Source organism: Macaca mulatta, chromosome 1, assembly GCF_049350105.2.
Source record: "Macaca mulatta isolate MMU2019108-1 chromosome 1, T2T-MMU8v2.0, whole genome shotgun sequence".
NCBI lineage: Eukaryota > Metazoa > Chordata > Mammalia > Primates > Cercopithecidae > Macaca > Macaca mulatta.
The window spans coordinates 175655529-175943886 of NC_133406.1; the positions used below are offsets into that span (position 1 = coordinate 175655529).

The following is a 288358-nucleotide window of genomic DNA, read 5'->3' on the forward strand; positions in this document are numbered from 1 at the left end:
GGCCGACTCATTACTTTTTAAGTAACCCCACCACCCATCTGGTGGGAGAGCCATCCCAATGAGAAACCTAAAATAATTGGTTCTTGGTAGAGGTTCATTATTTCTCCATTTTGTTCTTTAGGAGATTTTAGGTGTTGATTTTTGTTTTACTTTAACCCACACCTTTAAAGGAATTCCAAGAAGAATGTTTATAGCTTCCTTGGAATTTGTAACCTCAGCTCTGGGACAAGATTTTTTTTCTGAACGATTATTATCTAACATGTGCTGTTGCTTCAGGGTCACAGCATGCTTGTCTATGTCTGTTACCATGCCACCGTGGTCCTGTGCCGACTGCCCTCAGGGGGATTGAATCTTTCCAATAGGCCATGTGTGAGATAGTAAGAGTCAGTGTGCAGTGTAGCCCATACTTGAGAGTATGAATGTATGTGCACTGTCATTTTGCTCTGGATGGAAGTAGGTTATTGTGGACTTACTTCCTCTGTGTTTGTTCCTACAGCCCTCTTTTTCATATGTTGCTCCATGTCCCTTTCCCTTCTTGGTGCTTACACATCTCAGACCCTTTAGCCAAATGCTTGCCAATAACAGTATTTTGGTTCTCAGTTCTCACTGTTTCCTCTGGTTATTGAGACTTTGAATAAAAATGCACATAGCTATGCAGTGGGGTTTAGCTGGAAAAGGTGACCTTCTTCCAACTTCACCTCTACTTCTGGCTCCTCAAACAATGGGTGCGCAGTAAGGCAGGGAAGTTGTTTTCCCATTTCTCACTGACCAGATTGTGAATATTTCCATATGGATTTTCTATTATTAATGTTACTCTGGTTCTTTGTGTTAAGATAAAAATTCTGAATGTACACGTAATAAAAGACAGAAAATATTATCACTTCCATTTTACAGATTAAAAACCTGAGATTTAAAGTAGTAATGTACTACTCACAGCCACACAGCTAGGATGAAGCAGAGCTAAAACTCAGCTCTCATTCACTGCCAAGCCTGTGGTCTTAGAGACATAAGCCAGCAGGACTTGGTGTCATTAAGGGACTGGGGAGAATGGTTCCATTCCCCCAAACCCTCCCCCAAAGAACTTCCTTGTATTTTATAATGGTCACACCTTCAACCCTTTTACCTCCTACCTGGGCTGACTGCAATAATCTGAAAGGGCCTTGTTTGAGGGGCAATGGTAGTTACTGTGCAGAAGGGCTTCAAAGAATATGGATGGTGGTGCCAATTTACCTCCTGGACTGTGGCTGCTGCTGCATGAGTTGGGTTAATGGTTAATCTGCTCTTGTGTGAGTCAGCTAATGCCCCTCCCAAATCATGTAATGCGTTAACCCAATTAAAAGACACCTGCCCAACTAATCTGAATGTCAGACCTGAGTGTCAGCTCCCATTTTACACTCTGTAAAAGGAAGGAGGATTTTAACTTAACACTTGAAATCTTCAAATAATGCAATTGATCTTCTTTTCAGCCAACAGAAAGACTGCTTCCCTGGTTGTGTGTGTGTGTGTGTGTGTGTGTGTGTGTTATTTAACTTAGTGTTGACTTCAACTCTGTAGAATTGTATATGTACAGGTAAGTAACTGGAAGCTCAGAAAGGTGAAGCCACTTGTTCAAGTTAATGGAGTCAATTTTCTTTTTCCAACTTCAGGACACTAACTGGAGTTGTGGGAGTTGGGGCGGTTTGTTTAGTTTGCATCCTAGTGGATAACTGCTCTTCTTAGTGATGATGAGAATTTGAATATCTGTAAAGGGATGTTATTATCCTGGAGGTGTGAGACAGTGAAAAGAACAGGAGCTTTGAAGCTAGGAGTGCCCTGTTAAAACTTCAGTTCCTGCCTGTAATAGTGTAAACACTGGCAAATCACCTAATCTCACCTCAAAAGGTGATTGTGAGAATGAAAGCAGATGGCTGGGAGGTAAGGGTACTTAAATACACATTAGTCCTTTCCAGCTCCTCATTGCTGGAATTCGAGTGGACATCTCCAGCCATCTCAAGCAAATTGGTTAAATACTCAGTGCATTCTTAGAGATATTTTAATGTATTTTAATTAAAACACCTGCCATGTGACATTTTTAGGAAAATTTAGGGAAGGTCCTGTGAAACTAGGCAAATCATAAAGTTCCCATAGGTTGAGACTCAACACACCAATCAGTGAGGCCCATTTGACCCAGGGGGCACTGGGCCAGGTGCCATGAGCGTTCCAGGGATGAAGGGAAAAGCCTGCCGTACTGGAACTGCAAAAAATCTAGTCAGGGAGATAAAGCACAAACAGAAGGAAAGACAAACAGCAATAGAAGGCATTCAAGGACACATTTCCAAGGAGTGATGTAGGCAATAAATACTGTATGAATTCAGGACAGAGAGAGAGATCACTTAGAAAGGCCCAAAAAACCCTCCTGACTCATTTCCTGTACTTTCCTTCTGTCCCTTCATAGACCTGTGGGTTTGTCTTAGAGTTACCGGGGCACTTATCTCTCTGTAACAAGGTGGAGAAAATATTGCCATTGCTTTACAGCTGGTGCCAGATTTCTTCCTGAAAATAGAAGCATCTAGGCTTGGGAAAAATCAGTTGGAAAATTAGGTGTAATCCAATAAATAGGTTGGAACACGCTTGAGGTAGAAAATTGAGACCAAGGATCCAGCTGTTAGAGGAGGGTCAACTTGCTGTGCATACTGCAGGGAGGTTTTGGAAATTTTGAGCGGCAAAATGGAGATGAGATGAATGGTGATGGAGAACACGAGGGCAAAAGGAGGGAGGGCAGAGGGAAAATGGAGAAAGCAGCCATCAGGGCAGCAGAGCTGTGATTCCTACCTACCTACATCTTCAGGGATGGCTGCCAAACCCACGGAGCCTTGTGTGAGTGCCTTCATTGTAACATGGTGCAAAACAGAGTAGAATGAGAAGGCGGAAGTGGCCCTCCAGAAGTTACCTCGCTCTTGAAAGGGCTTTACACTTCCATAGTTCAGGCAATGTGTTGAGAGTTCAAACCAAGTTTACCCAGATCTTTCAGCAACAAAAGGGCCTCATCTGACTTCTGAGTTTTATCTCCAAGTCTTTTCTCTTTCCTTCTTGATCTTTCCCTCCCCTCAAAAGCTTACTTAGTACAGTGTCTGATGTATAGCAGATGCTCTATAAGTATCTGTCATGCTGAATCAAATATAAATATTGTATTATACATGGTTTCTGCTGTCGTGGTACCTAACATTGAGGGAAGACAATACACAAGTGTTTCAGACACAAAAATAAACCTAATCTTAACAATTCTGGGAAAGATATAAATGCCAGTTAAATAGACCTAACATTTTTCTGCCTCTTTGATTTTTCAGTGTCCTTCACAGTTCAGTTCATATTTCACAAGCCCCATAAAGTCTATCTGGATTTTCGGTGATGTTTCCTGTCTCTGAAATCTTATGACATTTATGTCTGTATCAGCCATTTGACGCTTGATTCTCTTTTTTTTCAGATGGATGTCTTGCCTTTTCCTCTACACACTACAGGAAGAGTGACCACCCCTGCCAAGGGCCTAGGATAGTACCCTATACATGTAGCTGATCAGTTGATTGTTACTGATCATGCATCATGCTATCAAAAACTAACATGGTGCTTGGCACATACTTGTACTAAATAAGTATTTGCTGAATTGACTTGAAGCGTTGGATGCCATAGACCTCTGAGAATATATAATTTCTATGTATCACTCTCCTAGCAGAATAAGAGAAAATTAGAACTTGGGAAGAAGTCACATCTAATTCTTTTCTATTTTTATTTCATTTTGTTTCTTCTTCTTCTTTTTTTTTTTTTTTTTTTTTAAGAAATGAGGTCTCTGCCGGGCGCGGTGGCTCAAGCCTGTAATCCCAGCACTTTGGGAGGCCGAGACGGGCGGATCATGAGGTCAGGAGATTGAGACCATCCTGGCTAACACGGTGAAACCCCGTCTCTACTAAAAAAAAAATACAAAAAAAAACTAGCCGGGCGAGGTGGCGGGCGCCTGTAGTCCCGGCTACTCGGGAGGCTGAGGCAGGAGAATGGCAGGAACCCGGGAGGCGGAGCTTGCAGTGAGCTGAGATCTGGCCACAGCACTCCAGCCTGGGTGACAGAGCGAGACTCCGTCTCAAAAAAAAAAAAAAAAAAAGAAATGAGGTCTCACTCTGTCGCCCATTCTGGGGTGCAGTGGCACGATCATAGCTCACTACAGCCTCAAACTCCTGGGGTCAAGCAATCCTTCTACCTCGGCTTCCAAGTAGTTGGAGCTATAGCTGCACACCATTGTGCATGGCTAATTTTTATTCATTTACTTTTTATAGAGAGGAAGTCTCACTATGTTGCCCAGGCTAGTCTTAAACTCCTCAAGTGATCCTCCTGCCTTGGCCTTCCAAAGTGCTGGGATTAGCGGCAGCGGCCACTGTGCCTGGCCAATTCTTGTTCAGCTACAATTTATTTTCCTATTGCTTTTTGGAATGTAATTTAAACTTTACACTTTAGTTATCCCATTTGTCAAATGCATACATGATTTTGTGGCCAACAACTTGTACGTGGACACAGTAAAGTTAAAAAAATAAAGATGCACAGGATTTTGATGCTGATAGGCATCATAAAATAATGTGATCCAAACTAAGGAGATATCTGAGCAGAGACATTAAAAAGACTGCCCTAAGTTTTTTTTAAATCTATAAAAGAGCTCATCCAGCATACAAGTGTCCTGCTTTCTGATCCAGCGGTCTTTCCAGCACCCCAGGCTTGGTTGTCAGAATAGCATTTGCTCATAAGGTGTTTTAATTATTAATACAGTATACTAAATCCCAGGAGTAGAATAAGCCTCATTATCATGGTTAGTAAGTCAGCCCAAAGCAATCTGATATTCCTGTAAAACTGAATGGATTTTAAAGTAAAACATCCTTGGGCTCACTGGCCTCAGAGGGGGACATCATCTCATTTACCTATTTTTCAAAAACCCCATAAATGAGTGTTTGGTATGGACATTCATTATGTCTTAAGCTTTATTGATTCTGTTATGTTGCTATTAATTATAGGAACCACAAAAGCCTTCAATTAGATTAAAGCCATAATAAATAAGATTAGTAACACTTATTCTGCTCTGTATGTTAAATGTTTTTATAACAAACTAATGTTTATCTTTCTGGACATTACTATATTGATATCCTGTACAATAATTAAATCAGATTTTTTGAGTTGTTTTAGGCAAAAAGATTTGAGTGGTTTTTTTGTTTGTTTGTTTTATTTTTGAGATGTAGTCTTGCTCTGTTGCCCAGGCTGGAGTGCAGTGGCTCGATCTCAGCTCACCGCAACCTCCGCCTCCTGGGTTCAAGTGATTCTCCTGCCTCAGCCTCCTGAGTAGCTGAGACTACAGGCACATGCCACCACACCCAGCTAAATTTTGTATTTTTAGTAGACACGGGGTTTCACCATGTTGGCCAGGATGGTCTCAATCTCTTGACCTTGTGATCTGTCCACCTCAGCCTACCATGCCCAGCCAAGTATATTTTAATAACTACTGATGTTAACTACCATCGTTAATCCTCATTATAATCCTACAAAGTGGACATTAGCATCATCCTTACTGATGATGATGAAATTAAAGCTTATGGAAATTCAGTATCTTGCTCGAGATCCCACAGTAGGGAAGGCAGGATTAAATGAGATAACACATATGTACTTAGCACAGTGCCGGGCAGATAGTGTGTTCAATAAATGCAAGTGAGAGATTCAGTATGAAGTGAAAATAAGTTAAAAATAAGGGCCGGGTACAGTGGCTCATGCCTGTAATCCCAGCACTTTGGGAGGCCGAGGCGTGCAGATCATGAGGTCAGGAGATCAAGACCATCCTGGCTAACACAGTGAAACCCCGTCTCTACTAAAAACACAAAAAATTAGCCGGGCATGGTGGTGGGTGCCTGTAGTCCCAGCTACTTGGGAGGCTGAGGCAGGAGAATGGTGTGAACCCGGGGGGTGTAGCTTGCAGTGAGCCAAGATCACTCCCCAGAGCGAGACTCCATCTCAAAAAAAAAAAAAAAAAAAAAAAAAAAATGGCTGAGTGCAGTGGCTCATGCCTATACTTTGGGATGCTGAGACAGGAGGACTGCTTGAGCCCAGGGGTTCAAGACCAGCCTGGGCAACATAGCAAGTCTTCATCTCTACAAAAAATAAAACAAAATTTAGCTGGGCATGGTGGCATGCACTTGTAGTCATAGCTACTTGGGAGACTGAGGTGGGAGGATGGCCTGAGCCAGGAGGTCAAGGCTGGAGTGAGCTGTGGTTGTGCCACTACACTCCAACTTGGGTGACAGAGGGAGATCCTGTTTTTAAAAAAAAAAAAAAAAAAAAAAAAGAAACTGTTGTGAGGATAATATAGAAAGTACACGTTATAAGTTTCTATATGTCTGTATCCTGTATATGTAATACATGTATGATTAAATTTTGATTCTGAACTTTTTTTTTTTTTTGAGACGGAGTCTCGCTCTGCCGCCCAGGCTGGAGTGCAGTGGCCGGATCTCAGCTCACTGCAAGCTCCGCCTCCCGGGTTCACGCCATTCTCCTGCCTCAGCCTCCCGAGTAGCTGGGACTACAGACGCCCGCCACCTCGCCCGGCTAGTTTTTTGTATTTTTTAGTAGAGACGGGGTTTCACTGTGTTAGCCAAGATGGTCTCGATCTCCTGACCTCGTGATCCGCCCGTCTCGGCCTCCCAAAGTGCTGGGATTACAGGCTTGAGCCACCGCGCCCGGCCTGATTCTGAACTTCTTATCAGATCAAAGGGAGAAATACAATCAGCTATGTAAGTGATAAGGAACATTGCCCAAGAGAAGTATAGCTATTTCTGGAGCTCAGACTTAAGGGCACTCTTTCAAGACACAGGATCTAATATCCCAGCAAGGACCCTAGAGAATGAGGTAAACTTACCATGGGGTGGCTCTTAGAAGCCTGGAAAAGGTGGTTGCTAAACCTTGGTAAAGTGGAGAAGCCCAAGTTGCCCTGGCAGAAAGTAGAGGAAAGATTAAAAGGCGGAGGGAAGGGGCATGTTAGGATGGAAATATCATGTAAGACCAGAAGACCCACTGAGGATTATATTCCATGTGAGGCCCAAAGAACACACTATTCACTAAGACCATTCAGAATACACTGTTGGCCAAGCGCGGTGTCTCACGCCTGTAATCTCAGCACTTTGGGAGGCCCAGGTGGGCAGATCACGAGGTCAGGAGATCAAGACCATCCTGGCTAACATGGTGAAACCCCATCTCTACTAAAAAATACAAAAAAAATTAGCTGGGCTTGGTGGCGGGTGCCTGTATTCCCAGCTACTTGGGAGGCTGAGGCAGGAGAATGACGTGAACCCAGGAGGTGGAGCTTGCAGTGAGCTGAGATCACACCACTGCACTCCAGTCTGGGTGACAGAGCGAGACTCCATCTCGGGAAAAAAAAAAAAAGTAGAATACACTGTTGAGAGAGATATTGGCGTCACTAAGAAGTATAATAGTAGCCTCCTCTGCAGGGCATTGCTCAAAGCAGAAGAGTGATCCCAGAGCTGAGCTCCTTAACAGCCATGGGTATGATGGGGATTCTGGCCAAGGAATAGAGACCAATTGGAAGTGTGTAACTCCCAGAAGCCATGAGGTCACAATTACATAATAACCAACAAGGTCAGAGGAGCAGCCAAGGTGGCATGATCTGCAGGAATTGCAAAGATGGTTAATAGTGCATAGTGTCCTTTGGGGCAAATATGTAGCCAAAAAAGATGCTACATAAAATCTCAAAATGTGTGGGTCCATGACTGTGGAGTTCACATGTCAAATGTAACACCACCCAGAGCAGCTGACTTCACAGAGTGTGGAAATGGCTTTGGAAAGGCACACCTGTAGCGATAGGAGGCAACCCTCTAATAGGCTGGGATGACATCCTGCAGGATATGCATTGAATCAGAGACCTCTATATGGCACTGTGTCCACAATAAAAAGAATAAATGGATCTAGGAACAAAGGGGTCAAAGTAGGCGTGTTCCCACTTACCATCACTCCCAGTGACCCACTGGGAACTATCCTTCCAGTCCCCAAAACTCTGTGTTAATCAAGGGGTAAGGATCCTGGTCCCCAAACTCAGTGTACTCTTGCCAGGGGACATAACAAAGATCCCATTGAATTACAAATTACTGCTGCCACCAGGGCACTTTGAATTCCTTGTCTCCAGGGACCAGCAGGAGAAAAGAGTCACCATCATGACAGGGGGAAATCCATCCCCATCAGCCCGAGGAAGTGGATGGGGTTAGGGAGGAAGATGTGTGGAACCCAGATCTCCTTGGGCATTTCCTGGTACTCCCTTGACTCACTGGAATTAGGATTGGGTGTGTGTCGTGCTCCTGGCTTGAGAAGGGTATGACTACAAAGGGCTCAGATCCACGAGGAATGAAGATTTGGGTCACATCACCACATAACATCTCTCAATAAGCTATCAGGACTTGCCGAGGTGATAGCTAAGGGTGAGGGAAATGGACCGTGCAAAAGCGACAGGATGAGAACCAGGTTGGGCCTAAGAACTGGCCATAGTTTGTCCTATTAACCTATCACTTCTAAGCTTCCCTTCAGGAAGAGCAGTCCATGGACTTGTGGAGAGGCTGCTCCCAAGCACGCATGTAGAGGTGGATCTGTGCAGTCCAGTGTACGAAATGTGGCCACCATGAAAGTGCACTGCTCAGATCTCCTGCTGTGGAAGCATGACTGACTGACAGCCCCAACTGTTGCCTCTGCGCACACACCACTATGTTTGCACAGAGCTGGGCTTTCCATACCAATGACTGAGCATGGCAGGTATATGAAAGCTGGTCAGTTCTTTTGGGGCGCAGTGGTGCATGCCCATAGTCGTAGCTGCACAGGAGGCTAAGGCCGATCACCTGAGGCCAGGAGTTCAAGGCTGTAGTATACTATGATCACTCCTGTGAATAGCCACTCCAGCCCAGGCAATACAGTGAGATCCCTGATTCTAAAAGAAAAAAAAAAAAAAAAGGCTATACAAAATTAGCTGGGCATGGTGGCACCTGCCTGTAATCCCAGCTGCGTGAGGCTGAGGCAGGAGAATAGCCTGAATCTGGGAGGCAGAGGTTGCAGTGGGTGGAGATTGCACCATTGCACTCCAGCCTGGGCAACAAGGATGAAACTGTATCAGAAGAAAGAGAGAGAGAGAGAGAGAGAAGGAAGAAGAAGAAGGAGAAGAAGAAGAAAGGAAGGAAGGAAAGAGAGAGGAAGAGAGGAAGAAAGGAAGAAAGAAAGAAAATGCTGGCTAATTCCTGTGAGCAGTGGCTAGTTTGGCTCAAGGACTCTGATTGGCCTAACCAGGGCCTTTTTGGAACTGTGCTATAGTCTTTGACTCTCTATTCCCATAATCTCCTTTTCCCTCTCTTCTTCCACAGATGTCAGAGCTGCAGCATGGTCTGGAGGCTTTCCATGCTTTTTTTTTTTTCTGCTTTCTCTCCCTTGATCCTTCACAGGCATTTCCCCCAATACATCTCTTGCCTGGCTAATCCTTGTCTGATGAGTTTCCAAATGGACCTGAATTAAGTATGTTCCCCAGCTACCTGCTAACTAGTTAAAGGCAGATCCATATGCCATACTATGGTAGGGAGAGTTAGTTTATATATACCTTCTTATCTAACCTTCATAATCATTTACCGAGGTAAATGGGCTAGGTAGTATGATTCCAATTTTATTTATAAGGAAACAGGATTAATTTAGGAACTTGCCTGGGATATACACTAGTAAGTGGCAGAGCTGAGCTGAAATTTAAACTTACGTTGGTATTACTCCAAAGTTACCTTAACTACTCACTGTGGGGCAGTTAGACTGAGAGTGAAGTTGACATCTTATGAGAGTTGAAGTACCTGAGGAAGTAAAGTTGATGTTCTACAGAAGTTGGGGGAGGAAGTTCTCCAAATCAGAATCAAGTTTTTTCCTCAAGCAATGACTTTAGGATAACACCAAATATGTGATACCTATGTATTGAATTCATGACAGAGTTACTGAAGTTCTACTTTGGACAATTACCTGAAAATTTTTAGTCTAAAAAGATAATGTGGACATTTACAATTATATATACATACATGATTCATTTGCTTTTCATCCTTTTTCTTTACTGAATTGTATCTTTAGCAAATATCTGTTGAACTTTTATTATATGTCATGCATGATACCTGTAAGGTAAAATATTATGTATATTCCCTTTCCTTCCCGTTACATTTAATCCGATTTTTTCTTACTGTCTGTCATTCTGAATAAGTATTTTAGACAGCCTACTGTTTGCATGGTACTAAGCAATAGAAAATGGCCTCCTTCCTGTAAGTCTAATCATTTCACCACCTGATTCAATGGGTTAGTGAGCATGTAGAGAAAGATCTGCTCAGTCAGCGTCAAAGTTTAGTTCAGCTGTAAGCTGTAAGAGGTTCAACACTTGATTTTCCTTTTCCTTTTTTTTTTTTTTTTTTTTTTGCAAAGTGACATGAGGGAAGGGATTGTTAAACAAAGGGTGAACATTTACTTAATACTATATTTTCAATAGAAAATGACAGTCTTGATTTAAAAAAATAGCAATTTTGACACTTCAGAACATCCATTGAAATCTTATATGGTTTAAATACTGAATGTGTAAAATATTTAGGTGCATAAAAGAGAATAAAAAAATAGAATGAACATGTATGTCTTCTTCCCCACTCTTTATATGCCTTAAATCTTTGTTTTCTTTCTTCTTTCCTTCCTTCCTTCCTTCCTTCCTTCCTTCCTTCCTTCCTTCCTTCCTTCCTTCCTTCCTTCCTTCTTTGGTCTTTCTTTTTCTTTTCTTTTTTTTTGTTTTTTTGACAGAATCTTGTTCTGTTGTTCAGGCTGGAGTGCAGTGGCATAATCATGGCTCACTGTGGCCTCTACCTTCTGGGCTCAAGTAATCCTCCTGCCTCAGCCTTCTCAGTAGCTAGGGCTACAGGTGCATGCCACCAAGTCCAGCTGATTTTTAATTTTTTTTATAGAGACTAGGGTCTTCCTATATTGCCCAGGCTGGTCTTGAACTCCTGGCCTCAAGCATTTCTCCCACCTTAACCTTCAAAAGTGCTGGAGTTACAGACGTAAGCCACCACACCCAGCCTATGCAAATAATTTTTAAACGATAAATATTAAATGGTTTTTTTTTCTTTTGGAGACAGGGTCTCACTCTGTCACCCAGGCTGGAGTGCAGTGGTGGAATTGTAGCTCACGGCAGCTTTAACCTCCCAGGCTCAAGCAATCCTCCCACCTTAGCCTACTGAGCAGCTGGGACTACAGGCACAAGCCACCACACTGGGCTAATTTTTGTATTTTTTGCAGAGATGGAGTTTTGTCATGTTGCTCAGGCTGGTCTCAAACTCCTGAGCTCAAGTGGTCCACCCACCTTGACCTCCCAAAGTGCTGGGATTACAGGCATGAGCCACTGCATCCAGCCTAAACTGAATATTAAAACAACTGCTTTAGAACACAGTCACAGAAATGGGATTGAGTAAAATGGACTATATAATTTTAGATTAATTCATAGATTAATATTGGCAAGTTACTTTCTATGCAGTTTCCACAAATCTACACTGCCCTGAAAAACGTACACCACATCAGGGCTAAAACAGTGGACATTACAATTTTTCAAATAGTTTGTACCTTTAATGTTTTAAAAATGTAGCTTGTAGCTTTAATTTGAATTTTTACAATTATTAAAGAAGTTAATGATTGTCTATGTGTTTTCTCACTAGTTTCTATTTTTCTTTTAACATATCAATGTGCATGTAGAAGAGTAGGTAGGGGGAATACTATCTGTTTTTGTTCTTTGCCCACCATCTACTAGGGTCATGGTATCTTCTGTCAATGTGTAATAATGAGATCTTTAATAAAGATAGCAATATTTTATCTGTCATACTTTTTTCTTTTTCTTTTTCTTTTTTTTATAGATAAGGTCTTGTTCTGTTGCCTAGGCTGCAGTACAGTGGCATGGTCATGGCTCACTGCAGCCTCAACCTCCCAGCCTCAATCGATCCTCCTGCCTCAGCCTCCTGAGTGGCTGGGACTATAGGTGCATGCCATCACAATTGGCTGCTTTTTGCAGAGACACAGTTTCATCATGTTGTCCAGGTTTCTCTGTCATACTTTTTTTTTTTTTTTTTTGAGATGGAGTTTCACTCTGTTGCCCAGGCTGGAGTGCAGTGGCATGATCTTGGCTCACTGCAACCTCTGCCTCTCGAGTTCAAGCGATTCTCCTGCCTCAACCTCCTGAGTAGCTGGGATTACAGGCACGTGCCACCATGCCTAGCTAATTTTTGTATTTTTAGTAGAGATGGGTTTCACTATGTTGGCCAGGCTGGTCTCGAACTCTTGACCTCAAGTGAGGCCTTCCAGAGTGCTGAGATTACAGGCATAAGCCACCGTGCTCGGCCTTATCTGTCATACTTTTGATATGCATTTTACGGCATGTTATTTGCCCTAAAAAACTATACATGCAGAATTTTTCCATTTTCTTTTACTCAACCATGTTGAATTGTTGTGGGTTTTTGTTTGTTTGCATTGTGATGTTCTCTGTGATTCCAAAGGTAACCCCTCTCCTTAAGGTTAGATAGGCGAAAACAGCAAATATCTGTTGTGTGCCAACTATGTGCTAGGCACTATTCCGTACTGCAAACACAGAAGTGAAATAAGACAGAAAAACTCCTAGTCACGAAAATTGTTGAAAACAAGTAAATTAATAAATAATTAGAATAATGTTAGACAGTGATACAGGTTAAGAAAACAATCAGGTCAGGAGCAGTGGCTCACGCCTATAATCCCAGCACTTTTTTGGGAGACCAAGGTGGAAGGATTGCTTGCATCCAGGAATTTGAGCCCTGGGCAACATACAGAGGCCCTGTCTCTACAAAAAATAAAATTAGCTGGGTGTGTGATGTCAATCTGTGTCTCCAGCTACTTGGGAGTCTTAGGTGGGAGGATCACTTGAGCCTGGGAGGTCAAGACTGCAGTGAGTTGTAACTGTGCCACTGCACTCCAAAGCAAGACTCTGACTCAAAAAAAAATTATTTGCATGAAAAAGTTCATTCGTTATGAAGACTTGTGTAGAAACATTGAAATATGCTTCCAAATTACAATTAAGTTTAAGGAACAGTTTACAAAGTGACATGTATGCCATGACTATATGAAAAATATGCCCCGTGGAAAAAGATAATGGGAAGAAAATATATAATATGGTGACTGATTTACATCACGTTTGCAAGATTACAGTCTAATTTTTCTCTAGATTCCAACTTTTGGAAAAAAATTTCATGACTTGTACAATGGGGTTTTAGTTTAGTTTAGTGTTGTTGGCAGACATCATTGTCTTCATCTAACATATCTTCCCATTGTTATCTAAGCAATAGCTTTTGCAGAGGAATAGACTGACAGGGACATGTTCTTTTTTTTTTTTTTTTTTTTGAGACGGAGTCTTGCTCTGTCGCCCAGGCTGGAGTGCAGAGGCCGGATCTCGGCTCACTGCAAGCTCCGCCTCCTGGGTTTACGCCATTCCCCTGCCTCAGCCTCCCGAGTAGCTGGGACTACAGGCGCCCGCCACCTCACCCGGCTAGTTTTTGTATTTTTTAATAGAGACGGGGTTTCACCGTGTTAGCCAGGATGGTCTCCATCTCCTGACCTCGTGATCCGCCCGTCTCGGCCTCCCAAAGTGCTGGGATTACAGGCTTGAGCCACCGCGCCCGGCCCTGGGACATGTTCTTTTGATGAAGATTTATGTGTGAAACTGTGTGTATGATTGACGGTTGGGTGGTTATTATTATTTTAGATAATTTTCTAATAAGAGGCTTCTACACTGCATTTGGTTTAATTAAATTTAGATGTATGTCACCGATTGCATGTTAGAAGGTTTATTTAAATTTAGATGTATGTCATGGATTGCATGTTAGAAGGAAATATTTGTATTCTTTTGTTTTACACTATTGTGTCTCTCCTATATATCATATGTATATCATATATCATGTCACTCTACCATATCATATGTATATATGTATATATACATATATCATATCATATGTATATATCATATGTATATAGACATATATCATATGTCACTCTACTATATATCATATGTCACTCTACTGAGTGACTTTTTGTTTTTTTTGAGATAGAGTCTCTCTGTCGCCTAGGCTGGAGTGCAGTGGTGTGCTTTCGGCTCACTGCAACCTCCGCCTCCCAGGTTCAAGTGGTTCTCGTGCCTCAGCCTCTCAAGTAGCTGGGATTACAGGTGCATGCCACGATGCCTGGCTAATTTTTGTATTTTTAGTAGAGACAGTTTTGCTATGTTGGCCAGGCTGGTCTTGAACTCCTGATCTCAGGTGATCCACCTGCCTTGGCCTCCCAAAGTGCTGGGACTGCAGGATTACAGGCATGAACCACTGTACCCGGCCCTTTTTGTTTTGTTTTGTTTTGTTTTGTTTTTTTGAGACGGAGTTTTTCTCTTGTTGCCCAGGCTGGAGTGCAGTGGCGCGATCTTGGCTCACTTCAACCTCTGCCTTCCGGGTTCAAGCTGTTTTCCTGCCTCAGCCTCCTGAGAAGCTGGAACTACAGGTGCCCACCACCATGCCCAACTAATTTTTTGTATTTTTAGTAGAGACGTGGTTTCACCATGTTGACTAGGCTGGTTTTGAATGCCTGGCCTCAAGCAATCCACCAGTCTTGGCCTCCCAAAGTGCTAGGATTGCAGGTGTGAGCCACCGCGCCCGGCCGGGTTTTTTTTTTTTTTTTTTTTTTTGAGACAGGGTCTTACTCTGTTTCTCAGGCTCGAGTGCAGTGGCACCATCCTAGCTCACTGCAGCCTTGATCTCCTGGGCTCAAGTGATCCTTCCACCTCGACTCCTGAGTAGCTGGGACCACAAGCATGTGCCACCATGCTCAGTTATTTTTCGTATTTTTTTGTAGATATGGGGTTTTGCCATGTTGCCCAGGCTGGTCTCATTTTGAACTCCTGGACCCATTTTGAACTCCTGAACTCCCGAAATGCTGGGATTACAAGTCTGAGCCACCATGCCTGGCTCAGTGACTTTTTAAAACTTTCCTATTCTCAAACATAAAACTGAATTTCTTATCCTGCTTAGTCGGTGGCAACCAGTCGGTGGCATCCTTGGTCAGCTTGTCAACCAATTCAGAAAATTTAGGAGTCATGTGAGATTCCTCTTTCTGCCTCAGTAGCCACAACTAATCAGTTACCAAGCACTGTCCATTCTACCTCCTCAGGCTTTTTGCATCTTCCTCAGTACCCTTCCCCAGTCCACTGCCTTAGATAGGCTCTCATCCCTTGCAGTTTGCAGTTTTACGATGACATGTAATTAATCTCCTTGCCCTCCAATTCATCTTCCACATTATCCCTAGACTAGTGGTTCTCAGTGGGGTGTGATTTTGCACCCCAGGGGACATTTGGCAATGTCTGAAGACATTTTTGGAAGTCACAGCTGGGAGAGGAGGGTGGGGAGTTGCGGGGGAATGTGATGGGGGAACAAGAGGAGTTGCTACTGGCACCTAGTAGTCAGCGGTCAGAGATGCTGCTAAACATCCTACAATGCACAGGACACCTCCGCTACAACAAAGAATTTTCCAGCCCACAATGTCAGTAGTGCTGAGGTTGAGAGCACTTGCCCTAGAGTGATTCTTCTAAAACAAAAACCTTAAATCTCTCAAAAAAACCACTATTTTTTTTAGGCAAAAGTTTTTGCATAGGGTTCATCTTTTCTCATTCCCCAGTCACACAGCATAAACTTTTTTTTTTTTTTTTTTTTTTTTTGAGACGGAGTCTCGCTCTGTCGCCCAGGCTGGAGTGCAGTGGCCGGATCTCAGCTCACTGCAAGCTCCACCTCCGGGGTTTACGTCATTCCCCTGCCTCAGCCTCCCGAGTAGCTGGGACTACAGGTACCTGCCACCTCGCCTGGCTAGTTTTTTGTATTTTTTAGTAAAGACGGGGTTTCACCGTGTTAGCCAGGATGGTCTCGATCTCCTGACCTTGTGATCCGCCCATCTCGGCCTCCCAAAGTGCTGGGATTACAGGCTTGAGCCACTGCGCCCGGCCTACTTATTTTTTTTTTTTTTTTAAGAAATGGGGGTCTCACTCTGTTGCCCAGGCTCAAGTACAGTGGTGTGATCCTAGCTCACTGCAGCCTCAAACTCCTGGGCTCAAGCGATCCTCCAGCATCAGCCTCCCAAGTAGCCAGCACTACAGGCATGTGCCACCATGCCCAGCTAGTTTACTTTTTTTTTTTTTTTTTTTTCTTGAGAGGGAGTCTCTCTCTATTGCCCAGGCTGGAGTGCAGTGGTGCAATCTCAGCTCACTGCAACCTCTGCTTCCTGGTTTGAAGCAATTCTCGTGCCTCAGCCTCCCAAGTAGCTGAGATTATAGGCTCCCGCCACCACACCCAGCTAATTTTTGTATTTTTAGTAGAGACGGGGTTTCGCCATGTTGGCCAGGCTGGTCTCAAACTCCTGACCTCAAGTGATCGGCCCATCTCGGCCTCCCAAAGTACTGGGATTACAGGCGCGAGCCACTGCACCTGGCCCTTTTTTTTTTTGAGACAGGGTCTTGCTCTGTTGCCCAGGTTGGTCTCAAACTCCTGGCCTCAAGCAAACCTCTTGCCTCAGCCTCCCAAAGTGCTGAGATTACAGGCATGAGCTGCCACACCCAGCCAGCATATACTATTACTGCCTGAATATGCCGCCGCCTCCTGACTCCTGCCTCGTGTCTGCTACTTGAAGCTTCTTCTGACTTCCTCAGACTTGGCTGGGTGACTGTCTTCTGTGATCGCCGTTACAGGACCGGGAATCACACTGAATGTTACTTGCTTGTCTCTCTGACTGCACATTGAGCATTCAGAGGTCAGTAACCTAGTCTTTTTTTTTTTTTTTTCTCTGAATTCTCATCACCTAGCACAATGTCTGTTACAGACGAACAGATCTAAACTGAACCCCTGATTCCACCCTGTGAACAGCCAGATTTATTCGTGGGCACAATGGGTTCACTGCTGCCTTCCTGACTTTCCTTTTTCTTTACCCTCCTCACCTGAAATGCTGTTCTTTCACGTGTCTTGTCTCCCTTCATGTCACTCTTACCTGTTCTTTATGGTCCAGCTCAATAAAAACTACTACCACTTCCTGAGCCCATGCCATGTGGGCTATATTATCATAGTTCACTTTCAGCAAAACCCCTTTAAGGAAGGCATTATCCCTATTTAATAGGTGAAGAAAATGATGCAAACAGCCCTGAGGTGTTGTTCAGAGTGTGGCAGGCGAGACAAGACTTGCACACAAACACCCACAACGCAGGCAACCCAGGTTGCCTCCCTGTCTGCTCTGATCTCCGGGTCTTCTCTGGTCCTCTTCTCTGTACTTCTGGAAGGCACTTTGGAATTCATTTTGTCTACTGCTCAACTGAGAATTGAGTCAACCGAGAACTGTTTAGGGCAACACAGGTGGTTAATGGTGGAGGCCAAACCTCAAATTCAGTAGTCTAATTCGGATGCTTGACTTTATTCCACACCCAGAATATCTTGCTCAGTTTCAGTTGCAGTAACTCAAGTGGTCAGGAACTGTCCAGCAGGGTTAGTGAAGTCAGCACAGGTGGGGCAGCCTCTGTCCACAGCCCTGAAGCTGCAGAATTCTGACCGTGCACGGCCTCGGAGGATTTTCATCCAGGGATTGTCAGGGGGAAGTCGCTGGAGTGTTTTAAGCATGGGAGTGTATGAAACAGATTTGAATTTTTAAAAGTTCATTGTAGAGAATTAATTGGGGGCTGGAGTGAATGCAGTGATTTAAGAGGTGTTCGTGGTCCCTTCAGGTGAGAGATGGTGGCAGCTCGGACCATGTTGCCGGAACATAGACAAGTGAATTGACTGGAGAGATACCTAAGGAAATAAAATTGTTAGGATTTGTCCGTGGACTGCCTACGAAGTTTGAATTGTGGCTACAGTGTGACCTTGATTAACATACTTAAGACTTAATTTGTTCCTCATGGATAAAATGATACTACTACTTTGAAAGGTTATTAGTAAAAAAAATGAAAAGCGCTCTACACATGCATTAGGTATTAGTGAATGTAGTTCTAACTCCTATTACACATACGCTTTTATTTTTTTTTCGTAAAGAGCTTTTAAAATACGGAATGGGTTGGATCTGCAGTAGCTTGTCGAAGCTGGGGGCTGTATTCTTAAGTTCTTTTTAGTCTAGTGCTCCACTAGCTCCCCTCCTACTCAGCTGGGGTAAGAAGCGCAGCGTACACGGAGGAGGGGGATGCATTTCTGCATCGAGCGCACAAAGGTGTGGCGGAGGGGGCTCCAGAGCTGGGAGGGGTCAATCTACAGGCGAATCCTGTCAATTTTACTCCTCGCGCTGGCTGACCTCGCTTCCTAGATGAGTTTCTACATTCTAGAATCTAGAAGACGCGGTGAAGAGAGACGAGTGGGGGTGGCTTCGCGAGCGAAGCCGGATGGGGGCGGGGCGGCTAGGCCGGAGGCGCAGATTCTCCGCCGGGACCGCGGCCCCGCCCCGCTTTCCGGGGCTGCCGCTGGTGACGTCGCGAGGGGGCGGGCCCGGCGACCGCGGGGGTGGGGCCGGCCGCGGGGCGTGGCGGGACGGGAGGAGGTGCGTCGCTGAGCGCAGGCCGCTGCGGCCGCGGAGTATCCCGGAGCCGCAGACAGCGCGGGCCTGAGCCCTATCCTGATTGTTCTCGCCGCGACCCCTCCTCAGCCCTGGGCGCGCGCGCGCTGGGGCCCCGCGGGGCTGGGCGCCTAGCGAGCCGGCCGGTCGACCCCAACCAGCGCAGCGACCCGGCGCCGCCCGGCCCAGGGCACACGGAAGTGGTGAGTGTCACCGGGGGAGGTGGAGGAGCCGGGGCGGCCGCGGTCGGCAGGCGAGGGGCACGCAACCCGGGTTAGCCGGAGGCGCAGCCACCGCTCTCGGTCGGTCCTCACGCTGCGCGGCCCGGGCTGCTCCTGAGCGCTGCTCAGGACCCCGCGACTCGGGCGGGGAAGGCGGGGATTTCCAGCCCCGCGGAGCCGGCGGGCAGCGAGGAGGTCCCCGGGCGGGGGCCCCTGGCCGGGAGGGGAGCGGTTAAGCCAGGCCGCCCCCTCCCCCAGCGCGCACGGCAAGTTTTCACAAACAAGCCCGGAGCGCGCTGTCTGACATCCTGTTTATACCACCCCGAGATACAGGCGCGGGCTGGAGGGCTGACGTCCCTAGCTCCTTGCACCCACTTGACCGCCAGCTCCCGGCCGGGGTCGCGGCGCAGAAAGGTTTTCTTCTTCGGCCCCCGGACGGAGGCTGAGGGTCTTAGCTTTTTTCCTTCCTTGCGGTCTCAGCGAGGGAAAGTTTCTGGGATTTGGAGCTGGGTGTTGGGCGTCCGCGAACTCGGGAAACGCCCCCTCCCCTCTTGGATTCTGTTAGGAATCAGGCCTCAGGTAGCCAGCGAGAAGTGGGAAAGGTGACCCTGGGCGAGAGGACCAGGGAAGGGGAACAGTGGGAGAGAAACACCCGGGGAATTGCGAATCCCACTGGAAAGGGACTGATTAACCGAAACGGACTGGTCTCTGGCTCCCTCACTCCAACTCCATCCGCGCGCTGTCGGCGACCGGGAGCATCAGAGGACTAATAAACACTCCTCCAAAGTCACTCCCCAGGGTCCCTGGGATGTGGGCTCCTTGGATGTGTGTTTACTAAGGAACTTCTAAATAAAAGATGCGCTGTTTGCCAGGTGTTTGTGCACACGTTTTTTGGAGGGTTTGCACTCCATGATTTCCTGTGTGCTCCTGGGGAAGAGGACCCCGTCCTTCCTGCCACTCTTCTTACTACGTGGCTGTGAGCTGCCTTCTGCCGCTGGTTGAGTACATCACTATACATGTCATTGACACTTTTTTCCCCGAGTCATAGGACTTTTCTCTCAGTGGTAGGAATTTACAGTGGTATAAAATTGTCATTACTTCTTTCAGGGAGTAAAACATGGGTAGTTAAATGATGAGAATAATGCAGAGACAGATGTAATCAGGGAGTGTTTGGTTTTGGCTATTATTTTTTTTTTTTAAAGAAAAGATTTGAGTTACGTATGGGTATAGGCACAGTAGATTTTGTTGAAGATGAGCAACTTGTATTGATTGAATCTTTGTTCTTTCCTTTCCAAAACCCCATTATGTGTTGTTTCTTGATTTTGCTTTTGGTGACTGTGATGGTTTCCAAGACCAGGGAATTATTTTCGTTGAAGGATTAATGTATTCTTTTGTACTTTGTGGTGAAGATTAATGGAGACCGCCAGGGTTCCAGACATTTCTGGTACAATATGCTTTGTAATGTGGAGAAAATGTCTCCCCTGTATAGATCCAGATCACACTTAAAGATGTGGGGACATCATACTTGAATGACTTAGGACATTATAAATAAGAATAATCATAACCTCTTCTTAATTCTGTATATCATATTAACTAACCACTTTGACCGATTTTAGTTTCTGTTAGTAGGTACAAAACTATATTTTTTTACTGCTAGGATTGCATTGTGATACTCCACACTGAATACAGCCAGTTTAAATGGTTTCCCCATTCCATACTATGCTAATTATTTACTGCCATCGGGAAATGATTGTAGAGAATGCGAGAATGCATAAATTAGATATAGGTAAAATAATTCAAATATTTCCCCAAATGTAACTACATTTCTGTTGTTGTAATTTAGGATCTTAACATGAGCTTGGCTAAAGCCTTATACTTCCGACTGAAACAAGCATTGAGAATGTGTAGGTTGATACTCATTTGTATAGAGAGAACAAGGGAACGCTGAGGTATAACTAACTCCACAGCAAAGACCAAGATCTATGTTTTCTAATTCTCAGATTCCTCTGGTGTTTTTTCCCCCTCAAACACACATCCCATTTTGTATGTCCTTATGTCCTGATGAGATAATAGCATGCCGTTAGATTTATTGTCTGAGATGTGAATATTCATACCAAGTTTTCTTGTTCATTTTCACATTTAAAAGCATTATTTTAAGTGGATGGGGAATTGGTTTATTAATGGAATCTCGCTGAGTACAAGTAACATTGGATGCTTTGTGATTTATTGTGGCTTAGTGGTATCTGGAACCTTGTCATAGAACAGGAGTGCTGGAAGGAACTTTGCAGATTCTTTTAGACCAGTAATTCTCAGCTGGGTACGATTTTGCACCCAAGGAGATATTTGCAGCTTCTGGAGACATTTTTGGTTGTTGCAACTTGGGGGAAGGGAGCGGTGCTACTGGTAGGCATCTAGTGGTTAGAGGCTAGGGATGCTGCTAAACATCCTATAACACACAAGACAGCCCCCCGTCCCAAACAGAGAATTATCCATCTCAGTAGTGCCCAGGTTGAGAAGTCCTGTTTTGGAATACTGAGTAAGGAGCAAGAATATCTGGGCTCTTGCGGTGGCAAATTTTTTCACTTCAGGGCACGTATTTTCTTCATTTGCAAAATGGAGTTAAAAATATTCTCCCTGGTCATCTCGCAGAGTTTTGGGGGGAGATTAGGTAAATAATGCATGGAAACTGTGACATGCTATGCAAATCATAACTAATATGAAGAGTATTTTTCATAAGTGAATCATTAGATTTACCGGTAGTTGAGGGAACCAGGGTTAAGGCAATATGTTGAGTAAAAAGCTGCCTGTGGATGGTTTGATATTATCGAATTCTTTGTTATTCATGTTTTGGGGTAAAGGTTTTTTTAGTGTACTTCGTTTTCTTATTGTCAGAACATGTACTTTTTAGCTCTATGATTTCTTTAAACAAAAATTATTTCTCCTATCGTTACAATAAGGAGAACTCACTATAGAAAAATTAGAAAATATAGGAAAGTAGAAAATAGAGGGAACAAGTCGTTCATGCTCTACTCCCTTGTCCATTTAAGCATGCTCACATCGATGCCAATTTCTTTTCTATAAGAGCAGTTAAGATTCAGAGAATTAATGATGAGAAAGGAGAGAGTAGCTGGTGACCAAGGAAGGTGTTCCTTGTTTCTGTGCCCTTCATTTCTTTCTTTTTTAATAATTACGATGTAAAGGTAAATTACATTATAGTAGGCATCAGGGACATTGGTTCATTGTTTTTATTATTTTTATTTTTAATTTTTTTTTCGAGATGGAGTCTCACTGTCACCCAGGCTGGAATGCAGTAGCACAGTCTAGGCTCACTGCAACCTCTGCCTCCCAGGTTCAAGTGATTCTCGTGCCTCAGCCTCCTGAGTAGCTGGAATTACAGGCACGTTCCACCATGCCCGGGTAATTTTTGTGTTGTTTTTTAGTAGAGATGGGGTTTTACCATGTTGACCAGGCTGGTCTCAAACTCCTGACCTCAAGTGGTCCGCCCACCTCGGCTTCCCAAAGTGAAGGGGATTATAGGCGTGAGCCACCGTGCCTGGCCTGGTTCATTGTTTTTGTACTTTCCTTGCTGCCTCCAAGCCACGTTCTCATTCAGCTTGTTTCCTCTCTGCTTCTTACTGTCTCCTGTGCTCAGCTAGGTGTGCCACTGTTGCTTCCTGTCACACAAACCCTCTGGTAACATGGGATTTCAAACAGCTGTCATGTTGAAATGACTGGGTTTCAGGGGCCGGAAACTAATTCCTGTGAGTATTCTTCCCTCTGAGGTGCACCAGCATTCTTGGCAGTTTAAGGCAACAGGAAAGCATAAAACATTAAGCACATTTCCATGATATCTCCACTTCTGAGGGTTTATGATCTGTGATTCTTCATAGTTGGCAGTGGGCACACATTCTTCCTTGGTGCTCTATGGATAAACTGCCCAGTTCTGAGGCAAGACCTGCTTTAGAAGCGAAAGGATAATTTCTTTTAAGTCTACTCTGGCCAGAAGATAGAGCTGGCGTTTGTTGGGATATTTTTAATCTGTGGTAACTGAATTTACTTAACAGTACTACTATTCACACTAGCATTTTGTACATTCTCTTATTCATTTAGCAAATACTTGTTGAGCTCTTGCAGTGAATCTCAGAGTGAATAGACAGACAACAAAACAGGTAAAAATCTTTGTCCTCGTAGAATTTACAGTTTATTGGAAGACCCTGAGGGCATGTTCAGTTTTGCAGTTGCAGATTGTTTACGTGTAAAAGAGCAAATCTTTGTGATTGTAGAATGTTTCCTAGAAGCCTTCATGGCACTCCTTTGAAGTCTGAGGACTAGGGAGTAGCTTCCCCTTATTTGTTGTCTTTCTTTTTTTAATATTACAGATTAATTCATTCTTTGTATGCACAGACATCTCTTTGGTACCTATTAAGTGCCTGGCAGAAGGATAAGACACAGTTTATATGGAAATAAACTTGGTATACATAGCTGTAACTCAACGTGTTATGTAGTAGCGGTCGGAATTAAGAGCTCCAGGACCCTGAAGAGAGGTAATCCCTGCTTGGAGCCCTTGTCAAATGCTGTTTTGAAGAGGCTTCATTTGAGTTGGGCCTTCAGGAGTGAGTAGGAGTTCCTTTGTTTTAGGGTGGGAAGGAAATCTAGACAGAGATACAGTGTGAGCAAAGACATAAAAGTGGGCATGTACGTGGTGTCAGTGGCAGACTTGGAAGTGGCCACTAGATTAGAGCAAAGACTGCTTGGGAGGGAGCGGTAGGAGGTAGGGCAGGACATGCAGGTTGGGTCCAGATTGTGAAGACTGTAACTCTTTCCACAAGTTTGTGAGCAGTGTTAGGTTGGGGACTGAGGCCTCTGTTGAATGAATGAGTAGGGAAGATTAGAAGCCATTTGAAATTTCCAAGTTCAAGAATAACATTATTAGCAAATGGAAGACCTGAAGCACTGAGAGTTCTATGAAGGGTCAGCTTCATCTGACCATTGTGCAACTCTCCTCCCCATCCTAGAAAACGCCCTTTATTATCTGCCATTTATCAACTATCCAGAAGACTGCTAGGAAACAAGAAAGGCTTCGAGCCAAGCAAGATGTCATGAAGTTCATCCATGCTTTCCTTACAGTGGAGTATTTGATTTGCTTTTAATTTATAAAGAATTTTTTGACAGTTTATCTAACTGGTTTTTAAGCCATTAGAAGATTAAATACAACAAATGTAAGAGACAAGAGTTGTTAAGTGGATGAATACAGGAAGACATGTTCTCAGAGGCAAGCAGTGTTAATTTTTATCTTAGAAGTGAATAAGGAGTTTCTACTGGTTTATGACAAGGAGAACCAAAACTCAAAAGTGAAACAATCTGGGGCATTTAGTGGAGGGCAAATACCATTGTCAACATGCTAGCAATTTGAGGTTGCATTGTTAATCACACCACAGTATGGTGATTGGTACTGGTAACGATCATCAAGCTATGAAGAAGAGGTCAAGTTGTTGAGCATAAATGAAGTGAAAGTTCACATCTCTAGCAGAAAAGGGCAAGTTCAGATATCTCATTTAGGGGTTAGGAGGTATGCAGGGGGGTCTGGGGACAATATAAGAAGCTACTTTCAGAGAATTTCTGTAGACAAATTCAAAGAAGAGGTTTTCTTCAGGGTGAAACACCAGTGAGGAATCTTTGCTTTAACTCAGGGAGAGTTATTTAAGAGTAATCTGCGAGAGAAGGCTGACTGTGAAACCTAAGAGGAGCTCTCTTCTTCTGTGTAGAAGACAGTAATAACTTGAATCCAGCTGTAGGAGACTAAATCACATCAATTTATGGTACCTCTGAGTAGAAAACAGACTGATTGATTGTCTTTTAGCCTTGTTTTGTTTTCTGATTCTGATAGTCTGTTTTTGGAGGCTCTGGATCTACACTGTGTGGTTTGATCCTAGCTGTAAGAGATTGCGAGCAAGTTACGCCTGTTTCCTTATCCATAGAATGACAATAAAGACAGTACCTACCTCTGAGGTTGTTTAGGTACTGTCTATGAATGACTATGCTTAAGATTTTGAAATGATGCCAGCGTGAGCTAAAAATGTGCTAGCTATTTTTAAATTTTATTTTATTTTGAGACAAGGTCTCGCTCTGTCACCCAGGCTGAAGTGCAGTGGTGCGGTCATAACTCAAGGCGGTGCTGACCTTCTGGGCTCAAGCAGTCCTCCCCACCTCAGCCTTCTGAGTAGCAGGAACCACAGGCAGGTGCCGCAATACTCAGCTAATTTTCAAATTTTTTTTGTAGAGAGAGGTTTCATTCTGTTACTCAGGCTGATCTCGAACTCCTGAGCTCAAGCAATCCTCCTGCCTTGGCCTCCCAAAGTTTTGGGATAATAAGCATGAACCACCATGCCTGACTTATTTTATTTTAATGAGTGGTAGATAGGCTGTATATTAAAAAAAAAAAAAGCCTCAAATTATATTCAGAATGTTTCAACATAGTAGGGAAGATGCCACCAGTAGATACAAAACAAAGACTAACAGATATATTCTATGTTAGAAAGACTTCAGTTAGCAATGAGTGAATCAAAAAAGAAGGCAGTTTCTCAAATCTAGAAGGGTTTATTACATAGACAGTGCCAAAGGTGCTAGGTAAATTAGGTTTTACTTTATTTTTAAGGAAAAATGACTAGCAAAGGTGCTTTTACTTAATTTAAAGTGCCATCCAAGGTATATAATTTGGTAGGAATGTATTCGACTTTCCGGGGAAAGTTAATGTGAAGATACTGTGTTGACCTCACTGATTCAGTTTACTTAGCAAGTTGTGGGCTGTTGGCAGAGGCACCATGTATACCTGTTTGTAAAATGGTGTCTTCAGAATTGTGTGGAAATTAAGTATCTTGTAAATCAGATAGTACTCCAGGGAGTTTTGCTGGTAAGGAATTATAAGGGTTTAAAGGGACTCTGAAATATGTATTCAGTTTCTACGGAATGCCCTTTTACAGTTTCTGTTTCCATATACATATTTTGCTTTCCTAAAGCAAGATTTACCCAAAATGTAAAAGTGTACAGAAAGTTGGCCCTTCCTTCTAATCATAGATGTGTATTTTACAGTATTTTAAATGTATTTCCTGCTTGGTGATGTATATGTTGGACTGGTTTCTTGGGTCTGGGCATTATTTATACTCAAGAACAGTTGTTGCCACATGATTGGAAAAGAGCTCTTGATGTCATTTTCATCCCATATGCTTTGACAGCAAAGGAGTTAGCTGTGTCTTCTCTTGTCTTCCCATTCTAGAATGAGAAAGACAGTAAAGCTCCCTAATTGATTTGTATGGAGGGGGAGTGGGTAGGAAAGCCCACTTCAGCTGAAAAGGCTGACCTGTAGGTATTTAAAATATAAATTTAGGTCTGTTATTTTCAGGTACACTTGGTAACTCAGACTGGTCTGAATATAAAGTAGAAATAGATAAGAACCACTTGTAATGAATGCAACTTTGTTTGTTTATAATGGTGTTTTAAGGACTTAAGGGTATTGGAACTGACAACAGTTTATTCAGTTAAGCACAATTATATCTGTAGGCTTGCTCGCACAGTTAATTTGATCAAATTATAGTGAGGCTATATAATTTATAACAATTTTTTTCAATTATAATTTAAAATAATGTTTATGTTGTACTAAGAAAAGATAAAACAACTCAAGGAAAAAATAATCTACCAAATATGTATCTTCCGAGAGAAAAATCTTGCTATTAAACTAGTTTGGTGCATCACACACAGGGATGCGGACAAATGCAATTTATATTATAAAGAGGTACAATGGCCTTTTTGCCAGGTGTACCTGCAAACCCATTTTAGCACTAATTCACATAACATAGACTGAAAGGTAATATGCGTAATGTCTTAATATTCTGACTGATTTTGTTCAGTTAAAACCATTCTGTGAAACTTTAGGCAAGTCCACGAATCACAGTATATGGGTTATCTTTTTGGGAAAATCATTTGATGTATGGTGGTAACTCCAAGGAACCTCATGTTTTTACTTGTGTAGAATGACTATTCACTTGGGTTGGTTGGAAGCAGGAGGAAGTCAGAGGAAGTCATATTGGCCCAAACAAATTGTAAGCCCACTTGATGCGATTTAGGAAGCAGGCGGCCACTTACCATCTACAAGCTGGCTGAAATACAAATGCTGTTAGGTTTTCATGTTTGTTCCTTTGTTCGGCAACTCTCTGTAGATCTCACATGTATGTGAGAACAAGACGGGCTTGGCTTCTGCCCTTAGAAAAGTACCTTGCTGGTTGAAAAAACAATTCAGCAATTGTATTACTGTTTGTTACAATGATGCTGAGTACCAGGAGAGATGTCAGAGGTGGGCTGTAAGAAAAGGGGCCTCTGCAGTACACTTTTATACATGGAAATCTGAAGGGTGAAAGAGCTGTGCTAAGAGAATGAGGAGGATTTCCAGTGAGAGGCAACAACATGTGCCAAGGACCTATGGTGGAACCAACACCCTGCAGCTGGTGCAGGGAGAACAAAGGTGGAGGCCGGTGAGGCAAGAAGGAACCTGGTCAAGCAGGGCCTTATGTACTATATTACTTTTGGGCCTTATAATGCATTAGGGGAAGTTGAAGTTTTTAAGCAGGGTAGTAACATGATGAGATTTGTGTCCCATGAAAAAACGGAAGAAGGATCCCACCCACTCACTGCTGCCCCTAGAGCACCTCTCTTTCCTCTTTCCCTTCATTCTGCTGCCAGATAAATGCCTTGAAAACCTTCACTTCCTCCCACCCACTCATTCTTTAACCCTTTGCAAACTGACTGCCACCTCCACACTCATGAGACTGCTTCCCTGAGGTCACCAGTGACCTTCTTGCTGTCACATTTTAACACCTTTTTTCTGCCCTAGTTATCTAAAACAGTTCATGCTGCTGAAAACCTCCTTCCTGGCAGATGTTCCTCAACCCTACTGCTGCCTGGCTTCTGAGACACAGTGAGGACTTCCTTTCTCTGTGTGTCTCTGTTCTCTTTTTGAGTATCTTCTCTTTCTCTCACTTCTCCTCCTCCCCCAGTGAGGATGTTTCTAAAGGTTCTGTGAATGGTAGATCTTATATGTTGCGAAAACGGTGCAGATGACCCACTTTTGCCTGAGCTCCAGTTGTCCCTTTTTATTTATATTCCTTCCTCTCTGCTCCTTACCTCCCCCAAATACTGGTTGCACAGTTTCAGACACTATTCAAGGCACTGGGGACACTGGCGAACAAGAGAGGAAAGGTCCCTGTCCTTAAGTAGCCAGCAGTCTAAGATGTTAAACACATTGATAAACAAGATAATTTCAGGTGGTGGTAAGTGCAGTAGAGAAAGTTAGCAAGGTATGGGTAGTGAATACTTAGGTTGAGGGGTTAGGAGAAGGGCTCCTGGTCTGAGAAAGTGACATTTAAACTTAGCCTTGAAGGACAAGTAATGAGTAGGAGCCAGGCAGTTCAATGATCTGTAAGAAAAATGTCCTAGGCAGAGGGGATAGCCAGTGTGGGCCCCTGCAGTGGAATGAGCTTTCCATTTCACACTGGGCTGCCTTGCTGTGTGTCCTTTGACACCTCCCATTTAACTGCTCCAAGATTGATACCATCTTTCTTTCTGAGCCATTGTCATAATAATGGATGATTTCTCTGTTTTGGGTTCATACCATCTCTATCCACTACCCTGAAAACCCTAGGCCAGCAGGGTGTGGGCCTCACAGAAAACTTGTGAGGGCAAAGACAGTAAACATTTTCAGCTTTGAGCACAGCGCAGTCTGTCACAAGTATTGAATCTGCAACTGTAGCACCAATGTAGACATGTAAACCAGTGAGTGTGGCTGTGCTCCAATACAACTTTATGTATGGACACTGACATTTCTGTTTTCACTTGTCACAAAATACTTTTCTTCTTTTTCCCAACCATTTAAAAATGTGTCAGCTTATTGGCTGTACAGAATGGGCAGCAGCAGGCCAGATTTGGCTCGCAGGCCAGAATCTGCTGCCCCCTGCCTTAGACTAACCCTGATCTCTCCCTTTGCTTTTGCCCCATCCCACATCCTCCCCAGGCCCTCTCAGGGCTCCCTCCCTGGTATTCGTATTCAGCACCTTTGCCACTTACTGTCCCTACTGCTGCAGCCTTCCTTTGGCTTTCTTTTTTTTTTTTTTTTTTGAGACGGAGTCTCGCTCTGTTGCCCAGGCTGGAGTGCAGTGGCCGGATCTCAGCTCACTGCAAGCTCCGCCTCCCGGGTTTACGCCATTCCCCTGCCTCAGCCTCCCGAGTAGCTGGGACTACAGGCGCCCGCCACCTTGCCCGGCTAGTTTTTTGTATTTTTTAGTAGAGACGGGGTTTCACCATGTTAGCCAGGATGGTCTCGATCTCCTGACCTTGTGATCCGCCTGTCTCGGCCTCCCAAAGTGCTGGGATTACAGGCTTGAGCCACTGTGCCTGGCCTCCTTTGGCTTTCTTTACCTGGGTGATCTATCATTGCTCACTCTGTGTCCATGTGCACACATTATTTAGCTCCCACTTATAAGGGAGCGTATGTGGTATTTATCTTTCTGTGTCTGACTCCTGATCACAAGCCTGTAGAAGCCCCTATTGCCTGTAGAAAACAATCCAAGCTCCACCTTAGTCTGATAGTAAAGATTCCTTGTGCTAAAACCTCAATTTAACTTTCTAGCATACTCTCCTGTTTCTCTCCTGCTACACTGCCCCAAAACAGATTGTTCATTATTTTGCTTTCAGGTCCCAAATGTTTCCCATGCTTTTCTGTGTTCTTCTTCTTCGTTTAATGCACTTTTCCCATGCTTCATGCTCTCCATCTGTCAGAATTCCATAGCTTTCAAGGCCCCTTCAGATGTCCCTGGTCTCTTCCTCTGCCCCTCCCTACCCTAACAAGCAGTGTGTATTCACATAGTCCTCTGGTGGTGTGTAATCCTCCGTTCCAGCACGTCATGTTCCGCTTTGTGCTTCAGTTCTTTTGCAGACACATCTCCGCCATGTAGTCACGAGGCCCTTGAGGGCAGGAACCATCTCTTTCATCGTAATGTTGCCTTTCCCAGTAGGCACACGGCTATTTATTGAATAAACACAAATCCTGTGTACACTTGTTCAAATTGTACAAAATTTGCAGGAGAGTCAAAGTGGGAACATTTTACTGAAGGGAGTTTGGTCAAATTACATCCTTGATTGTTGTATAAAGTGGTACAGTTTTGTAAAGGATCATCAAGTATTTTGGAAGACTTGTTGGCTCTGCCAGTGGCTTAGATAAATAAATTCGGGCAAGTTATTGATCTCTCTCCTCAAAGAAAAAAATTGATATGTTTTCTTTTATATAAAGAAAAAAAGAAAAAAAAGTGATCTGTAACTCATTGTGTTTCCTTGCTAGAAAGCTCAAAGATAAGTTATTTGCCTGTTTTTAGTTGCTATCCAGTTTTCTTACAATAATCTCTCTGCCTCAGTCTCCTCATCAGATTACTTATCACATGTGTTAAATCCTTCTTTTAATTGATGGTTGTGTTGTCTAGATCTTTTATATTTATATAGGTAGCCTCAACTCTCCTTTGTTTGGAGAGGGGCAATAGAAATATGAATAATAAATAGTTGCCCTTTGGTTTCCCCAACCTGTGGTGACAACAAGATAATAAAACAGATACTTATCCTATGTAAAGCAGGCAAAAAGGCTTTGGGCTAATATGGGAATCATGATGTGGGTTTGGTGGAAAATGAGCAAAACACCTTGTAAGGATCTGGTAGTCTGAAAGTTAATGCGTGCTTGGGGTAGGTCATGTCCTGCCAGGTCTTGGGATTTGTGACACATCATCCCACATGGGGAGGAGAGTAGGCAAGGGCGTGAGACTATTGATTAGTAAGCTTTTACTGTGTCGGTTGTTGGGTTGTGTATTTTGCCTATGATATTTAATTTAATCTTTGTAATAGCCAGAGACTTGGATCTTATTGGCATCATTTTCCAGATGAGCAAACAGAGCTAATAAATGGCAGAACTAGAATTCAAATCTGAGGCGCTCTGGCATTGTAAACAACAACAAAACATGATTCTACTCTTCAGAGAGACTTTTTTCTCCTGGATTGTCACTTGTCCTTTTCTTTCTCTCTCTCCTGACATTGGTATTTAAAATGAGAACCTAGGAAACTTGCTTCTTCTAACCTAGTGTTTTCGAAGCAGTTTTAGGTCCTTGGAGATGTGCCTTGATGCGTCTGTACAATATTGTATTTGGTATTGTTAGATATAAAGAAGACCTGAGGCCGGGCATGGTGGCTCATGCATATAATCCCAGCACATTGGGAGGACAAGGCAGGCGGATCACTTGAGGTCAGGAGTTCGAGACCAGCCTGGCCAACATGGTGAAACCCCATCTCTACTAAAAATACAAAAAAAAAAAAAAAAAAAAAAAAAATTAGCTGGGCGTGGCAGCACGCACCTATAATCCCAGCTACTCAGGAGGCTGAGGCAGGAGAATTGCTTGATCCTGGGAGGCGGAGGTTGCAGTGAGCTGAGATGGTGCCACTGCACTACAGCCTGGGGGACAGAGCAAGACTGTCTCAAAAAATAAAAAAAGAATTGTTTTTTAGGTTTTGGGGCAGGGCAGTTGGGTTCATTTAGCTGTCCTAAAGAAAGTTTGGTATATTTTTTGTGAAATATTTAGTTTAAAAGTTGCATTGCTATTTTTGACATTTTAAGTCAGATGAGATTTACTGTTGCTTTATATTACCTGGCTGTTATATAACACATCCCGTGTTTACCTGTGTGAGTCTGAGCATACCAGATGTGCTGTTATGAAAAGCGTGCTGGACTTGGAACTAGGAAATGCTGATGCGAGGCTGTCGTCTGCCACTTACTAGCTCTGTGACTTTGGGCTCATAATTGAGCCTCAATTTTTCTCAAGTGTAAAATGGACCTCATAGCACCTGTCACAAAGGAAGTTCTGTGAAGCTTAAATGAGGTAGAACCTACAAAATAGCTTCAGACAGTGCCTGGGATCCAGCAGCATTTAATGAAAGTTACCCTCTGCTACCCCAGATACTGAATATTGCCAGAAAATCTGTAAATTGTTACATAATGTTTACATCTTTGTAAGTGGTAACTTTATAGGTAAATATTATTCAGGTTATAAACCTCTGATTTAGGAAACCTCCTTATGCAAATGGTTGGCTTCCCACTACAGAAACATCGTAATAAGATAGTGGTTTAGACTCCCAAATCTGCAACCAGTCTGTATGTTTGAATCATGGCTTATGATTAATCATAGCTGAATGATCGTGGGCAAGTTATTCAAGCTCTTTGTGCCTCAGTTTCCTCATCTGTAAAAGGATAATAGGATAATAGTGGCCCCTACTTTATGGGATTGTGAAAATTAAATGAGAATGTGTGTGTATGTATGTGTGTGTTTGTCTGTATTTGTACCAATACCCTGTTGGAGTTTACCACTATTATTTACTGTTCCTCTTCTCTTTTCCTCCCTGTGTAAACAGCCCATAAGTTATCTGGAAGTTCCCTACTATCTCCCTCTTATCTTCTGCTACTGGAAGACTCCTTTTTCTTCTGTCTTTGGTCCCGTGTTAGTTGCTTCATTTTGATTGAGGCTGTCTTGTTCTAGTGTGCAGTACATTCTCATCGATCCTTTTCCTATACATTTCTTGCCTAGACACTTTGAAAAAGTGTTTTTGTTTTGGGTGGAAACTGAACATTTTTTAATAATGACTCATAAACCCAGCCAGGTGTTAAGGATACTCTTATATTAAGAAAAATGGAAAGCTATACAGTCTCAAGCAAATGAAAAAACTATATAAAATGCCTAATTGTTTATTGAATGTTTACTCTGTGCCAGAAATTCAGATCAATAAACTGAGCCTTAGAATGGTTGAAAATATTTAAAAGTACCTGGCTTTTAAGTGGAGGAACCTAGATTTGATCAAAGCCAACCTGGCCCTTGGTTTCACAATCCCTAAACTCACTTGCCTTCATAAGGCCTCCAGGCACTGCCTCAAGACTCCATCTGCACCCCTTCTGAACCTGCACTCTGCTTTCCCTCACACTCCTGCTTTTGAGATGGCAAAATCACTTACGGTTCTTTTTGGCTGCAGTAATGTTTCCTACTCTTTTGGCAGGGCAAATGTATAGTGTTTCAGATACTTTATGTGTTAAATTGGTCTTTTGTGTGTTGGCTTGGAACTTAACCACATTTACTGCAGTGTGTCTGGGGGAAATGTGCGCCAAGTTTCAAACAACCAACTGGGAATGAATTCTTTAAAAGGCAGAACTTATTTATAGCTAAGGGCTGCTAGTGTATTTATTTGAGTGTGTTACCTGCATTGGTATGCTTTAAGGGCTTATGTGTCATGCCTGAAGCGACATATTCTGGAATGTATACGTTATTGCACTTACTTGGTTAACTGTCCTCACTGTTGGCTGACCTTTGTACACTGACCCACTGCCATTGTGTTTGGCAAGTAGTGGGAACCCTGAGAAGAGACTTATTTAGTCCTCTTTAAAGATCAATCGTTCTTTATACTTTTCTGTATGCTTGATATATTTCAATTAAAAAAAATCAGTGGAGTAAGGATCAGGCAACATTGAAAGAGGAATTCTGCCACACAGTTGCCAGTCTGATGAAAATACTGCTTATGCTAGGTCGAATTGAGACTTTGAAAGATATTTGGGAGCCAGACACTTATGAGTACACAGGTATTGCTTTGAATATTGGAAGAAAGCAAAGAGTCAAACGAATTTCTTCTTGGTTTAGAGTCTTGTTTACTTTTCTCAGGTTAGAATTGATAGCTCTAATGGTTTTAAGAAGTCATGAAGAAGAGGCCCACCGTGAACCTGAATTTCTGGTTCTGAGTTTATAGGCATTGTCTGGTAAATACTGTTTAAGGGTTATTAGCACACAATGGTCATAAAATCTTGTAATACTTTTAAGAGGTGTAAGAAATTGAAGTCACCTGAGAATACCTCCTTCTGATTTTACTGCAGAGAAATAAAGGAATCAAAGCTTTTAAGTGACTTGCCTAAGACCTGTCTGGGTCACCGCTTTAGGGATTGTTTTTTTATCCATCATCATGCTGGATTTGTTACTGAGCAATAAAATGGTACAGAAGGTAGTCACATAGAGAATTTAGGAAATAAAATACTCATTTGTTCAAATACTTCTCTGGAGGTTGAGATATATCTATGGGTAGAAGATTTAGAGGTTATTTAAGAGACATTAGGATTGTCTAGGGTCCACCCCTTACCATGGGGATTCTGAAGCGCAGTGTCTTATGAGAGAAGAGAGATCAGGCTACTTAGTGAGTGAGGTGTTCTAAGTGCTCAGTCCAAGGGCTGGCTGGATGACTAGCACTAAATCTGTGTGGATGTTTGTTCAAACTAATCAGCCTACGATTAGTTTGTTCCTAAGAATAATAAAACTTTGTTCTAGTTTTTTAAAATTGTAATAATAATTCTGCAAGCATTTAATAAGAATACTTTCTTTAATGTTGACTTTTTTTTTTTTTTTGAGACAGAGTCTTGCTCTGTCGCCCAGGTTGGAGTGCGGTGACGCGATCTCGGCTCACTGCAACCTCCACCTCCCGGGTTCAAGTGATTTCACAGCCTCAGCCTCTAGAGTAGCTGGGACCACAGGTGTGCGCCACCACGCCCAGCTAGTTTTTGTATCTTTAGTAGAGACGGGGTTTCACCATGTTGGCCAGGATGGTCTCGATCTCCTGACCTTGTGATCTGCCTGCCTTGGCCTCCCAGAGTGTTGAGATTACAGGTGTGAGCCACCACGCCTGGCCTAATGTTGACATTTTTTACTCCTACACTAAGCTTTTATGTTTTTGCTTATTCTCTTCTAGTCTTTATCAATAATGTATAAATATGTACTGTATTATGTAATTTTCATTGCTGGATACATATACCTGTCTTCTTTTCTTAAACTTTTTTATTCTATTGTCGTAGAGTCTTTGTAATAATCATTTTTTGAATGGTTAAGTAGTATTTAGTTGTGTTAATGTATTTTATTTTTCTTAAGTAATCTATGATAGAATATTTAAGCTATTTCTATTTTTACAGAATATTGTAGGGACCCTTTAAAAACACACAAATATCATTTTTCTGCTACTAATTGCTTATTAGGATGAATGCATAGATTTACTGTGTCAAAGGTTATAACTGATTTTATGACTTTTAGTATGTAATTCTGGAAAATTAAAGAGAAACCTAAATCACAAATGGCCTTAAACATTGGCAGGAAGCTGCTAATTTCCTGACTGTTGTACAGGCAACCCACTGACAAGTAATATGTCAAATACTGACCATTATAATTCCTTATCATAGGCAGATACAGTTTTCTTCAAATGACATGAAAATAATTTATTTGCTTTTGATGCTTTTTCTCATTGGGAAATGATATTCTGTAAGTGCAGAACGTGCACTTGAATGTGAAGTTGTAGTGAGGATTTTTATTTTTATTTTTGTATAACTTAGTTATAATAAAGGAAACAAACTTTATGTCACTTCTAGGCTGATGAAATACCCTAGTAAATGCAGTACATTTTTGCATGACTAATAGGAGTAGGGGCGGGGCTTTGACTTTTACATCAGTCAGGTTAAATTCACATAAGTTAGCTGGTTTCCCTAAGACAGTGACGTATTGCCTTTTGCTTAACTTTTTGTTAGTTGGGAAATGTATTCTACTTTGATGACTGGTGTTTTTCTGCTTAGTGGGGATATTTTCTGTGATGCCAGGATAAACAATTCTATAATGCAAATCTGAACACATCACTGCCTTGCTTAAAATCTTTCACTAGCTGCCCTTTGCTGTTAGGATTAAGTCTATCCAAACTCCTTAGCATGGTATAAAGAGCCTCTCATGGTCACAGCCTTCCTTTCCTTCCATTCTCATTCTTGCAGTCAGCACTCCTGCCCTGCTGACCGTTTTTGGTTCTTAAATATGTTGTGGTCTCTCTTACTTCTAGGACACTAAGTTCTGTAGATTCGTTAGTGAGTATACAGCCTTAGAGACTGCAAGAATTCTGAGCAGTATTTTTAAGAGTTAGATTTCCATCCAAGTACCATTAACATTCTAGGCTGCCACATTCCAAGATTTACTCTGGAGGTGTGAGGTGGAAGCCACGTTAAATGGCTGGAAAATAATCCTGTGGGAGAGATAAGCTTTGTCATTTTGTTTTTACAAGGTGTGTTGCAGTGAGCGTTGAAAAGCCTTCCACGAAAAATAGAATCTTCTTTTTTCCCTCATTATGATTAAATTACTGGCTGCTAATCTTTCATAATGAAGAGAGAAGCCCAAAAGCAATTTCAGAACAAGCATCTCGTGCTGATTAGTGGTTATAGTGATTTCACACAGATAGTATTCCTTGTGTTTGAAAGTTATTTTATTGGTCAGATCTGCTTCTGTGAAATCAACAAGGGTAGTTTATCTTTGCAAAAACTTGTAACAAGCTTATAGTTACACTCCTTGGGGAACACAGTTCACATTTAAGATTTTGCCTTGGGCACCTCTGTTCAGCTTTATGCTGTGTCTTTCAGATTCTAGATAAGAAACTGGTTTGACATTAATATGTGTCATGATAGCTTTTTAGATATCCTTTTTGCTTGCATTAAGTCAGACAAAATCTGCAGAGCCTAGCACCATGCTCTGTATATGAGCTGCTTTCTCCATGTGTCTTGGTTCGTACAAGAGTCAGTATACCTAGACAGTCAGTAATCACTCATTGATGAGATTTGGATTTAATAAGTTTAAGCCTGGTCAGTAATTAGTGGGAACCAAACCAAGGCAACCTATAGCACATGGAGCATTGCATCAGAGATCTCAGTTTTTCAAATAAGGCATAGATAAAGGATCTCTGTGTATTACCCTCCTGTTCTTGGACTCAATTGTTCGAATGTTTCACCCAAAACCTCAATTTCAGGGTAATATTTAGGCACTCTCTTCTATATTATACCTCAGGTAATTTGGAAACATTTGTATTTCTAAATCTATTTCTGTATAAACTTTCTGTGAATTGTATATCTCTCCCTCTGTATATTACATAGTATAGATTTAAATAGAAAAATTCATTGTTCCCTTCAGAGGTGTAAGAGTATTCTGGCTGAATTGGAAATGTTATGTTAAATTTGAAATTATACTACCTAAATTTTGGACTTGTGTACTACTGTTTTAGTAGAGATGTATGATACTGCGGATAAAGTTCCAAAACAATCTGTGGTGAGAAAATTCTTGTTCAGGTACCTGTTGTTCGGTGAAACTGCTTTTCTATTGGGTATCTGTATTATTTTTTGGTTAAGTTAAAAAAAAGGGATTTATTGGCCTATGTCTTAAGAGGCTCATGGGCTCCAAGGATATAAAGGCACTCTCCTTCTCAGTAGGAATCCTGCCTATTTCTGCTTCCTGTTCGTTGGTCTTATTTTCTGCCACAATGAGGTTTTATCCACATGATCTGAATAGAGAACACATTGGCTGCCCCAAGATGATGTCTGTTTATCAAATCTCCCTGAAAGACTTGTGCTTGTGTCACCCCTTGGTCTGGAAGGTGGACAGTGCAGGCATGGATGGGGGTCAGGTTGGACACTGTGATAGTTTCTAGAGAGATAAAAACAGATGTCAGCTGTAATATCTTGAACTGGCAGTTAAAATTTTTTTTTTTTTTACGTTGTAGAAAATAAACAACATAAAATTTACCGTGTGAGCCATTTGTAAGTTTCCAGTTCAGTACTATTAAGTACATTCACGTTGTTTTATAACTAATCTCCAGAACTCTTTTCATCTTGCAAAACTGAAACTCTGTACCCATTAGATAATAACTACCCATCGCTTTTTCCTGCTAGCTCCTGCCAACTACCATTCTACTTTTTCTATCCATGGATTTGACTACTTTAGCTACTTCTTATAAGTGGAATTGTCCATAATGTCCTTTTATGACTGGCATATTTCACTTAGCATAATGTCCTCAAGGTTTATCCATGTTTTTGTGTATGATAGAATTTCCTTCCTTTTAAAGGCTGAATAATATTCCGTTGTATGTATATACAACATTTTGTTTATCCATTTATCTGTTATTGGATGCTTGGGGGCTTCTACCTTTTGTCTGTTGCAAATGATACTTCTATGAACACCGGTTTCCAAATATCTCTTTGAGACCCTGCTTTCAGTTGTTTTGTGAACTGCCACTTTTTTGGATAACTCTCATTTAAAACTATGTTCATCTTTTTTTCCTTAAAAACTGCCCACAATTAACTCTTTTTGGTGCCCAGTAAGTGGAAAATTTAGAACAGCAAAATGTTTGCTTTATTCAACAAGCACCTCTCAAAATCTAGAAAACAAAGAACATTAGAGAACACTGTGGAAGTAAGTATGATTATCGGTAGCTGGCTGACATAGAAGATTTTAGTTTTTACTATGACGTGTAAATATTTACCTTTGCAGGTTTTAGTAGACAAGAGCATGAGGTCTGATTGTAGGCCTGTGACTTTGGGGAAGTTACCTAAAGCCTTGCCAGCCACCATTTACCTATTTGCAGAGAGGGGGTTGGTTATACCTGCTAGGGTTAATTAGACTATTAAATGAGATAACATGTGCAGAACACACAGCCAGTGGTAGGTGGTCGGGAAGTGGTTTCCTCTCTCCTGTCTTCTTCCAGGGGAATAGAAGAGGATCACTGTGTGAGGATCCCTGTATTGTTCAGCTCTGATGCTCCTCCCGCTGTGGGTGGTAGATCTCACTCTTAACAAGGCTTTCTTGGCAAGCATTTTTAAACTTTACATTTTCTTATTTTTATTACTATTATTGTTGATATTTTGTTTGGCGTGGGTACTGTATTTACATGGTTCAGAAAGCAAACCAGGGCCAGGTGCCATGGCTCATGCCTGTAATCCCAGCACTTTGGAAGGCCAAGGCAGGTGGATCACTTGAGGTCAGGAGTTCGAGACCAGCCTGGCCAACATGGTGAAACCTTATCCGTACTAAAAATACAAAAATTAGCTGGGTATGGTGGCAGGCACCTGTACTCAGGAGTATCCCAGCTACTCAGGAGGCTGAGGCCAGAGGATGGCTTGAACCCTGGAGGTGGAGGTTGTAGTGAGCCGAGATCATGCCACTGCACTCCAGCCTGGGCAACAGAGCAAGACTCTGTCAAAGAAAAAAAAAAAAAAGAAAGAAAGCAAACAAGTATAACAGGGTACAAATTGAGAAGGCTTGCTCCCATTTTTGTTTGTCTATCAACTTCGTTCCCTGTTTCCTTAAGTGCTCTTTTCATCTCTAGGACCTATTAATGTAAGTATATATTCTTATTCTTGTTTTATTGTACATAAGGTAAATATATACTGTATACTGTTCCACACTTTGCTTTTTTCATTTTTCCCTATATCCTCCTCTCTTTCCTTATTAGTACATCAAGTATTTTCTCGTGTAAATAGACCATGATTGATTTAACCAGTTCCCACATAAGGGACATTTTATTTGCTTCTGCACTTTTGCTGTTGTAAATAGTGCTATTTGTGTAACTTTGTATGTCGAAGGTCAGATAAATTCCCAGAAGTGGAATTGCTGGGTTAAAAGATAATTGCATAAATAATTTTTATTAATATTCTCAATTGCTCCCCATGGGGTTAGTACCTTTTCCCATGCCTTGAGATTTACATATTTTTGTGCATTGCAGACACGTCTTACCCCTTGCTGTATACCTTCTTTTGAGCTGCCATCTTGTTAACATGGAGAGAACTGACAAGTGCAGGCGATTCCTTAAGGGCCAGTGGACTGTTGGAATGCTTTCCAAGCAGGTGCCAGGGTTTGAGATTGTAGTGTGACATGCGACTAGGGGTTCTGCCCATCCTGATGTGCTCCTGTTCCTATCTCAGGACCTGAGGATGGAATGACTGGGTGTGTTGTGAGCCTGAGTGCTTCTGGGGGAGAATCAGTTGCTCTGTGCATTAAAGCAGTATTGGCTCCTGCCTCCCTTCCTTGGAAGTTTTTGTTTTGTTTTTTTTTAAATTTCACAACTTTGTATAAAAGTTATTCCTATTTATTGAAGGTTTAGAATCCAGAGAAAAGACAAAAACTACTCGGACTCTCACAACCATTGTTAATGTTTTCATGAATATCATCTCAATCATGTGTGTGTATCCCCAACAAAAATGGTGATTATATACTGCATAATGTTTCATAAACTTTTTTTCCATTTGCTAGTGTATCATGACTATTGTAACATCCTTCAGTAATGATATCCCCCCCACCCCCAACACATGCACATGTTTTTGTGTAGATTTCTATTGGATGGCTTCACCATGGTTCTCTGTTCCTGGATGAACATTTATGTTTGTCTTATTAGTCAGCAACCCTATGATGAAAATCCTTCTGGCTAAATCTTGTATGTTATTATTGTTTGCTTAGAGTACATTTCTAGAATTAGCAAACAATAACCTACAGGAATTAGAACTTCTAGGTCAAAAGACATATACACGTTGCTCTCCAAAAGTGACATTTATTTATATTCCTAAATGAGAGAACTATTGTCATCATACTCAATTTGTGGATATAGTAATTTTTAAAAATTTTCCAATTTATTAGTAAAAAGTGATAAATCTATCTTTTACTCTGCAGATATTTAATTACTGGTACATTTAAACTTTTTTTTTCAAGTTTGAGAACTCATTTTTTTGATGTGGATTGCCTAGTCAAGCCCTTCGCTCATTTTATTATTGGTGTGTTTGTCTTTTGTATTTATTAAAGCTACATGTGTTAAGGATATTAGCTTTCTGTCACAAATTAGCTGGGTGTGGTGGCAGGCACCTGTACTCAGGAGTATCCCAGCTCCTCACGAGGCTGAGGCCAGAGGATGGCTTGAACCCTGGAGGTGGAGGTTGTAGTGAGCCGAGATCATGCCACTGTACAGATATTTTTCCTCAAGTTTACTTACATATTAAGACCTTTTGTTATAGGAGTTTTATATTTTCATGAACTCAAATCTATCACACATTTCTTAATAAAGGCTTTTGCTTCTGGTGTCATGTTTGAGAGATCTTTTGATGCCTCTAATTCTACAAATATTCAACTCTTAAACTTAATATTTGGTATATTTGTCATTTGAAATGATAGGATGTTTATTTTAGTCTATGATGTAAGATGGATTCTAATTTTATTATTTTCTCTGACTATCCAATTGTCCTACCACAAAAAGTTATTATCTCCCCACCAACTTGAAATCCATGTTTTTACAAATTGCTTTTTTTTTTTTAAACACATTTGAAAATTTACACTAAAACTATAAAAAGGGCATTAGAGTCACAAGGTCCTAGCCCTAGACTGTCTTCAGGCAGTTGATGCCAGTGAGACATGGAGGAGGTGGTCTAACCTCTTCTTAGACTTGGTTTCTTCTGGGAAATCACACCTGACCACCAATCAGGGTGTTATGGTCATCTAATGAGGTAATAGGTGTCAACTCTGAACCTTTATATGGGAAGTAGTGTTTATAATGCTACTCATTAGGAGAGCCCGGATGTTCCTGAGGAACTATAACCGTAGTCAAAACTTGATATAATAAAGATTAGATATTGTCTTTTGAAAGAATTAGGAAAACTGAAAAAAAAAACTGACTTTTGAGTTATTTCCTATAGTCAAATAGGACCTAATTGTAAATAATAAAAATGGGCCTGTTTTAATTATTTATCTTGACATGGATTTTATTTAATTCTGGATCGTTCTTGTATTTGTCAGGAACAACCAAGCTTACACAGTCGCTCCAGGCCGACTGGGCTCCAGTCCGTAGGGCTTTCTTTGGGGATCTGTAGTGTAAACCACACCCGCCTAATCTTCCTTGCTTCTCCTAGAGAACACCCGAAAGTCCCAGGGGATACTGGCCTGCCCTCAGACTCTTCCTTTAGTCTTTAGATTTAGACATTTCCACTAAACTTAGAGAGTCAAGTAACTGGATTCATGTTGAAAGTCTGATAGTAGTTGATTTTGAGACCCGCATTTAGTCATGACATGCACCGAGCTTTGGTTTCTTCATTTTCAAAATGAAGGCCATTTGTGGGAGTTTGAATGTAACATCACAGCTCTGAGGCTCCGTTTCCATCCCCAGTTTCTCTGACAGAGCAGAGGACTCTAAAAGGAGGCTGATTCTTTTTATTCTAACCATGGGAAATTTGAAATAATTGTTGACTTAATTCACTTATTTTTTTTGGTCCCTAAAATATTTGATTGGTCAGGATAAATCATCTTTGTTTTATTTTTCGTTTCCGATTATTGTCAGAATAATAACTGGATAAGTCCCAGTGAAAGCCCCAAGTGAAAGAGTTTGTAGTCATGATGCCACATTTTTTATTTAAAAGTGTTTCTCTAGAGTTAAGGAATGAATTTTTTTTTTTTTCCCAGATGTGGATGCAAGTTACAATAAATTCTTGGCCCTTTTGAACCATTAGGGATAAATCATTTTGGGTTAACCGTTTTCTAGATGGTGAGAATTTATTCTTATAATGACCACAAAACTTCAACTACTTTATTTTATTTTTGTTATTATTATTTTTTGACATGGAGTCTCACTCTGTTGCCCAGGCTGGAGTGCAATGGGACAATCTTGGCTCACCGCAACCCTCGCCTTGCATGTTCAGGTGATTGTCCTGCCTCAGCCTCCCAGGTAGCTGGAATTACAGGTATGCGCCACCACACCCAGCTAATTGTGTATTTTTAGTAGAGACGGGGTTTTGTCATGTTACTCAGGTCTTGAACTCCTGACCTCAGGTGGTCCACCCATCTCGACCTCCCAAAATGCTGGCATTACAAGCATGAGTGACTGACTGTGCCTGGCCAAAACTTTTAACTACTTTAATGAAAAAAATCTGAAAATATATTTTTTCTGTATTTGAACTGAAGTGACTGAATAAAGTTTATTTTCTCTTTATTAATCATGTTCAGTTACAAGTGTAATTTGTGTTGAGCACCGTGTTTATGGGGCCTAGCATAAATTGGAGTAGAAAGACCTGAGTTTAAATTCACCACCTGCTGACGCTGTTGCTTATGAACAGTAAACCTCTCTTAACCTCATTTTCTTCACTTTTTAAGAAATTGAAGTTGGGCCAGGTGCAGTGGCTTATGCCTGTAACCCCAGCACTTTGGGAGGCCGAGGTGGGTGGATCACTTGAGCCCCAGAGTTGGAGACCAGCCTGGCCAACATGGTGAAACCCCATCTCTACTAAAAATACAAAAATTAGCCAGGTGTGGTGGCGCACGCCTGTAATCCCAGCTAATCGAGAGGCTGAGGCAGAAAAATGGCTTGAACCTGAGAGGCGGAGGTTGCAGTGAGTGGAGATTGTGCCACTGCACTCCACCCTGGGCGACAGAGTGATACTTTGTCTCAAAAAAAAAAAAAAAAAGAAAGAAATTGAAATTGGTATAAGCTAGAGCTTCTGTAAATGATGGCTTTTACAATAGGGATTCCCTGCAGGTCTGTTGAGTTATATGTATTTGCATGCACACGTACACACATGGTGTATTTGTTCCACACTAACTAGTTTTGGACTTCTTATTGTGCTTTCTGTTGTTTTTCTGTCAACTTCACCGTTTTCTCTCCTTGAAGCTACCAGTATGCCTGTGTGTAGGGCTTGCTCTCATAGAATTTATAGATTTTTTGACATCTAGTTACTTGTATTTTATACACAGCTCTAAGTGAGAAGGCCTGGCAACATGTAATGTTCGTGAATATTTGTATGAAATTCAGCAGCATTTACTTTGGAGAACTCATATTTTATGTGTGTTCCAAAACAATGAAACTTAGCACTGTTACAACACAGGAGCATATTTGCATCCTGGTCTTTATTTATGAAGGAATAGTATTGAGCCACCCAGTTGGGGGACATACAGTCTAAGTAGTTATTTGCTTATTTCGTCTCTGGGTTCCAACTTTTATTGACTTATGTAGCACATGTACACTAGTGGCATAATGCCAGCTGGATTTCAGAGTGCAGAATGAAACCATGTGGTTTTCTGTGAGTTTTTTTAAGCCTTATTTAGGAATTATATCCATGACTAGGATCTTATAAATTATGTGTCTCCTATGTGCCCAGGTCCTAGTATATACCTAATTTAATCCTTGAACGACCCTTTTGTGATAGATGGTATTATCCCGTTTAAAGATGAAGAAACCAATATTTGGAGAAATTAAATACCTTATTTTATAAATGAGTAAGTCTTTTCTGACTTCAGAGCTCATGCGTTTTACCACTAAGCCATGCTCTCCGCTTACTACAAACTAGTGACTCCAAAATTCTGCAAACTGTGAAACTGTTGTGAACTTGTGTGAATGTATTGGAGTAGGTGCTGAGTAGATGTTTGAACTTCTTCCCTTGTCCTGTGTTATGCGTGGTAATCTGCCATTTGCTGTTCCTAGCTGTATGGTCACCCTTAGAGGTATGAGTTGTGCTTATGTGTATACATTCATGCCTAGATCTGTTGCTCACAGAATCATCTGACATCCCCATTTCATTGAATCTAGGCAGCAGGGTTGATGGCAGCCAGAAAAGTGTGCCCTGGGGGCAAGAATGTCTTCAGGGAAAAATGTTATTGTCTTTCAGATAGCTCTCCAAACACAGTTGCTCCAACAAGTCCTATGAAAAGATTGCTTGAGCCCAGGAGTTCAAGGCAGCAGTGAGCCATGGTCCTGCCATTGCACTCCAGCCTGAACAACAAAGTGAGACCCTGTCTCAAGAGAAAAGAAAAGAAAAAAATGCTAGATGGATCTTCAGTTTAGTTTAGTTAATTAAGTATTTTAATTATTAACTATTAATTATAATATTAAGAATGCCAGGGGAGGGCAGAGACCTGTGATTCTGTTTTGGGGGGGCACTAGAAAACAGATCCTGAGACACTGTGGTGCTGCCATCTACCGCTACCCACATCATATCCTTATGTAGACATAAAATATTAAGAGAGACTTCATGAGGAGGTGTTTCTCAGTTTCTTTTGTAATGAACTCTACTTTTAGTTGAGAAACATGAAAGTGTGTGGTTTGGTGTTGGAGAATGAGTTTACTTACTAGTTTGATTTACAGTGAATACTGTTCTTGGGATTTATAAATGTTATTAGTGTTGAGAAGTAGAGGAGATAAATAGTTCTGGTGTCAAGGGAAGCGGAGCAATAAAATGAAGCTGAAATATGACCATTAAGCCCGAGACAGTCAGATCATCTGTGTGCCTTAATAGAAGTCTGATGATCTTGGTTCAGGTCTTCACTTAGTTCATGTAATAACATGGAATCAAGAGTTCAGACAAGTATAAATGCTTCTGGATATTGTTTCCTAACTAGGCTTAGTTTATAGGCCAGAAAGGTTCTGCTACTATCCTATTATTACTGGGGGAGTCATTGAAAAGAACCTTTCTGTTGTAGTGGACTGAAGACATAAAATCACACAGTACATCTAAAAGGTTTCATCAAAGTTGTCCTTTACTAAAGAGTATTTTTTTATATCTTAGTATAATTGAACTTTTTAAGAAAATAACTTTTTTTTTTCAGCCATGAAATCATATTCTTTCTTAGCATTAAAGATTTTGACATTCTCCTTTGGGAGGCCGAGGTGGGGGGATCACGAGGTCAGGAGATCAAGACCATTCTGGCTAACACAGTGAAACCCCATCTCTACAAAAAAATACAAAAAATTAGCCAGGCATTGTGGCTGGGTGCCTGTAGTCCTAGCTACTTGGGAGGCTGAGGCAGAAGAATGGTGTGAACCCGGGAGGCGGAGCTTTCAGTGAGCCGAGATTGCACCACTGTACTCCAGCCTGGGCGACAGAGTGAGACTCTGTCTCGGGGGAAAAAAAAAAAAGATTTTGACATTTTCTGTTCAAGAAACTTTTACAGTGAGAATAATTTAGTGTATCTCAGACAATGTTGGAGTGATCAATGGATGAGTTTCCTTGTTCCAATGTAGAATAACAAATGTTCAGTTGAATTGTAGGTGGATCAGTTTGACCCAGCATTAAGGATATGTCTGAAAAACTGAAATAATGAGGTCAACATTTTCCAGGTTTTTTTTTTTTTTCTGTCATTCTGTGATCAACTAAGTCTGCTTTGGTTTTCAGTTACTAATCAATGTTCCACTAAAGCCTATTTAGACACTTTATTTTGAAATAATTATAGATGGACAGGAAGTTACAAATATAACCCAGAGAGGGTCTGTGTTGTATAATTGAACTTTAACAGTGATATGCTCCTTTCTTTCTAGAAAGGCTTTCAATTTATGGAAAAATTAGCAAAGGTAAAAGATGTTCGGCATTGGGCCTCTGAAACTTCTTTCGGAACTAATATTTTGAATGACTCCATACAACTAGAATAATGGCTGAAATTTCTATGGTGCTGGTCAGGACTCTGACTGTGGCCTGAGCATGAGATGATTTTCTTGGAAGCCAAATTACTACTAGAAGGAGAAGAATGCTGTGGCGCTCTCTGGGGGTTGGGGCTTGTGTCTCTGGAGCCTTTGAGTTTTCTGTGGGTGTAAGTTTTGCAAATGGTCCTGGTAGCCCTGAAGCTAGAGTTGTCAAAGTAACAGGTGGTGGCTGGGATTCATCTTGGCAGTGGATCAGCTACCCAAATAGCCAAAGTTGCTCAGTCTATATGAGGTCCTATAGACCAAACTGGGGGTGGGGTGGGGAGGATTAGCCCCATACAGACAGTTGGTCCTTTTTTTTTTGTTTTTAAACAGTCATTTGAAATATTTTCTGTAAAAGACCTAAGCTTTAAACATTTAGGATGATTTAAAATGTGCTGCTTTGTATTCTTTTTCATATATATTTGATTTATTCATATAAAATTGCCATTTTTGTATATAAAAATGGTCAAATGTTGGCAGTTTCATATGGTGCAACCTACTGTTTTCTGCTATCACACTGGAAATTCTCACAAACGTGGGATAGCATGTTTCAAAGAAACGTTGGCTCAGCCTCTTGATTTATGGAAGAAATATAGCACTTACGGTATTCTAAGTAGATTAACTAACTTAATCTTTTTACAAGCAAATGAGATAGGTAGATCCTAGTGTTTTCCCGCTTTTTAGGATCACAGAGCTAGTGAGTGGTAGAGCTGGGCTCGCACCCTGGCTGCTGGTCACAGGGCTGCGCTGTTTCTCAGCTCTTGTGTTTGACCTCACCTCTCCAGTCATACTTGTGAAAGTCCTGGGTGTCTAGACAGGTGATGGGTGAGTGACATAAGGTACCTGTCTTTGTATTCATGGAAGAAATAACTGGATTTCCCCAAGAATGAATTAATTCTTCCACAATACAAGAGAAATACAGCTAGAGATAGATTGGTCCTCAAGTAAATTTGTTTTATAAGTTGATCATGAATCTTCCTGAAAACTGCTGTGGCCTTAGGAACACTAGAGGGTCCTACTAGTGGACATTCATTCATCTGATGAGCACCGACTATGTTCTAGGCACTGACTGTGAGAAATACAGATGAGTAAAATATAATCACAGCCACCAGGGTAGTCTGGTGGGTGACATTTATAATACAATGTAAGCTAAGGTTGTAATTAATGTGTTTAACAAAGTACTGTAGCGGCACAGAGAAGAGAGTGACTACATTTGGAGTCCACAGGACTTCACCGGAAAGGCGAGGCATCTGACCTGGACTTTGAGAGGATGAACCAGAACTCTGTAGGTCCAGTCTTAGAGATTTAACAAGGATACTTCTTTCAGGGTGCCCACCAATTCCTACTTTGCATTGGAGGGTGCACTGTGTCAAATTTGTATTCTTATCTTAAATACCAAATACTCTTAAAGACCATCCATGGGCCTGTGGAGCTGAGAGTAAATGTAGAGGTTTATCAGGCCTAATAATGAAAGTATGGATAGTTATTGCCATGGAGGAGAAGGGTAAATGTTTTGTAGAGTCCATTCCAACCTTGAAATTCCGATTCTCTGATAAACTCCTACCTCTCCTCTGTTGCTTAATCTCTGATCTTGAGCCTGGAAGGAGAATAGGCAACTCAGTCAATGAGGGAGTGTTATTTAGTAATTGCACATTGGCCTCTTCCTGCTGGATCCCATATTGACACTGGAGTAAGGCTAGAGACTAGGAGACAAGGCCCCATGGGAACTTTGTGAAATGGGGAGGGGCAAGGGTGTGTCCCTGGACCGTCTGTTTCTGGGGCAGCTGTCCTAGGTGTTGAGATACACACAGGTCTTTTCTAAGATGTTCCTACTGGATCCTGTCAGGTTGCACTCTAGCATTCCTGGATTTATTGTGCACCATTTATGGCTCCACAGTCCACTAGATGAAATTGTGAAGACTCAATATGGTGGCTCTCCAGGGGCTTTCCCTCTTCTTCTCTCTTAGCATTGGAGATGACCTGTCAGTGTTGCAAGCAATTCTGTGGTAGCGCATCAAGTATTCTGTCACAGCCGGAAAGGCTGGATAAACATCAAGGGACTGCCAAGACTAGACTTCTCATTCAGTCTGAGTAGGAGGAAAGAGGACAGGTTGTTGGAGAGTTGGTTTAAAAATGAATTATGGGCTGGGCGTGGTGGCTCACACCTGTAATCTCAGCACTTTGGGAGGCTGAGGCAGGCGGATCATGAGGTCAGGAGTTCGAGACCAGCCTGACCAACATGGTGAAACCCCATCTCTACTAAAAAATACAAAAATTAGCTGGGCGTGGTGGCACGCACCTGTAATCCCAGCTACTCAGGAGGCTGAGGCAGGAGAATTACTTGAACCTGGGAGGCGGAGGTTGCAGTTAGCCGAGATCATGCCATTGCACTCCAGCCTGGGCAACAAGAGCGAAACTCTGTCTCAAAAAAAAAAAAAAAGAATTATGATTGGTCTTTCTTGTTTCATCATCTGATGGGTGGAGGAGGGAAAGGGTCAGAAATATTTATTTTAATACCCTCCCAGTATGAATGAGTGATTTTGATCCTAGTTTAGGTTTTGATCTGGTGGATGTGAGATTGGAAGTAGTTTAATTTGTTTGGCAAGGTCATCCCCAAGGATGTCCGATGCATCTGCATTCTTGTTCTAGATTCCATTCTAGCCATGAGTTTGTGAAATGGGGAGGGGCAAGGGTGTGTCCCTGGACCGTCTGTTTCTGGGGCAGCTGTCCTAGGTGTTGAGATACACACAGGTCTTTTCTAAGATGTTCCTACTGGATCCTGTCAGGTTGCACTCTAGCATTCCTGGATTTATTGTGCACCATGTATGGCACAATAAATGGAATGTTCCCATGGCTAGAATGGAATCAAGGGAGAAGCTTCCTCGTTCCTATTTCAGAGGGAGCAGGGAGAGTAGTGGTGCATATCCCCACAGCTAGAAATAGATTGGTCCTCAAGTAAATTGGTTTTATAAGTTGATCATGAATCTTCCTGAAAACTGCTGTGGCCTTAGGAACACTAGAGGGTCCTACTAGTGGACATTCATTCATCTGATGAGCACCGACTATGTTCTAGGCACTGACTGTGAGAAATACAAATGAGTAAAATATAATCACAGCCGCCAGGGTAGTCTGGTAGGTGACATTTACAATACAATGTAAGCTAAGGTTGTAATTAATGTGTTTAACAGAGTACTGTGGCGGCACAGAGAAGAGACCGTGACTACATTTGGAGTCCACAGGACTTCACCGGAAAGGCGAGGCATCTGACCTGGACTTGGAGAGGATGAACCAGAACTCTGTAGGTCCAGTAATCTACTGGAAGGTTTTCAAAGAACACAGGTGGACAGAGCCTTGGGAACAGTCAAGGTTGAGGGGGCACTCTTGTGGGTCCACAACCCGAGCTTCTCACCCCTCTCATTTCGTAATGGCTGTCAAGCTCTCCCTTCACTATTGTTTTTCTTTACTGCTTTGTGGATTCATCCTGCTGAGTTACTACAACCTCTGCTCGCAGTCATGCCAGGTCTCCCCCTTAGGAAACGGACCCTGCTCTTCACTGCCTGGTTCCTTTGTGTGGCTGCCTCCAGCCTTCTGTCTCCCCTTCTCAGAGCTATGACAAGAGGTTCTTATAGCCTTAAAAATAAAAAGCAGCTTCATATGTTGTTCCTTTGTGTTATTTATTGCATCATTTGTTGAGCAAGTTTCCCAGGACTGGAGCTGGAGGTCATTTGAGAGATGTCTCCTGGGATCCCACTGAAGCTCTCCTCCATTGATCCCAATTGGTGACCAGGAACAGGGGCTGCTTGTGGTCCTTTTACCTCTCTCCATGTTTTCCAGCTTCCTAAGATACCCTGTCCCTTCCTGCATTTTGGCCAGCATTTATCTTTCCTTCTACTTTGTGCTTCTAGTGGTGCTGGGTCACTTTCTATCAGCTCCCAAATTCCAGAGGTGGACATGGGTTAGGCCATTGGCTCTGCGTCTTTTAGTGTGTATTGCTTGAGAATACTCATATTTATATAGTATATTCTGTAGTGCCTGAAAATTCTAAGGCCACAGCGATTTTGAATGATTCAAAGTTAGTCACTTCAGTATGAAACAATGTGAATTTAAAGGCAAACCCAGGATTCTTTGAAAGCAAAAACTTTCTTTAGAGCAGCAGCGTGCTTGGTGAGGCAAATAGATTGCATTTTGTGGTGCCAGAAATAGACGATTCCCTTTTTATACCCTACATCTTTGCCATGTAGTCAGAGACATGCAGATCCTTTGAAGTGAATTCTGGCACCACAATTTTGTAGAGACAGTCAGTGTAGTACAGCATGAGAAGGGCATCTGATGTGTCCTTTGAATAATTTCCGTTGAGGAGCAGGCATCAGCCCATTGCAGAGATTGCTGAGGGGGCGGTGCAGACGAGAGGCAGGTAGTCTTGGGGCATTGTGAAAACAAGTGTGAAAGGCCTTTTGGAATCCTGCTTTTTGGCAGTGTTGTGCAAGTCCCTCCGAAATTTCGCCACTTGCTTGGAAACATGTACAACAGAGGGATACGTCACTTAGGCAGAGACTACTCAAGGGCTGAAAAATGCTGCACTCATGAATAGTTTCGCTGAGCTGGAGATTGGTCACATCTGATGTCTGGATGGTGGCCATTGTTGTTAAAAATAGCTTCGAAGTTCAAAACAGAGGGGTGGGAGCCTTGTGTTCTCTTTTCTTCCCTGGAAAGGGAAGTGTTTTTATGAGCTGTGGAACTTTGAGTAAAACTTAACTTCTTTGTACCTTGTTTTGCTCATCTGTAAATGGCGATAACAGTGGTATCCACCTTATGAGATGTTCAGGATTCAATGAATATAAAGCGTTTGGCATGATGCCTGGCACATATAACTAACACTGGTGTAGTGTTTAATTGTATTTATTATTTTTTCTCATTATTACTGTTCTTTCCTATTTGAGATTTCTCAGAGGTTCCGTACTTGTTTTAAAAGTATAATTCTTTCCATGGCTTTACTTCCCATTAGCAGTGGCTTAATTCTTACTGGGAGAAAAAACCTTTGATTCATGGTAATTTTCTTAATTCCCTTGTCTGACCTTTGGGATGGTGGCGTTGGGAGGGCAGTGCAGAGTCAGATGTCAGTGGGGAACAGAGATTGTGGGCAGTCCCAGGCAGAGGCGGGTGCCAACCGGAACTACCTAGTGCCCTCTCGATTATTTGATGGTGAAATGAATGATTATTGCAGTTTATCAATTTAAAAAAAAGAACCATAGCATTAGTGTTAGGAGTAGCTGAGTGAAGGTATGTGGGAATTCTCTGTACTATCTTTGCAGGTCTTGTGTAAACCTAAAATTATTTCAAAATGAAAATTAAAAGAAAGCCCCAGCAACAAAGCATGATGTACATCATGCTGACGCAGTAAATGCTTAATAAATGTTTGTTGGATGCAAGAGTGGGTGAGTGAGTTAGGTTTGAACCCAACCTTGACACTTACTAGCTAGATTACCTTTGGTTAATTACTACTTTTATGAATCTCAAATTTCTTATTTATTTATTTATTGTTTTGAGACAGAGTCTCGCTCTGTTGCCAGGCTGTTGTACAGTGGTGCAATCTCGGTTCACTGCAACCTCCGACTCCCTGGTTCAAGTGATTCTTCTGCCTCAACCTCCCAAGTAGCTGGGATTACAGGCATGCGCTACCACACCCATGTAATTTTTGTATTTTTAGTAAAGATGGGGTTTCACCATGTTGGGCAGGCTGGTCTCAATCTCCTGACTTCGTAATCCCTCCACCTCAGCCCCCCAAAGTTCTGGGATTACAGGCATGAGCCACCACGCCTGGCCCAGATTTCTTATTTCTAAAGTGCCATGATGTCTACCTCACAGCGTTGGTGTGACCATTAAATGAGATGTAAAGAACCTTATTAGAGGATCCAGTTATACGGTAAGTAGTCTAACATATAGCTATTATTGTTGTTAAAGATATTGTGGGCACTTTGTTGATTGGCTATTACCCCACCTCCTTTTTTAGAGACAATATCCATTTAAAAAATACATTTAGGTTTTTTTCAGTTTTTTGCTGTTATGAACAACACTTGGATTAATAGCTGTATAGCTAGATCTCTGTGTGTGTACATTATGTATTCTTAGGATACATTTCTGAGAGTCACATGGGTTCCTATTTTTTGGCTCTTTTTATTCGCTTACCAGAGTGCCTCCTGATAGTTTGTAATTTTGTAACAATTTACCATTAAATAACAGAGTTTTGATAGGCAGAGATGGGAGAGTAGGAGAGAGGGAGTAGCCTGTACACAAAAGGATTGCCTCCTTTACCCCGAAGGTTGAGGCCTCTGAATGCTGGTCTGAGCTCCTAGAGGTGATATCTCCGGATCATGGGAAGCACAACCAGTCAGCCTTGTGCCAAATGCTGGGTGTCCGGCTGCCGTGGTTGGGGAGGGCTGAAGTTTTCACCCTATTGCCAGGGGTGGTGGGGACTTGGATGACTGGCACGCAGCGTGGACAGCTACCACCTGCCCATGGTAGATGAAACCTTACTTTCGATGGGAATGGCCCTCCTGTCTTATGGGAGTTGTAGACTGTGTGGAGTGCAGTTGAACAAGGATGAGCAGGTAATCCAAGTGTACTTAGAATTTGCTTCCTCTGAATATTAGAACATGAAGAGGTCTTTGAGGGAATCCAGCATGGTGGTTTTGACTCTTTGAAAACTGAGGAACCCTATTTCATATCAAGTCCCACATGAAATCTCAGTGTACTAAAGAGTTTGTTTGTTTGTTTGTTTATTTATTATGCTTTAAGTTCTGGGATACATGTGCAGAACGTGAAGGTTTGTTACATAGGTATACACGTGCCATGGTGGTTTGCTGCACCCATCAACCTGTCATCTACATTAGTTATTTCTCCTAATGCCATCCCTCCCCTATCCCCCCACTCCCTGACAGGCCCCAGTGTGTGATGTTCTCCTCCCTGTGTCCATGTGTTCTCATTTTTCAACTCCCACTTACGAGTGAGAACATGCAGTGTTTGGTTTTTGGTTCCTGTGTTAGTTTGCTGAGAATGATGGTTTCCAGCTTCATCCATGTCCCTGCAAAAGACATGAACTCATCCTTTTTTGTGGCTGCATAGTATTCCATGGTGTATATGTGCCACATTTTCTTTATCCATTCTATCATTGATGGGCATTTGGGTTGGATCCAAGTATTTGTTATTGTGAACAGTGCTGCAGTAAACATATGTTTGCATGTGTCTTTATAGTAGAATGATTTATAATCATTGGGGCATATACCCAGTCATGGGATTGCTGGGTCAAATGGTATTTCTGGTTCCAGATCCTTGAGGAATTGCCACACTGTCTTCCATAATGGTTGAACTAATTTACGCTCCCACCAGCAGTGTAAAGCGTTCCTATTTCTCACATCCTCTCTAGCATCTGTTGTTTCCTGACTTTTTAATGATCGCCATTCTGACTTGCGTAAGATGGTATCTCATTGTGGTTTTGATTTGTGTTTCTCTAATGACCAGTGACGATGAGTTTTTTTCCCTATGTTTGTTGGCCACATAAATGTCTTCTTTTGAGAAGTGTCTGTTCGTATCCTTCTCCCCGTTTGATGGGGTTGTTTTTTTTCTTGTAAATTTGTTTAAGTTCTTTGTAGATTCTGGATATTAGCCCTTTGTTAGATGGATAGATTGCAAAATTTTTCTCCTATTCTGTAGGTTGCCTGTTCACTCTGATGATAGTTTCTTTTGCTGTGCACAAGCTCTTTAGTTTAATGAGATCCCATTTGTCAATTTTGGCTTTTGTTGCCATTGCTTTTGGTGTTTTAGTCATGAAGTCTTTACCCATGCCTATGTCCTGATTATGGTTTTAGGTCTTACGTTTAAGTCTTTAATCCATTTTGAGTTAATTTTTGTATAAGGTGTAAGGAAGGGGGCCAGTTTCAGTTTTCTGCATATGGCTAGTCAGTTTTCCCAACACCATTTATTAAATAGGGAATCCTTTCCCCATTGCTTGTTTTGGTCAGGTTTGTCAAAGATCAGATGGTTGTAGATGTGTGGTGTTATTTCTGAGGCCTTTGTTCTGTTTCACTGGTCTATATGTCTGTTTTGGTACCAGTACCATGCTGTTTTGGTTACTCTAGCCTTGTAGGATAGTTTGAAGTCAGGTAGCGTGATGCCTCCAGCTTTGGTCTTTTTGCAAGAGATTAATTTTATAAGTTCAGACTTGTAGGCATCATAACTTACAAGAATCATCCATTTACTTACCATAAATAGACTTACAAGAAATTAATTTTATAAGTTTAGACTTGTAGGTATCATAACTTACAAGAATCATCCATTTACTTATGGTGAAGTCAAGAGAACAATGAAGCTGCTTTAGTGAGCACTGAATTTTAACTTGGGTTCTGAGTGGCAGTCCCCAGTCAAATGCCAGTTTCATTATCCAGGTTCCATCTGGTTTTAATTTCGTTTGCAGTATAGAAAAGTCTGATTTGCATGGATAAGTAAGTGTAGATAAAAATAGTTTACTAATACCTTGCAATTTCAGGATACTCTTTAATTAAATTGATCCAGAAGCCTGAAAGATGAATAGGGGGAACTTTGGTCTCCAAGGAGAATCACACTGTTTAACAAATACTTTCATTCTTTATTACAATCTGCAAGACAGATGATAATGTGTGCTTACTCTTTTTATTACAATGCAGCCTGTTATGAATTCATTTGTTTTTGTATAACTGACTATTCCCATGTGATAAGAGCATGAGCCAGCAGATGTGCCTGAGATTTACCTGGCATTTAACTGAACATACTGCAGGTGTGCTATAGCAGTATACTTGCTTGAACAATTTTAAGGCACCAGACAAGTACAGGCCTGAATTTTTAAAAAGAGAGTTCCAGTTTCCTTCAGAATCAGTGATATATTTATAAGATACTAATATAAGCTTAGAATTGGCAAGGGCAGCTTTATTCTGAGGTCTACAGAAAGATAATGTGAACACATTTGTCATCAGTGGACTAAAATTTCCAATAAAATTTGAATCTGTAGAAGTTTATTATAATCTCTAAAATCATTAATATATTATCTTAAAAACAAAATTGAATAAATTTTTTTGCAGAGTTTTATAGCACTCAGAACCTTTTGGTTGCTCAGAACATAGCTTGAAAATCCAAATCTTTCACATGCTCCTCTAAGCTGTTTTTGTCTGCTGAGCAGTTAGGACTTCTGGAGGGGGCAGGAAGCTGTGCAGTCAAGTGACATCCTTTCTTTAGTTTTGTGTGTCCATGTGTGTATGCACATGAATGCACTCTTGTATATCTACTAGGTGCAGTGAGAGTTGGCTTCAGGGAGACAGGGAAATGCGTGATTTTGGGGTCCCCAGCCTGAGCCTACTTTTTCTGGTAGTGTTCTTTGTTCTGGAATCTTTCTCATCACCTTTTATTGCATGGAAACTTAATCTATTCAGGTCCCAACTTTCAGGCTTCTCTGCTCTGACAAGGCCAATATGATAGACTAGTCTGAGTTAAAAGGTGGCAGTGAGGGAACCAGCTATCCCTCCCTATTTTTGTATTATCATAAGTATCTCATGGCATTGAACACTTTCACTGCAAGTGGCTGCTTCAGGGGCACTGGCAGGTTGGGAGGGACATTGTGTTCTTAATAGTGCCTTTTGTGCCATTTGACTCCCACAGTATGAGAGACCCAGCCTTAAGCAATAAGACTCACCCTCCGTAGGACTGCTGCCAGTCTATATGTTGTCTTTGTGAAAACTGGAAAACAGTACCTTGTCTGAGTGGGGTAACCCTGCACCAGAGAGTGTGGCCTGGCTAGTAAAAGGCAGGTTGGATTTCAGCCATCACTTTCTTACCTCAGTTGGGCATTCTTGGCAGTGCCCAACCTGCCCAACCATGTGCTGTAGTCCTGATTCTACCTGCTATCTTCCAGCCAATTACAGTGGCTTTTTATTCTTTTGCATTACACAGATGTGTTCATTGTGGCTGCTTAATAGACATTTGAGTTGATTGATACACGGCGTTGACCAAATAGAGAGAATGGCACTTTGCAGGGTGTTTAGTTCCTGCTGTCTCCGTAGCAGCGTGACCATCAGCGACCTGTTACCTTAAGGATTCTATAGTTCATTCGTTTATTAATTCAGCAGCTCCTTCTTAAGTACCTGTAGTGTAAAAGGAGACAGGGTACCAAGCTACAAAGAGCACCATCTTTGGAGTCAAATCTGGGTTTGAAATTTGTCTTTTCTGTTGACTGTCTGTGTAATGTTTGGCAAATTATTAAGCTTTCTGAGCCTCATTTATTTGTTCATTTGCCCACTTATTCAACAAATATTTATTGAGCATTGCCCTTGGCTGGATGAAGATAAAAAAAAAGGAAGACAGATGCAGTTCTTTCTCTCATCTCTAGTGAGGATGTGGACACAAAACAAATACATGGATCAACACATAACAATTCTAGGCTGTCACAAGTGACCTGAGGAAAAGAAACAAGGATGTGCTAAAATTAATAGGAGCTGGAGGGTAGTGGGAAGGGACACGGGAGACCGGGCCAGAGAGACAGAGCTCTTTCTTAATAGGGTTGTCAGGGAACACCCGTCAGAGGCGAGCACATAAGCAGACCCAAAGAATGGTGAGGAACTGGCGTGCAGAGAGCAGTCAAGGCTGAAGAATCAGCTTGGACAAAGGTGGGAAGTAGTTGGTATATTTGAGGACATAAAAATATGGACTTGAGGCATAATGGAAGACAAGATTGGAGACAGTGATGATAACAGTAGCAAGCACTTGTTTAGTTCCTGCTATGTCCAGACACTGTGCTGAGTGCCTTCACATACATTAACTCTTTTAATGCTGACCAAAATACTATGGAGCACATTTTACGATCATTGTTTTACGGATGAGGAAATTGAGGCACAGATGGGCTAAATAACTTATCCAGGATTTCCCAGCTGGCATGTGGTAGAGCTGAGATTCAAACACATGTGTTCTGGTTCCAGACTCTGTGCTGATGTCTACTCTGCTGTAGTGCCAATGAAGGCTGGGTCGTGCCAGACCTCAGTTTCTTCATCAGTAAAATGAAACTAATATGTGGATTAAACAAAACGTGTGTAGAATGGCAGCCATATCATATCATAAGCATTCATCAGGTGGACTGTATATCTAGTGGTGGTGGTAGTTGTGGTCAGCATTGTAGGAGAATACAGGGGTACATTAGGAGCTAACCCTCTAGGGAACGACCGTGTATACTGATAATTGGTAATGTAAGGAGGACAGGGGTAAGGGCCCTGAGGAAAGTGTGTACATGAACAGTGCTTCTACGGCTCTGAAGTGGGTCAGTTCATTCCACCTGGGCAGTGTGGAGCCACTTGGGGGTTGGGGGAGGGGATCCTGCTGTTGAGTATGGAAAAATGGGCAGGAGTCACATACACTGAGCAGGCAGGAGGAGCATTTCCTCTGCACCATCTGGTGAGCAAACATCTAGTGTGTACTCAGAGCTGGAAAGTGGAGTCTGGGGACAATAGCACCGGCCACAGGAGAGAGGCAGGAACCGGAGTGAAGATAGGTTAGAGCCAGCACTCACTGGGGGCTTGATGCCATTCTGAAGCTTTGAATCTTTATGCATCAGGGAATGTGTGGTCCTGGGGTCCACAACTCGGTTTAAGGATAAATTTGGGTATCTTCCCAGCTTTCTGTGATTCTGGCTGAGCAGCAGAGAGGAATTTTGTTTTAGCTTTTATTTGATATGCTATCTGTCATCTAGCTAAAGGGGCCTGCCCACCTACTGGGGTTCATGCAGAGGAGAGATACCACTCTAGTAGGAGGCTTTATGACCCCACTTCTCCAGGCAGTTGGTTTTATAGGTGGTTGCTAATATCTGGCACAGGCTTGGAGCTAGATAGATCTGGGCTGTATAGTCTGGGCTTTAACAGCATTTGACCTTGGATCTTGTGTTTGGACCTCATTTAGTTCCCTGTAAAGTAGGGATTTATACCATGTCTCATTGTTTTATAAAGGTCAAATAAGTGCATGGCACTATGCGCCTGAAGAGCATGGTAAGTGCTCGAATGATGGTAGTCAGAATTACTAGATTGCATGGTGTGGAAGGCCCAGTTACCCACAGGAAGTCAGTTTAAACTGACTAATTGTCTTCTCCCATATTTTTGAGGTTAGGAAGCCTAATCAGTTGGCAGGACTCATTGGAGCCACATTGAGATGGATATTAAAGCCATTCCCAGACTTTGTGGGACATCAGGCCATGATGTATACACAGTTTTCTTCTTCTTGTTTTATTTTTCCTTAAGGCTTTATTTTCTTAAAGCAGTTTTAGGTTTAGAGCAATTTTTTTTTTTTTTTTTTTTGAGACAGAGTTTCCCTCTTGTCACCCAGTCTGGAGTACAATGGTGCAATCTTGGTGCACTGCAACCTCTGTCTCCTAGGTTCAAGCGATTCTCCTGCCTCAGCCTCCCAAGTAGCTGGCATTACAGGTATGTGCCACCATACCCTACTAATTTTTTGTATTTTTTTTTTTTTATTAGAGATGGGGTTTCACTGTGTTGACCAGGCTGGTCTTGAACTCTTGACCTCAGGTGATCCACCCACCTCAGCCTCCCAAAGTGCTGGGATTACAGGCATGAGCCGCTGTGCCCAGCCTACAGCAAAATTAAGAGGCAGGTACAGATCTCACACATGCGTAACCTCCCTCATAACCAACATTTCCCACCAGAATGGTACATTTGTTGCACTTGGTGAACCTACACTGACATCATTATCACTCAAGTCCATAGTTTAGATTAGGGTCCACTCTTGGAGTTGTACATTCTATGGGTTTGGACAAATGTATGATGACATGTACCCACCATCATTGTATTGCAGAGAGTATTTTCACTGCCCTAAAAGTCCTTTGTACTTTGCCTGTTCAGCCCCTGCCCACCATGTGTATTTGCTGTCCTGATTTTAGATAATCATTATGGGGTTGGAATAATAGCATCCTATGAAGTGTTTGTGGCTTTAAGTGAATGTCAGCAGTTCTACATTCCTGTCCAGTAGATGCTATCTTTCAATTTGCCGAAAATACTGATTCTGTTTTTCTGTACTTCAGAACAAACAGAGGAATTTTAGAAGAACTACCACCCACTTCCTCAGACTCACTGATCACCTACTTAGGAGCCACACATAGTTCTAAGGTCGGTGCATGACATACAAAGACAGTAAGACCTTACTTGGCCTCATAGCAGAGCACAGCTGGGGCAGTGGGCCCTTGTTGTTTGTCTCTTTGATGCTGGGCTGGGTACCTTTGACATTTAGGAGGTCATGGCTAGGAATACTAGGAATCCTATAATGTGCACAGCAATAGTCCTGTGGATAGAATAATTTTTCTGTAGCCTGCGTGACTTTCAAATGTCTCCCCAAACTTTCTTTGCAGGGAGAAAGCCTGTTCGTAATTTTCTGAACCTAGAACGTGTAATTCCATTTTATGTAAAGGACTTTTTGCATTGTTTTGATATACCCTTAATTTTCTAGGAATGCCACTACTATGTAAATTGGTACAATGTACTATATAAGCTACTACACTATTTTATTTGTAACTTTGCCAAAAGCTGTTTACCATTTTTATAAATCACTCGCCAATGTTGGTGTGCATGTATTTGTGTCATCAAGAATAATATGCAAGATTCTGACTGCGTTTATAGTTATTGCATTCAGGGTTGTTCTGTTGTGTTAGACTACTTCATTATGTCTCCTGATGTACTCGTGATAGAGCAATTGCTACTGAGATATATATTCTTACAGATTTCTTTAAATTCTTTATAGTTAGGACATTATATTATTTTGAAATTGCATATAGTTTATATTATTTTTGATTTTCATTTCAGGGTAGTAAAGGGAGAGCATTACGACATATATGTTTTAAAAAACAGCAAGAGTCGGAATGGGAGGTGTTGGGAACCGTTGGTCTGATGCATTGGAACTGTATCAGTAAGACCTGGCAAAGTGCAGAGAAGTCTGTAGGGGAGAGTTTAAGCTTCATTTTGTTTTAAGTCATGGTATGTGTGGCCTTGATTCTAAACTCTGTCTTTGAATAAAGTTGTTTTTGTCTGGTGGTTTTGAAGTTTTAGAAAATGGGAGTATACAAGTAGATGTGAAGTGGTTACAGTGGTTTAGTCACAGCACCCTGGGCCTGAGAATCTTAGCTGAAGGGACTCTAATTTGTGACATAGTCACCACAGCCAACCAATGGGAATGTCCCCATGTGATCTGAACCAAAGTGGTTTTGGAGTGTTTAAAAATGTGTGTTTAATAAGCTAAAATTATCTGTTAACTGTTCAAGGGTGATTTTTGTATTTTCAAGCATTCACAATTCTAATTAAATGGCATTGTGTAATCACTTGTGGTCTCAATGTAGTTTATAATGAGTTAGAATAATGAAGGGATAGTGAGACTGGAAGTTAGAGACACAGATACCCATTCTGCTTAAGGTATCCTTAAACAGATAGGTGTTAGGACCAGTAAGTAGTGATCCCAGAAACACAATAAAATGTTTAATGAAGTGCTAATTATGTTGTGTCAGTCATTGTAGGCTGGAGTTGATGGAGCTAAGTAGTGGAGGAGGAGGTTGGATTGAGATGGGTCTTGAGGGGTAGAAAGTAGAATATTAGTAGAAAGAACCTGCAATTGTTTCCTACCCCGACTTTCCAGGTTATTATTATCTACAGAGTCACATTGGCTTGTATTCCAAATTTACTTTTGTAGTAGCTAATAAGTGTCTTTTTTATTTAGTACCTAATGTATGATTTCTACTGTGGTTGGTCCTTGACAACAGTTAGATGAGAACGAATTGATACTAGAGATGCAGAAATTTAAGGCTGAGAAGCTCAAGTGCCCAGGACCACACACAGCTCGTAAGTGGCAGAGCCAGGATTTAAACTCAAGTTCGACTGATGTCAAAGCCACTCCTTATGGTCTTTTCATACTTTTGCTCTAGAGATGGTGATCATGATTAGCTTGTTTACTTACCAACCATTTTCTATTCAGATTATAAAGCAGATCTCATTTGGCTGAAGACTTGGAAATTTAAGTGTTTGATATGTAATCTATGATTGAATTTAAATGAGGTATGGTTAGAAAGTTCCAGCCCAGTTAGTAATTTAGCACCTTAAAGCATTTGACAAGCATGGTTAACCAAAAACCTAAATCATACTAAATGTTTGAAGTGGTGAACAGGAGGGAAGATTTTTATATTGTTACTAGTCAGCTTTAAAAAAAATGTGTTTGTAAACTGAGAAGTCTAGGTATGTGACATTTATACTCCTGATGTTTGACTGGCTTTGGAAATTCCCACATTGTGACTTCTTGTAAGCTTGGCTGAATAAACTGACAGGGGATTCCAGCCCTTATTGTATAATTAAAGGTGAGGATACAGAGTGAATCTCCCTACCTCCAAGTATTGTGTAGTTAATTGTAGCTACCAATGAAATTATCAGGTCAATGTGAAAAAAAAACCTTGTTTTTATTTATACAGGGTACAGGGATGGTCTGGTTAGTTGTTCCCAAGTAACTAACTGGGGAGACCATTTAATAGTGTTTTTTTTTTTTTTTTTTTCTCATAAGAACAATCAAATGAGGAAACTAATAGCACTGTGGGCTGCTTAGGGAATTTTTGTCCCTGAAAGAACTGCTGCAAACCCTGTGTCTCAGGAAGGATGACGGAATGTCTCAATGTCCATCTGTAGGGAGAAGATTGAAGTCCCTATGCTGATCTACTCTGCCTGTGCAACTCTGTGATTTGCAGCCGATTACTTAATCTCTCTTTACTGTTGTTGACTCAAGTCATGCTATAGCTGGTTTTTCATATTCCAAGGACAGAGTTCAATAATTATCTTCTTGGTTGGAAATGGAAAAAAGGTATATCTGGAGTCAAGTCCAAATGGGTAAGCCATCTTACTCTAGCAACTCATCGTACAAAGGGACTAAGAAGGGAATAGAGAAGCTGTAGTGTTTATAAAAGGTTGATCTACTCCCAGTAGTATAATCACAAAAATTTCTAAAAGGTTTTATTTCAACCATTTATTTTCTTATCCCTAGGTTACACACCAGTTTGGTGAGAAGAGCTCAGTTTTTCGTTTTAAATGAGCTGAGTGCTTGTCGCAGTTCAGCCACTTGCTAGCTGCATAGCCTTATGCAAGTCACTTAATTCTCTGAATCTCTGTTTCTTTATCTGTAAAATGGATGTGATAACATCTTCCCTACACACTCCAGAAGGTCACTGGAAATCAGTTAATAGATGTGAAAGTGCTTTGTACACTTCAAAGGGCTGCCTAAATGTCTGTACGAGCCTGAAGGATAGTTGTTATGCATTCAGTTATCAGTAGTCTAGGCGGCTGTGCAGAAAGGCAGAGGCGAGGGAGTCATATTTTTGACAACTGACTTGGGGTTCTGTGATCCAAAGCCCGGAAATGCTCACTTAGATTTTTTTCCTAATGCAGCAGTCTTGTGCTGGATTTTGGAGTGTAGTAGAAACGTGTGCTACACTTATTAAAGGGGTTTGGCACTCTGTAATGTGGGATTACTGGCATAGAAGATGAAATGATAAAGGAACATCTCATCATATTCAGATGTGTGAGTCATGCACACATATGAGTTACTTTGAAAAATGGAATTATAATAGAAATGGGCATGAGTTCAACTTATATTATTTTCCTTGGCTTTAGCAGTTTTCAGGTTAAAAGTCACTGGATACATTTAACTGTCTTAAAGCATAGCATTTATAAAAAGCTTTTAGAACTTAGACTGTACAAAAGCACCTGAATTGCAAACTGTGTCTTTTATTTTCTCTACTAGTAGGATATTAGGGACAGTTTTGCCCTGGACCTGTTCTTGTGTACTGCTTTGATACTTAGGCAGTGATTCAGTAAGCAGGAATATATAGACTCGTATAACCCTGTTGGCCTTCAGGGAGCTTCATGCTCATTTATTCTGCCTGCCTGTTTTACAGTGGGGAAAACTGAGGGCCAGAAGGATTCCTTGAATTATCCAAGGCCCAAAGTTAGATTCTGGCAGAGGCAGGGTTAGAACTCATTCAGTCCACACTATGCTGTCATCAGTGCTGGATGAGAAAATTTCCACTGCGAGCATTAATTTAATTTTATTTAATTTTAGTTTAGTCTAGTCTAGTCTTAGTTTAGTTTAAGACAGAGTCTTGCTCTGTCGCCCAGGCAGGAGTGCAGTGGATCTCAGCTCATTCCAGCCTCTGCTTCCTAGGCTTAAGCAATTCTCAAGTAGTTCTCAGCCTCCCAAATAGCTGGGACTACAGGCACGTGCCTCCACACCCAGTTAATTTTTATGTTTTATGTAGAGATGGGGTCTCGCCATGTTGCCCAGGCTGGTCTTGAACTCTGGGCTCAAGTGATCTACCTGCCTTGGCCTCCCAAAATGCTCGGATTAGAGGCGTGTGCCACCACACCTGTCCCGTTTATTCCATTTAAATTACTGTTCATTTCATGTAAGCCACTTTTCCGTGTTTCTATCAATTTCAGATTTGGACATAATTTTCAAGGATTATCCTTTTTTTTTTTTTTTTTGAGACGGAGTCTCGCGCTGTCACCCAGGCTGGAGTGCAGTGGCCGGATCTCAGCTCACTGCAAGCTCCGCCTCCCGGGTTCACGCCATTCTCCTGCCTCCGCCTCCCGAGTAGCTGGGACTACAGGCGTCCGCCACCTCGGCCGGCTAGTTTTTTTTTTGTATTTTTTAGTAGAGACGGGGTTTCACCGTGTTAACCAGGATGGTCTCGATCTCCTGACCTCGTGATCCGCCCGTCTCGGCCTCCCAAAGTGCTGGGATTACAGGCTTGAGCCACCGCGCCCGGCCTCAAGGATTATCCTTAATGCTACACCTCCTCTTTATGCTTAAAAATTTTGTTTGATTCATTTAACCAGAAATGATCACCGTGATTTTTACCTTTCAATAGGGAGCTACTTTTTCATTAATTACTTGGGTCATATTTGTCACTTGATTCTTAGCACTTTTTTCTTCTGATGTCATTATTATTTATCGAGAAACACTTGAGTTCTTACTCTGTGCCAGGCTCTGTGCTTAGCAGGTGCTGGAGGTGGGAAGGCACTGAGTGATGGAAGGACCTCATCCAAGAACCTGACTCTGTCCTGAGAGGATCTAGTGTGTCTGTCAGGCCCCACTCCATTTGACTTGGGACTATTATTGTTTTTATAGTAGCTAATGGAGAGACTCATTAGGAAAAGTCATGCTTTTATTCATTTCTGTTTTCAACCTAGCTAAGGAGACATACATTACAAGTAAATAATGGCACCAATTGGCACATGATGAAAGTCCAGGGGATTATTGCCTAGGTAGAATTTTAGAAAGTTGCTGCCGTTCAGGATGGTCTTTAAAGAAGCACAGTATTTGATTACTGGAGAGGATAAGGTAATTGATTTTTTTTTTCAAGTTTCAGTTATTTATTAATCAGTATACTCTCCAACACAATATATCAACATGATTTCATGTATCTAAAGGATAAATATTTCCTAGTTAAGTGGAAAATTGTGCACATAGCTTCTGGAAGATCTTCATTCTTTTCTTTTTTTTTTTTGAGATGGAGTCTTGCTCTGCCGCCCAGGCTTGGAGGTGCAGTGGCGCTATCTTGGCTCACTGCAAGCTCCGCCTCCCGGGTTCACGCCATTCTTCTGCCTCAGCCTCCCGAGTAGCTGGGACGGCAGCCACCTGCCACCACGCCCGGCTAATTTTTTGTATTTTTTTTAGTAGAGACAGGGTTTCACCATGTTAGCCAGGATGGTCTCGATCTCCTGACCTCGTGATCTGCCCGCCTTGGCCTCCCAAAGTGCTGGGATTACAGGCATGAGCCACCGCGCCCAGCCTGGAAGATCTTCATTCTAAGCAGCTTTATAGTGAAACATTTCATTTAGAAGTCTGGACTTTCTTTCTTCATTTGCTGCAATCCACATTCACTGAGTAGAACTTGTATTGCTCGTTGGAACCCAGTTTATTCCAGGGCCCTGGGTCATTCTTTCTGGCCCAGCTGACATCTGGATTGAAATGCCAGATGCAAGACATACAGTGCAGCTCTGGTGCTGCTAGCTCCATTAAATACAAAGAGGGGGATCAAACTCAGCTCCTTCTTGGCCTGACCAAGGACCTAGTGGAGCATGTTTTCAGCAAGGGCCTCTAATTTAAAAGGAGAGAATTAGCTTAGCTGCCACGCCCTTGACTAAGCAGTATCTCAGAATAACGTAATTGAAAATTAATGAGTATCTACTTAGGGTCTTGAAATATATTTAATTTTCTGTGGAGGGGACTTTTTTTTTTTTTTTTTTTTTTGAGACTGAGTCTGGCTCTGTCGCCCAGGCTGGAGTGCTGTGGCCGGATCTCAGCTCACTGCAAGCTCCGCCTCCCGGGTTTACGCCATTCTCCTGCCTCAGCCTCCGGAGTAGCTGGGACCACAGGCGCCCGCCACCTCGCCCGGCTAGTTTTTTGTATTTTTTAGTAGAGACGGGGTTTCACCGTGTTAGCCAGGATGGTCTCGATCTCCTGACCTTGTGATCCGCCCGTCTCAGCCTCCCAAAGTGCTGGGATTACAGGCTTGAGCCACCGTGCCCGGCTTGGAGGGGACTTTTAAAATTGAAAAACGTATCAACATAGAGAAGACTATATAAACAGTATGTGTGTAGTTAGAGAAAAATACCTATGTATCCACCATTCAGGTTAAGAAAGAGAACATTACTGGTGTCTTAGAAATCACCTGGTACTCCACTGCACTTCCCTCAGAGGTAACAGTCACCCTCATTTTGGTATCAATCATTTCCTTCCTACCAGTGTATATGTCCCCAAAGCAGGCATAAACCTCGGTATATAAGGAAAGGGCAGTGATGCCAAGATGAAGGCTCCCAGGAGAAGAGCTTCATGGTCTGTGGTTGAATTCATTACCCCGGATCTGAACAGAAACTCTGGGTCAAGTCTGGATCGAGAGTTGAGAGGTTTCAGGGACCCTTTTGGGAAAGTCAGTAGAAAAGATCATGAATGAATTGTGGGAAACAGGGCTTCTCATAGTTGGGGGTGCCTGGAAGACTGCAGTGGGCCCAGCTGTTGGGAGCCTGGGAGGAATGGAGTCAAGAGGGATGGGCTGCTCCACCCTGGCTTATGTCCAGCTCTCAGGAATAGGCCACATGGAATACTTCTGTGGGGTGAAATAGTCTGCTGATTCAGGCAGCAGGACACAGCGCGGGAACAGCAACTTCATCAGTGCATGATTAAGAAGACCACTCTGTTCCTTGCTCCTGGGAATTCCCTTCACTTCCTCTTTGTTTAATCTTTATTTCCTGTGTTGGAGCCTGTCTCCTGCTATTTTCAGAAGGGTGCATAGCAGTATGTTTTTTGAGGTCTTTGATGTCTAACTGTGTCTTGATTCTTCCTTCATAATTTGTTGATAATTTGGCTGGTTATAGACTTCTGGGTTGGAAGTTGTTTCCCTTCAGAATTTTGAAGGCATTGGGTGGCTGTCTCTTTCCTCGGTGCAGCTCTTAAAAAGCCTGAGAATATTCTCAATCCTTGATCTTTTGAATGTAGCCTGTTTTATTCTCTTTTGGAAGCTTATAGACCCTTGTTTCCAATGTTCTGAAGTTTCCCAGGAATGACCCAAACAGGTCTTTTTCTCCATTGTTTTGATGGGCCTTTCCAACCTGGCAACTGGTAGCCTTTGGTTCTGGGAAGTCTTTCTCAAATGGTTTTGCTGATGATTTTCTCCCCTCCACTTTCTCCGTCTTTTCTTTAGGAATTCAGACATGTGACTGTCTGGATTGGCCCTTTTAATTTTCTTATCTCTTTTCTCCTATTTTCAAACTGTTCTTTTCTAACCTATTTCCTAAACCTTTTTTTTTTTTTTTTGAGAAAGGGTTTCACTCTTGTCACCCAGGCTGGATGGAGTTCAGTGGCGGAATCTCGGCTCACTGCAACCTCTGCCTCCTGGTTCAAGCGATTCTCCCACGTCAGCCTTCTGAGTAGCTGGGACTACAGGTGCACGCCACCATGCCTGGCTAATTTTTGTATTTTTAGCAGAGACAGGGTTTCACCATGTTGGTCAGGGTGATCTCGAACTCCAGACCTCAAGAGATCCCCTTGCCTCAGCCTTCCAAAGTGCTGGGGTTACAGTCATGAGCCACCGCGCCTGGCCTTTCCTAAACATTATCTTCCAACCTTTCTAGCTTTTGAAAATTAAGGTATTATTTACCTACAGCAAAGCATGTCAATCCTAAGTGTTTCTTTGGCTTAGTTTTGACAATCATATATGCTTGTGCAGTTACCATCCTAAACAAAATATAGAACATTTCTATCAACCTAGAAAGTTCCGTAGGGCCCTTTCCCAGCTGTGTTTTCATTTCTGTTGTTATCTTTTTAATATTCAAGAGCTCCTTTTTTCTCTGAAATGTTACTTTCAAAAAGAAACATTTTATTCTTGATTCATAAATAAAAGGTATTCTTTTATCTTTCCGAAGACATTAATTTTTAAAGTTTTCTCTCTGCGTAATGTTTTCTCTGAGTTGCTTTTTTCTGTCTCCGTGTCTGCATTAGAGGCTTTCCTCAGACATCTGTTTACCTTGGCTGTTTGTTTATGATTAAACTTGGAGGAAGGCTGAGCATGTGCCCGGGGCTCGTGAACTTTGGACATCACTAAGAGTGAGCCATTAATTGGGGAACTCCCAACCTCTGTGTCTTTAGGTCAGTACTGGTGAGATGGTCACATTCCTCAGAAGACGGTATTCAGTCCCTCACCTGGAGGGCTAGGGACTGGCTGCCAGCATTTCTGGAGCTGCGAGGAAGAGAGTGAAGGCTGTAGCATCCTGGCCCCCAGCACTCAGCATGTGTGCAGATGCCGTCTTTCTGCGTGCATGGAGGTTCCCATGCTTTGCCTGGCATCACTAGTTACAGGACCCTTTGTCTTATCCTTTCCAGAAACTAAACCTATAGACCTGTGTTTCCTTAAAATAAAATAGTCACTAGCCACATGGTAGCCACTTAAATTTAAATTAACATTTAATAAGATTAAGTCAGTTTCTCAGTTACGCTAGCCATCTTTTAAGTGCCTAGTAGCCACATGTGACTGGCTGCCGTGCTGGGCACGGCACAGATACAGAATGTTTTGTGGACCGTTTTACTGGACAGTGCTGGTCTAGACTTTTGCTCGGGCGGAGGAGTGACCAAGGGGATTCTTTTTCTCAAATGCCTTTCCCCAGCCCTCTTTCTTCACCCCAGTTCTGCTACTTCCTTCCAGTTCCTGTGACTTTGGAGACTTCTGTGGTATATGTTGATTTGGTTATCAGCTTTTGCCGTTATCAGCTTGGGATTCAGTATTTGTGGATTATTGATGTCATTTTTATTTTTATTTTTATTTTTTTTTACACATCCAACTACTTTCCAGTTTCCAAAGTTGTAGTTTTCTCCTCTTCTATTCCCCTTACATATTTGTGAATTTGGTTTTAAAAACATGCTGTATTTATCATACTACTTTATATATTTTAAAAATATGTACTACAGGCTGGGCGCGGTGGCTCACGCCTGTAATCCCAGCACTTTGGGAGGCCGAGGTGGGCGGATCACAAGGTCAGGAGATCGAGATCATCCTGGCTAACACAGTGAAACCCCTTCTCTACTAAAAAAAATACAAAAAAAAAAATAGCCAGGCACGGTGGCGGGCGCCTGTAGTCCCAGCTACTCAGGAGGCTGAGGCAGGAGAATGGCATGATCCCGGGAGGCGGAGCTTGCAGTGAGCCGAGATCGCGCCACTGCACTCCAGCCAGGGGGACAGAGCGAGATTCCTTCTCAAAAAAAAAAAAAAAAAAAAATCTATATTTTAGTGGAGTTTCAGAAGGGAATGAAATTGGGTATTTGTGTTCAATCTGCCATTTTAGCTGGGAATCCTGCCTCATTTACCTTCACAATCCTGTAAGGTATATATGTGGTTATTCTCATTTTATAGTGAAGAGAGGCAGGTAAAATAATTGACTCAAGGTCACATAGCTAGTAAGTGGGATTTGAAGTTGGGTCAGACTTAAAAAATCAGAGAGGTTTTTTATTGAATAGTGTTGTGCCTTATCTTGTATTGAGGAAAGACCCACCCATCACACATTCCCCACGTTGCAATACTATAGTTATAGTTGTGTTTTAAATACCATGTATTTGGCCGGGCACAGTGGCTCATGCCTGTAATTCCAGCACTTTGGGAAGCAGAGACGGGTGGATTACTTGAGGTCAGGAGTTCAAGACCAGCCTGGCCAACATGGTGAAACCCCGTCTCTACTAAAAGTACAAAAATTAGCCGGGCATGGTGGTACATGCCTGTAATCCCAGCTACTCAGGAGACTGAGGCAGGAGAATCACTAGAACCCCGGAGGCGGAGGTTGCAGTGAGCTGAGATCACGCCACTGCAGTCCAGCCTGAGTGACAGATGAGACTCTGTCAAAAAAACAAAACCAAACCATGTATTTGCCCAGATATTTCCCAGTTTTCCTTACAACCACTTAATAAAAGAGGTCAGCCTTGGATAGTTCTCAGGTTCTTTTCTCCTCAGCTGTTTATTTCATTGTTTTGGGACTTTACAACCTCTAAATGTTGTGTTAGCTTTCTCTTTAGCAATTCTCAAAGTGTTTAGAGTCAGAAGCATTCCATTGTTTAACTTAAACCTTTTATTTAAAGCATCTATGGTCATTCTCTCATATTAAAATTGTTCCCATATCTGTCTCTTAATTTAAACCTCACTTTTCATAAGACGGCAAGTAGATTGTGTTTGTTTTTGAATCGCTAGTGCCTGGCCCCTTGTCTGAGGTAGGGGATTCATAAGTGTTTGGTTCAACATCATCTTTTATTTGAACCATTGCAAGTGCTTCCAAACTGCTGGTCTCTGCCTTCTGTCAGCTGCTCTCAAAATGACCTGACATTGGTCTTTCTCAAAATCAACATTCACTGGCCTCCTCTAACCTGCTTTGTAGAGTCCTGGCTACTCAACATGGTCTAGAGGGTTGACCACGCCTGCCTCTCCCCACTGCTGTAGCCCCATGTCTGGCCACTCACCCCCCAACGTACCCTCCAGTGCACCAATGTGCACTTCATCTGATCCACCCTTACATGGAGTTAGAGGATTATTTTTGTTCCCACACACTTTGTTTCAATTCCTTCCTTCCTTCCTCCTTTCCTCCCTCATGGAATCTCGCCATATGTATTATTCTGCAGTTTGATTTTTCTCCTTAATACAAAGCTTATCATTTTGTAACTGTTGAATGGTCAGTTCTATTAGTATCTGGTTCATAGGAATTACTACCATTGTATGGCCAATTTCTAGCACAGAGGCTGGCACATTGTAGGCACACAAAAATTATTTATTGCGTGAAATTGAGCCATGGTGTTGAGTAAGTCCATGGCAGTTCACTTGCGATTTATTGTCTTGGAATTCTGCTGTCAGTAGGGTGATCATATGTTCCACTATATGCCTATTCCTATTTTCCCAGTATAGTTATGAATAGTTCCTGATGTTTTAATACCTCCTAGTTTGTACAGTAAATTGTATATACACCCCAACCTGGGCAATAAGGTGAGACCCTGTCTCTACAAAAAAAACCAAAAAATACAAAAATTAGCCAGACGTGATGGGGTGCGCACCTGTAGTCTCGGCTGTTCTGGACGTTGAGGTGGGAGGTTTCAGCATGGAGCCTGGGAGGCCGAGATTGCAGTGAGCCAAGATTGTGCCACTGCACTCCAGCTTGGGTGACAGAGTGAGACCTATCTCAAAAAAATGTATATATAATTTTTATATGTATATGGGCACCCTACCAATCAAACACATCTAGGTGGAAGCTCATTTTACCATATCCAGTGGAACAGCTAGAGAATAAGAAATATTTGGGCTGTGAGGTTGCATTTGAAACATTGAATCCAATTTCTTTCCAAGCAGCCAATCAGCAAAGCCCCAAATCATACACTGGAAAAGTTACCTTTGATGCATCTTCAAAGCCTAAATGTTTCATTTTCCAGAAGGACTACTGATTCCTTTTAGAAGTACTTTTACAAGGAGTGGTTTACCTTTCAGAAATGGACCTTGCTTTGTTGCTCTGCTACTTCCCAGCAGTATGACCTTGGCAAAGTTCTCCTGGAATATAAAATGGGGATGAGAATAGTCCTGCTTTACAGGGTTAATGTGGCAATTGAGATCATTCTTGCAGAGTGATTAGCATTGTTAGTGGCATAGTAAGTGCTTAGCAAGTATCAGCTTTTATAATTGGTGTTATGATCATGACCATTACTATCTTTTGACATAGACTAGTTCAGAAGACGTTGGTTATGGTCTTGGAAGGAGTGACTAGGATCTGCCCCACAGCTTTCTAATTGCAATGTATATGGCCTTAACTGCCTGTAAATGCAGGATGCTACTGCATTGTAGAGGGTGGATAAAGAAAATCAGTAAGAAGAAATCATGTGTGGGTTGCAGAGGAGAGAGCAGAATGACATAACTGTGGTTGCAAGTGAGTCAGGGGTTAGCTGTGTCTGCTTTGGAAGTCTTGGGTGGGTCAGATTTGGATTGGTATTAGAGCAGATGGGCCTCAGAATCACCTGAGAGTTCAAAAAATTGTCTACTCTGGGTTCCAGCCTCGGAGACCCTGATTGATATAGGGTAAAGATTGGAATTCATATATTTTTTAAAAGCTCCCAGGTAATTTTGATATACAGCTGGGTTTGAGAATTACTTGATGGAGTGACCATTTATTACCTAATAATTCTGTAAAACATTTCCTAATCATTTGCTATTTAATATAAGACGGATGATGACATAGGGGTCGGAAAACAGAGAAAGATTATTGGTAGTGTATAAAATGGAGAGCCTGAATTAATGGAATTTAATTTTATGAGAGTTTTGAATTTAAGCCCGTCATGAATCTATGTTGTTATTGTCTAGGATCCTTGCCTATATTTAGAGCATTTGAAATGAAATAACAGAAAATTGTGAAGTCAGGAACAAAGTCCTGTTAGAAATGTAAAATACTCAAAATATGAACCTAGCTATGATTGGATTTAAAACTGAAAGGTAGATATTTTCTCCTGACATTTAAAAATGTTTTCAACTTTTATTGCTGTTACCGGAAAAGAGAAGGAACTTAGCTAGGTGCATATCATCGATACTTGACTGGGTCCAGGTCATTACTTAGATGATTTAATGGAAGGGCACTGGGTTAGGAGTCAGTAGACCTGCGTGGAGTCTCAACTCAGATACTTCTTTTAGCAAAACCTGAGTTCGTTACTTCACTCATCTTTTTGGCATGTATTTTCTTATCTGTAAAATGGAGACAATGTTATTGGCCTCTATCCTGCATGGTATTGTTGGGGGTGTAATGAGGACATGTATGTGTTAGGAATGTAAAGCTGTGATGAACACAGAGAGTGACCATATGTCTCTGGTTGCCTAGGGCAGCCCCAGTTTACACCTGTTGTTGGGTTTAATTATTGATAGCACACTCTTTAACTCTGAGGTATCCCAGTTTGGTTGGTAAATTACATGGTCACTCTGTACTCATAACACCCATCCATTTTTACTATTAATCTTTCGAAGTAGGAAGGTTTTCTGGCCCATTCCTGTGGCCCCAGATCCCTCACCAAATAATCAAGCATTTCTTAGATGCTTTCTGGTAATTTTCTTCGATTTTATGTGAAGTTCACCTCTCCAACTACATTGGTCAGTAGATAATAATTGTTTTTGTTTCCTCACTCCTGAATAATTTTCTTGTTTATCATGGTATTAGCATTTTAAACACTTTAATTGCCCATTTTGGTTGGTGCATCTTAAGAAAGTAAATTCCAAGGGCAGGCAGAGGACAGAGGAACCCCAGCGGGAGATGGCTTTGTGGAATAACACTAAAAATGAAGAGTACAGTTTGTTGGCTGATGTTCTGACTTGGTTTTTTGGAATCTAAAGGCCCTATGTTGATTTTTTTTCTTTTTTTAAATTTGAGACAGAGTCTTGCTTTGTCATCCAGGCTGGAGTGCAGTGGCGCAATCCCGAGTTACTGCAACCTCTGCCTCCCAGGTTCAAACTATTCTCCTGCCTCAGCCTCCTACTGTAATCTCAGAGCTGGGATTATAGGCACTTGCCACCATGCCTGGCTAGTTTTTGTATTTTTAGTAGAGTCGGGGTTTCGCCGTGTTGGCCAGGCTGGTCACGAACTCCTGACCTCAAGTGATCAGCCCGCCTCAGCCTCCCAAAGTGCTGGGATTCCGGGCGTGAGCCACCGTGCCTGGCCATATGTTGATATTTCGATATTTCTAAGTACAGTGTAACCCTCCAAAGTGATTGGGAAGACCACAGAAGCTCTAGATGAAGTTTCAAATGCTCCCTCTTCCCCCAGAGAAATTTAAGAACTACCATCAGAAAAACTTTTCATTCCTCGAATAACATTTTCTTTTCCCTTTTTTGACAATGAGCAGCACATTTGATCATATTTCTCCCCTACTTTTTTTTTCGACCCCTAAGAAACTCAAAGCCAAATTTGTGGCCCATCCTTCATGTCTATGTGGAAAGCAGTAGCCTACAAATAACTTTCCACTAGCCTTGACTTTTTGTCCCATGTTAATCTCCTTAGTCTTGGATTTTAAAAATATGTATTTCTGTTTTATTCAATGTGTTCTTATAAACTGCCTTGGAATCTTGTGGGTTAAGTTAAAGATTAAATAAATAACGAATATAAAGATGGTATCATAGTTTCAACATTATTTTCATGAAATTGTTTGAAATTTAGAAGGCACACGCTTTTGTGGTACGGAGACCTTTACTGCCTGAGAATCAATAGAGAATATACTTTGATCTACCATCCCACCGAGGTCACCTCCCACCAGAACGGGGCTAAAGAGAACAAATTAGCACCAATATGTTGCCTATTAAAGCTCTTGGACAAATGATTGATAACACTCAGTGTATGCAGGTGGGAATAAGAGCAGGTTCCTGTTTTATTTTTTTTGAGACCCTGTCTTATTTTTTTGTGTGATGGTCTCACTGTTGCCCAGGCTGGAGTGCAGCAGTGCTGTCACAGCTCATTGCAGCCTTGACCTCCCACGCTCAGGTGATCCTCCCACTTCAGCCTCCCAAGAAGCTGGGACTACAGGCGTGTGCTACCACACCTGGTTAATTTTTTTTTTTGTAGAGACAGGATTTCCCTGTATTGCCCAGGCTGGTCTTGAACTCCTGGCCTCAAGCGATCCTCTTGCCTCATCCTTCCAAAGTGCTGGGATTACAAGTGGGAGCCACTGTGTCTGGCCTAGAAGATCTGTTTTCTTTTCTCTGAATAATTCTTATGACACTGGCTCTCCCTCCGTCTCTCTTTGTCATTTTTCCCAGCTACCCTTTTTTCCTTGTTTTGTCCTCTTCTTCCCTCCATCCTAAAACCTTTGATCACAAGCTAGTTTCCTTTCTGTGTCATCCTCTCCCCTCTACTAAATGCTACTTCGCCCCCACCTGCTTTCAGCTGTGCTTGCCTCTGAGACCCTCTTTCACCATGGCTCAGGTGGGGTGCATGTGCCAGCTTCTCTGTCAGCAGCTCTTGTGAGCAGCAACCACTGCTAACAAGCTTCCCGAAAACTAGGAAAAGAGATACACCATTAAATACCAAGCGGTAATTTGGAAACAAAAGAAAACATCACATTTGATTGGAATGCCTTATGTTGCATCCAGATAGTTTGGTAGGAAGGAGAAATTAAAATGTCGCGGATAGCTAGCGTAATGCTAGATAGCAGTAGCAGTAGAATCTCAGTTCTTTTGTCTTTTTAAAATTAGCTTGTTTGTTCATTCATTCATTCACTCACTCAGCAATCACTTATCTGTGTCTGTTATATTGCCCGTAGTGTTTTCATGGGTTTGGACTTTTATGATTATAGAGCTTTGTGAGACCTAGGACCTGGCCTGGGAATTTAGTACTTGCTTGCTTTCTGGGCTGGAGAAAGACTGCCTCTGATTATACAGTTTCTCCTATGCATAGAGGTTATATTCATAAATACAGTGTACACTGAATATTTATTTTAACAAGGGGAGAGAGTGTGTGTGTGTGTGTGTGTGTGTATGTTTGCCATGGACATACAATATATTCTAAAGATTGTGGGCGTATACTTCCATTTTAGCAAGCTTGAAATACAGCAATTTGAACATTGATTAAAATTATTCAAATACTATTTTACTAGTAAAAGGAATAAAAACCTGAAGACTAGGCAAGATAGGAACCTTAACCACCTGCTTCTGCTCTGGGGTTTTTGGGACCTTCTCCCAGAAGCACTAATTTAAGTAAAACATAATTAATGTATATTTTCTTCAATCTGCGTAGTAAAGCTTTTACTAATTGGAACAAATAAGAAGGACGACTTGCCTGAACATGTTGAAAGCTGCACAGTAGAATATGTGAAAAGGAATGGCACACTTGGAAATGGTAGCTCAGTAGAGAGCCCCATATCATGTTGAGATGAATAAGGATAGAGCTGAATAGATGCATCATTTTGAGAGGGTCACCGCCCTGAGAGTAAGGACTGGAAAAACTAGCCTTATATATGGCTTAATAGAGGTTTAATGTTTAAGAATTTGATAAGAATTACTTGTGATTAGTGCGTTTTAACCTGAGCAGTACTGACTTGACTTCTCTTTGTGTTACCAATACTACTTAGAGATAAATGGGTATTCCTAAAATGTCTGAAATGTTCTGTCTGTTAAGGAGGTCAGTAGTCTACTTTGTCACTTTTTTTTCTTTACCAGTTTCGTTTTTGGACAGATGGTACAATGCTATATACACTTTTGAGCATGTCTCAAGTTCCATAATGGAAAAACATGATTTAAAAGGATTTAGGCTAGTGAGAATAAGAGTAAGAGTCATAATTGTATTTCAATTAATGAATACAGTTTTGGTGTGAGCTGGGTCTACTTTGCTTTTTAGTAGTCCTTATTACTTTGTAGTAAGGAGACATGTGCGTTTCAGCAGTATGTATGTTTTATAACTTCTGTGCCTTTCAGGGGGCTCCACCTATACAATTAGGGAGATCCTGGCATGTCAGGGCTGAAGGTGCATTCATAACACATCTTGTTTTTTTTAAGTTCAGGGGAACATGTGCAGGTTTGTTATATAGGTAAACTTGTGTCATGCATGTTTGTTGTACAAATTATTTCATCACCCAGGTATTAAGTCTAGCACCCATTAGTTATTTTTCCTGATCCTTCTCTCACCCTTCACCCTCCACTAGGCCCCAGTGTGTGATGTTCCCCGCTGTGTGTCCAAACACATCTTATTTGTATGCTCTTATTGAACCTGGGGCTCAGGGAGGTGAAGGGATTTATTATGGCAGAGCCTTTAATGGGTCCAGCACTTTTTCTAAATTCTGCTTTGCTGTAGGTCTGAGAAAAGCCCAGAAGTTTATTGTGCTAGACAATGTTACTCTTTCTTTCAGAATTATAACCTTCCCGAACCCAGCCTTTTCATTTTCTAATAGCCATTTCCTCCTTTAAGGATGCCAGGAGGAATATATAAGTATATTTAGATAGAATGTATGCATACATCTCCACATCTTAGAAACACCCCCACTCCCAACCCCATGTACTGTTATTTTCATTTCAGAACTGGAATTAGGCTGTGGAAGCATCTGAACTGTTTCCCTCCCTATCATCTTTTCTCTTTTTACAAAATACAATTTTACCAAAACAAACCCAATTATATAGGTGTTACTGGAAAGTTTACTGTACTTTGGATCCATAAATATTCCTTTTTTTTTTTTTTTTGTGCTTCTCCTCACTGTTTAGAGGAGAAGTCTGCTGGACAAGGAGTTTTGAGTATGTGCATTTAGTAGGTAGATAGTGATAAAAGGAAAAAGAGAAACAAGCACAGGCATGAAATGTAGTAGTATACTCCATTCTGTTTTTCCTTTAAAGCTTTAAGAGGTAGTGTGGAATAGCAGAAACAGTCCTTCCCTTGATTGCTGGAGATGTGGGTTCAGGACCTGGCTTTTGCCATTTACTTACTCAATGAGTCATGTCACCTCCCTGTGTCAATATTTATGTATTCACTCACCACTTACTGAGCTTTGTCTATCATACACTGCAGATACAACAGAGAATAAAACTGTCACAGCCCTGCCTTCTTGGTGCTTATGTTAAGACAATGATAGTGACTGAGAATGGGGTAGTAGCAGTGGAGGCGGTGAGAAATCGTGGGATATGGGACATATTTTGAAGCTAAAGCTGATAGAATTGGTGATGGTTTAGATGTGGAATGTGAGAGAAAGACGTGTCAAGACTGACTGCTGGGGGGTTTTGCGCCTACAACATGGTGAATAGTGGCATTTACTGAGAGAGTGAATGCTGGGCAGGAGGGCGAAGGTGTGTGTTGATGGTGTGGGAATTCCAGGTTGCTTTTTATATAGATGATGCCTGTTAACTTCCAGGTAGAGATGCTGAAGAAGTAGTTGGAATTTATTTATTTATTTGAGATGGAGTTTTGCTTCTGTTGCCCAGGCTGGAGAGCAGTGGTGCAGTCTTGGCTCACTGCAGTCCCCACCTCCCAGGTTCAAATGATTCTCCTGCCTCAGCCTCCCAAGTGGCTGGGATTACAGGCATGCATCACCATGCCCGGCTAATTTTGTATTTTTAGTAAAGGTGGGGTTTCATCATGTTGGTCAGGCTGGTCTTGAACTCCTGACCTAAAGTGATCCACTCACCTTGGCCTCCCAAGGTAGTTGGATATTTGAGATCGGAGTTCTGAGATAGAAATTTGGACATTGTTAGCATATATGTGGCATTTGACTCATGCAACAGAGTGAGATCACTTCAGTAGATAGAGAAAAAGTGAATATCGAAGCCTGAGTGCTTGGGCCACCGACCTTTGGAGACTGAGAAGTGGGGGAGCTCCCTCTGGCTTCTGAGAATGAGAATGCTAGAACCTGACCTCTTTTCCTCATTTAGGTTGTTTGTAGGGAACGTGTGAGATACGTACACATAAACACACATCAAAAACGACTTAGTGCTTAATTACATGACTAAATATAGGAGTAAGGGAGGTTACATGGAGAAATCACTTTTTCACTTGATTTTTGTTCTAAAGGTCTGTTTTATGGGATTGGGTGAGGTGTGTGCAAATTTGTTATATGGCAGAGGTTCCCAATGTGTAGGTGTGTAAGTCTGGGATTCAAGGAAGTGAAGACAGGGAAGGTATTTGGGAAATTTTACAGGGGGCCTACCATACAATGTCTGTTTTCAATACGATTATTTCTGTCTTTATTAGTCCAAAAATATATATAGCAGTGGGATCCACGAGCTATTACCTTTAACAGGATTCTCATACTAAAAAAATTTAACACTGATTTTTGACATATGTAGAGCTATGTACATTTATAAAAACATGTATACATACTAAATGTGAATTGGATACAGTTGACATTGTCTGCTTTTGTGAACAGATATCTGCTTGGGTTCCCAGGTTTTAGTAAGCTGTTTGAACTCGTCTCATCTCACTCTGCTCTGCCCCTTCTCTGTCACCATCCTCCCACTGGAGATGAGGCAGGGTTTCCTGAACCGTGGGCTCTGTTCTGGGAAGACCCTGTGGCCAGCTCCCAGAGAAGACTTGCAGAAAGATGTGGGATGAGAACAGGAAGATCAAGTGGGTTGAAGGGGAAAAAAACAAGAAGACCAAGTCAAATAAAGGCAGAGGATCATTTGGGAGGGAGCTGAGGAAAGGAGCCTCCACTGTTCCCTAGGTGACCATATTTTCTCCCCCTCTTTGGATTATTTTCTTTCTGCCTACCTGTTTTATCAGAATTGCAAGGATTTTTCCCAGGTGTTTGGGTTGGTGAGTATTAGGTAAATATAACTTTTTCTGGGCATTACCTTCTAGAATACCTGCTTGAAGGTAAAATTGCAAAAATGACTCATTCTCCCCTGCTTTCATGGACACTGTTTTGGTCTGATCTTATTATATTGAAATCTTAGATTTTATCTCACGCTTGTGTTTATCCACTTTTACGGTTGTGTGTGTGTGTGTGCGCGTGTGTGTGTGTGTAATGTGGATACATGTGAATGAATGCCTTTTTCTAGAGAATCCGGTATATTAAGTCATCTACCCAGTAAGGAAGGTCTTCTGAGATTGATGCTCTCAGATAAATCTATAGAATTTGAGAAATGAAAGAGAGCATAGGGAACATCGGATGCAGACTTTTCCAAATGTATATTCCGTTAAAAAAGAAGTGCCTTGGTCTGATGATTTTTTAAGAGTTGGAGACTCACTACGTTTATTAACATATTAAAGGATTAAGAGCTCTTGCTGTTAAAAATATTATTTAACTCTGTTTAACCAGTGTTTCTCCAATTTTTTCACTATGGACCCTCATTTTCCTTGTCTCTCTTTTTAGAAGGATATGTACGTAGAACAGTTACTATCATTGCACGGAAGTACAAGGTTCCAGAAAACATAATTTGGGAATGCTAATTTAATTCTTACTTTTAAATTGAGCTTGATACTTATTTCTGTTGGTTTGTGTTCCCATATGTAGTATGAGCAGGTTGAATGAATTAATCAATTACTAATGTCACTCCTGACTGTGACGTTTTCTGGTTCTGATTTGTTAAATCAATATTTAAAAATTATATCTGTTTCTATATTAAAGAATCTTGCCTTTTTTGTTTTTACTAGTACCGTAGTGCCTAATACGGTGCCTGACACATAGTAGTGTCTCAGTAAATGTTACTGAACAAATATATACCTGTTAGATTCAGAGCACTGAACTAGCTATGTCTTGAGGCTGCAGAGAAGAATGATCTTGTTTTTGCTCTCAAGGGACTTGTAGTCAAGTCATTAACTTTCCTAAGAGCATGGAATGTGCCCTGGAGAGGTCCCAAATTAGAGCATGATCGTGATAATCTATAGGACAAAGATATATTGGACATTATTTCTGACCCTGCATCAGATGTGTGAATTACAGCACAGCTGGGCTATGTTAACATAACTTTCATGACAGGAAGTGTCTTTCAGTAATAGTTACTGCAGCAGCCACATAGTCCTTTTATCCCTGGCAAAGACTTTATGATGCTATCAGCACTAAGAGATAAGAGCTAGTATTATTCCCATTTTTATAGATACAAGAGCTAAGGCTCAGAGATTTAGGGACATGTCTAAGTTGACATACCTCCTGACTGAAAAGCCAGAATTAGGACCCAGGTGTGTGATTCTAAACCTTGTGCACTTATCCACTAGGCTTCCTGTCCTCTCACCAATCCTAGTATCTTTCATTATCTTATTTGTATTAGAAGCTCACCTTGAACAGGCTCAGAGAATTACACATATCCAGGCTTCATTGTGTCCCTGCTCTGCTCCCTCTGTCCCCATGCCACGAGGGCTGCTTTCTTTACAGCTGATGTGCTAGCTAGGGTCAGTTTTGGAGCAGGTAATAAAAAGTTTACAGATTTTGGGCCAGGTGCAGTGGCTCACGCCTGTAATCCCAGCACTTTGGGAGACTGAGGCGGGTGGATCACCTGAGGTCAGGAGTTCGAGACCAGCATGGCCAACATGGTGAAACCCCGTCTCTACTAAAAATACAAAAATTAGCCGGGCATGGTGGCACACACCTGTAATCCCAGCTACTCGGGAGGCTGAGGCAGGAGAGTCGCTTGAACCTGGAAGATGGAGGTTGCAGTGAGCTGAGATCGTACCATTGCACTCCAGCCTGGGTGACAAGAGTGAGACTTAGTCTCAAAAAAAAAAAATAGTTTACAGATTTTCTGCAAAGTTGGATATATTCATGTCCATTCTTACATTACTCTTTCTTATGATAATGGCACAGTTATCTTTTAACCACCAGTCCGGGGGCAAGTCCCTCAGTTTTTGTCAGGACTAACTCGGCTGGATGTGATTGAAAATCCACAGTGATAGTGACTTAAGAACAAAAGTTCTTTATCTTGCTATCATATAAAAGTTAGAGGAATACTCATTAGAATGGTATCATTTAAAAAATAAACAACAGCAAACCTGGGAAATAAGTGATGAAGATGTGGGGAGATTGGAACCATTATGCGTTGCTGGTGGGAATGTAAAATGGTGTAATTGCTATGGAGAACAGTCTGGCAGTTCCCCCAAAATCAAACATAGAATTAACATTACACTCATAGTTGTACACCCAAAAGATTGGAACACAGGAACTCAGCAGATACTTGTACATCACTGGTTCCTAACAGCAATAGTCATTAGAAACTGTTGTTCCATTCACAGTAGTCAAAAGGTGGAAATAATCTGAGTGTGTACCAACCAATGAATAAACAAAGTGTGATGTATACATACAATGGTATATTCATCTATAAAAAGGAATGAAGTTCTGGCATATGCTGCAACACAAATGAACCTTGAAGACACTATGCTAAGTGAAATAAGTCAAACACTAAAGGAAATATTGTATGATTCCACTTACATGAGGTGTCTAGGGTAGTCAAATTTATAGGAACAGAAAGTACGGTATGGGTAACCATGGGCTCTAGGGGAGGGAGGAATGAAGAGTTATTATTTAATGATACCAACTTCCTGTTTGGGATGATGAAGTAATTCTAGAAATGGATTGATACTGGTTATATGAATGAATAATGAATAATAACATTGTGAATGTACTTAATGCCACTGAATTGTACACTTAAAATGGTTAAAATAGTAAATTTTATGTGATGTATTTTTGGGCACATGCACAAAACATTGGAGGAATGTGGCCCACGCTGATGTGGTGACTGTTCACAGAGTTCAGCTCTTTCAGCTCACATGTTGCCATCTTTTGGGTATGTTCTTTGTCCTCACCAGCCATGTTGGCAGCATCCATATTCCAGGCTGCAGACAGGAGAAGGAATTAAGAAAATGGGGCAAAGGCCTTACAGTAGCCTCCAGGACAGAAGCTGCTACACAATACTTTTGCTTATATACTGTTGGCCAAACTTACTCATGTGGTCATATCTTGCTGCAAAGGAAGCTGGCAATTGTAGTCACTATTGTGAGCATTCTTGTGCACAGCTAAAAATTACTGTTGAAGGAGGGGAAGGACAATGGCATGCAATCAGCTGTCTCTGCCACCCCTGCGTGTTGGGGTCTGGTGCCCATTCACTCCCCTCTTCTGACTTTTGGTTAGTAGCTTATCCTTTTCCCTGGCCTTACCTTCATCCTTTAAATCCCTTCTTCCCATTATTTAAGTGTTCTCAGGTCTCTTCCATCTTAACATGCCATCTCACACACACACACACACACACACACACACACACTCACACACACACACACACACTCACACTCTCTCTCTCTCTCTGTCTCTGTCTCTGTCTGTCTCTCTCTCTCTCTGTCTCTCTCCAAATCCATGAGTAAAGGCACGGCATCCCCAGTGCTCATGTTACATCCTCAGATCCTTGTGCAGGGCATAGTACATAGGAGTTTTTCAACAACTCTTTGTTGAGAGAGCAAATGGATGAGTGAGGGGTTGAAACATTTCCCTCTAGCTTTTATCCTCGGGTTGACAGAGAGATGCTGCTGCTGTCTGTCTTACAACTATGGCAAAAATGACAGGACTGATGATTTTACTCCTTTTAGTGCTGAGGAGGCTGTTTGGGACCATGAAGTAGTTCTAGAAATGGTTGGTGCTGAGAAGAGCACTAAAGGGAGTAAAATACACTTTGGTTCTGGTGTTGTTGCTTACTAGCTACAATGACATTTGGGAAATTAAGTAATCTCTGTGAGCCTCAATTTTCTCATTTAAGGAAGTGAAGACTCCATTGAACTCACAATGATTAAATTAGAAAACTGTGGTAAAGAATACACCCCTGATAATATTATTTTGGCTTCCTATGGTGATTTTTAAGATTAAAGAGTATTGTCATCCCTATTTTATTTCTCTAAAATGATATTTTAAAAAATGTAAATGCACTATACAATAGAGTATTATTTGGTCACAAAAAGGAATGAAGCATTGGTGCATGCTACAGCATGGATCCCCTGAGGACATTCTGTAGGTGAAAGAAGCCAGACACACACATTACATGATTCAATTTCTATGAAATGTCTAGACTAGGCTATTAGACCAGTGGTTGCTAGAGGATGTGATAGGGGAGAATGGAGAGGGACTTGGGGTTTCTTTTTGGGGTGATGAAATGTTCTGGAAGTAGATTGTGATGATGGTTGCACACTTCTATGATTACACTAAAACCCACTGAATTATGCACTTAAAAAATAAGTTAAAAAATTTAAATGCCATTATAGGGCAATGTAATTATAAGTAAGATAATTCTTTTAAAACTGTGTCTAAGTTTTGGTTCACAATTTGTCAGTGATTCTTCTGTAACAGAAACCAACATCTGGTTGGTGTTTTGAGTTTTTTAATCTGCTGGCTGACCTGACTTGACATACTGTATTAGACTTTATTTATCATTCCAGGCCTACGCACCTCTCGGCACACTGGGAAATCTCAGGTCGTGGTGTTCCATTAGGAAGATGAGTAAGCATGTGGGCTTACTTTGACGAGTAAGCATGTGGGCTCCCTTCCGTGCTTCCACGGTGGAAGGGAATACAAAATAAGAAGTTAAATAATTCCTCTCAATTCAGTTTGGCATATAAACTACACATTTAATATTATAAAATAGTTTTATAAATGCACCTGCTCTATGGTGTCTGCATGAATTAGGTGAGTACTTCTGGAAGGAGGTGGGGATAGTCAGAGAAGGCATGCTGAAAATGCACCATAGAGCATTGTAGAGACTTGGAATAGAAGCAGATGAGAATGAAGGCAGAAACTTTCAGGAGATTGTGACGATAATTTGGGAGATAAGTGGATAGAGACAACAGAGTTAGAACAGAGACAACAGAGTTAGAACGATTAGGGCTTGCTCCCCAAGTGGATATGGTAGCAGTTCATAGGACTCCAAGATATCTGTCCACTTCACTGTCTCAGTTCATCTCAGTCTGACCCCAGCCTGCCTTCTAAATCTTGTCTTCTTCTCTTCATGAAATGCTTGTCTTAAGTCTTGTGCTAACTGTCCCCAGAACTGGCTTGGTGATTTGATGTCTGTTACCTTTGATTACAGCTTTCTCTTCTAGAATGGAACTCATCTGTTCCCTTTACCTTCTTAGATCTCTGACTTACGAATCCTATGGAATAATTCCATGATACAATGATCTCTTTGTCCTCCGAAGTCATAGCATGTAATATCTCTCAGTCATTGACAAATAATTACATTTTGCCTTGTCACATCTCTTAATCGCTTTGAATTGCTAGTCAATCTTGAGCCACTGCAGCAGGTAGAGAGGTGAATTGGCTCTCCTGAATTCCTACTCCCAGCCGTAATTTCCTGTATAACCCAGGGGGAATGACTTTCCTCCCCTCATTAGTGTAGTAACACATATTTGTTGCAGAACACTTAGAAGATCTTTAAAAATGTACAAAATGAAGTAACCCCTAATATCACAAGCACCTTGGAATACTCACAGGTTATTATTCTTGTAATGTCCTCCCCATCCATTTTGTCACCGTTTCTTTAGGATTACATGTGTGTGTCTGCATCATAGCCAGGATCATCCTATACATGCTATTTTTCAATTTGATTGTTTCATTACCATATTGTAAGGTTCTTGTGTCAAAACGTAGGAGAATCTTCAAGTCCAAATTGAACGTGGAGCTAAATTGTCCTCAGGGAAGGTTGTACAGATGAGTATCCCATATCTGAAATGCTTGAGACCAGACATTTTTCAGATTTCAGATTTTTTGGATTTTATAGTATTAGCATTATGCTTACCTATTGAGCATCCCAAATATGAAAATTCAAAATCCTCCAATGAGCATTTCCTTCAGTAAATGTTGGTCAAAAAGTCATATTTTGGAGCATTTCAGACTTCAGATTTTTTGATTTGGATTGCTCAGCCTTACCAAAAACTGAAGAGTGACTGTCTCTGGGAGGAGGGAGGGGAACTTTGGCTTTTCAGTGATATCTTTCTGTAATGTTGAATGTACACATTTATGATGAGCCTAAATGATTTTTATAGTTGTCACCTATAGTTTATAGGTGAGAGTAATTTATACTTCTACCTAATCCAGGCTTATATTTACATTTAAAAAGAAGTATAACACCAACTTTACTGACTAGAGAAACAATTTTAATTTACTGAAATTTCACCTTTTCACCATGATTATAGGTCCTTTTCCCTTTAGTTGTTTCCATTTCCTTTGCTGTCTAATGACTTGGATTTGAGTCCTAGGTAATAAATACATGTGATCTTTCGCAAGTCACTTAGTGTTTCTAAGCTTTAGTTTGCTTATGAGTAAAATAAGAGGAATGATACTTGAAATTTTTGTGAGGATTGAGATCAAGTATTGAAAGTGCTTTGTAAATTGTAAAAAGTATATAATTATGTTTATTGATTTTGTATTGATTTTTATATTAGTCAATGGTCATGAGCAGTTAAGCCATCTTTGCTTTTTTAAAAATTCATTTGGAGAAAGAATAAAAAGGCAGAGATGCCTTCATTAATATTTATTTTGGTGCAATGTGGGATCCATGAGATTTGGGTTTGTGCCACATTTCTGCTGCTAATTATTAGCTATATATACAGCTGAAATGCACTGAACAAGCACAGTTTTGGCCAGGCCCGTAAATGTTCGGGAAACACCTGGCTGGACATACATCAGAGAGCTTAGTGAGCTGATAAAGCATTCATGCAAGCTCCTGGAGACTGTTTAACTGGATGGCAGTAGAAGGAAACTATTTATGCAAATTTTACTAACTAAAGTTCTCCCACACCCTTGAGACCACATTTCACAGGCTTGTGAGATGAAAATTGGTTGAAATCAGGTTCTAATAATCTCTTTGTCATCTGCAGTCATGCCTGAGAAGGTCTGATACGGTCTTCTGAATCAGTCAAGGGAAGGTAGAATTTCATCCAATTTGACTTTGGTGCAATTGCTGTATTCAGCTCCCTGAAAACATAGGTGCCTTAAGTTTATCAGTTACCCAGAACACTGAATTCTGGATAATAGAGGAACAGGGCTGTGTAAACAACTCTACTGAGTAATAGATGGCCGCCTGGCCTCCAGTTTCTGACTCGGTATTCCCTTTTATCCAAGGACAAGATGTTACAAAAATAATTCAGAGTGACTCCCAAGGGCAGCCCCATGAACTCGCTGGTCCCTCCGACTGTGCTAGCAGAGGAGGATGAATCACCAGCAGCAGAATGTTGACTCCCCCAGTGCTATTAGTGGATGTCCCAGCCAGACGCGACAACCAGGAAGACAAGCTTTGGGAAAGTTTTTTCTGACTCATTAACATCATGATTTACACAAGAAAACCTCTAGCTTCTCATTTTATTTTATTTTTTAAAGAAGTTTCCTTTTTGTGTGTGTGTATAGCAAGGTGGGGCAAAGCTATGGATCCTTCAAATGAATATTCAAATTAGCTCTTACCAGTAGCAGTATTTGAACTGTTTGCTCAGTTAAATTTTATTGTCCTTTCTCAATGTATAGTGCCTATATATCCATCAAAAAGTAGCTGATTCATTAAGAATCTTTAAAAAGAAGGATATTACTTTTACACAGTTGAATTTCAGGTGTCCTGTGCCCATGCCTTTCCTATCATCTCCTGTGTGTGGGAGGCCCCACCCCACGTAGCACACCTTCACGTACTGGGGACTTTCCTCTTTCTGAGGAATTCACATGAATCTGGGGATTTGGGTTCTCCTTAGGTAGTGTCCCCTCAGAGGAAAATCCGGACTCCTTAGGGGGGCATTTGTAACCTGGGCCCCGTTTTCTTCCTTACCTCATCTTTTTCGGTTCTGCACAAACCTGTTTAGTTTTCAGTCAAGTGCCTTACCCTCCGGCTTTCCTCCTTCTTCTTCATTTTTTTTTTTTTTTTTTTTTTTTGAGATGGAGTCTTGCTCTGTTGCCCAGGCTGGAGTGCAGTGGCGCAGCTCACTGCAACCTCTGTCTCCCGGTTCCAGTGATTCTCCTGCCTCAGACTTCCAAGTAGCTGGGACTACAGGTGCGCACCACCACACCTGGCTAATTTTTGTATTTTTAGTAGGGACAGGGTTTCACCATGTTGGCCAGGCTGGTCTCAAAGTCCTGACCTCAAGTGATCCACCCTCCTTGGCCTCCCAAAGTGCTGAGATTGCAGGCGTGAGCCATCATGCCCAACCCCACTTTCCTTCTTTTGCTAGTTCTTCAACTTTCCCTTATTTGGAATGTTCCCCTCACTCAGCTCCTGTTTTCATCCTGTTTGTATCCCACCTTCTTCGTAGTGATAGTAGTAGTATTGCAAGCCTGCTGTGAGCCAGTTTTCCTACTGTGTTTATGTGTATATTTTTCCAAGAGTTTAAAATAAGCCTGTAAAATAATTATGATTCTCCTTATTTGCAAATGAGAAAACAGTCAAGAAAGTTAAAAATTATTCAAAACCAGCTACTAAGTGGCAGGGCTGAGGTTTTCCTGAGCCTGAACAGTCAACCCTACCATGCTGGTTCTCCCTGCTGTCCTCTGGATCCGATCAAACTCACTACACCAGCCCCACTCTCACACCTTCTCCAGAAGTGCTCTTTTCCCTTGGTCGGGTGTGTCCTGTGTTTGGCAATCAGTCAGGTATTATTACCTTGCTACGTGCTTGGGTTGCTAATTCTTCTTTGGCGATATATCTTTTCTTCTCACTGAACTGTGCTTCGCAGGCTTTACACAATGCGTTTTTGTTAATTTTACTTAATTAATGATGTCCTGGAACAAGTGAGTTATTTCTCCTAGTTATATTTAGCCCAATTAGTCATTTACATCCTACCATAATATTTGCCTCCACTAATTGCTAAGTAGTCTTGCAGTCCTCCAGTCTTCTTTTTCTACACTTTTATTCCCAGGAAGGAAAGACAAAAGAAGCTCCATGGCTGGAGTCTGTAGTGTATCCCATCCCCCGCAAAGAAACCAAAAGAAAAGTTAAGTGGAATGAAAGACCAGGCATTGCCACTAAATAGTTTGGTACTTTGAAATGGATGCCAGTTTGGCTAAATTCAAGTGTTGTCTGTTAGACAAGGGCTGTTTGTAAAAGAATTGTGAATGTAGACATGCTCTGAACTGTGCTTCAAGGATGCAAAAAAATGTCATTGAGACTGCCTTCCTATGTGCAGAGTGGAAAAAGGAGCATTTATCTTGAGAAAGAATAACTGCATCTGATCACCCTTTTCAATTCATTGATAGAGAAATATAATTAAAGATTCCTAACCTATTTCAGGATACCCATCTACCATCTATATCTCCAAGACTTGGATAGCTTCCCCATTGCCGAGTAGTTCCCATTGATAGGCATACACTGAACTCTTCATTCATGATAACCATTGTTTCCATGAAATACATAGAAAATTTTGCATAGTTGCAAGGTACACAGAATGGATTTTGAATTCTTTAGGTTGTACGAAGCATCCCTAGATGTGATCATGAAGTTAGACACCTGGGACTGTGGGAATAAGTCATGCATAAGAAGAGTGGTTTGGCAGAATTTTAAAAATAGACCTTCCATGCTTTGTGGGTATAGTTTCTGCATATTCTTGATCTTTGTGGTACCATTATATGGCTGTGGGAGGTAATCAGCTGAAGAGCTTTCTGGGAGGAGAAGGTTACTGTGGAATGAAGACTGTGAATATGCATTGTGTGGGTCTCAGTCCGGCTGTTTGTATTGAAACACCATAAGCTACACATTGTGGGAAAAGAGAAGGAATCTTCTGGTAACCAAGGAAGTTTGAGGTGAAATATGTCTCACTGTTTCATATTCAGCTGGGGAATGTCTCACTGTTTTATATTCACTTTCTTATATTTGCTGAAATAAAAACAAATGTAAATTTGATTAGCAGTAACCTTGTTGGGTCCTTTAAAACAGTGTTTTTCAAACTGTAGTCTGTTAATCTTTACTGGGCCGTGAAATCTGTTTTGTGGGTCTTGTTTAGCATTTAAAAATAATATTAAATGTAAGAAAATATAGAATAGAAGGTAGAGATTGTGGAATGGCACATAGTAAGGATCAATATCTTTTTGTGAAACTTATATGTCATATACACACATATATACTATAAAATACATTTTTTACTGTGGATCATGGTCAAAAAAGACTGAAAGCTGTTTTAAGCATGGCTGTCAGCATAGGTTCCTAGGATATCAGACAGTGATGTGTAACCCTAACTGGATTCTTGGCTGAATGCTAGGGGAAACTGGGGCAGACTGAGGAGGAGTGAGAGGTGGCACAGTGGCTCCGGAGGCGCCATGGTGACCTGCCAATCCTGCTCTGCCCTGATGCTGCTGCCACCTTGGTGAAGACTAAGTGCATTACTCATTATGCGTATAGGGTTCGCTGAGAGCTCTGCCAGCAGTTTAAGATTGGAGTCTTTGTTGGCAGGGCAGTTTCAAAGCTGAACATAAAAAGTGGTTACAGTTTTTTGGTTGAGGCGGCCAAGTGTAGGGGGGCCATGTAGAGAAGGATTTTTCTTGAGATCTCCTTTTTTTTTTTTTTTTTTTTTTTTGAGATGTAGTCTTGCTCTGACGCCTAGGTTGGAGTGCAGTGGCATGATCTCCGCTCTCTGCAACCTCCACCTCCTGGGTTCAAGCGATTCGCCTGCCTCAGCCTCCTGAGTAGCTGGGATTACAGGCACCCACCACCACGCCTGGCTAACTTTTTTATTCTTATTTTTAGTAGAGACTGGGTTTCACCATATTGGCCAAGCTGGTTTCGAACTCCTGACCTCAAGTGATCTACCTGCTTTGGTGTCCTGAAGTGCTGGGATTACAGGCGTGAGCCACTGTGCCCGGCCTCATTTTGTTTTCTCTCCTAACTCATATTTTGAGGCAATAGCTGAGTACCTGTGGTGCATAAACTGGAATGGACATTTGCCATCTGGGGGGTTGTCCAGCATCTGAACCTTCACCCTTTGTTTCTAAAGTGGTCTCCCATTGTTGCTATGGAAGCTGAAGGAGGTGCGTACACATAACTGAGGGCAAACTAGGTTCAACCTCTTCGATTCCTCCTTCTCAGGACTTTGAATTTGGAGGGAGTGGTGCAAACATAGAGGTGGCTTGAGATCATTCATGGAAGCAGCAGAGTTGGGAGTTCAGTCCTGGTGATGGCTGGTGACCGGTGGAGGCTGTGCGAGCAGTGGTGTCCTTATCAGGCTGTTCCTCTGTCCGTCTGTCTTTTCCTTAAACTCACTTTACCCTTAGGTAAGCAGAGCTGGTTTCTGTTGATTATACCCAAGAACACTGAGTGGATACAGGAACCGTGTTAGACTGCTGTCTGCCCTAAGTGAACTTAGTATGTGACAGGTGAGAGGAAGTAGGTGAATGCTTGGTAGACACAAATAGTAAGATTTAGCAAGGGGTGGAAGGATTCAGGGTTGTTTCCTGTGTATTCTTTTAATTATAGGTACCTTCAAGCTTTGTCAGATGGCTTATCAGCAAGAGATTCTGTGTCTTTACATTGTGACATTTTGGAAATACATGTTAATAAAAAATGAGCTATGTTAGGTGCCGCACAAAATGGTTTCAAACCTTTGTAAGTTAGGGTTTGTTTTATTTCTGTTTCTTTTTTCAGTTTTAAGCATTTTAAAAGCCCTGTGTATACTCACAGAAAACTGATTTCCTAGTGGGTGTGAGCATTTTATTTTAGCATTAAGAGATTTAGGGAAATCTTGAATCATCACAACAACCCTGTAAAGTAGATACTTCTGTTATTCCGAGGAAACAAACTCAACAGAGGTTAAGAAACTGGCCTAAGGTCTCAGACCGTGGGTGTTGTAGCTGGGATCTGGACCCAGGTTAGGGTGACTCCAAGAGCAGGCTTTTCACTGCTTCTATAAGGAACTTTGGAGGGCATCCAGTACCGGATTTGAGCTCAGAGAGGTTAGGAGACTTGCTCAAGACCAGGCAGGTCCTAGTGGATCTGGGCTGGAACATGGGCCTCTTTCTGATTGGTGGGAAGAAGCTTGCACACAGGCTCTGTTCCTGTTGCAGCCGCCCCTCCTTTCCTTGCTGTCTGCCTTTTTCCTGCATGATTCTTCCTGGTCTGCATACTCTTTCCTGTACAATTGTCCTTGTGATTTTCCTTCTTCCTGACCATTTTTTTTTTTTTAAAGAACAGCTGTACCTTTCCTCTCCCTTTTTAAGTCTTCACCATTTCTGAAAACTGAGAGCAGATTCCTGTCTCCTTGATCCCCTCTCAGCCCGAAGCATGGCCCTTGTGCCCTCTCTTTTTGACTCCCATGGTTCTTAATGTCTGTCAGCCAGCATGCCCTCACAGCCTCTTCCCTGGAGTTCCTGTGTATATGTTAGTCTTCCCAGCTGTCAGTAGATTGTAAGACTTTTGGCATGTTCAGATACATATGTGTTACTTCTTTGGATTCCCCTAAGTCCCACACCTTGCCCAGGGCAGAGTGGTAAACGGAAAGGGGAGTGAGGCTAGAGCTGAGAAATGTGTTTGAGACCTATCTCACCTCTCACTGGCCAGTTGACCGTGGGAACGCCTTAGCCAAGTCTTCTCATCTGAAGGGGCTGTGAAACTCGAATGTGGTTATAGATGTGAAAGCCCTTTTTAAGCCATAAAGTGCTATACAAATGCAAGGTTTTATTGCGATGGCACAAGTGCTTCAGAAGTATTTTTGGGATAAATGATTAAAAAGCACATATTGTGGCTGGGCGAGGTGGCTCACGCCTGTAATCTTAACAATTTGGAAGGCTGAGATGGGAGGATTGCTTGAGCCCAGGAGTGTGAGACCACCTTGGGTACCATAGTGGGAACCCTTTTCCAAAAACAACAACAACAAAAATTGCTGGGTGTGGTGGTGTGTGCCTGTTATCCCAGCTTCTTGGAAGGCTGAGGCAGGGGGTTCACTTGAACCCATGAGGTCAGGGCTGCAGTGAACCATGATCGTGCCACTGTATTCCAGCCTGGGTGACAGAGCGAGACTCCATCCCCCCAACCCCCCACAAAAGCACATACTATGAAGACAAGCCATTCTCCCCACCACCCCATGTTTTGAGTGTCCATTTGTGCCACCAAGCCTTTGACCCTGGGGTAAGGATATGGATGGCTTCACTAAATCTTATATTCATTGCTCTTTAGTAACATTTTGGATGTATTAGTGGTAATTAGTTTAAAAGAAGAAAAAGTTTTTTTAAAAAAAGGAAAAGTAACAAAGTCTCTTGGTACAATGTGGCTTTTAGGAAGACACTTACTGACTTTAAGCAAAGTACTGTATTTTATCAGAAACAGTCTCTCACTGAATGCAGGCTCGTTGGGAGCAGTGCGAAGCACTGAACCATTGAGCTGGCATTGATTATTTAATCATCCCTAGTTTATTGTAAATGAAGCAGCACTTACGGTTCTGGAGTATTCCTGGAATTGCTGCTATAGTTAGAAGTGAGTTATTCTGTGTGGCAGGAGTGGCATATAGAAAAGCCATAATTCTGACTTCCTGACAGGAAAAGTAGCAGATTTTGTATTTATATGATGTCGTCCTTTTGGCTGGAATCCATCAGCTTTACAGTATCTTGTGATGCTTTCATCAGAACTGTTATTCCATGTCTCGGCATGGCAGTGGGGTTCCGGTAGCAATAGATACAAGTCATTTTCCATGGCTCTATGGGTGTGAAGCCACTGGCAGTTTCCCTGGCTTGTTGTGTAGGTTAGGCTGTTAGAAGGCTCCCTGTCCACATGCTGCTAGGACTTTCCTCTCACACTGTGGCAGTGGTGCCAGGGCAGAGCATTAGTAGTGGGCAGGAACACAGGAAAGGCTGGGACACTGCAGTGATTTTTAAAATGACAGTTCTTTCAGTCTACGGAAGGGTGTTGGAGTAAGATCAGTCTCCTGGGTGGTTGTTAGACTATGAAAAGTACTAAAAAACCAGAGAAGACAGTGGTGTTGGTGATGGGAACAGTTCAGAGCAGTTTTTCCCTGCTGTGGAAAGAGCAGGGTCCTTGGAATCAGGAGTCACATGTTTGACTCCTGGCACTCTCGCTGATTAGCCTAAAACCTCTCATGCTTTTTATGAGAATTAAGTGCAAGTGCCTAACTCCAGGCACAAGATATTGAAATGCTTAGTAGCTACTGTTTTTTTTTTTTTCTCCTTGACTGGAACTGTATATTTCATCAAGCTGTAATCAGGTTAACAAATTATGGTCAAAATATGAGTGCTTACTGCATGCTAAACTTTGTTAGGCACTTTATATGCATTAACTGACTTAACTCTTAATGGCCCAGTGAGATAAATGCTGTTTTTATCTCCCCACTTATACCAAGAACATTGAGGGTTAGGAATATTAACTAACTTGCCTAAGATTACAACAGCTAGTCCGTGGAGATGCCAGAATTCAAACCCAGTTCGCAGTGACTCCAGCCCGTGCTCTTTACTGCTTTGCTGTGTCATCTGAGCTTTATGAAGTGGGGCTTTGATTTGTAACTAGGCTTTTGCTCAGAATCCCTATTTAGACTTTGCTCTTCGAAGCAGATTCATAGCTCACTTTAGTCCTCTGCCATAAGACAATTTTGTATTGCATCAATACCTTTTTGGATGCTTACACATCTGTAGCCTCTTGCAAAAAGGGCATTGTAGGTACTTGATGAAGAGTTTTGGAAAGTTTTCTTTGTTTTTAAAAAGAGACAGCATCTTGCCATATTGCCCAGGCTGGACTCAAACTCCTGGGGCTTAAGCAATCCTCCTGCCTCAACTTCTCATTTAAAAGATCTTTTTAATCCTTGCACCAACCCTCTAGGCAGGATGTTTCCTCTTAGGTTAATGGGTAGGGAAACTGGCTCAGATGAAAATGACTTGCTCATGGTCACACTTACTAGTATAGAGTCAGTGGGAACCTATACACCTTGGATTACTGTGTTTTTTTTCATTGCATAATGTTGCTTACTTTGTACTTCATCTTTCATCTACAGCTGTTGCTGAACATACTTTTTGATCACCTAATTTGTGCTGAGGATAAAGCACTAAAGACCAAAAAAAAAAAAAAAAAAAAAAAAAAATGCTGGTTCTCCTGTAGTTTTCATTGTTGTAATAGGTTTCCTCACCAAAGTTAAGACTGGTGCCTGCTGAAATAGTTTATTAAGGCTTAACATTTTTAGTCTTAAAATTTCCTAAGATATTAAGAACCTGATTTCAGGGCATTTTAAAATTCGTATTTTTCTTTCGATTTTTCTGAGTTCATACCTTAATTCATCAACGTTTTATTTGCATTTTCTACTTCAGAAATCAAAAGGTTTGATTCCTTTAAGGCAAACACAAAGTAATTCATTGTAGGTGTGATGATTTCTTTAGTGAAAACAATGAGATATCCATAGTATTTTAATTCTTGTCATTGAATTTCACCGTCAACCAGTCTGTTTTTGACTGTAAAAATCTGGCAGTGGCCCTTGGCCAAAGCAGTCTCATTCTGATGATCATACTTATGAACATTAAAATAGTCTGTTTTTCTTTGTCCACTATCCAAAATGTATGTTCTTCCCTTGCACAGATACCAGTCTTTAAAAAGATGCCCTTGAAAATTTAAGAGAGTTCCAGTGTTTTCAGACAGATTTTTGGAATTTTGCATCTTGGAAAAACTTGTGACATTTTATCTATTGCAGTGAGGCTTTGTTCCAACCCACAGAATTGTGTTTTGTTTCTTTTATTTTTTCCCTCGTTGAGAAAGTATCAGATATACTTGTCTTTTTCATAAGACTGTGGTAAACTAAAGCAATTTGAGTAACCCACAACATTTCCCTGATTTTTTTTTTTCATGTAAAGCAGCACCTACAAAATTGAGCTGCAAAAGTAATCCTTTGTCATGAAAAGAAAGGTAGTTTCTTTCAAATCCTTGACAATTTTATAAATAAATTAGGGTGGAAGAATTCACTGCTATCATCAAAAACCTTCAGATTACTCATCCTGGTCCTTCCTGTTCTTAAAGCTTCTTTATAATTTGAGTTGGGAATTGAACCCAGTGAATCATGTTCTTTTTAAAGGGTATTTTGTGATTGCTCCTGGTGAATCTTTCTAGCATTGATGATTTTTCCTTTTGTATATTGCAGCAAGAAACTTGAATTTATTTCTTGGAATTATCCAAAGTGTTTATTAATATAAACTGATCTTGCTCCTTTTCTACCTGCTCTAAAAATAATCAGCTAGATCACATTGTCTGGTTTATTTTAGGAGAAATATTATTTGGATGAAGCCATTACACAAATGCTGTAGCGCAAACAACAACAACAACAACAACAAAAACCCACCTGTCATCCTGAATGAGGACAGTTGTCATTTCATATAAAGTGGATCAGCAGCCTTAGGTTTAAAGTGCTTAAAACAGTGCCTGCCATGTCTTCTAAGTGCTATGTGGGTGTTTTCTATTTTTATCACCAGAATGGCAGTTTCCTGAGAGTAGCAACTTTGTCGTTATTGAATCGGCATTCAAAAGCATCACAGTTAATGCATATTGTCTAGAAATTCTGTTGCTACTCTTGTTTTCTCAAATAGTTTAATCTCTAGGCTAAGCAGCACAAATGTATACCATTTTACTGTCCTGTTCAATAATACTGGAGGTCAGTTTGAAGATTAGGTATAATGTGATTGCAATGTAGTATTACTTATAGAAGAGACAGAATGATTGGAAAACCAGACTCTCCTTCATTACTGGTTTTTGTAGAATTCTAGTTCTAGAAGAATCTTAGTGATTTTAGTTGGATCCTTGAATCTTACATGAGACTAAGAGAAGTTCTTGACTCCTAAGTTGAAGTAACACATGGTCTGATGGTGCATATTAAAAAGCTTTGTAAGTTCTGGTCAGGTGCAGTGGCTCACGCCTGCAATCCCAGCACTTTGGGAGGCTGAGGCAGGTGGATCGCAAGGTCAAGAGATCGAAACCATCCTGGCCAACGTGGTGAAACCCCATCTCTACTAAAAATACAAAAATTAGCTGGGTGTGGTGGTGCATGCCTGTAGTCCCAGCTAGTCGGGAGTCTGAGGCATGAGAATTGCTTGAACCTGGGAGGCAGAGGTTGCAGTGAGCCGAGATCATGCCACTGCATTCCAGCCTGGTGACAGAGTGAGACTCCGTCTCAAAAAAAAAAAAACCGCAAACAACAACAACAACAACAAAACGCCTTTGTAAGTTCTAAAAAGGTTTATGTGGTAGCCCTTCTGAGTGGAGCCTGGGCCTGGTGGAACTTACAGGTCTTTTCCTCTCCTCAAAGGCTCTGAGTTGTGACCCTTTCCTGGTTTGAGGCATGCTTTTCAGTACTCCCCTCTGGTCAGTTTTCTCTGATCCTCGGCAGCTGGTAACGGTGTGCTGTGGGGAAACCTGGGGTAGACAGGCTCCAGACATGCAGTTAGCAAGCACTGCCTATGGACTGGCTAGTGCTGTTGGGTACCCAAGCGTAAAAAGGAGTATTGTGAGGTTTTCCTGTTCGAGCAACTGGAGAGACCAGCGTAGCTCCTTTCTGCTACAGGACCTTTCCCCTACACATGCTGATCCTTTTGCTGAGACTGCTATCTCCCTGTTGGCTTCATGCCCCACCTCCCTGGATATCCATTGCATCTTAGCTCAATGTCCCTTCCCTCCTGAGCCCCAGACCAGATCACATTCCCTCTATTTTATGTTCTCTACTTTTTCTTCATAGCATTTTAGCTCTTTGTAATGACCTCTTTCTGTACATCTTAGTTTGATTCCGTTCTTCCTATTGACTATAAGCTCCACGTCGGCAGGGACCGTATTGCTCTTGTCCTTTGAATTAGCTTAGTTTCTGCAGAGCTGTTTGAAAATACTTGTTGAAAGAGTATATCTCTTAAGTGTAGCATCTGAAGTCCAGCTTCTGAGCAGAAGCAAGTCATTAGCATGTAGCTAGTTTCTAATTGCTGTTTTGAGCCAGGGCAGGGTGTTTATTCACGTGATTAAAACAATTGATTATGTTAATTTTTAAAAAACGTTCGTGTAATGATTTTAATCTTGTTAAAATTGGCCATACCAAAATAGCCAAATCAAAGTCATCACAATCAAATTCATACTTGTCTCCCCTGCCAGGCTTTCCATCATGACTTTTACTTAAGTCTTATCCACTGCAGAAAGCCTTCCCCAGCCAGCCCTTGCCAGTGTTAGTCACCAGAGCTAACAGCATCCTGACGCACTCACACTATCAATTTTAGGTTGCTTTTGTGTTTCCATTTGTGCTGTCTCCAACCTTCTATTGTAAGGCCGTGTGGGGATGCTGGCCTGGTGGCCTCAGAGGTAACCCATCTCCCTCTTCCCCTTTGCTGCTGCCCTGTAATGCCTGGGACTGCGCTCTTCCTAAAACTGGATTCTGATAAAATGTGTTGAGCGGCCAGGCAGAAAACTGAGGTGATAATCACTGTTAATTTGAGAACAAATTTTGAAGCACCAAGGTTGGTGGCTTATTATTTGCAAAATAATTGGATTCTACTGTTAAAGAATTTGTGAGAAGCAACAAGGAAAGCTGTTGAAATAATACAAAGCTCTGTGTGTGTGTAGACAAGGTTGGGGGAGGGTAATTCTAGAAGGAATGAGAAATTAAAGTGTGCGTTTTTGGATGTCCTAAACTATTGTTCACAGAATCAGGAGAGGGGTTGTTGATGGAAAAAGCACACAATCTGCGTTTACATTGGACAGGACACTCCATCTCCGGAAGCAGAAATCCCTGGCTTCCTTTCTCGATGAGGTGAAGTTAGTGTCCTCTTTGACGTTTGCACCCTAAGATGTCTGTCTGTCCTCTCGATGTCCTAGGTCATTTTTTTGTTTTGTTTTTTTCCTTCTTCCTCCCAAATGCTTTTTCTTGCCTGCTTATGGTTTGGGCTGCTTCGTTAATGAAAATGCCCTCTTATTTTCAGATGCAATTACCTCTGCCACTGATTTATTAATTTTTGTCTTTAGCTCTTCTCTGAAGAAGCTTTGGAAAGTAGAGAAGAAAATCCAGTCTGCTTCTTGGGGAACACTGGACAGCTGAATAAATGCAGGTATGTAGATTTGCATATTTTTTAAAAAGGAAAATATCTGGCTTTAAAAAAACTAATGAAACCATGTTCTTGAGGCTGTAGGGCTATTGGTGCTATTGCCTTTAATTTTTTTAAATTGATGTATTTATTCATTCCCAATGTTGAGTATGCTGGTTAAAAAAAAATCCCAACTACAAAAGTATAGGAGGTACAGAGTAAAAGTTAAACTTCCCTTATAATCTCTCCTAGATGTTCACCACTGTTAACAATTTACTGTATGTTCTTCCAGATTTTAATATGCATGTGAATAATCATATTATACATGTTGCGAATATGCATGATCATACTATCCATATTATGCTTTTTTCACTTTGCAAAATGTCCTGTGCATCTTTCTGTGTTGATTCACATACAGCTTTATGTTATCCTTTTTGACAGCCACATAGTAGTCCTGCCTGTTTTGTTTAGTGAGTCCTCTCCTACTGGACATTGTCAGTTGGATTTTTTCCTATTTCAAACAATGTCACATCTTGTAAGTATATAATTACATGCATTTGCCTGTTTATTTCCTTAGAGTTAAAGGGTTCAACACTGTCTTTGGATTCTTCCCCTGTCACATCTATAAAGAATCTCAAGGACAAAGATTTATCTTACATTATGAAGCAGGCTTTTAGCTACTCTGTTTTCCATCACAGTTTTTCAGTGTGGGATGGGGTTAGGGGTTTAGTGCCAGGTTTTCAAGTGGTCTTGCTTGTTGATCTGAATTTCAAGGTAAATTATGAACTTACTCTTTCAGGCTGGTTTCCAGAAGATTCTGGTCTTCAGATTTATTTGGAAATTTAAGAGTTAAAATTGAAAACCTCTCAGTTTGTAGCGTTGAGGCATATCTGGTTAATGTCCCTCTTTTCAGAATCTCTCCTCACCAGGGGAGCTAATAGACCAAACAAATGAATTTGGTGAAGAGAACTGTGACTGCTGTCTGCCCTGTATGACTTTTCTTGTTTGGGGGAGCCTCCTTGGGTCATTCTGCAAGCACCCGCTATGTGTAAGCCTCTGTGTTTCTTACGGATATAGAGACAGATGACTCAGTTCTTATCTCAAGGAACTCACAGCATGTGCAAGTTAGAGAAAGACAGATAGGCATATGAGTAAGATGCTTAAATTTCCTGTGGTTAGTGCAGTGGGATAAGTTTAGGAGCAAGAAGTGAGGGCCTTAGGGAACGGGATGGAGGTTCACAGAAGGCTTCCTGCAGGAGGCGATATCTGAGCTGAATTCTAAAGAAAGTTTAAGTGTGCCATGCAAGGGATAAGGTAGAAAGATATTCCTGTAGAGGAATCAGTGTGAGTGAAGGCAGGAGGGTGAGAAGCAGCATTGGGTAGGGGAGGATACGGTAACAGCGACAGCCTTGCGGGTTTCAAGCATGAAGCAAGAAGCTCAGAGTGATAGAAGATAAGGCGAGGAAGGCTGGCCGGCCAGATGAAGGTGGCGGGGCTCTGTTTCAGAGTCTCAGAATTGCTCTGTAGATTAATGGGAAGCCCTTGGAGGATCTGATATGTGTTACGGAGACATTAGGGGTTTGAGTGAAGGTTGGCTTGGCAGACAGGAAGAAAGTAGTAGGAGTGTGGGGTCAGCGAATTAGTTTGTAGCCCATTGGTATTGGGCAAGAAGAAGAAAGAATGTGTAGGACTTTCCCTTGTTTCTTTCCTCCTTTCCGGCCTTGCCCAAGGCTAAGTTGCTGAGGTTGGTTGTTTGGCCCTAGTTGCCCTCCCTTTGGAGGGTGCTTCTGTGCATTACTTACTTGCAAGCTTCTCACCAGGGTTTTCTAATTGTTCCAAAGCAAGGCTTCCTCCTGCCCTGCTGCTGCGTCAAGGTCCTGCCGGTCCTCCTGGGGTGATAGGAACCGGGCTCCATTCATTAATTGTTATGGCCCTTCCAAGTGACTTACGAACATGAATTGGTCACCATTTTGTGTGCACTGTCTCAGGTGGGGATGTGAAGAGAGATAAGATATGGTTCATGCCCTCACCATGCTTGCTGTTTAGTGGGAGATGGACATGAAATTAAAACACTGATTCTTGCCATAAGTCTATTCAAAGCTTGCATGATTCCAGTAGAAATAGCAGCAGAATTGGTAATTAATAATCAGTCCTTTAACATCATTAGTTCCAGAAGGGGCTACATTTTTCAATTACAACCTGGGCGCAAACGGAGAAAATAAATTCAGCCCATGTCTAAAATTATTCTGAATTACAATTCATTAATTAGTATGCATAATTAGTTATTTTCCATGGTTTCATCTCTTGTAAGATCTGACATGTTTGGTTTCCACGAAGGGAAGGGGCAGGGGAGAGGTATGTATGTATCCAACACCAAATGTTTCTGCTTTTTTACCTTCAGAACACTCCCTTTTGCCATAAGAACTTTTAACGCATAGAGTGACCACATAGTCTTGTTTTCCGTCCACAACAGTATCTAAATATAAAAGAGGACTGCAATGCCATGGCTTTCTGTGCTAAAATGAGGAGCTCCAAGAAGACTGAGGTGAACCTGGAGGTCCCTGAGCCAGGGGTGGAAGTGATCTTCTATATGTCGGACAGGGAGCCCCTCCGGCTGGGCAGTGGAGAGTATACAGCAGAGGAACTGTGCATCAGGGCTGCACAGGCATGCCGTGAGTACTGGCAGCTGCCCAGGGCTGGGGGTTTCACCAACACACCGGTTCAGAAGAAGATCTGGGGGTCTCTGCCTGTTGGAGCTCTGCTGAGCAGAAAGAGTTGTGGACTCTGGAGTCAGAGGTTCTTCCCTGCCTCTGCCACTGCCACTTGCACGTGACCTTAGGCCAGTGATTCTAATTCTGAGGGTTTCACTTTTCACTTTCTTCATCTGCAGAGTGGCTTCTTTCTGCTTTGTCACTAATGAACTGTAAGATACCAGGGAATGATGGTTGACTTCTGTGGATCCAGGCTTAATTCTCATTTCCCCACATCTGTACAATTGGAATAATATCAGCACTAGATGAGGTGCTACGTAAAGCACCTGGGACTAAGTCCCTGCTCAGCAAGTAGCATCTCTCAATATCTGAATAATTATTCAAAAGTTCTCCTAAAAAGTTTGACCCCTCCTTCTGCTGCCATGACCTGCCCTCCTGTGCGTGGTGCTGAGTTGAAGTGAGAAGCTGAGTGTTGCTTTGTGGCTTAGTCAAGTTGCCAAGTTGCAAAAAGGACAACGAGGCTCTCAATAACACAAGCTGTTTTTTCTCCTTTCAAGTGAGAGTTGTCTTAAAGTTAGCCTGTTGCCCTCAGAAGGTGGGAAACCAAAGTCCCTTTCATCCTTTGAACTTAAGGACATCGGCAGTTTTTTGCTTGCCTAATTTTAAGTGACAGGTTAAATCGTAGAAATTAAAAGTTAAATCACAGAGCTAATCCACTTGGATTGTGGTGATGGTTGTACAGCTCAGTAAATACACTGGAATCTGTTGAATTGTACACTTAAAATGGAAGAATTTTATAATATGTAAATTATATCTCAAAGCTATTTTAAAAAGGTTTGATCAACTCGTTTAATGATGATGAAGTAGCCAGTTGTGATGCCATACAGCCTGATCCCTGCTTTACTTCTCCCACCTTTAACTCTCAGAACAACTCTGAGGGGATAGCATGGTTATTTTAATAATTGCTTATCTTGTTAGTAATACAGTTTGTTTAGAAAACCTACGTTCTTTCTGATATTTGTCTTTCTGCTGAAAATGCTTCACACACCAGAGTTTCAGTAAAAGGGGAGAGGCTCATGGTATAGGGAAGAGCATAGTAGGCTCTTACTAACTAAACCTGACACAGGATAAAATGGGCTGAGGTACAGATTATTAGTGGGAAAAATCCAGTAATATTGTGAAGTTATTTTGACTAGGCAGCAGCGTGTACAAATAACCATCTTTAGATTGCAGCTTTAAATGTATTTGTAATTATCAGAACACCTAGATGTAAATCAGTGGTTCTAAAGTATTTTTTAAGACTTTGTTTCTTTTGTTTTCTCCCTTTCTCCTTGAGATTTGGTTTATAGTGTTTATTCTCTTCACCAAGCTTCTTGCCATCAGCATAACAGGTATAAACCTCACTCAGTTTGTAAGCAAGGGTCATTTTTGCAGAGTCATTGGGCTACCATTAATGAGGGACCAAGGAGCTGCTGGGAAAGAGATGAGAGGAGAGAGCCTGTGAGTCTGAGGATAGGCACAGTCGCTGGGCCTCCTATAACTCTGGGCTCAGGATCAGCCAGTTTGGGGTGTTGGTTTCTAGCCTACCTTATAGAAAATGAGTGGTGTCTCTTCTGTAACTGGCTCAACAGAATATTGCAGAAGCTCATTAATTTCAGAAATACATACTGAATGCCACAGGTTCTTGTAGCTCTCACTGTTACTATAGAAAGTGATGTTTGAGGGCAGTATTGTTTTCTTTCCTGTTTTTCACCTCTGTGGGGTAAAGTTTTGTTTTTTTAGTTCTTATTGCTTCACCTCCTCAGTAGCTGTGTCTTGGTTTGATTCTCAGCTCTGCACTTTACTAGATGAGTAACCTTGAATCAGACTAAATCTCAGGAGACCACAGATTTTTCATCTGCAAAATGGTCAAAACAGTATTTACCTCATTAGATATCAGGAAGATTAAAGGATAATACTTTTTTTTTTAATTTAAAATTTTAACATTTTTTAGAGATGGGGTCTTGCTCTGTCCTCTAGACTGGAGTGCAGTGGTTCCATCATAGCTCACTATAGCTGTGACCTCCTGGGCTCAAAAGGTCCTCTGGTCTTAGCCTTCTAAGCAACTACGACTACAGGCATGTGCCACCATGCCTGACTCATTTTTATTATTTATAGAGACGAGGTCTTGGTATGTTGCCCAGGTTGGTGTTGAACTCTTGACCTCAAGTGATCCTCCTGCTTTAGCCTCCCAAAGTTTTGGGATTACAGGTGTGAGCCACCACACTCAGCCAAAAATAGAATTTATTTGTTTGTTTGTTTGAGACAGAGTCTTTCTCTGTCACTCAGGAGTGCAGTAGCATGATCTTGGCTCACTGCTACCTCCACCTCCCAGGTTCAAGCGATTCTCCTGCCTCAGCCTCCTGAGTGGCTGGGTTTACAGGTCCACACTACCACGCCCGGCTACGGGGTTTTACCACGTTGGCCAGGCTATTCTCGAACTCCTGACTTCAAGTGATCTGCCCTCCTGGGCCTCCCACAATGCTGAGATTATAGGCGTGAGCCACTGTGCCTGGCCAAGATAATAAATTTAGAGTCTGTTAGCCTGATGCCTGACACTTAGCCCTCGGTAAATGTTAGTATTATTGTTTTACTACTCAGCACTTTTATATAAAGAGGTATGTCTTTGATCTTTCTGTTTATGGGTAGTAATAATGTTAGAATCAGACCTGTGTTAGAATTACAGACAGTTTCATGAATAAAATAAGTTACACTTCAGATATGTAAGTGTTGGTGCACATTCAAATGTGGATATGTATAAAGACAGGCTGGGTTTCCAGCCCAGTCCACAAAAGCCACTTTAGGAATGAAAACCTATAGCATATTTGAATTATTTGTCCCAATAATACTGAATCCAAAAGCCATTTGCCCATGTTCCCAAGGAAAACTTCCCTTTAAAGTTTATCTCCATATTCTTGGTTTATAAGAAAGACTAACTTCTGAAGGGTAACTGTTCACATTTCTTGAGAAGCATGGATTGAGGTGTTCAGGAGAGCGCTAGATAGCTGCCAAGGTGTCTGTAGCTTCTTAACTCAGTGTCTGCGTTGGAGAGAGTCCCAGCCTGGGTGGGCTGGGCCAGGGAGGGGCCCTGTCAGTGCCAGTCTCACTGCAGATGTCCGATTTGGGAAACAAATGTCTATTACCTCATATTCTCCCAGGTTTTTTGTCATTTAAGTTTACCTCATCTTAGTTTGAGGCCTGGCTGCTTATGAAAAAATACCAGTAATAGCTGATTATTGGCAGTCATTCTCCCCCCCAAGCTGCCTATGTTACAGGTTCATAAAATTTTAATCATGGGCGTAGAAGTGAGTGACTTCATAATTTCCCTGGTCTTTCCCATCGTTCTCGTATTGACGGAGGCAACTGGTGGAGTGGAGAGGCAGGGGAGCACTGTTGGGCCAGCTTTGTGAAGCCATATATCTTCTTGCTAGTTGGCTACTAAATAAAAAATATTTGTGATAATCATACAGAGTACTTAAGAAGTATATTTATTATTAATGGTAATAGCTTTTAATCACTGACAAAAATCACTTTAGTTATTATTTATTCTAATATGCATTTTGCATACTACTGCCAGGAATTTGTTTGCATGTTTGATATATAATCACAGTGTGTTAGCATTGTTTAAATGCTTTCTGTAGGAAACAGATGGAAGATTTCTCCAACTCCCAGAGTGTTTCTGATTAGCAAAGTGCACATCAGGCACTTTGAACCTCTGTGAACCTCTCAGATAGGGGGTTTTTTAAAGCTGGATTTGATAAGACTCTGCCACAGATACCTGTAATGAAAAATGTCATCAGAGTTTTATTTTTAAATGATCTAAATTTGGTTTGCCAGGAGCTACAGGGCATATTTCTGGGGAGTCATAGTTCTTGATGATTATGATCAAAACAGCCTGACTGAACCTGGTTGGAAATCTGTTTGCCCTAAGAGGATACGAGTGACCCAGATTCTTTGTGAATTCCTTATCTTTGAGAGAGTTCCTTATCTTTGCATACATTGGGTTTAGAAACAGATGGCCAAATGTATCTGCCTTAATCTTCTGATGTGGTTTTTTACTTTTCCTCAGGTATCTCTCCTCTTTGTCACAACCTCTTTGCCCTGTATGATGAGAACACCAAGCTCTGGTATGCTCCAAATCGCACTATCACCGTTGATGACAAGATGTCCCTCCGACTCCACTACCGGATGAGGTATGGGAAGTACTGACCTGGTACCTGCCTGGCTCCCTCTGCACTGAGGGACAGTGGTCAGCCTGGGGCCCTGAGTCACTTACCAAGAAGTGTTATAGTCATTTTTGTAATTTGTAACTTTTGTATTTGCTTGATATGAGAAAGGACTTCTTCAGTATTTGGAATACAATTCAAGATGAGTTTGATCACCTTCCTCTGCCACATTTTAGAAAAGAAATCTTGATAATGCAGAGGATATTTTGAATAGAATTAGTGTCCTGCAGCAGAGATTTTCAAATGGGTAATCATAGTTATGAATTTAATTTAGTGGATTCACAGTTATGAATTCAATTTAATTTAGTGAATTTAATAAAAAGAAACAGGAGAGAATAGATAATATCAGCATATATACATAATATATTTTTTAAACTTTTGAGATACGTTTTTTATATATATACACATATATATGTATGTATGTATGTATTACATATAAAGGTCATGATATAAAATATTTTTCTTACTAAAAGTTGAAACTGAAAAGCTTGAGAAACATTGCCTGAAGTGTTAACTAGAAATTCTAGGTTGGTCTTGCTCCCTGGGAGTGGATGTTTTGACTACTCCTAGAGGATTTTTGGCTGTGGAGTTGTAATTTTTCTTCTGATGGGCACCTGCCTTTTCTCCCATATTTCAGACTTTGTGAAATGTCACAGTATATCCCAAGGTGACACAGTCAGTACTTCAATAGCTGCAGTCTCCTGAGTTTGTAAACAAATTTGCAGTAACTAGAATGGAAAGTATGTTAGTTAGATACTTGCTGAGTAGAAGTTAACATGTGTGTTTAGCAGTGGAGATTATAAATAGGTGGATCCTTTTTGAAACACAGGTTAACTTACATATGTATTAAATCAGTAGATTAGCTCAGATGCTAATAGAATGCAGGGATTTGCTAGAAAAACCCTCTGAAATCTCAGAGGCTCTTCACAGTATCACAGCTGTTATTTTTGGGAGAATTTGGCGGAGTTATCACCATTACAAAATGACTGGGATGTTTTTCTCAGTGGACACTGAACCAGATCTAATTTTCTTTGATAATTATCCTAGAGCCGACTTTTTCCTGTTTTTTCTATACTTAACCAAAGTCTCATCTGGAGAGGAAAGCTGTGTGCCGTGGAGATTTCAGGTCCCAGCTGAGCCTTCTGGCTTTTGGCTTTGTTTTTCCACATGTAATCTTGCTTTTTGTGGCCTGAGGATTGACTGTGTGATCAGCATGAAATGGGTTGTTGCAGTTTGAAGTCTGCAGGGGACATGTCACTGGGTTCTAATTCTCTGCCTCTAGGTTTCTGCACTCAGCTCAGAGTCTAGAATGGTAACTTTTAGGACTTAGAAAAGACCTAAGTTACCTAATTCAACTCGCATTTTTTTTTTCAGTGGAAAAACTAATACCCAGAAAAGGGAAGAGAGTTAACTCAAAAATTTACATCTAATGAATTGTCTTAGTAGCTTTACAATTCTCTGTGAGGCATTAGTCTTGGTTGTCTGAATGCCTGGCTATTAAAGGCTGTCTTTACTGTTCCCTCTTTCTATTAGCTGCCTGGAAGTGCAGAGTTGCTTCACTTTTAGCACCTTGACTCTGTACCTGACATTGTGCTTCAACAGGATATTGCTTTGTTACCACAGGCTCTTTGAACTTGAAAAAAAAATACCACCCTAAGCTTAAACATTTGCCTGATGACAAACTACAAAAATTTTGAAACCTCATAATCTCACCACTAAAGGAGGTGTAAATGAAAATAAATGTTGGTGATTATTTCAGTGGAATACCAGCTCTACTTTGGGAAATATTCTTGTATTTCAATTATCATTTTCTGTTTTTAGATAATGCTTTTGACAATTGTTGTTTTATAATATATCTTAGCGTGAGACAACATTCTGTATTCATTTTCAAAAAGTATTTTCTTACTTTTTTAAACAATTGAATTTCACTGTCCATCAAAAAATTTTGTAGAAGTGTGAAGAGAATTCTTTGTGTATAATATCTGCATATAAACTTAAAATAGGCAGTTATCTGTACATAATTTTCTCAAAAACTTGCAATGCATATCTCTGATTGATGTCTGTTTGTCTTCCTTCTTTGTTCCTCCACATCATTCTGAAAAATAATATAGGCAGGTATCATTCTATATTTATTAATGTCATTAAAATTTTTTTTCCATTGGCATGCTATAGTATCTGGAATTTTTGTGTACCAGGTTTGATGAACACCTTGATAATTAATTTTAAAAAGGTGTGTGGAATGTCTGTCTTCAGTGTGTCTTTAAGCTTGGCCTTATGGGTGATAAGGCGGGTACTGATCCTGGTAGTCACAGATTTAAAGTTTTGTTAATATTTTTGACATCTTATTAAGGAGAAAGCTGTCGGCCTTATTTTAGACTCCCTAATCTTCTGTTTACCTTTAGCCTTTGTTCTAGTGGAAAAGCTACACATTATGTTTGGTCTCCTCAGCCTGGTGCTGTCTGAATATCTGACCTAAAGGGTTCCATGCCAAAGATGGTCCCACAGGGCTCTCAGCAGCCTGGAAGAATATCCTTGTTCAGACCAGACTGAAGATTGTGTTCTGCCCAGAGGGAGTTTGTTGGGCCCTCATCTCTACCAGGTCCAAGGACTCTCTCACAGAGACTCAGTAGGATGTGGAAGAAGAAGGCCGTGGCTCGGTCAGCTCAGGGAACATCTGCCTTTTTCCCCTCCTGCCACCTCCCCTGGCAGTGGAGGGCGACCTGTCTCTCTCCTTGGGCACCTTGCCGGAGACTCTCATTTGTCCAAGGACAACTTATTCTTTAAGCACAATGCCCACAGCACACACTTGTTAGGGGCCCATAAAATGCCTAATTTCACTTAAAATCAGAAAACATAGGTGAGAAATATAACTTGTAATATTTCTTACGGAGGAAGGGAAAAGTGTTTAGGGCCTATGAAAGTCACAGTGTAGTCCTGCTTATGACACGTGCCCCATTATGGGTTGCTGGATAGTTGCTGCTGGACCTGACCGATTGCTCCCAGAGACAGGAACTCACGGAGTGCGAGAAACATGCCTGAGAGCCCTCTGCATCCCGGTCCCTAACTCGGGGCCTGGCTTGTTTTAGGCTCTGCAAACATAGCACAGTGACAGATGTTGAAGTGTAGCAGCAGCTTTTCACAGGGAAAGAGGGAGTTGTATTTATTGCTTCTCTATGACGTGGTTCTTTTCTCATTAGTTCATGTGCAAGTCAAGGGAAAGAGACCTAGGTACCAGCTGAGTCTATAGCCTAGAGATGGCCTGGGCTGGCTTGGCTCAGTCACTTCCCTTAGTCACTTCCACACATTCCAGAACTCATTGTGTTTTTCTTACAGGTGACAGAGGAAGTTATATATGGAGGATAGGGTTAGACGCACCAACCCCCTGTGCAATTGACAATCCATATATAACTTTGACTCTCCAAAACATAGCTACTAATAATAGCCCACTGTTGACTGGAAGCCTTACCAATAACATAAACAGTTAACACACAAATAGACTAGTAACCTGTATATATTTTATGTATTCATAATGTACCTTTTTCTGAAATTAAAAAAAAATTTCTATGCCACACAGTTCATCAGTTAGTTTTTTTAAACTGTTGCAAATCTCCAGAAAAAATTTTCAACATATTTATTGAAAAAAAATCTGTGTATGAGTGGACTTCTGTGGTTCAAACCCATGCTGTTCAACAGTCAACTGTAGTAGCTAAGAGAACAGGCTTTTGTAGTTTTAGGTCACCTAGCCTCTTGGTCTCTCAGTTTTCCTCATCTGTAAAATGAATGAAACCTACCTTGTAGAGTTGCTGTGAGGATTAATTAGCATAATATATATATAAAGTGCTTGTTAACTCGTTTCATGATGCTTGTGGTGATGTTTGGGCAGCTCTCTTTTAAAACCCTATTCATCATGTAAAACACACCATCAGTTTAATAGCAGCAATCTGGGAAGTACGAAACACTGCCATGTAAGCTGTATATCTTGATTGCGTGATGAAACTAAATTTCAGGAATGTTAAAATGTCAATCGAATCGGTCTTGGATTCGAGGTAGAATGGGCTTAGCAGTGCGGCTGATAGTAAGCATGCAGGGAGCTGTGGTCAGCACGGAGTTCCAGTCAGCAGGTGTTTCCCTATTCTGGAAGCATAGTGAGAAGTCAGAGGAGCTGTCTTTGTGATCTTCGGGAAGTCACTTTTGCTCCCCGAGTCATAGAAGAGGTGCTGACAGGGCACTTCTCATACAGTGCTAGTAAGAAGGAAAGACATGGTGAGGGCTGCAAGGGGCAGGGTTGTCTGCCTGCTTCTCAGGACACTTCAGCCTCTGGCACTGACCACTGTTGGTGAGCCAGGACGCCCTGCCCACATCTGGGTCCCCTTTGCCACAATTGGCATTCATTTTCCTGCCTTCCAGGTTCTATTTCACCAATTGGCACGGAACCAACGACAATGAGCAGTCAGTGTGGCGTCATTCTCCAAAGAAGCAGAAAAATGGCTACGAGAAAAAAAAGGTTCCAGATGCAACCCCTCTCCTTGATGCCAGCTCACTGGAGTATCTGTTTGCTCAGGTAGGAAGTTTGGGCCCAGGAGAAGCTGGAGTTTGTGGGGTGGGAGAGGCATTGTAGAGCTCAGACCCCCTGGTGCAGCTGAACTTGGTGGTGCTAGGGTGCTTTATGGCCTGTTCTGGGTAAGTTCTTGCCACACCTGGAGTTGCCCCAAGTGAGGAGACAAAAGGCAGCATTTCAGCATTCCAAGAGGCTGGTTATCCAGCTTGTGGGCTTTCGGGCTTCCCTTCTTTCTTATTCCTTTCTTGTTCCCCACCTCCTACCATTTTATTTTTCATTCCTATTAATAGCCTTGTGTGCAGAGGTCAGAGGGAAGCTCTACTTGAAAGAAGATGTAATTCAACAGGGCTGAAGAAGGCACTTCTCAGCAGCCGTAGGAATGTTTGGGGAGGAAGGAGATGGCCACTCTGTCAGTGGTGGTAGGGTAGAAAGATTATACGCTAGAAAAAAAACAGAAGAGAAGATAGAATCACCTGAAATTACATTTACTCTGAGATTACTAAGATTTTTGGTAGTATGCTTCCTGATTTTAACACGCAGATTTAGATACTATGTAGATTTTGAAAATATTTTATGGTTTATTTTGTTTTATAAACTGCTTTTTTATTCATCTGATTTTTTTATTGTTTGTCCTTCAAATGTCAATTAAAATATTGATCTTCGTTGTTTTAATGACTTTGTAACAATTCATTTATTCAACAAATATTGACTGGATGTCTGTGTACTGTTTGCCTCAGACACTTGTACCTGCTAAGGTGCTAGAGATGTTGGAGTGAACAAGACAGACATGGCCTCTGCATGCATCAGATGTACATCAAGTTAGAAAACAAGCAAATAAAATGATACATAGATAATACATAAGAAATTATGGAAAGTACTGTGAAGGCAGAAGCTTGTGATAGAGAATATGGAGAAGGGGGGTTGAATGGGAAGACCTAATTTAAATCATATGATCAGAGAAGGTCTCTCTAAGGAGGTAACATTTATAATGAATCCTGAAGAATAAAAAGGAATCTGCAATTCTAAGAGAGGGGTGAGGGAGTATTTCTTCCATTTAGGGTGTCTCAGCAGCAGCACTACTGACCTTTTGGGCCAGATGATTCTTTGCTGTGATGGCCTGCCCTGTGCATTGTAGCGTATTTACCAGCACCCCTGCCCTCCACCCAGTAGATACCAGTAGCACTCTCTCCTTAGCGTGATGACCAAAAGTGTCTTCAATATTGCCGAGTCTCCCATCAGCCTCAGTTGAAAAGATCTGATGTAGAGGGAACAGAATGGGGGAAGGAACTGAGGGCCAGTAGAGCTGTGAGGAGAGGCCATGTGGCTGCAGACCAGAGGAGGGTGATGGGGAACGAGGCTGGAGAGGCAGATGGGGGCAGATCGCATACACAGAGCCTTGTAGGAGCTGGCAAGGGGTTATGCTTTAATCCTGAGTGTGGTGGGAAGCCACTTGGAAGGCTTCATTTTATGTATGTTTCAAGTCAATGATGATTCTTGTTATATGTGGAAAGTAGATTGTGCTGGGTCTAATAGTACACTTCAAACATACAAGCTGAGAGTCTGCAGCAATGATCCTGGGAGAGAAAATGCTGGTTTGGCCTAGTGTAGCAACAGTGGCAGTGGAGAAAAATGAGTAGATTTGTCGTTCATCTTGAAGATAGAATTGGTAGGATTTGCTGTTGACTTGGATGTGGAAGCTGAGAGAATTTGTGGAATCAAAGATGATGACTAGGTTTCTGTTTTGGGTGATGTCAGATGGATAATGGAGTCATTCTCCACACAGAGAAGGTCTTGGGGGAAGAGGGTGGGGAAAGGGCAGAAATCAGGAGTCCTTTTTCAGAGATGCCTGTGAAACATACAAGTGGAGATTTCAATTAGGAAATTGAGTAATGAGGCTGGAGTCCAGAGGAAAAGCTGTCATTTATTTAACTTAGTCACCCGTTCCTGAACATTTTCTGTTTTTCTCATTTTCCCTATTATGCTATTACTTTATAGTCTGTTGTGAACAACTGCATATGTAGGTGTTCCTGTACATGTTCTTTTTATTCATTCCTTAGAGTATACCATTATGTGTGAGATCACACACGTATCAGTGTATCTGTGTCAGAGTTACGTCCCACTATAGGGCTTTAGTTACTAATTGTGCATTATCTCCATTCCATCTATGCCTTAGAACTGCCATAGAGACAACAGAGAAAGGGGACAGTGCACAGCCCCAGGCAGATACTGTGTGGGAAAAAAAGAAAATGAACTGGCCATTTTCAGATTGGTCTTTTTGGATTCAGCTTCCCAGTTTTGTGTATCCATAGCTGAGATTTATTCTTTACCTTTCCCGGGAATAGAAGTGTACAGGAAGAGTGTGTCATACTTCAAGAATAAGCATGGCATTAGATCTGACCTTTTGGAGGCTCAGGAATAAGTGACTTGAGGTAGCTTTACAGTGAATGTTTACAAAAAAACCACATCCCAAGAAGACAGTTTCAGGTTTTGCTTTGCTCTTCACACATTACTGGCATAGATCATTGTTCCTCAGAAGTTTTTGGAATGTCAGTGACCTTTCCTCACTTGAGAGAAACAAGATATCCCATGGTGAAAAGAAGAGAAACTGGAGCAGTGGGAGCTCTCCATCCAAAAACCATTAATCTGAAGTTCTTCAGGGAAAGAGAGTATCTCATGTATGCAGGAACATTTCTCCCAGGCTTTGTGCCTGCCTTGCTGCAAGCTGGAGAAAGGCTGAAGAGTTCATACTTTAGCGTTCTATGTACTTTAAGTCAGTTTTTGAAGACTGAGTGTGGCTGTAGTATGGCATTGAACAGAGGTCCTGGTCAGTTTTAGATTTAATCCCAGCCTACCACTTGCCGAGTCCTGAGCCCCCAGGGTACTCGGTTCTTCTACTCAACTTGGGGTTTTGTAACTACCTGACATTAGGTATTCCTATTCATTTATTCTTTTCTTTATTCTTAGCGTAGAATCTCCAGGAGATCAGGAACGTGGTTTAGTTTATTGCTGTATCCCCAGCACCTAGAGTAACATCTAGCCCATAATTAGTTCTCAGTAATTACCAAATGAAGGAGTGACTGAATAGGGGCTGTTTACCATTTTGTGCCTTAGATTCCTCATCTGTTGGAGGTGATGATGTTAACATCCACATCTTAAGATGTTATGAGGACTAAATAAGGGAACCAAGCACTGTCTGGCAGCACTGAGGCTGGGTTTAATCAGTGGGAGCTGGCACTGGAATTATCGTTTTCACTCTATACGAAGCTGGGCTGGGCACTGCTGGTTAGCCTCGTTTTATTTTTTGTGTTTAAAGTTCGCGTTAGTTCTTAGAATGCTGTGCACCTCTATCAGTGAGGGGGGTATGTTTTGGTGATACATTTCACTATGGGAAACTCAAACGGTAGATGTGGGAAAATGTATACATGGTGATGATGCACTGTGGAATGTTCCCCTTTCTTCAGAGCTACACCAGAATGGAGGGGAGAGCCCGGTCAACCCCGTATACCCAGCTCCTAGACAAGGCCATCTCAGCACATTTGTGGAATTAATGCATGATCAGACCTCAGCCCAGTGTCACTTTCCCTTGCTCTGGCGCAGTCCAGGCCTAGTACGCAGTGTTTGTCAGCATCACTTCTATAGTGAAGGGACTTCATATGTCTGTACTGTTCCCCAGCACCTGGCATGGTGCTCAGTCAATGTTTGTTAAATGAATGAGCGTGGGAGGACATCTCCTGAGCCCCTTCACGCCCAACTCTGTTGAAAAGAGCTCTGATGCTAGAGAAATTGTCAGTCTGATTCGTCTTGTTGCTGTGCTGCATTTCTAGGCAGCACCTCCCTGTGTGGGGAGCCTTCCTCTCAAGATCAATAACGAGTGGGCTCTCGTGGTTTCTCCCCTTTGCTCCTAGGGACAGTATGATTTGGTGAAATGCCTGGCTCCCATTCGAGACCCCAAGACCGAGCAGGATGGGCATGATATTGAAAACGAGTGTCTGGGGATGGCTGTCCTGGCCATCTCACACTATGCCATGATGAAGAAGATGCAGTTGCCAGAACTGCCCAAGGACATCAGGTAAAGCTTCCCGCTGGCCAAAGTGTTGATTGTGAGGATGGTGGTGTTTCTACATGTTCTTACACATTTCACCTTAATTACTGCTAGGGTTTGGCTGACCCTTGCTCTCTGTGAAACCCAGATCTTATTTAGAATGTTGACTACATACACGTAGAATAATTATAATTGTGTCTTGATTTTGGATGTTGGCTGCTAATCTCAGAAATTTGTGCTTGGGTGAAATTTCTGAGCTGAGGATGCCAATAAAATTAGTGACCCCCAGGCCTTCTCCATCCCCTCCTTGTCCATGGTGGACACTGCCTTCTATCACTGCATTTTTTCCTTTTGTTTTGGACCCATCTTAAAAATCCTCAATACGGTTCTATAAGCAGCTACTACCATCCCCAGCCTGAACTCAATGCGTTGTAGAAGTTCACTACAGAGCTGTTAGTTCTAATGTGAGAATTGATCAACTACTATTAAATTTCTCAAGGAAACTGCATTTACTTAAAAATATCATTTGAGATCAAGTCTCTGTGAAGGAATATTTAAGTTCTGTCCATCTGTGACATCAGTTAGCTTTTTTTTTCACCAACGGGTTATTAGGATTGTCATAAATGAAGATGGTCTCATTTTCAAGAAGGGATTTCGTAGCTGCATTGTTTGTGATAGGCAGCGTGCGTCTTCTCATAAGGTTGCTGCTTGTTTCTCCTTGGCTTGACCAGAGAGTCTAGAGCAGATCACAGCCCGCTACTCAGTGATGCAGGGATTAAGTCGATACATGCTCAACTGCTGCTTTCTCTTTTTTCTGTGGCCTTCACTTTGGGCACTTTGTCTTTATTTTTTCATAAGCTGAGTTGAAAAATGACAGTTCTTCTCTAATTCTCTTTATTATATTACATTAATCTAAAAGAAAAATTACAACATTTGTTGAGGATAAATCCCAAACTTCACAATTTTCCACTGTTCTGAAGCCACTCCATGCAGCAGGGATGACCTGGGGCCAGGTGCTGTCTCAGTCCTGGAAGTAACAAGCAGACCAGTCTCCATATTTGTTTGGCCCCCAGTGGACTTGTTCTTTGTTTCATGGGCACTCAACGTTCTTCTCAACATTGACTCCTGTTCTAGCAGTATGTCAGCTTTCTTAGATTCTGTTTGTGGTAGATACTCGCCCATTAGCACCTGGGGAGGTAACTAATCTTTCAGCTTACCTGTTGATCTTTTAAATAGTATATCTGATTCATAGTCACAGGGCGAACACTAAGTCTTTTGTATTAATTAGCCTTAGTTTGTCTGTGTCTGTCTGTCTGTCTGTCTGTCTCTCTCTCTCTCTCTGTCTCTTTTTTTTTTTTTTTTTTGGAGACGGAGTTTTGCTCTTGTTGCCCAGGCTGAAGTGCAATGGCGTGATCTTGGCTCACTGCAACCTCCGCCTCCCAGGTTCAAGTGATTCTCCTGCCTCCTGAGTAGCTGGGATTACAGGCATGTGCCACCATACCCAGCTACTTTTGTATTTTTAGTAGAGACGGGGTTTCTTCATGTTGGTCAGGCTGGTCTCTCACTACCAACCTCAAGTGATCCACCCGCCGTAGCCTCCCAAAGTGCTGGGATTACAGGCATGAGCCACCGTGCCCAGCCTTTCTCATTTTTAAAATAAAAAATGTGATTTGTTTAGAAAAGTTATAAATCAGACATGCAAATAGAACATACAAAGCATCTCTCATCACACGAAGAGATAATTGCTCCTAACACCTTGCAGACCGTTTTCTATTCGATGCTCAATCCTAATAACAGTGTGTAGATATGAGTACTAATGTGCACAAGAATGGTGAAGCTAGCAAGCAAAAATGTAGATGCCCTGCCTTGGTGACCCAGGAAATTGGGCAATACCTGTAGCAATTCCCGTTTCAGTGAAATCTGTGGAGCATGTGCTTTTCTTTTCTTTCCCAGTTTCTATTCACCTCCATCTCCTTACGGTGGTCATCTTCAGTGCTTACTCCATCTAACGTCCTCTGGGAGTAGATCTCCCTTTCCCATTTGGCAACATGTGGATTCATGGACTTAGATTTGTTTCTCAACTATTTTCTCCTAACCTGTACATGAAAAAGAGATGTACTTTTCTACTCTCTTTTAGCTACAAGCGATATATTCCAGAAACATTGAATAAGTCCATCAGACAGAGGAACCTTCTCACCAGGATGCGGATAAATAATGTTTTCAAGGATTTCCTAAAGGAATTTAACAACAAGACCATTTGTGACAGCAGCGTGTCCACGCATGACCTGAAGGTGAAATACTTGGCTACCTTGGAAACTTTGACAAAACATTATGGCGCTGAAATATTTGAGACTTCCATGTTGCTGATTTCATCAGAAAATGAGATGAATTGGTTTCATTCGAATGACAGTGGAAACGTTCTGTACTATGAAGTGATGGTGACTGGGAATCTTGGAATCCAGTGGAGGCATAAACCAAATGTAAGTGGCTGTTGGCAGTCGATCAAAGAGAACATTCCCATGTCACATAGCGCATGCTTTTTATCCTGCTGGAGTCATCTGTCTGCATGTCCGTCACTCCCATAGGCTGAGTTTATTTAGGAGACCATGTATCATTCCCCTTAGCACAAGGTCTAAATAAGTATTTATTGAGTTATGTAGGGAAATATAACAACATGTATAATATGTAGTAGTATAATAACAGCAGATAGTTCCTGAGTGTTTACCATGTGCCAAGTTCTTTTCTAAGCGTTTTACAGGTATTAACTCATTTATTTCTAAAAATAAACCTTTAAGGGAAGTATTGCTATTATCTCCATTTTACAGATGAATACAAAGAGGCACAGAGAAATTAAATTTGCCCGAGGTTATGACTAATAAGCATTTGTGCCAAGAACTGAAGTTAGGCCTCTGGCTCTGTGAAATTGACTAATTGATTTTGCTTTATGGAAGCTTCTTTATGAGATATTTATTGGATGAAGAAATAGAGCAGAGTGGCTTAAGAGCATGGGTTTTAGACCCATGTAGACATGGTTCGGATCCTAGCTTCATGACTTATATGGCCTTAGGAGAGTTATTTCACCTTTATCAGCAGCTAGAAATTATTCATCTGGTAAATGGAGGTACTGTCTAACTTATAAGGCTGTGAAGAAGCTAAATGACATTTATCACAAAGCCTGGCAATATAATAAATGTTGAATAAATTATAGCTGTTACAATTATTATTACTGTAATTAATAATATTAAAGTAAATGTGGGTGGGTGCAGTGGCTTATACCTGTAACCCCAGCACTTTGGGAGGCTGAGGCAGGCAGATCACTTGAGCCCAAGAGTTCGAGATGGCCTAACCTTATCTTTACAAAATATACAAAAATTAGCAGGATGTGGTGGCACATGCCTGTGGTCCTAGCTACTTGGGGGGCTGAGTTGGAAGGATCGCCTGAGCCTGGGAGGTCAAGGCTACAGTGAGCCATGACCGTGCCACTGCACTCCAGCGTGGGTGACAGCAAGGCACTGTCTCAAAAAATTAAATAAATAAAATATGAGACTCATTTTCTCCTCCTGTTTTATTCTCATGCTAAAACAATAATGCCTGATACTTACTGAGGGCTTTCTATATAGTAGGTTCTATATACTATGTTCGTTAGCACTTGTCTAATCTCAGAGAACCCTGTGAAGATGTAAGCTCTCTATTTCATGGATAGGGAAAACGAGGCTCAAAGAGATGAGGTAACTAGTTAAGTAATTGGCAGAGTTAAGTAATTAACCTAGATTTCTGGTCTCCAGGGCTCATGCAACACAAAATATTTTCCCTTGTGCAGATATATATTATTCAGTGTGTAGATTATTTCAAGCATGAAATGCATATCTTCTCTTGAAAATCCCGACTTGGGTACTGTTCTAAAGTCAAGACGATTGGTGATAGAAGGAGAAAGCTCATGTTCAGCCCAGTGGTAATTGGGAAGAGTATGTTATCTGTCTGTGCCAAAGCATGTATAGTAGTCTGGAAGTGAGGAGACCTGAATGTAGATGCATGTCTAGTGAGCAGTGATTTCCCTTTCTGAGTTTCCGTGCACATTGTGTATTATATAGTTTAGACAGTGTGCTCATTAAGGTGTCTTCCAGATGTGAAAGCCCAGGATTCCCGGATACAACCCAGTTCTTTGGTCCTAAGCCTGCGGGTGCCAACTCCCCCAGTCCTTCTGCAAGTCCAGACGAGCTGGCTTTCTCCTCCTTGGGCCTAGGCCCTGCAGAGGTTTGCCAGCAGCATTGACCTTTTACCAACAGAAGAAGAAGAAAGCAACTTAACTCTGTCCCTTTCATGTATCTTATCAGGTTGTTTCTGTTGAAAAGGAAAAAAATAAACTGAAGCGGAAAAAACTGGAAAATAAACACAAGAAGGATGAGGAGAAAAACAAGATCCGGGAAGAGTGGAATAATTTTTCTTACTTCCCTGAAATCACTCACATTGTAATAAAGGAGTCTGTGGTCAGCATTAACAAGCAGGACAACAAGAAAATGGTAAGTTTGTCCCAGAAGCTCTTAAGTTTGGATCTGGTGATGAGAGGGAGAATTGCTGAGTTCCGTTCTGTAGCACATGATTTTCAGAGTTCCTGTCCTAAAGAGAAAATAGGATTTTCTTATTGAAGCCAAAAAGTTCCTATTACCAAGGCATTATCAGTGTTTTAAAGTTACACCGATACATTCCAGTGCCTTTCTTTGGTCTCAGAAATGTGAATCCGCCTTAGGATTTGCTTCCCTCCCAAATATACCTCAGCATCAATATTTAATTCACAAAGCTAGTGGATTTGAAGGAAAAGAAAACCAGCGAATGTCAGTGTTTCCTCCCAAGGGCTCCGGCACGGCCTCTCTGCTGAGCTGAAGTGCAAAGCAGGAAGCCCTGCATTGCCCTCAAGCAAGCCTCAGCCACAGTGGCAGTCATCGATGTGGTGTCAGGCACACCCCAGTGACTCTGGGACAGAGGAAGGGGTGTTTAATCTCACTTCCTCTTTTTTGGTATCACTTGAGGACATAATCTAAACAAGCAGGAAGTGGGAACTCTGCCAAAATAAACCTGTTTGTGTCAGGGGAAGTCACAGCCAACAGCATGCAGAGAGAGCGGCTGGTGAGACGGCGAGCACTCTTCAGGTGAGTGGAACCAACACCAGGAAAGGCCACATTCTGCCAAAATGCGGCAGATACCGTGTCACAAGGATAACGCTCAGTGCTGAGGAAGAGCCTGGTGATACGGTTTAGGGCAGACAGTCACTTTCTTGTATTCAGAATAACTTGTCTTTCTGGTATAACCTTTTGGAAAACAGTTTGGCAACCTGTTAACAGCCTTGAAAATATTTATATATCCCTCCGTTCAGGAATCTAGGGAATGACTCTATCTTCCAAAATGATGTGAGAGGCAGGTTGTAGTTTATGAATAAGAATGTTCATTCCACTAGTATTTAAAGTGTCAAAATTCTGAAAATAAATATACAATAATAGGAGAATAGGAAAATAAATCACAGTTTGCCTGAGTAGCAGAACATTAGGTAGTCAGATTGCTGAATTTTTTAATGACCTGGAAAAAAGGGTCAGGGAAAAAAGCAGGATATAAAACTTTACCTATAGAATGGGACCAATTTTGTTCAAAATACCAATAGGTATCCTTGTATATACACATGCTGTTAGAAAAATAATCAAATATTAACAGCTACTTATTTATGGTGGCATTATGAATGGTTTTAACTTTCTTATTCTCCCCTCCTTTTTTTTTAAACAAAAAACATACATTAATTTTATTAGAAAAATATAGTAAAAACAAAGTGAAGAGAGAAGTGGAAGAGCTCAGATGGACGTTAGTAGAAAGGTGCGAAATGGAGCGAGAAAAGAAGCGCTGTTTATGGAGCACATCCTGGATATTAGGCCCCATGTTATATGCTGCATCCTGGATATTAGGCCCCATGTTATATGCTGCATCCTGGATATTAGGCCCCGTGTTATATGCTGCATCCTGGATATTAGGCCCCATGTTATATGCTGCATCCTGGATATTAGGCCCCATGTTATATGCTGCATCCTGGATATTAGGCCCCGTGTTATATGCTGCATCCTGGATATTAGGCCCCATGTTATATGCTGCATCCTGGATATTAGGGTACCCGTGTTATATGCTGCATCCTGGATATTAGGCCCCGTGTTATATGCTGCATCCTGGATATTAGGCCCCATGTTATATGCTGCATCCTGGATATTAGGCCCCGTGTTATATGCTGCATCCTGGATATTAGGCCCCGTGTTATATGCTGCATCCTGGATATTAGGGTACCCGTGTTATATGCTGCATCCTGGATATTAGGCCCCGTGTTATATGCTGTGCCTCTGTCTTGTCTGTCTTAGTCCTTATGAGAACCTTAGAGTACCGAGCATCAGCTCTACTTGAAATGAGGAATCTGAGACTAATCAAGAGACATGGGATCTTGCACAGGGTCACTTAGGGAGAAAGTGGCAGGCACTTGCCCAGCTCTGTCTGGTGCCTGCCTGTGCATTTTGCCTGTGTTGCTTTGGTTTCTAAGGCATTATCATCCCCCAGAGACCCTGAAGGGAGTGAGGGAGAGGCCGACATGCCTGTGATCTGGCTCTTCAACATGATGCATGCTTGGTGCACGTTTTATGAGCCTGCCCCATCCTGTCCTGTCCTGACTGACACAGTCAAGTCTAGCACCAACGCAAGTTGGTGCACCCATCATGTAAGTCAGAGCTCACCCTGGCCACATGGGCCAGTGACTCTATGCCAGGCTACAGTGCTGTGGAGGGAGCAGGAGGACGGCAGGAAGAAAGAAATACTTGATTCCTCCATTAGTTGGTTTTTCTTTACCACGCTAGCCCTTACTATTGTCAGGCACTTCCTATTCTGAGCACTTCACAAATATCACCTCTTTTAATTTTCATGTCAACCCTATGAGTGGGTATGTTGGGGGAAACTGAGGCACAAAGAGGTTAAGTAACCTGTCCAAGGTCAGACAGCTGTTAGGTTAAAATATTTGAAATTACCAATATTTGACCATTTTGACCTATAAAAATGATGATTCCATATGCATAACCCTACTAGCAGGTGGCGAGGCTGCGATTTGAACCCAGAGCAGCTGGCTCTGGAGCCTGAGCTGAGGGTTGACCACTGCTCCATGCTGCCTGTTTAGAATCTCATGCCCTCATTGTCCCTTCCCAGCCGTGGGATTTCCAAGCCCTTTAATCAGGCAGTACTTTGAAGAAACCCTGATACCAGCATGTTGTCAAGTCAGACCTTGATGTATCAATCACTTCTCTCTGCATCTGCTTGGCATCCCCATTTCTGTTTAGACTCCTGCTCTCAGGAAACGTAAGTGCAGATGTCTTGCTTATCATGTGGCTGGGTGAGGGGCTGCCCAGGCCAGCCTACCCCTTGTTCCAGAGCATCTTGAATTTGCTCTTCAGGGATATCCACAGGTGGGTGCCTGGTCACACCCGCAAGGCAGCGTGCTCAGTGTGGTTTCTTTCCTAAGGCACCATTCCTGTGGTGACCCTGCCCTCTCCAGGCCTCCTTGCTCGTAGCCCCAGGCATGCTTCCTTCGCCATCACAGCTGCACTAGGCCCCTGACCTCTCTCCTGCCGAGTGGCTTGTCCCCCCTGCTCCTTTTTCCCTTCACTGTCCTCTCGTGTCTACCACCTGCCTCTCCTTTCTACAGGCTATGAAAGTCATTTTGCTCTTTTTTAAAGCCTTAGATGCTTTTTAATGTTTTTTGTGAGTCAAAGCTCCAAATCACGGCTTTTGCATACCTTCCCTTGCCGGGAAACGTTCTTGATTGACCTCAGTTCCTGTCAAATGTGCAGTCTCTTCAGGGATCAGTGATCAAGACAAAAGTACCCCTTATCTACAACGCAGGTGTCTTTCAGAACACCTCCCTTGATGGAAAGCCCCTCTCTCCTTCTCCACAGGTGCCTTTGCCCCTTCCCACTCTGAGTAAGACGCGCTGCTCCCTCCAACTCTCAGAGCTCCCTAGGCTTAATCTAGCAACCTCTTCACTGGGCCTGGGATTATTCCTAGATTAAAATCCAGGAGTTTCACCTTATAGAGCAGGTCTGCTGTGAGATGAACCACACTGCCTCTGTTTCTTTTCTCCCAAGCAGGAATAATGCTGATTCAGCCACTCACTGTTTAGTGCCAAGATCAGGGTGCATGCTCTGCCCCTTCCCACCTCTACTTTTATGCCTCTGCCACCTTGATTCAGGCTTCCTCTTCTCCCGTCTGGACCCGGGGGACAGCTTCTCTGCATGTCTCCCTGCCTGCCACAGCCTCCCCCACCACGTCACCCGCAACACACACACACACACACACACACACACACATACACACACACACACGCACGCATACACTAACCTCATCTGATAGTTTAAGATAATAGATGGGAAAATGTGTTGAACAGTGAAAGTCCTATGTAAATGCAAGGGAGACTGGGCGCAGTGGCTCATGGCTGTAATCCCAGCACTTTGGGAGACCAAGGTGGGAGATCACTTGAGGTCGGGAGTTCAAGACCAGTCTGGCCAACATGGTGAAACCCCGTATCTACTAAAAATACAGAAATTAGCCAGGCGTGGTGGCAGGTGCCTGTAATTCCAGCTAGTTGGGAGGCTGAGGCAGAAAAATCGCTTGGACCCAGGAGGTGGAGGTTGCAGTGAGCCAAGATCTTGCCACTGCACTCCAGCCTGGGTGACAGAGTGAAACCCCATCTTAAAATAAATAAATAAATAAATAAATAAATAAATAAATAAATGCATGCATGCATGCATGCAAGGGGTATATTTAGTACTGATGAAAAGGTTTTCCCTTTGAGGTTCCCACTGGGTTATAAAAATCTTCTCACCGTGTACCTCCCTATAGAGTCAGCTGCTTAAGCTGATACAGACATGATGTAACCATGGGGATTTCTTCTCTCTCAATAGGAACTGAAGCTCTCTTCCCATGAGGAGGCCTTGTCCTTTGTGTCACTGGTAGATGGCTACTTCCGGCTCACCGCAGACGCCCATCATTACCTCTGCACCGACGTGGCCCCCCCGTTGATCGTCCACAACATACAGAATGGCTGTCATGGTCCAATCTGGTTGGTCCTAGAACCTTTTCAATTGCCTTTGGTATGCAGAGAGCCCATGTTTTAGTGACGGGGCATGTCATCATTGTTTAGGTCAGGCCAGTTGACCATGCTGCCTGGTACTTGTTGGCTGTCCTCCTTTCCTCCCTGCTGTCCAAGCTCTGGTCAGGCCTTCCTGTAATCTCCTACCATCCTTTTTGCAGCAGCCCCTCAACGCTACTTCTTTATGTGGATCTCGCCTCATAGTTTAACCCTCTCACCTCTTCATAGCTGATCAAGAAGTACTACACTTTGTGATTTCTTGCTGTGTCAAACAATGCGGGCAATTCAAGAACACAGCTGAGCATGCTGCCATGTGCCTGTAGTTTCAGCTCCTTGAGAGACTGAGGTGGGAGGATCACTTGAGCTCAGGAGTTCCATTCTAGCCTGGGCAACATAGCAAGATCCCATCTCTAAAATATATAAAAGAAGAAAAAGAAAGATCAGATGAAGATCTCAGCATCAGACAGTATAGTAAATGGAATTGTCAGTCAGCTTGTCCCAAGGTGCCAGGTGAACAGTGGGGACCGTGAGGGTGATACAGCCTTAAGGCCAGAAGGGGCTGTGTGGGATGTCTTGACCCACCTGCATCTCAGAACTGGCAGCCTGTGCTCAAATACCTCTGGTGATGGGCAATGTATGAGGCAGCCCATGGATTCGAGCTCTGACTGTGAGAGATGTACATACCTTTCTGATATGGAGCTGTAGTTGACTTCTCTGTAACTTCTGTCTACTCACTTGAATTCTGCTTTTTGAGACAACAGGGATTCTGTTGACTTTCTCTTACATATGACAGCCCTTCAGGCAAAGGAAAACAGCCAGCTGCTGTGTTTCTTCTGAGCCTCTCTTTTCAGACCACAGAATATCTGGGGAAGCATCTCTTCTGCCACCTTCCACATGATGTGCTTCTTACCTTTTTCCCTCTTCCGGCTACCTTGTGGACAGGTAGCTTAGTAGTCACATGGCCCTGGCCTTGAGAGGCTCACAGACTCCTAGGGAAACAGTCACACAAAGAATGGCAGAGCAAGGGGTTGTGCATTCGAAAAGCATCTTCTGCCAGTGTCCCAGCCATGGTTGTGCTTCAGGGCCCAGGCACTCGCTCTTCCCTTGGCCCAGAATGCCCTTCCTCCAGAATCTGCACAGCCTCCACTTCTTCAGGTGCTAGTCAGATATCACCTTATCCGTGAAGTCTTCCTTGACCACCTTATATAAAATCATACCTCTTTCCCTTCTCCATCCATGTTGGCTGCTGCACTCTGCCTTATTTTCCTTCAGTAGCAGTCGTTACCTCCTGAGATACTGTGTTTATTTACATAACATAACATTTGTTCCTGGTCTGACTACCCTCACCTCCTAGAATACGAGCTTCCCAAAGGCTGGGGCTGCTGGGGCTGCATTGCTCTCTGCTTTCTTAACACACACAGGGCTTGGCACATTGTAGGCCCTCAGTTGAGTATTCGTTGAATGAATGGATATTTCATGTTTGATGGGATGCTGACATTCATTGCCTAAGGAGGCTGCTTAGAGTAGGTGGCATTCATATCTGGTTAAAACAAAGAATCAATGACGGCTTGCCAGGCCTTAATGCGGGGAAAGGGTACCCAGATGAGAGGTCAGCACATGCAAAGGCATGGCGCAGTTAGAAAGTACGTAATGTCCCTGCCTCTGGAAACACAGGAACCATGGCAGCCCTCTCTCACCAGTAGTTAGCAAGCAGCACTCACCAGGTGCTAGTAACCTCATGCAGGGATGTATTCAGCCAGTGTTCACTGCTCTCTACATGCCAGGACTCACTGGTCCTGGGGATACAAAGAAGTGTAAGACAGGTCTGTTCCTACTGACATCTGTCCAATCCTCACTGATGTATTCACTCAGTGTGAGCCCATGGGGATACAACAATAAACAACACGGCCTCCAGTTCCCACCCCCATGAGGTCTGTGCTCCCGCTGGGCTGGCTGGGGGTGGAGGGGAGGCATGGCAGCTCCTCATCACCAGCCTCCAGAGAGGCTCTTCTGTTTCAAGCTGGAGACGATGTCTGTGGGGAATGTGGGGAACGTGGGGACAAGCAGGGCTCACTGCCTTGGGCAGGAGGCTGAATCCTCTCCTCAACCTTGGCGACTTCATCAGTCCTGAGGCCACTCGGTATTTCCACTATGCTCGTGGATGGCATCAGAGGGGATTTTAGGATCCTGGGCAGATAGTGTGATGGGGCCGTTAACACTTGAGGCAGCTCAGGAGAGTGGGTAGCCCAGGGGTTCACTGTGCTGTTTGGTGTGAGCTCTTTTTCCCTTTGCCTACTTCTCCCTCTAGTACAGAATATGCCATCAATAAATTGCGGCAAGAAGGAAGCGAGGAGGGGATGTACGTGCTGAGGTGGAGCTGCACCGACTTTGACAACATCCTCATGACCGTCACCTGCTTTGAGAAGTCTGAGGTCAGTCAGGACACTGGCTTGGACCAGGCCATACAGCCATGAGGTGTCCAGTGTAGCCTGGTTCAGGAGCTGCTGCAGACAGAACCACCCTTTGCAGGGTGGAACTGAAAAGCCTCAGTCTCTGAGGAGATCCCTGGGAGGTCAGGCAAGGGCCCCTGCTCTCAAAAGGAGACCGCTCCCCAGCAGCCAGACCCCTACATCCTTCCCCTGTAGGGCCCTTTCCTTCTTCCTTCATGGGACCCATGGTGGGGGTCCCCCATGGCTCTGGAAGATGGAACATGACCAGAAAACCAATTCACACCCAACACTTACAAAGTATAGTGTCGTTATTTAGAGTGGTTTGTTTAGACTCAGTGCCAACATCATCTCAGACCCAGAGCTATGCCTGTCTACAGCATTCACTGGTACAAACCAGCACCCAAATGCCACTTCATCCACATGGCCTAACACAGTTTTTTCCAAATGATAGCTTCAGACACTTTAACAAATTGCCCCCTCATCTTAGAACAATGAATAGAGATGTCTTTTAGTGATTGAAGCATAGCTGAAGCTGAGGATGATGTGAGACACATTCTGAGGGCTAAGATATTCGCCAGAATTACTGACTTCCCCTTACTAGACCACAAATGCCTTTGTTATCATGTAATTAAAAAAAATACAAAATGGAATATTTTAAAAGACAGTGAGTTTTACAAAATACTTCACATCAATACACTTTAATCAGTACTGATTAGGCTCCACATGCATGGGGAGACATGGGACATGGAGGGGCCTTTGGCACGGAGGGCAGACACAGGAAGGACAAGCTCACTGGTGAACCCCTGGGGCTGAACTCAGTCAAGAATGGGAGGAGGAAACGGTGGAAGGAAGCAGCGCTGCCAAGTGTCCTGGATGAGGCAATGCAAGGACACCACCACCCGCCCAGGCTCTTCCCAAACAGCTGGGCCTCGGGGCTCCATGGCTCAGAGCTTGTCAGGCTCGTTGCCTTTCCAGGATGCTTGCCGTCTATTCATCAGTCATTGGAGGAAGCTTAATGTGTTTACGATGGAGGAGTGCATGAGACAGCCCAGCCCCCTCCTGAAGTGGAATTGGCCTGTACAGTACCAAGAGTGTCCATGAGTCCCTAACAATGTCGCATCACCCAGGGAAAACAGCAGTCATAGAAATGATTACTCCCATCACTCACTGTGGCCCACCAGACCCTGTGCCAAGCATTGTACCTACTTGTGCTTGTTTAAGCCTTGTAATAGCCATATTAGGTAGGTACAGTTGAAGTACCTACCTAATCCCATTGTACTAATCCCATTGTACAGTTGAAGTAACTGAGATTTTGAATATCATCTCCTAGTTTACACCTTAAGTAAGTCTTTGTGGCCCTCATTTTTTTACCACTAAAATAGTTTAGTTTGTACAAAAAGAGTCCAGAAGGAAAACTGCTTATACCTCCTATCTGGCACCACAGTGTCCCAGACCTGGGTCAGACACTGAACACCAGCTCCCAGTGTGGTTCTTCTCAAGTAGAGACATGGCCTGGCAGGGCTCAGTTTGAGGCGGTTCCTTGAGAAATTTTGCCATCATAATGATATACCTCATATATAATATTTGCTGGACTTTATAAAGTGCTTACTAAGTTTTTCAAAACACCACATTATATAAGTGTAGCAACAATCCTATGAGGTTGGATTTTCATGAACTTTATCTTACAGGTGAAAAACCAAGTGACGCTTTTGTAGAAATAGCTACTGTGTCTGCTATAGTATTAACTCCCTTTTATCAATGCCTTCTCCTGGACCTTGTTTTATTATTTAGTTGTTGGTTGGATTATTTATTGATAATAAACCTTATTTTTGACTAATTTTAGATTTACAGAAATGTTACAGAGATGGTGCAAAATTTCTCCGTACTCTTCATGCAGCTTCCCCTAATGTTAATGTCTTATATATCCACGCCTGACCCCATTTTAAACATTTAATTTCTGGTCATTTTCTGAATAGCAGGGGCAGGGTGCCCAGAAGCAGTTCAAGAACTTTCAGATCGAGGTGCAGAAGGGCCGCTACAGCCTGCATGGTTCAGACCGCAGCTTCCCCAGCTTGGGAGACCTCATGAGCCACCTCAAGAAGCAGATCCTGCGCACGGATAACATCAGCTTCATGTTGAAACGCTGCTGCCAGCCCAAGCCCCGAGGTTCGTCTCCCCATGCCAGAGCCAGGCTGTATCCCATCAGTAATGTGCTGAGACTCAGATCGACCAAAACACGCTGGCTGGCTTAAACCAAGTGGACCCTCCCCACAGTTTCTAGGTGTTCTTTATTGAGTTTTATTACACTTCTGTGCCCAACTCACATCCAGTCCCTTGAGTGTGAGCATTGTCTATAGAAGAGGCATATACCTTTCTCAGCATCTCATTAGGCTGCAGAAAGAGGCATGCTCAGCATTAGTAAGCAGAAAATAACTTCTTTCTTCCTTAAGATAAAATGCCTTGAGAGGTCTCCTGTCACTGGTTTATTTATCTGAGAGAGACTCCTGGTACATCTTTTGTGGGCCAAGAACTATATCAGATGCAAACAATCAGAAATGTGTAAGGCCCAGTCCCTGCCAGTCTAATGCCAGTGTTACAGGTGAATGAGGCCACTGCAGTTTGTGATGGGTGTTTTAACCGACATAGATATCATACCCTGGAGTCAAACAGAAAGGGATGATCAAAATCCCTGAGTTCCATAGCACAGGGGGCTGCATAGAGGAGGCAGTCTTGAACTGAGTGTGGGAGGATGAGTGGGAGGTTGCCAGTGCGGTCAGGGCATCGCAGCATGTGCAAACAGAGGCACAGGTGGGGGCTACCATGAAGGTGAAGGTGGAAGGGAGGGGCAGGTGAGGCTGAGCTTAGGGTGTGGGGGCCTTGGGTGCTGTGCCATGGAGCGGGGTCTTTATCCTGCAGGCCATGGGGGCCAGGGAGGATCAGGGAGTGAAATGGATCCAAGGGGTGAGCCACTCAACTGTTCCTTGTTAAGCCTCTTGAACAGTGTCACTGATGTTCTGCAGGTGGATTTGTCTCTTAGAATGTGAGGACTGGGAAGAGATGTAGAGGTCATACAGTCAACTGTCTTATTTTACAGATGAGAAACTTGAGGCCCAGAAGAGCGAAGTGGGTCTCATCAAAGGTCAGCATCAAAGAGGGGCTTGAGGGCCAGGCCTAACCCGCGTGCCCTAGCTCTTGAGAACTGTTGATTTTGCTGTCCTCACCTCAAGATGCTGCCCTGCACACGTCAGGTTCTTCCCGTAGAAGGAGGAAGGCCTCAGAGAAGGAGCAGCACAGTTGCCACTGAGGCCCCATGAGTGTCAGAGGAAGACCCTCTGAGGAGTCTTTATCTGGGACACATCTTGTTCTTCCAAGCGAACGTGTCTATGAACCCACACACCACCAGGGGTGGGCAGAGGAAGCAGCACCAGGATAGAAAGGGACCTGGGTTCTTGATGTTTGAATCAGTTTTTGGTCTCAGCAAGGGGCTCGTCACTGAACTTGGTGAAAGAGGAAGGACTTGTGTTCTTGATCAGATAGGGTTTCCTGCCAGGCTCAGAGAATAACTGCAGCCTTTGTTTTCATGCTTGAGGATTTTCCGCAAAGGTAAAAACACATCTGCCACTTGACTGTGAGACCTCAGAGTGAGTTCAAACCTTCAAGCCCAACAGCCCTATTTATTCACAGCAACACACTGGAACGAACCCCAGTTGAGGCTCCTGAAACTCAGTGCTGAATGTGTTTCCTGTTGCCTTTCCCACCTGACCGTGGGCTCTTAAGACAGGACCTGAGTCTCACTCACCGCTCTGTTGGCTTGTGGGGAGGAGAGGAGAGTGCCCAGCACAGAATCAGTGTGAATAATGCCTGTCAGGTGAACCAGGTAGCAGGAGCTGCTGGATGGCGAGTGCCTACTGTGGCCCAGGCAGTTTGTGTGCCTACCTTGTTTATTTCATCTACACAGTAGCTTTTCGTAGATATTACAAACGTGATGAAATTGAGACTTAAGACATGGTAAGTGACTTGCTCAAGGCCATGTAGCTAGTAGTATAGGTAGTAGGAATAATAACAGTAGTAATAATTAATAAGAACGGCTCCTATCATGTGAGCAGGGCTTACAATTTGCCAGGCATTGTTTGGAGATCTTTCATGTTTTAAGTCATTTAGTCCTCACAATAACCCAGAATGTGTTGTTATCCCAATTATACATACCCAAGATCACTTAGGTAGAGGATGAGTGGGGATTTGGACTAGCCATCAGCCTAGGACTTTAGAGCAAGGACCAATTCTGACCTTGGGAGAATAAGAATAAGGCCTGTGTGTGAGGCTTCCTTAGATAGGTCCCCCAGAGCTCTCTCTCTTCCTTCTGCCATCTGTAAATTAGAGAAGTGGTGAAATCGTGAAGATTAGACATGAGAATGTTGTGTTGGGTTCTTCAGCTCCTCTGCCCTCCTAACCATGGGGTTTTGATAGCCAGACCCTGATCTGGGTTTCTCACTTGAAAATGCAACTAAGAAACTCTTCATGGGATAAATAAAAAGCAAAATGAAAAAGCAGGAGGCCACTCAGAGTGGGCGTGATGGCTCGGCAGGTCCCGCATCTCTGGTCCTGGGTCCTGTGTCCAGCTCCACTATCCATCTCCAAGTCTGAGGGAGGCCATGTGGAGACCTCCATAAGGACCCAGGGGGCTCCTGGGCCCGTTTTCCACCGGTCCTTTTAAATCCTCATCCGTGCAGTCAGCTCTGACACTGAGGACTTCTGCAGTCCACTGCCCAGGGCTCCGGAACTCTGATGATACAGGAAGGATGGTAATAGTGACTAAGATGTAATGCCAGTCATAATCACGGTGGCAACCAGTCAGGGAGCGTTTTACTCCATATCAGGCGCTGAAGGCAGCCCTTGCCTTGCGTCATCCCATTCATCCACACGGTAACCTATGAGGGACACAGCTGTGGCCCCCATTTTTCTAGTGAGGAAACACCTTCATGGAGGCACTGTGGCTTCCCCCATTCACATTGTTGACCCTGGTGCCATGTTCCCCGAAGTGCCCATGCAAAGAATAGTCCATAAATGGCTTCAGTTCCATTCCCCTCTCTCATTTCCCAAGTGGCTCTGCTTCCTGGCCTCTTGCCTGCTGATACCAGCCACGGGGCTCCTTCTTGATGCCTTTTCTCCTGAGTTGAGTTGAGCCTGAGTTGCCTCTGAATCGGATTTTCCCCAGGTAACAGGGTGGAGTCAGGAAAACGGTATGGAGGGAACAGCCTCTGGAGAAAGGAGTGCCCAGGATATGAGAACAAGGGGAGCCTCTCCCTGAGCCCTGTTTCTGGCACCCACATTTGTTCTCCCGATTAGGGCCAGGTATGTTGTGGGAAGGGTAGAGACTAGAGCCATCTCTGACTTCAGTGTGAATCCTAAGATTATGAACTGCGTGGCCTTGGGCCAATTAATCTCTCGGAATCTCTTTTCTCATCTATAAAATGGGGATAAGAATACACTGTGTATTCCATAGGATTGTTATAAGACAAAGGAGTTAATGTGTATGTTGCTCATAGAACAGCAGCTGGCACAGAGAAGGCAATCGGAGTATGTGAGCTTAAAAAATTAGGAAAAGAATGCCCTGTCCTGAGGGAAAGCGAGGTTTAGAGACGGGGCCCTGTGCAGGGACCCGGCACTCAGCAACCATTGCCTCCCAGCGGTGTGTGTGGTGGCCTCCGTGGGTTATGCCTGGCTGTTCCTACAGATGTTCTTTTAGGAACTTCCTTCTGTTCCAGTCTAGGAATCAGGACTTGAATGGCTACATTTTCTCCCCTAACTCGTTATTGTCTTCTAGTGTAGGAAAGAGGAAGTGAAGGGAAATGCATGTTCTTTGTCATTTTCCTAACATTCCTGCTTCAGTTAATAAAATTGATGAATAGACACAAGTCTTCAGGGATTCCCGGAATACTTTCCCTGCTAGTCAGGATCTGGAAGGTCCCTTCTTGCCTTACGATAACCTTGTTCCTTGCAGTAGTTCCATGGCGGAAAAGATGATTTCTGTGGATTGTGGATTTCCTGGCCTGGAGGATTTAATAATGTGTTGGATTTCTGTTTGAATCAGTAGAATCTGGGGGATAGTCTACTTAAACCTGCACAGGGTTTTGTAAGGGGGCATTTGGTAAGCGCCTCCTCCGTGTCAGGCACCGCTCGTACCAGGAGCTTCAGACAGGGCACTGTTCTGGGTCACCTGCCCTGATCTTCTGGCTCAAAACCAGTGTTTGTTCACCTCCTCTGGTTCCCGTCATGCCCTGGGCCTGGGTACTGCTTCTTCCTTCCACAGCTCTCATCTTTAGAAAGACGCCAGTCATTCATTCACACATTTAACAAATAATAATTGAGTGCCTGCTATATACCGGGCTGTGGAGGTGGAGCAGAAAATAAGATGGACACAGTTGCTGACTTCTTTTGGTTTCCAGTCCTACATTTAAAATTTTAATTTCGTTGGGGAAACTGTTTCTGACCTTTCTTACCAGAACAGATCTTGCTGTACCAACCTTGGAGCACCACACACCTGTTCTTTAGAGGAGCTGAACAAATTGTAGCTTTCCATTTAATTGGTGATTTGGGAGTTTTGGCTCTGTCATCACCCTGTGAGCTCCTGGAGGGTAGGAGCCATGTGCCTGTTCAGTAAGCACTTGTTGAATGACTGAAGCAGCAAGTGCCTGCACACGGGTCCCACGGCCCTGGCTCAGTAGACGCTGACTGTCTGGGAACTCAGATCTTGGGTGCTGTGCTCAGACTCCTCCAATCTCTTCCACAGAAATCTCCAACCTGCTGGTGGCTACTAAGAAAGCCCAGGAGTGGCAGCCCGTCTACCCCATGAGCCAGCTGAGTTTTGATCGGATTTTCAAGAAGGATCTGGTGCAGGTGAGTCACGGCTGCAGGGTGTGGGCCGGCTGTGGTCCTGCCTCCCTGCGGTGGAGCAGCCTGGGGATCTGGGGCAAGGAAGGCTGTGTTTGGGGAAATCTTAGTAGAAAAAGAACAGGGAGACTTTCCTTTGATGGCAAAAGCCATACAACCAGTGCCTGCATCCTCCTCACCCTTGCTGACACTCCTCAGAGACATGTTTTGAGGAAAGTGGTTTGGTCAGGCTTTCTGGGGTTCCCTAGAACTGCAGGGACCTTCTGTGGTGAGGGAATGCTGAGGGGGTGGCAGGGCAGGAGGTGGCTCTCCACAGGGGAGCATGGCCATCACCCCTCGCTGCCTGCAGCAGGCTGTGTGACGGAGCACCTCCAGAGTTCAGTCCTGCACTTTCTGATGATACTTCCAGAAGGAGCAGAGCTGGGGAGGAGAGAACACAGGGAGGGGACAAGAGGACATGCACAGTCTAGGCCTGAAGGAGAGCTATCTGGAGAAACAGATCCCAGCCTTTGGAGGCCTTTTTGCCCGGAATCTACAGGGGCTGCCCTGGAGCTGTTGCTGGTGGTGTGAGACCCAGGAAAATCCCACTTTCTATTCTGCCGCCGCACCCCGGCCCTGATGCATAGAGCCACGCATTGGGGTATCAGGGAGATGGTGTGGCAGCCTTGGAGGGAAGCAAGCACGGTGCCACTCACCACCTGGGGAGATGGCAGCACCTTGGGGGTGTTGGAGGGTGAGGCGGAAGCTGCCTGCTGTGAAGGAGCCCGGGGAGAGTGGCACACGGGGGTTTGTTACTTTACCTTTTTCAGTGAGTCCCTGAGATTGTTGGATAGAGATTGAGGGAGTGGAAATCTACAGCTAAACTGCCTCACTTCCATCGTGGTACATTTCTTCACCAAAGGCCCATCATTGTTCTCTATTCCTCTTGTGGTGTCAGAGCTATGTCCTGAGATTATAGTCACCAGAGCCACAGTTTCATAGCCTCTTTTCTGTGTAGAACTTATGTAGTCCGTGGGGCCTGCCTCTTTTCCCTCCCCTCAAGCCTCCAAGCAGGTAACCACCATCCTCCATGCCTTCCACATCCACTTAGCCAACAGAGATCAAGCATTACACGTGCCATGCACGATTGCTGCCTCAGCAGGCTCCTGTCTGTTTTGAGGGGGTAATCACATTCGCAAGAGTCAAGTTCCAAGGTAGGGAAGGACAGGAGGATGTGGACCTAATCTTGAGAGGACAGAGATGGCTTCCTGGAGGAAGTGGTATCAAAGCAGAGTCCCAGACCAGGCACAGTGGCTCACACCTGTAGTCCCAGCACTTTGAGAGGCCAAGGTGGGAGGATCGCTTGAGCCTAGGAGTTCAAGACCAGCCTGGGCAACACAATGAGATCCCATCTCTACTAAAAATAAAAATGAGAAAGTTAGCTGTGCATAGTGGTATGCAGCTATAGTCCCAGCTACTCAGGAGGCTGAGTTGGAAGGATTGCATAAGGCCAGGAGTTTGAGGTTGCAGTGAACCATGATTGTGCTACTGCACTCCAGCCTGGGTGATAGAGCGAGACCCTGTCTGGGGGGTAAGCAGGGTCTCATCCTGGAGGATGAGCTCAAGTAGCTAGGCAAGGTGGAGGGAACAGCATCAGAGGAGGCTGAAGTGGGCCATATGGGCCTTTGTGGGGCCCTGCAGAATCCTGACAGCATATGGTATCATGCCTTGGCCACGGGAAGAGCAATTATTCTGAAAGCATATGGCTTTTACAGGATGTTCTGGGAATACAGCTTCCCATAACCTTGATGGATCACTTCATGACAGATGCAACTTTAATGAATAGCCAAAGACCTTGCCAGGATACAGCAGACAGGGTGGATGCATCGCCATTCGGCTCTGACAGATGACAAATGGTGGCATTTGTGCAAATTAATATACCTGATTAACAATGGTGTATGTTCCTATGGGGGATAAGACTGATTCCCTTGGTATAAGCTACAGTCCATTTTCCGCATTTCCAGGGGGTCCTCAAATAATAGAATAATGGACCTTCATTTTACAAGTTTCGTGGGGCTAATGTCAACAACTTGACAGTGCCTAAGTTTCGTGAATCCCATTTCGATTTCCAAATATTAAGAATTTTAAAATCAGAATTATTGCAACTTGAACTGGAAGGGTCCTCAGAAATAGATCATGGTGCGGCCAGGGCTTTGCACGGATCATCTCATTCAGTCCTCCTGCCACTCATCCGGGGGTATTGTTCCCTTTCACATGTCAGGAAATCCAGGACACATCGCCCTAGTCTCCACCATCATCTTCACATTGCCATCTCATCTGTGAGGTTGCCAGGGCAAATGCCGGTGTACTTTGCACCACTAACTTTAAATCCCAGCATGCGTGCATACACATGAGCACACACACTGGATAGATGGATGGGAAACACATGGTTCCAGTGTGAGAAACTGTGCCTACCTGTGCCAGAGGGCTTCAGATAACACATGGGCCCACCAGATGGGTTTCTACCCCCCCGTATGCCTGAGTCTGTACCAGGAGCCTCCGTCCCTGTTTCCTGGTTTGATTCTTATCACAGCCCTATGAGGTCAGTACCATTATTACCTCCATTTGCAGAAAGTGGGCAGAGATTGCCCCCATGTCACATGGCCAGCGGGTAGTAGAGCTGGGATTTGCAAGCCTCTTCACAGGGTAGCACAGCCTGTGAGTAGAGGAGCTGCCTGGGGGCTCCTGTCTTGAGTCTTCTCTGGAGGCCTGGGGTGGGACCCATGTGGCTGGCCGTTGATGGCCCTGTTTGCAGTGTCCTGACAGGTTAGGACTGTGTTTTGGCCAGAGGCTGTCCTGGGGGTAGAAAGCAAGGAGCCGTTTAGGGAGTAGGAGGACCGTCTCCTGGGGCCCAGCAAATGTCACCACTGTGTTTGGCCAAATAGCTTGTTGTTTTCTCAGGAGACCTGACAAGGACAAGGCGCTGGGGACCATGAGCTGGGGCAGGGAGCCCTCTTGCCTTTGCCCCATCCCACTGATCGTCCATGTTCCCACTGAGGAGCCATTCCCAGACGGTCCATCACTGTGGGGCACAGAGAGGTCACCCCAGCCTTCTGCTTCCTCCCTCAGGGCGAGCACCTTGGGAGAGGCACGAGAACACACATCTACTCTGGGACCCTGATGGATTACAAGGATGACGAAGGAACTTCTGAAGAGAAGAAGATAAAAGTGATCCTCAAAGTCTTAGACCCTAGCCACAGGGATATTTCCCTGGCAAGTGTCTTCCTCTGAATTCCTCCCCTCCCCTCTCCCGTTTCCAGAGCCAGTGGAACACGATGGGTTGAGAAGAACCCTTGCACTTCTTGTGGCCCAGTGCTTTTCAAACTTGCCTTTTACTCAGAATTTTTTTCTCCACATATGATCTTAGTGGACCCTGTGTGTAGAGTGAGGTGGGTTGAGCAGCTCCTCACACTCATCCTGTGACCTCCCTTCCACCCCCAGCCCCCACCTTTCCTAAGGACAGGTCCAGGTGGCCATGCTGTGGAGCCCCAGGACTGGCCAAATGGTTCAAAGTTCCTGATACAGTCCATGGCTCTCAACGCACAGTCTGGAAAATTAAAGCCCAGAGGAGTAAAAGGACTCACCCAGGATCCCACAGACTGTTAGAGTGACACAGTCAAATATTGAGCAGAGATCGGCTGCCTTCATTTTCCCTTTGTTCCAGCATAGTGCTAAACATGGGTATTTCCCAGAGCTGAAAGGAAGAGAGAGAGGTGGGCATGAGTATCCAGTGGGAAAATTCTTAGCCAGCTTCTCCCACCAGCCCTGCTCTGCATCCTGTTAGGTTTTCTAAAGAAATCTCACATCCCTGCCAGATTGGCCCAGAGAACAAGGCTTGGCAGTGCCTCTGGACAGTCAAGGCCAGGGGATTGATGTTCAGGGCCTGGGGTGGCGACAGTGGTGAGCTTCCCTGGGTCCACTGGCTTTTCCCTCAGCAGAGCCCCTGGGGAGCAGCCCCCTAGAGGCTGGCCTGAGACATTCGTGTATCCTGCTTGCCTACAGGCCTTCTTCGAGGCAGCCAGCATGATGAGACAGGTCTCCCACAAACACATCGTGTACCTCTATGGCGTCTGTGTCCGCGACGTGGAGAGTAAGTGTGTTCTCTTTTGAAGGGGTGGGTGGCCTGGCTGGGGAGCCTGGGTGCTGTGGAGACGGTGGGGGCTCTTCCCACCCTCATGTTGCCCAGACTTCTTGCCTTTCTTTGTGCGGTTGAGGAGATTGAGGGACGGAGCAGATCATTTGCTTAAGTTAGTAGTGGAGTTGGAACTAAAACCAATTGCTTTTCATTCACGTGTGTAATGTTTCTTGTCAACGCTGGCAAGAACCCTACACTGTGCTAGACCTGGGAGGTTGAGGTGAGTGAAATGAGGTCACGGCCCCAAGAGTCGGGCTCCAGAAGCTCTGGGCAGGTGAGCGAGGTGAGCGCACCCCACGGGCAGCAAGACGCTGGCCTCTCGAGTAGACTGGCCTGCCTTTCAACCGCAGGCAGGCTTGGCCCTGTCTTGGTTGTCAAGCCACTGAGCTGGTGGGCCCTTGGGCTGCTGCTGCACACTGAGATGGAGGGGTAGCCTTGGCTGCTGAGTTCCTGACATACAAGTTTGGAAGAAGAAGGATTTTTTTTTTTAAACCCCAAGTGACTTCTTCCCTGTGAAATCCGGCAATGTGAGCTGTTCGGTGTACTCACACAGGAGTCCTGTGGAGAGGGAAGTTTTGCCGTGCGAGCGGTCTGACCTCGGCATCGCAGTGTGTTGTAGAACAGCAGCAGTGCCGGTGGCTGTTCCCAGAGCCCTTGTTCTGTGTCAGGCCCTCTGCCAAGGCTTTCCATGCCTTGTGACATTGAGCCGCCATCTGTTATTACAGATGAGGGAATTGAGGCTCAGAGAAGTGTCACTTGCTCAGTGCCACCCGTTTAGAAGAAGAGCTTGGGGTTGAACTTGGCCTTTCCAACTCTGAAGCCCCTGCACCTTTGCACCCCCCAAGGCTATCTGTGTACTCTGAGTAGTGTTCACTAAAGTGGGCTGTTGTAAGGGGATGAAGGAGAGGACTGTCCCATAGACCAGGTTGCAGACACGGCTATTTTTGTGCCTATAGATATCATGGTGGAAGAGTTTGTGGAAGGGGGTCCTCTGGATCTCTTCATGCACCGGAAAAGCGATGTCCTTACTACACCCTGGAAATTCAAAGTTGCCAAACAGCTGGCCAGTGCCCTGAGCTACTTGGTAAGGATGTCCTGATGTCCATAATGGTCCCACCAGAAACCAGAGTGTCGTGGGAGGGGTGGCAGGAAGGAGGTGCTAGCCAAGCAGCTGGAGGGGCCTGTTCTTGGGTTCCATGGGGCCAGGGCTCTGTGGCTGGACAAAGGTGTGCCTGGTGCTTACTGAAGACGGTCATTTGGGGCCGTTCCCTGTGCTCCATGGTTCTGTTTAGTGGGAAATGTTAGCGCGTCAGAGGACCGACCTGCATACTGCAGATGGCAAGGCTGAAAGCAGTGCAGTAGGTGTTGAGTGAATGAGTGAACTGCCAGCCTCTGTAGCAGCTGACACGTGTGGAGTGCTCACCATGGCTCAGCTGTTCAGGCGTTTCACAGATTCTCATCAGTGTCATGCTCCTGAAGCCCAGTGAGATACGCCCCACTGTTTAGCCACATTCAGTGATGAGGGAGCTGGAGCCGAGGGGCACCTGTGATGTGCCTGTCACACAGATGATTGGTGGCAGTGCCAGGCTGTCCGGATCTGGCTGTAGCTGGAGGTAGGAAGAGATGACCTCAGGGACCAGGGTTGGAAATAGAGTACAGGAAGGAGCAGCCCGGTTAAACTTGCCCTTTTTACTCTGCAGGAAGATAAAGACCTGGTCCATGGAAATGTGTGTACTAAAAACCTCCTCCTGGCCCGTGAGGGCATCGACAGCGAGTGTGGTCCGTTCATCAAGCTCAGTGACCCTGGCATCCCCATTACGGTGCTGTCTAGGCAAGGTGTGTCTCCCCTCTCTTCCCTCTGGCCCCATCCTGAGTTGGGGCAAGTCAGCAGGGAGAAGGGCTGGGCTGGGGTTGGTCTCCTTTTAGAGAGTCTTTTTTTTTTTTTTTTTTATTTTAGTAGAGACGGTTTCACCATATTGGCCAGGATGGTCTTGATCTCCTGCCTTCTCTTAAGCCCTTGAACAAGGCCCCTTTCGTCCCCTGCCCTGGGTGATGGCCCCCACCCTGGGATGTTTTGCTGATCCTGAGGCCAGGGCTTCAGAAGCCTGGCTCCACACGACCCTTCTGGGGAGCTTGGAGGCAAGGACCCATCTGCTGGCTGTGACCCAGATTGATGTATCAGAAGTGCTGGGTGAGGCTTGGAGGCCTGCACGCTTGCAGAACCCCCATGGGACTCATGTGGCCTTGGGCCACGTTTGGACACACTGCTTGAAGTAGTTCCTTCATTGGCTCACTGTTCTGGCTGCAGTGACAGTAATTGAATCCCCGGGAGATCCTAGAAACTGCTCTGTCAATGTGTCTGTTGTCTTCCAGAGTGCATTGAACGAATCCCGTGGATTGCTCCCGAGTGTGTTGAGGACTCCAAGAACCTGAGTGTGGCTGCTGACAAGTGGAGCTTTGGAACTACGCTCTGGGAAATCTGCTACAATGGCGAGATCCCCTTGAAAGACAAGACACTGATTGAGGTGAGCAGGTGTTTCCCAGGGTATGAGGCAAGTGAGGGCTTTCAGGCGCTCGTGGACTTCCCAGGAGTTGTCGGAAGCCTGGCACTGTGGGAAGAGACGGGCATGGGTTTGAATCTCTTCACAGGCCTACTGGGTGTGTGACCTCACAAATGTAACTGAACTTCCGTGAGCCTTAGTTTCATCATCTGTAAAATGGGGATAATCAGTAACTCCTTGTAGGGTTTTTGTGAAGATTAAAGAATGCAGAGAGAGTGATAGGCATACAGTACAAGCTCAGTAGATGTTACAGTATTATTTATCTGAGATTTTAAGTGCCTGTTATTCAGCAAAATTAACACACAAATATGTATGGAGTTCCTATGTTGTATTAGGCATCAAGCTAGGGAAAAGCTGGGGGTTCACAATAAAATAAGATAGAGGCCTTGCCTTCCCTTGAGGGCCTTAGGGGGTATGGTAGGGATTTAGGCTAAAATAACAATGGTAAGAATTCCAGAAAGAATACCTGAAAGTGTCACCCTAAGAGCCCTGTAAATTAGGTAGGAGGGTGTCATTACCCTCATTTGACAGATCAGGTAACAGAAACTCAGGTAGCCCCACTCACCTGGGTTCCTCAGCTAGAATGCAAAACAGGTGAGGTGTGGACCTGTCCTCCAGATGTACCTGTGGAAAAAGTAGAGACTCTGACTCCAAAGGGGTAAAGTAGTAAAAACCACAATGAAAGACCACTGTCCCTTCATCTCAGTGACTGTAATTGGAATGTGCTCCGGATGTTTAGAGGGGGCAACCATTAGTTTCGGCTGTGAGAGCCTGGTTTCAGTGCTGTGCCAGGAGCCTGGGTAGTTTGGTGTGCCTGGCCTTGAGTATCTGGAATGGGGAAAGGAGTAACAGTGATCAGGTGGGAAAGGCCATTTGGGTTCAGATGTTTGAAGTCCCTGATTCCAGGCTGCAGAGCCTACATTTTCCTGGGGGTGGCCTGGGACAAGGCAGGATTTGGGTGGAGGAGGGAGGGGCTTGGAGGTTGGCCTTGGGATGTTATCCTGGATGCAGTAGCTGGGATGGACAGAGGAGAGACCTGGAGGGAGACAAGGGCCCCGAGGCTCTCAGCAATGAGAGCCCCACATCCGGAAATGGCAGCGGGAGTCCAGAGTGCAGGGTGGGAGATATTGAAGAGGTAGAACCTCTATGACTTGCCAGTTAAAGATGGTGCAGGACTTGGGAAAGGATCTTAAACCGCGGGGAAACCATCGGATCTACAGATCTGCTATTTGGAATTTTCAGCCTAGGCTTTTGGGAAATTCATTTTTATTTTTAACTTCCTTGAATCCTTGGAAATGAAACAACATACTCTTTGTCATCAGTCAGTATTTATCGAGCACGTGCTGCGTTCCCCGGGCTGAACAGCATACAGGGTGGTGTAAGGAAGGACCCGTGTCTTTAATAAAATGGGGGTCTCTCTCTACCTAAGTCCCCTTGGGTTAGATGGCCTTTCTGCAGGCTGCACTGCCGCAGCGATGTGTGAGTGACACTCAAGGACAAGAGCAGCTCTCAGCTCCTTAATTCTAGTCCTCCCTCCTCCCTGTCCTCTGGGGCCTGCCCACCCCAGTCCACCCCACCCCAGGGCCCACGGGGACCAGAGAGGAACCTAGTACCCTTGGAGTCCAGCTAGAAAGTAGAAACTGGAATGCAGTGGTTTCACTTCATCTTCCAAAAGTAGCATAAGTTCTTTGTTTCTAAAGTTTAAAGTAATAAACAGTTGAAGAAAATTTTAAAAATGAAACTGTTAAAAAAAGAAAATAGCAATCACTGCATTCTTGTCATCCCTGACCACTGTTAACACTTCGGCATTTTGTCTTCCAGCCTGTTTGTATCTCTCTTTTTTAAACAAAATTGGGGCCATGCTAGATAGAGTTATATAAAATTCTGAGTTTTTTCATTTAATACTGTGAGTGCTTTCCTGTGAGATTAAATCATAATTTAAAAAAATTTAACATGAGTTGTTTTGTTTAATTTACTTGACTAAATTTATAGTTGGCATTTAAGTTTTCAGATTTCCAGTGTTCTATCTAATTCTGCAGGGAACATCCTTATACATAAATGTTTGTTCATATCTGATTTATTTCTGAGTCATTCAGTCATTGAAATTAATGCATCAGAGGGTTTGAAGAATCTGAAGATTTTTGTACATGTTGCCCAGTTGTATTCCAGAAAGGTTGCATGCCTTTACTTGAATGAAGCCTTTTGGGACTGGGCTATAGTGCCCAGTCTCCTTGAATTTGGATTATTCAGTATTAGGACTGTGATTTCCCCTTCCAAGAAGAAGGCAACAGTAACAAACATTTATGAAACTTACCTGTAAGTGGAGATGTTGAGAATCGAATGAGGAATTGGCACTTCCATCTGACCTGCGGCTGAGAAGTTTGTAGGTGGTTCCTTTGGTTTCTTCCATGTGCCCCTCTTGTTTCAGAAAGAGAGATTCTATGAAAGCCGGTGCAGGCCAGTGACACCATCATGTAAGGAGCTGGCTGACCTCATGACCCGCTGCATGAACTACGACCCCAATCAGAGGCCCTTCTTCCGAGCCATCATGAGAGACATTAATAAGCTTGAAGAGCAGAGTAAGACCTGCCATGTGCTGCTTTAACGCAGCCTGGGGAGAAACAGGAGCCTGGGTGGCAGTCCCTGGCAATCGCCTGCCTTTCACTCTATTTTCTTTTCTCTTCTGTTAGATCCAGATATTGTTTCAGAAAAAAAGCCAGCAACTGAAGTGGACCCCACGCATTTTGAGAAGCGCTTCCTAAAGAGGATCCGTGACTTGGGAGAGGTAAGTTACACCCGTGCTTCTTGCTCGTGACGGCAGAGCCCTCCGCCATTCACAGCGCCTCTGTCTGCACGTACAGCTTCTCTCCATCCTTTTTCATTCTGGGGCCAGGTCCATGAGCGAAAGCACCTTACTGCATTTGGGGGCCACTTTCATCACAAGGGATTGTGTTTTTCTCCATGTGACACCAGGGCACGGACGGAATGCATGTCACCGCCTGTGTGCACACTTGTGTATGCACACGGGACTCTGGGCAGCTCCCTTGAGAGACTTGATTTTTCTCTACAGGACAGAAGAGAATGGAAAGAGGGATAGATGGGGGAGTAGGTATAGATATGGTGGAATAGGAAAATCTCTGCCTCTGACTTTCCTGGGCATATATATCCTGTAAGCTTCTTTCTTTTTCTCCTGCCCCAAGAGACAGGGTCTCACTCTGTATCCCAGGCTGGAGTGCAGTAGTATGATCATAGCTCACTGCAGCTCAACTTCCCAGGCTCAAGCAATCTTCCTGCCTCAGCCTCCTGAGTAGCTGGAACTACAGGCACATGCCCCCATGCTGGCTAATATTTTTTTTATTTTTTCTTGTAGAAATAGGGTCTTGCTGTGTTGCCTAGGCTGCTCTGAAACTCCTGGCCTCAAGCAAGGAGGCCTCCCAAAGTGCTGGGATTACAGGCATGAGCCACCCCACCCAGCCCTGTAAGGCTCTTTAAAGGAGGGATAGCTTTATTACGCAGAATCCCAAAATAAAATACCAGCTTTTCTTTGGACCTTAAATGGGAGCTTCCAAACAGTTAATTGTGACTAGAGAAGCTACTGAGATTTGTGTCTTTATACAGATGTTCTGTAGTCTGGTTAATGAAACAGACTTGATACATCTCCAGGATCTGCTGTGTGCCAGCCTCTGTGCCAGGCATTGTCAGAAGCATGGCATCCTTAGTTTCCCCCACCATCCCCGAGGCCAGTTTCTGTATACAGTGAGTACATCAGGAGCCAGCTCAGATTAGGGAACTTGGCCACCCCTGTCGCTGTCAGGTGGCTTGGCTGGAACCTGATCTCACGTCTTCTAAAGACTCCTCATGCTCTTGCTCTTTTCAGCCACGCTGTGGGGCCTGTCCTGTAATGTGAGCCCAGAGCTTTCAGAGAACGGCACAGTTGTCCTGCAGGCCCAGAAATAACCTTCATTTCCTGTGGGTTACATGTTCATGGAAGCTAGGACTGATGAGTTGGTTCATCGTCACCTGCTACTTTCCTTGTCTTAGTAACGGAGGGGACAGATTGTGAGGCCAAGAGAGCACGGGGGCTGTAGTGAGCAGGCACAGTCCAGGTGAGAGGCTTCTGCCTGCAAGGCCAGACGGCGAGAACCCCTGGCCCTCAGGCTGTGAGCAGCAAGACTTCTCTGTGTTCTGTGGCCTACGCTGGGGCTTCCTTGATAACAGCACATGCATCTTTCCCTCCAGGGCCACTTTGGGAAGGTTGAGCTCTGCAGGTATGACCCCGAAGGGGACAATACAGGGGAGCAGGTGGCTGTCAAATCTCTGAAGCCTGAGAGTGGAGGTAACCACATAGCTGATCTGAAAAAGGAAATCGAGATCTTAAGGAACCTCTATCATGAGAACATTGTGAAGTACAAAGGAATCTGCACGGAAGACGGTATGTTGTGCAAGGCCGGGGTCCGGTTTAAAGATTTGGTGACTGTCTAGGGTCATGAAGACCAGTGCAGAACAGGCAGCCCGTGGCCTTATCTGGGCATCTGACATGCTAGCTGGTAGTTCCCACACTCTCAAGGCTTCCAAGTCATATGTACTGTCAAATCCTTCAGCAGCTGCAGGGCTCCTGAGGACGCCACCCAGGCCCCCTCCATCCAGGGGCTGGCTCCAGCACTGTCTCTCCACGTCACTTGCACTTACGCCTTATGAAACTGATTCCTACTCCACCTCCACCCACTTCCCTGTTCTGATCCAATACTAGCCAGGGTATTTCATTTTCTAGTTGTCTAAATCAAAGTGGCAAGTAATATTTACTAATAATTGTATCTTATTTGCAAGCCAGTATCTACTCATGGTAGTGAAATTGACAGTGAGCTGATAATTTTTGAAAGTGATCATTTGCCTGTGGTTTACAGAGCACTCTGTTATCTCAGTAAGTGCTTATGCCTGTGAGGTAGGTACACCAGTGTTACCATCTCCATTCACTGCTGAGGATCCTGAGGCATAAGAGGTCAAGTAACATGCCTGTGATGAAGGGGTGAAGCTGACATCACCTCAGGGCCTCTGTCTCAGATCCTGTGCCCTTGCCTCTCCCACGGTTCCCTCATTTGGCAGCCTCAGACTGATGGGTGTTTTTTTCTAAACAGGAGGAAATGGTATTAAGCTCATCATGGAATTTCTGCCTTCGGGAAGCCTTAAGGAGTATCTTCCAAAGAATAAGAACAAAATTAACCTCAAACAGCAGCTAAAATATGCCGTTCAGATTTGTAAGGTAAAAAATAAATAAATAAATAAAGACAGCATGTTACAGATTCAGACATCAGGCGCTCTGTCCTGGGTAATTGGTTTGTAATTTGACTCCAAGTGGAAAAGTTTATGATAATTATACTAAGTTTGTCTCTCTCTGCATTATTTAGATGAAAAGTCAGCCTCTACTAAGAAAGTCAATGGATTTAAATATGGTTGTTTTAATGTATATTTCTTTGAATCAGTTTGGTCTTAATACTCTTGCATGAAAGTCAGAACCAAAAAAATTGTCAGTGATATGTGAATGAAATGACATTTCTGTTTTCTCTGATGAAGTGATAGATAATACAATCTAAAGTGACTTTATGTGCTTGACTTTTACTTCTCTCTCTCAGGGGATGGACTATTTGGGTTCTCGGCAATATGTTCACCGTGACTTGGCAGCAAGAAATGTCCTTGTTGAGAGTGAACACCAAGTGAAAATTGGAGACTTCGGTTTAACCAAAGCAATTGAAACCGATAAGGAGTATTACACCGTCAAGGATGACCGGGACAGCCCTGTGTTTTGGTAACTGAATCAAACCGCCAGGTTTTATCAATGCGTCATAGAGTTTACAGTTTTGGTAGGCCCTTTCTGGCTATATTAATGTCTCTCATTCCTCTGGCCTGACTCAAGATTAGAGAAGGTTTAGAACATTTGGAATTGATTGATATTTATCTTCAAGAAACACACCTTTCCAGCTGTTTCATTGAAAGCAGCCTATATAAATGCCTGCGCTTCATCTAACACCGTCTTCCAAGGAATGAAAGAAATCTAACCACCAGCTCAACATTCCCAGCTTCCCAGGAGAGGGCATTCATCTGATGCAGTTCTTAAAACTGTGAGCAGGTGAAGGGGATCTAGTTCCTTTCTTAAACACATCCATGCAGAGGGAAGCTGTAGGACGGAGTGGGCATTGCAGATTCAGGGAACTCCTGGACAGAGCAGAGCAAAACCTGTGGGAGACCTGGCTGTCTCTCATGAATCACCAGAGGCCCCCAGGTTAGAAGGCCACACACTGGCTACAACCATGTCTCAGCCGGGAACACTGTCCAGGGGAGAGATTGCTTACATCTCTACTACACCCTGCCACATAACCAGTCAGCACTCCCCAGGTGCATCCCACATGGACACAAACATAGACCTTTCCCACTTATGGAGCCTAAACGTCTTCATTCATTCATTTAAGGAAATGCATCAAGGTCCTGCTTTGTGCCAGTACGGGAGATATGGTGAACAAGTAGGCCGAGTTTAGAGTTTTAACAGGCTAGGCAGCCACTGGCATGGAGCAGGAAACATACAGAAGGGGTCGGGCTTGGTATTCTGGAAGTCATGAGTATTCAGATGAAACCTGAAAGATTCATGCGGGTTTAGACAGATGGTTGCAAGACAGCATGCATGACTAGGAAGAATGAGACAAGAGCAGTTGATTTCCCAGGAACTGAAAGCGAGGCTGGATGGTGGAATAGGTTTGCAGGAGGAAGCTTGAGTCATGAAGCTGGGACTTCATCTCAAGAGCAGTGGGATGCTGCTGGAGGGTTTAAGGACAGAGACTTTGTTTTAAAAAGACCACCATTGAATGAAGGGAACAAGATTGGAGCCAGGGAGTCTGATTTGGCTGCTTCAACAGCTCAGGCCAGAGCCAGTGACAGCATGAACTAGGACAGTGTCTGGGATAGTGACAGTAGGATTTGAGAGAAGTGAGTAGGTTCAAGGAGTATTTAAGGAGATTGGGTGCAGTGGAATGCCTTCATTTTTGGGTTGGGCAAGTGGGTATCATTCAGCAAAATAGGTAATGCTGGAAGAGGATTGGGCAGTGACGCCACATTGGGCAGTGAGGCCACTGATATCTCATTTTGAGCCTGCAGGCAGTCAGACCTGGGGCTCATCATTACATGGCCACCTCCTCCCGTACCGAGAGCATGTTCTCAGTGAAATGAAGAGCACAGACTTGTGTTATTTTAGGGCAGATGCGTGCTACCGAGAGCCTGTAAAGGATGCTGTACTATAGGTCAGATGTGCACCATAGCAGCTTATACGTGATACGTGTAAAACATCATCCACACTCAGATGCTCTATTAAATTATAAGAAAAACCAAAGAGGTGATTTTTCAGTTATCCTGTAATGTCAGTTGGAATGTGCCTCCCAGGAAATGAAGTTTTGTGTTCTGCTTCCTTTCAAGGTATGCTCCAGAATGTTTAATGCAATCTAAATTTTATATCGCCTCTGACGTCTGGTCTTTTGGAGTCACTCTGCATGAGCTGCTGACTTACTGTGACTCAGATTCTAGTCCCATGGCTGTAAGTCCTCCTTTTCTCTTCATTTGAATCCAGTACCCATTTAAAATGTGTCCATCCCTCTGCTTGGTTAACTTTTGTTTTTAAATGAAATCCAATCAATGTATTATAATGGAAAGTGTCACTTTCCCACTTAACTTGGTTTGCTACTTGACAGTTATTTGTGGATCTCTCAAGTCTTGCTTTCACAGTGAGCCCAGAGTTCCATAGGATGGCCTTGACTCTCAAGGATCTTATCTGTGTAGAGATGAACGGCAGTTTTATGGGAAAATGAGCAAGTTAGGTGGGGTAGCATTGGATAGGGACCAGCCTTGTCTGCGCCTCCTTCATTCCTAAATCAGATCATTTTCTTGAGACAGACTCCTTGACTAGCACAAGGAGTGGCTGGTAGAGTCTAAGACATTGGTTAGAGACAGATCATTGAAAGCTAATAAGGATTTTGCATTTTTATTTAAAGTTACTAAGGGCAAAAGCCTTTTTATTGCTACTTAAATTTCCAGTTGATTGTAGAAATTTCACCTTAATCTGTTTGGCATTTATGTAAATACATGCAAAGTTAAATGTTTTGTTTGGTTTTATTTTATATAGTTGTTCCTGAAAATGATAGGCCCAACCCATGGCCAGATGACAGTCACAAGACTTGTGAATACATTAAAAGAAGGAAAACGCCTGCCGTGCCCGCCTAACTGTCCAGATGAGGTATCTATGGGCCACGTCACAGTAGTAACACTCCATTTCTATTGTGTTTTCGCAGCTTGAGTTATCCAGAAATGGGTAGAGGGGAGAGCGAGGAAATGATGCAGTGAAGTCCTATAAAATAGTTTTCTGAAGCTGAATTTCACATAAGATAACTGAGAAAGCGCCTTTGGGGCTAGATGATAGCCACCAGTTAGGTTCAGAGCAAGGATTCCCTCCAAAAGCCAGCCCCTCTTTATCCACTTGCTTGCCCCAGAGGGACAGGTTTTGGTGTAGCCTTAGTGTGACAAATATATATAATTGCATTTTTTGTGTGTAAGTTAGTTTATCCCACTTATTAGTAGCATTTATAGTATGTATTCAGTTTTCTAAGTGAACTGAGCCCTTTAATACTAAAAACTCTTGAGACTGCGTAAGACACACTAAACAGTATGAGTCAGAGAGTGAGGCAGCCAGTCTGGAAAGTTTAAGTCTGAACTGAGATTCAGCTTCACTCTCTAACCGGTTTACAGGAATGACCTGGATTTTACTGCAGTCAGTCAACCCTTGAGCTTCTCAAATGTTAAAATACTATTTATGAACTAGAGTTGTATCCCATTTTCTGTGTTTTAAACTGTTCAAACACTCGTTTTTCTGGTCTTTAAGGAGAAGTCATTTACATTTCCAAAATTACTTTCTTACCCTTGATGTTTCTATATATTTTTTAAAGTTCCCAAATCTAACATTTTTACTGTTATTTCTTTCTTTTTACAGGTTTATCAACTTATGAGGAAATGCTGGGAATTCCAACCATCCAATCGGACAAGCTTTCAGAACCTTATTGAAGGATTTGAAGCACTTTTAAAATAAGCATGAATAACATTTAAATTCCACAGATTATCAAGTCCTCCTCCCACAACAAATGCCCAAGCCATTTTTTAAAAATTTGTAATGAAAACAGTTTGTGTTCTGTCCAAAAAGTCATTGAACTCATACTTGAGTACATATACATGTATAAGGCATGCTGTAGTGCTTAATATGAGTAAGGAGTTCCTCTTTAAATTTGGTACCGGTAACTTAGTGACACATAACGACAACCAAAATATTTGAAAGCACTTAAGCACTCCTCCTTGTGGAAAGAATATGCCACCATTTCCTCTGGCTAGATCACCGTCACAACTGCATACCAAAAGGGGATTTTTGAAAACAAGAGGAGTTGACCAAAATAATGTCTGAAGATGATTGCTTTTCCCTGCTGCCAGCTGATCTGAAATGTTTTGCTGGCACATTAATCATAAAGATTGATGGACCTAGCCCTCAGATTTCAATATCTATACAGTACTAGACCATGCATTCTTAAAATATTAGATACCAGGTAGTATATATTGTTTCTGTACAAAAATGATTGTATTCTCTCACCAGTAGGACTTAAAACTTTGAGTTGTTTCTCCAGTGGCTTAGCTCTTGTTCCCTTGGGTGACCACTAGCACCCATTTTTGAGAAAACTGGTTCTACATGGGGGGATAGCTGTGGAATAGATGATTAGCTGCATGTTAATTCTCGAGAACTAAGCCTGTGCCAGTGCTTTCCTAAGCAGTATACCTTTAATCAGAACTCATTCCCAGAGCCTGGATGCTATTACACATGCTTTTAAGAAATGTCAATGTATGTCCTTTAATAACTCTACCACTTTGGAGCAAGCTATTCCAGCATTGGTTTTGAATGCTGTATGCAACCAGTCAGAATACCACGTACGCTGCACTGTTCTTAGAGTGTTTCCATACTTACCACCGATCTACAAGGGTTGATCCCTGTTTTTACCATCACCCTATGGTACAACACTTGAAAGGAAAGACCCCGCTAGAGGCACTAATGAACTTCAGGATCCACTAGACAGTTTTCAGTTTGCTTGGAGGTAGCTGGGTAATCAAAAACGTTTAGTCACTGATTCAATGTGAACTATTAAGGCCTTTATGACCAAGAGTCTGAAAAATCTTATGCTGTTTAGTATTTGTTTGATATTGTTACTTTTCACCTGTTGAGCCCAAATTCAGGATTGAGTCAATGGTGGCAATAAAGTTGCCATTTAAATTTGTTCATAGCCTACAACACCAAGGTCTCTGTGTCAAACCTGTGGCCACTCTATATGCACTTTGTTTACTCTTTATACAAATAAATATACTAAAGACTTTACATGCATATGCCTTTTAATATTAAGATTTCATTTTCAAAGCATTTCAAACAATTTGCTAACATAGAAAAATAACAGTATAGTTTTGGGGGGAGGAGGGGGTGGGTTATGGTCCTTATTACTAACACCACTTGATTTGCACTTCATTATTGTGCCCAGTGATAATGGGACGCAGGCCAGTATGGATGGCATGTCCACTGTGCCATAGTCCAGACACCTTTGTTTTACTTCCTTCAACCTCTTCCTGCTTTCACTTTGCAGCTCTGATGATGCAAAATTCACCATCTTTCCTTCCTTCTGTTTGCACCATAGTGGAGGTGTGACTAAGCACTGAAGAGGCTGAATGCAACAGGAAAATAGGAAGGAGAAGTGCAGGGTGTGAAAAACCCATTAGTCATCTGCTATATAACTGGATGATGCCTAATTTTTATCAGTTATTTATAGGTAGTATACTTAGAAATTACCTTAAACTTTGTAGCTGTCATTTTCCAACAGAAGCTACTATATGCAATAAATTAGACCAAATGAAATTCTTTACAAAGCATACAACATATGTACCAATTCTAGACTTCATAATTAAAACAGGATATCCACATCATAGTTAAAAATAACAAGTCCCCAAAGTGACAAGATATTTAATGATCTGATTTCAAAAAGCGCGGGATAGAGATCCCAAATTCCCTATCAATTAATTACAGTCTTACAACAATAAACAAACTTAGAAATTTCTAGATGGCAAAAGGTTTCTCATGCATTTAATACCAAGGTCTTCAAGAAATGGTGATGTCAAAAGTCATATTCCGTAAAGATAAAACTTCTTTCACAAGTAAATTGTGTTAAATAACTGATTTTTCATCCTAATACACTATCAAAGAGTGAGAGAGAGAGCAGAGAGTGAGGTATAGCTTATTAGCTCAGAGTGGTTATAAATACTGTGACTCCTTAAGACTCCATCAGCAAGTGCAGTATTGACTGCTTTACTATATTGTGGAAATAGGGCATTTAGTGATCAAAATAGGCCCGTCATTAGATCATTACTAGTATATGGTATGAAATGAGCACAGAAACCCATGGTCCTTTCCACCTACAAGTCTGTCTCAAAGGCTAAAGGTCTGTCTTTAGGTGAATTAAAAGGAATAGTTGCTATTAGAATTAGTGCTATTAGATCAGGGATCAGCAAACACTGTGTATAAATGGCCAGATAGTCAAAATTTTAGGCCATATGGTCTTTGCAGGCCATACAGTCTGTTGAAGCTAATCAGTTCTGCCATTGTAGCATAGGAGTGCCACAGACAACATGTAAATGAATGAGCATGGCAACGTCCCAATAAAATTTTATATATGGATACTGAAATCTCAAATTCATATAAATTTCATGTCATAAATTTTCTTTTTTCTCCAACCACTTAAAAATGTAAACATTAGTCTTAGCTTGCAGGCAGCACAAAAGCGGGTGGTAGACCAAATGTGGCCCGAGGCTGTAGTGTGCCAACCCCTTTATTGGATCGCCAAAGCTACTTTTCTTAAAATACCTTCTATTTTTCACAGAAGGTATAAATGGTAAACAACATCTTAAAGCATCGGTAGTACTGGATACCTTTGACATCACTGTCACTCTCTTACCGGGTTTAATTTTGCGTGGCTGGTGTGGGTGTAATTGAGTACAATTAAAGATGTAAAGATGCATGTAGAGCATCTTTATAATATTACCATCAGCACATTTGGTACTTGCACCCTTGTAGTTCTAGGAAAAGTCTTAAAAATGTAAAAATGCAATTACTTCTAGGGAAAGTAAATTGAAATGCACATTGGCTTGTAAGAAACTCATTCTTCTAAGGCTCGGGAAACAACACTGCTTCCCATTTATTGCTTCAAACTTTTATAGATGGTGTCAGAATTATTCCCAGTCCTCAAACAAGGAATAGTGGAACATTGTTAGTTTCTCCAATGGATTGTAAGTTAGCACACTGATTAAGATGCATCTGACTCTAGTGGAAAATGTCCTCAATTGATGTCTTTTCTTATTGCTATTTTTTATTTGGCATTTCTGCCTGCTGCACAACACAGTTCCTTCTGGGAAATTATAAACCCGTATTTAAAGGATATGGCTAGTTTGAATGAAGTTAAGGCAGCGATGAACAGCAGAGATACTGCAGAGAACCTTAGGGGGTTATTAGGAGAGAGCTTAACTCAGTACACTCGCTTCTTTTTTAAGTAAGTTTCCATGTAATATGCTCCTGTGCCCTGAGAATGCTGGTCAACACATTCCACTGAACCACCTTCTGGGGCAGAGATGAGATATGATGAGCCTCGCTTTTCATTTCTTAAAGATGACACCTATGAGAAAATAAAATTGCAGATAGTTTTAAAATCTGAAGTTGGCTTATTCATGAAATATAAGAAAAGCATTCTACTTTGAGTTGGTAAATACAGAATAACAGGATAAATACCCAAACTATCAAAAAATACATAACCCCTTAATTGCTGTATCAATATCACCTTTGGAACTTCTGCAGGACACAAACCAGTCTCAGCACCTTCACTCCCAACCCCAACATTCTGGGAAAAGAAAAATGAGAGCACTGCGTGCAGTTGCTTCTGCTGATCACAGCTAGTTAAACCCACGGAATCAGAATATCAACACCGAGTGTCAATCAAGCTGCATATTGAATTAGATGTTAAGTGTGCCTGGTGACAAGAGGAGTGGTGAGAGAATAAATCAGTAGGTGTAGAAACTGACAAATGACATCAAGGAAAACAACATGATGCATTCTAGAGAGCAATGGGAAACTCAAGAGCTTTGGTCTCCACAATAATCGCCTGGTGAGCATATTAAAATGCAGATTTTCAGGCACCATCCCAGAGATTCTAACCTGAAAGTGGGCCAGATGTCCTCACAAGCGGTCACAGTGATAGCACAGTAAATTAGATGGTGTAGCACTGCTCAGCTTAATGCCTCTTAGTTTTAGCTTTTACAAAAATAAGTGCAACAAGCTTATCAAAGCAGAATTATGTGACTTAATATGCAAGAACTTAGAAATGATTGATGAGTAAAGCTTCCAGCAGCACACAGAAGCCTTCTCACGTTGCAATTAAAACTGCAGTTGTTTTTGAACCAACAACAGTCACAATTTTTAAAAGTGCAGCCAGCCTCAGAGGGAACAGATGATACGTCTCTCTCAACTCCTTGCTAAAGTAGTTCTCAATGGTCCATGTTAGGAAGAGGGATGACCAGACTGCATCCTCTGGTACTTCATTTCAATGTGGCTTACTGTGGGGACAGGCCAATACAAAGCATCTTCACACAAGCCAGTGTAAAGGAGTGAAGCTGATGGGCAAAGAATCTGGCTTGAATTTCTGCCTCGACATTTTTTTTCCTAGTAGTAAAGTATATCTGGGGTTTGTGTTGGAATATGTTGGAAGGGAAGCAGGTGAGAGGATAGATGAAAGGAGACCGGCCGCCGTAAGTTGATAGTTGTCGAAGCTGAGTTGATGGTGACAAGGGTGCAGCCCTAGAGAAGGGCTGCTGCACCAAACAGCTTGCTCACCTCTTAGGCAGAGCCTCTGCCCCAAAAACCCTTCCTCCCAGTGTCCAGCCTCTTCATTCTCTCCAGCTGCCTTCTTCATTAGGGCCCCTTCGCTGGTAGGTGATCTTTCTGAACATTGAACCCCAGCCACTAACACCGTCAGACCTTACTTCAGGTATAAAGAATTCTTTTTAGCAGCTTTCCTCCTCTTATAAGTCATCAGTCCATTCTATAAATAGATTTTCCAAAGACTAGGGGAGGGAAGCAGACAGTTCACTCTGGGATCTGGGATGCTCCTGCTCTTCTCACCCACCTTCCCCAATTCTTCTCCCCATGTAGTTATCTATTCTTTCGTGTCTTGGCATGTAGCAAAGCAGCAGCCTGGGTTTCTGTCTTTCTATACCATCTTCACTGTCAGAAGCCAGATAGGAAATTTATTTCATTCTTTTATTCAAAGGGCTTCCCAATGGTGCTACACCATTCACAGAACCAACTGAGACCTATGAGATCAGCAAAAAACTTCACTGAGCGGCACAGGAAAATATTAGAACAGGAAATGAAAGTGGGTGTCACTCATCTTACAATGAAGACAAAGCCTGCAAACATTACGTTGAGTAAAATAAGACATTCAAAAAGAGACAGACATGGTATGATTACACCAATGTGAGATATAAAAGTTAGTCCCGGTTATAAAAACAGAAAGTCAAATGATGTTCTCTTCAGGAGCTGAGGGAGAGAGCGGGAAAAGTACAGTTTACTATCAGATTTTTTGTAAAATGAAAATCTAGAGATCTGTTGCAAAATAATGTAAATATACTGAACATTACTAAACTGTACACTTAAATATTTAATAGTAATTTTATATTTTTATCACAATTAAAAATTTAAACCTTAAAAAAAAATAAAATGGGTTTCACTATAGCCCTTGTGATACTGGGAGAAAGGTAATCCTTCTGATATGCCCTATCAAAGATCTAACTTCTAGTCTAAGGACTGGTGAATGGGGAATGATGATTTAAAATTTTGAAACAAAGCTCAGTGCTCTGGGAGAAATAAATTCCTACATAAGAACCACCACCACCACCACCACCACCACAAAACACAAAAGAGGGAAAGAATATAAAGTTAGCAAATATTTTTCCTTCTATTTTGTATTTGCAGGATATAGACATCCATTCCTTTATAAGTGATCTATTGTGGGCACTGAGTTTGTGTGCTATGAGGTTTACCTGGATGAATGAAACTTGGACTATGCCCTCCCATAGCTCATATCCTAGGAGGGGAAGGAAGAGGAATGCAAAACATAATTCTAAAAGGGGACTTCCACTTTGACAAAAGAGAAATAGAAGTGAAGTGCTAAAGCTTTTTACAGACAAGGAAAATGGGGGAGGGGGCTTGAAAGGTACAGGCACTGATTTCATGGATGAGATGGCATCTGAGTTAGGATTTGGAAGTGAGGTCATATATGGACATGAGGAGACAGGCAGTGACCCTTCCAGGAGAAAGGCAGGGCCTGTGCAAAGGCAGATGGCAAAAAAGCCAGGCCTGTGATGGTAGCAGCTGGCAGGCAGAAGAGGGCAGTGGCAGATGAGGTTGAAAAATGAAGCTGGCCTCAGTCATAGAGGGCTGGAATGCCAGGCTAAGGACTATAAACAGGACCATACCCTTGATCTTGGAATATGGCAAGATTAATAAGCAGCTCCGTAAAAAGTATGGCAAGGAGACAGGCATTATTAGGTTTCTCCAGGAGGCTATTGAACTTCTCCCTTCACATGCATGTGAGCAAACACACACAGATTATATGTGATTTAAGACTTGATTTAAAATTTAGCATGAAACTTACAGATGAGACAGAACAAAGTGGTATACTTAGAAAATCTGAAAACGATTTTGATAAGCATTTATGCTTTGAATACTAAACAAAAGGAAGACCTTGAGAGAAACTGTAATATTCTAGTTTTACAAGTCTAATATTCAGGTGGAAATCAAATACACACAATAGTCATTTTAGGGGACTTCATCTTTAGCAGGGTCTTTTTTAGGGTTGGCTGAAACCACTCTATGAATAGTTTGCACCCAGTGGTTCCATTCTATACTTTGGAAGTACAATCCAAGTCTAATACTTCCTTATCAGAATGGGCATAACTTCAGTGGAGGCCCCTCACTCTCGTGCCCCTGGGCAATCCTACTATATCCCCACCCTACCCTGCCCACTTATCTCCCCTCCCCTAAGTGACTACTTCAAGCCTTCTCTTTTCTCGAAGCCCCAGCAATACACCCTCATCTTCACTCTCAGCTGATGCTTTGCTTTCTATTTCACCAAGGAAACAAAATCGAAAGAGAAATCTTAAGATGCACAGTGACTGACTCCTGGTCTCTTTACTTACCCTCACTTCCTTGGTGATCTCATCCAATTTCATGCAATTCACAATTATAGCAATTTACAGGAATGTGATGGTTCTCAAATATATACCTCTGCCCATAACTCTCCCCTCACCTCCAGACTTGTATAATGAACACCAATACGGGAACATCTTCACTTAGGGATCTAACATCTAAAACGTACCCATAAAACTTGCTCCACCCACACAGTCTTGCCCATCTCAATCAGTAACAAATTCATTTTTCTAGGCCAAAACTCTTGAGGCCTTGGTTCCTCTCTTACCCTCGTATACCCCATTGACTCCACCTTCCAAAAAATGTCTCCAGCCCAGCCACATATCACTGCCTCTGCTGCTTCCAGGCTTGTCCAAGTCAGTGTTTTTACTTGAATTGTACCACAGCAGCTTCCTAACTGACCCTGCTATGTTCTACATTCATTATTTAACACAGCAGCTAGACATGTTAAACTATAAATACAGTCAATTATCCCTATACTCAAAACATTCCAGTGGCTTTCTATCTTAGAGTAAAAGCCAAAGTCCTTACAAGGGCCTAAAAGGTCACAAACTGTCTGTGTGCTCTGCCTCCCCCACCCCACTGTGACTTCATCTCCTATTCTCCACTTTGCTCACTCCTCTTCTGCCCTAAAGGTTGCTTGCTGTTCCTTTAACAGACCAAGCATGTTTCTGCCTCAGAACCCCTGCACTTGCTGTTCCCTGTCCCTGGAACGCACTTTTACATAGATACTCATGTGGCACACTCCCTAAAGCTCTGATCTTTGCCCAAGAATCAGTTTTACAATGAACCCTTCCTTGACCACGTATTTAAACTCCAAGTCTTCCCAGACACTCTTTAGCCTTCACCTTATTTTCTCTACAGCGATCACTATTCCTTTTACTAATTTTTTTCCCTAAATGTAAGTTCCATTCTTATAAGAATTTTGATGTTTTGTTCATTGCCATACCCCTAGTGCCTAGAACAGTCCTGTCATATAGTAGACATTCAGTATATACTGGTTGAATGAGTAAATGAATACCTTTCAAAAAATATTTTCTAAGCATGCATTCCCAATTCCTTCAGTGAATAGTCATAGGCTATGGTTTCTGACACTCTGGCATGGCAAAACTGGACACCATAATCTACTAGAGCCTACCAAAGCAAAGATTAATGTGCTTCTCACTTTGGGCAGCTGCCCTCTTGTTAGAATTTCAAATTAGTTGGCTCTTTTAACTGTTGCTCACCAATCTAATCTTTTGCACACATCTACTATGAAACCCATTCTCTATGCAGTTGCTATTTTATCTTAGATTTAAAAAAAATTTTCTTTTATTAAAGCAAATCTTTTTATTTTCATATAAATGTAGACTTTCTTTTATCCCATTCATTTCCAAGTGAATGCAGAAACAGAATGTCACCATATCATTTGCTGACTGCCAGTTTACTACTTACAATGTATCTTAAGCTCAATTTTTAAGCTCATGTCAATAATTGAACTGGTGGCTAGTTTTCATAGCTCTCATAAGAATTGGGGAAAGGGGAATCTTGACTATCCCTTAGAAGATTCCTTTGGGATATGTTAATGTCAACAGTGAATTCCATTAGGCTCATCTGCTATCAGTCCAATTAAAGGTATTTATTATTGTTGTTCTTCTGAAAAGAATATAAGCATTTAGCAGGTAGTCCTTTAAATACAAAATGAAATTTGTTTTCAGAAAATTCTGCCTCTAGGACTCCTCAGTCTCACCCTTACCTTCAGCTCCACTTCACCTTTTCTAAGTCTTGTCTCTTCAGTGGAGTCAGGTATATGGAGAACCAAAATTGGACTGCACTAGTTCTCCTGAGGTCTGAATCAAGCCCCTAATGTCCCTTTCTTATAGCTTCAAGTCCAGCTTTTAGATTTCAGACCTACAGAAACATGAATTAATTTTATTATCATTTCTGCATTAAACATTTTTAAAATTTTATTTAAAAATACAACTTTCTCCCATTGTTAAAAATGTTTCAAAATCAATATGCTTCATTCTGTGACATTAATGATATAACTAATAAAAAATGTCTCTGTCTCATATATACATACATAAATGTTTCCAATGTTCATATTCATGTTTGCCTCTCAGCTACTTTTCTTCATATGAATAATGGTTAAGTCCTAACATTGGATTTAACGATTCATCCCCAAAAAGGTATTGCACAGCACTAATTTTTTTTTTTTTTTTGGAGACAGGGTCTTGCTCTGCTGCCCAGGCTGGAGTGCAATGGCGGGATCTCAGCTCACTGCAGCCTCTGCCTCCTGGGCTCAAGCGATTCTCCTGCCTCAGCCTCCTGAGTAGCTGGGATTACAAGCGTGCACCACCACACCTGGCTAATTTTTTGTATTTTCTGTAGAGAGAGGGTTTCCCCATGTTGGCCAGGTTGGTCTTGAACTCCTGACCTTAGGTGATCCACCCACCTCAGCCTCCCAAAGTGCCGGAATTATAAGCATGAGCCACCGCGCCCAGCCAAAATACATTTCAATAGCTTGCTTTCCTTAATTCCAGTTTTTAACCAAAATCACTTTTTAAAAGTACTTTCCAACTTATTGTCTAGGGTTAATATATAGATAACCTGTGCTCCCATAATTGCTGTTTAATGTGGGCTTATGTTTTAAAACATATTTTGTATGATAGGTGTTTGTCACAAGATTCGGATCTATCACGGTCCATACAAAAATCCACACAGCATTCATTACATAATATAATGTACTTTTTGGCAAGTTGGCCTGCATTGTTTGACCACTGGGTGGCAGCATTCGGCTCTGTATGAAAGGACCAAGCATTTTCCAGGTCTTTTGTTCATTTTTCTTTCCTCTTCCCTCATCACATCATCTCATCATATATTCTGTGGTTGATTCCCTGGAACAAGGCAGTCAGCCTCCTGGCAGGGGAGATCCCTGGAATCAGGGCAACACAAGAACACACTGTGCAAGCAGATAACACTGCTGTGCTGCATGCTGGACAACTGCCACGTATGGCAACTGTCAAATGAAAAATCAAAATCAGGCCAGGTGCAGTGGCACAGGCCTGTAATCCTAGCACTTTGGGAGACCAAGGCAGGCAGATCACTTGAGGTCAGGAGTTCAAGACCAGCCTGGTCAACGTGGTGAAACCCCATCTCTACTAAAAATACAAAAATTAGCTGGGCATGGTGGTGGGCACCTGTAATCCCAGCTACTCAGGAGGCTGAGGCAGGAGAATCACTTGAACCCAGGAGGTGGAGGTTGCAGTGAGCTGAGATTGTGCCATTGTACTCCAGCCTGGGCGACAGAGCAAGACTCTGTCTCAAAAAGAAAAAAAAAAAAAAATTCACAACGTAAGCAGTCGTATTAAACAGCTGAAAAAACTCTTACATTTTTTTTACATTATTGAGACTAACGACTACATCAAACTGGAAAGACGCTTAAGATATATTTTGACCTATTTTACCTATTTTAATTAAAGGGGAAGGGTGAAATGTTTTGTCTTTGATAAATTATAATTAGATGTTAGATTTAGGTGTTTAATAGACATTTAATAAAGTGGCTTAAAAGCTTCTCTTTTAAGGTAGGTTTCTCCCAACCATTTGACATAGATGGACCTCAGAATCTGAAATTTCAAACTCAATTTGTACATTCATATTGACAGGTTTACATAGCTGACTATAATGCTATTATCACTGCTACAATGTATACTACAAATTTTTAAATAATTTATTTCTGATTTAAGTTTTCTCAATCACAGTTCAAATACTGAAGACATACAGTCTTTGAGAAAATTAGTAACTACAGCTCAATGGCAATTCTATACAACTAACTAGAGAAATGGAAGGGGTAGTGCATTTAAAACTTATTTCTAATTAGACCTAGATCTTGAAAAATGGATCTGATCTGTTTGCTTATAACTAGCTACTTTTAGGATCTCTAAAACACTAAATGAAAATGCTATTCTCTGTTTAGTACAGTTGAAGCTTATTTTTTAAAGAGTCCAAAATTTGTTGATTCACAAGGTTCACCAACTTGTGAACAACTATCACCACAATTGAATTCTAGAGTATTTTTATCACTCTCCCCTCCCCCAAAAAATCCTGTTAATCACACTCCCTAACTCCTCCTTCCTCCAGCCCCCAGTAACCACTATCTACTTACATTCTCTATGGATTTGCCTATTCTGGATATTTCATATAAATGGAATATCATATGTGTACTTTTTGTCTGGCATATTTCACTTAGCGTAATGTTCACAAGGTTCGCCAATGTTGTAGCATGGATCAGTACTCCATTCCTTTCTATGGATGAGTAATGTTCCATCACGTGGATATTACCACATTCTGTTTATTCATTCATCACTAGACTGACATTTGGGTTGTTTTCCTTTTTGGCTGTTATGAATGCTGCTGCTGTGCCAATGCATGTACACATTTGTGTATAGACACACATTTTCAATCCTCTTGGATATACCTAGGAGTCAAATCCTGGGGCCATCTGGTAATTCTTTAACATTTGACAAACTGCCACACTCTTCCAAAGCAGCTGCACCATTTTATATCCCACCAACCCCTAGCACTGAATGAGGATTCCCATTTCTCCGCATCCTTGCCTACATTGTTATAGTTCATTTTTCTTCATTCTCTTTTCCTTCAGTTTCTCAGACAGGATCATTTCAATTGACCTACATTCCAAGTTTGTCGAGTCTTCTTCCTGCTCCAATCTGCTGCTGTGCTATAGTAAATTTTTCATTTGTTACCATACTTTTCAAATATAGAATTTCTATTTGATTTTTAAAAATAATTTCTCTCTTTATTGATATTCTCTATGTGATGAGGTGTTGTTCTCATACTTTCGCTTTTTTGTTTGTTTGTTTTTGAGAAGGAGTCTTACTCTGTCGCCCAGGCTGGAGTGCAGTGGCACAATCTCGGCTCACTGCAAGCTCTGCCTCCCAGGTTCACGCCATTCTCCTGCCTCAGCCTCCCAAGTAGCTGGGACTACAGGCGCCGGCCACCACGCCCGGCTAATTTTTTGTATTTTTAGTAGAGATGGGGTCTCACCATATTAGCCAGGATGGTCTCGATCTCCTGACCTCGATCTGCGCGCCTCGGCCTCCCAAAGTGCTGGGATTACAGGCGTGAGCCACCGCACCTGGCCTCTCATACTTTTTAAAAGTTCCTGAAACGTGGCTCTCTTTAATTCTTTGAAAATATTTTAAATCTTTGTTTAGTAAGTCCAGTGTTTGCACTTCCTTACGGACAGTTTCTATTAATTACTTTTCCCTTTGTGTATGGGTCATACTTTGTCATAAAATCTTTGTGTGTTCCTGTGTCCAGGATGGTATTGCCTAGGTTGTCTTCCAGGGTTTTTATAATTTTGTGTTTTACATTTAAGTCTTTAATCCATCTTGAGCTGATTTTTGTCTATGGTGTAAGGAAGAGGTCTGGCTTTAATCTTCTCCATATGGCTAGCCAGTTATCCCCGCACCTTTTATTGAATAGGGAGTCTTTACCCCATTGCTTTTGTCAACTTTGTCGAAGACCAGATGGTTGCAGATGTCCAGCCTTATTTCTGGGCTCTCTATTCTTTTCCATTGGTCTATGTGCCTGTTCCAACAGAGTTTCAACAAGGCATAAATATATACTTCTACTGCTTCTATTCAACATTTTACTGGAGGTTTTAGTGCAATATCGTTCGTTGGACATAGGAACGGGCAAAGATTTCATGACAAGACACCAGAAGCAATTGCAGTAAGAGCAAAAATTGACAAGTGGGATCTAATTAAATTTAAGAGCCTCTGCAAGCAAAAGAAACTATCAACAGAGTAAACAGAGAACCTATAGAATAGGAGAAAATTTTTCCAAACTATACATCTGACAAAGGGCTAATATCCTGCATTTATAAGGAACTTAAATTTACAAGAAAAAAGCAAACAACCCCATTAAAAAGTAGGCAAAGGACATAAACAGACACTTCTCAAAAGAAGACATATATGCGGCCAACAAGTATATGAAAAAAAGTTCAATATCACTGATCATTAGAGAAATGCAAATCAAAACCACAATGAGATACCATCTCATACTAGTCAGAATTGGCCATTACTAAAATGTCAAAAAATAGCAGATGCTGGTGAGGTTGTGGAGAAAAGGGAACACTAATACACTGTTGGTGGGAATGTAAATTAGTTCAACCATTGTGGCAAGTAGTGTAGCAAAATCTCAAAGAGCTAAAAACAGAATTACCATTGGACCTAGCAATCCCATTACTGCGTATATACCCAGAGTAATATAAATTATTCTATCATAAATACACATGCACACAAATGTTCACTGCAGCACTATCCACAATAGCAAAGACAAAGAATCAACCTAAATGCCCATCAGTGACAGGCTGGATATTTGGTACATATACACTATGGAAAACTATGCAGCCATAAAAAAGAACGAGATCATGTCTTTTGTGGGAACATGGATAGAGTTGGAAGCTTTTATCCTTAGCAAACTAATGCAGGAACAGAAAACCAAATACCACACGTTCTCACTCGTAAGTGGGAGCTAAATGATAAGAACTTATGAACACAAAGAAGGAAACAACAGACTGCTGTCTACATAACGGTGGAGGGTGGGAGGAGGGAGAGCAGTAGAAAAGATAACTATTGGATACTGGGCTTAATACCTGGGTGATGAAATAATATGCACAAAAAACCCCTGTGACACGTGTTTAGCTATGTAATAAACCTTCACGTGTACCCCCAAACCTAAACTTAAAAATTTTTAAATATTAGAAAAGAAAATTTGTTATAATGCAGGCTGTTTTCATTTGATAGAATTATAACTACTGTTCAATTTAGGTTTACCACTCGGATATTTGTTTTTATTAGACTTAGTTGTTTTTGTCTTTCATGGCATATTTTGGCTTAATCAAATGTTTTTATAATTTCATTGTAATTAAACTGTTCATGTTTTAGCTATATCTCTTTGTATAATTTTTTAATGGTTGCTGTATGGATTACAATATGCGTTCCACAACTTATCACAGCCTACTTAGAGTTACTTTTGATGTACTTCATGTAAAACATAACCCCAAAACCATAATTTCATTTACCTTATTGTGCTTTACACTATTGCTATCAAATATACTATATCTATATACATTATAAACCCTATATGTTAAAATTTTTGCTTTTAAATAAATTAAGAGAAAATATATAATCTTTTTTAGTCACCTGCATGTTTACTGTTGCCTTAACCCAGTGGTTCTCAATGGTGTGTGTGCTGGTGGGGGCAATCTAGGGGTTAGAGGACAAGGATGTTGCCAAATCTCCTACAAGCACAGAATAGCCCTTCCCACTTAAGAGAGAATCATCCAGCCCTAAATGTTAATAGTACCAAGATTGAGAAACCTGTCTTAAGATAATGTGCATTGTTTTTATCTGGTTGCTCTCAAGATTATCTCTTTATAACTATAGTTTTCAGCATACTAACTATAATGTGCCTAGGTAAAAATTTCCTTTTATTTATCCTGCTATGCAGGAGGACCTCCGAGCCTGTTAGATCTGTAAGTTTTTTGAAGCAAATCTGGAAAATGTTTGACCATTATTTTTTCAAATAATGTGTGCCCCATTATCTTTCTCTTCTTCTCCCAGGACTCCATTTACATGCATTTTAGACTGCTTTATATTTTCCCTCAGGTCCCTGAGGATATGTTCCGCTGGGCTTTTAAAAATCTCTTTTCTTTGTGTTCTTCAGATTGAGTTGTCTTCATGTTAACCGAACCTTTTTTCCTGGCCTCTCCAATCTTCTGCTATGCCCATCCAGTGTATTTATTTCAGATACTATAGTTTTCAGTTCCAAAGTTGTTATTTTTTAGTTTATATCTCTTGGCAGAGATTCCATATCTGTTCATTATTACTTTATTTTCTTTTAAGTTCCTAAACATATTTATAATAGCTGTTTTGTGGTTATTGTCTACAAGACCAACATCTGGGTCACCTTGGGGTCAGTTTCTACTTTTTCTCTTAATTGTGAGTCACATTTTCTTGCTTCTTCAACTATCTAGTAATTTTGTTCTACTGGACATATTGATTACTATAATATATTGTAGAGGCTACAGATTCTATTATCTTCCTCTGATGAATGTTGATTTCTGTTCTAGAAGGAGTTAACTTTGCTGAACTCAAACTCCAAACTCTGTCTCCTCTGCACTGGAGAGGAGTTGAATCTCTTCTCAGTTCTTTTAGCCTTTCAGCTGTTTTCTACCAGGTCCCTTGGAGTTTCCCTCATACAAACACAGTTTAGGGGCCAGCCAACTGTATTCGGGTTAAGTTGACACACAGATTTTGAGGCTCCTTCTTATGCAACCCCCTCTTTTCCACAATTTCCCCCTTCACTTAACATCCTTGCTAACGGTCCTGAACTCTGTCATCTGACTCCTTAAGCTGGTGAGACTGCAGCTTTCTCCATCTAGGGAGTAGTATCAGGCAAAAAGCTATAGAAACACAAATATCATACAGTGATGTTATCCTGTTTTAAGGAATAATTCTCGCATTTCCGCCTGCTTTTGGTCATTCATTCTCTAGTGCTTTCAAGTAGTTGGTTTTCATTTATATTTAGTCCAGTTCTAATAATGGTTATCTGTAGGGAAATAGTATGATACAAGCAACATCATCAATACTGGAAATGCCAATTAGGTTTTTAAATCTGATAGTTTTATTGAAGATAAAGATTATTTTGTCCCTCTATGCCTTGACATATTCATCTCTCCTAATTCATAAGCAGAGCAGCCCACACAGTTTCTCTCAGATATTACTTCGAAGCCTGAAGAAACTTCTCAATGGTATAAATAATGTGGCCTTTGGAATCAAGAAATCACTTACCAACTGTATGAACTTGGAGAGATTATTTACCCCTTCATGCTTCTCCACTTGTATCATGAAGGCGGTCATTTAAATCTCACAAGGTTGTTAGAAATAGTAATCACTTACGTCACAAAGCATATAGCAAGTGTTAAAAAGAAAACAAACACTTTTGGTTCCTTTCCCTTAGACTTCTTCCTTCATCCCAGCAGTGGTAATAGTGGAAGGAATTCCTAATACACGACTACCTTTTTCTATAATAGTTACTTTAGTTCCATTAGTTAAATTCCATTTACTTTAATGTTCCATTAGTAACATTTAATTAAGTTTATAAGGAAGAAAGAACATGAGAGACAGAACAAATCCCATTTTATGAACAAGCGTGCGCAAGAAGCAGGGACTGTCAAAGGAGACACTGAACAGTGCACGGAGGATTCATTCCCCCACCATATCTCTGGGCAAGCAAGTGTGGAGGCAGGAAGACATACAGCAATGAAAAAGGCATCATTATTCCAGAATTTCTCCATGTGTGAATGAGAAAGTCTTTCTATGTATATAAGTATATAATAAATCATAGTAATCTAACAAGCAAAACTGCTAAGAAAAAGGCAAATTTAAAAAGAAATAAAAGAAAAGGTAAGTTCAAAAAATTTTTAAAGCTTAAATACGTATTTAATGAATTTTTAAAAAATTTATTGTGCTTCTGTTTATAAAAAGTTTGTTTCTTGAAAAGAAACAAATTGGAATTGTACAGGACTATATCTTATAAATTTTCCAATTAATGTCTTTATCTAAGTCATTACTTCAAATGTTATCTAATAAAGGACTGAAGATGAGTCTTATGAATCAATGTAAGAGAATGCTTTCAGATTGCAGCAATTTGTGATCACTGTTCTCTAAATACAGATATACTGTCACCTAATTACATCATCTACCCAACCCATATTTTCCCATCTTGTCCCAGGTATATAAGATATGTCATATGTTTCACTAATATCCTGCTGCACCATTTTTACAGAACTTGGGTTATTTCTAGTACTCTATTAAAAAGGCATAATCAGGCGTCAATTGTTCTAAGTGGTTTTCTTTTCTAAGTTTATTAGAGACAGGTCAGGCAAACACAGAGCTGCTCCAAGGAAATCCAAGTGGAGACAAGGCTCCAACGAACAGGATAGAGCTGAGAAGAAGCTGGCTGTTCTAGGACAGTAAGAGTCAGAACTGATAATTATAAGACTCTTATGATTCCATAATCACACAGGGCTAACATGATATATACTCAGCGTACACCGCTAAGAGTAAGCTGAAGAAGGGCCAAAGCAAAACTGACATATTTAAGTAATGACACAGGATATCTTATGAACATAATACTTTTATGTTATTGATTGACTGGCTTAGAAGTTAGCACAATAGTGTCTGTAAATATGATCATCTTTCTACATCTACAAACAGTGGAGAAGAACAGAGGCATTCCCTTGGGTTTCTCAGGTCTATACTAGTGCAAACCAAAGATTAGCAGCATTTTTCTATAAAGAACCAGATAGTAAATATTTAATCTTGCAGGCCACATAGTCTCTGTTGTCATCACTCAACTCTTTTATTATAGCATGTCAGTACCATAGACAATATGTTAATGAATGGACATGGCTGTGTTACAATACAAATTTATTTACAAAACCAGGTGGTGGGCTAGATTTGGTCTATGGGCTGTAATTTGCCAACCACTAGGTAAACAATGAGAGGTAAATATCTAGTGCAAAATGATACTAAATAATGTCTTGAACACATTCCCAAATTTCAAATGATGAGTAAGAAATACATAGATCAGTGCAATTTGATTTTCCTGTGTTAATAATATAGGAACCACAATTTCATATTCAGTGAACTCAATATATAGTTGAACCAATTTTTCTGTGTATCATCAGAACCTGGGAATTATTTACCTGTGCGTAATCACCAAAAGGTGGAGAATAAGCAATGCACTTTTCCAATGTGTGTTGTGATTCATTTCCCTGAGAGATTGCATCCAGAATGCTGCTTGCAATTCCAGTCTTATGAAGAGTGGTTTTACTTGCAGGGGCTAAAGGCAGAATCAACAAGTTTATTTTATTTAGGTTATTTTATTATACATTTATTTTATTTAGGTTATTTTAAACAAATTATTTTATTATAAATTGTTTTACAAATTATAAATTATATTATACACATAAATTATATTTTATTATAAATTATAAATTATAACCGCATATTATCAAATAGAACAAAATTTTAATTTGCCAACATATAACTAGATATATTTTCCCCCGGGAAAACACAGTATATAATACTGTCTCATTCATTTGAAACAACTTAAAATGGACACCTGTCCCATGGGTAAATAATTTTGGTGGAAAGGTTAAAAAACATGTATGTCTGGCCGGGCATAGTGGCTCATGCCTGTAATTCCAGCACTTTGAGAGGCTAAAGTGGGAGGACTGCCTGAGCCCAGGAGTTCGAGACTGGCTTGGGTGACATGGTGAAACCCCGTCTCTACAAAAAAATACTAAAAATATAAAAATTTGCCAGGAATGAATGGTGGTGCATGACAGTAATACCAGCTACTTGGGAGGCTGAGACTTAAGAATTGCTTGAACCCAGGAAGTGGAGGTTGCAAGGAGCCGAGATGGTGCCATTGCACTCCAGCCTGGGTGACAGAGCAAGACTCTGTCTCACAGAAAAAAACCCAAAAAAACACACAAAAAAACCCCAAAAAATTAGCTGGGCATGGTGGCACATGCCTGTAGTCCCAGCTACTCGGGAGGCTGAGGTAGGAGGATCACTTGAGCCCAGGAGGTGGAGGCTGCAGTAAGCCAAGATCACACCACAGCACTCCAGCCTGGGCGACAGAGACCTTGTCTCAAAAAAACAAAACGTGTGTGTGTGTGTGTGTGTGTGAGTGTGTGTGCGTGTGTGTCTAGTCTGTAAAACAAGGTATAAAAAATGTAAACCGTTCTTATAAATGTAATAATTGTCACCATCAATTTTCAGACCAGATCAATATGTAACAGTTATACTAGAAGTGCACTTAACATTTTTTTCCAGCTCAAAAAAAATTACAAATTAATGTTTGGGTTCAAGGATATTTCATAAAATACAGAGGATATATATTAAAAATGAAATTCATCTTTCATCTCTTTTTATTTAATCCTATTATTCTTCCCAGAGGTAATAGTTTAGAATTTACTTTTTTAGTTTTATTTCATGCATTTGCACACTCAAGTATATACATGTAAGGATTTATAACTTTAAATAAACACAAATGGAATAATTTTATGCATATATTTGCCAAAATATGCTTTAGAGTTCATCTCATATCAGTACACATAAATATCCCTCAATTATAAAAAAAAGTTGCACAGTATTCAATTATATGATGAACTATTTTAGCATTCCCCTATTGACAAATATTAAGTATTTTCCAGTTTTCCCACTATTTACAACCAATGATGCAGTGAACATCCTTGTGCCTGGAGCATATCACATTTGTGATTTTCTCTTAAAATGACATTTGAATGAATAGCTGATTTATAGTAATTGAAGGCTTGAGGGGTTCCTCCAAAAAGTGAATGAGAATTCCACTTCTACCAATTATTGGTAGCTCATACATTTTGGGAGTATTCAAACACTCAAGATATATAAGATTACTTATAGGTTTAAACTTCTGGTTAAGAAAAATGATTCTCTATGAGTTGTAATGTTTTCCTTAAATAAAATAGCACACATTTTGAGTGTCTTAGTTTTAATTACTATTTTAATTTAAAGAATAATTTAGGCCTATAATTTGGCCAATAGGTATTATTTGCTTCCATTAAGTCAAAAATTAAAGTAAAACTTATTATGTAAAGTATTCAATAAAACTCCACAACAAGAATACTGAGCCCCTACTTACATGATAAGCACACACTAGGTAACACACTTGCCAAATTCAAGTATGGATTTTTACTGAGCCGAATTTCTTTTGGTGGTTCTCCCAAGAGTGAAGTCTGATTCTTAGAGGCAGCCTATTTAACAAAAACAAAGGAGGGGGTACTTAATGAGAAGAACATGAAAATAAAAATGAAGAACACAGAAATACTTATTTTTCAATACATCTAGTGTACTTATGAAATATCTATGGATGTTGACTAAAACTATCACATTTCACCTGCTATTAGTTGTTCAATTAGGTTTTTAAAAAAACTATTCTAGAGCCATAGAACTTTAGAACTAAAAGAGAATGAAAGGATATCTTGTACAATCTTCTCACTTGAACCAGGAAAGAATTCATCTTCACAAGAAAAACTAAATTCCATATCTCTTTTCCAGAAATACTGTTTATCTATTTATCTACCTTTTTTTTTTTTTTTTTTTTTTGAGATGGAATCTCACTCTATTGCCCAGGTTGGAGTGCGATGGTGCAATCTCAGCTCATGGAAACCTCCACCTCCCGGGTTCAAGCGATTCTCCTGCTTCTGCTTCCTGAGTAGCTGGGATTACAGAGCCGCACCACCACACCTGGCTAATTTTTTAATATTTTTTGTAGAGATGGGGTTTCACCATGTTGGCCAGGCTGGTCTCGAACTCCTGACCTTAGTGATGCCCCCAGTTTGGCCTCCCAAAGTGCTGGGATGACAGGCGTGACCCACTGCGCCTGGCCTGTTATCAATATTTTTATTGAGAGTTTTATTTTATATTTTATGACCAAATAACAAAAGCAAAGCTTATTTACCTCTGGTACTAAATATAATGTCAAACAAAATAAATGAGTTTAATAAACTCCAACTCCACATTTAGATGGTGCTAGAAACACACATTTCTTCAAAATGTACATCAGTATATTTTAATGTAATTAGTTAGGTGTAAGGATTCTAGTACAGTTGACCCTTGAAACAACATGGGGGTTAGTAGTGCCAACCCCCTACATAGTGGAAAAATCTATGTATAACCCTTGACTACCCAAAAACTTAACTACTAATAGCCTACTGTTAACTAGAAGCCTTACCAATAGCAAACAATTAACATGTATTTTGCATGTTACATATGTTATACACTGTTTTTTTTACATTAAAGGTGGAGAAAAGAAAATATTAAGAAAACCATAAGAGAAAAACATTTACAGTACTGTAATATTTATCAATACCATAAATTATGTCATTTGTTTACAATATGGATCTGTCTGAAATGGTGGACAACAGCAGCTACAGACCTCAATCTGTGGTATTCATCAAGCAATTCGACTTTTTCTTATAATGTCATGACACTGCTTCTTGAGAGCCCTTCTAGTACCACTAGTGGCATTTTTATGGATCATAGGTGTTATTCAAGGTTTATGGTATTGCACTAATCATGATGAAAAATATGCAAGCATGATGAGACATCACTTTTTACTGCAATAAGCAATTTACTGGAGAGATGAATGGCTCACATGGAGATGATTAGCAACACACAGCATTTTAAGTGGATACTCTCAACACTTGAGCTCATCTCAATAGCAACAGGAAGTAGGTACAAAATTATCACAGTAGTACAGTATATACTACAGTTAATTTTATGCAGTTATGATTTAATACTGCATCTTTATTTTGGTTTACATTTCTTTTGACTGAATGGTGCCATGTACTGTCTGTAAGTATGTATGTCATGTATGCTAAATTTTAACTTTTTAATAATAGGTTTGAGTATATATTATGGTAGCAAATTACAAACTAGACTAATATCTACATATATTTTATGCATTCATGACATATATAACTTTTTCTTAATTTTTCAATATTTCTAGGCTATGGGGTTCATTTGTGAGTTTTTTCAAACTTTTTAAATTTCCAAAAAATTTCCCACTATATTTCTTGGAAAATATCCAAGTATAAGTGGACCTGTGCAGTTAAAACCTGTGTTTTCTAGGGTCAACTGTATATAGAAAACTCCCAAAAACTCAACAATGACAATAAAAACGAACCTGATTTAAAATGGGCAAAAACTTTAATAGACATTTCTCCAAAGAAAATATACAGATGACTAATAAACACACACAAAAATGCTCAGCATCACTAATCATTAGGGAAATGCAAATCAAAACCACAATGAGATACCACTTCACAACCACTGGGATGGCTACGACTATGAACTGAATGTTTAAGTCTCCCCAGAATTCATATGTTGAAATGCTAAGCCTCAATGTGATGGTCTTAGAAGGTGGGGCCTTTGGAAGGTAATGAGGTCATGAAAGTAGAGCCCTCAAGAGTGGGATTAGCGCTCCTATAAGAAGAGACATGAAAGGGCTTGCTCCAGCTCTCTAACATGTGAAAATGGAACGAAAAGATGGTCATCTGAAAACCAGGAACAGTATCCTCATCAACACTGGATTTGCTGGCACCTTCTCTTAGAACTCCCAGCCTCTCAAACTGTGAGAAATAAATGTATGTTATTTAAATCACCCAGTCTATGGTATTTTTGTTACAAACAGCTAAAACAGAAAACAAGTGTTGGTGAGCATGTTGGAAAATTAGAATCCCTGTGCACTGCTGGCAGGAATGTAAAATGGTGCAGCTGCTGTGGAAAAACGGATGACAGTTCCAACAAAAATTAAACATGCATTATGGTATGATCCGGTAATTCCATTTCTGGGTATATACCCCAAAGAATCGAAAGCAGGGACTCAGATACCAATGTTCACAGCAGCATTATTCACAATAAAAGGTAGAAACAACCCACATGTCCATGGATGGCTGAATTAAAACATGGTATATATGTACAATGGAATATTATTCAGCCTTAGGAAAGAAGGAAATTTGGATACATGCTACAACATGGATGAACCTAGAAAACATTATGCTAAGTGAACTAAGCTACACACAGGAGGACAAATATTGTGTCACCTAGGTACCTAGAATAGTCAAATTCATAAAGACAAAAGTAGAAACAGTGGTTACCCAGGCTAGTGGGAGGGAAAAAGGGAGAGTTATTATTTAACAGGTGCAGGTTTCAGTATGAGATGACAAAAAAGTTTTGGAGATGGAGAGCAATGATGCTGCACAACACTGTAAATGTACTTAAAGCCACAGTACTCTACACTTAAAATGGTAAATTTTATGTTACGTATATTTTAATTTTACCCCAATAAACAGAAACTGGATATTATCCCTGTCTCCCTGAATAAAATTCTCAAAGGTTGGGAGTTAGAGTCCAAATCTCTCGCTCTCTTTTTTTTTTTTTCTTTTTTTTTTTGCACTAGAGGTGATTCTGGAAACAAAAAGGTAGACTCAAGACTTACTGGCCAACACAATATTAAAGATGCAGTTCTAAACATCTAAAGCAAAGTTAAACTAATTATTTCAGCCAAGTCTACAAATCTCACAGTTAGAAAACACTGAGGTTACCTGGTCCAACCCCTACTGAGAGGAAGAGGGATCATTTATATTAACATGACATCCTATACAGATGCTCACCTGGGGTCTGCTTAATTGCTTTTGGTGATATGACAGTCACATCTTTGTGAAATAAACTTTCTCTCTGCTTAAAAGCTTGACTCGTTCTTCCTTATATTAAGCCTAAATCTGCTTTATTGTATGTTGTACTTAATAGGTAGTTCTGCCCACTGGAGGTACACATAATACCATATGACTACTCTTTAAATAGGTTTAACAATGTATATGTTTGGTTGTCTCTTTCCAGGTTCCATATATCCACTTCTCCTGAATTCTTCTTCACAGGACTTATTTTCCAGAACCTGCCCCTATTTTGGCTGTCTTCTTGTAGACATACTCATTTGCCCATTTTGTGAATCACCTAAAATCCACAGTTCTTCTAAAGACTCTGATGCTTGCAGTGAACTAAAGATTGCAAAGAGATATGAAGTATTCATATACAAGTTTTATTTGTGCAGTTTCCCTCAATGACCCAAGCAATGAACACTGCAGATAAATTTTTAAAATTTATTCTATAAAGAACTGACGGCCAGGCGCAATGGCTCACACCTGTAATAGCAGCACTTTGGGAGGCCAAGGTGGGAAGATCACCTGAGCTCAGGAGTTCAAGACCAGTCTGGCCAACATGGTGAAACCCCATCTCTACTAAAAATACAAAAATCTGTCAGGAATGGTGGTGCGTGCATGTAGTCCCAGCTACTTGGGAGGCTGGGGCAGGCGAACCGTTGAACCCAGGAGGTGGAGGTTGCAGTGAGCCAAGGTCACGTCGCTGCACTCCAGCCTGGGAGACACAGCGAGACTCCGTCTCAAAAAAAAAAAAAAAAAAAAAAAAAAAAAGTAAAAGATAAAAAAATTTTTAAAAGAGAGAACTGCCTTAGCTTTCTCAATGTACAATTGTAGGGCATTCTAGTCATACTTCTTGCTATGGCTAGGTAACACTAAAATCTCTTACAAATTCAGTATTATTATTTTGACATTTGAATACAAGAAACTACACAGATTTTTTTCCTTACAAACTGCTTAAGCCTAAGTTTTATACCACTTACAAACCACAGTGTATTTTGGGGTACAAATATAATAAAAATTAGATGTACTTTAGTCTACCTACTTATTACAACATTTATAAATATCAGTGGTATATTAACCAATAAAATGATTGGGTAAACACTTCCAGAATTAAAAGAAAGACCAGATTAGTTTGAACAGACCAGAGTTTAATAGCTGGTTTTGATATTTTCCAGATAAAATTTGTTCTGCCTTTAAATATTAAAATACTTTAGCTACTAACTACATATTTAAGATACACAAAAAGTATATTTTAAAGAACAGCATTAACACGTACTTAGCCTTACAAATAACATTACTATGTAAGTGAATAAGTATTGATACTCCTAAGCTTTTTCAAACTACAAAATTCTGAACTTAAATTACTTTATATCTTATATTTAAAATATCAAGTATTTCTGAAAACCATGTATGTCACAAACTTTTTGGAAATTCCTTATTCTAAGGAATAAATAATCCACATATAAATTATTTATAAGAGACATAACTCATTTTACACAAATTAAAATTACTTTACTTACAAACTGGCAAATAATTAAGGTAGTCCCAAATGCCAGTTAGCATAACTTATCAGAAAATGGATTTTTTGTTTGCTTATTTTTAATAACATATTTTTTTTTTAAATTGCAAACATTTTGCAATGTTTTCTTCAATTTTGAGAAGTAAATGTAAACTATGAGAAAGTCATCATTTCATTGACATGACAATTTAAGATACAATTTAAATGGAATATATATACATATGTAGGTATATACACATCTGTGTGCACGCAAAGTTTTCTTACCCCTGAACTTATCTCTGTGCCTTTTGGCTGGCTTTGCTGCTGCTTATGGTGTCCCGCCAGCAAGCTTCCAGCAGCAAGGTTTGGAAAGCTCTGAAGATAAGGCTGCGACCCTGAGAAATTTCCTTCTGCCATTCCCACCGTGGCTGGCTGTTTCTCCTGAGTATTACTGTGCCCTGGCCCAGCATGTCCAGCAATGTGCTGATTTGGAAAGAATGGTAACATGCCCATTCCAGCTGTTATCGTTGTTTGGGTTGGAATCAGGCTAGATGCTGTAGCAAATCACAAATGCAAAAAGCTTTTAGTTAGAAAATATTTATTCGCAATAGTCCTTTTGATTTTGTTAAGTTATGAGCAAAATGCAGAGAAACCAATTTGTACCTGTTAGATAACAGCAAAAGGTAAGGTTAGAGGTTGTTAATTAGTGGGCTCCTTTATGAAAAAACAAAAATCTACAATAGTAATAATGCTCTTATTTTCAGCAACTTTCAGGGTAACCTCAAATATATGAAATTTTTAAGTTTTTAAATTCTATATATAATTGTTAATTGGCATTTAAGCTATATTAGTGCTTTTTTTAATGCCCATTCATTGCAGCTTCACTGTTTCCATAACTGATGGAAATAATTAAGTTTTAAGTTTAAAAAGTTATCTGAAAGTAAAATTTAATGAAGTTTGACTGAATCCAATAATAAATTTGGTTAGCTGGCTTCCATCAGCTCATGAGAGCTATTAATACACACCCCTTCCCAGCTATTGAGTTAAATGTCTTCATATCGGTAACCTGAAATCAGTCACAGTTGGAGTATTCACAAACAGAAATGCACAAATGCTACAAATCAAGACGTTTTTTCAACCTAGAGAGCTTGTTGTTAAACACTTATCAGTATATCACTGGCTTCTTTCTTTAAATGAGTATTTGTTAACAGATAAGCACTAAATTTAATACATGAAAGTTTTATGTTTTTATTTATAGAAAATAACAAGAAATTCTGGGAGAAATAAAAACAGTTTTTTTGTTTTTTGAGTCAGGGTCCCACTCCCATCGCCAATCATGGCTCACTGCAGCCTCGACTTCCTCGGCTAAGGTGATTCTCCCACCTCAGCCTCCTGAGTAGCTGGGACCACAGGCGTGTGCAACCATGCCTGGTTAATTTTTTGTATTTTAGTAGAGTCAGGGTTTTGTCATGTTGCCCAGGCTGGCAACATTCCTATTAAAAGTTTTAATAGGAAAATTCTGAACCGTTCCACCTTTTAAAAAATCTATAGGTCAAAATTAAATGGAAAAAGCTAATTTTGACAACTAAGACTTACCATTTTATAAATTTACTAAACAAATTTCTTCAATTATTTTCAGTAATAATCATTTAGAGATGGATGCTTTGGTTCCCCCCCTAATGCTTAGAATATAGTTATCTGGACACTATTCAATGTTCTTAAAGCAGCATATACTAAAGTAAATAGTTTATTAGTTAATTCAACACAAATAATACACATTTACATAAGCTTTTAGACATAGAAAATTTAATTTTTTGGAAAGACAGACCCCATGATATCACAAAATTTCTTCACTGGCTTAACTTTTGTCCAGTCAATTTCAACAGTCAGAACTAAGTTATTTGATCACTGGACAAAAGGTTAAGTAAGCTACCCATATTTAATTGACTTTTTAAAAAAATTATTGGTGGACCTTCTGTTTTTACTCAGCATGCTCACTTCTAAGCAAATTTCAATTAAGCTTCAAGCTGAAAATGCGCCCTTCAAAATCACATTCAAATAAGAAGTCTTAGTATAACACCATGCTCCTGTTTTCCTGCCAAAAAAGCTATTTTGTTTGCCATGTTTTTAGAAGCACATAGTACACACATTAGTTTTCTTTGACTACTGATTTAGAGGTTCAATTTTTTTTAATAATACAAATAAATAATCAAACTTTAAATATATAAATACTAGATTTTTAAAAATAAAAGTGAAAGGTTTCTTATCCCAAATGGATCCATATGTGCTGTCAGCCCAGTGGGCAGCATGTCAGTCTCAAAGGGATCTGTGTCTTTGCCTTGCACTGCTGTGAACCTGCATAAAATATTAAAGCATATCCAACAGGGAAAGTCTTATCTTGGCATGGAAGCAAGTCCATCAGTAACTTACCAATATTCAAAATAGAAAAAGCCAAGAGGGTTCTCAAAATTTTAAATGACTAAATAAAACTCAAATTTGACCTCCCTGTAAATAAAAGGAGAACATAAGTAAACTATCTTTAAATCTCAAACCTGACTGTTTACTGACTTCTCAGTAAATACACATCATTTACTTTTATGTGCTTCTCCATGATGATGTCCCAGCTCCTTTTTCAATGGAAGCACTGACCCTATCCCTAGTGCAGTCTGAAATACCACAGCCGGGGGCTCTCCAAGTAAGCCGGGTTTCTACAAAAGAAGAAAAAAAGGTAAGACCCATGGCCATAAGATATAACCTAAAAAAAGTTACACATGTGAAAATTCATAAACAACCTGATCCACAACCTGATTCTAGAAAAGAAATGAACTGATTCTAAAAGAAAAAATGATATCATACTTACATTATTAGTATGAATATTCTCAAACTTCATTAATTGTTGTTGTGCCAGTGGTATATGAGAAAGATTCTGAAGGAATAAATTAGAAGTATTACCCATAACTGAGCTCTGTGAAAATGACAAAACGTTGTTAGTTTAATTTTGAAAAGCTACATGTTGTATAACCCGATTCATTTTAAAGTTCAATTCTCCAGTCAATCTGAGTAAAAGTAATTGCTTCTAAACATAATATTTCACTTTCCAACTTAACAGGCAAAGTTAGTTAATTCTTTTAATAATATACAAGGGGGGCCATGCAGTCATGAAATTAATTCTACATTCTTTCATCCTTCCTTCCCTCCTCTCACCCCTTTTTGGTTTCAATGATAGTGACATTCTATTCATTCATTTATTTATTCATTTAATCATTCAACAAAGATTTATTGAGCACTTTCTATGTGCCAGGCACTGTGCTATTTAGTGAGAAGTACAATAAGATCTGCCCTCATAGATCTTACAGTCCCCTAAGGAAGGGAGCCATTAATTAATAATAATTAAAAAACCCCACATGATTACACATGATAATCATATGAAGGAAAAATGCAAGGGGCTATGAGAACAAATAGTGGAGGAATGTTATTTAGCCTGGACGATTCAAGGAAGGTTTCTTGGAGGAACTAATTCTTGTACTGCAATCGGAAGGCTGTAGTTGAAGTCTGGGAGGGAATTAGGTGATGTTGGGGTGGGAAGCATTCGCATTCCAGGAAGAAGGACCAGCAGAAGAAAAGACCGAAGGAGGAGAAAACAAAGTCCTTTGAGGACCAAAACCAGGCTGTTGTAGTGGGACAGTGATGTGTAGTGAGCTGAGAGGCAGGAGGAGCTAGCTCAAATGTATGGGCCTTAAAGGTAAAGCATTTTGGTCTTTCTCTTAAAATACAGGGAATATTATCAATACTCTGAACTTCCCCTCTCATATTACTCTTCACTCCTTATTGTAATTAACTGTTTAATGTGTTGTCCCTACTGGTTGAAATTCTATAATAACATAGACTTTAAATGTTACATTCCACACAGTAGCCTCAATGATTAGCACAATGTCTAATACATATATGTCAGATACTCAATAAAATACATTGAGTAAATGAATGAATAAAAACTCTATAATGTATCACCAAGTCCTGTGTTAGATTCTAAGGATGAAAAATAAAAGCCGGATTTAGGACCAGATATTCATTCATTCAACTTATATTAAGCATCTATTATATATTGTTTGATTTTAATTAGAATTCTATATTCTTAAACAGTACCTGAAATTAATGAGTAATGCTTATCTCTAATATTACAGACATTTAAATCTATAAACACACATTTAAAATATTTATCTAAAAAAAGTAGGAAACATATACTCTATTCTCATATACATGAGTTGTTTTTTATAATATTCATTAAATTTTAGGAATTAAGAGTTACTGTTCATTGATATTTTCTTTCTAGAAATATTTTTTTGAGTTAAGACCACATAAGAAGCCCTGTTTTGAACAAATGATTTATTATCTCGAAAAAATATACCTCTTTCCTTCTTAATGCCATACAAATTGGAATCAATAATATTTATTGTGGTATATAACTACTGCTTTGGTTAGCTTAATTGAATCTGATGTACTCGTTAAGTTATAATTTTACATAGCTATACTTATTAAAGATTTTCTTTAAAAGCAAAATACTCATTTAATTTCTTGAGAACTTTAAGTGTTAAGAACAAACAAGATATTCACTCCAAATATTTAAAGCTTCAGTACTTAATGTTATTTATGTACCTGATGTGCTTTATTCAAATGTAAAAATGCAGGAGAGATGGATGGATTCATCAGATGTGGCAAGCTGTGAGGTGTCCCAAGAACGGCTTTGAGAAAATAAAAGTAAAAACTTTAATATATATATGGAATTAAAAATTTAAAAAAACCAAGCTTCGAAAAGGGTTAATGAATATTTCTTTAAACTATTAACAAATCCACTGAAAGTTCAATGACATAGTGACTTTGTCACTGGTCAAAAGTGACAGGCACCTTTCCCTGAGATTCAACCCTGGAATTTGTTTTAAAATTCAAAAGCCTTCTGCCATAATCGTAAAACTCCAAATCTAGGCTTAATCTTCTCTAGAATTTAGTGCAACAAAACATATCCACCTTTTAATAAGCACAATACTCATTTGAACCCATGTTATTTATTCAGTGGTTTTTTAGGTATTTCAGGCATTTTGGCAGAGGGTAGGAGTAGGGGACAAGATACAATCCTTGTCCTTGAAAAGCTTATATAAAATCCAATTGAGAAGACAATATATGTACACACAAATATTTACATAAAAAAATCAAAAGAAACTGCAAACTTGTACACAGACATAAAAAGAATAAATGGGAACAATACTCATAATCAAGTCTAAGAGTCTAAATACCAGAGTACGCTTCAAAAGGGATGTTTTTAGAACAGAACACTTACAAAAGGGAGGCAGGGATGTGTCACAGATGTTTGAACCAGAGTGCCTCCATCTTGAATAGAAGTCAGGTAAAGTAAGGCTGAGACCTGCTGAGCTGCATTCCCAGTAAGTTAGGCATTCTAAGTTACAAGATGAGACAGGAGGTCGGCACAAGATACAGGTTACAAAGCCCTTGCTAATAAAACAGGGTGCAATAAAGAAGCCGGCTAAAACCTACCAAAACCAAGATGGCGACAAGAGTGACCTCTGGCCGTCCTCATTGCTACACTCCCACCAGCAACATGACAGTTTACAAATGCCATGGCGGCGTGTGAAATTTACCCTATATGGTCTAAAAAGGGGAGGAATCCTCCGTTCTGAGAATTGCCCACCATTTTCCTGGAAAACTCATGAATAATCCATCTCTTGCTTAGCATATAATCAAGATGATCAAGAAATAACCATAAAAATGGGCAAACAGGGCCGGGCGCGGTGGCTCAAGCCTGTAATCCCAGCACTTTGGGAGGCCGAGACGGGCGGATCACGAGTTCAGGAGATCGAGACCATCCTGGCTAAGACGGTGAAACCCCGTCTCTACTAAAATACAAAAAAAATTAGCCGGGCGAGGTGGCGTGCGCCTGTACTCCCAGCTACTCGGGAGGCTGAGGCAGGAGAATGGTGTGAACCCGGGAGGCGGGGCTTGCAGTGAGCTGAGATCCGGCCATTGCACTCCAGCCTGGGCAACAGCTAGACTCCGTCTCAAAAAAAAAAAAAAAAAGAAAAAAATGGGCAACCAGTGGTCCATGCCTGTATGTCCAGGCTGCTATATGGAGCAGCCATTCTGTCTGTCTGTCTGTTTGTTTGTTTGTTTGTTTTTGATAGAGAGTCACACTCTATTTCCCAGGCTGGAGTGCAATGGCACGATCTCTGCTCACTGCAACCTCCGGCCTCCTGGGTTCAAGCAATTCTCCTGCCTCAGCCTCCCAAGTAGCTGGGATTACAGGCACTCACCACCATGCTCAGCTAACTTTTTTTTTTTTAAAGTACAATTTCCATTTTATTTTTCTCCAGAGAATAGTCTATCTCAGTCTTTAAGGACTCAGCTCCTTACATGGGCTTTGGTGGGGGATGTGAGCCAGCACCCGCAGGTCTAAATTGGGGTGGGGGTGTTCGGTCTTTGCGGGCTTCACGAGATCGATTCCTGACTACTTTGCTGTGAATTGCACAACTCACACAGGAATGTAGCTTCACTACAGCTTGGGAAGCACATAGGCATCGAAGATGCTCGCTTCAGAAATGTCCCTGACTGCTGCGGCCTCCACTATGTTTTGAATGACGAATTTCTTAATGGCCTTGTCCTTGGGCAAGCATCAGGCACAGTTAGTGCAGTGAATAGGCTGCACGTGGCCACAGCCCTTTTTGGCACGACCATTGTTCCTTCTTTTCTTTGTCATCTTGGAAGCACGGACCGAAGAGAGCTAATTTTTGTATTTTACCAGAGACGAGGTTTCACCATGTTGGCCAGGCTGGTTTTGAACTCCTGACCTTGAGATCCACCCACCTTGGCCTCCCAAAGGGCTGGGATTACAGGCGTGAGCCACTGCGCCCGGCCTGGAGAAGCCATTCTTTATTCCTTTTCTTTCTTAATAAACTTGCTCTCACTTTAAAAAAAAAAAAGCGGGGGAGGATGTTTTTAGAATAGATAGAGACACAAAAAGGACCATGAGATAGAAAATATATGAAGAAATTTAATCTAACTATTGTAAAATAACTGGAATAATCATAATATACAAAATTAGGCTGGGCACAGTGGCTCACACCTGTAATCTCAGCACTTTGGAAGGCCAAGGTGGGAGGATCATTTGAGGTCAGGAGTTCGAGACCAGCCTGGTCAACATGGTGAAACTCCGTCTCTATCAAAAATACAAAAATTAGCCAGGCATGGTGGCACATGCCTGTAATCCCAGCTACTTGGGAGGCAAAGGCAGGAGAACTGCTTGAGGCTGGGAGGCGGAGGTTGCAGTGAGCTGAGATCACGCCACTACACTCCAGCCTGGCTGACAGAGTGAGACTCCATTTCAAAATAATAATACATAAAATTATATATATATATAATATACAAACAGTGTACTAGTGATATACACTAGTAATATATATGTAGTAAAATAAAAAAAACACTGTACTATGACAGGTGAAATAAATAAATGAATGAAATAAATCCTCATTCTAACCAAATTTTTTAGTATCCATCTAAGTCTACATTGGGACTGCCTCAGAAGACAAGAATGATATAACTTCTTGGTTTTCAGGAGTAGAATGATACCAGTGAGACAGCCATAGGAAACTATTTAATTCAACAGTTTTCAATATTCTCTCTAGCAAAGGAGGAAGTGCCCAGAGTATGCAGGATTGGAGGGAATGTTTCATTCCAGCATAATTTCAGGAAAGTTATAATAATGTGAGGATACGTGGAAGAGGACTCATTTAGAATTCTATTATCTACTTCAATGAGAAAAAGGCATTTCTGAGTGGAAAACTGGTACACAGAAAATAACTCTTCTGCAAGTGATAGGGAATTAAGTGTGGAGAATTAGAGAAAATATTACTAGACTTAGACAAATAACTTCCGTATAGCCCCTTCAAATAAATTATGCTGGGAAAATAGAATATTCATATGCAAAAGAATGAAACTAGACCCTTACCTCTCACCATATATAAAAACCAACTCAAAATGTATTAAACACTTAAATGCAAGGCTAAAAATTGTACAACTACTGGAAGAAAACATGGGGGAGACACTTGAGGACATTGATCTGGGCAAAGATGTTACGGGTCACACTTTACAAGCACAGGCAACAAAATCAAAAATAGACAAATGGGATTTTATCAAACTAAACAGCTTCTACACAATGAGGTAAACAATCAATAAGGTGAACACGTATAACTTGTAGAATGGGAGAAAATATTTGCAAATTATTCATGTGACATAGGACTAATATCTAGAATATACACAGAACTCTAGCAATTCACAGCAAAAATAAAAATAAAAATAAAACCACCCCCATTAATCCAATTTAAAAATGGGCAAAGGATCTGAACAGATATTTCTCAGAAGCCATATAAATGACCAACAAGTATATGAAAAAATGTTCAACATCTGTATCATCAGTGAAATGTAAGTCAAAACCACAGTAAGATATCATCTCACCCCAATTAGAATGGCTAATTCTAACTATCAAAAAGACAAACAAATAATAAATGCTGGTGAGGATGCGGAAAAAAGGGAACTCTCTTACACTGCTGGAGGGAATGCCAATTAGTACAGCCATTATGGAAAACAGTATGATGGTTTCTCAAAAAAACAAATACAGAACTACCATATGGATCCAGCAATCCACTAACGAATATTTATCCAAAGAAAAGGAAATCATGGCCAGGTGCAGTGGCTCACACCTGTAATCCCAGCACTTTGGGAGGCTGAGGTGAGTTGATCACTGAAGGTCAGGAGTTCGAGACCAGCCTGGCCAACATGGCGAAACCCTGTCTCTATTAAAAAACACAAAAATAGCAGGGTGCAGTGGTGCACGCCCGTAATCCTAGCTACTTGAGAAGCTGAGGCATGAAAATCGCTTGAACCCAGGAGGCAGAGGTTGCAGTGAGCTGAGATCATGCCACTGCACTCCAGCCTGAGCAACAGGGTGGGACTCTATCTCAAAAAACAAACAACAACAAACCAAAGAAAAGGAAATCTGTATCTTGAAGAGAGATCTGCATCCTGATGTTTATTGCAGCACTATTCACAGTAGCCAAGATATGGACTAAGTGTCCATCAACAGATGAATGGATAAAGAAAATGTAGTACATATACACAATGGAATACTATTCAGCCATAAGAAAAAAGGAAAGCTGGTCATTTGCAGCAACCTGGAGGACATTATATTAAGTGAAACAAGTCAGGCACATAAAGATAAATACTGCATGTTCTCCCTCATATACAGGAGCTAAAAAAGTTGAGTTCATAGAAGTTGAAGGTACAATCATGGTTATTAGAGTCTGGGAACAGAAGGCAAAAGGGGATGATAGGAACAGGTTGGTTAATGAATACAAAATTACAGCTAGATAGGACAATTAAGTTTTCATGTTCTATAGTACTGTAGGGTGACTAAGTTAACAAACATTTATTGTATATTTTCAAATAGCTAAAAGAGAGGACTTTAAATGCTCCCAACACAAGGATATGATGAATGTTTTAGGTGGTTAATATGCTAATTACCTTCATTTGATTATTATAGATTATATACACATATTGGGCTATCAGTCTGTACCCCATAAATATGTATAATTATTACATGTCAATTAAAAATTTTTTAACGACAAAAACTTGAGTGGAGGAGTTAATTTTTTTTTAATTCTGTAGTTGAAGTACAAAAAGCAGAGCTTTTAAGACACATCCCTTCTTGTTAAATTAATGACCACCTGGGGAAATACATCTAAATTACAAAGCTCTAGATGTATTATCTATGAAAGATTAATAGAAGTCTCTTCCCTCAAAAAACTATTATGGAAACCACAAATAATAGATATCAAAACATTTTTAAAACTACATTACTTTAAAGTCACACATTATTGATGAAGTAGCTAGTAGTAACACTGCAAATCTCAGAAAAGGATTTTCCAAGATAATAGAAAACACAAACCCACTCGGCAACTTAAAATATATTTTATTAAACATATAAACATCTATGGATAGATATGTTAATATTAATTTTTAAAAGCTGGTGGCTATCTTAATATAAAAAAATCCAGAGCAAAGGATATTACCAGGGATAAAGATCACCATTTTGTAATGATAAATGGGCCAATTAATCAAAAGGATGCAACAATCTTAAATGTTTGTACACCAAATAACAAAGTTTCAAAATATATGAAGCAAAATTCACAGAACTGAAAGGAAAAGCAGACAAACCCAAAATTATGATTAAAAATTTCAACAACTTCTTTTTCAGATCATCATTGCATTTTACTATAAAACACTGAAATATATTTTTCTTCACAGCTTTTACTGAACACAGTATCTTCCAGTTTATAACAACAACAGAAACAACAATCAGAATAAAAACAGTCTGAAAATGTCCATAGCATCTTGCCTACCTGCTCTTACCCTTTGCTTATGGCTAGGACTCCCATTATGCCCCATCCTCTCCTCAGTATAATTGATAGAATAAGTTGACAAAAGATCAGTAAGGATATAGGAGACATCAACACTATCAACCATGTTGATCTAACTGACACGTATAGAACACTCCACATCCAGTAAGAGCAGAATACACATTCTTCTCAAGTGTCCATGGAATATTTGCCAATACAGCCTGTATTCTGAACCATGAAACAAGTCTAAATTCTAATTTATAAATTTAAGTTGTACAAAGTATCTTCTCTGAATACAAGTGAATTAAATTAGGTATCAATAACCAAAAAAAACTAGAAAATCTCCAAATTTTGGAACTTAAGTGACACAAGTAACCAATGGACCAAATAAATCAAAATGGAAACCAAAAAGTATTTTGAAATGAATGAAAATAATATAACATTCAAAATTTATGAGATACAGTGTTTAGAAGGGAATGTGTAATACTAAACACATTAAAAGAAAGGTCTCAAGTGAATAATCTAGTTTTACTTTAAAAAACCAGAAAAGGAAGAACAAAATATGTCCAAAGTAAGCTGAGAGAAATAAAGTGGAAATCAATGAAATAAAAAACAGACAACAACCAGACAAAGTCAATGAAAACAAAAGCCAGCTCCCTGGAACAATCAGTAATACTGATAAACCTTTTGCCAGACTTATCAGGAAGAAAGAGAGAAGACAAAAATATCAGGAATGTGAAAGAGCCATCACTATAGATCCTGCAGAGATTAAAGAACAATAAGGGAATACTATGAACAATGTTATGCCAATAAATTTGATAACTTACACAAAATAGATAATTTCCTTGAAAGATACAAACTAGTAAAGCTCACTTAAGAACAACAATATCCTGAAATAGCTCTTATATGTTAAAGAAATTAAATGTGTAAAAATCTTCCTTAAAAAATTCAACACAGCTGATTTCACTAGCGAATTCTACCAAACATATGAGCAAGAAATAATAGCACTGAACACAAACTCTTCTGATGACTGAAGAGAGGGAATATTTTCCAAATTGTTCCATGAAGGCAGCATAACAAAACCAGAAAATACATTACAAAGGAAGAAAACTACAGACCAATATACCTCATAAACATAGGTGCAAAAATTTCAAACTAAGTGTTATTAAATCAAATTCAACAATATATAAAAAAGATTATAATATGCTATAACTAAGTGAGGTTTATCCTAAGAATAAAAGGTTGATATAACATTCAAAAATCATCAATGTAATGTATCATGTTAACAGACAGGAAAAGTATATGATCATCTCGATATATGGAGAAAGCATTCAACAAATTCCAGCAATCATCACGCTAAAACTCGGCAATTAGAAATAGATGGCAAATTCCCCAGCTTAATAAAAGAAATCTGTGAAAAAAACTCTAGCTAAGATAATACTTAATAATCAAAGAATGAATGCCTTCTCCATGAGATCAGAAATGAGGCAAGGATGTCTGCTCTCACCAGTTCTATGCACAATTACAGTGGAATTTCTATCTAATGCAAAAAAGCAAGGAAAAAAATAGAAGCCATATATGTTGGAAAGAAAGAAGTAAAATTGTGTTTATTTGTAGATAACATAATCACCTACATAGAAAATTCCAACAAAAACCTACTAGAAATAATAAGTGAGTTTAGCGAGACTGTAGGATGTAAGATAAATATGTATTTAATCAGTTATACTTCTATATGCTAACAACTAGCAATAGGACATTGAAATTAAGACAGCAGTACCATTTAAAATAACATCAAAAAATATGAAATACTGTGAATAAATCTGACCAAAGATGTATAAGATTCGTATTCTGAAAACAATAAAACATTGTTGGGAGAAATAAAATATTGCCTCAAAATAATTGAAAAGATATACCATACTTATCGATCAGAAGCCTCAGAATTGTTGTGAATTCTGCCTAAATTAGCATACAAATCAACACAATCTTAATCAAAATCCCAGCTGACATTTTTCATAGAAATTGGCACTCTGATTCTAAAATTTATAAGCCAATGCAAAGAACCTGGAATAGCCAAAACAACTTTGAAAAAGAAGAATAAAGTTGAAGCTTATACTAACTGATTTCAGGATTTATTACACATGTATTTTGGTATACAGACAGTATTGATATAAAGACAGTACTTTATAAAGACAGACATTTAGATCAATGAACAGAGTTTAGTTACAGACTCATGCATATATGGTAAACTGATTTTTGGCAAATGTCAAAATATTCAATGAAACATAAGCTTTTTAAACAAATGATACTGGAATAACTGTATAACTATACATAAACAAAAAACATCTGGACTCTTACCTCATACTATAAACTAAAATTCACTCAAAATAGATCATAGACCTAAATATAGGGATAAAATTATAAAACTTTCTCCAAGAAAACATACAAGAAAATCTTAAAAACCTGAAATTGGCAAAGATTTCTCAAATATGACACAGGAAGTACAAATTATAAAAGAAAAAATAATAAATTGGATTTTGTCAAAATAAAACATTTTGCTCTTCAAAAGACAATGTTAAAAAATATTTGCAAACCATATATCCAACAGACTACTTGTATGTAATATTAAAAAGCACTCTTACAACTTGATAAGAAGACAAACAACTCAGTTTTAACACGTACAAAATATTTGAAAAGACATATCATCAAAGATACAAAGATGACAAATAAGCACAATAAAAGATGCTCAAAATCATTAGTCAAAAGAAATATTCAAATTAAAACCACAGTAAGAGAGCACTATACATCCACTAGAAAGGCTAAAATTTAAAAGACCAACAGATCAAGTAGTGGCGGGGATACTGAGCAAACTGGAGCCCTAGAAACTGATGGTGAATATGTCAAATGGCTCAACCACATTGGAAAACAGCTAGGCAGTTTCTCACCACTTAAACATATATCTATCATATGACTCAGCCATTCCACAGATAGTTATTTATCAAAGAGAATAAAAGCATAAGAAATAAAAGCATAAAGACTAGTACACAAGTGTCCATAGAGATTTCATTTGTAATGGCCTTGAACTGGAAATAATCCAGATGTCCATCAACAAATCAATGAATAAGCAAATTATAGAATGAAATACTACTCGGGAATAAAAAGAAAAACTACTACTAATCCATGTAACAACATGAACGAATCTCAAAACAGTAAGCTAAGTGAATGAAGCCAAACAGTACAGACTGTGTGATTCCTTTTATACCAGTTTCTACAAAATACAAACTGTAGTGACAGAAAGCAGATCAGTGGTTTCCTGGGGACAGGGTAGTGGATGGATTACAAATGCACAAAAGGAAGCTTTGGAGGGTAATTTATATGTCTATTATTTGATTGTGGTAAAGATTTCATGAATATATACATAACATCAAAATATATCAATTCGTACACTTCAAATACCTATAGTTTAATGTACATCAACTATACCTAAATTAAAGCTGTTTAAAAATACAGTTTATACTATCAAGTGATTACATAATAAATTAGGAACGTACACACATAAATAAAAAAGTCCAGAATAATTATATTTATTGTATTTTTGAAGGCAGTTAAAAGGTCTAGATTGAAGAGAAAAGATCAGCTTAGTCAGAGTAACATAATCAAAATTGGATCTGGGAGGGAAATTAATCTAATAGCAGTTGGAGCTTCCATTTTAGTGGTAGAAATAGACAATAAACAAGTACATGTATAGTATATGTCAGTTGTTTTTAAAATTATACAATGATAAAGAAGCAGGGCAAGGGTATAAGAATTATAATTCTTTTTTTTTTTTTTTTGAGATGGAGTCTCGCTCTGTTGCCCAGGCCAGAGTGCAGTGGCACAATCTTGGCTCACTGCAACCTCCACCTCCAGGGTTCAAGTCATTCTCCTGCCTCAGCCTCCCAAGTAGCTGAGACTACAAGTGCATGCCACCATGCCCAGCTAATTTTTGTACTTTTAGTAGAGATGGGGTTTCGCCACGTTGGCCAGGCTGATCTTGAACTCCTGACCTCAGGTGATCTGCCCACCTCAGTGTCCCAAAGTGCTGGGATTATAGGCGTGAACTACAGCGCCCAGCCAAGAATTACAATTCTTTATCATTAATTTAGTTGGCTCAGAGAAGGCCTCTGTGAGGAGTTCAGGATATAGCAAGGTTACAGGTAAGATACAGTAAAGGACATAGTAAAAGAAAAATAAATGGAATTTATTAACAAGACACTTTTTCTCAACATCAAGAAACTTTCCATACATTTTCCAGCTATGTATGTGCTCAAGTGAGGCAATGATTTAATCCTCTTCCCTTTCCACCCCACACAAGAAAAAGCTATGCTTGATGAAATAACTTCTGCATCAGTGTAATATTCAAACATCTTACTTAAAATCGAGAGAGCGCTAAGCATAAAGAAGCCTACTGCCATATGGCCATACATTAATCTGAGTAGAACAGCAGAGTGGAGAATATTTAGTCTTAGATGAAAAGAAGAGACAAAAATAATACTTGAGAGGAATTAGTAAAGATAACCCAGAGTCCAAAGAGGCAGATGATACTTTCTAAAAGACCTAAGAATGTGGTATGCTTTAGACACTAATACATAATCTTGGACTGCATTAAGGGAAATATAATGATAATAGGAAGGAAATCCCACTGCATTCTGTGCTAATCAAAACCAATCTACAGAGTATGTTTGTGTCTGTGTACATCATATTTTGGTACAACCCGGAAGACCTAGACTACATCTACAAGAGAACAACTTGTGGGGGATTTAAAGCACATGTCCTGTGACATGTTATGGAAAGTCAAATACAGAACTGTAATCTGCAAAGAGATATAAGATGCATAAAAAGAGAGTTGCAGAAAAAAATACCACCTCTATTTATGTTTACTTTCATCTTAAAAAAGGAAAACATTAGATTTGATCATTTCTAAATATATGGATTGACAATGGTTCATCTGTTTAATTGACATCTTTTACATTTATGGTATATATTGGGGCTCTGCTCGAAATTTATTTTACTGATAAAGTTGCATTGTAAAAAAAAGAACTGGTCTGGAGAAAAGAAGACAGGGAAAATAAAAAATGACTGAGGTTTCACGGTAGTTGTCTTCAAATATTAGGAGGCTTTTATTATGCAAGAAGGAATACATTTATCCTGTATTTCTTCAGAGGCAGAACCAGAATAAGTGGCTAAAAATTGCTTATATTAGTAATATAAAAACTTTCCAGTAAATGAAACTGTCAAACCAGGGAATAGGCTGCCTTGGGAAGTAATAAGCTTCTAATCCTTCATGTTGTCAAGACAAAAAAGAGTATCTCTATACCATTAAAATTGTAAAAGAGATATCTAATTGCATAATAGCCTGAGCCAGAAAACTACCAAAGCTGCTTCTTACACACAAATAATTATATGAAGTACTTAATATGAATACTGTTGTATAATAAAGAATTTGACTGGCCTTTGTCCCTGGTTCCTGAGAGGGAGACTCTAAATCCTTGGATTTTCCTGAGTTACAGGAGTGTCTTTGATATGCTACTGAGGTAACTCATTATGGACCCATAGATAGCTTCCAGATGAGGGCCAGCTGTGCCAAAAGACCAACTCTATAAGGAGAGGTGGAGCTTTGCACCATGGGATATCAGCCTGACCTTCTAACTTCCAGGGAATGGAAGCAAAGTAGAGACTGAGTTCTATCATGGGGCCCATCAATCACACCGACATAGTGAAACTCCAATAAAAACTCTGGACATCGAGGTTCAGTAGAGATCCCCAGATGGAAAACATATTGATGTGTTGGGAGGGTGACATGGCCTGATTTGATGGGTAGAGGACACAGAAGCTCTGCATTCAAGACCCTCCAAGACTTTTCCCTAAGTGTATCTTCCCTTGCCTCTGTCCTTATGTACTCATAAGCATAGTGCTTTCGTAAGTTCTGTGAGCCATTCTATTGAACTATTGAACCTGAGGGCATTGTGGGAACTCGCAAATTTGTAGTTAGCTGGTCAGAAGTGCACATGGCCTGGAAAATCCCCTGAACTTGCGTCAAGGTCTAAAGTGGGGGTAGCCATATGGAAGATTGAGCTCTTAACTTGTGGGGTCTGTGCTAACTCCAGGTAGTTACTGCCAGAATTGAAATGCAGCAGGTGAGCTGGTGTGAGACCAGTTGGGATGGAAATATAATAAATGAATTTAATATATTTGCTCTACACATATTTGCTCTGAACTTAAATGTTGAATACAGTAGATCCCCCTTATCAGCGAGCGATATGTTCCAAGACCCCCAGTGGATGCCTGAAACCATAAATAGTACCAAACCTTATATATGCTATGTTCAAATTTCTTTTTCCTTCTTCACAATTTCGTGGATAGAAAATTCATTCTTACTGCAGATCTTAGCAATTTCAGCACACATTTTGTTTTCCCTTATTAAGTTGGAAACGTTTTAACCTTTTCACTGAAAGGATGTACTTTGCAGCTTCTCTTTGTCATATCCAAACTGCCAGCATCACTACTCTTGTGCTTTGGGGCCATTATTAAAGAAAATAAGGGTTACTTGAACATAAGCACTACAATACCATGACAGGTGATGTGATAACTAACCAAGATGGCTACTAAGTGATTAATGGGTGGGTAACATATACAGAGTAGGTACACTGGACAGAGGGATAATTCATAGCCAAGGCAGGAGGAGCAGAACAGCAAAACATTTCATCACACTACTCAGGGCAGCATGCAATTTAAAACTTATAAGTAGTTTATTTTTGGAATGTTCCACTTAATATTTTCAGACTGCAGGTAACTAAACTGTGGAACACAAGAACACAGATAAGGGGAGACCAATGTATAGGCATTCATTTCCTCATAATGCTAAAACAGACACTTTTGTACATAAAAAGTTGTGCATTTCAAAATACACAGAAGGTAAGCTCTTACTACAGAAAGAATACTAAATAGGTAGATATTTAATGTATACTGATATTATAAAGATTTGCATAATACTTAGAAAATAATAATGTTTTCATCATTTGCTACAAAATGAAACAATTTTACAACAAAAAGGGGAAGAACAAAGAGGAAACAAAAATTTGGCACTTTTCAACAAAATAATTCTGCTAAAAATATTAGATAGAAAAGTATTAATTCTTTGTGGATACAGGTTATAACAATGTAGTGTGTTAACTATTACCTTGGTCTACAAATTCATGTCTACTAAGAGCTAAACAGAAGGTTTGATATTTAGCATTTATTAATAGTAAAAAAAACCCACATAAGCAGATTGTATATATCAAAAATAGTCAAAATATATCACCTCAGATTATTGATTAAAATTCATTAGCAGGTCCTAGAAAAATTTTTAAATTTTTATACTAATTTAAATATATTTTTCACAAATAAATGTATTTTTTCATATTTCACATGTGAAAAAATTAACTTCATGCTAACATTCTTTAATCAGTATACATACATGGTCCATACCTGGTTTAACAGCTCGTCCACATAACTGGGGCTGTAGAAGAACTTGCAACATGGCAGGGTTGTTTAAACTTTTCATAATTTGTACTGGATTTGGCTCTGGAAGTAAGCCCTTTTGATTACTGTGCATCTGCAATGAATATAGAAATAAGAAACATTAGAACAAGCATAAGTACAAAAGACATAATTTCAAAGGCTTTCTTCTAGAAATTCTCATTCATCTGACAAGATCTATTTTATGATAAACATAATTTGATTTATATTATATATCTATTTTATACTCTCTACCACAGTTCTCAATTACACATACAGCAAAAAATCCTCATAGAACGTCTCAAGTAAATACCAACTGGCTTTAAGAGGACTGACAATTTAGTACAATGAGTCTCATCATATCATACAAATAGAAGGATGACAAGGGAATCTTAAGTTATTAATAACTTGTTAACACAATATGAATACTTTGATACTACAGAAGAGCCTTCTTATAATGTTGATTTAAAGTTTAATTGGCCAGGCAAAGTGGCTCACACCTGTAATCGTGGCACTTTGGGACGCTGAGGCGGGAGGATCACTTGAGCCCAAGAGATCAAGATCAGCCTGGGTGACACAGTGAAACCCTGTTTCTATATTTTACAAATAAAAACTTCAAATAAAAATAAAATGAAGTTTAATAATGTGGGTTGCCTTATAATTCAAAATCTTATTATTATTTTATTTTATTTTTTGAGACGAGTCTCACTCTGTTGCCCAGGCTGGAGTGCAGTGGCGCCATCTCGGCTCACTGCAAGCTCCACCTCCCGAGTTCACACCATTCTCCTGCCTCAGCCTCCCAAGTAGCTGGGACTACAGGCGCCCGCCGCCACGCCCAGCCAATTTTTTGTATTTTTAGTAGAGATGGGGTTTCACTGTGTTAGCCAGGATGGTCTTGATCTCCTGACCTCGTGATCCAACCGCCTCAGCCTCCCAAAGTACTGGGATTACAGGCATTAGCCACCGCGCCTGGCCCAAAATCTTCTCTTTTATAAAGGTCTTTACTTGATTAATTTAGTATGAGATTAAAATGAGCTGGCCTTACATACATGCAATCGAGTAGTTTCCTAAAAATATGAAATAATTTTCAGTTTTAAAAACCAGCTTGATGGACGGGGATATTAATATATATAATTACATAAAAGATAAAAACTTTTAGCTATGAGAAAATGGAGAACTGACAAGGACAACTGGAAACTTTTGCCAACCCAGATACTGCGAAATTGAGAGGGAGAAGGTGATGCATCCAAGAAACTGACATAAAGCCTGTGAGAAACCCCTAGGGAGATAGAAGATGTGAAGGTAAACATCAGCAGAGAGCATGAGAGTGCATGGGTCCACACACAGGATAATTCAGGGAAGGGCTTTTGAGTTGTGTTTGCCTTCAGAGAGCGTGGCTTTCTTGGCCAGGACAGCAAGGTGGGAAAACAGCAGCATCACCCCAGTGACAGCCATAGGACCAACGAACAGCAGGATGGCACGCAAGTGCAGAGACAATGGGGACAAGATAACACTAGGCGGGCAGACCAGCTGGTCACTGAAAACCTTCCCACCTCCCCGACCTTCTCAGGTCCTCCCACACCCACTCTGCAGGATAGAAGAGTTATAGCGGAGGAAGGAAGAACTTGGAAAAGAGCAGGGGTGGAAATGGAAATGAAGAGAGGCTCTCTAAGGTGCAGGGCTGCCTGGCTGGGGTAGGAAAAGTGCTGGGCTCAAGCCTAGATGGTGAAGGCAGAACTTCTCTGCCCTGAGGTCCTTGCCTGCCTTCCCTAAACCCTAGCTGAGACCAGGCTTTAGCTTCCCTCTGTCCATCCCCCTCCCCACAACCTCTAAACAGTGACATACAGAAAGGTGATAGCCCCCACAGGAAATTTATATTCATACATTCAAAAGAAAAATAGCTCGACATTTGGAGAATGCAGTCACTAAAAAATAAAAGCAACAAACTGAACCACCTATAAGACAGAAAGCAGAATCATGAATGGGAAATAATAAGAATGTCAAATAAATGTAATAGACATTACAAAAATAAAATGGATTTTTACTCATAACATGAAGGAAGGACAAGCAGTTATAAAGAATAACCACTGAGAAATGCTAGATTATGAAAAACATAAGTATTGAGAAAAAATAATAGCAGCCCTCACTTACTATAGACTTGGCATTGTTCTAAACACTTTACATGAATTAGATCATTTAATCCTCAAAAAGCCAATTCTATAAAGTTGGTATTATCTCCATTCTATAGATAAAGAAACTGAAGGAATTCATGAAGCATTATTATTACCCTGTGCTTTAACAGATAGGTTAAATAGTAGAATACATGTGACTAAAAAACAAAATAGTAATTTTTTTTTTTGAGATCTCAGAGTCTCGCTGTGTTGCCCAGTCTGGAGTGAAATGGCATGATCTCGGCTCACTGCAACCTCTGCCTCCCGGGTTCAAGCAATTCTCCTGCCTTAGCCTCCCAAGTAGTTGGGATTACAGGTGCCTGCCACCACGCCTGGCTTTTTTTTTTTTTTTAGTAGAGACCAAGTTTCGCCATGTTGGCCAGGCTGGTCTCGAACTCCTGACCTCAGGTGATCCACCTGCCTTGGCCTCCCAAAGTGCTGGGATTACAGACATGAGCTACCGCACCTGGCCCAAAACAGTGATCTTAAAGATCCAGTTAAAGAAACTGAAAATTCCAACAAACAAGAAAAAGCAAGGTGACAAAGAAAATGGAGGTAGAAGCATCAACACCTGTGATATTAGAAGTCCCTGAAGGAGAAGAAAATAAGATCTTTGAAGAAATAATGGCTGAGAAATTTCCCATTATTAAAGAACAACTGAAGAGCATAGAATGAAAGGGTTCACAGTCTCCCAAACATGATTTCTAAAGAAAAAACACACTTAGTCACATTTCTTTGTGTGACATTTAAGAACATCACAGCCAATAACAACAACAGAAAACCTTCTAAAAGCTTCCATTTAAAAAGAACATATCTCTAAAGGAACAAGGAACAAACCAATATAATCTTCTTTCTCAAAGCATCAACATTAGATTCAAGAAGATAATGAATTAATATTTTCAAAGTATTGTAAGAAAAGAACTCTGAGCCTAGATTTTTAAATTCATCTAAGTTATTTAATATCACAAATAAATAAAAATATTCTCAACTATACAAGTTCTCAAGTTTTTACCACAAGAATACCATCTTTCGAAATGTCCTAGGAGGAAGTAATCCAGCGAGAAAAGAAATAAATGCAAGATGTTATTATATAATATGTTGAAATTGAGGCATACAATATCGTAATTTTAATCTTATATACAAAGACACAACCATAAAAACCACCCAAAAACATTTAAGACTATCCTAATGTAAAAATGTAGACACCAATATGATGATAGGTATGGTAGGAAGGAGGAAGCAGATGGAGGTGAGAATAAGTGGGTAGACAGAAGTTCTGATAAACCTATGCATGTTAAAAAGTTAGGGACAATTGGCCGGGCACAGTGGCTCACCCCTGTAATCCCAGCACTTCGGGAGGCTGAGGTAGGCAGATCGCTTGAGGTCAGGAGTTCAAGACCCGTCTGGCCAACATGGTGAAACCCTGTCTCTACTAAAAATACAAAAATTAGCTGGACATGGTGGTGCATGCCTGTAATTCCGCTACTCAGGTGGCTGAGTCACGGGAATCACTTGAACCTGGCAGGCAGAGGTTGCAGTGAGCCAAGATTGTGCCACGCACTCCAGCCTGAACAACAAAGCAAGACTCTATTTAAAAAAAAAAAAAAAGTTAGGGACAGGGACAATCACCAGCAGGATAAAGATAGAATGTGTAACTCTCAAACGACACTAATGAACTTAAGAAGAAATCACGATTATCTCAATAGTTGTAGAAATATTCTGATAAAGTTCAGCACCTATTTATGATATTAAAAAAAACTCAGAAAACTTGGTATTTCCAAAGGATATGTACCAAAAACCTATAGAAAACGTTATCTAGAATACCTTATTTTTAAGACTGAGATTTCTCACTGTCACTACTATCTGACCGTAAAGGGCCTGCATGCCATGCTAAGGAAGGTGAACTTAAGCAGGCATTAAAGAATATTAAGCAAGAGAATGACATAAGCTGATTTGAGGATGAGAAAGATCTCTCCTGTGCACTGTGCAAGATGGATTAGAAGGGGAAAGACTAATGACATGGGACCACGTAGGGAATTATTCTAATCAGAGAGGTGAGAAAAGATAAGATTCTGAGTGAAGTAATCAAGATGCTGACAAGGTCCCAAGGATTTGAGAGATCTTAGGAGGTGAAATTGAAATGATGTGCTAGTATTTCTGACATTTACATTAGAAAGTGGGTGAGGGAGACCAATCACAATTAACTGAGTTTTTGATTCACATAGTTTTAGTTTGGATGAACTGATGCCATATATAGATATTACAGAACATAGAAAAGCAAGTCCCAGAAAAAAATAGTCTTCTTTGAAATGGTGAAACTGAACTATTTACATAGCATGAAGTGGGAATGTCTAAGAATCCTTTGGATATATTAATTTAGTACTAAGAGCAGTTTGGTCTGAAATTATATGCTTGGAAGTAATCACTAATAGGCATATAAAACAGGAAGAAAATGAGAAGGCCAAATACGGAAATCTACTGATATCAGCTCTTAGGGGGAAAAATAAGTTAGGGAAAGAACACACAGGCAGATAGGAAAATGAATGGTGTGGCAGAATTCAAGGTAGTAGAGAGTTTTTTTTGTTTTGTTTTTGAGACAGGGTCTTGCTTTGTCACCCAGGCTGGAGTGCAGTGGTATAATCACAGCTCACTGTAGCCTCAAACTCCTGGGCTCAGGTTATTCTCCCACCTCAGCCTCCCAAGTAGCTGGGACTAACAGGTGCAAACCACTAAGTCTAGCTAACTTTATATAGAGACAGGGGCTTCACCATGTTTCCCAGACTAGTCTCGAGCTCCTGGGTTCAAACAATCCTCCCACCTTGGCCTCCCAAAGTGCTTGGATTACTGGCATGAGCCACCGTGCCCAGTCAGTAGAAGGTTTTAAATGTTGCAAAGGGACCAACCAATAAAAGACTGAAATGTAATCACTAGATCTGAATATTTAAAAACCCGCATTAACTTAATGAGAACAGATTCACTTGAATAGTGGAGGCAGAAACTACATTGCATTAGACTTGAGAGGGAAATGGGAAATTAAGAAATGGTGACAACAAGTGAGGCCTAATTCTTCAAGCAACTCTGGTTATAAACCCCAGTATCTTTTGCTGTGCAAAAACTCTTTAGTTTAATTAGATCCCATTTGTCTATTTTGGCTTTTGTTGCCATTGCTTTTGGTGTTTTAGTCATGAAGTCTTTGCCCATGCCTATGTCCTGAATGGTACGGCCTAGATTTTCTTCTAGGGCATTAAAAGAAACTACCATCAGAGTGAACAGGCAACCTACAGAACAGGAGAAAAATTTTGCAGTCTACCCATCTGACAAAGGGCTAATACATCCAGAATCTACAAAAAACTTAAACAAATTTACAAGAAAAAAATCAACCCCATCAAAAAGTGGGCAAAGGGTATGAACAGACACTTCTCAAAAGAAGGCATTTATGCAGCCAACAGACACATGAAAAACTGCTCATCATCACTGGTCATCAGAGAAATGCAAATCAAAATCACAGTGAGATATGGTCTCACGCCAGTTAGAGTGATGATCATTGAAAAGTCAGGAAACAACAGATGCTGGAGAGGATGTGGAGAAATAGGAATGCTTTTACACTGTTGGTGGGAGTGTAAATTAGTTCAACCACTGTAGAAGACAGTGTGGCAAGTCCTCAAGGATCTAGAACTAGAAATACCATTTGACCCAGCCATCCCATTACTGGGTATATACCCAAAGGATTATAAATCATTCTACTATAAAGACACATGCACACGTATGTTTATTGCGGCACTATTCACAATAGCAAAGACTTGGGGCTAACCCAAATGTCCATCAGCGATAGACTGGATTAAGAAAACGTCTGCAGGAAAAGCCAAAATTGACAAATGGGATCTCATTAAACTAAAGAGCTTCTGCACAGCAAAAGAAACTACCATCAGAGTGAACAGGCAACCTACAGAATGGGAGAAAATTTTTGCAATCTACTCATCTGACAAAGGGCTAATATCCAGAACCTACAAAGAACTCAAACAAATTTACAAGAAAAAAACAAACAACCCCATCAAAAAGTGGGCAAAGGATATGAACAGACATTTCTCAAAAGAAGACATTCATACAGCCAACAGACACATGAAAAAATGCTCATCATCACTGGCCATCAGAGAAATGCAAATCAAAACCACAATGAGATACCATCTCACACCAGTTAGAAGGGCAATCATTAAAAAGTTAGGAAACAACAGGTGCTGGAAAGGATGTGGAGAAATAGGAACACTTTTACACTGTTGGTGGGATTGTAAACTAGTTCAACCATTGTGGAAAACAGTATGGCGATTCCTCAAGGATCTAGAACTAGATGTACCATATGACCCAGCCATCCCATTACTGGGTATATACCCAAAGGATTATAAATCATGCTGCTATAAAGACACATGCACACGTATGTTTATTGCGGCACTATTCACAATAGCAAAGACTCGGAATCAACCCAAATGTCCATCAGTGGCAGACTGGATTAAGAAAATGTGGCACATATACACCATGGAATACTATGCAGCCATAAAAAAGGATGAGTTTGTGTCCTTTGTAGGGACATGGATGCAGCTGGAAACCATCATTCTTAGCAAACTATCACAAGAACAGAAAACCAAACACCGCTTGTTCTCACTCATAGGTGGGAACTGAACAATGAGATCACTTGGACTTGGGAAGGGGAACATCACACACCGGGGCCTATCATGGAGAGGGGGGAGGGGGGAGGGATTGCACTGGGAGTTACACCTGATGTAAATGACGAGTTGATGGGTGTTGACGAGTTGATGGGTGCAGCACACCAACATGGCACAAGTATACATATGTAACAAACCTGCACGTTATGCACATGCACCCTAGAACTTAAAGTATAATAATAATTAAAAAAAAAAAAAAAAAAAAAGAAAACGTCTGCAGGGAATACTATGCAGCCATAAAAAAGGATGAGTTCATGTCCTTTGCAGGGACATGGATGAAACTGGAAACCATCATTCTCAGCAAACTAACACAAGGACAGAAAACCAAACACCACATGTTCTCACTCATAGGTGGGAATAGAACAATGAGAACACATGGACACAGGGCGGGGAACATCACACTGGGGCTGTCGAGAGGTGGGGGGCTGGGGGAGTGATAGCATTGGGAGAAATGCCCAGTGTAATGATGAGTTGATGGGTACAGCAAACCAACACAGCACATGTATACCTATGTAATTGGCTGAGTACTCAATAGTCTCCCTTGTTTTGGCATTAGCCAACCTCCAAGCATCCTCATATTCACTCTGCAACCAGACCACTTACCACTCCTCAAGCATGTAAATTCAGCTCATACCACTGTGTGAGTAGTTCTGTTCCACCTAGAGTGGCTACTCACTTTCCCTCTTTAGGGTTGCCAGATGTAGCAAGTCAAAATACAGAATGTGCAGTTAAATTTGAAGTTCAGATAAACAATGAATGATTATTTTAGTGTAAGTATCTCAAGCAAAAATCTGTATTTCTCTGGCAATCCTATTCACTTCTCATCAACACAAGTCAACATCTCATCCATTCGTTAATGTCACACTCAAATGTCACCTTCAGCATAAAGTCTTTCCCAATTCCTTCAAAAATGTATTCCTTCCTTCATTCAGTTAACAAATATTTACTATGCTAAGTACTAGGGTAGAAACTGTGAAGAAGGTATAGTCTCCATCTCCAAGGATCCTCCAGGCTATAGAAGTAGAGAAGAATGAGTAGACAGTTACTATAAAGAAGTAAGTACAATGTGCCACGTAAGCAAAAAGCAGACATGTACTTTCCTCTGAAAACTTCTTGAAAAAAGAGGCCGCTGGGTGCGGTGGCTCACGCCTGTAATCCCAGCACTTTGGGAGGCTGAGGTGAGCAGATCACCTGGGGTCAGGAGTTCGAGACCAGCCTGGCCAACACCCTGTCTCTACTAAAAATACAAAATTAGCCGGGCCTGGTGGCATGTGACTGTAGTCCCAGCTACTTGGGAGACTGAGGCAGAAGAATTGCTTGAACCCAGGAGGCAGAGGCTGCAGTGAGCCAAGATCGCGCCACTGCACTCCAGCCTGGGTGAAAGAGTGAAACTCCATCTCAAAACTTAAAAAAGAAAAGAAAAAGAAAAAGGAGGCATGTTACACTCAAAATTTAGAACACAAGAGAAAGTCAATATTTGCTGAATAAATGGAATTCCTTCGAAAATTTCTCAAGATAAATACACTTTACTAAACACAATTTCTTGTTTTGGTAATGACTTCTGGCTTGACTTAACAAAGAAACCATTTAACTAACTTTTTTTAAAAAAGGAAAAGTCTTCAGTGTGATGGAAACGCAATGATAGTGCACTCGACAATCAATTACTTTTGCTAGATTGGATAGATTAAAATAGTATTAGAATTTTCTATACTCTAAAAAAAGAGAAAGAAAGAGAAAAAACTTACCACACGTTGAGCTGCTATCAATGCTGCTAATGTACTTCGCCCTGGCGCTCCGGGGGCACAGAAGGAAACCTGGACTTTGCTGCCCTTGATGGTCATACCATCTGCTGCCTGCTGGACCTCTTCAGCATGCTCCGCAGTGCTATATTCGACCACTGCAAAGCCACCAACGTAATTACCTTCATCCTGTGCAAGCTGATACAATACATTCTATTAAACAGTAATTCTGATCTTTACTTAGAAACATTTATTTACAATATATAATTTTCAAATTCAAGAACAAGTGCATTGGAGCATGATACTGGTGGAAATAATGTATTCTTTCTTTATGAAAATGTTTACTAATTGCTGAGATGTACTTCTTCCTGAAGACAGGAAGATAGGAGTCTGTCAAGTTTCTATTCAATTCTTTGATTTCATTATTTATTTCAACAGTAAAAGCCCAAATGGCAATAGTCTCTACATATTAAGAAACATATAAACTGTTAATTTATAGGAAAATATGAGGACACAATAATTACAGCTTTCCTTAAAAGAAAATCACCAGGTACATGGACAGTGAAACATACTGAACAAATTATTTGACCACACATCAATGGAAAATAAAGTTAGTATTATCAAGAGAAGGTAAGAAGAACATTTCATTTTTATGTCACTATTTTAGGCAGATCCCAGGAATTGACTTAGTCAAGTATACCAAGGCAAATCTTATTTAGGAAAACTGTGTCCCAGGTTTATTAAAAGCAACACACAACTTTTATTTCTGAATGTGCTCTAAATAAACTCCTGCCATGTAGAACTCGATTTATTTCCAGTCACCCACCTGTAAGACTGTAAAGGAAGATACTAAAGTCCTGGATCTGAAAAGACTGGTACAAAGAGCAAAAATAAGAACAAGATAAGACACTAAAACGTTTCTAGGTTTTGAACGCGTCTGAATTATCTTAAATACATTCACGCTATAAAGTGATAAATGACAAAATTCAGCTTAGTATGTCTTTGAGAAGACACATTTCCAATACTTCTATTTGGGTTTGCCATCTCATAAGCTGATATTACAACTAAATCACTTCTCAGTCCTTCTCAGTTTCTTTTCTCTTGTTTTTGAAGCTTATCTTTCTTCTACTTCCTTGTATATTTAGATCAGATTTCTATCTTTTCCTTCACATTATTTCTTCCTTTAAAAACTGTCATCAAATATCTTTTCCTACCCAAAGCTTTTTCCAATCACACAGGTAAAGGAAAAACATCTACCTCTTTGTAAACATTTCTCTTTTTTTTTTTTTTTTTGAGACGGAGTCTGGCTCTGTCGCCCAGGCTGGAGTGCAGTGGCCGGATCTCAGCTCACTGCAAGCTCCACCTCCCGGGTTCCCGCCATTCTCCTGCCTCAGCCTCCCGAGTAGCTGGGACTACAGGCGCCGCCACCACGCCCGGCTAGTTTTTTTTTGTATTTTTTAGTAGAGATGGGGTATCACCGTGTTAGCCAGGATGGTCTCGATCTCCTGACCTCGTGATCTGCCCGTCTCGGCCTCCCAAAGTGCTGGGATTACAGGCTTGAGCCACCGCGCCCGGCTTGTAAACATTTCTCTAACAACCCTATTCCTCTTATAATCCAAGCCAGGTCTTAAAATCAAGTTTGTAAAAGCCATTAATTAATCATTTTGGTCTCTTGACCACAAGGTAAAAGGCTGTGTCTTTAATACAGTCTATGCCAACCTACCATGCAAAAGAGCCTAAAGTCAACAGACCCACTGATAAAGAACCATCCCAAAGCTGCTTTATTAATCTTTTGAAAACTTTAAAAAGTTTTTTATTATTCTATTTCATTATAATTATCTTCATGCCGGTATAAATTATGATATTTTAAGTCTTTCAAAAAACAAAATCATTTTAAGTCCACAGCATCAGCAGTTTCAGAGACGGCTATTTCAGTTCAACATGAGAGTCATTCAATGACACAATGGTCTGACTTGTGATCTAGTTAATTTTCCACTCTTTTGAAGTATTTTAGCAGAAGCTAAATGGTCACTCAAAAAAACGGTAGCAAATATTTTCTATGACATGTAAAGCTATACTAGATAATCTCTAAGGGCTCTTCCAACCCTGGGGTTCACAATTCAAATACAATTAATGATAAATGGCTTTTCTCTTTACATTTGTTTCAAAGGCCTCAAAGGCCACAGGATGACAACATTATAAAATTCTTAGTATTCAAGAAGAACATATCAATAAGCTAATCCTAGAGCTTTGGGAGGCCAACGCAGGAGGATCACTTGAGCCCAGGAGTTTGAGACCAGCCTGGCAATATAGCGAGACCCAGTCTCTACTAGAAAAAAAAGAAAACTAAAAAATAGTTGGGCATAGTGATGTGGACTTGTAGTCCTAGCTACTTGGGAGGCTGAGGTAAGATCGCTTGAACCCAGGAGTGTGGGACTACTGTGGGCCATGATTCCAGCCTGGGCAACAGAGAAAGACCCTGTCACAAAAAAATTGTTAAAAATATATATTACTGTAAAATTTCACCCATGTGTGGAAGCTTAAAAAGTTGATCTCATAGAAGTATAGTGTAGAATAGTGGATACTAGGGGCTGGGGCGATTTGTGTCGCTGCTTGGGGAGATACTGGTCAAAGGATGCAACGTTTCAGTTGGATAAGAGAAACAGGTTCAAAAGATCTTTTGGACAACATGATGACTACAGTTAATAACAACATATTGTATTCTTGAAAAATGCTACAAGAGTGGATGTTAAGTGTTCTTACCACAAAAATGATAACTATGTGAGGTAATACACATGTTAATTAGCTCGATTTAGCCATTCCACAATGTAGATATACTTCAAAACATCATGTTATACATGATAAATACAATTTTAACTATCAAGTTAAATAATAAACATATATATTTTAATATATTTAATATTAAATATTTAATTATATACATATATAGATAGGTACTCCAACTCCAAAATTTTTACTGCAATACTAGGAAATCAACAAATGTATGATTAAAGAAAAATACAAAGGAGGAGAGGAAACAAGAGAGGTAAGAGGAAAAGGAGCATGGATGGGAAGGGAGTGCAGTAAAAGGGAAAAGGGAGAAGGAACAAATGGAGAAAAACGAGAGAAACAATTGATCAGTTGCCATCAAAACTGTAAGGAAAAGAGTTATATATAGTATATATATTTATTTATTTATTAGAATGCATTTAATTTTACTATAATAAACTGCTTGAAAAGTCTTGCCAGTGTTATCAGTTTTCAGGATCTTCTCTAGATGTCTAACCTACCGTGACCACATTAAGATAGAGCTACACATTCCTTTTAAACTTCATAATACTTTTCTATCCTCCATTACATCACTCTTCATATAGGATTTGCAATTATTTGCTTACTTGCCCGTCTCTTCTATAAAACTGTGAGGCATTGAGATAGAGTATCTTTCCATTCTCTGCCTTTCCGACACTTGGCATAGTGTCTGGCACACAGAAGATGGTAAATAGAAGTTGGATAGATGAATGGATTGATGGAAAAATGGAGTGACGAATGGATGGAATGAGGTGAATGAGTAAGCAATGGATTTGCTAAGGCATACTTAACTACAGAACAATATACTTTGGCCCATAAACAGAGGAACTGATTTAAAATTTCCCATGAGATCAAAGTCTTCCCTACAGAATAATGCAGAGTTAAATTATCCATTGTGTTAATCATACAGGCATGATAAATCTGTGAGTGTATGTAGATTAAATACATATGTATATATTTTAAAATATTTCCAATAATCTCTTAAAAATACCTACCTGGCAAAATACAGGTTTATGGACACTGGAAAAAATGTGCAACAGCTCTTCTGAATCCCTGTAGTCACTGGGGAGTTTATCAATACAAAGGCACTTAGAATGAATGAGCTCTGAAGCCAATAGATTAACATCCATCCATTGTGCAAAGAGTGCTGATGCTCCCAACTGTTTACCCAATAGCTCCAATCTAGCCTTTGCAGCAAAGTCCTTTTTCATGTATTCCACAAATCCATAGCCTTTGGAATGGCCAGTAACTTCGCTATAGACCAGAAAACATCTCTCAATATTTCCATAAGCACGAACAAGTTCTTCAAACTCTTCTAATGTAAAAGAAATGGGCAGGTTGGTAATACACAGCAAAGCATCTGTTGGCTGAAGCTGGACTATTAAGTCTTTTCCTCTAAAAGAATATTGATGAAACATCTGAATTGCATTCTGGGCTTGTTCCCCATTCAATAAGGTAACAAAAGCTGGAAGATAACAAAACAAATTAAAGAGTTTTCTAGGCCAGTGAAAACACAGTAATTGAAAACACAGTAAGAAATACATCTTACTTCTGTGACCTGGTACACATAAACATACATTTTTCTGAAACAAAATTATGAGTTAATACCCCTACTATATGCAATGCATTGTGATATTTTTTATTCTATTTCACTGTGTTTTTTAATGCTGACACCTCCATTAAACTAACTTCATCAACAGTAACCCAAAATAGAAAGTACAGGGATTATATTAGGAGTTTCACTAATCCTAATAATATATTAGGAGTTTCACTCCTAATCTGACAATATTCTGGGGGGTTTTTGGTAATCTTTTCCAATTGCACACATATTTGATCTCCTCCCACCTAAAAACCTGTGATATAAAATTTTATGAAGGCTTTATATAAAACTTCACTGAAATAAAAATGAAATTACAAAATCTTTCTTTCTTCCTAGAAAGAGTTCTAAAAGACCCTATTTGACAGCAAGGACCTGAAAAAATGAAGGTACAGCAAAAACATCAAAATGTATAAAGGAGGCCATTTCTTTCTCCAATTTATGTATTTCCTTAATATCAAATTAGATTGATATAACACACAGACGCTTATAATTTGGTACACTTTTGATGAATAATATAAAATGAAAAGATTACAGGATTCTGATCTTAAGACAAGATCTTGAATATTCATAAAACAATAAATATAATCTGTCCTATCTAATGAAGTTGTTCCAGCATCAAGCAACAAATGCATATGACAATTTATATAACCAGAAACATAATACAAATACAAATTCTAGGTCGAAGAAATATTATATACATTCATATCTGGTAAAATTACATTTTAACCATATCAATGTGTTTACCTTTTGTAATAAAAGAATATAAAAGGTTTTGAGCAATTTTATAGGAAAAGTTTAAAGCCCCCATTAAAAAAATACATAGCAATCCACAAATTACAAATAAATTGCTCTCTACAAGTTCTTCCCCCTCTCCCTCTGAAATATATAGTGAAGTTACTTCCATATGAACATCTAATTTACCCAAATTCAATTAGAACTGCATGACAATATGTTGTATACAGCAAATATGGATATAGCAAGAGACAGAGATGTAATTTAAGTAGCATGGGCAATTCTGCCTGTCATTTCACTCAACTGCCCTACCCTCAATTGGTCTTAGTGCCATGCGGCTCTCAGAGTAACAGTGTCTCACCATACTGAGTGTGATGCTAACATTTAAAGAAACACATTTTTTATTTAACACATGCCCCACATGCAAGAAAACTATTGCCAAAGGAACAGCTAACTGTTCCAACATCTCTTTTCCAAAAAATGAGAAAAAAATGGCTTTACTGCCCTTATTGAGAGACTACCTCTTAGTTTCTAACAACCTTTTTTAAAAGGCTTGATTTTGATTCTATGTCTTTTCGCCTTATGCTGACATAAAATACCATTTAATTCTGTTTCCCTAAAACAAATAAACGAGCCAACAACAGTTTGTAAATACTGGTTATGTTCCCATATCAGCCCATAAAATCTCAGGTCATATTTAATTTGAATTCTCAGGGCATTTGAACCTATAAATCATTCTCTTTCTACTTTCTTTTTTCTTTTTTTTTTTTTTTTTGAGACAGAGTCTGACTCTGTTGCCCAGGCTGGAGTGCAGTGGTGCCGATCTCAGCTCACCACAACCTCTGCCTCCCAAGTTCAAGCCATTCTCCTGCCTCAGCCTCCCAAGCAGCTGGGACTACAGGGCCTGCCACCACACCTGGCTAATTTTTGTATTTTTAGTAGAGACGAGGTTGCGCCATGTTGGTCAAGCTGATCTCGAACTCCTGACCTCAAGTGATCCACCAACCTCAACCTCCCAAAGTGCTGGGATTATAGGCCTGAGCCACCGCACTAGGCCTTTCTTAACTTTCCATCTGGATGTACTCTTTCTTGATTCACCTTATAACTATCCAAGCTCTTTTCTCTATTTCCTTTGCTAGCTCTCTGTCCTCCACTCACACCTGTAAGGTAGTACTCCTTGGGGCGCCTTCCTGGCAGAGTCACATAGAGTAACACCTGTGTGGCCACATGTTACTCAATGTGTGGCTGCTGAATATCTTTTTTCTCACTCTACACCCTCTTCCTCTGGGGGCAATCATGCCCATTCCCATGTATTCTGTATCATGTGCCAGATACCAAGTTTGGCACTGGAAATGTTTTGGTGGACAGAACAGGTAAGATCCCTTTCAACACAGAGCTCACAATCTAATAGGGGAAGCCAGATGTTTAACAAAGAGTTACAAATGTGGTGTCACCAAAGGGGCAGTATGAGGGGCTATGAAAGCAATGAGCAAAATAACCTCATCTGAGGACTTGCAAAAGGCCTCCTATACCATTATAACCCCCAAACCCATGTTTCTAACCTTTAGCGCCACATACATCTTCATATTGACTCCCAAACATAACTCACAATTCTCATCCTCTCTCTGCCAAAAAACAAAAACAAAAATAAAACAATTAGGAAAAGACGAAGTCAAATTGTCTCTGTTTGCAGATGACATGATTGTATATTTAGAAAACCCCATCGTCTCAGGCCAGAATCTCCTTAAGCTGATAAGAAACTTCAGCAGTCTCAGAATACAAAATCAATGTGCAAAAATCACAAGCATTCCTAAACACCAATAACAGACTAACAGAGAGCCAAATCATGAGGAAACTCCCATTCACAATTGCTACAAAGAGAATAAAATATCTAGGAATCCAACTTACAAGGGATGTGAAGGACCTCTTCAAGGAGAACTACAAACCACTGCTCAAGGAAATAAGAGGGGACACAAAGAAATGGAAAAACATTCCATGCTCATGGATAGGAAGAATCAACATCGTAAAAATGGCCATACTGCCCAAAGTAATTTATAGATTCAATACTATCCCCATCAAACTACCATTGACTTTCTTCACAGAATTGGAAAAAACTACTTTAAATTTCACATGGAACCAAAAAAGAGCTTGCACAGCCAAGACAATCCTAAGCAAAAAGAACAAAGCTGGAAACATCATGCTACCTGACTTCAAACTACACTACAAGGCTACAGTAGCCAAAACAGCATGGTACTGGTACCAAAACAGATATATAGACCAATGGAACAGAACAGAGGCCTCAGAAATAACACCACACATCTACAACCATTTGATCTTTGACAAACCTGCCAAAACAAGTGATGGGGAAAGCATTCCCGATTTAAGAAAGGGTGTTGGGAAAACTGGCTAGCCATATGCAGAAAGCTGAAACTGGATCCCTTTCTTACACCTTATACAAAAATTAACTCAAGGTGGATTAAAGACTTAAACGTAAGATCAAAAAATAAAAAGCCTAGAAGAAAACCTAGGCAATACCATTCAGGACATAGGTATGGGCAAAGACTTCACGACTAAAATACCAAAAGCAATGGCAACAAAAGCCAAAATTGACAAATAGGATCTAATTAAACTAAAGAGCTTCTGCACAGCAAAAGAAACTATCAGCACAGTGAACAGGCAACCTACAGAATGGGAGAAAATTTTTGCAATCTATCCACCTGACAAAGGACTTATATCTAGAATCTACAAAGAACTTAAACAAACTTACAAGAAAAAACCCAACCCCATCAAAAAGTGGGCAAAGGATATGAACAGATGCTTCTCAAAAGAAGATATTTATGCAGCCAACAAACATGAAAAAATGCTCATCATCACTGGTCATCAGAGAAATGCAAATCAAAACCCACAGTGAGATACCATCTCACGCCAGTTAAAATGGCAATCATTAAAAAGTCAGGAAACAACAAATGCTAGAGAGGATTTGGAGAAATAAGAACACTTTTACACTGTTGGTGGGAGTGTAAATTCATTCAACCATTGTGGAAGACAGTGTGGCAATTCCTCAAGGATCTAGAACTAGAAATACCATTTGACCCAGCAATCCCATTACTGGGTATATACCCAAAGGATTATAAATCATTCTACTATAAAGACGCATGTGCACGTATGTTTACTGCAGCACTATTTACAATAGCAAGGACTTGGATCCAACCTAAATATCCATCAATGATAGACTGAATAAAGAAAATGTGGCACATACACACCATGGAATACTATGCAGTCATAAAAAAGGATGAGTTCATGTCCTTTGCAGGGACATGGATGAAGCTGGAAACCATCATTCTCAGCAAACTAACACAAGAACAGAAAACCAAACACTGCATGTTCTCACTCATAAGTGGGAGGTGAACAATGAGAACACATGGACACAGAGACGGGCACATCACACAACGGGGCCTGTCAGGGAGTGTGGTGTGGGGAGGGAGAGCATTAGGAGAAATACCTGATGTAGATGACAGGTTGATGGGTGCAGCAAACCACCATGGCACATGTATACCTATGTAACAAACCTGCACATTCTACACAAGTACCCCAGAACTTAAAGTATAATTTAAAGAAATCCTAATATTTCTCATTTTCCTTTACTCCCTATTTTAGCTGGTCACACAATACTCACAAATCAGAAACCTGGGAATTAACCTAAACTTTGTCTCCCTCATTTCCCATATAAAAGGAATCCTCAAATTCCACTCGTCTAATGGGTCTTGAATCCACTTCCCTTTCTTCATTCCTCTAGCTTTTCCTTTTTTTAATCCTTTCTCCACAGTGACAATAAAGTGATCTCTAAAAAACAGAAGTTTAATTGTGCCTGTTTACCGCCTTAAATGCAAAGGTTTGCTATTACTCACAGAAAAAGCCAAGTGCCAGGTTGTTAATCACACTTTACAATGCCCATTATATCTAACTCCAGCCTCATTAACTGCCATACTTCCTCCCTTCCACAATAGCTCTTTATTCTCCAAGAACACTGAAATATTTGCAGCTCCCTGTAGAGATCCAGTTATTTCAGGTATCCATATATCACACATTTAATTCCCCTGCCTATAACATCACTCCCCATACCTTAGAATACCTGGAACCTTTTAGCTGATTTTCAAATTCAGTCCATGCATTACTCCATGATGATCTCCAGGAAGCCTTCCCAGGTCCTCTCTTAGAGTTATTTTTTTATACCTCTCTATCTTGAACATTGCTCGGATTATTGCATAGATCACATCACATCATAATCTATTTGCTTAGATGCCTGCTACCCTACTAAACTGTGAGCTCCCTAAATTACTAATGAATGTATTCCACCAACTATCTTAGTACGTGACGTATGGTAGAAGTTTTGCGTCAGATGAATGAATAAATAAATGCATATATAAATCAACTAAATTTAAAACTGAAAATCTCTTTTTCCTTTTCTTAGGTATCTGCATTTGCTCAACTCAGGTTTTATGGAAGAATTTAAATAACATAATGAAATAAATTTAAAAGTTCAGGCAGTAGGGAAAGGAGGTCACATTTTCTGTTCTATAGCTTCTTCCATGTTTTACCAAGAGCACAAATTCTCTAAAAAAATAAATAAATAAATAAATTCACACACTGGTTCTCATGGAAATGGTAGATGTCACTCTACAGAAAAAAGGCTGGAAGGGAATTTGGGATTAATTATATTATTATTTTCCCTGTGAAATTTAAATATCCCACAATTGGTCCCAATTCTTTTAAAAGTCATTGCATGGTCTACTATTTAGTTTATTATTGGGTCCAATTTGAAGGCAAGCATGTGCCAAAACTTTTTCCCCTAATGTATCCTATTTTACTATAATATTTTACTCATATCTACCACAGAAATCTCTGGTTGCAAGGTTATAGTTTAGAACTGTAACCATCTTTTATCAATTGAGTTATTAATTATACATGCTTCCACAAATACCATAGGTCCCAAAATCCAAGGCAAAATCATTTAATACAATTAATGATTTCTGTGTTGTGTGATTTTAACTGGTGATTTAAGGTTTACAGTATATATCTTTAACTTATCACAGTCAACTTTCAAATGGTATCACACCACTTCATGTACTGTATAACAGACTGAAAACAGTGCAATCCCATTTCTCCTCTCCCAGCCTTTGTATTATTGCCGTTATATATTTTATTTCTACATGTGTTACAAATCTCACGATGTAATATTATTATTTTTGCTTTTAACAGTCAATTATATTTTAAAGATATTTTAATATTAAGAAAAAAGTCTTTACCCACATAATGACCATATCAGGTATTCATCATTTTGTTGGGTAGGTCCAGATTTCCATCTATAATTTTCTTCCTGCTTGTAGAACTTCCTTAAGTATTTCTTACAGTGCAAGTCTAATGGAGATGATTCTTTTAGCTTTTGTATGACTGAAAAACATCTCTATTTCATCACTGTTTCTGAAAGATATTTTCAATAGGTAAAGAATTCTATGCTGACCTGTTGTTGTTTTTTTTTCTTTTGGTAAAGAATGAAAAGATGTTACCCTACAGTCTTCTCGCTTGTGTTGTTTCCAAGATCTATGATCATCTTAATCTTTGTCCTACTAAATGTATTAATGATGTATACTTTTTTTCTGGCTACTTTTAAGATATTCTATCACTAACTGTAAGCAATTTGATTACAACATACCTTGTAGTTTTCTTCATGCTTTTGTACTTGAAGTTGGTTGAGCTCTGTGGATTTCTGGGATTAGAATTTTCATCAAAATTTGAAAACTTTTCAGCCACTAATTCTTTAATTTTTTTTTTAACTATTCCTACCCCCACGGACTCTAATTGTTCTTGAAGCTGTCCCACAGTTCACTGATACTCTGTTCATGTTTTACAGTCTTTTTTCTCTCTGTGTTTCATTTTGGATCATTTATATCATTGTTTTCAAGTTCACTAATTTTTTCTTCCACAACGTCTATTCTGCCATTAATCCTATCCAGTGTATTTCATGTCAGATGTTGTAATTTTCATCTCCAGATGTTTGATTTGGATATTTTATATCTTCCATGTTTCTATTTACCATGTTCAATCTTACTATAACTTCTTATACATATGGAAGACTATTATAAAAACTGCTTTAATGTCCATTTTTATTAATTCATCTGTGTCGATTCTAGACCAGTTTTGATTGATTTTTGTTAGGTTTTCCTGCTTCTTCATCATGTCTGCTACTTTTTTATTGGATGTCTGACACCGTACATCTTATTTTGTTGGGTGTCAGATGTTTTGGACACATATAAATATTCTTGAGTTTTGTTCCAGGATATGGTTAAGTTATGAGGAAGCACTCTGATCCGTTCAGGTCTCGTTTTTAAGTTTCGTTAGGTAGGACAAGAGCATCATTGTCTCGAGTTAATTTTTCCCATTCCTGAGACAAAAACTTTTTGATTATTCCTTCTGATGCCCCATGAATTATGAGGTTTATCATCCTGACTAGTGGGAATAGCACTATTCCTGGCTCTGTGTGAGCTGTGAAGGCTGCTACCTCTAATCCCGTTGTCAATATCTAGTAACACTGAAATTGTGCACACCTATGACTCAGAGCTTCAGTTACAGAGAAAGCGTTGAAATGTATATTAGTAGTCAACTAAAGGGCTATTCATTGCATCACTGTTTGAAATACTGAGAAAGGTAAAGCTTCCTGAATGCCAATCAGTAACAAATACATTAACTGTAATAAATTCACATGATAATTATATGTAGTAGCTTAAATCAGTGAACCTGAGTTATATATATCAATGTGGAAAGATCTGAAAAACAACACTGAGCTAACCCGAAAAAAAAGGCAAGTTTGCTAAATGAAATATATATTAGAATACCATGTATGAAAAAGCTTAAAACAGAGACTACCATTAATTATATATAGGTACATACGGTAAAATTACAGGTTAGTCAAGACACTGTGGTAACAAACTTCTGCGCAACACAATCTCAATGGCATAACAAAACAAAAGGCCTTCATCTGATTCATGCTGCATATCCCATGCTGAAGGTAAGGAAGGAAGGACATTTTGCTCATTATAGTCACTCTGAGACCTAGGTTGAAAAAGGTTGTGTTACCTTCCCCAATTACTTTAGCATAGGGAAGTGTGAGCAGGAAATCACATGCAGGTTCTGAAATCTTTCACCTGGAAGGGATACATGTCATTTCCACTCTCACTTCATTCATCAACAAGCAAATTACAAGTCCACTCTCAACTTCAAAGTGGCGCAGGTAAGTACCATCTTACCTTGTGCTCAGAAGAAAAAGAACAAGAATTTGTGAACAGCTTTAATGACTATCACAATATAATTGCATAAATTGGAAAATATGCACCAAATTCATAAGTGCTTGCCCCTAGACAAGGAGGCTGGGAGGGAATGGAATCAGAATAGTAGAAAGTGAATTTCAATTTTTTTTTAATTTCAAGAAATTCAACAGATCTACATGAGGGCTCTAGCTATGTATATACTTTGTAAAGACAAAATACTACCATTTGATAATTTGGGAGTGGATGTGTACATAGTGATTATATTATCCTCCATACTTTATTTTTATTGTCTTAAAAGGATGCTTTTAAACAGCTGCGTATTACATGCACAAAAAGGAAATAATCTAGTCTTTTAATCTCACAGGTATAAAACTAATACTCAGAAAACCTAAGTGAGTTTCTCAATTTCCCCAGCTAAAGGTCAAGTCATACAATCTATTCACTAAGTCAGTAATATACAATTAAAACCAAGGAACTTTGAGCCTATGAAGAACATTCACTGTAACAGAACATTCATTGTAACAATTCATAAGTCTCTAGTAACACTATATTCATTTATGTAATTAATATTTAGGATACCAATATTACCTTCAGAAAACAGATTGTGTGGGTTACATTTGCATGATTTAAGACTTAAAAATTCCATGATTAGCTTAAATATGAAAAGCGCTAAGCTTTTTTATTCTATGAGTATATGGAGAATCAAAATGAAATTAGATACTTAAAATAGAAACCTTACCTGTTCGTTTATTTCTGTCCACATAACAATACTTTAAGTCATAGTCTTTCAACAAATCATGAACTTCCTGAAAGAGAAAAAAACACGAATTCAATAAACACCCAAATGCAATTACTAGATTATCTAGCTCTATTAGCCTACCACCACTACCACCACCATTACCACCACCATGTCCTATGTAAAAAAAAAAAAAAAAAAAAATTATTTCATGGATCCCCATTACTTACTTAAATTACAGGTATTCCAGGTTCACCAGACATCCTACACATAGCCCACAATCCTGCTCAAATGGAAGATTCACTCTCTCATGAGTATACCATATACTGTTCTCTTTCTACTCACACTTATTCCTTGACGTAGCACAAGGTAAACATGTCACTAAATTTCCCTAACTTTGCCTGAAATCACATGCATCTTTATGAAATCTCAGCTCAAATGTTCTTTCATGAAATTGATTCCGATAATTTTCCACAGAATGTGACCTCTCCCTCCTTTATGCTAACAATGGTCATAACTTTATGTATGCCTCTCTTGAGGAAATAAGTATTATATTTATTTCCATTTCTGCATGCTACATATACAGCTTTTAACAAGTAATACACCCGTAGATGCTTAGAGTACAAACATGTAGAAAAAATAAATTGTAAAGATATAAAAATATAATAGATTGTAAACCTTAACTTAGAGATCCCTGGATATGAAAAAACCAACTACTAAGGCATAGCAAGCAGTTCCATTTATTTCCCCTTGGCTCCCCGAGATGTTTAAACTGGTTTATGGTTCATTCTGCTTCTATTACTAACATAGCCTAAACTTTTTTTTCTGATAGCACAATCTCTATCCACTTGGGTGCCTAAAAGAGTAGATTTCCTTTATTTCCCTAATCCTGTTAAACTGACAGTACTTAGGAACAGAAACTGAATTTTACATATTTATATATTACCTGCATTGCTTTGCATATGATAGGCACTCAAACACACATTAGAGTGAATATAATTGTTTTGCTGTTAAATCAATAGGTGGCCCTGAAACATTTTACTCATAACACATAGCAGATGCAGTTACAATATATTCAAAGGAACTAGACCCTCACACAGGTAGACATTCTGACTCCAGATCGGAGTTACAGCCAACCTGTTCTATATTGCAAATGAATATGCTAAACAGACACAGGTGCTACTATGTTAAGCATGTAACCGAAAATGCTCAATTCAATAATAATCTTATTATTGCTATCATTATAGTTATCATTTGTTTAGCTTTTACAAGGCATCAGGCACTGAACTCACTTTTATTAAAAATCAGGAAAAACAGAGTAAAGTTGCCAAGGACGTACAGCTAGTAACGCTGAGAGGAGATTCACTCTATCCGTCTGGCTCCAAGGATGACACTCAACCTCTAGGTCATATTGACTTACTTGCTCCAGCATTAACTTTAAAAACAGTACACTATCATTAACAGTTATAAAAGCAATACCACGAGTGCCCTAATAAGTAATCATATAAGTAATGTAGAAATGGATAAATATGAAGACAGTTAGAAGTTGAAAAATATTCTCCCTTTTAACCCAACCCAAGAGGGAAAAAAGAGTGATATATTAGGCAAAGTATAAAAACAAAGCTGAGTGAAAAAAGATAATCCTCTATGATATAAAAGATAAAGTTGATAATTTAGTATTCTTTATTACCAACCAGTATTAGAAATTTTTAAAAATACATACACTTACCAATTTTGTAAAATAGTGTTTGGTGAATCATATGGTACTATGCTCAATTACAAAGATTAGTTCACATATTACTATGGTAATTTTTATCTTGTAAGCTTCAGCATTTTCTTGAACTTACAAAAACATCTACTGTACTCTTTATTAAGAAAACATTACTGTCTCAATAGCATAACATGCATCTTGCCAATCAACTAATTCAATACTTTATATAGAAGGTGAAAGGGTTTTTTTTTGAAGGGATCCAGTGTGTGCTTTTAGTTGCACAGAATCTAATCTCTCATTTCACTGGTTAACAGCCATCAAATGCTAGATAAAGAAAACATGATACTGCTCTTCACATTATCAAGTATCTGTAAACAAATGGCACGTTATGTTACTCATTCAGCTAAGAGAATTACCTAAAAGAGCTTAAGTATTCAAAAGTGCATTTTGCAACTTAGAAATTTTATGTTGAAAACACCCATATTTCTACTCATAGCTCTTCTATGTATCAGATGTGGGATACAGAGTTTGCCAACTGGGAAACCTTACAAAGCTTCCTACAAAGAAAAACCCAATTATTTTTCTCCATGCCCTGGTTGCTTTGACCCAGGCAAAAGTGGGTCATCCCTCAATTTGTGCCTTGGTAAGTTGGCCAAATTAAAAACTTAAAACCTGAAAGAGAGTCCCAATAACCATTTGCCAAAATAATTCTATGCTCCATTACACATAACTAAAAAGACTAAAATTAGAGCCTCCCTATATTAACCTAGCTTTATAACATTTCCACTAACTTACTGATTTTAAGGAATGAAGTAGCACCTTTGATGAAAACACTTCGTCATCTGACTGCCAATGTCAAGTTAATAAAAATTGGTATTAGATAGTTTTAGTAACCTATTTCCACACCAGATTCAGTATCACCTGCTGAAGTTAAGTGACAAGTTTTGCACATATGAAATGCTTTCTAGAGAGACGACCAATAGCTTCCATGGCAAAGCAGTCAGTCAATGACCTCATCACCCCACCCTCAACAAAAAAGTTAACCATTGTTCCAGCTGATCTAGACTTCTTCGATGAAGCATGGCCTTAGTTATAAACCTGAATTACATTGTCTTCTAAGCCCTTCACAGACTTAGTTTCAGTTTTTAAAAAAATGTGTTAAGAAATGTTTTCATAGAGTAAAGCACACTACTTTTAAATTTCAGTGCTTTGGACTGGAAATGGAAGCACACGTTTTTGTTCATTTTCTAATTTTTATGTAATTTGATAAAATGAAAAGATGAAACACCAAACATCTATTATTAGTAGTAATAAACAAAATAAATACCCAGAAACTCACTACCAAACTTGACTAGAACACTGAAAACACTTGCATCCACCTCTGCATTCCTTCACTATCCCATTCCTCCACCTTCCTCCTTACACGTAGGTCTCTATCTGTACGTAGGCATGTGGCCCCAAACATTATATTGTTTTGTATTACTCACTTTTGAGCTTTATACAAATGGTATTATGCTATTTTTAATCTTCTGTGCCTTGATTCTTAGACTCAATATTATGTTTCTAAAATTCGCTCATTCCACGTGGCCATCATTCATTTATTCACTGCTGTTTGCTATGCCATTCTGTGACTATAGTATAATTTATGTATCCATTTTACTATGACTGATTATTTGGTTTGTTTCCAGGTTGTTGTTCACTGTTTGTATTTTTTAAAAACTACCGTAACATTCCTGTAAATTTCCTTCATCCCCTGGCATTCATGTGCAAGAGATCCTCAAGGAGAGAAACTCCTGTGGTGTACGTATGCAAATGATCAACTTTATAAGGAGGTGCCAACTTGTTTGCCAGAATGATGTACCAGCGTACAGTCCCATCAACAGTAGATAAAAGTCCTGCTGATCCACTCCTTTCAATGCTTGGTGTTAACTGACTTGTGTCAATTTAATGGATATAAAATTGTGTCTCATTGTGTTCTTAATTTCCATTACATGATTAATAAATAATGTAGGGCATTGTGATTATTAGTTTTACGTGTCAATTTAGCTACAGTGTCCAGTTATTTAATCAAACACTAATCTAGGTGTTGCTATGAAGGTATTTTGTACATGTGGTTAATATCTATAATCAGTTGACTTGAGCAATGGAGATTACCTTGGGGAGAGGAGGACTTCATCGAATCAGTTGAAGGCCTTATGAGCAACAAGTGAAGTTTCCTGGAGAAGTTCTGCCTCAAGACTACAGCATCAACAGCTGCCTGGGTTTCCAGCCTGCTGGCATCCCCTACAGATTTTGGACTTGCCAGCCCCCACAGCCTTGTGAACCAAATCCTTAAAATAATATATTCTGAATTCTCACCTTTTGTTGTTAACTGTATTGTGAATGTATTCTCCTACAGTGTGATCAGTCATTGTGTTTATTTGTGTGATTTTTGGTGAAGAGAAGTTTTCATTTTAATAATATCAAATTTATCAATCTTTTTCCTTAAAATGTAGGCTTTTTGTGTCTTAAGAAGTCTTTTCCTAAACAAGGTCATAAAGGGATCTTATTTTGTGTTTCAATCATTCTAAATTTTTTCCTTTTACATTTCAGCTTTTAGTGAGTTTGGAGTTCATTTTTGTGTGCTGTAAGTTTTTTTTTTTTTTCCCTTTTCCCATATGGGAAAACAGTTTTATATTTTTCCCATATGGGTAATCAACTGTTATGACACCATAATTGTATTATCCATCCTTTCCTCAATGATCTACAAGGCCGTCTCTCTCATATATCAAGTTCCAAGATATACATGGATATTTTTGTCTCTTGCTTCTGGTTCAATTAGACATTTTGTCTATTCTGTGCTAATATTACACTGTCCTAAATAAAGCTTTATAAATATTGATATCTGACAAAACAAATCCTCTTTTTTATTGCTGTACAATATTCATTTTGGAATATACGACAATTTAACTCATCTCCTATTGATGGGAATTGGAACTGTTTCTAGTTCGGGGCTATCAAGAATGAACTGGGAGTATAATTGCTGAGTAGAATATACTAAGGAGTAGAATTGCTAAATTACATAGTAGGGGTGGGGGTGTGTGTGTGTTTGTGTGTGTGTGTTTTGGAGATGGAGTTTCACTCCTGTCGTCCAGGCTGGAGTGCAATGGCGTGATCTCGGCTCACCGCAACCTCCACCTCCTGGGTTCAAGTGATTCTCCAGCCTCAACCTCCAGAGTAGCTAGGATTACAGGTGCCCATCGCCATGCCCAGCTAATTTTTATATTTTTAGTAGAGACAGGGTTTCTCCATGTTGGCCAGGCTGGTCTTGAACTCCTGACCTCAGGTGATCTGCCCGCCTCAGCCTCCCAAAGTGTTGGGATTACAGGTATGAGCCACCACATCCGGCTGGTATATGTTTATGCTTAAGAGAAACTGCCAGTTTTCCAAAAATTTGTGACCAATTTGCACACTTAATGTCAGAATATGAGTGCCAACTGCTCTACTTTCTAGCAAACACCTGGTCTTGCCTGTTTTTTAATGTTGGCCATTCTGGTGAGAGTGGTGTATTCCAACAATGACCTTACTTTGTATTGCTTTGATTTATAATTATATTACTGACCTTTTAATATGCCATTTGGATATTCCTTTTTTGTTAAATGCCTGTTCTCATCTTTCACCTATTTTTAACTGGGTTATTTTTTTTATTAACTTGTAGAATTTTTTTTTTTTTTTTTTTTTTTTTTTTTTTTTTTGAGATGGAGTCTCTCTGTTGCCCAGGCTGGAATGCAGTGGGTGTGATTTTGGCTCACTGCAAGCTCCACCTCCTGAGTTCATGCCATTCTACTGCCTCAGCCTCCCGAGTAGCTGGGACTACAGGCGCCTGCCACCTCACCCGGCTAATGTTTTGTATATTTAGTAGAGACATGGTTTCACCATGTTAGCCAGGATAGTCTGAATCTCCTGACCTCATGATCTGCCCGCCTCAGCCTCCCAAAGTGCTGGGATTACAGGTGTGAGCCACCGCGCCCAGCCAACTTGCAGAATTTAATGATAAATTCTGGATATCAGTCTCCTTTGTCAAATATTGGTATTGCAAATATCCTTTCTAGCCTGTGGTTTGCCTACTGACTTATTAGTAATGTCTTTTTGATGAGAAGACATTAATTTTGCCAAAGTCCCATCTATCATATAATATCTTCTTTTCTGGTTAATGCCTTTTGGGACCTCTTTAAGAAATCTTTACCTACCCAAGGTCATGAAGACATTGATCTATCTTTTCTTCTGCAATGTTTATTGTCTTAACATTTACATTTAGACTATAATCCATCTTAATAGAACATTTCTAAGTGGTATTAGGTAGGGGTCAAGGTTCAATTTTTTTTATTGGAATATCAAACTGCCCCAGCATCATCTGTTCAAAAGACTATTCTTTCTACTACTGAGTTGCTATATTCTGTGGGTTAATTTCTGGACTCTATTCTGTTCCACTAGTGTACTTGTCTAGTCACTGTACCAATATCACACTAAATAAATTATTTGAGCTTTATAGTAAGCTTTGAAATCTGGTAGTGTAAGCCTTCCAACTTTTTTTTTTCTCTTCAAAAGTATCTTAGCTATTCTAGGTCACTTGCATTTCTGCACAAATTTTACAATCAGTTTATCAGTTTCCATTAAAAAAAAAAAAAAACACCTTGGCTGGGCCCGGTGGCTCACGCCTTTAATCCCAGCACTTGGGGAGGCCAACGCAGGCGGATCACGAGGTCAGGAGATCAAGATCATCCTGGCTAACACCATGAAACCCCATCTCTACTAAAATTACAAAAAATTAGCCGGGTGAGGTGGCTGGCGCCTATAGTCCCAGCTACTCGAGAAGCTGAGTCAGGAGAATGGCGTAAACCCGGGAGGCAGAGCTTGCAGTGAGCCGCGATGGTGCCACTGCACTCCAGCCTGGGCGACAAAGCAAGACTCCGTCTCAAAAAACAAAACAAACCCCTTGACACTATAGATCAGTTTGGGAACAACTGACATCTAAATGATACTGAGTCTTCCAATCCACAAATGTGGAATATTCTTCCATTTATTTAGGTCTTCTTAAACTCTTCTCTGAAATATTTATAGTCTTCGGTATAGAGATTTTGCACATTTTTATTAGCTCTTTTATTGCATTTGACATTTTTGATGTTATTTGAAGTCCATTTGTAAAATTTGACTTTTAATTTAATTTCCTAGCAATTGCCAGTATACAGAAATATCATCTATACTTGTATATTGACCTTACATGTATCAATTTTAGTAAATTCATTTAATTATTATTATTATTTTTAGACAAGGTCTCACTCTGTCACCCAGGCTGGAGTGTAGTGGCATGATCACCACTCACTGCAGCCTCAATCTCCTAGGCTCAAGTGATCTTCCCACCTCAGCCTCCTGAGTAGCTGGGACTACAGGCATGTGCCACCACCAGGCCCAGCTAATTTTTTTATTTTTTATTTTTGTAGAGACAGGGTTTTGGTTATGTTGCCCAGGCTGGTCTCAAACTCCTGGGCTCAAGCAATACACCTGCCTCGGTCTCCTCAAGTCCGAGGATTACAGGCGTAAACCACCGAGCCTGGCCCACTTATTTCTAATAGCTTATTTATAGATTCTTTTTTATTTTCTATATACAATCATGTTATCTGCAAATAGACAGTTTTACATCTTGTTTTAGATCTTTAAACTTTATTTATCTAGGTGTATTGTGCTAGCTGGGATTTCCAATACAGACTTGAAAACTAGTGATTCCTGTATTGTTCCTAATCTCAGAAAGAAAGCTATCAATATTTCACCTTTCACCATTGAATATGATTGCCTTTGGCTTTTCTAGATAATCTTTATGTCTGAAGAAATTATTTTCTATTCCTGCTTGCTGTAAGTATTATGATGTATGAGTGTTAAATTTTGTAAAGTGCTTTTTCTGCACCCATTGAGATAAGTTAAATCTCACCTTCATGACAGTAAATCTCCAAACTCTTATTTCCACTTCAAACTTCTCTCCCAAGCTCCAAGCCTATATATTCCCTTCCCCCTCTTTTGAAACTGCATTTGGATGTCCCACACTAGATAATGCATTTTGAGGGGGCCCAACACAGTCCTATCATATATGATGTTGGCTGAGTGGATGTGGTATCAATTTTAACTTGGCTAAATTTTTAACTGCTTTCAATGCAGGTTTTTGGCTGGAAAGTTCACTTCAATACCAACTTTTTGCCAGGAGAACATTTTGACTTGGCCTAAAATAAATTAATAAACTTTCAGCTTTTTATTGGCAGTATAAAAACAATCATTTACTGATTATTTACTTTATCCCAGGCACTTTATAGACATTATCTCATTTAATCCTAACAACCTTAAGAATTTTATTTTAAAGCTGGATTTTATCATCCAGATTTTAAAGATGAGAACATTGAGACATAGAGAAACTAAGCGACTTGCACAGACAGTTTGTGACAGAGCTGTAATTCAAACTCAGTTGACAGACTCTATAGCAAACATAACTGTACAGTGGTGTATCTTAAGAATTGCCATTACAAAAATAAAATCTATAAAATATTAATTCCCATCACATTCCTAAAGCTCACTGCATCACTGGCCTCCTAATCTTAGAATGGGAATTGGGGCAAGAACAACATTTGGGATGTCTATGCCAATTCCTTGGAGTTAAAAGCAAAAACAATATAATTTTACTTTTTGACACCTAGAAATCTCATTGCATCACTCTTTTGTTTAAATATATCCCATTAAATAAAATCCAAATTCCCTAACATGGCCTACACAATTTCAATCATCTAGTAATGCTAAATGTGCCAGCCCTATATTTTACCACTAACCCTCTCAAACTCTATGCCTCAGCCACAGTGAACTAATTTTGGCCATGCTTTTCTTTGTCTTTAGGTCTTGGTACATCTTACTACTAATGCCATGGATGTTCTACATCCCTTTCTTCCCCTTGTTTCCCTTAGCTACCATCTCTCTCCCCACGACTCAGGTGACTTCCTCTGTCTTAAATTAAAGGTTCCTGGAACGTACATCACCCAGAGATTCTGGACTCTGAAGTTGATGTGGGGTTGTCTCCCTTGAGAGAAGGGTTTGGAAGGAAAGGCACAGACTGCTCTCTCTTTCTCATGTGAAAGAACATATAGCTGAACACATGGCTGCCCAATAACAACTATATTTCTCAGCCTTCCCAGCAAGTAGCTTCCCAGCATTTGACTTAGGCTGTCGCCATGCGACCAGTCACTGAACCTCTCAAGTCTAGATTAAATATCTGTGTTTCCATAGCCTATTTTTTTTTTCCACATCACAACTTCTACAGCAGCTATCATCCATATTTTAACTGTTTATATACTTATAATTTTCATAAGATTGTAGGCAAGTATCATATATCTGCCTTGTGCATAAACAGATCTCCAACATCCAGCACAATATCTAGCAGAAAGCAGACCTTTGATGTTTGTTAAATGTATGACATTTTGTTTCCATAGATTACCTTTATCAACTATTAATGCAGCATCTTTTTTTCTGAGATTATTTTACAATATTAACATAAACCAATATATGTTTAGAGTGCTCAAAAAACCTGAAAATAGGCCAGGCGCGGTGGCTCACACCTATAATACCAGCACTTTGGGAGGCCAAGGCGGGTGGATCACAAGGTCAGGAGATCGAAACCATCCTAGCTTAAACACGGTGAAATGCTATCTCTACTAAAAATACAAAAAATTAGCTGGGCGTGTTGGCGGGTGCCTGTAGTCCCAGCTACTCGGGAGGCTGAGGCAGGAAAATGAGGTGAACTCAGGAGGCGGAGCTTGCAGTGAGCCGAGATTGCGCCACTGCACTCCAGCCTGGCAATAGAGCGAGACTCTGTCTCAAAAAAATAAAAAATAAAAAATTTTAAAAACCTGAAAATATACTTACTTTACGCTAACCTAATTCATAACTCACTTCTTCAAAAGAAAATACTTACATACCTCAAATTAATTAGCATTACGTATCTAGCTATAAAAGGTTCTCAGCAGTTTTTGCTTGCAAACATCCCAAGAAAGAGGGCTTTAATCTCCAAGAGATAGATTTAGATAGTCATCCATCCCAAAGAATAACCATACGTAAATCACAATCTCTTTTCCAATATTTATTTAAATATTTAATTTTAAATATTAAATTAACTATTTAAAATTAATTAAATATTTAATTTTAATTGTATTTAATTAATAAATATTTAATTAAAAGTTAATATTTAATATTTTCATTCAAGTATCACCTGGATATAATAATGTATTAGTTATCTATTACTGTGCAACAAATGACCCCAAATTAAGTTGCTTCAAACAATACCTATTATTCTCTCAAAGTTCTGTAGATCATAAGTCCAGGCAGGCCCCATTGGGTTTTCTGTTTAGGGTTTCCCAGGGCCAAATCAAGGTGTCAGGCAAGCTAGGCTCTTATCTGGAAGCCTTAAGGAAGAATCCATTTCCACTCACTGAGATAGTTAGCAGAATTTAGTTCTTTGTGGTGGTAGGACTGAACTAACTTTCTTGCTGGCTGTCAGCTGAAGACCCTCTCAGCTCCTAGAAACTGCTTTAACATCCTTGCCCATGCCCACTCCATCTTCAGACCCAGCAACAAACAGCTCAGCTACCCTACATACCACCACAGACTGAGTGGCTTAAACAACAGAAATTTATTTCCTCACATTTCTGGAAGCCAGAAGTCCAAGTCAAGGTTCCAGCTGATTCAACTTCTGGCTGGCTTGCAGGCAGCCACATTCTCACTATGTCCTCACATGGCCTTTCCTTGGTGTATGAGTGCAGAGACCAAGTTCTCTGGTGTCTCTTCTTATAAGGACACTAATCCTATCAGATCAGGAACCCACCCTTATGACTTCATTTCATCTTAATTACTTCCTTAGTGGCCCCATCTCCAAATACTGTAACACTGGGGGTTAGGGCTTCAACATATCAATTTGGAGACAGACACAAACATTCAGTCTAAAATAGGCATCTTCATGAAACGGCTGATTCTATGGCTGGAGCACAGAAACTACAAAATAAGATGCAATGTCCTGTTGTGTCGAAAACAAAGGACATACTCAGTGAATGCTGGGGACACGTCAAAAGGACATAGGACCCTTCCCTTAAGTGTATGCTGGAATTAATGTCTTATTTCCAAAGAACAGTGAATGGGAAAAATAGTATCTTTACAGAGGAGTGACTTAGCAGACATCCCCTTAAGCAAATGATCAAGGTTAACATCACCAGCGCTAAGTCATGTGAATGTCATGTACCCCCTGATATGATGTCATCGGAAGCTACTTCACCTCTGTGGTATTCCTCCCCAAAACCTATAACCCCAATCTTATCTTGAGAAAAACCTCCTACAAACCCAAATTAAGGGTCATTCTAAAAGATACCCAAACAAAACCGTCAGGGTCATAGGAGATAAGAAAAGACTGAGAAAGTGTCACAGAATGGGGACCAAGGAGATACGATAACTAAGTGCAATGATGCGTCTCAGACTGAATCATGGAACATAGTGAAAAACTAATGAAATCTAAAATAGAGTCTGTAATTTAGTTAAAATAACATACCAGTGTTGATTTCTAAGTTTTGACTGATGTACATTGGTTATATAAGATGTAACATCAGGGGAAACTGGGTAAGGGATACATGGGAACTCTATGTGCTATCTTTGCAACTCTTTCTGCAAATCTAAAATCACTCCAAAATAAAAAGCTTATTCAATAAGAAGACACAGGGGCCAACTTGAAGCTCCCACTGTCCAAATCTAAAACAAAACATCAAAATAAGTAATGGTAATAGGAATGGAGCATAACTATATAGGAAACCATGAGCCTATATTGTTATAAATAAATGAATAAACTGAATGCTTGAAGGGGGATAGGACACTTAAACAGTCTCAAAGCATTTCCCATCAAAATCCTTATTGATTACAAGTGGAAAACTTTACATGGAGATGCCTGGCAGACACCACTTTAATCAAAGGGAATCAAAGTGATCAAAGTGAACTTTATCAGACAAATGTAAAACACGTACCACCTTGTGATGTTCCTGCTAAAGACATACAACTTGACTCTAATCATGAAGAAACATCATACAGACCAAAATGGAAAGACATTCTATAAAAACTAAGTGCAATATGTGATCTGAACTGAATCCTTTTGCTGTAAAGGACATTGATGGGACAACTGCCAAAACTTAAATGCATCTGAGGATTGGGAGGCAGTAGGGTGACTTTGAGGGTAGCACTGTAGTTATGTTGGAAGTTGTCCTAGTTTGTAGGAAATACACAATAAAGTATTCAGGGTGGTTGGGCATTGGGTCAGCACTCTCAAATAGTTCTGGGGGAAAACGTTCTTTACGCTACACTTAAAACATTTCTGGAAGTCTGAGATTATTTCAAAATGTAAAACTTCCCAGATTCACATGTTCTTGTTTATTGCCATCATTTTCTAGTCTAGTTCTGGCTACAAAAAACAAAACAAAATAAAAACTACGAAGCATAAAGTCAGAGAAATGAAGACTACTTGGAATCGAAAGCAAGTAGTTAAACTGGTAGGGTAATAGAACATCCAAAGTCCAGGAAATAAAGGCAAGCCAGGAACTAAGAGCAGATAATCACGGCAGTGGGTTGAGGAAAGATAAAAACCAATTGTCCAAGGGTAGAGCAGATAGGGTGGGGTACGGTAGAGGCATGAGAGAGTAGCAGGAAGAGAGACAATGAAAGCATGTACAAATACAGATTCAAACAAATTTCAATGAATCTAATGCTATTTTTGGCATTCACATGGAAATAAAAATGTAACAGTAAGCCTCAAACACACAAAGAAAATGCCTTAACATAGGGAAGTATGAAATAAGTTTACAAACCTAAAGATAACAGTAGCAAATAAACAAAAAATTAAGCACCAAATACCTAGAAGACAAGTTTAGGGGCTCACAATGAGTTGCATCCCTAAAATCTAACAAAAGAGAAACTTATATTCTTGCTAAGAAATAAAGAAATATTTATTGTGAAAACATTAAACAGAATGGATAATATTCTTTATTTGTTTTAAAGAGAAACATTCTTTGCATCAATGTTTGACTCTTAATAAATGTTAAGGAGGAAATATTACATTGTAACTTCTTGAAAATCTCTTTAAAAATTTACTTTGTTGAGCATCCACCCTGGGCAAGGCACAGAACCTAAAACGTCAGTTGTGGGCTGCTGAGTGACCAGAGAGAAATAAGCTTTTGCATCAAATATGAAGTAGCATGGTTGATTTGTTTAAAAAGAAAATTATTGAGCCTGATTTATATTCTTGCCCAGAGAGAGGATCACTACTCAAACCCCCATGCATAAATGTGGCCTACAGAAGTTTCTGATGAAAACTCTCCTGAAGCAACAGCTTCGGATCTGCCCAAATGGTCCCTACTTAGGTAAAGTCCCAAAGACATGACTAAAATTTTGTTGGCCTGCAACAGCACTTTTCAACCTAGGGTCTACAATCCCCTAATGAGATCAGGGATAAGTTAGAAGAGATCCATACCCCCTTGAAATAATATGCAAATTTTGCGTGCTTATGAATATTAGCACTTTCTTGGAGAGAGGGTTTATAGCTTTCAACAGACTCTTAAGCTATAAACAGTTGACTGATTGAATAATTATAAGTGAATGGAGAGAGTTCCCTGCCAAAAAAGCTAACAGTGTTACACTGCAAAATTTATTTAACAAATCAATCCTGAGAGTGTGCTGTGGGTCACAAGTATCAATGGAAGTAGAGCATTTTAGAAAAAGGTGGGGAGTAGTCTGCTTCTTTTACATTTCTCTTGAAACAGTATGTCAGTTTCTAGGTGACACATTGAGGATACAAAGGTAAACACTACCCGATCCTTGCCCTTTGAAACACTAACAATATAGCTGCGTACAGAGGAATTATAATACAATGGGAGATAAGGATATGAGCTTTGGAATCAAACAGAATCAGTTCTCCACTCTACCACCAATTAGTTGAATGATCTTGGGCAAATTGTTTGACATTAACTTTGCATCTTTGTTTCTCTATCAATAAAATGGGAATAAGAAATTCCAATCTTACAGTCTTAAAATGAGGATTAAATATAATATTAAAACAACTCTAAGTATGGTGCCTGGCCATGGTAGGCACCCGAAAAAACAAAGGTTATTATTATTATAGACATCCAGAGGAAAGAGAAATTTGTTCTGGCTGGGGATTATAGGGAGATCTCAACTAGACTACCATACTCAATTTTGGGTACCATATTTTAAAAGACACAAAGACAAAGTGGTAATGATGTGTATTCAGAGAAAAATAAACAAAATGGTAAGGAAACTTGGAATCATGTCCTAAAAACTACTCATTTGAAGGAATTTAAGTTATCAGTTAAAAGGGAGAATACTGTAAATTCTCTATGTTGCCAGAGGGTAGACATTGGATCAAGACTTCAAGTGAATAAATTTTATATATTAAATATAAATAAGACCTTTATAACAAAGAAAGTTGTCTGAAGATGGGGTAGGATAACTTATTTGTGGGGATTTGTTTGAAACAAAAAATATTTTTTTTAAAAAAAGCCAAACACGGTGGCTTACACCTATAATCCCAACAGTTTGGGAGGCCAAGCAGGGCAGATTGGTTGAGCCTAGGAGTTTGAGACCAGCCTGAGCAACATGGCAAAGTCCCCTCTCTAGAAAAAAATACAAAATACTAGCCAGCATGGTAACACGCATCTGCGGTCCCAGACACTCAGGAAACTGAGGTGGAAGGATTGCTCAAGGGCGGAAGGTCGATGCTGCAGTGAGGCATGATTCTGCCACTGCACTCCAGCCTGTTAATTTGGGATACTATTGGTTGGTAGTAACAAAAGATCCAACTTGAAATAAGTGAAACAATAAAAGGGATTTAGTGGCTTGCATATATATGAAGTCCAGAGGTAGGTTAAGTTTCAGATATAGTTCGATCAGGGCTCCAGCTCAGCTTCTCTACATTTTCCCCACCAGGTCAGTCCTCCTTTGTGTGTCTGCTCCCTTAATGTCTGTCAGCTGCAGCCAGAGTCATATGTCTCTGCATTCATATTCAGTGGAGAGAAAGAGATTCACTTACTTTAACAACCAAACACAAGTCCTAAGTTTCTCTGCTAAGCCAGGCTGAAATAATCACCATGACCAAGGGACTATCATGGACTGATGGGCTTCGGTCCGGGTTATTGCCCATCTTTTAACCAATCCCTCTAGGGAAAGGGAAGAACTGTGTTCTTTCGTTTATGTCACCCCTACAGATGGGGATAGAGATTAAACCCACTCAAATCATACAGTTGCTAAAAAAGAGGTAGGTCTTCAAGGGGAAATCTGGGTGCGACTAGGATAGGCAAGAGGAAGAAAAGCGACTGAGTAGGCAACAGAATCAGGGCCCCAGCAAGTAACAGAAGATATGCTCGGAAACTAATTGGGGAGAACTTTTAAAAGAGACTATCTACAAAGATTTGAAGAAATCTTAGGCTAGCAACATTCTTGTACTCCTCCTGGGCCCAAGGAGACAAGAAGAATGGTTATGATAACCAGGAGAGCTGGGCTGTATGGAGAGAGCCACTGGATAGAAACCCACCTTTAAAGAGGAGGCAGCCAACCCACAGTCACCTGTGAATAAATGCTGGGTCAATAAATGCTCCACTCTTGCTCTCCTCAATCCTCTGATCCCCCACTAGTGGCTCTGGCCAAGTGCAACCACAAAACAGAGGATAAGAGAGCCTTGTTGGTGCAATCTACAGTACAGGTTAGCCTCCCTGGATAAGGAGGGGGTGAGAAGGGTGGAGAATAGATCTGGAATAGCAAATGGAAGCTATTCAGCACAACAACCAAGGGCTATCCTGCACATAATCATCAGCCAAAATATACAGTACTGCATAGGCAAATGTTCTAGTGATCTGATCTTCCGACTTCTCACTTATTACCCCTCTCAGTTCATACTATCCTCTTAGAGTCAGGCAATTACGTAATTAGGCAAACAAAATACAAACAGCTGAGATACATGATAAGCAATTTTAGGATTTAAAAATTTATGAATTTTATTTACATTTTAATATTCCTTGGTTTGCCTGTTTTAGCTGAGCAAGGAAAGCTAAGCATAAAGCTTTTTAAAAAACTAAATTAAATTCAAAATAAAAAATAAATTAGAAAATAAAGTAAACATTTTTAAAAAATCAAGGCTGCGCTTGGTAGCACAGGATCTGAGGCCAGGAGCTTGAGGCCACAGTGCAGTGCGCTATGATTGTGCCTGTGAATATGTGAATAGCCACTGCACTCCAGCCTGGGCAACATAGCAACACCCCGTATCTAAAAACAAAAAACAAAACCTTTTTGTCCACAAGGAAAGAAGAATAAGTGCAAAGAGAAGAATCAAGAGACAAAACTCAGGTAGTCAGTAATAGGAACCCGTTTTGCAGTAACAGCCTTTGATCAGAGTTGACTTCATTTAAATCTGGAGCTTTGTTAGATGTTGTCGTACTACTTAGTGTAATCTTACAATCATAACTTAAATAAACAATCATAACTTAAATAGAGGCTAACATGCTAACCTGAAAACTAAATACTATCTACCATATTCTATGTGAAAATATGTCACAAGTTCAAAAAAGAATTTCTAAGCATAACCCAGTCATTAACTGGGAAATGACCTATAGATGACATGAGATTTCTTTGGAATGGCTGTTAACACAGCATTTTGATGCTAATCACAAAGTATTCCTCCTCTTCTTGAATGTGTTTTCATAGCAGAGAACAGCATTTCTGAAACACTTTTCAAGAATTTCTTCCAAAACTAGAAACTCAAGGAGGCAGTGGTGTCCCAGAAATCTAGAAGTACATTTCCCTAACAGCTTTCAGTGTTCTTGTTACATTGAGAATAGGATAACAAAACACATGAAAAAGAAGTAGAACCCATAATTCAATTATGTTTAATTACATTAGAAAAGAAAATATAACAGATAATTTTTGCATAGTATACACTAAGAAAAGTAACTTTTGGAGGTAAGCTATGGCATTTTTATTTTAAAGAAAGAATAATTTCAAAACGAAAACACCCCAATATTGTCAGGAAAAAAGTAGAGAATAATAGCCCTATTTTTAAAAGAGGTAATAATTACCGAATATATTGTTAGAGAAAACAAAGTACATTTTTAAATCCCACAGTTAAAGGACATAAAATATGTAAGATAATTCTATTGTTCTTATACTGATGTAAAAAACAAACAGGAATACTTAGTTTTTAAAAATAAGATTATGACCAGCCTGGGCAACATAGAGAGACTGTGTCTCAACAAAAAATTAAAAAACATTAGCTGGATACAGTGGTGCATGCCTATGGTCCCAACATCTCAGATGGCTGAGATGGGAGGATCACTTGAGCCCAGGAGTTAAGGCGGCAGTGAGCTAGGATCGCACCACTGCACTCCATCCTCGGAGACAGAGTGATCTTGCTCTGTCTCGTTAAAAAAAAAAAAAAAGAAAAGAAAAGAAAAGAAAAGAAAAAGAAAGAGCGGAAAAAAATTAATTACGAAAAAAGATTAACTAGAGTTTCTTACATTTGGTGGTTTGTGATTCTAAAAAGTGCTTATTTGGTAATATTATGATTTCAAATGGATCTCTGTGAATTCACCATCAAGCTTCTCAAATTAACTATCATATTAGAGTACTTTGAAATGTAAGTTTATAATATCCAAAGTGAGACAATAGAATGTTTTGCTTCCTCTATTACTGATCCTGAATGTTGGCCCTAAGCACTTCACATCGTCTTCTAATTACACAACAGAATCTCTTCCAGATTTTAGGGTAAACAATATGACAAAAACAAAACACATGCACACACATAAGACCTGTAAGAAAAAAAACCTAAGGGAACACAAACAGTCTAAGAAGCAAATGCCCCTGTTTTCTCCATTTTGAAATCCCAATGACAACGATATTGAAACAGAACCAGGTTAACCATAATACAATTTACAGAAATACAATAACACATATATTAGAAAAAATATTAAAACATTACCTTAACTAATCAAAATTCTAAATTCAGTTGCAAAAGACCAGACACACACATATACAATGGCTATGAATAGGAACCAGTGTTTGCAACATCACTATTGACTATAAATGATTCATTAAAAATAATTATATTATTCAGTATAAATTACTCACTATAAATACATTCCAAAACACTAACAAAGACATAAGTATAAATATTCAAATCACAGTGGCATGAGGTACTTGGGGATCTAGGTAGTTTGATAAAGGTGGAACAGAATCCAGCGCAGGAGTGGCTGGGCGTGGTGGCTCACGCCTGTAATCCCAGCACTTTGGGAGGCCAAGGCAGGCGGATCACCTGAGATCAGGCATTCGAGATCAGCCTGGCCAACATGGTGAAACCCCATCTCTACTAAAAGTACAAAAATTAGCCACACGTGGTGCACACACCTGTAATCCCAGCTACTTTGGAGGCTAAGGCAGAAGAATTGCTTGAATACAGGAGGCGGAGGTTGCAGTGAGCCGAGATCACACCACTGCACTGCAGCCTGGGTGACAGAGCGAGAATCTATCTCAAAAAACAAACAAACAAACAAACAAAAAATGCAATGCAAGACTAATCAGAAATGAACAGAATCCAATGCGGGACTAATCAGAAACGAGACTGATAGCTAGGTGCAGTGGCTCACACCTGTGGTCCCAGCACTTTGGGAGGCAAACACAGGAAGATCACTTGAGTCCAAGAGGTCAAGACCAGCCTAGGCAACATAGAGAGACCATGTCTCCACAAAAAATTTTTAAAAAATTAGCCAGGCATGGTGGCATATGCCTGTAGTCCAGCTACTTGAGAGGCTGAGGTGGGAGAATCACTTCAGCCTGGAAGGTCAAGGCTGCAGTGAGCAGTGATCATTCCACTGCACTCCAGTCCAGGTGGCAGAGCAAGTCTCTGTCTCAAAAAAAATAAATAAAAACTAAAAAGGAATGAGACTGGAAATGTAGGCAGGGGCCAAGTCACAAAAAGCCTAAAAATCTAAAAACTGCTGTCCTATCGTTTCATGCTTTTCAAACTGAGATCTGAGTACTCCACGGTAATACAGAAATATGGAAAAACAAAAGTCAAATATAGTACATTTTCCATGTCAAGTTTATGAAAAAAATTTGGGAGTTAAATGCTATTTTTATGTTAAATTCAATGTTACTAATAGAACATAAAATTAATATAAAATTTTCAGACAGAATACAAAACTTCAAAGCAATTTCAGTCTTGCAACAGTCTAATTCAGATTCACTGTTCTTTACTGTTAAGGACAATTTGAGGAGAAGTTTTTTTATGAGCAGGAGAGTGACATGATCAGATTTGTGCTTCGGGAGTATCCCTCAAGGGAAGCAGCATGCAGAAGGAGCTAAAATGTAAGAAACAGGACAGTAATGAAGGTAGGTGACAAACTGAAAAGTTGTAACAGTGAACAAGAGATGAAAAGGACTTGAACCAGAGCTGAGGCTGTGAAAACAAAGAGGGCCAAGAAGATTCCAGAAAGCTTAGGCAGACCAGACAGAGCTTGACTGAATGCACAGTAATTACTCAGTGAGAAAGCTTTTGAGAACTTAATATAAAGGTGTTCAGTTTTTCTAGAGCCAGTACTTCTATAAGGTATTTGATAAACATACCTCTAAAAGCTTCCAGTTAAAAATAATACTTTCAGTGTGCCTTTTAATTATAGGAACTATAAAGTTGTGGGATGCTATTATTATAAATCTGCTATACAAAAAATAAAACAAAATTTGAGATTTATGAAAACTACATTTAATAAAGAAAACACCCATATATTTCAAAGGGTAAGAAGAAATTATTGGGTTTCTACTAGTAAGTTATTAATCAGTATTTTCTAGAAACATAAATACAGTTTGAGAACTAGAGTTATGAATGTCTTTGATCCTTAAAGTGATATTCTAAAATAAAGAAATGAGGCCAGGCGCAGTGGCTCACACCTATAATCTCAGCACTTTGGGAGGCCGAGGCGGGCGGATCACCTGAGGTCAGGAGTTCAAGACCAGCCTGGCCAACATGGCGAAACCACATCTCTACTAAAAAATATAAAAATTAGCCAGGCACGGTGGCAGGCTTACGTAATCCCAGCTACTTGGGAGGCTGAGGCAGGGAGAATCACTTGAACCTGGGAGGCAGAGGTTGCAGTGAGCTGAGGTCGCACCACTGCACTCCAGCCTGGGTGACAGAGTGAGACTACGTCTCAGAAAAAAGAAAAAAAGAAAGAAATGAATGAATAAACACAGACTCTTCTGGAAAAGAACAAGAACTTAGTATTTCAAAAATATCTGATTACTTAATGATTGAACAAAAACCCTATTAATGATTTCATAAGGGTAAATACGTAGTTTTAGCACAGGTGATTTTATGTAGGCCTTACTGGCAAAAAGACACAAAATAAAATAAAGTTAAACTTTCATTAGTAAGTTGACAGTAAAACACAGTCATAAGAAAAAGCAGACATTATAATTAAGGGAAATTGTTAAAACACAAAATACCAAAAAAAAATCATGCAGAACATATTCATGAAAATATTAGTTTAAGAAAAAGTAGATGAAATCTGAAAAATACAAATCCCAGCGTAATTATCAGAAAGCCTCTATCACTAATTAAAACTGTTCCTTTTATTAGACCCTTTGGTATATTTTTCATGTCTATTGCGAAGGGAAATGAGAAAGATACCAACAGCAAAGCAAGAATAGACAGAACGTCTTGAATTTGGGGTCTAAATATTTTTAGAATTAATGCAAGGAATTGTGATAACCAAAACAGCTGACATTCTACAAAGACATTGAGATACTTCTCTATTTCTCTTCTCCTAGACTGTCTATACAAAGAGCTGCTATTTTTTAAATTTGTTTTTTTAAAAAATGCCATCTGCTTCTTCCAAGCCTCCTCCTTCCTGAGCTCCCTTGCAGTCCTCTATTTGTATAGGCAGGGGAGGCTGCTTCCAAGAAATCAGTCCACTGCAGGTGTCCTTAACAGGTAGTATCACAAAACATTACCTGACAGATGGGAAGTGGACCATGGCGGAATGGAAAGAGTTGAAAGACAGATGAGATAAACAATATTGACAGACATTGCATTTTGAAACAAAATACCCCCTCATGCCTACGGGTTATAAGGTTATATGTTCATATTTATTGTGAAGGGCTAAGTAAGGTCTCATTACATAGTAATGGGGCATTAGTCTCATTATTTTATAAGTCACATGGAAGAACTGCCATGCAATTGTCAATAGCCAGCCCTCTTGCAATTTCATGCATCCGGTTACAGGAGGAACTACACAAGTTAGCCCAAATCCGCAACTACCAGGGTAGCCCACCACACACAGTGCAATATATAAATTCAGGTTATATGTGAAACATGTGTGAACATCCAGACAGCAAAGAAATCCTGAAGAATCAAAGAAATGATTTCATGTTTTTGGTAAAATAAAAATATATATGCATAGGAAAAGAGAAAAGGACAACATCCCAGGATAACAATGGTTATCTTTAGGTATCAGAAATATGGGTAATTTCTGTGTTTCCCCTTTGTGCTTCTCTGTCTTTCCTAGCTTTCCTATAATGCGCATGCAGCTTTTGAAATCAGGAAAGAAAAAAAAAGTTAAATAGATGCAGAGTTTCTAATCTTAAAAACAACAGTTAATCTGGATTAAAGACACAGAGTCGCTATCTTTAAATCTCATCCAAGTTACTGAGGAACAAATCCTCCAGTACTGTACTTGGCATAGCAGGAGGCGGCTTCAAGGCTCCAAGGAGCGCAGCAATAACTCTATTCTGGGGCCTTAGCAAACTGAGGAGACTGAGTTGTTTCATAGAAACTTGGTCAAGTGCTGCTGCAACAGCAGCGAAACTCACTCCCAGCTCTCTCGTGCCCCTGCCCCCCTATGGCACTTCCGAGCCCCGGGGACTCTACGCGGGAGCCCCCGCTCCTGTCAAAGTGGTCCCGAAGCTTCCGCCCCCACTACCCACCCCCAGTAAAATGTGTGCTCCACAACTCACCTCCACTCTCCTTCTCCTCCTACTCCTCTACGGGCCGTAGGAGAAGGAAAGAGCGGGCCGAACTTGGAGGCAGCAGCCCCTGATTCCCGTGACCTTGGAGAAGCCGCTTCGCCTCTCAGAGCCTCAGTTTCCCAATCTGCCCCCCTCCCTGGCAGGGCGTCTGCAGGCTAGAAACCCCAAGAGTTCCGTCAAACCGAGGGAGCCGACCACTCCCCAGGACCGCTCTGAGGCGCCCTTATCCCAGCCTGGACACGGAGCGCCGCCCCGCCGCCCCCCGGGACGCGTCGCCCCCAGCACCGTCCCCGTACCTGGCAGTTACTGTCCTGGGGCAGGTTTTTCACCAGGATTTTCCTGCGGTTGCTCAGCTCCCGCCGCATCCGCTGCAGCCGTGCGGCGACCTCCTCAGGGGGGAGCGCGGCGGGCGCCGGGTCCGGGGCGCCCTCGTGCGCTTCGGCTGAGGGGCCCTGCCCGCGCAGTCCGGGCCCCGGCCCCGGCCCCGGCCCCGCCGCGCTGCCCAGGCCCGCGCCCCCCTCCCCGCCGCCGTCTCCCGCCGCCGCCGCCATCTTCCCGGGCGCCCCGCGGCTTTGGACTCCTCGGAGGCTCCAGGGGAAGCGGAGAGAGAAAGCGGGAGGAGGCCCGGGCGAGGGCGAGGCGGGCAGAGGCCGCAGAGTGGGCCCAACCGCGGGGAAGAGGGGCGGCGGGAGGAGGGAGGAGGGAGTAAAGAGAGGCGGCGCCGCAGCCAGCAGCCGGCTGGCGGAGAGAGGAAACCTGAGGCGCCGAGGAGGAGCCCGAGAACCACCTCGCGGGAACCTCCCCCGCCGGCCCCCGGCCCCGGCGTACAGGCGCGCCCCCGCCCGCCTCTCGCGGGTCCGCCGGCGGGGCCGGGCGCCGCCACCCGAACACCTGTGCGGGCGCGGACGGACGGGCGGGCGGGCTCCCCCTCTCCGTGAGGCCTTCGTGAACGCCTAGGGTCGAGCTCTGGGGGTTGCGGCCCCTTTGCGGTGGCTTCGCCGGGCGACTCAGCCCCAGGCGTCTGTCCCCGGGTGGCCCCCCACGTGACGCCGCAGCTCTCCCCCGGCTCCCCTCGAAACTCCCGCGCTGGGGCGGCCCAGGGATTGCGGGGACTGCGGGCGCGAACTCGGGCTTCCCACACCAGGGGTGGGGCTGGAGGGGTGGCAGGAGGGCGCCTCCCGCAGCCCGGCTGGCTCCCGACGGAAAACCCTTCTGCTGAGTTCAAGATGAGCATATTTGGCAAAGTTTGAGTTTACAATGAGATTTTCTGGGGAGTAAAAAGAGGGACATTGTGGGAGAAATTGTATGTGTTTGGTTAAACCTGATCGTAATGTATTTTGCTAGCAGTGTATGAGAGAGCCTGTGCCCTTCACCTGTCCCTCTGTCCCTGTCATGCAGTTCCTAAAATGTAAAACCTGGGTAGTTGGCGTCTGCAACATAGAAAGTGATGCTGAAACAAAAACTAGAATGGAAAAGGAGCTGTGGCAGAGGGGCTGGAGAATACGCTGCTTGGAACATTATTTTAATTGAAACTTGGAGGGAGAGTTACAGTGTAGAACTATACTTAGTCAAACGGATGTCATCAGATCAAACAATCCAGCAGCTTTTGGCACTAGGCCAAATGACCATCAGCGAAGGGAACCATGCATCTTAATTGTGTAGCATACAAGTACATTAGCAAAAAAAAAAAAAAAAAAAAAAAAAGACTTTAACGCTAATTAAAAAAAAACCAAGATGTTTTAAAGTTTTTTTTTTAAATACTACACATTCAGTCCTTACCATGTGCTCCCCCCAACCACACATTTCTAAATGCTTTACATATACGTATTTATTTACTCTTCATGATCATTCAGTTACGTAGGTTTTGTTTTCCTCACTTTACACGTGAGGAAATGGAATCTGTTCTGATTAATTCCAAAGCCCAATGTTCTAAATAGCATAAAATAATTCACCTGTAATCCGTCCACGCAAAAATAATGGCTGCTAATACTTGTATCATTAAAATGATATTCTGCAGTACACCCTTTTATACCACTACTATTCCTGATAACCAAAGGGTAGAAACAACCCAAATGTCCATTTATTGATGAACAGAGAAGCAAAATGTGGGATATATATATGCAATGAAATATTTTTAGCCATGAAAAGGAATTAAGGACCCCTACAAGGTGGACGAAACTCCAAAGCATTAAATGAAAGAAGCCAGAGACAAAAGGTCATATATTGTATGATACCATGCATATAAAATATCAGAATGGGTAGATTCATAGAGTGGAACACAGATTGGTATTTACCAAGGGCTGGAAGAGAAGGTAATGGGCGCAAACATCCTTAGGGAATGATGAAAATCTAGTTTTGGAACTAGACAGAGGTGGCAGTAGCCCAATAATGTGAACGTACTAAATAGTCACTAAACTATTCACTTTTAAAATGTTAATTTCATTATGTGACTATTACTACATAAAAATGTTTTTGAAAGATATTCTGTAGTTTACAGCTCTGTTTTCTGGTTTTTACAGTATGTCTCCTAAATCCCTTTATATGCCAATATATTTGAATACCATGGTTTTTATGACTGCATATTATTCTATTGAATTAAATAATTCACTTATTTCCTAGTATTAGACATGTTTATCTATAGTAAACAGCACTCAGTTTAACCCTCTATGCATAATTGAAGATCATTACTTTTCCATAGAATGAAGAACTAGAAGCAAAATTTCTGCATCAAAGAGTAAACATATTTAAAGATTTTTAGTATGTATTTCCAAACTACCTCAGTTTTACCTATCACAAGCATTGTATGATAGCACTTATTTCTCTGCTTGCATCCATGATATTCTAATATCAAAGGAATGTATCATTTTGCTTTTAAATTGTATTCCTTTGATTTTAAAAGGTATACATTTTAAACTCCAATAAAGCCCTACCTTGTAGAGCTGACAGACTTTGAAAAGTACATTCTTTAAAGAAGCGTGAATAGCCTTAGCATAGGCTGTGACCTTGTGTCATTCATTATGTTTCACAACGTATATATTCCAAATGAATACCACCTCCTTGATATTTATTAAATGTCCCTTGTGTGGTGGATAATACATATATAAAGGCACTAAGAAGACAGAAATAGTAAAATAATGCTCCTGTACAATAGGGGCTAAGTCTCACTGAGAAAAAATTATGCAATGATTATAATTAAATATAATAAACATACAAATGGATAGTGGTCTGAATCTAACTTTAGTGATTGCTTTTGCTCCACATGTTTTCCAAAGTGCTTTTTTTTTTCCCTCAGACGGAGTCTTGCTCTGTTGCCCAGGCTGGAGTGCAGTGGCGTGGTCTTGACTCACTGCAACCTCCGCCTCCTGGGTTCAAGCAATTCTCCTGCCTTAGGCTCCCGAGTAGCTGGAACTACAGGCATGTGCCACCATGCCCAGCTAATTTTTTGTATTTTTTGTAAAGTCGAGGTTTCACCGTGTTAGCCAGGATGGTCTCGATCTCCTGACCTCATGATCTGCCTGCCTCAGCCTCCTCAAGTGCTGGGATTACAGGCGTGAGCCACCGCATTCAGCCCCAAAGTACTTTTTTTGGAATTGACTTTATAATCTATGGCAAATTATTCTGCATAGTTTCTGTGGTAGCAAATAGTCACCTCTTAGAGATGGGTTTAATTTTTGGAAATAATTAAATGTTATTTGAGGTTAAGTCTGGTGAATGAATCAGGTGTTGATTATGTTTTGGGGGTTATGATAATATAATTGCAGCTTTGGCCCCAATGGGGACATGATTACAATGTTATCAAGTTATTAAACCAATTTTATTAAGTGACTACTTGGAATTGATCCCACTCCTTGTGCAATATTGCTATATTGTATAGGGTAGTGGCTTTCAAACTTTTTTGACCCAATCTAGTGGGAAATATATGCCACAGTGGGAAATATATTTTATGTCACAATTCAGTAAACACACACACACAATCGAAATGAAGATTTCACAAAACATCACACCCCTACATCATGTAGCACATTCTAGTATTTCCTATTCTTTTCTATTCTATTCCGTTTTTAAATTGCTTGAATTACACAGTTGATTTTGCATATCACTAATGAGTCCTTACTCACATTTTGATAAACACTGCCCTGGATTTCAAATCAAGTATGTTTTACATTTGCTCAACTGTTTTCAAGGAATTAGGGGAAATGGCAGAATCTACTGGTTAAAAATAATTTAAAACTGAATTAATTGTTATTGCCACAGAAAAGAAATGGATGGAAACTGCAAAGACTTTGGAATGCCACTGTAATTCCAAAGAGTTCCTCGCATTCCAGGCTTAGCCTGACTCTTTAAATAGCTGCTTCCATGGCATACTAAAGGAACACTCTAATCTGAACTTGAAGTGGAGTACAATTATCAAGCGGCAATATATTTACCGATACCCGCAGGTAATTATCATGATCTATATAATGACCGTGTTCTTAAAATATGAGCCCTATGCTAGCTTTAGCCTTTATTTTTTAAAATATTGGTGGTAATTTTTGTGTGTTTTTAAAGTTCTGCAATTGGGGAAAACGCTAGAAATGTTTACTAAGTCTCAGTTTAATAATAATAGTAATAACAACAGCTTCTTGTATCCAAACTCTTATGCTTATATGTTATGATAATATGATGAAAATAAGTTAAGTATGTGAAAAGACCTTGTAAACTATAAACAGTACACATTATTCATTTAGCAGTATTTGTTGAATGTCTATAATGTACCAGACACTGTACAACAACACACCGGATTTGATTGATTTTTATTCAGGAATGGACTTTTCCCTGAGGAAAGTAATTGCAATTCTGTAATTGTAAATTCCGTGTCATAAGCGCTGTGAATAAAGTACTCTTTGTAGCACAGAGAGGCGTTCAATTTTGACTTAGAGGAAGCCATTATGAGGAGCTAGGTCTTAAGGACAAGTAGGAGTTTTCTAGATGAAATGGGGCAAGTACTGAAACAGGAAACAGAAAGAGGCCCAAAGGCCTCAAAGGGACTGGTAGGTCTGTGGAAGAATAAGTTTGGCATTTATGAAGACTATAGTTCTTTTGGGAGAGCAGCAGGAAATAAACGAGAAAGGTAGAAGATGTCATTCCAGTTTAAAGAAGTTGATTCCATTTTAAGTCAATACTTCAGTATGGCATAAAAGGCAGTCAAATAGAGAATTAGAACATTAGAGGCTTTGTGGCAGGGAAGTGACATGATCAGATTTGGCATTTTAAAATGTAATTCTGACAATCAAGACAATGAATTTATTGGTTCTTATGTTAGGGAGACCAGTTAGAAATCTTTTGAAACACAGTAGAAATATTTAAGGGCTTATACTGGCATAGAATAATAATAATAACAGCAATTAAGTATATAGAGCTTTACGTAGGTTAGCTAAGCTTTTATTCATTCCCTTTTTCTTTGTATTATTTCATTTAAAACCTGTGATGTAATTTCACAACCAACCTGTGATGTTGCTAGTATGTACCTATTTACCAATGAGGAATCAAAGGCAGAGAAGGTCAGGAAGGTCAGGAGCCTTGTTTGACGTCACACAGCAGGCAGGGGCCCCAGGGTTCCAATGCAAATCCATCTGCTTTTGGAGCCCAGGTGTGTAACCTTGTGTAACTGTAGCCAGAGAAGGAGCTGGATCTGTGAGACTTTTCTGAGAAAAACACATAGAGCAAAGAAGCATCAGAATATAGTGACAAGAGAGCAGGATCTAGAGTCAAACTACCTGAATTCAATTTTGTGTAACTGGAACAACAATTAGGTTGGTGCACAAGTAATTGTGGTTTTTGCCATTACTTTAGTAATGGGACCACCATCCTACACTAAAGTAATGGCAAAAACCACAATTACTTGTGCACCAACCTAATATTTAAAGCATGAAAGACTGTTTTAAATGTGCTGAGCCTTAGACTCTTTCTCTCTAAAACAGAGATGATAACAAAACCTATAAGGCTATCATTAAAGGGTGTTATGAAGATTAGATGAGATTCTATCTATCATCTATCTATCTATCTATCTATCTATCTATCTATCTATCTATCTATCTATCTATCTATATCTATCTATCTATCTATCTATTTTTGAGACACAGTCTCACTTTGACACCCAGGCTGGAGTGCAGTAGCACTATCACAGCTCACTGCATCCTTGACCTCCTGGGCTCAAGCTATCCTCCGCTTCAGCTCCCTAAGTAGCTGGGATTGCAAGCATGTACTGATTTTTTTTAGAGTTAGGGTTTCACCATGTTACCCAGGCTGGCCTCAAACTCCTGAGCTCAAGCCATCTGCCTGCCTCAGTCTCCCAAAGTGCTAGGATTGCAGGTGTGAGCCACTGCTCCCAGCCGAGATGAGGTACTATCTATAAAGGGATAGCAGAGTGCTTAGCAAAAGGGCTAGACAAAAGTCGGTCATGTTGAAATATTAATAATTATAATAAATAAGTATTTTTGAAAATCTTAGGCCAGGCCCAGTGGCTCATGCCTGTTAATCCCAGCACTTTGGAATGCCGAGGTGGGAGGATCGTTTGAGGCCAGGTGTTTGAGACCAGCCTAGGCAACAAAGGGAGACTCTATCTGTACAAAAATAAAAAAAAATAAAACTCTTGGTGACCTATCGGATGTCAGCAAATAAAATGCTATATTATGCTTTCTCATATAAGAGATTGCATGGGTGTGGATGCTGCAACTGAAAGAGGTAGCAATTTAGGAAGTCATGTTACCAAACTTGATTTAGACATCTGAGCTTCAAATATTGCAGGACATATAGATTAAAAAGACCCAAAAGATTAGCATGGTGACCCACACGTATAGTCCCAGCTACTCAGGCGGCTGAGGCAGGAGGATTGCTTGAACCTGGGAGGTTGAGGCTGCAGTGAGCCATGACCACACCACTGTGCTCCAGCCTAGGTGATAGAGTGAGACCCTGACTCAAAAAAAAAAAAAAAAAAAGGCCAGACCCAGAAGACAGTTTAGAAACTGTAGGAGAACATGGTAGTTAAAAAATGAGGCTGGATGAGATCATCCAAGCTAAGTCTGTAGATTGATAGAGAAGTCCAAGAAATAGGACTATAGGGACCAACTTAAGAAAGGAAAGGAAGTAGAAAGTATTTGGCACTTTTGTTAAGATTCTGCTTGTACTGTTTATGTGCCCAGCCCACAAAATGAGAGCCAGGTAAAAATGAAAAAGATGTCAGGCAAAACTAGTTGGATTACATTAGGTATTATTCTCTGTATTCCTGTCGCCTCGTACCTTATTGGTGTTCAGCTCCTAATCCTTGGCCCCAGCTTCCCATGATAGCTTCTGGCACGTCACCTCCTTGGTTTCTGTGTCTTCACAGTATTGACCTTGAATGTCTTTGACTTCCTTCTTGGATCACAAGCAGAACCAACTTACCATTCACTGCTTTCTGCTACTTACCTTGCAATCTGTGTCATACCCACTATTTAAAAAACCCCAAATTAAGGGGAAAAAAGGAAATGAACAAAGAAAGAGTGACTTCAGAGAAGCCAAGGAAGCAAAAGGTTTCAAGGAGAGTGTTAATACATTCATGCAGCAGAGAGGACAAATAGAATGAGGACTATAAAGGAGATACAATTGTGCATCTCTTCACAAGGGAGATATGGTCTGAGAAATGCATCATCAGGCAATTTCACTGCTGTGCAAACATCACAGAATGTACATACACAAACCTAGATGGTGTAGCCTACTCCACACCTAGGATATATGGCATAGCTTATTGCTCCTAGGCTACAAACTTGTACAGCATGTTACCCTACTGAATACTGTAAGCGATTATAACACAATGGTATTTGTGTATCTAAATATATCTAAACATGGAAAAAATACAGCAAATATATAAAGGATAAGAACATGGCATACCTGTGTATGGAACTTGCCATGAATAGAGCTTGCAAGACTGGAAGCTCTGGGTGAGTGAGTGATGGGAGGTAAGTGAATGTGAAGACCTAGGACATGATTGTACACTGTAGGCTTTATAACTACTGTATACTTAGGCTACACTAAATTTATTTTTTTAAAATTTTCTTTCTTTGATAATAAACTTAGCTTACTCTATTTTACTTTATAAACTTTAAAAATTTTGTAACCTTTTTAATCTTTTGTAGCACACTTAGCTTAAAGCAAACACATTGTATAGCTGCACAAAAAATATTTCTTTATATCCTTATTCTGTAAGCTTTTTTTCTATTTCAAATGTATTTCTTTATTCTACTTTTTAAGTGGTTTTTAAAACACAAACACACACAACAGCCTAGGCCTCCTCAGGAGCAGGATTATCAATATTGCTGTCTTCCGCCTCCACTTCTTGTCCCATTGGAAGATTTTCAGGGCAATAACAGGCATGGAGCTGTCATCTCCTATGACAGCAATGTCTTCTTCTGGAATACCTCCTGAAGGACCTGCCTGGGGCCCTTCTTGAGGAGTATGTTTATTTACACCAGCATCACCACAAACACATGCGTAATACGTTGTATTATGACTGTAGGACGGCTGAGACATCACTAGGTGGTAGGAATTTTTTAGCTCCATTACAATCTTATGGGACCACCATCCTACATGTGGTTCATTGTTGACTGAAACGTCATTAAGCGGCGCATGACGATCACTGGATTTGGCCGTTAGGAAGCTCCTGGTGCCTTTGAATGGGAGCAACTTCCATAAACAGGCGTGTTTATTGAAGGAGAGAGAATAGGGGAGAGTGATATATTTTTTAAAAAGTTCAATAAACTTTAAACCTTCTAATTTTCTCCAGAAGCAGAAGGAATCATCCTCCGATAGTGGGAAGATTTTAGCAGGAAATTAAAATTTGTTGTCTTCTTAGGTGATTTACATATATTTAACTCTCACAAGCACTGTTTGGGGTGCATATTATTAACCCTACATTATAAATAAGTCTCCTGACATAATGAAGTTAGGAAAACTGCCTAAAGCCGTACAGCCAGTAAGAGGCAAATTTAGAACTCAAACCCAGGTCTGTCCCCACATTCTCCGCTTTTCTTACCGCATTCAGATTTAGAGCCACCAAGGGGAATGTGAAAGTGTAGACATGATGATAGCAGTAGTAGTATAAATATTATTACTTATACACAAGTATATAGTAATAGTAACAATGATGAGGAAGATGAATCAATAGTGGTGCTGATGAAAACAGAGGAATGAAATTTCTGCTATTCAAAATTTAACTGCAGTCATGGCCTCATATCTAACTTTATGCAGTAAAACACAGTGCCTGTGAGTACTTACAACTAAATGATGTTACTTAATACAAATGACTTTTCTTAGTTTAAATTTAGCCACAGTGTCACTCATAGACTTTTTGTTTGTCATAATCCAAACATACCTTAAAAATATTTTAAGCCCTTACTCTAATACAAATTTGTATTTATTTTTTTTGTATAGTTTTGGAAGATATAAAAATTATAAATATGCAAACCACAAACATTTCCCTTGGACCTTGAATTGTATGAAATGACACAAAAAGAGTTGTACTCTTGGACATTAAGCTTAGATTCTTTTGGCACTTCCTTTCTGAATTGTGGAAGTCTAAGAGAGTAGTATACTTTCTATCAGAAAGGTAATTTATAAAACTGGCAGAATGGTAGCTATAAAATTACAGAAAAAGCCATGGAGCAGGCAGCATGAATGTTTGAAAGGTAATAAAGTATAACCCAGTTATCCAGCAGGGAAATAAGTCTTTTTAAATTATAAAAATTTTGTATAGGATGGAGGGACTTACCATTTAAGTATGTGACATTAAAAATCATTTTGCTGAAACTCTTTTAAAATAACATATATTAAGGTATACATATTTACCTCCTAAAATAGATGACATTCAACTTGAATTGCCCTTTTGTGATGATTCCAGTAATAGAGTGATTACCCTCTGGGTATATTGAGGATTATAGGTTGATTTCTTCTTATATTAAATGGCTCCATAAAGCTATACCTTCTTTATTCTTGTGTCTGCTTTTTATAGTTTTTTTTTTTTGTCACCTTCCTTATCAATGCACATTTCTTGTGGCTGTCCATGTACTCACACGAACTCATTCACGCTTGTAACATTAAACCAGTCCATACACCCGTACACTAAACCCATCCACTACAGCCATGCACATGTAAATAAAGGTAGAATTTGCGCATGCTTTTGCTTATTATCTACAATGGGAGCCTCTTTGCAGGCTCCCATTCCATTTTCCACCTGGCTTCCTGGCCTTGGTTTGATTTCTTACTGCTCCTGCCACTTAAACTTGATTGTGTAGGTGTACCTTTCAGATCTCCCTTCTAGAGAACACGCTGTCTGAGTGTAGTTGGCCAGCAGCCTCCAGCTAGTGGCTATACCTATAGATCTGCAGCATTCGTACTCAGGCCTCTCTCCCCTCTCCCCAACACTGCTCCCAGGCAATGCCTGAGTACAGTGGAGTACTATTGCTGGGCCATTTCTGCCTGACAGAAGCTTCTTCTAATGGACGGCCTTTGCGAGAAGCCTTCCCAATCACCCGGTCAAGACTTTTCAGAGCTGCACTGCAGCCTAGAGCTCTTCCTACCCCATTTTTTCTCCGTCCCTCTTTTCTTTCACAAGTGTCACACCTGCTTTGTGGTTTGAAATCTCTCCCCACCTACTCCTGCTCCTCTCCCTTTTATCTTTCACAGATGTTTTCACCAAAATTGTTTTCACATATTATTTTGGCTTGGTGTCTGCTACTCAGAGGCTGTCAACTGACACACTTGGCAAAAAAAGGCCTGAGAAAGCAGGCAGTAAAATTAGAGTTGGGGACTGCTCACCCGTGTCTGGCTGGCAGGGAGGATCTGATCCCAAGTGGAATGTGAGAAATGAATACTGCTTGGGAATGCATCCTGGTGGAGGGGAACAGATTTGCTAATGTAAACATTTAGGCACTTGGGAGATATAGGGAGAATGATGTCTACAAGAATGGTGCTATCGGCTGATTATCTCAAAGTTCTATGGATTCCTGCAGAGGGATGAGAAACTGAGACATAATGAAACAGTAAAAGGCAAAGTATGAGAGACAGAGAGGTTGTTTAACTTGGAGTGCTTTCTTGGGTCAAGGAGTTTAACATCATTGCAAGGAAAACCCCATCTCTACCCCCAAGATGGGGCAAACTCACTGTATAGTAGCTCCCCAGAAGCCTAGAGGCAGTGATGGCCTATTTTGGGTGAACTGGAAATACTGGAGTTGCCATGGCAAATGGTAGAGGAAGAAAAATATAAAGGTTGCTGGAAGTGAATTCATAATGCAAGACCAGAAAGCCACAGCATTTCACATTATGTTCCGCAGCACGGCTCAGATAACACATTATTCTCCAAGGCCATCAGGAATGCACTGGTGAGAGGGGCATCAACATCAGTAAGAAGTTTAGTGGTGGCTCTCCTTGTGGGTCACAGCTGAAGCTGTCACAGAGTTGGGTTCATTAATAGCAATAGAGACGATAGTACCCGAAGAAGGCAGAGGTCAGGAAACAATGCTTAACTGCCAGAAGTCAGAGGGCTGCCATGATTATAACTGCCAGCAATATTGGAATAGCTGTCAAGGGACATGACACACAAGAAGTTGTGGAAATGACTTACAGAATCTGGTGTCTCCAGGGGAAAAATAGAAAGGTAGCCAAAGAGATTGCCGTTTAACATCTATCATCAGAAATAGGCAAGAACAGAGAAGGCAGCAGGACAAAGGTAGTTGTGCCAATAAAAAATCATAATTCACCATTCCCTTCCTGTATCATGAGATGATTTTCAGACCCAGAAGGCAGTGATCGAGATGTGGCTGTTTCTAAAGAAGCACTGTGCAATACCATAAGTATAAACTGCAGTGATTTCCCCAGTCCCACCCCAAAGGGACCTGCACCCATTTACTTATGTGACTATGCACTAGCGAGAGAAGAATAAACACACATAGAGGGCTTTGGACACACTGTTTGAGCTGATATTGATGCCTGAAGACTTAAAGTATCATCAGGGTCCCCTGTTACATTTGGGGTTTATCATGTAGATCCTTAGCTAGTGGGGTAAGAACTATCATAGCATGGAAGGCCCAGAGGAAGCCTCTGAAACAACCACTTTCCTGAGCCAAGATAGTGAATCAAAAGTAACGTTGCATCTCAGAAATGATGACAGACATTAACACCACTGTGATGGATAACTTTATGTGTCAACTTGGCTGGGCCACAGTGCACAGATATTTGGTCAAATATTATTCCAGATGTCTTTGTGAGATTTATATTTAACTCAGTGGACATTAAGTAAAACACATTGCCATCCAAAATGTGAGTGGGCTTCATCCAATCAGTTGAAGGTCCTAATGGAACAAAAAACTGACCTTTTCAGAGCAAGAGCAAATTCTGACAATAGACTTTGTTCAGACTTCATCTGCAACATTTTCTCTTCCTAGCTTGCCAGCAGACTGCCTTCAGACTTGAACTGGGACTCTTTCCTGGATCTCTAGCCTGCCAGCCTCCCCCATCAGATTTTGGATTCATCAAGCTTCCACAATCATATGGGCCAATTTGTTAAAAATCTCTCTTTCTCCACAGACATACACACACACACACACACACACACACACACACACACACACACACACACACCCTTTATTGGTTTTGTTGCTCTGGAGAGCCCTGGCGAATCCAACCACCATTAAAGATTTAAAGGATGCATGGGGAGTGGTCCTGATCATACCTCCATTGACTTCATTGAAATCTCCAATCTGAAGTCTATAGAAACCACATGGATTCTGGAGAATGACTATAGATTTCCACATGCTCAACCAAGTAGTAGCGCCAATCATAGTTGCTGTGTGAGACATGATGTTGATGTAAATCTGTCAGGCCTCAGCTTTAGAGTATGCTGCCATTGATTTGGTGATTGTATTCTTATCTATTCCAATCAGAAAAGAGGATCCAAAACAGTTCACATTGGCATGAACTGGACAAGGTTAATTTACACTTTTGTCCTCTGGGTTACATTCACGCTGCCCTCTGTCATCATCGGGTTTAGAATCTGTAGCATCACATTGATCCAATATATCAGTGATATAATGCTGATCTGGCAGGACTAGCAAGAGGTGCCTTATATGCTGGAGGCCTTGAGAAGGTACTTCAGAGATCCAGAAGGCAGGAGATAAGACCTCTATAGAACCCAGGACCTGCCACTTCAGTAAAGTTTTTAAGAATTCGGTGACCGGGGGGGCGGAGCAAGATGGCCGAATAGTAACAGCTCCAGTCTCCAACTCCCAGCGCGAGCGACACAGAAGACCGGTGATTTCTGCATTTTCAACTGAGGTACTGGGTTCATCTCACTGGGGAGTGCCAGACGATCGGTGCTGGTCAGCTGCTGCAGCCCGACCAGCGAGAGCTGAAGCAGGGCGAGGCATTGCCTCACCTGGGAAGCCCAAGGGGGAAGGGAATCCCTTTTCCTAGCCAGGGGAACTGAGACACACAACACCTGGAAAATCGGGTAGCTCCCACCCCAATACTGCGCTTTAAGCAAACAGGCACACCAGGAGATCATATCCCACACCTGGCCGGGAGGGTCCCACACCCACGGAGCCTCCCTCATTGCTAGCACAGCAGTCTGTGATCTACCGGCAAGGCAGCAGTGAGGCTGGGGGAGGGGCGCCCGCCATTGCTGAGGCTTAAGTAGGTAAACAAAGCTGCTGGGAAGCTCCAACTGGGTGGAGCTCACAGCAGCTCAAGGAAACCTGCCTGTCTCTGTAGACTCCACCTCTGGGGACAGGGCAATAACAAACGCAGCCGAAACCTCTGCAGACGCAAACGACTCTGTCTGACAGCTTTGAAGAGAGCAGTGGATCTCCCAACACGGAGGTTGAGATCTGAGAAGGGACAGACTCCCTGCTCAAGTGGGTCCCTGACCCCTGAGTAGCCTAACTGGGAGACATCCCCCACTAGGGGCAGTCTGACACCCCACACATCACAGGGTGGAGTACACCCCTGAGAGGAAGCTTCCAAAGCAAGAATCAGACAGGTACACTCGCTGTTCAGAAATATTCTATCTTCTGCAGCCTCTGCTGCTGATACCCAGGCAAACAGGGTCTGGAGTGGACCTCAAGCAATCTCCAACAGACCTACAGCTGAGGGTCCTGACTGTTAGAAGGAAAACTATCAAACAGGAAGGACACCTACACCAAAACCCCATCAGTACATCACTATCATCAAAGACCAGAGGCAGATAAAACCACAAAGATGGGGAAAAAGCAGGGCAGAAAAGCTGGAAATTCAAAAAATAAGAGCGCATCTCCCCCAGCAAAGGAGCGCAGCTCATCGCCAGCAACGGATCAAAGCTGGACGGAAAATGACTTTGACGAGATGAGAGAAGAAGGCTTCAGTCCATCAAATTTCTCAGAGCTAAAGGAGGAATTACGTACCCAGCGCAAAGAAACTAAAAATCTTGAAAAAAAAGTGGAAGAATTGATGGCTAGAGTAATTAATGCAGAGAAGGTCATAAACGAAATGAAAGAGATGAAAACCATGACACGAGAAATACGTGACAAATGCACAAGCTTCAGTAACCGACTCGATCAACTGGAAGAAAGAGTATCAGCGATTGAGGATCAAATGAATGAAATGAAGCGAGAAGAGAAACCAAAAGAAAAAAGAAGAAAAAGAAATGAACAAAGCCTACAAGAAGTATGGGATTATGTAAAAAGACCAAATCTACGTCTGATTGGGGTGCCTGAAAGTGAGGGGGAAAATGGAACCAAGTTGGAAAACACTCTTCAGGATATCATCCAGGAGAACTTCCCCAAACTAGTAGGGCAGGCCAACATTCAAATCCAGGAAATACAGAGAATGCCACAAAGATACTCCTCGAGAAGAGCAACTCCAAGACACATAATTGCCAGATTCACCAAAGTTGAAATGAAGGAAAAAATCTTAGGGGCAGCCAGAGAGAAAGGTCGGGTTACCCACAAAGGGAAGCCCATCAGACTAACAGCAGATCTCTCGGCAGAAACTCTCCAAGCCAGAAGAGAGTGGGGGCCAATATTCAACATTCTTAAAGAAAAGAATTTTCAACCCAGAATTTCATATCCAGCCAAACTAAGTTTCATAAGTGAAGGAGAAATAAAATCCTTTACAGATAAGCAAATGCTTAGAGATTTTGTCACCACTAGGCCTGCCTTACAAGAGACCCTGAAGGAAGCACTAAACATGGAAAGGAACAACCGGTACCAGCCATTGCAAAAACATCCCAAAATGTAAAGACCATCGAGGCTAGGAAGAAACTGCATCAACTAACGAGCAAAATAACCAGTTAATATCATAATGGCAGGATCAAGTTCACACATAACAATCTTAACCTTAAATGTAAATGGACTAAATGCTCCAATTAAAAGACACAGACTGGCAAACTGGATAAAGAGTCAAGACCCATCAGTCTGCTGTATTCAGGAGACCCATCTCACACGCAGAGACATACATAGGCTCAAAATAAAGGGATGGAGGAAGATTTACCAAGCAAATGGAGAACAAAAAAAAGCGGGGGTTGCAATACTAGTCTCTGATAAAACAGACTTTAAACCATCAAAGATCAAAAGAGACAAAGAAGGCCATTACATAATGGTAAAGGGATCAATTCAACAGGAAGAGCTAACTATCCTAAATATATATGCACCCAATACAGGAGCACCCAGATTCATAAAGCAAGTCCTTAGAGACTTACAAAGAGACTTAGACTCCCATACAGTAATAATGGGAGACTTCAACACTCCACTGTCAACATTAGACAGATCAACGAGACAGAAAGTTAACAAGGATATCCAGGTATTGAACTCATCTCTGCAGCAAGCAGACCTAATAGACATCTATAGAACTCTCCACCCCAAATCAACAGAATATACATTCTTCTCAGCACCACATCGTACTTACTCCAAAATCGACCACGTAATTGGAAGTAAAGCACTCCTCAGCAAATGTACAAGAACAGAAATTATAACAAACTGTCTCTCAGACCACAGTGCAATCAAACTAGAACTCAGGACTAAGAAACTCAATCAAAACCGCTCAACTACATGGAAACTGAACAAGCTGCTCCTGAATGACTACTGGGTACATCACGAAATGAAGGCAGAAATAAAGATGTTCTTTGAAACCAATGAGAACAAAGATACAACATACCAGAATCTCTGGGACACATTTAAAGCAGTGTGTAGAGGGAAATTTATAGCACTAAATGCCCACAAGAGAAAGCAGGAAAGATCTAAAATTGACACTCTAACATCGCAATTAAAAGAACTAGAGAAGCAAGAGCAAACACATTTGAAAGCTAGCAGAAGGCAAGAAATAACTAAGATCAGAGCAGAACTGAAGGAGATAGAGACACAAAAAACTCTCCAAAAAATCAATGAATCCAGGAGTTGGTTTTTTGAAAAGATCAACAAAATTGACAGACCACTAGCAAGACTAATAAAGAAGAAAAGAGAGAAGAATCAAATTGATGCAATTAAAAATGATAAAGGGGATATCATCACCGACCCCACAGAAATACAAACTACCATCAGAGAATACTATAAACACCTCTACGCAAATAAACTGGAAAATCTAGAAGAAATGGATAATTTCCTGGACACTTACACTCTTCCAAGACTAAACCAGGAAGAAGTTGAATCCCTGAATAGACCAATAGCAGGCTCTGAAATTGAGGCAATAATTAATAGCCTACCAACCAAAAAAAGTCCAGGACCAGATGGATTCACAGCTGAATTCTACCAGAGGTACAAGGAGGAGTTGGTACCATTCCTTCTGAAACTATTCCAATCAATAGAAAAAGAGGGAATCCTCCCTAACTCATTTTATGAGGCCAACATCATCCTGATACCAAAGCCTGGCAGAGACACAACAAAAAAAGAGAATTTTAGACCAATATCCCTGATGAACATCGATGCAAAAATCCTCAGTAAAATACTGGCAAACCGGATTCAGCAACACATCAAAAAGCTTATCCACCATGATCAAGTGGGCTTCATCCCTGGGATGCAAGGCTGGTTCAACATTCGCAAATCAATAAACATAATCCAGCATATAAACAGAACCAAAGACAAGAACCACATGATTATCTCAACTGATGCAGAAAAGGCTTTTGACAAAATTCAACAGCCCTTCATGCTAAAAACGCTCAATAAATTCGGTATTGATGGAACGTACCTCAAAATCATAAGAGCTATTTATGACAAACCCACAGCCAATATCATACTGAATGGGCAAAAACTGGAAAAATTCCCTTTGAAAACTGGCACAAGACAGGGATGCCCTCTCTCACCACTCCTATTCAACATAGTGTTGGAAGTTCTGGCTAGGGCAATTAGGCAAGAGAAAGAAATCAAGGGTATTCAGTTAGGAAAAGAAGAAGTCAAACTGTCCCTGTTTGCAGATGACATGATTGTATATTTAGAAAACCCCATTGTCTCAGCCCAAAATCTCCTTAAGCTGATAAGCAACTTCAGCAAAGTCTCAGGATACAAAATTAATGTGCAAAAATCACAAGCATTCTTATACACCAGTAACAGACAAACAGAGAGCCAAATCAGGAATGAACTTCCATTCACAATTGCTTCAAAGAGAATAAAATACTTAGGAATCCAACTTACAAGGGATGTAAAGGACCTCTTCAAGGAGAACTACAAACCACTGCTCAGTGAAATAAAAGAGGACACAAACAAATGGAAGAACATACCATGCTCATGGATAGGAAGAATCAATATCGTGAAAATGGCCATACTGCCCAAGGTAATTTATAGATTCAATGCCATCCCCATCAAGCTACCAATGAGTTTCTTCACAGAATTGGACAAAACTGCTTTAAAGTTCATATGGAACCAAAAAAGAGCCCGCATCTCCAAGACAATCCTAAGTCAAAAGAACAAAGCTGGAGGCATCACGCTACCTGACTTCAAACTATACTACAAGCCTACAGTAACCAAAACAGCATGGTACTGGTACCAAAACAGAGATATAGACCAATGGAACAGAACAGAGTCCTCAGAAATAATACCACACATCTACAGCCATCTGATCTTTGACAAACCTGAGAGAAACAAGAAATGGGGAAAGGATTCCCTATTTAATAAATGGTGCTGGGAAAATTGGCTAGCCATAAGTAGAAAGCTGAAACTGGATCCTTTCCTTACTCCTTATATGAAAATTAATTCAAGATGGATTAGAGACTTAAATGCTAGACCTAATACCATAAAAATCCTAGAGGAAAACCTAGGTAGTACCATTCAGGACATATGCATGGGCAAAGACTTCATGGCTAAAACACCAAAAGCAATGGCAGCAAAAGCCAAAATTGACAAATGGGATCTCATTAAACTAAAGAGCTTCTGCACAGCAAAAGAAACTACCATCAGAGTGAACAGGCAACCTACAGAATGGGAGAAAATTTTTGCAATCTACTCATCTGACAAAGGGCTAATATCCAGAACCTACAAAGAACTCAAACAAATTTACAAGAAAAAACAAACAACCCCATCAAAAAGTGGGCAAAGGATATGAACAGACATTTCTCAAAAGAAGACATTCATACAGCCAACAGACACATGAAAAAATGCTCATCATCACTGGCCATCAGAGAAATGCAAATCAAAACCACAATGAGATACCATCTCACACCAGTTAGAATGGCGATCATTAAAAAGTCAGGAAACAACAGGTGCTGGAGAGGATGTGGAGAAATAGGAACACTTTTACACTGTTGGTGGGATTGTAAACTAGTTCAACCATTGTGGAAAACAGTATGGCGATTCCTCAAGGATCTAGAACTAGATGTACCATATGACCCAGCCATCCCATTACTGGGTATATACCCAAAGGATTATAAATTATGCTGCTATAAAGACACATGCACACGTATGTTTATTGCAGCACTATTCACAATAGCAAAGACTTGGAATCAACCCAAATGTCCATCAGTGACAGATTGGATTAAGAAAATGTGGCACATATACACCATGGAATACTATGCAGCCATAAAAAAGGATGAGTTTGTGTCCTTTGTAGGGACATGGATGCAGCTGGAAACCATCATTCTTAGCAAACTATCACAAGAACAGAAAACCAAACACCGCATGTTCTCACTCATAGGTGGGAACTGAACAATGAGATCACTTGGACTCAGGAAGGGGAACATCACACACAGGGGCCTATCATGGGGAGGGGGGAGGGGGGAGGGATTGCATTGGGAGTTATACCTGATGTAAATGACGAGTTGATGGGTGCAGCACACCAACATGGCACAAGTATACACATGTAACAAACCTGCACGTTATGCACATGTACCTACAACTTAAAGTATAATAATAATAAATAAATTAAAAAAAAAAAAAAAAGAATTCGGTGACCAGGGCCAGGCACAGGACTTCTCCTCCAAAGTAAAAGACAATTTGCTGCATCTTGTATCTCCTACTAAGAATAAGGAAAGGCAACACCTGTTGGACTTCTCGGAATTCTGGAGGCAACCCCATCCACACTTAATATTGGGACTAATACAGTTTCAGCCTGTGAACTGGGTGAAATGGAACACAGCCAGCTTTGGGTAGAAATTGGAGCCAAACGGAGCTCTGAAAGCTCAGGCTGCGGTTCAAGCAGTCTTACCACTGGAAGATGAGACATGAGAAAGTCTGCCACAGAAGCTTGTGGATAGACATAAGGAGTGGACATAAAATGAGAAGATTATTTTGTATTACATGTTGATGCCCCTAGAAAGCATCCACTTTGGAAAAGGCACTGAAAAACCAAATAATCAAAATGACTTGGCCAGTTGACATTAGCTAGCCATCAGCAATGGTCACTCCAGATTTGGAACAATGGGCACATTAATGGAATGGCTGTAGTAGCAAAGATGGGCCCTATCAATGAATCCCTCCTTACTTACGCCAGTCTAACTACTGCCTCAGGATATGCAGTCTATCAGCAACAGAAACCAACACTGAGACCTGATATCACACTATTCCTCAAGAAGACCAATAGCTATTTGGTACTACTGAGTTCTTCTGTCCTAGAAGGGCCAGTGGTTCATGCTCAGAGTGATATACACTATATTTGGGTTTGCCTTTTCTGCCTGAAGAGCTGCAGCCAGTATTATTATCCAATGGTGTATAGAATACATGATTCACAGGCACAGAATTCCATACAACATGCCATTTGACCAGGGAAACTGCTTTAAAGTGAAGAAGGTGCAAGAGTGAGCCCTTAACCATGGAATCCACTGATCCTTCACCATCCCAAAGTAGCCAGCCAGATCAAGTGTTGGAAGAGTTCGCTGAAGCACAGCTGAAGAACCAACTCAGGCAATAATCTGAAGGATAGTGCTATGGTTTGTATGTGGTTTGTCTCCATCAAAACCCATGTTGAAATTGGATCCCTAATGTGGCAGTGTTGGGAGGTGGGGCTTTGTAGAAGGTGTTTGGGTCATAGGGGCAGATAGCTTATGAATTGATTAATACCCTCCCTTGAGGGTGAGTGAGTTCTTGCTCTTGAGGGAACGGATTAGTTCCTGAGAGTGGGTTGTTAAAGGATTCTGGCTTCCTCAGTTTCTGTCTCCTGCTTCCTGTCTTACCATGTGATCTCTTTGAACATGCCCACTCCCCTTCCATTTTCTGCCATGAGTTGCAGCAGTCTGAGACCCTCACCAGACGCAGCTGCCTCATCTTCAACCTCCCAGCACCAGAACCATGAGTCAAACAAACGTCTTTTCTTTGAAAATTACCCAGCCTTGAGTATTCTGTTATAGCAACACAAAACAGACTAAGACAGGTGGGGTGACATTATTCAGGGTGTAGTGTTTGCATTAAATCAGAGACCTCCATCTGGTACTGAGTCTCCAAATGAAAGAATACATGAGCGTTGGAACCCGAGAATAGAAGCAGTTGTGACCTACTTCTCGTCACTCTCAATGACCTACTGGAGAACTTTTTGCTTCCTGTCCCCACAACTCTGAGCTCAGAGGGGTTGAGGTTCTCCTCCCCAAAGAAGCATACTCTTGCCAGAGGGATGGAACAGGTCCCACTTAACCACAATGATGGCTGCTCCCAGAGCATTTTGTACTCCTGTGTCCAGAGACAAGCAGGAAAGAAGAGAAGTAATAATCTTAGCCAGGGTAATAGACTCAGGAAAGCAGGAGGAAGTAGGGCTGCATTTCCACATTGCAATCTGCCTGAGCACCTCTTGGTGCTGCATTGCCCAATTATAATAATGGATAGACACATGAATGGACATATTAACCTGACAAGGTGTGATGACCAAGGAATCAGATCCTTCAGGCATGGGAGTTTGGGTCATACCACCAGGTAAGCCACCAGGAAAGGCAGAGATGATTGAGAGTGAGAGGGATTTAGAAAGGACAGTGGAGGAGGGAGACGATGAATACCAGTTACGGTTCTGAGATCAGCTGCAGCTTCTAGGAGTGTTGTCTGTGCTGCCAGCCTCCCTCTTGGAAGTTTCCTCTCAGGAAGAGAGGCTCAAAGGAACCATGGAGGACTGCTCTATAAACATGTGTGGGAACACATATCTGTGTGACACAAGGTTAAGCCATAGCAGCCATGTGGTGTGCCACTCAGATGTCCCTTCCAAAGAACCTGCTGTGAAGAACACAGCTGGCTGACGACATCTAACTGCTGCATGTTCTGATCTGGCACAACATTCATGCTAAAGCCATGCTGTCCCCAGGGTGCTCCTGGCTAATGACAGAGCACAGTGAGGGCACTAGCCCTGGGTCATTGCTCCCCAGTGCATGACTGCTGTAATGAGCATTCCATGCTAGGGCACACTTGCCATTGGCCTGGCTGCACTGCCGTCTAGGGCTCTTTCTACAAGATCCTCCTTTCTTCTCCCCTTGTACAAGACTCAGACTTGTATTTTGTGACACCCCCCTGCTCTTGCTCCCTCTCCCCTTTATTCTTCACAGGCATTTTCTCCAATAAATCTCCTACCCATCTCATTCTTTCTTGGTGTCTTGCTTCTTGGAGGACTTGAACTGAGACAAATTGTCTTTTGATATTTAGAATCCGCTACAAACTTTGATATATGTATTAGTTCTTTTGTGCTACTATAACAAAATGCCAGAGCCTGGGTAATTTATAAGACAGAAATTTATTGCTCACAGCTCTGGAGGCTGAGAAGCCCAAGATCAAGGTGCTGACAAATTCAGTGTCTGGTGAGGGCTGCTCTCTGCTTCTAAGATGGCACCTTCTTGCTGTGTCCTCACATGGCAGAAGGTGGAAGGGCAACAAAGGGCTAGCTAGTTCCCTCAAGCCATTTTATGAGGGTACTAATCTCTTTCATGAGGGCACAGCCCTCATAACCACCTCCTGATGGCTCACCACTTAATACTATTGTATCAGGTCTTAGATTCCAACGTTTTAATTTGGTGGGAACACAAACATTCAAAACATAGCAACATGTGTTCGTTCTTGTTTTATTCTTCTGCAGTCTTAGATAAATCCACTTCAGTTTTACCCCTTCAGTTTCGCCCCTTGAGTGCTCCACCCCTGGCATATTTCCAGGCTGTTTTTGTGAATCTACACTGGAATCTGGCATTCAGGCATACTTTTAAAGACCATATCCAATCAGGTCAGGTCTGACAACAGTCTTATAGTTGATTAGTAACAGATTACAGTCCTTGGACAATTATTGCTTTTGAAACTGAGCTAACAGGTGCCTCATGTCATCAATGCATGAATTATCTGGTCTCATTTAGCAGACAGTTTTTAAAAACATATTAAACTTCTTTTCACAGATTCCACATTCACACGTCCCCTCTGAGCCAACTGAGGTGTGGGTTTTCAAGTTAATTTTCCCCACACCTTTCCAAATATATTACTGGATCTAAATTCCTAGGATTCTCTAGTTAAAGCATGAATTTATGGTAGAATCATTAACATTTGAGCTGCCCACTCAAAAGGAGTGTTCCTACAATTGCCTCTATTTTCAGCTAATTTTGTATTTCTCCATTTTGCTGTATCCCAGTTCTCTTGCCAGCTCTTCCATTTCTTTTTTGGTTGTAATATTCCATTACTGCTTCTGCTTTTGCACTCAACTGTCCATTTACGGGCAGCATTTTGCTTTTATTCACCCAGTAAGAGAAACTCAACCTTTGAAGTTGTAGTGTTCCAGAATAGTTTTCACATGAGTACAGATCTTTTTCTTAATATACTTTTCAGCTGGCGAATTTTTTTCTAACACAGAAAAAGATTCCAAGATAGGGCATAACAAAGAAAACCTCAGTAAACTAGGTTAGTGCTAATTCCATATATACAGTTGAAAGTTTCCCAGGTGCCCATGATTATGGAACCTATCTTTGATGCAACTGCACATTGATGCAACTATATTTTACCTAAAAAATGTTCATTCACAAACCTTACCCAGGTTTCCACTGAATTGATTCTAACATAGTATATGCATATCTATAACTGCCTCAAAATAACCATCTTAGAGAATCTTATGCCTGAAGGAGTTTCAGTTCCACTGTGTTCTCCTGTTTTCAGGCAGAAGTGTACATACACAAACAAGGTGGAATAAAAGGTTCCTCAGAAAAACTAGTCAATAAGCTCACCCTAGAGTTTAACAATGGGTACAGACAGAAATTTCTTCTTTGATTATAAAAATGTTTCTGTTGTAGCTCAAATCCATTTTTATTATGTCTGATATAAAAATTTAAAATTCTTTTTTTTTTTTTTGAAACTGATTGTCACTCTGTTGCCCAGGCTGGAGTGCAGTGGTGAATCTTGGCTTACTGCAGCCTCCACCTCCTGGGTTCAAGTGATTCTCCTGTTTCAACCTCCCAAGTAGCTAGGATTACAGGCACATGCCACCACACCCATCTAATTTTTGTACTTTTTTAGTAGAGACGGGGTTTCGCCATGTTGGCCGGGTTGGTCTTGAACTCCTGACCTCAAGTAATTCGCCTGCCTTGGCCTCCCAAAGTACTGGGATTGCAGGTGTGAGCCACTGTGCCCAACTAAAATTCTTATTATGTGTATTTTTACACGATGGACAAACATATTCCCCAAGTTGTAACTATTTATTTCATATAATATATAATTTTGTGTAAATTACCATTTTTCTATTTGTATCAAAATACAACTCATTCATTCATTTATTCAATACATATTTATTAACCTCAAGCCATCCTTTTAACAATTTTATACAAAATTTATACAAAAACTATACAGCTTCTATCTTTTGAAAATTACAATGAACTCATAGCTTCTTTAACAAACTGAATATTGCTTGTGCCTAGGAGTTTAAGACCAGTCTGGGCAACATAGCAAGATCCTGTCTCTATCAAAAACAAAAACAGACTGAATATCTTCCAATTATTGTGATCATTTTTAATGCCAAATTTGTTACCTTTTGCCCAGTGACTATTCTCTCTAGGCTGTACTCTCTTATTTTTAACACTTAATTAGGCATTTCCAAAAACATCTTTAGTGTTTGTCAGCAATGAGATGTATCAGGCTCTTCTTGCTTTGTCCTCTCCTAAGATCTGGTACTATATACCTTACAAGGAGCCCTAGTCCTTTAGTGAATAATTTTTTTAAGAGAAGAACTATGGGGCTAGGAATTCAGATTGTATTTTTCCTCATGACTATTGGAAGTAATTTGAACTGAGATCTATAGGGTAAGTCAAAGTTAGGCAGGCGAAGTATAGGAGCAAGGGTGTTTTAGGCAGAGAGGAGATGTAATAAGGCAGGAACATAAATAAGCAGTAAAATAATGTATACTAACTAATATAGAAGCAGATGTAAAGGGACTAGGGAAGCACAACAAAGCAACATCATACCTAGTCTGGAAACTGAGGAGTGTTGGTCAGGAAATCTCCCTAAACAAAGTGACTATTGGCTTAGGATAGTAGCCATTTCTGATGCTCACCAATACCCAGTTCTCTTTCCCTTCCTGAGCATATGGAAAGCTACACTTCCTGGCTCCTTTGTAATTAATCTAGGCCATGTAGCTAGCTAATAAAATGTTAGCAGAAGTGATGTGTGTCACTTCCTGGCTGAGGCAGTGAAAGACCCTCTGTGGTTCTCTAATCCCTCACTCTTCCCATGACAAAGTGGCCAGCAACATTCCAGTTAACAGACCTCTGTCATGTAGGCCCTTAAATGACTAGAGGAAGGAGAGCACTTCCACATCAGCCTTGGTATGAGTAGGAAATAATATTTTATGTGCTGAGCTGCTGAAATTTGTAGATTGTTGATTGTCACAGCAAACCTAGTCTATTATGACTAATGCAACCTCATATCTTCCTTACACCTTGGGTAAGCTTGAACTCTCTTGGGCTGGCATGGTAGGAGAGCAGCCAGGCATCAAGATATCAATTTGCAACTGAAGCTAATGACAAAAGCCACCAGGAAAGTAAGATTTTTTTCTGTCTCTTAATCCAAGGTTCCTTCCAGGAAGTGATGTTGCCAGGCAAAACAGACTTAAAAATATCTGATCTGGGCAAGGTGTGGTGGCTTGTGCCTGTAATGTCAACACTTTAGGAGGTGGGAGGATCATTTGAGGCCGGGAGTTGAAGACCAGCCTGGGCAACATAGCAAGGCCTTGTCTCTGCAAAAATAAAAAATTAGCCAGGTTTGGTGGCACACACCTTTAGTTTCAACTACTCAGGAGGCTGATGAGGGAGAATCACTTGAGCCCAAGAGTTTGAGGCTGCAGTGAGTTGTGATTGCATCACTAGACTCCAGCCTGGGTGACAGAATGAGACCCTATCTTTAAGCAAAATGAAACAACAAACAAACAAACAAAAAACCCAAAAAACCCTCCATCTAGTATGTTTACATTAGTTATGATAAAATCTGTGGGAGCTATAACAGGCCTTCAATCCCCAGAAAATTCTGGAGATCATTCCATCCTTTATGATAGTTGACTTCATTCGCATGTGGCTCTTCTCTCTGTGCCATCATTCCCATGCAGGGAAGGGGATGTGAGCCTGTAACCAAGGCAGCTGGGAATGTTGCTGGCACAATGGAGTCTTCGGAGGACTCCTGGCTCTATGTTGTCAAATTCCCACATGCTTAGTTTATCTCAATTACCTGGTTGTAAAATGTAAACACTTTATATCTATTTGTCTTGTCTATGTCTTTATTAGTCAAAGCACATTCTTCTAAATCCACTAACTTAATACTAGTATTTCTGTTAATGTAACACAGACACACATATCATACACAGAAAAGTTCCAATTATACTTAACTACATAATTACAGATTTTAAAATCCTTCGTTGACCCCTGTTATGGGTCATTTTGTTCATTTAATAGTTGCCTTCTGCTCATTTTGCTGAACACAGGGTCTGAAAATAAATAAATAAATAAAAATAAATAAATAAAAATGAGGACCAGGACTCTGTTTTGTGCTCTGTACCTGCCCCCAAAGCTTAACACAGGTCCTGACACACAGTAGGTATGAAATACATATTTGTTGAATGAATGGCTCGTTTTATAAGGATCACTGGTAGTTGCAATGAAAAGTATACATTGGAATTCAGTGGGACTAGAAGCAGAGTCCAGATGGAGGGCACTGCAGTTCTTCAAATGAGAGATGAAGATGACTCAGGCCAATGTAGTCACAGGGGGGATGTGGAGAAATGAACAGATTGGAGACATTCTTAGAAGGGAGGGTAGTTAGGACTTGGTGATTGAATATCAGGAGCCATGCAGGGGCAAAAAAGTCAACATTTCCACCTTGGGTAATGAAAAGAGAAAGGAAACCCCGAGGGGGAACGGGTTTAGGTGACCACAGGTAGAGGATAATGAGTCCAGTTGGCATGAATTCCTATGAGCTATCCAAGTATCAGTGCCCTGTAGGCAATTACGTATATCAGCTCTGTAACTCAGGCAGGACAGTGGCCTGTGCCTGAAAAACAGGTTTGAGGAAAGGCATAGCCACAGAAATTTGCAGTCATGTAAATGTATGAAAGCAGCCTGTGAGATGAGAGCCTAAGATAAAACCCTGAGGATTACCTACATTTAAGGTTCTGTTTTTCTCAAAGGAATTAGAGCTTGTCTATTGAATTTGTTGCATTTGGTAGGGTATACTTAGAAAATAGCTTTCTTTTTCTACCATCATTGCATTAAAACCATTACACCTGGGAAAAATATCGTGAGCAAAATCCATTAATTTTTGTTAATGTATTGGTATGCAAATAGTCCCATTTTCATATACTAAAACATTCAGACCAATCTTTTTTTTTTTTTTTTTTTTTTTTTTTTTTTGAGACGGAGTCTTGCTCTGTCACCCAGGCTGGAGTGCAGTGGCCAGATCTCAGCTCACTGCAAGCTCCGCCTCCCGGGTTTACGCCATTCTCCTGCCTCAGCCTCCCGAGTAGCTGGGACTACAGGCGCCCGCCACCGCGCCCGGCTAGTTTTTTGTATTTTTAGTAGAGACGGGGTTTCACCGTGTTAGCCAGGATGGTCTCGATCTCCTGACCTCGTGATCCGCCCGCCTCGGCCTCCCAAAGTGCTGGGATTACAGGCTTGAGCCACCGCGCCTGGCCTTTATTCAGACCAATCTAAGTTAAAACTTTTATCTCACATCCAGTCCAAACTTTCTTCCTTCCTCCAGCTTGAGCCTGATCCAGGCTCCCAATCATGGAGTGGAAAGGGTTATGTTCTGTTCTTTCACTTTTTTGGTCCGTATTTTCCCCCATTCCTCTCTTGCTCTTGGTTCCCTCCAGGTTAAGATAGGAAGGTGTGATAAGGCCGGGCACGGTGGCTCAAGCTTGTAATCCCAGCACTTTGGGAGGCCGAGACGGGCGGATCACGAGGTCAGGAGATCGAGACCATCCTGGCTAACACGGTGAAACCCCGTCTCTACTAAAAAATACAAAAAACTAGCTGGGCGAGGTGGCGGGAGCCTGTAGTCCCAGCTACTCGGGAGGCTGAGGCAGGAGAATGGCGTAAACCCGGGAGGCGGAGCTTGCAGTGAGCTGAGATCGGGCCACTGCACTCCAGCCAGGGCGACAGAGCGAGACTCCGTCTCAAAAAAAAAAAAAAAAAAAAAAAAAAAAAAAAAAAGGAAGGTGTGATAAGAGAAAACATGGAAAAAACATTTCTTTTGCAGTTGGCTGTCAGATGCCCTCAGCCATGACCAATGATAAAATGACCTTCCTCTTGTGGGGGACCTTGTGAGCTCTCTCAGGATGCTTGTTACTCATCTTTCCCCAAAACTTTTGGGGACTTCTACTCTTCCTTGACTCAAAAAATTCATTATCTAACTGGCTTCTTACTATTCCTCACAATCTCCACCTTTTATTTTTCTTGCTGGAGTCACTAGCTCCTACATGGTCCACTTCTTGGATAGGATCCTTGCAAGATAATGCTGGCTTCCTTTATTAGTCAGGATGGGCTATGTTATGCCACTTGCTCCTAAATTTCAGTAGATACTCACTCTCATTCATGCTACCTGCACGTTTCAGGTTAGCAGCAAGGTTCTGCTTATTGTAGTTGTTCAGGGACCCAGGATGACAGAGAATGCCTCTTGACTCATGCTTCTGTGATAACCATAGCAGGTGGAAAAAACCACAGTGAATCCTACACTGAGTCTTCAAGCTCCTACCCTGAAGCGATACCTCTCTTTCTGCCCACATTTCATGAGCCAAAACTGGTCACATATACAAGGCTAACCTGAAAGAGGGTAAGAAAGTACAATCCACAAGTCCAGATAGAGAGAAGTATTAGAATATTTTTAAACAGCTCTGATGACTATCATATCTCCGCATAGTCCAGGTGACCTCAAGGGAAAATTCCAAACCCTGGGAACATAGGCTGCTCCCATCATCTCTCCCCATCTTCCTGCTCACTCCACTGACAGAGCCTTTTCAGCCAGCTTCTGTCTTTATCACACAGACTCCTAAATCCTTTGAAGGCCATGCCAGGCGCTCCAAAATTTTATGTTTGGCTCTAATAAGAGCCTGAAGGTGGGCTAAAGAGTTTTTGCATTTCAGCACTCATCTAACTAAAAGTAAGAGGCCAGTGTTTATTTGTGGAAAACATCAAGCCTAAACTTGTCTGAGTCTTCACTTTCTGCCTCTCTCATTTGGCTTCAAGTAGAGTAGCATGCCCCTTACCTCCTCTATTTGGTCAGAAATAAGCCATAGCATTCCATACTTGGCCAGCAGCTCTCTTTCAAGAAATCTTCCAGTGAATCCCTAAGTGAGCAAAGGGTCACAGGACAAGATCTGTCCTCTCTTAGCAAGTTATGCTTCTCTTTTGAATATGGGGGTACATGTCATTTGTTTTCAGCTTAAATTTGAGACATCAGGGTGAGTCTCATTTAGCATTTTATTATATCTCCAAATGGACTGAGGATGAACTACCAGAGGTAGGAAGAAAATCAGGAGGACATAGATTCTTGGGAGCCAAGGAGAGGGTTTCTAAAAGAAAGAAGGATTCCAACAGTTTGAAATCTGTTGAGAGGCCAAGAAAAATAAGAACAGAAAAGTGTCCACTGGAACCCAGGGAAAATGTGATGGCCTTGCCAAGGATGGTTTTAGTAGAATGGTGGGGAATGAGTTATGTAACTGTGGGCTGAGGAGTGAGAGGGAGGTGAGGGGGTCTGAATAGCCATCGTTGCAAGCACACATTAAGCAGTGTGGCTGTGACGGGAAGGGAGAGATAAGGTGGGGCTCAAGGGGAACATGGGAGTGGGAGGAAGGTTTTTTGTTTTTTTTTTTTTTTTTTTTACAATGAAAGACTTAATCATGTTTAAGTACTAACAAAAAAGGAGCTAGTTGAGAATGAGAGTTTAAATGGATAATGAAATGGTTTTCAGTCAGCAATTTTTCCATCTCCAAAAGAAAACTAACTCACATAACTGATGTTACAATTCACTGCAGAGCTGCTGGTAGGCTGTGGGATGCTAGTATAGATGTACAGGGGTGGGAAGGGGGATGAGAAGAGGAAGAACGGGAATACTGTCTCAGTGTGAAGAATAATGGTGCTTGGACAGCTGTGGTTTTTCATTCAACAGAGTAGATATGTTCAAAGGGTTCTACAATTTTATAAGCATTTTTGCATTCTCAAGTGAATACTACTCTCATCTTGGTGGCGAACAAGAGGCTTAACTTGCTCTCCTGGTGCTATTTATACAGCTAATTAAACAGAATTTTATGTATTTCATTGCTTATAATGGGAAAAACCATAAAGGTACCAGTTAGTATTTACAAGGAACTAATCTGCTAAGTGCTTTTTGTCTCCCAACTCCCACTCAAGTACTTTCCTGCAGCAACAACCATCACTCCCCTCTGGATAAGTAAACCTTTTGATTTCTACACATTTTAAATTATTTAGTTTTGGGCGATTTAAAAAAAAACAACTTCCTGTGGTATGTGTAAAAAAGAAGTGTTTCCACACCTCCATTTCAAACTTGTTTCCCAGTTTAGTTACATGGATGGCTAAATTTGATCTGGAAATGTTCTTAGACATAATTTCAAAGTATGTCATTATTTCTGTCTCTTTCCCTGACATGCCTCCTCACTGAGCATCTGCCCCCGCAACCATTTAGTACTGTGTCTAGAAACAGTAAAAATTCATTCAGTATCAGATGAAAGAACAAACAAAAAGATGGATGAAAGAATGTATGAAAGATAAGGAATATCGAATGTACGAAAAGTAATGTAGAATGTCTGTCTCCATTCCAACCTCCCTGTACAGTGCCTTACTGAGCAATCAAGTCTGGAAAGCTCAAGGCTCTGTGTTTCAGACTTCCTTACATCTCATTTTCCATATGTAGTCTCACTTCTACCACGGAGATATATTACACAAAAACTGGAAAATGAAAATGGCTCTTGTAAAATGGAGAGCATATGTCTGCCAATTTTCCCCAGAGGCCATTTATTTTTCTGTAGCAGTGGTAGCCAAGGTTCGAGTATCTGGTCCTTACCCCTGCGGGTATTTGGAGGTTGATAATGTGCCTTGGAACCCTAAGAAAGCGAGTGTTTCAGAAACAACGAGGTTGAGGCTGTGTGGTGGTAGAATCAGTTGTCGTGGCCGTAGCTTCCCAGTGTTAGCAGAGGCAGCGGCACCCTTGATGGGTCAGTTCTGCAGTGTTGTTCTGATGTCCCTCCTCCAGTCCTTCCAATGCTTAGGTAAGCAAAGAAGTCATTAGTGCTGGTTATCAAATATATTTCTGGTTTTCTGTTTACGAGGTACATGGTAGGATTGCTCCATCTGCTCCTTTGGAATTGATTTTGGCTATCTGACTTGCTTGAGTCAATGAAATAAGAACAAAAGTGTGCTTTCTGGATGTGAGCTTCAAGAAACTGTGCACAATTCATCACCTCTCTCTTTCTACCATGGGTAACAGCAATTTACCAGAAAGTGGTTGCTCCTTTAACTTGGAATAAGGATGCTACAAAATGGCATCCCCATTCAACCCATGATGTTCACATAGTTTATGTGAGAAATAAACCTTTACTTCTTTTATAGAATGAGATTTGGAGGCTGTTGATTACTGCAGTACAGCCCAGGCAACCCTGTTAATCCAATAAGTCATTCCTTCTTAAACTATCTGGAGTGAATTTTGTTGTCTGCAATTGAGCCCTGAGTGATTATTTTCAGGAATGTGATACTGACATAGAGTTTAAAAACGAAACATGGTTAAATTTGTAGGATCATACCCATCTTTTGCTTTTTAAATTTTCCCCATCATGCATGGAGCCTAGCAGCAGGGCTACTATATTGAACACCTCCAGGGGACACTGTTCACATCGCAATGGTGCCCTGAGAATGCTACACTGTGAATGGCATTCCTGAATTTTGGCAATGCCAGTGTCCAACCAAGTAGAGAGCTAGAGGCATCGCATGAAAATTATCTTATTTGGTTTGTCTCATAACAAGGAAGTTAGAAAATAAACAGAACCAGTAACTATAGCATAAAGTTTTACTAAATTATTAACTAAGTTAATATGGTTATAATGAAAATAAGACTCTAAGATGGAGGGCTGATTATTTGGAACCACAAAGATTTGTATTAAAATGATCACTCCAAAAAAAAAAAAAAAAAAAAAAAAAGCTCAATCCAATTCTAATGTTTTCTTCTGAGATTTTAAACCTCAAATCCATTTTGTAACAGAAGACAGTTTACTTGTTGAGATTAGGTCCAGCAGAAAAGTGGCAGAAGAGTCCTAAACAACAGTGACTTATACAAACAAGACTTACATAAGACAAATTTATTTCTTTGTTACACAAAGTTCAGTAAAAGCCCAGAATAGGGTAGCTGCTGCTGCTTCTTCTTTTTTTTTTTTTTTGAGACAGGGTCTCACTCTGCCACCCAGCCTAGCGTGATCAAGGCTCACTATAGCCTTGACTTTACCAGGCTCAAGTGATCCTCCCACTACAGCCTCCTGAGTAGCTGGCACCACAGGTACACACCACCATGCCCTGCTAATTTTCTTTTTTTTGTTGTTTTATTTTCCTTTTCTTTTCTTTCTTTTCCTTTCCTTTCCTTTCCTTTCCTCTCCTCTCCTCTCCTCTCTTTTCTTTTCTTTTCTTTTCTTTTCTTTTTTCTTTTCTTTTCTTTTCTTTTCTTTTCTAGAGATGGGGTTTTGCCATGTTGCCCAGGCTGGTCTCCAACCCCTGGGCTCAAGAGATCTACCCACTTCGGCCTCCCAAAGTGCTGGGATTACAGATATGAGCCACCATGCCCAGGCAGGGCAACTTCTTAAAGTTGATGGGTGCTGACGAGTTGATGGGTGCAGCACAGCAATATGGCACAAGTATACATATGTAACAAACCTGCACGTTATGCACATGTACCCTAGAACTTAAAGTATAATAATAATAATTTAAAAAAAAAGTTGTCAGGAACCCAGGCTCTACCATCCTCAACATGTGTGTTATGTGTTATAGTCCAAAAGAGCTGCTTAAGTCAAGCCACTACACCTACGTTCCAGGAAACAAGAAAGAATAAGAGGGTAGAATAGCGTGTTTCTTCTCTTTAGGGATTCACACTATACTTCTGATGACATCTTATTGGCCAGAACTTAGTCACATGATCATACTCTTAGTTGTGAGGCTGGGAAATGACATCTTTACTTTGGATAGCCCTGTGTCTAACTAAGAATTGAGGTTTATCTTACTAAGTAAGAAAGAAAGAATAAATGGAGTGGGGGGAAATTTAGCAATCTGTATAAAAAATGGTTAGTGTAGTGGGTTGAATAGTGTCTCCTCAAAATTTATGTCCACCCAAACCTCAGATTGTGACGTTATTTGGAAATAGGGTATTTGCAGATGTAATTGGTTAAAGATCTTGAGATGAAATCATCCCTAATTTCAAATGGCCCTAAATCCAAAAACTGATGTCCTTGTAAGAAGAGGAGAGGATACAAAGAGACACAGAGAAGGTCATGTGAAGATAGAAGCAGAAATTGGAGTTATGCTGTGATATGGTTTGGCTGTGTCCCCACCCAAATCTCATCTTGAATTGAAGCTCCAACAACTCCCATGTGTTGTGGAGGGACCCAGTGGGAGGTAATCATTTCATGGATGGGGGGTCTTTACTGTGCTGTTCTGGTGAATAAGTCTCACAAGATCCGATGGTTTTATAAAAGGGAGTTTCCCTGCACAAGTTCTCTCTCTTTGCTGGTTGCCAGGTAAGACATCCCTTTGCTCTTCCTTCATCTTCTGCCACAATTGTGAGGCCTCCCCAGCTATGTGGAACTGAGTCAATTAAAACTCTTTCCTTTATAAATTATATCTTTTTCAGCAGCATGAAGATGGACTAATGCATGTTGCCACAAGCCAAAGACCACCAGGAGCTACCAGAAGCTAGAAAAGGCAGTAAGCCACCAGGAACTATCAGAAGTTAGAAAAGGCAGTGATTATTTGCTAGAGCTTTCAGAAGGAGCATGGCTTAGACAACACCTCCATTTCAGACTTCTGGCCAGCAAAACTGTGAGAGAATATCTTTCTGTGATTTCAAGTCACCAAGTTTGTGGCCATTTGTCACAATGTTACTGTTGATGATAATTTCTTCTTTTTATTTTTCTGATGTAAGTGCTCAGCTCTGTCACCCAGATTGGAGTGCAATGGCATGATCAGAGACAGGAGTGCAATGGGATGACCATAGCTCACTATAGCCTCAACCTCCCAGGCTCAAGCAATCTTCCCACCTCAGTCTTCCAAGTAGCTGAGACCATAAGCATGTGCCAGCACACCCAGCTAATTTTTTTAAAAAAATTTGTAGAGAAAAGGTCTTGCTCTGTTGCCAGGGCTGTTCTTCTATTCTGCTCATAGAACCATTATTTTCAGCTCCACACAGAAGAATATAAAGACATAATGTAGATAGTTTACATATATTTAGCACATTATTTGTAGCAAGAATCTAACACACATTTTGTCATTTAATCCTTACAATGATCTTATATGGTTGGTATTATACCCATTTAACAGATGAAGAAACAGGATGAAAGAGGTTAAGTATTATATGCAGTCAAGGGCAACAGTCAATGCCTATACCCAGCTCTGACTCTCAAGTCCAAACTCTCTCCCATGGGGTGATTGTGGCAGGAAATAACTGACTCACTCACCTGCCTAACAGATCGCTTTGTGCAAAGGGGATGAAGATTTCTATTGACTATGTGTTCACTTCGAGGCATGACTTTCCCATGTCAAAGCAATGCACTTCAAACAAACAACAAATCTTTATGTGCTGGGCATTGAGGGGGATATAATGATATATAAGACAATCTATCTCAAATTGCTTACGATCTTAGCAGTGGGACTAAGAATCTATGATAGGACTATATGAATGTCTTTGAACTCTGGCTCTTATACATGGTTACATATTAAAATCAGCTTGGTATACTTTTAGAAATCCAGATTCCTAGGCCCCACTGTAGCCAATTGAATCAGAATATTTGAGAATGTTCCCCAGTACTCTGCATTTTAAAAAAGCTCTTTAGGTAATTCTTACCTAGCTAATTCAGCCCCATTTTAAATGCTTTCCTTGTATAAATACCTTCAATATTAGTGATAATTGAAAACACTAGTTATGTATGGTACTAATGTTATAATTTTTCTTAATAGTAATTATATACTACTTATACCTGAAGAGCTCAGACAGAAGAGTACTATTTCGACAATTCCTATGAGCACTTATAGTGTCCTTCTTATTATATAGAAGTGCAGAAGGAATAGCACTTCTTATTCCTCTGATAAATATGACAATAGTATGGGCGTGGTGGCTCACACCTATAGTCCCAGCACTTTGGGAGGCTGAGGTAGGTGGATCATCTGAGGCCAGAAGTTCAAGACGAACCTGACCAAAATGGTGAAACTCCATCTCTAATAAATACACACACACACACACACACACACACACACACACACACACATTAGCCAGGTATGGTGGCGTGCACCTGTGATCTCAGCTACTCGGGAGGCTGAGGCAGGAGAATCGCTTGAACCTAGGAGGCAGAGGTTGCAGTGAGCTGAGACTGTGCCACTATACTCCAGCCTGGGCAACAGAGCGAGACTCTGTTTCACAAAAAAAATTAAAAAAAAAAAAAAAAAGACAATAGATTGCAAAGAGGTTATGTAATCCTACTTGCAGGCTGGGTGTGGTGGCTCATGCCAATAATCCCAGCACTTTGGGAGGACAAGGCAGGAGGATTGCTTGAGCCCCAGAGTTTGAGACTAGCGTGGGCAATGTAGTGAGACCCCCATTTCTACAAAAAAATAAAAAATTAGCTGGGTGTGCTGGCACATGTCTGAATCTCAGTTACTTGGGAGGCTGAGGCAAGAGGATTGCTTGAGCCATGGAGGTTAAGCCTGCAGTGAGCCATGATCATGCCACTGCACGATCACATGTCTTTTTTTTTTTTTTGAGATGGAATCTCGCTCTGTTGCCCAGGCTGGAGTGTACTGGCACAATCTCAGCTCACTGCAACCTCTGCCTGGGCAATAGAGCAAGACCTCATCTCAGAAAAAATAAATACGAAAAAGTGTACTTGCATGCTCTCAAAACAATCAAGCAATAACTAGCTGTGTGATACCTAGATATTTCACATGGGCCAAGTATTGAGGTAATGGGTTTTTCACTTTGAACCTGCTCTTGTTGAATTCAGAATTGAAGAAGTCACAAAGAAAGGTAGATATGTCAACTGCTGTCTCAGTTAGATTCACCACAACCAAAGAAGTTTGAATCACAAAGTTATAATTAGACCTGAGGTTCTTGCTGATTATAGTGATATCTATTCACAACTAATCCATTGCATGTTAGCTACCACTTGAAGCAACTGTAACTTCCTCACCCCCAGGAACTTAGGTTATTTTTCTCTAAAATCCTTTCCTTTTTGCAGTGAATGAAATGCTCTAAGAATACACTCTATTTAATAGGCATGACAGCTGCCAAACAGACCTTCTGGCAAACTTATTTAAATTTTTAATCATCATGGAAGATGAACACAGAAGGAAAGAACTATATAAAATCTCCCACTAGTGTAGCAATAAAAATATTCAAACAGCACTGGAAAGACCAATTTAACCTATTTCCGTTTTTTAGAAATAAGTTCTGCTGAGCACATTATACCACTTATTTCTCATAGCCAAAAAAATACTTCCAAGGTATATGTATTCAATTAGTTACCCTATAATACATATTCAATTTAGTATTATTATTAATATCAGGATTGGGTTTCCCTTAAAGCAAGGATTTTATTTGGGAAAGTAATTTATTGAAGGAAATAGATGAATATTCTCCAGGTGAAAGCTGGGGAAACAGTTTTTTTCTTTCCTACCAATGAGAAAAAGCAAAGAAGTGTTAAAATATTGAAACAAATCTTTACTAACTTGATCTTTTAAAATTCCATGAATAGAAAATATTCTCAACAATCATTCTAGTCATCAGGGATGATGCCAAGAGGAGGCCATTGGCACCTTCAGCAAATACTGGTCATGATATCTAGCATCTAGAGTCACACTGAGGCTTTACTCCTTGAATGCCTGTGCTTCTAAGGGATATAGAGAGTAGAGAGGAAGAACACGGACTGCTTCCAGACTGTCTGGGTTGACATACTGACTCTGCCTCTCCGAGGCTGTATGACAACGGACATAAACCTTAACTTTTCTGTGTCTCAGCTTCCTCCCCTATAATGAGGCAAATGACAGCACTCATCTCAGAGGGTTATTGCAAGAATTAAATGATATACATACATGTGATGCCCTTAAAACAGTGTCCGGCACAGAGTGAGCACTCAATTAACTTTAGCTGTTATCATCTCTTTCCTAGCTTGCGGAAGAACCAGGATCAATACTGAATTGATGGACTGCTAAGAGGCCCATAGAAAATGCACCCTATGGTCACGCCTGTAATCCCAGCACTTTGGGAGGCTGAGGCGGGCAGATCACCTGAGGTCAGGAGTTTGAGACCACCCTAACCAATATGGTGAAACCCTGTCTCTACCAAAAATACAGAAGTTAGCCAGGTGTGGTGGCAGACACCTGCAGTCCCAGCTACTTGGGAGGCTGAGGCAGGAGAATTGCTTGAATCCGGGAGGTGGAGGTTGCAGTGAACCGAGACTGTGCCACTGCACACCAGCCTGGGTGACAGAATGAGACTCTGTCCTAAAAAAAAAAAAAAAAAAAAAAAAAAAAAAAAAGCACCCTATTGTAATGGGACAATTCGACAGCAATCTTTACTATAAGCTGGTACTGTTCTAGGTACCTGGAACACAGCCGTGAACAAAAATAAAAATACAAATCTCTGCCCTGATGGAGCTTACATTCTAGCATGGGCAAGTGGAAAATAAATAATAAACATAAGTAAGTAAGTTACATAGTATGTTTGAAGATGATAAGTGATTGGCTTTAAAAAGAGCAGGATATACAGAGAATTACGAGGTCAGCTAGAGGGGACAGGTTGCACCAAAGTGACATTTGAGCAATGACATGAAAGAAACAAGAGGAGTTGATCTTGAAGGGTAGAAGAAAAGTGTTCTGCAGAGGTACCAGCTCTCTTCTCCATTTGCAGTCACTCTCAACCCATCTCATGACTTTAAATATCGATATGATGACAACGGCTAAATTTATATTATCAACATGAGCCTCTCATCTATATTTAATTGCCTCTTCATAACAGTCAGTTTCATCTTTGTTGATGGCAACTTCTGCCTTCCACTTGTTTAACCAAAACCTTGTCATTATTCTTGACTCTTTCACATTTTGCATCCAATGTGTCACGAAATTCTGTTGACTCAACCTTCAAAATTATCTAAACTCGGCTCACTTCTTGCCCTCTTCACTGCTGCCATTCCAGTTTGAGAGCTCATCACTTCTTGCCTGGATTAGTTCAGTAGTTGTCCTGAAGGGCTGCTTTCTTCCACCCTTGTACTCTATTTTATATTCTCAACACAGGAGCCAAAATTCTCTTTTAAAAATCTCACCGAGATTGGGTCATTTCTCTGCTCAAAACCCTCCAATGAGTCTCCATCTCACTCAGAGTGAAAGCCAAAGTGCTTAAAATGAACCCAAAGACCCAGCACAAACTTCCCTTCCCCCAAAACCAGCCTTACCTCTCCAAACTTGTCACTTTTCTAGTCCAGTCAGCCCTCTCCACCTTCTTCACCTTGTTTGAGCCATAGTGTTCTAGCTCAGCCACACACCATCCCATCTTAGGGCCATTCAGTAGCTACATCTTCTGCCTGGAAGGCTCTTCCCTCAGATACCCACATGGCCTTCATCTCCTTCAAGTCTTTGATCAAATGCCACCTTCTACATGAAGCCCACCCTGATCACTTTGTTCCTGCAAATCTTTTTCCCTAGCCCTCATTGTGTTTTTGTGTTTATATATTTTATGGGTTTTTGTTCCACCTATCTTCTGTCTTCCCCTACTAGAATATAAGCTCCACAAGGACTGGGATCTTTGTTTTGTTCACTATTGCATCCAAGTACCTAGTTCAGTCCCTGGCACATAGCATGCTCAATAAATATATGTTGAATGAATGAATGCCACTCTTTCTTATGCACGACATTTCCATAAGAACCTTTTTGCAGTTTTGTATTAAAAACTTTGTTAGTAGTATATTTACTAATATTTCTGTCATCAGTGTTTATTCTGATAACATTTTTTTTCCATTTTGATTATTCTATGATAACATATGAGTTAGGTACTGCTTTAAAATGTATTCATGGTTTTGTTTTTATTCAGCTATGGTGAGGCCAACAGATCAGGAGATGACTGCTGTTGCAAAGATAGTTTGTTATTCACAGTTCCCAAGAGGAGGGAGCATGCCACGCTATGCTGGGCCACATGGGAAAGTGCCAGGGTGGTCAGGATGCAGGAGTGAGGGGAAAACATGGGCACCGGCCTTTATTGTGTTTTTTGAAGGGAAATAGGCAAGGCAGGGCACGTAGATTTAGGATTGGCCAGTTCGAATATTTTGGCAGGCTCTGGGCTGTAGAGAGTCATCCTTAGTTGTGCTATACCTGGCCCTGATGTAATTCAGAACAGAGGGATAGGTGAACTCAGGATTGGTTGGGTTGCATATCAAAGGCATGTTCACAGGTAGGTTGTTGGCAGTCTCTGAGGATTAGTTAACTTTGGGAGGGGCAGTACTTCACCAGGTCCCTTAAGCTTGAGTTACTGTTTAAAGCTGTTTAAAACTGTAACTCAGGAAACTCTGTTTCATTCAGGTCTTCTGATATGCTCTCCCCTGGCTTGGAACAGTTTTCCTCTCCTTTACCGTATGATCGTATTCATCCTTCTGATCCTAATCTGAAGGACATTTATCAGGGAGGTCATATGAGGGCAGAAGTTGCCCTTTTTGTTCATCGTTATATTTCCAGTACTCAGCACTGCACTGGGGATGTGGCAAAGGCTTAATGAATGTCTTCATGATTCTAAAAAGAAATTTAACACAAATGTCAACTTGCAGCTTGTAAAGACTGTGAATGAAAATTGCAAGTCTATTTCCCAAAGAGTTAAAACTGTGCACTTAAAATATTTGGATAGCTGTGATTCACACTGTTTCTGTTTTCTTGCTATTGGTCCTATCAACTTCTCCCTTCAGAGTTAGATGATTGTATAAGCCATAGGTGTGATAGAAGAGTTTTAAATTGGCCATAAAAACCATCAGTTAACAGCCTGACATTGCAATTTGAAAGTAGCCTGTTACACAATGTCCAGAGCCTTTTAAAACTCTTAATTAAATTTAGTAGGTCAGACAACTTCTTAAAGACTTCACACTGTTACAACATTCAGGCATGCTATTAATGCAAGTGGTTTCTCAACTTTAAAACATATGTTCCCATTTCCAAAGTAAGATTTTGGAGTTGTTAGAAACTTGAGAAATTTGACCTGGTTTCATCATTTTAAAAACACTGAAAACGTTTACAAGTCACCCTATTTATGTACCATTCACATTTTATCCCATTGACTCAATTAATGTGCTCTGCACTTTCTCTCTCTAACTCACCATAATGCTTAACATAGAGAATGGTCTGGCAGCAAGGTGCACATTATGGCTGTTCTTGAAGGCCTGAGCAAAGGAGTAGTAAATTATAGAAAGTACCATTTGATTACCTTTCTACATCAATTTGCATTTTTTTTTTTTTTAATGAGAAACTTTCGGGGTTTTCCAAATGAAGGCTTTTTGCTCCTAAGCAATTAGGGAGAGGCTTTCAGCTACTCCTAACCACCTAACCTTTAATTACAAGTGAATTTGAGCATCAACAATATTACGTAGAGTTGAACCAAAGGTAACATTTCCCAGGCCACCTACATTGAGTGCTTTTCCTATAATAGGGAGCAGAGAGGGACTCAGATATGTCCTTGTTATTAACTCTGAGGCACTCTTACCAATTATTAAATAGGAATGTAGGGCGAGGGGAGTAAAGGCACAGCAATACATCGTTCATTCTTCCAGACTGTTAGTCAGCAAGCTTGTAACGGGCATCAGCCACATGCTTGAAACTGGGCTAGGTGATGGAAACCTGAGTTGAGAAATGCAGCTCTTGTCCTCATGGGTTAGTGTTATTTGAAGCTCTCTTAGCGAGTGTGGCTTCTCTCCTTATGCTCCCAAAGATATTGTATTAATAGGTTTCTTGGTTTGGAGGGAAAAAAAGCTAAATTGATTCAGAGTAAGTGAGAAAAGGAAAAATCTTATAAGGCATGTGGATATCTCAAGGAATCGTGGAATGTAAGGGAGGTGCTTCAAGGCCTCAAGAAGGATAAAAAGTGGAGTCACATCTGTCATGACAATCTGGCAGTTCCTTGCTGCTCTTTCTCCTCTGTGTTTCTCTCTATACATTGGCAACATTCTTTTTTTGAATTTATTCCTGAAAACTAGTTTTCTCTTCTACTTAGTTCATAAGGCAAAAAAAAAAAAAAAAAAAAAAAAAAAAAAAGTCGCCCTCTCAAGTTTATCTCTCTTCCGTTCAAAGGAACACTTGGTTTGGTAATCATTTTAATCCCCAAATTTTCAGGATATGTAATCTGATTGGCTTAGCTTTAGTCAGATGTCCACCTATGGACCAATTTGCTGTAGCCAAGGGTGTAGCGTCATTTTGTACACTCACAGATCCTGGAGTTACCTTCATGAGGTTGTGGATTTAGGGTGGGAGTTTGGGGAAACTTTCCAGAAAAATTGTCTGTCTGGCTAACTCACTATGTGTCCAAAATAACACTGTAAAATAAATTTTTTTTTCTTTGCTAAAGAAATAACAATCATTGTTACAAGTTTGGAAAACAAAGACATATAGAGAAAAATTTAAATATCTGTAACATTCACAACATTCAAAAAGTGACTGTTACCATTTACATTTTACTTTTTTACCTATGTAAATTGATCTGTCTATATATTTTTAAATCTGGTTTTAAACATACAATTTTTTATTTCTTTCAAAACTTATATTTTGTACGTTTCCCCCATGTAATTATATATTCTTTAAAAACAATTTTAAGTGATTGCAAGGTATTCAATTGTATGATAGTTTCTTTAGTCAATTCTTCATGATTTTCTCATGTCTGAATTTTTACTATTGAAAATGATGAGATAATTTGATAGTGTATTAGTCCGTTCCCACACTGCTACCCTGAGACTGGGTAATTTATAAAGAAAAGAGGTGGCCGGGCGCGGTGGCTCAAGCCTGTAATCCCAGCACTTTGGGAGGCCGAGACGGGCGGATCACGAGGTCAGGAGATCGAGACCATCCTGGTTAACACGGTGAAACCCCGTCTCTACTAAAAAATACAAAAAACTAGCCGGCCGAGGTGGCGGACGCCTGTAGTCCCAGCTACTCGGGAGGCTGAGGCAGGAGAATGGCGTGAACCCGGGAGGCGGAGCTTGCAGTGAGCTGAGATCCGGCCACTGCACTCCAGCCTGGGTGACAGCGCGAGACTCCCTCTCAAAAAAAAAAAAGAAAAAAAAAAGAAAAGAAAAGAGGTTTAATTGGCTCACAGGAAGCATAGCTGGGGAGGCCTCAGGAAACTTTCAACCATGGCAGAAGGCAAAGGGGAAGTAGGTACAGCTTACATGGCTGGAGCAGGAGGAAGCAAGCAAACGGGGAGGTACTACACACTTTCAAACAACCAGATCTTGTGAGAACTCATGGTTATGAGAACAGTAAGGAGAAATCTTCCCCATGATCCAATCACTTCCCACCAGGCCCCTCCTCCAACATTGGAGATTACAATTTGACATGAGATTTGGAGGCAGTGGGGCACAAATCCAAACCACACGAGACAGTAAATATCCTTGTAAATAAATCTTGATGTACTTCTATAGGTATTACTTTTAGTCAATAAAAGGGGACAAAAACATAAGATATTAGGGGTATCTGTAGCTTCAGGGCACTATAGTAGAGCTTAATTGAACAACTGTTCTTACCACCATTTATAAGCAACATTCCTAATATAGAAAAGAGGAGTATAGAATTTTAGAGCAGTAATCACCATCTACCCAACCATTTCCTCTTTTTCATTTTCTGTTTGCAACCTGTCACTGGTAGACCATTACTCATTTTTTCTACCCCTCCTATCTTTTCCCTGAACCCCTCAAATATACTCCTACTTGTACATTTTCATCACATCTGCATGGGGCACCATCTTTCTGGTAACATATATGACACTGTGTTTTAATTATTTATGTGAACTTGCCAGTTCCTGGAGGGCAAGGACTGTGTATCCTTGTTCTTTATATATTCAATATCTAGCACTGTGCTTGGTACACAGTGCAGTATATGATCAATACATCAGTGGGTCAACAAATGAATGAACGAATAAGTAAGTAACTTGATTGGTCAATTATTTAACTTCCCACTGAAGACAAACATTTTTTCTGTAGGCTTTTCTTGAATACCTCCAAAGTTCTAGCCTGTGGAGAAAACGATGGATTTTATTCATGATATAGTCATTTAGTTATCCAAATAAACACTGATTGCCTATTCCATCTATTGTGTATTTCATGACAGGCACTTTGATAGTTGCTGGGGATTCATACTTTTCAGTGATTCTCACACAGCACACCTCGATTGCTGGGGGTCCAGGGACCTTAATATTGACTCAATCCTGTATTAGTCAGGATTGTCCAGAGAAACAGAACCAATAGAATATCTTGATATATTATAAGGAATTGGCTTACGTGACAAGTCCCAAAATCTGCAGGGTGATTTGACAAGCTGGAGACCCAGAAGAGCCAATGGTTTAGTTTCAGTCCAAGTTCAAAGACCTGAGAACTAAGAGAGCAGATGGTAGAGCACCAGTCCAGAGGCCAGAAAGCTCAAGACCCAGAAAGAGCCTATGTTTCAGTTTGAGTCCAAAGGCAGGAAAAATCTCAGTATCAGTTTGAGGCTGTTGGGCAGGAAGAATTTTCTGTTACTCAGGAGAGGACCAGGGTTTTTGTTCTATTCAGTCTTTCAACGAATTGACTGAGGCCCACTCACTTCATAGAGGGCTGTCTGCTTTACTCAGCCTCCCCATTTCAATGTTAATCTCATCCAAAGCACCCTGACAGAAATACCCAGAATAATGTTTGACTAAATATCGGGTATCCTGTGGCCCCGTCAAGTTGACGCATACAATTACCGACTATACCTTCCAAACATGTTTTCTCCCCCACACAATGTTTAATATTATTCATATTCAGATGTAGATGTTTCCTTTTTCTTTAAAAAATTGACACCATCAATGGCAATAATAAACTAAAATTAGCTGTCTTTGTTTAGGTGGAGGAATTTATGACCCTCTGCAGGATGTTAGACATTAATTCACTTATTCAAACTACTCCCTTGTGCTTAAGAATCGAGAAGCTGGCATTTGAGTTCCAGTCCTTGCCATCATCTAGCTTTGTGGCCTTGAGTAAAACCTTTAAGAGTGTCAATTTCCTTATTTGTATGAATGCAGTGATTGGAGATAATCTTCAAGTTCCTTCTAGCTCTAACATTCAGTCATGAAATTATCATTTCACAAGTCAGAGGAATTAAAAAGACACCACATATTGGGATGATGAAAAAGTTTTGGAAATAGTGATGGTAGTTGCACAACATTTTGGATGTACTTAATGCCACTGAATTGCACACTTAAAAATGGTTAAAATAGGAAATTTTATGTTGTATATATTTTATGGTAAGAAAAACATTTAAAAAGTACCTACATAGGCCAAGTGCAGTGACTCACACCTGTAATCCCACCACTTTGGGAGGTCGAGGTGAGTGGATCACTTGAGGCCAGGAATTCGAGACCAACCTGGCCAGCATGGCAAAACCCCATCTCTACTAAAAATACAAAAAATTAGCTGGGCATGGTGGCGTGAACCTGTAATCCCAGCTACTTGGGAGGCTGAGGCAGGAGAATTACTTGAATCTGGGAGGTGAAGGTTTCAGTTAGCTAAGATTGTGCCACTGCACTCCAGCCTGGGCAACAGAGCACAACTCTGTCTCAAAGAAAAAAAAAAAGTACCCGTATAGATGCAACCATTGTCCTCCAACATTGAGGATCAGCTATTTAATCCATTAATGAACGAGGCTTATGCGACAGTGAGAAATGGAGAAAATAGCCCACAATGCAGCTCATGTGGATGGCTCTGGTTCAGAGGTACTCTGGCCCCAATGGCCTGCCTCATACCCTTCTTGTCTGGATGCTATTGCACTGTCTGCCCCAGCCTCCCCGATGGCAGGGACTGCTTGAGTATCCAGGCTGTCCATGCCATCCATCCCTAACCCCAAAAAGGAAACTAGCAATTTCTAACTATCCGATCAATCTGCATCAAGTTGTGAAAGTATTCTATTTTCTCTTTGCCTTTTCTTCCAGCTGAGAAAGGTTAGAGTCCTTAAAAACTGAAGTTAACTAAGAAGTGTTTGCAAAAAGCAAAACTAGTCTGAATTGAATTTTGCTTCATATTACTACTGCTGTGACTTTTGGTCTAAGTAACATTTATTGATTGCTTTTTAATGCCAGGTAATGTTGTTAATTTATGGATCCATTTAATCCTCATAACATCCTTCAAATATTTTATATTTTAAACCTTATGATGAACTTGGCTGGAAGTTCTTATCCTTTGTCAGGAATTCTAGTCATCAGCCTAGGAGGAAAGGCATCTACCCTGTCCCTCTCCTCAGCACTAGCATAGACACTGTCTGCTGAAATTCCACATTTGCATCCCAGTTCCTACAAGATATGAAAAGAGGACTCAATGAAAAGGCCATTGCCCTTTGGAAGCCAATAGAGAACTGCAGCTCTAAGGCTGCCTCTTTTTCTCTTACATGTACATGCCCATTTGTTTTGTTTCTTTGCTCTTTCCAACTTTTCCATAATTAAAAGGCTGAACGGTATCCCTTTCCTATTAATCTATTCTGCTTCCCATCACTGTAAACTGATTCCTGACATATGCTGATCAGTTAGCACAGTCAGTGACTCACAATTCCTCTCCTGTATCCCCTTGGTGGGGCTGGCCATTCAGCACTCACAATTCATTCTTCATAAATAAAACCCCTGCCAACTGTTCCCATTTAACAAATTTAACATATTCCTCTCCTCAAACCATGTTCCTGTGTGGCCATAGCTGCCTGGCCATCCTCATATAGAGTCTTGGGTAACTAGTAATCAACAATAGGATGGCAGAGATGGGAATTCCAGGATGACCATGTTTGGTGAAGAACTGATAGTCTAATTTTGGGTAAAATGGATTTTTAAAACATTGTATCAAGATAGACACAACACTAGATACTCAATTTTGTTAATTTTGTTTTTTTGAAGTTCAAGGTAATCCATCAAAATGCACCAATCACAACTATACAATTTTAACAAATGGATTCACTCAGATAACCTACATCTTTTCATGACTTCAGTGCCCCTCACCAGTCAGCCTTAGACCTTCAGAAGAAACCGCAGCTTGGATCTTTTTTTCATTATAGATTAATTTTACCCGTTCTAGAACTTCATATCAAAGGATCTATCCCAAATGTGCTCTTTTGTGTTCTTTTGCTTAGTATAACATCTATGAGATTCAGCCGTGATGTTATGTATATCATGTTCATCCCTTCTTCTTCTTCTTTTTTTTTTTGAGATGGAGTCTCACTCTGTCGTGCCCAGGCTGGTGTGCAGTGGCACCCTCTCGGTTCACTGCAACCTCCACCTCCTGGGTTCAAGTGATTCTTCTGTTTCAGTCTCCTGAGTAGATGGGATTACAGGTGTGTGCCACCATGCCAGGCTAATTTTTTGTACTTTTAGTAGAAACAGGGTTTCACCGTGTTGGCCAGGCTGGTCTCGAACTCCTGACCTCAGGTGATCCACCCGCTTCAGTCCCCCAAAGTGCTGGGATTATAGGCGTGAGCCACCATGCCCCGCCCATGTTCATCTCTTCTTATTGCTGAGTAGTATCTTATTGTTATGCATTTAATTTTGAATTTCAAATTCTTTTAATAATACAAACGATGTATGTTTACATTTTATCTTGCAAAAATGTGAAACATGACAGATCAGAAGTCTAATATCTTTTGCCCAGTGCTGCCCCTTCTTATCCCTACCTGGAAGCAATTACTGGGGTCTGTTGGTGCAGAGCCTAATAATATTTTTCTTTATATGTATTCACAAACATGTATCTGTTCTTTTAGAAAACATATAATTTTATTGTGTTTGTTTTAAGACAGCATGCATCACTATATATATATATATATATATATATATATATATATTTGCAATTTGCCTTTTTTTTTTTTTTTGGAGACAGGATCTTGCTCTGTTGCCCAGGCTAGTGGTGTGATCTTAGCTCACTGCAGCCTCCACTTCCCAGGTTCAAGTAATTCTTGTGCCTCAACCTCTGGAGTAGCTGGGATTACAGGCACGTGCTTTTTGTATTTTTTGTAGAAACGAGGTTTTGCCATGTTGACCAGGCTGGTCTTAAACTCCTGGCCTCAAGCAGTCCACCCGCCTTGGCCTCCCAAAATGCTGGTAATTACAGGTGTGAGCCACCGTGCCCGACCGCTTTTTTTACCCAACAGTATATCATAGATATAACCATGTCTGTGCATAGAAATTTACCTTATTTTTTTTTAATGGTGCATAGTATTTCATAATATAGGTATTCTACATTTTGAGTCATTACTGAGATGGTTTGTAGTTTTTTCCATTTCAACAAATGCTGCAGTAAACCTATTTGCCAAATTTCCTGGTGCACATGTGTTTTTATTTTGTTTTGTTTGGTTTTAGACAGGGTGTGGCTCTGTTGCCCAGGCCGGAGTGCAGTGGCGCGATTTTGGCTCACTGAAATCTCTGCCTCCTGGGCTCAAGCAATCCTCCCACCTCAGCCTCCAGAGTAGTTGGGACTACAGGGGAATGCTACCACACCCGGCTAACTTTTAATGTTTTTTCGGTAGAGACAAGATTCCACTATGTTGCCCAGGCTGGTCTCCAACTCCTGGCTCAAGTCATCTGCCTGCCTTGGTCTCCCAAAGTGCTGGGATACAGGAATGAGTCACTGCGCCTGGCCCCATGTGTTTTTGTAGTATAGGTGTGGAGAAGTGGAATTTCTGAGTCAGAGTTACATACATTTAAATTTCAATAGATTTGCCAAAGTACCTACACAAATGTATGCACTCCCACTAATGCTTAGAGTGTTAGACAACTTTGAAGTTTTGGCTTCTCTATGGTTGAAAAATCTTACCCCATTTTAGTTTGTATTTCACTAATTCTGAAAAGGTTGAATTTTTTTTTCTTATGATTACTAGCTATTTGTCTTTTCTCTGAAGAGGAACTCTGAGTTCAGTGTTTTTATTGGGTCATTTCTCTTTTGCTTGCTAGGTTTCTAGAAGTTCGCTTTAATATACATTAGTATTCTAAGTGCCAAGACTTTCTTCTATTTTTTTTTTCTTTTGTAATTAAAACGACCCCATTTTGCAGGGGAGAGGCTATTTTTGTGGTACAAAACTTTTAAATTTTCCCAACCTTTGGGTTATGAGTTCTGCTTTTTCAGGCTCTAAGAAGGTCTTCTTCACTTTAAGGTCATAAGCATAGGGTTTTATTTCCTTCTGATATTTTTATAGTTGTAGGTTGATTTTGATGTGCTTGTGGGACCTTTGGATAAATAAAGCAACTTCAATCTCTTCCAGTCTTTTAGCAAGTAAACATATTCCTACCACTTCAGGTATCTTGAATTTACAATTGTGTTTTCCACCCTATTTCCAGTTTGGCAGTGAGGGGGCTTTCAGATGGGGGCTAAATAAACAATATAGAAATATCCTATTTTAGGGTCTTATGTTCCTCTTTAAAATCCACCGTAACAATAGCCAAGATTTGGAAGCAACTTAAATGTCCATCAACAGATTAATAGGTAAAGAAAATGTGGTACATATACACAATGGAGTACTATTCAGCCACAAAAAAAGAATGAGATCCTGTCATTTGCAATAACAGGGATGGAACAGGAGGTCATTATGGTAAAGGAAATAAGCCAGGCACAGAAAGACAAACATCACATGTTCTCACTTATCTGTGGGAGCTAAAATTTAAAACAATTGAACTAATGGAGATAGAGAATAGAAGGATGGTTATCAGATGCTGGGAAGGGTAGTTGGGGTGGGGTGGGAGAAAGGGGACACAGTTATTGGGTACAAAAAAATAGAATAAGTAAGATCTAGTATTTGTTGGCACCATTGGGTGACTACAGTAAAAAATAATTTAATTGTACATTTAAAAATAACTAAAGGAGCATAATTGGATTGCTTGAAATGCAAAGGATAAATGATGTATGGATACCATATTTACCTTGATGTGATTATTATGCATTGCATGCTTGAATCAAAACATCTCATGTAACCCATAAGTGTATATGTCATGTACCCACAAAAATTAAAAATTAAATAAAATACACTTTAAATTCTGTTCAGACAAAAAAATGTATTCACTCAGTAAATATGTTTTATGTGCCTGCTTGAGATAGGCATCAGGATGTAGTAGCATGAAGACTGATTTCCCCCCAACCAGGCAGTGCTTACAGGCTGGCGAGAAGGCAGAAATAAAACAAATAGCAGTAAGTGTGATGAGAGCCAAGGAGACATCTAGCATAGAGTGCTGACACATATCCAGATGTCCTCTGAGGTCATGCTGTCCTTGGAGACTTAAATAAAATTAGCGTGGACCTTTCATCCCGTGTCTTACAGGAAGTCCAGTAACCTTCTCAAGATTCCTGTGAATTCCTCAGGGCTTTGCTATCCTTGGCTCTGAGCTTTTGCCTCACTCAATTCTGTTTCACTTGTCTCCCATCCCTGCAGCTGTTCTCTTTTCTCTGCTCTGCCCTGGCCCATTGGAACTTCGTTCATTCTCCTTGATTTCCCTTCAAGTCACTCATTCGATGTGTGAGTTTATGAAACTCTAGTGAAACTTTGCGGAGCTTTACACTCAACACTCCTTCTGCTGTCTTCCACTGGTGCCTGTCATGATGCTCACTGGTGACCTTTCTCTGTGGGTACCAGAGCCTTTGTGCTTGGGTCCTGTTTCTGCCTCAAGACTTTCCACATATCTCCCAGCTTCTTGATTCAGAAGCTCAATTTATCCCAGTTTATTATGCAGACCCATGTCACATAATAAAGAGGCTCCTCCAGCCGAGTGCAGTGGCTCACACCTGTAATTCCAGCACTTTGGGAGGCCGAGGCGGGCAGATCATTTGAAGTCAGGAGTTCGAGACCAGCCTGGCCAACATGGTGAAACCCCGTCTCTACTAAAAGTACAAAAATTACCTGAGCGTGGTGGCGCTCACCTGTAATGCCAGCTACTTGGGAAGCTGAGGCAGGAGAATCACTTGAACCCAGGAGGTGGAGGTTGCAGTGAGCTGAGATCACGCCACTGCACTCCAGCCTGGGCCATAAGGCACAACTCCGTCTCGAAAAAAAAAAAAAAGAAAAGAAAAGAAAAAAAGAGAAAAAAAGACGCTTCTCCTTTAATAACAAAGAAAAAACTGGCAGGTGAGTCAGAGTTTCAGCCTGCCTTTGTTTCCCTCTGTAAGTAGAAGGGGCCAGTATACAGAGAGATTTTCCCTTTGATAAGAATTATGCTACCCTCTCTTGTTAGCGGGTAGGAGCACATCCGAACTTAGTTTTGCGTTTAAGTGACTTCTTTTCCATGCTAGTGCATCGTGGGTAGTCACTGAGAAAGTAGCATGGAAGCGGAGATCTGAGGAGGAGTGGTTGTTATCCAGGTGAGGGATGGGGCTGGGAGAGGTCGGCTTGGAGAAGAAGTGGTCCAGGCAGAGTGAGCAGTGCATGCAAAGACTCTGAGGTAGAGTAGAGCAAGGTTTACTCAAGAAATTAAGAGAAGGCTGGGCATGGTGGCTCACACCTTTAATCCCAGTACTTTAGGAGGCTGAGGTGGGAGGACTGCTTGAGTCCAGGAGTTCAAGATCAGCCTGGGCAACATAGCAAGACCCTGTCTCTACAAAAAATTTAAAAATTGGCCAGACTTGATGGCATGTGTCTGCAGTCCCAGCTTTTAAGGAGGCTAAGATGGGAAGATCACTTGAGCTCAGGAGGTTGAAGCTGCTAGTGAGCCACGACTGTGCCACTGCACTCCAGCCTGGGTGACACACTGAGACCCTAACTCTTAAAAAAAAAAAGATGAATTAGAAGACACAAAACTCCTCCAGAACCAGTCCGTGGTGGGTGTTCTCGTGTCAGTAAGAAATGCTGGGCGCTTGCTGGGTTGAAACTGAAAAGGGAAGAGGAGTCCAGTTTTGGTCTCAGATTATTGGCTGAAGGCAATGAAGGAATGAGTTGTCTGTTCTTATTTTCCAGAGCTGGTTTCTGCTTGCTGCTTATGAAAGAATTCTGGTCAAAGCCTAGTAAGGAAGAGGCATCCTGAGGCGCGCTGGACCTCTGGTCCCATCATGACTGGGAAATCAGTTTTTAATGTTTCTCTGGGGTTCCCTTGGCCAAGAGGGTATCTGTTCAGTCAGTCCAGGGGCTTAGGATTTCATTTTTTATTTCTCAAAGTGTAGGTGGTATAACATTTTGAATGCACAAAATGCCACTGAATTGTACAGTTTAAAGTGGTTAGTTTTATAATATGTGACATGCATACTTATCAGTCATGGGAATGGGCACTTCAATAACAAAAAGATTACTCTGCCCACCGCATAGAGAATGAATTGGAGGAAATAAGAATGGAGAGGGGAAGGCCAGGTATGGTGGTTCACGCCTGTAATCCCAGCACTATGGGAGGCCGAGGCGGGTGGATCACCTGAGGTCAGGAGTTCAAGACCAGACTGGCCAACATGGCAAAACCCCATCTCTACTAAAAATACAAAAATTAGCCAGGTGTGATGGTGCACAGCTGTAATTCCAGCTATCTGGGGGATGGCTGAGGCATAAGAATCGCTGGAACACAGAAGGCAGAGGTTGCAGTGAGCCGAGATTGCACCATTGCACTCCTGCCTGGGAAACACAGCAAGACTGTCTTAAACAAAGAAAGAAAGAAAAGGAATGGAGAGAACAATGGGGAGGTTGCTGCAGTGTCCGGGTGCACAGTGACAGCAGCTCAGAGTAGGGAAGGCACAATGGGATCTCTGGTACTGGAACTGCTGGGGAGATACCCATGTAGAGAACCACACAGACAACTGCAAAAGGGGACAGGATTCTAGGAAACAGACAGCGGGGCGGAGGTAGGGGTGCAGACCTGGGAGAAGGAGCGCATTTACTGCTCCCAGGGGAAGTCATAACCTAGGATGAACTCAGCAGGGGCAGTACGTGCAGCCATGTGGCCACAGGAGGAGGCCGTTTGTGAGGTCTTGAGCGAACACTATGATTTTGAAATGTGAGCCCAGAAAGACAGAGAAACATGAATAGTAATGTGAGGGGAAAGCAAAGCTAAGGAAGTTTTGTATTTTTAGGTTAGAGGATAATTGAATGTGCATTAGGTTCAAAGAGTAGGAACCACCGGTGGGAAAGTGGAGCTGAGGCTATGCATTTTTGATGCAACTACATCAAACGTGTACAGGCTGGCACTGCAAAGGAGCAGGAACATTCCTTCCTCTGAGAGAGAACAGAGAGCAGGATGATGTCTGAGAGCAACTTTTATGTGGTAGGGATAAAAGTTATGGGACTTATACCCAAATGCGAGGGTAGAACCCAAGGGCAGCTTTGGAGAAACAGTGGCAGGACAGAGTAAAGGGGCAAATGATGTGGACATGTTTGGGAAGGTTTTTAATTTATTTGTTTGTTTGTTTTGAGATGGAGTCCCGCTCTTGTTGCTCAGGCTGGAGTGCAACCTCTGCCTCCCGGGTTCAAGTGATGCTCCTGCCTCAGCCTCCTGAGTAGCTGGCATTACAGGCAAGTGCCACCATCCTCAGCTAATTTTTGCACTTTATTAGTAGAGACGGGGTTTCGCCATGTTGGCCAGGCTGGTCTGGAACTGCTGACCTCAGGTGATCCACCTGCCTTGGCCTCCCAAGCTGCTGGGATTACAGGTGTGAGCCACTGTGCCCGGCCATGGGAAGGGATTTTAGAGGGAAGTGGAAGTGAGTCAACTGGGTCTGGTTAAAGGATTGCCAAGGATCCCTGAAAGTTAAGAACATACCTTTGGAGGGGAGCCAAGCATCTCATTATGTAATTTTTTTTCCCCAAAAGTACTAGGCCTAAGAACTAAGACAGTAATCCTGGTGGGTATAGTGTTGCATAAAATACTTTAATCAAGCCGCACTGAAATAGAATGGGAATGGCATGAAAGAAATACAAGTAGTATTATAAGAAATAGGATTTGAAAATGTTTTGTATATAAGTTCTCTTTTCAAAAGGAATGTTATTTAAAACTATTTTGAATAGATAAATCTATATTTAAATTAGCCATTAGGAATTGTTTTTGCATTTAGGAGTATATCTATATCATATAAATTATTGTAATAA

General features: G+C 40.8%; 2 protein-coding genes, 1 long non-coding RNA gene and 2 pseudogenes across 23 annotated transcripts; 1 reads left to right on the forward strand and 4 right to left on the reverse strand.

Moving 5' to 3' along the window:
* Positions 1–18660: 18660 nt before the first annotated feature.
* On the forward strand, positions 18661–149544 carry JAK1 (Janus kinase 1). 17 transcript variants are annotated; one of them, XM_077997875.1, is made up of 27 exons: positions 18661–18881; positions 49460–49569; positions 98236–98318; positions 98736–98829; positions 100768–100966; positions 105114–105237; positions 109678–109831; positions 113734–113897; positions 116008–116350; positions 118205–118390; positions 122840–122997; positions 125336–125459; positions 127454–127643; positions 132268–132374; positions 135477–135620; positions 136410–136497; positions 137499–137626; positions 138243–138378; positions 138916–139067; positions 141532–141682; positions 141794–141888; positions 143343–143535; positions 144239–144363; positions 144734–144906; positions 146562–146679; positions 147265–147375; positions 148126–149544. In XM_077997875.1, exons 2-27 carry the CDS (start codon positions 49555–49557, stop codon positions 148219–148221), a joined length of 3651 nt encoding a protein of 1216 aa, XP_077854001.1. In that variant the 5' UTR covers positions 18661–18881; positions 49460–49554; the 3' UTR covers positions 148222–149544.
* Positions 65064–65451, reverse strand: LOC114672108 (cytochrome c oxidase subunit NDUFA4 pseudogene; annotated as a pseudogene).
* Positions 135082–138100, reverse strand: LOC144332961 (uncharacterized). The gene is made up of 3 exons (XR_013401237.1): positions 137966–138100; positions 135992–136101; positions 135082–135203 (listed from the first exon to the last, which is right to left on the reverse strand). It is a non-coding gene; the product is annotated as an uncharacterized LOC144332961 (long non-coding RNA).
* RAVER2 (ribonucleoprotein, PTB binding 2) lies at positions 149541–235819 on the reverse strand. Of its 5 annotated transcripts, none has more exons than XR_001445773.3 (13): positions 235254–235653; positions 213132–213198; positions 203731–204200; positions 199934–200125; positions 191270–191396; positions 177960–178045; positions 176167–176271; positions 175900–176014; positions 173592–173860; positions 168229–168340; positions 166244–166380; positions 157202–157356; positions 149541–151879 (listed from the first exon to the last, which is right to left on the reverse strand). XR_001445773.3 is itself a non-coding variant. In XM_015141708.3 (12 exons), exons 1-12 carry the CDS (start codon positions 235506–235508, stop codon positions 151733–151735), a joined length of 2082 nt encoding a protein of 693 aa, XP_014997194.2. In that variant the 5' UTR covers positions 235509–235819; the 3' UTR covers positions 149541–151732. The 5 variants fall into 5 exon arrangements, 3 of the variants coding, with proteins under 3 accessions (XP_014997194.2, XP_014997200.2, XP_014997201.2); XR_013401230.1 differs by having other exon boundaries at positions 176167–176232; positions 235254–235652; XM_015141708.3 differs by lacking the exon at positions 157202–157356 and having other exon boundaries at positions 235254–235819.
* LOC698059 (small ribosomal subunit protein eS26 pseudogene) lies at positions 179597–180218 on the reverse strand (annotated as a pseudogene).
* Positions 235820–288358: the final 52539 nt, after the last annotated feature.

Coding starts and splice junctions, on each gene's coding strand:
- JAK1 (XM_077997875.1), top strand. Junction 113,898..116,007: donor GAACTGCCCAAGGACATCAG/GTAAAGCTTCCC, acceptor ACTCTCTTTTAG/CTACAAGCGATATATTCCAG. Junction 138,379..138,915: donor TACGGTGCTGTCTAGGCAAG/GTGTGTCTCCCC, acceptor GTTGTCTTCCAG/AGTGCATTGAACGAATCCCG.
- RAVER2 (XM_015141708.3), bottom strand. CDS start 235,508: ATGGCGGCGGCGGCGGGAGACGGCGGCGGGGAGGGGGGCGCGGGCCTG. Junction 191,397..199,933: donor TGATAGCAGCTCAACGTGTG/GTAAGTTTTTTC, acceptor TATTCATTGCAG/ATGCACAGTAATCAAAAGGG. Junction 151,880..166,243: donor CTTTTGGTGATTACGCACAG/GTAAATAATTCC, acceptor ATTTTCTCATAG/GTGTCATCTTTAAGAAATGA.